Below are 275,448 nucleotides of genomic sequence, written 5' to 3'. Positions count from 1 at the left end.
GTGTACCTAAGGTTATATTACAGTCTGAAGATGTTCATTGTATTATCACATAAATGATATCATCAGTGATGTGATCAGTAATGTCAAATGAGATGTCAAATGAGATGTCATCAGTGATATCATTTGAGATGTCATCAGTGATGTCATCAGTGATGTCATCAGTGATGTCATTTGAGATGTCATCAGTGATGTCATCAGTGATGTCATTTGAGATGTCATCAGTGATGTCATCAGTGATGTCACTGACCATGTCATGAATGATGTAATATGTGACATCATCAGCAGTGGATTGCGGGTGCGCGATATATAGTTAGCGCATCTAACTATATATGGAATTTCAATGGTTTTATGCGAGTAAAATAAGGTTTTGTAAATGCTAATTCCTAACTATATATGGAGTATAACCTATGGTTTTTTCATTGAATTTCAATGGTTTTTTAAAAGCTAATATCTGTAGCTGTACAATGTATTGTTCTTTAAATTTTGAAATATATTTTTCATGTTCTTTAGACAATTTTTTTAAAACATTTTTTTTTGTTCCGCTCCCAGTCCGCGAACCGGTCTGCTTCCCGTTAGCTCAATTTAAAGCCGCGGCTTAGTACGCGAACCGGTCAACGTTCCTTTAGCGTAACTGTTACGTTTGCATGACGTTTTGCGTTATCGCGTAATACGTCGTTGGACGCGCCAAGTTAGCGGACCCGGAAGTGGACCGGAAAGCGGAGCAAAGCGCGAAACGTAAACACAGCAGGTCATGTGACTCGAAAATAACACTTTTCATTGGTTCATTTCACTTTTGGTTTCCTAATGATGTAATACTTGGTCATGTGATATAAAATTAACACTTTTCATTGGTTTAGAATTTTTCCTTCTCCCAAATGATGAAAACCCCTCCTTCTTTCCTCACTCTGACTTTCATCTTGGTGAGAGAAAGACCTTTTTTGATTCATCAGCAATGGCTTCAATGGTTGCTTCTGCCAGTGTGCCCCCACCACCTCCTCCACCTCCTCATGGGAAGAAAAGACTACCTGCTTCACTAATTATAGAAGAGGAGGAAAATCAAGAAGAGGAAGAACAGCAAGAAAATGACGAGTTTTTGCCAGAGGAGCCCAGAAGATATAATAGGAAAGAAAATTATATCTGGCAATTTTTTAAATTTCCTGCTGACCAAAAGAAAGTAAATGCCAGATACGTCTTTTGTCGCATTTGCGGCGATCGTCTTTCAAGGGGCACAGACAAAAAGTACAGTTTTGGCAATCATACAATGCACAGGCACATGAGTCGATGGCACCCTAACAATTACAGCAATGCACAACTTCGCGACCAACAACAAAATCCGCCAGAAATGGCAAGAAGATCTGTTGTTCAGGAGGTATCGGGACCGGAGGCGAGGGAGGTGATCCCGAACATCCAAATCAACATGGGAGAAGTGAAGCAAGTCTGTGTGTGGTGCAACCAGACACTTTGCTACCGCGAAAGTAGCATTACCCTGATAATGAGAGCCATCACCAATCATGTGTGCCCAAAACGCCCCAAAAAGTAAATTCTTTTTTTTTTTGTTGCTCCTGTTGAGCCGTCTTCGATGAATCATTTTTGTTTCCCCCCTCCCCCCCAAAAATAAAAAAAAATACAAAATGTTCAGAAAAAAACAAAAAAATATAAAAAATGTTCAGAAAACTAATAAAAAAAATTTAAAACAACAAAAACAAAAAAAAACAGTTCTTTTCAGAACTACCTCCCCATTATTAAAAAAATTGGTAGAATTCTTTGAACTCTGCCAAGCTCTATTTCTATTAGTTCGCTACCAGTTCGCACTCCGGTACGCGTACTTTGAGCGTACCAAAAAATTTTTTTTAAAAAAAGGAACAGTAAGTATAAGGAAAGGAAACAGACAGTTATGTTACAAAAAAAGACAGCTATAGGGAGTAAAGAAAAGATACTGTTACCCGCAATTCACTTCTGATCATGTCATATATTACATAATTTTTTACATGGTCAGTGAGATCATCAGCAGTGGATTGCGAGTAACAGTTTTTTCTGTTTACTTCCTATAGTTGTCTTTCTTGTAACATAAATGTCTTTTCCTATCCTTATACTTACTGTTCTTGTTTTTAAAATTTTTGGAGATCATTCAGAAACAGTAACATTAATAGAGACAGAATTAGTGAATAATAATGAAGAAGTATGAGAAGAGAGGGACTGAGAAAAATACTTGAAGGAATAGAAAAATTAAGTAATAGAGAAAGGAAGGAGAGAAGTAGCAAACACAGGAAAGTAAAGATTAAAGAAATGAAGCAGTAGAACTAATAGATGTTAAATGTGATAGATTAAATGATTGAGTGAGGGTGACGATAAGGTGTGTCCTCTCTAAAAGTTTGTTTAAGGTGAACCGTACTCTGGGTTGCATATCAAATTTATGCTTGTTGAAGAATACAGACGAGATAATAGATGTGAAGACCTACCATTGCAGTAAAACATGCCCATTTATTACATCAATCATAACATAGTCAGTAACATCATCAGTAGTGGAATGTAGGTTAAAAAAGTAGAAAACATTTACCTTATAATTCATGTTAACTTTTCAAGCAAATTTTTCATACATTCAATCTGTAAAAGAGAGAACAAACATTTCCAAAAATATTAAAACATGTATTTAAAAATTAGAAAAAAGAAGGGAAAAGGTTCAAGAAGAAACAGTTTTTAAACAACTTTGACATTTACAGAAACCTCTACTTCCCTACGACCCCTACACAATCCTAAAGATATTTATTTTAAAAAAACAGTATCTTCATGCTGATGAAATGAGGCCTATTTTGAAACATGATGCTTCTTTTGCATTGCTTATGTCTCACAATAGTGATGCAATAACAGCGCAAAAAAGATGTAAAGCCATCATAAAATTGTGTCAAACATTTTAAATGATTGTTTTAGGATGCAAATAAGATGTGTGCTTTCAAGAGCTTTCTTTGAGGTGAGGCCTATTTCTTTTTTTTAAAAAAAAACAATACCTAGAAGTACAGCACTGTAAGCATTAAAATTGACACTTACAGAAGACTCTGCTTCTCCATATCTACCTCACATTTCTAAATATATATCATAATTTCAAAAATCATAACATTAATTATACATGTTAAATGGTTTATTTTTGCTGTTCTCAGAATGTATCAAATTTCACTTAAATCAGTGACTTGAAGGTATTCATCATGTAACAGCGGGAAAAAAAAAACACAATCAAAATGATTGTGTTTAAAAAACCCATACAACCTTCGAAATCTGATTTCAAAACTCCTTAAAATTAACTTACTTTCAATGACGTCGAACGATCTCCTATGAACAGCATCCACTCTGTTGTGCTACAAATATTTTCAGCCCGCCACTTTCTGAAAGAAAACCTCCATCGATACGTGAAATATGTTACATAGAAAAAAAGACTTCTCTCATTATATCACATGTTTCCACTAGGCCAAATCATGTTGCCGCGATTCGCAAGTCTTGTTATTCTTCCAATCAAATCCCGACATTTTCTATTTTCGCAACTTTCAAAAATAAAATATTTGAGATTATTTTCACAATCCTGGACTACTAATAACTTACTCTTCTTTGTCACTCATGTTCTCCTTTTCCTATGACACTGATACTGCTTACTATGAAGCAGACTTACTTGCATTAGGTTTATATAGTTGGATTTTTAATCTAGACAGCATTGCAGACTTACATTCCCTCTACTTAAAATTTTGGTTTTAAAAACACCAGGTAAGAATTTTTAAGGTCAAACGGCAATTTTTTTTTGAACGTTACAACGGAATCATTACAGAATGACCAGCCGTTTCCAGACTTTAAGTAAGCTGTATAATGTCCTGATGTTGTTGATGGACCATCGTGATAGATAATTGCTACAGTAACAAAAGTCCTCCCTGATATTGACAGCTGAGAAGCCACAAAATTTTTTATTAAAGTTGACAATTTTGATCCATCAGGCCTACAACGTTGGATCATTAAAATGACATACTGGCCATATCTACGTATAAATAATGTTGACATCATATCACATTTACATTGGCTACACTCCATGTTGTGATCCGCTGCATTTACTAGCTTATTAAAGGAGACTGATTTACTGTCTGGCAAAGTTAAATATATAAATCTTTCTGAGTCTACACTAGTAGTACTTGATACCATACAGTTCTCGCAGTCATGCTGCCATTGATAAGAAAGCCCAAACAGGTGATCTACATCTACACCCTCAACTTGCAATATATCAAGCATATACATTAAAAACTCCTGACAATCTTGCTGATTATTTTCAGAGAAGTCTGTTTGACCTGAACATTCATCTAACAGATAACGAACTTCAGACACACTTTCTACTTTTGTTCGATCAGTGCTACATTTCTCGAAAACAGAATTCAACAAACAGCATAAAATTTGTTCAGAATTCAACAGAATCTGTTCTTTTAAACTCTCTAGTGAAAAGAGAACATTAACCACTACATTTGCATAGCAGTTGACACCAGAACTGTTTTCAAATTGAAAACCGACAACATCTTCAACAGAATCCACTTTCTTTCTGCTAACAATTTTCGGTTCATTGACTTTTGGTCTTTTTGCAACAACCTCCCTACTATTACTGCTATTTCTACGTTTGCGGCCTACCACACGTTTCTCAAACAAAGGATATTGAGGCAAATGTGGCGCATACTCTCTTCTTAACCTATTGTATTCCTTAACACAATCTAGATCCGCACAAATGTTTGTGACATCACAGTCAATCAAGTACAATCCCGATAAAGTTCTAACTCGTGACAATGCCACATATGCCATACCCTCCTTGAACACAGAACTGCCAATATTCACCAATGCACAGTCTACACTTAAACCTTGCGATTTATGGATTGTCACCGCATATGCCAAGCAAACAGGAAACTGTTTACGGCGAACATATAAGTCTTTAACAAGCAAAAACCTAGCAGAACAACGACCAATTTGCTGTACTTCCTCAATGCCATCAAATTTAATTTTTAAAAATTCTATTCCATCTCTATTTCTGTATTTCTCAAAATCAACAACATTACCCATTGATCCATTTACCAGACCTCTTTCTACATGTAAATTCCTTCTCAAAATAATTCGGCAATTTAAACACACATTCAAAGTCTTTTCAAAACCCGCTGTTTTAGATATAGTCTTCTCTAATGAATCCAATTTTGATTTCAAATTGTCTGACAAAATAATTGTTGATCCCATATGCTCTAATTTGTCGATAGCTTCAAGTTTCACAATCTCTTGCTTTTCTAAATTCAACATTTTGTTGTTAAAGATGGCACATTCTGCAAGAGTTGGCATGAGACATATCCCGGATTTCTTCTCAGTAATTTTCCGAAAAATATTCTCAGGCACAATCTCTTGTTTGGGATATAATTTTGACAGTAATCGTGCATTTAAAGCTTCTTTCCCATGCTCGGTCACTTTTCCAATTCTAATATCTTGTAGAATATTCTTGTAATCTTCATCCTTTGCCTGACGCATATTTTGATGCAGTTCTGCATAATTGAAGTTTAACCATATATTGACGTTGCCAATGCTCCCTAGGCACTTCCTGGTATCTTCATGCGTGAGTATTTTGAACACAGGTTGACCTTTTACTGGTGTCAGCTGCAGAAGATCTCCGAAAACAATGATGTGTTTCCCACCAAATAACACATCATATTCAGTTTTAAGTACTTCTTGCATTCTCAAATGCACAAAGGCAAGCATGACATTGGAAACCATGCTTACTTCGTCAATGATAAGTAGTTTCATTTTCCTCAAGACTCTTGAAACTTCACAGCAAGCATCTCCAGATAACTTGTTGTATTGTAATTTGTTGTCATGCTCCACCGGCAGCATCAATAGACGATGCAAAGTAATACCTTTAATATTATGTGCTGCCAGTCCAGTAGGAGCGGTGACAACACAAGACAGCGATGACTCAGTCCTTTCCTGCAAATAACAAGAGATTGCTTTAATGAGGAAACTTTTTCCAGTTCCCGCTTCTCCACTCACGTACAGTCGGACAGGCTTCAACGACGTACACGAGCACTCTTTCTTCTCATGACTTAATCCGTGCTCAATTTCCTTGGTAACTTCATCATATATTTTCCTCTGCTCAACGTTGAGTTGTTTTTCCAAGTCTTGTAAGTTAACTGAATCCTCCTGAGCATGTGCCATGGCTCTTTCTACTTCATTCATAGCAGTGGCAGCTTCATTTTCGATAATAGGTCCTCCAAGTGGATCTTGACTCAATGAAACAGAACTCTGACTGTCCTGAGAACTGTCTCTGGCAATCTCGGCTGCAATCGTTGCTTCCTGCTCAATTTCCAAAGTTAGCATTTCTTGATATTTAGAAAAAGCAGGACATTCTATGGACTCCTTGGCTGCATTGAAAGAGTCTTCGTAACAGAGGAAATCTCCAAGCAGTTCCTCTTCTGCACGCCAAGGCTTGAAAAGTTGCAAAAGTGCTAAATAGAAAAACTCCTTTTTTTCTGGAGATTCGCCACTTAATTTTCGATGGTTTACTAATTGGCATTTTCTTTGCTTGACCAGGCATCCCTCACTTCCAATTACAGCATACACTCCTTTCTCAATATCTTCTTTGATGTTCCTCTTGAATATATAATTTTGGAGAACCTCATATAGACAAACATTCTCAAGGTGACTGCTTCGATTTGGATAATATGTATCCAACATGTTGGTCTTCAAAATGTCGGTACTGTTTGGTTCCTTTTCTGCCAAATACTCAATTTCCCGAACAGGTTTTAGAACTCGATTTCGCGTTGCAGCAAGACCAAGACTCGCCCAAACGAGACTCCTGGATTTGGCATAGAGACTTGCTGAAGACAATCGATCAGAACATTCGTAAGCTCCGATTTCTCGATGCGACAACATCTTCAGACTGAAACTGTACAACTTCTTGCTGAGGCTCTTTTCATGGGAAATGTCCTCCCACATATCCTTCAGTTCGGTCTTTTCTTTTTTGGTGATGTAAGATGTCACATACCGAGCCACAGCCATACAGTTGTCAGCCACAAACTGTATATCCATGTTGGCATTCCACATGGACAAAATCACTGGGTTGTAGTCATTGATGTACTTGGACTCTTCGTTCCTTTTCAAATTGTATGTATTCTTGGGTGATTTCCTCATCACATTATGTCGCAGCGAAGACATCAAACTGTTCACTCTTCCTTTAGAAATCACCGGTCGTGGAAAGTTGAAACGACATTTGGTGTAGAACTTGTCCTTGTTTCTGAATTTACGACGACAGTACTTTCCACAACGATGGCTTTGGAAACGTAGAACTTGTTCTCTTAGACTTTTCTTCTCCGTTGCGTTTGGAACAGCACACGTAGAATACTGTTCGATGAAATTCATCACTAAGTCATCCGGATCTGTTCCAAATTTAGGTGCATCCTTGATCCACAGCAACATATGTATATGAGGGGCACCTCTTGCTTGGTACTCCTTTCTCCAGAAGAAATCCAACACCTCTCCAAGAGGTGGATTCTTTTTATTTGTGATGAAAGACATCATAGCTTCAAATCTATGATTGAAGTACCTGCATACATTCACAGGATCCAAAGAACACAGTTCTCCAGGTGTCTTGAATTCAATGTTTTCAATATTTCCATTTGCCTCTCGTAGAAATTCAAGTAAGTCATCCCAGCCATACTCGGCACAGCTCAGAGTGAGGAACCATGTCGGAGTTCCTAAGTTCCTCAGCATACATTTTAAGTCACCATGACGACGGTACCAGTACTCATTAGTACCACGCTGACACGCCATGAGATTAATTAAGTGAGAATCCAAAATACTGTCTTGGACATTGACTTTATGCATAAAGTCACTTGCCGAGATGTTTCGCATCTGTATACCACTTTTTAAGATGTGGTTCACTGCATATGACAGTCCAGACAGATCGCTTTCAAACAGGAGATGAAACAAATAGGGAATGCATTGCCGAAACCTAGGATCTTCTGCATACAATCGTAAAGTCCGGTATTCAGATGCAGGAATTTCACGAGGTCGCTCATCATATCTTCCTCCTTGACCTGTGGGAAATAGCTGTGGGAAACACCGAGCTTCCAAACTTTCCTCCCAAACACTAATGGGACTCCCTTTGGCTTGTTTCATTTGAAACAACTCAATAGCATTCCCCATCACTTCCTTCGAATGCAAAGGATGAACACTATAATGTTCATATATTTCTTCACTTTTAGAGGCCTCTACTTTCTCAATTTGGCCAGCACACAAATCGCTATCCTCTTCATCACTTACTTCCTCTTCTGCAACATATACATTCTTATAGTACTTATTATTTTTCTTCAAATACACTGTTGCCTTTTTGACTTTCCTAACATCCACTAAATCTTGCCATATTTTCTTATTCTTTGTCGGAACCCCATTAACCAAGATAACCAGAGGTTCCTCTTCCACTTTTTCTATTCCAATTGTGTTAATGTTTTTGTTCAAATCTAGAGGCAAATAAACAACTCTTCCCTTTAATCCTCTCTGTAAATCTGCTGGAGGCAATTTCCCTGTCTTTGGCTCCATTCTTACAATAGCCTGAAAGGGATGGATACTTTGAATCAAAATAGATTCATAAGTATTTAAATCCTTCAATTCAGAAGGAATCTCAACCAATTCCAGATTATTATGAACTGCCCTAGCAGGCATCTGGTTTTGGTTTAATTTATTACAACAATAAGTACACACACGTTGATCCGATCCCAAATCAAAATAATTTTCTACCATCAAGTATGTGGCTAAATCCTTCCATTCACTATTATTTTCCCTTTCACTTTTTGCATATAAATCCACTACCTTAGTCTGATTCTTATAATAAGTGCGTCGACAACATACACAAGTGAAATTAGGCCTCTCACTTGATTTCATCTGAAACGTGGCAATTTCCTTCTGAAAATTATCTGTACTGGAAACCTGTACATTATCTTCCACATTACCCTCTACTTCAGGGTCAATTTGAACATTCTCATCTTTACTACCAAAGTAACAAAACTCAATTTCTTCACAAAGATTCTTCACATCTATTTCAGAACCATGCAAAAGAGCAGCACATAACTGTTTAAGCATAATTGCTGGACTCTTAGCATAATACAACATTCTCACTAATTTTCTCACTTTATTATGATGCACTGCTAGCATCCTGAAATGATGAAAAACACTCTGGCATACTCTCCTGGAAAGACAAGCCAGTGAATGACCACGCAAACCTGTCATTTGTCTCACTCTGCAAGGATCTAAATCTTGCAACAACTTCATTTTCTGCTTCAAACTTTTCTTATTAAATGTCCGTATAAAATCACATAGCAAATTGATGGAAACCTGTCGCACACTGCAAATAGAACTACACTTCCAAATGTACACAGGACCCTTAGGACGTCTTCCTAAAACCTCATCACTTAGCGCCTCTTCTGTCTCTGTTGTCACAAGTTGTTCTTTTTCAACTGGACAACCATCCTTCACTTCATAAGCTCGACCACTGATGTCAACTGCATGCACCAAATCATTATCCTGAAAATAAGTCTCCTCATTAAAAAATGCCTCAGAACTTGAACTATGCATCCATTCTCCAGAAAAAACTTCACAAAAGTTAGTACGATTTACTACTCTCTTCCATCTACTTTTTGTTTTGAAATCAGAAATTACCTTGCTTAGTTTCCTAATTCTATTGATTACCAAAATAAACAACTTTCGCTTGATTTCAAAAGCATGATCAATAATTTTCTCTACATTTTTCTTCCTCCTATAAAATGCCGCTTTCTGTTGGCCTTTCTTTTTAATATTTTTCAATAAATTAACTAATATCCTATTACGGAACATTCGTTGTCGAATGTCCCTAAACTGTTGTTTCCTTCTACTATCATGCACAGAGTTATCTCTTCCTCTACCAGTAACATTTGTGATGGGTCTCTCCTTTCCATTTAAATTACTTCTCTTTTTGTTAAGAGACACATTTTTTTGAGCAAAATTTTTTTTACTACAAATATTTCTTAAGAATGATTTCATGCTCTTACCCGGACCTTTCTTGGTGTTTTGACAAGTATTTGGGGAAGAGGACTGCTGCAATAAAACATCATCCTGCTGTCTTTGACGTTTTCTAGCCTTTCGTATTCGACTTCTGGAAGGCATTTTCCAAACTATGAAAGAATCTGCAGTTGAATCTGTGAAAAAATATAATATAAAATGTTATTAACCACTATTACCAAACAGTAAATAAATAACAGTCATCTAAAACTTAATGCCGTACTAATTATTTAACATAGCAAATATTTTCCACCAGCACTGCATCACAAAAATGACACTCAATGGTACAAAACAGGCATACAACACTCATAAATCACTCCCTAATATTTTAAATCATTAATTCAGGATGACGATAAGATGTAGCCTATCTAAAGGTTTGTTTAGGCCCAGATCTTTGGACTGGGGTGAATGTGTGTCATTGATCCACATTCAGTCCATCACCTGTTTTGTTTATTTGAGGTGAGGCCAACACATGGTTGCAGATAAGATTTTCACTGAAAAAAAACCAAGGTAAAAAAACATGTGAAGGCCTACCAATGAAGTAAATCATTAAATGAAAACCAATACATTTCTGGAAATATGCACTACTAGTGCTTCATAAGATGTTTTGGATCATATTTATAAGTTATTTGAGTATCTAGTATGCTATTTTACATTCTTCATGGTGCAAATTTATTGTAAATACGCTCCCACCTGCGGTTGGCAAATTTAGATTTTGATTATGGGAGTTAGATAGGCATGTTAATAATTTCCCAAAAATGGTATATAACCCCAAACAACCTTTGAAGCAAATTCTCTTAGCCATGTTATCCACCTCCCATTGGATAACATGGCTAAGAAGTGCTTGCAAATGTGATAAAAAAAGGCCTGCAATGCATGAATAACGCAGAAAAATCAGCGATATTCATGCATTTTCCAACAAATGCTCTTAGCCATGTTATCCACTTCCTATTAAATAACATGGCTAAGAACTGCTCAGGGCACCATGAGGAACGCTTTCCATTTAAAAAGGGAAAAATAACATCAAAGACACTAAAATGCCTTCTAAATATGAACCCAAACAACCTATGAAGCAATGTGAAAAAAAACTGCCGCAATGCATGAATATAGCAGAAAAATCAGCGATATTCATGCATTTCCCAGCAAATGCTCTTAGCCATGTTATCCACTTCCAATTAAATAACATGGCTAAGAACTGCTCAGGGCCCCATGAGGAACGCTTTCCATTTAAAAAGGGAAAAATAACATCAAAGACACTAAAATGCCTTCTAAATATGAACCCAAACAACCTATGAAGCAATGTGAAAAAAACGGCCACAATGCATGAATATAGCAAAAAAATCAGCGATATTCATGCATTTTCCAGCAAATGCTCTTAGCCATGTGATCCACTTCCTATTAAATAACATGGCTAAGAACTGCTCAGGGCCCCATGAGGAACGCTTTCCATTTAAAAAGGGAAAAATAACATCAAAGACACTAAAATGCCTTCTAAATATGAACCCAAACAACCTATGAAGCAATGTGAAAAAAAACGGCCACAATGCATGAATATAGCAAAAAAATCAGCGATATTCATGCATTTCCCAGCAAATGCTCTTAGCCATGTTATCCACTTCCTATTAAATAACATGGCTAAGAACTGCTCAGGGCCCCATGATGAACGCTTTCCATTTAAAAAGGGAAAAATAACATCAAAGACACTAAAATGCCTTCTAAATATGAACCCAAACAACCTATGAAGCAATGTGAAAAAAAACGGCCACAATGCATGAATATAGCAGAAAAATCAACGATATTCATGCATTTCCCAGCAAATGCTCTTAGCCATGTTATCCACTTCCTATTAAATAACATGGCTAAGAACTGCTCAGGGCCCCATGAGGAACGCTTTCCATTTAAAAAGGGAAAAATAACTTCAAAGACACTAAAATGCCTTCTAAATATGACCCCAAACAACCTATGAAGCTCTAACAGTACATATCCTGAAATTTAATTCATTTCAAAATTCGTTTTTAAACACAGCATATAAATCAATTGTATACCTGCATTCATGAAGAAATGACTAAAAATGTCCTTGAGACACATGAAAGTGTTTTCTGGAATGCCCTAGCACCATTTTTGGGACACTATTAACATGGCTAGGTAACTCCCATAATCAAAATCTAAATTTGCCAAGCACAAGTGGGAGCGTATTTACAAGACACTTGTCCCATGAGGAACACTTTACATTTTAAAAGGCGAACACAACATCTTAGACACTCAAATACCTTATAAATATGGCCCAAAACAACCTATGAAGCTCTAGCAGTACATATCTAGAAATGTAATTGATTTCTTAAATCGTTTTTAAAAGCAACATATCTGTTTCAGCTTACATAACAGACCATGAAATGGCCTCCATGTATTACAATATCTTGTGTAACTGCATGCCAGAATGTTACACCAAATATGCAATTATAATTTCTCTTTGAAACTAATTCTATTAGTATATCACTAGAGACAAAACCACATTTTAAAAACACAGCTTTCTTCATCATTTTCTCCTTAAATCATACTATTCTCTATCTAAATTAAATAAATCTTTTCTCACCTTAGCAAATATTTTTTGAGTTTTGAAAACAGTCTCAGAAATACACCAAATTGTCTTCAGCAGAAGAAAAAGGATGCACTCCAAAGGCTGCAGCTATTGAAAGCACAGAAATACAGATATTCTTTTCACATATCTCTCATATTAGCCAATCATACCTCTTCCCTCACTTTTTTCAAATCAAAATCCTTCCCCCCTCTGCCCTGTCTGCCTTGTATCCATAGCAACCACCTCCTGGAAGACCTCTCATGTTTGCAAATTCACACAACAATGTTTCAATTGAACTCTGAACTCTCAGTGCACCTGCGTATCCAGTGCAATCTTTCATTAAATGTTTCTTACTTGACCATTCAAATTACATCTTTCAAAGAACACATCCATGCACCCTAACTTTCTGTTTTCAGAAATGGAAATGCACCAATCACTGCTAATGAATCATTAGCATTGTAAATCCACAGTTTTTTTTCTTTAGAAACTCCTACTGTTTCAACTGCCCTTTCATTACCACACTTCATCTGACTGCAGAACAACCTTCAGCCACCATGTTTAACGTCTGGATTGTTGGACATAGTTACATCCACTGGGCTCAAAGGTATGCTGAGAGCAGAAATTTACCTAACCTCAATTTACAAGATGTGGAAATTAAGTGGTTGGGCCAAAGAGGATTAAAATGTCACCAATTGATACCATTGGTGAAAACCTTTATGCATTTGCCAAAACCTGACCTGTTAATAGTGCACTGTGGAGGTAATGATTTGGGCACTTTGACAGGGGTAGGTCTGGAAATGCTTTTAAAGGACACCTTTGAGCAATTAATGGCACTTTTTCCTCAAACTGCCTTGGTATATTCCAATATATGCCAAAGACAGAAATGGAGGTGGTCCAACCAATTTTGTCCACAAATTGAGAAAGCGAGGAAGCATGTAAACAAATCTGTGTCAGCTTTCATGAGAGACCATGGAATGGGCTCTCTGTACAACAATAACTTGCGTTACTACATGCAAGATATCTACAGAGGAGATGGAGTTCACTTCTCAGATGAGGGCAACAGAATTTTCATTCTGAATTTAAGACTGTGCATTGGTACCTACTTATAAGTACCTAAATGTACCATAAACCCAAAAGCTCTTCTCAGAGCTACCCTTCATCTGATCACACACTTTTATTATTTTTTTTCTAACTTTTTTCTGTAATTTTCAACAAACTACGCTTAAAGAGCGCTATCCGGTACGCGAACTGGAAGCTAACCGCGCAAAATTTCAAAAAAAAGTTTTTTCTTCGCAAATATAGTCCTCCTCAGCCACCCTCAGAAAACGTAGGGGGGCAAAATACTTGTACCATGCCCCCTTCTACCCATTCAGAACATTATTTACCCTCCATTTTATACCTTGATTCGACCGTAACACAAAATGGTGGACTCCCGTTACGCTCCAAGTACGCGGACCGGACCGCTATCCGGGAAGCGGTCCAAAAAAAAGGCGGGAAAGTAATTTACAGAAAAACGACTAGAGACACTCTCACCAAATATAAATTAGCTCATACTACATAACAATCCCTTTCATTCTCACAAATTTGATTGAAATTTCATTTAGCCATTTAGCCTTTAGACCTCTCCAAATACCGTGAGGTAAATTACTTCACAAAACACATCTGAACTGTTGGAATTGACAACCAATGAAAATGTTACTTTCATTTTCTACTTTTATTACCTGACATTTGATTGGTTATATACTTGAATATATATAAAGGAAGAGAAGAAAACACAGCCATTTTGACTACTACTTCTTGTTGTACAACACCTTTTAATAGCTTCCAAAAACTTCAACTTCTTTGTGAAGGTAAGATATAATTTTTAAAAACGAAATATATTGTGCACTATAACTTAATATAATAGAATTTTTCTGCTACGTATACACTATCCCTCTGTAGTAGTAATGTATTTAGATAGACTTCTCTGTTATAGTTATGAATGGAGTTAGGCTTGTCTTGGTTAAATCACATACACTTTTTTATAGTCCTATTTCCACTCTGATACTATACACTGCCAAAAGATAAATTCACTGATAAAAAATGACTATCTAAAATTAATCCCAACAGTGCCCTATCTCTACTAATATATATTTTCTTATTCAAAATTTCAGGCAAAATGGAAGGCGAACAACAAATTTCATTTTCGATTGAACTGAAGGAGAGCAGCCAAGACAAACTTGATGACTTTATGGATGACAGTAGAGACCACGAACTTCTACAATGTGTTGAAGCAGTAGACAACTTGCTTGAAAATGAAAAACAATTACACCCTATAATAAATTATGACATTTCTGACAATGAAATGTTAGAAAATTTAATAAAGTATGAAAAACAATGAAAATAACAAAAATAACTTTAAAAATAAAGACAACAAAAAAAAAAAAGAAAAAAAACCAAACAATTAACATACAGTCTTTGAAAAGTGTATCATTCTATTATCCTTATAGTACGCTGCCCAGAACGCTTTCCGGTTCGCGTACTAGACGCTCATCGCGAAAAAAAAAAATATATATATTTTTTTGGACCCTGCTGGGCCCTTTTAAAAACACCACATAAAACCTAGGGGGTCAGGGAGGATCTACTATGCCCCCTTATGGAAATTTCCCTCTTTGTTTTGGCCTCCTCTTGTCTCTCGATCCTACCGAGAGAGAAGATGGCGGCTGCACCGGACTGTTTAGAATGTTGACAAACACCGAAGAGCCAATCAGCTTTCCGTGCGCAAAGTTCCGATAAGCGAAAAGTACGCGAACCGGATCGCTGCCCGGACCGCTGTTACAGATATATATCTTGATTTAAACGTTAATTTCTCAAAATCCACTGGAGCACATATATTGAGACCTAGCAAAGGCACATCGGCCTAACAGTCCCTACAATTTTGCCAAGTTTCGTGCAAATCCATTCAGCCGTTCGGGCTAAAAGTGAGTCCAACCGCCCTATGGAAATTAACATGGGAAAAACGCGTTTTGGGACCCCCCTTTTTTCTCGGGCCCCCCTTGATGAAACCCCCCCAAATTTTCAAGGGCTGCTCAGAAACAAAATGTGCCATTTTCCTGAAAATTTCAGCCAATTCCGTCCACAAACGCCAAAGTTATTAGACATAGAATTTTCAGAAATCCCATAGGGAAAAAATCCTAACTATATATACCTACTGGCGACCGCCAGTAGGTAATATATATATATATATATATATATATATCTATATATATATATATATATATATATATCTATATATATATATATATTACCTACTGGTGATAGCCAGTAGGTATATATAGTTAGGATTTTTTCTCTATGGAACTTTTGAAAATTCTATGTCTAATAACTTTGGCGTTTGTGGACGGAATTGGCTGAAATTTTCAGGAAAATGGCACATTTTGTTTCTGAGCAGCCCCTGAAAATTTGGGGGGGGTCGTCAAGGGGGGGCCAAGAAAAAAGGGGGGTCCCAAAACACGTTTTTCCCATTCATTTTTCCATAGGGCGGTTGGCCTCACTTTTAGCTCGAACGGCTGAATGGATTTGCACGAAACTTGGCAAAATTGTAGGGACTGTTAGCCCAATGTGCCTTTGCTAGGTCTCAATATATGTGCTTCAGTGGATTTTGAGAAATTAACGTTTAAAAAAAGATATATATCTGTAACAGCGCTCCGGGCAGCGCTCCCGTTCGCGTACTTTTCGCGTAACGGAACTTTGCGATGCGAAGCTGATTGGCTCTCCGGTGTCTGTCAACATTCTAAACAGTCCGGAGCGGCCGCCATCTTGTCTCTCGGTAGGATCGAGAGACAAGAGGAGGCCAAAACGAAGGGGCAAATGAAGGAAAGGGGGCATGGTAGACCCCTTCTGACCCCCTAGGATTGATGAGGGGGATATTATAGAGCGACGCGGGGCCCAAAAAAAAAAAAATTCTGATTTTTTCGCCGTAGAGACGCGTCTTGGTACGCGAACCGGGCAGCTAACCGGGCAGCTAACCGGGAAGCTAACCGGCAGTGTATCGGGCGTCTGAGGAGTAGCTGATTGGCTGTCAACATTGTAAACAGTCCGGAGCGGCCGCCATCTTGTCTCTCGGTAGGATCGAGAGACAAGAGGAGGCCAAAACAAAGGGGGAAATGAAGGAAAGGGGGCAAGGTAGACCCCTTCTGACCCCCTAGGATTGATGAGGGGGATATTATAGAGCCACTTGGGGCCCAAAAAAAAAATTCCTATTTTTTCGCCGTAGAGACGCGTCTTGGTACGCGAACCGGGCAGCTAACCGGGCAGCTAACCGGGAAGCTAATCGGCAGTGTAACTGGAGTCTGAGGTGAAGCTGATTGGCTGTTAACATTGTAAACAGTCTGGAGTGGCCGCCATCTTGTCTCTCTGTGGGATCGAGAGACAAGAGGTGGAAAAAAAAAGGTGTAAATGAAGGAAAGGGGTAAGGTAGACTCCTCCTGAACCCCTAGGATTGATGAGGGGGCTATTAAAGTTCCCCGCGGGGCAAAAGAAAAAAAAAATTGCGATTGCGGTTTTGTTTGCGCTGCAGAGACGATTTGTCACGGTTATGCGATGCATCATGAGGCGTCTCACGGGCTACATGATACGTCACGTAATAAAGAATATATTTTACAGCTATAGATATTAGCTTTTAAAAAACCAATGAAATTCACTGAAAAAACCATAGGTTATAGACCATATATAGTTAGGAATTTGCATTTACAAAACCTTGAAAATTCAATGAAAAACCATAGGTTATAGACCATATATAGTTAGGGATTAGCATTTACAAAACCTTATATTACTCGCATAAAACCATTGAAATTCCATATATAGTTAGTTGCACTAACTATATATCGCGGACCCGCAATCCACTGCTAATGATGTCACATATTACATCATTCATGACATGGTCAGTGACATCACTGATGACATCACTGATGACATCTCAAATGACATCACTGATGACAACACCCAGTGACTGTATGTTTCTGTAAAGTTAAAATATGTCTTACATATTGAAGAATGAGTGGATGTATAAGTGTCTGGATGAAGGATTTAGTAGGTGCATGACTGACTGTATGAGAGAATGATTAAATGTGTCTCACTGAGTGCATGGGTTAGTGACTAAAGTGTCTTAATTTGGCAATCATTATATATGTTGTTCTGTAAACTGCTGCATGTTTAAATCAGTAGCTATATCAGTAACTATATGGGTTATTGAATGGTTGCCCAAGTATTTGTATGGGAGACTGAGTATGTGTGTGGGTGGCTGGGAGGTGTATGCCTCTGTGCATAGATGTGTGAGCAGTTGATTCCCTAGGTGTATGGGTTCAAAAGTGCATGTAGAAACAGCTGTATGGACAGTTGACTGTGTGCATGAGTGTATTGGTTAGTGAATGGATATCTCAGTGCTACATGTCAAAGTAAGTACATATGTAAAACACAGTCCATGTGAGAATTGACATATATAAATAACTGAACACAAGAGCCACTTAATGTGAGAGTGGCTGTATGGATCATTGTGATCTTGTATCAGGGATTGTATAAGAGAGTAAATATGTGTTAGTATATGTTTGAATAAGTAAGGTGTGTATAACTGTATAGTTGAGGAAATGGAGGTGTGATTGATTCTTTGCATGACTGACTAGGTGTGTGAGTAACTCCATGGATATATAGTTAGTGCAACTAACTATATATGGAATTTCAATGGTTTTGTGTGAGTAAAATAAGGTTTTGTAAATGCGAATTCCTAACTATATATGGTCTATAACCTATAGTTTTTTCAGTGAATTTTCAAGGTTTTGTAAATGCTAATTCCTAACTATATATGGTCTATAACCTATGTTTTTTTCAGTGAATTTTCAAGGTTTTGTAAATGCTAATTCCTAACTATATATGGTCTATAGCCTATGGTTTTTTCAGTGAATATATATATATACATACATATATAAACATATATCATCTGTATCTCTATATAAATACAAACATAAATGCATGCATACATATACTTATATGCATACAGATGCATGTTATTTACATGAAAGTTGAAAAAACACTAATAAAAGCAAAGCTAAAAAGCCACCTCATTACAAACAGAATGGCTTTAACTTAAACGAGGGCGAGATCTATTGCATTTTCAATGCTTGTTTACTTTGGTGCCATCAAGAAGGCATTCAGATGTGTCACACATTTGCCATAAATTCTGAATGTTAGCACTCTAGTTGCACATTAGATCACTGTAGTAAAGCTACTGCTCACCAGGGACGTCTGCTGCTGGTATTCAAAGTGCATGTTTCAGTCTGCATGTCAGAATTTTTTTAATGAAATAGAAGAGGATTTGAGAAGTCACTCAAAATGATCCCTAATTTTTCTTTCTGAAGCACTAATCATACTTGCTATGGCAAAATTAACCCCCTCATGTTGTTCCTTTTTAAATTGAGTGTTTTCAGACTTACCACTTCATTCCAATCAAGATGGCTTCTGGTGTGCCATACTTTTGTCATAAGTAAGACTGTTAGCGCTCTAATTGTTCTTTAGAACACTCTGGGACATTCTGTCATTGGGCTATACTTGGGGTACATCTGGTTGATATTTGGGCTACATTTAGGCTCTTTTGTCTCTGGTGGCCATCTTGGGAAACTGTATGTCAGAATTTTTTAATGAAATTGAAGAGGGTTTGAGAAGTCACTCAAAATGTGCCCTAATTTTTCTTTCTGCAGCACTAATCATAATTCATATGGCAAAATATACCCCCTCATTTTGTTCCTTTTTAAATTAAATGTTTTAAGAGTTACCAGTTTATTCCCATCACGATGGCTCCAGGTGTGCTATACCTTTGTAATAAGTAGGACTGTTAGCGCTCTAGTTGTTCTTTAGAACACTTTGGGACATTCTGTCATTGGGCTATACTTGGGCTACATCTGGGTGATATTTGGGCTACATTTGGGCTCTTTTGTCTCTGGTGGCCATTTTGGGAGACTGCATGTCAGAATGTTTTAATGAAATAGAAAAGGATTTGAGAAGTCACTCAAAATGTGCCCTAATTTTTCATTCTGCAGCACTAATCATACTTTCTATGGCAAAATATACCCCCTCATGTTGTTTCTTTTTACATTAAATGTTTTAAGAGTTACCACTTTATTCCAATCAAGATGGCTTCAGGTGTGCCATACCTTTGTAATAAGTAGGACTGTTAGCGCTCTAGTTGTTCTTTAGAACACTCTGGGACATTCTGTCATTGGGCTATACTTGGGCTACATCTGGGTGATATTTGGGCTACATTTGGGCTCTTTTGTCTCTGGTGGCCATTTTGGGAGACTGCATGTCAGAATGTTTTAATGAAATAGAAAAGGATTTGAGAAGTCACTCAAAATGTGCCCTAATTTTTCATTCTGCAGCACTAATCATACTTTCTATGGCAAAATATACCCCCTCATGTTGTTTCTTTTTAAATTAAATGTTTTAAGAGTTACCACTTTATTCCAATCAAGATGGCTTCAGGTGTGCCATACCTTTGTAATAAGTAGGACTGTTAGCGCTCTAGTTGTTCTTTAGAACACTCTAGGAGGCTGCAGTAGAACACAAAGGAATCAACTGACAGTCTCTGTCCTTGTTGGATGTACATGTTTTACTGAGAATGTCAGACTTCATTTTCACATGACTGAGAAAGATAATGTGAATTTACAGAAAATATGCTTTCAGTTTAGCTTATAGATCCCCTTCCAAACCACTGTGGGAAAATCATGAGATATTAGTTTTCTTTCAAACAATATTCATGATATCACAGCAGAAGGTTTTTTCACATGGTAAAATCACCTTAGAACCCACCACAATTCCTAAAACGAGTATGGTACCATCAACAAATGATTTATAATGTAACTAAAGTCCTAAAACCCTCTATTAACTACAATGCTTTTTAATGAGGTGCTATCATGTATATTGGTCCCAAGATGGCTGCCAACACTTCTTGGATGAAGTGCTGACAGCCAATCAGATCAGATGTGTGGTTAGGCTCCGCCCAGATATATATCTTTTTTTGAACCTAAATTACTCAAAATCCACTGGAGCACATATATTGAGACCTAGCAAAGGCACATCGGGCTAACAACAACAATAGAAGGGGGCTCCCCGTAGGGTTTCTTAGTGATATAGGCAGGCCAAGGGGTACATAGGGAGCACCAAGAGGGCTCTAAAGATTCGCATGCAGGAACATAGAAGAGCGATTTTAAATGAAGATGTTAAATCACCAATCTTTGTGCATATAAAAAAATGTCATGAGGGACAAAAAGATTTCAAGTTCCATGGTCTCCAAAAAATTGAACCCAGTGTAAGAGGGGGAGACTGGGAATTAAATATCAGGAAAGAGGAAGTAAGATGGATTAGTCGTTGCAGAAGTGTGAAAGAAGGGTTAAACAGCGATTCAGAAATGCATTACTTTTTATAGGACTATTCAGCAGTCTTCAATAAATGCACTCAGCCGTTATAAGATGACCCCCACTTCTTTTCTTATGAACAGTGGTAAAAGGGCGATCTCTTTTTAATGCAACACTGGTTAAAGTAAATCTGGAGAAAACATGTATCCAACTCCAATTGGTTTAGAGAGGAGATGGGCAACACATCAATAATGAGGGTGTGCTAGTGAATAACAGATGAATGTGGAATAAGACATATATGGTACAAATTCGTGGATTTCAACTATTCCCTTAATATTAATTTCAATACTAAAAGTGACTTTGTGACTTGGATATTGTATTGTTTACATATAGGTTGAACGTACCAATTAGGTGGTTGGTTACATTTATATTTCAGCCAGCAGGGCTACCCCTCTTTTGGAATGTTTTCAAGAGATAGGGATCGAGGATACCTAATATAAGCACTTTTTTGTCCAATTAATAGTTATTTTTTGTTCATATCCACGAGGTATATTACCTATTAATTGCTGGTCTTTATTAATAATATATGAGCATGCAACAAACTCAGTTGCTATAGAAATATTGTTTGGCCAATGCGCAACTCTGATAGAGCTAGTCATTATGAATGCACTAGAAACCGGATACCATTTTTAATTTCCGGTCGCTAGTCGGACTGAACCTTCAGTCGCAATATATACTCAAAGTTTGAAGTAGATCAGACGGAAACACTACCAGGATTTCCGCCGTATGCTCGACGGGAAAAACGCAATACAACATGAGGACCTTGGAGAGAACAACACGGATAGACCAGCTTGCCACTTTTCCATTGAATTTCATTGGACTAAAACTAAACCGGAAATACTATATGCATTTCCGCGGTAGACTAAGCGGAACATGTTTTTTCCTTTTTGCTAATAGGCAACGTAATATGCGGACGTTATAGGGAACCGTGAACAATGATTGTACTGCGCTTTGGCGCGAAATCAGTCACACGCTGATTGGTTACAGAACGATTTAAATAACGCTGCTCACAGTCCTTCCATTGTCGACTCTTTACCAGGCGGGTCGTCATGGAGTACGGATGCGAGTGAAACCTGATATTTAGAAACGGAGGTAGGTTATGGCTAGAGATTTTCTCTCACGCTCGAGGGCTCATTGTTATTCGGGGCATAGTTTTTGTAAATAGGAATCCCTGTCTTTTTGCCTTTAGATTGATTAAAAACATTTGGGACGCCGCTTAAGCAAGGAATGGACTTCTTGGATGTAATTTGATTGGTAGGATTCATTTTCTTGTGGGGCTCCTGGGTAAAATGTGGATGCTTTGGAACTCGTTGCTATTAGGAGCTCTAAATAACTAACACAATTGCTTATGGCAGTAGAGAGTTTTACAATTTTACCTCTCTTTAAATGGAAATTTAACCTCCATTTGATAATCAAAACTAACCTGCCACATCATAAAATAGATTTTCCTTTTGTGTTCTCTTTATTCAGATTCTTTGATATGAGATATTTACAAGTTATAGTTACTGGAGATCCCAAAAGACGCATCCATTTTCAACTTCTTAATTTATAAGGAAGAGTCTCATGATAAACATATTCTCACTTGACTTCAAGGTGAGCAGTTATAATGGAAAGGGGCGACCACTCGGCTCCCCCGAACGTATGGTTGGATGCCCCGATCCCCCCGGGAAGCCATTTTTGGGCGGGGGCGTGGCTCAGCTAGTATGCCCGAAGCGGCGTAGCTGGGGCGCGCCATTTCCCGCCCAAGAGGGGTTGTCCTAGACGCCTACACCGAAGACCACGCCCAGTAGGCATACTGGAGGAGGGTACACGCCCTCCCGCAGAAGAATAAATAGAGCGGGAATCCGAAGAAGCGTCCTCTTGTTCCTGTGCTCTGAAGGCTGCACCCACTCGTTGCTCGTGAGCCCTCGACAGAACAAGCAGCAATTTTGAGAACTTGTAATCTTGTTGTTTCTCTTTCAGTTACTTGGAGTTCGGAGAGTCCAGGTCCTCGTCGACGACTAAGAGCGGAATACTCGAAACCATGGCTGGCAAGAAAGCAGGAAAGGGTTCCGAGCAGGATAAGGTGGTGCGCCTATTGTCGAACCGGATGGCTTGCATGGACCGAAAACTCGGACAAGTCCAATCGATCGGTAGAGGTTTGGCGGAGGTCAAGAAACAGCTGGCTGCGCTGAGCAACCCGGGTCATCCTAAGAAGGTAATAGGCCCGGCCTTGCCGGGAGTCGTCCCTGGGGGTAGAGGGAAACGGGTCAAGAAGAGGGCGTTTTCGGGGGAGGTCCCTGTTCCAGAGGTACCCCCAGTCGCCCCCCTCGGGCCGACAGACCACCTGGCACCAAACCCAGATATAGGTCAGCCGATCCCGGTTGTGATTACTCCCGCTAATGAGGAGGATATGCCTCCCGAATTGGCCACCCAGTTGGCAGCATGGCTCAATAAGAAGGCAGGGGGTGCAGTGGCACCGGGAGACACGGCCGAAGAGGCCAAGCGACTAATCGAGCAATTGCGGCAGTCGAGAGATGCCGCAAAGGCGAATCTTCCTCTTATTTCCCCACAGGTGGCACTGGTGGGACCTGCAGTTGGTCACGAGAAAATGGCGGGAACAACGGCCGAACTGGGTAAGCTCGCTTTGCCAATGGCAGGGGAGGGTTCATTACCCTCAAGGCGGGAGAAGGTGGCACAGCACATCCCTATGGCCACAAAAGAGTTAATATGGGGAGACAAATATGTCAACATGTTTTCATTATTAACTGACCATCGCGAGATGGAATATGCTAAAACCCAGAAAGATTTGTGGCACCCGAGCGTCTGGCGCGCCAATATGGTGGAATTCAGGGTGGATGAGACAATGACGAACTGGGTTAAGGCCTTTTCTATATTTACTGCAGTTATGGGGGAACGTAAACCCAAGGTGTTGACTGAATTGTCTTGCTATCAAAATCGTATTATGGATTTTTATGCAATGTATGAGGAGGAGGAATGGAAAGGTTATAACATGAAATTCCGGAAAGTGAAAGAATATGATGCTTCTCTAACATGGGATTGCCTTGACTCGGTGCCATGGCACAAGCAGCTCCTGCCAGGGGCGGCGGGAACATCCTCGCCGGGTGGGAGCAGGTCAGGGGTCGTCCACCAAAAGCCCGCGGTGCCCTTTCGAGCGGGCACCGTTGGGGATTACCAGCCGAAAACCGGCGGGAATGGCGGCAAGCGGGGGGTCTGTTGGGGCTTCAATCGAGGCAACTGTAACAGACCGGAGGGAACATGTAGGTTCAAGCATGTGTGTGCGGGCTGTGGAAATTTCTCACACCCGGAGAGTTCATGTAGATCTAAAAATAGCGGGACGGGAGGAAAAGGAGGGTCCAAGCAGGAGTGAGGTAGAACGTTGTCACCGATTGCCTACACCCGTTGATCTCATGGCTATGACTCCTTGGTTGAACAAATACCCTGATCATGTATCCGCTGGGGTGTTGAGGAAGGGATTCTTACACGGCTTCCACATCCCGGCGGGGGATTTTCGGGGGGACTCCTTTTGTAAAAACCAGTTATCGGTACAGCACAACCCAAGCATGGCAGAGAGAAAAATTGCAAAAGAAGTCAGCTTAGGGCGAGTAGCAAGGCCTTTCCATCGCCCGCCGGTGGCGGAGTTCATCTGTTCCCCGTTAGGGGTTGTCCCGAAAAAAGACCCAGGGGAGTTTAGACTTATTCATAACCTGTCTGCTCCAAGGGGTTCCTCGGTGAACAAGGCCATTGACCCAGAAGTTTGTTCAGTGCGGTATGCATCGTTCGATGATGCCGTGGTCATGTTAAATCGCCTGGGCCCCGGGGCGCTGATGGCGAAATCAGATATCGAATCGGCGTTCCGGTTGCTCCCGGTACACCCACAGGTTCAGCGCTTGCTAGGTTTTGCATTTCAAGGGAGTTATTTCATCGATAAATGCATGCCTATGGGTTGCTCCATTTCTTGTGCCTATTTTGAAATGTTCAGCTGTTTTTTGGAGTGGGCATTTACCGAGGCCACAGGGCATAGGCATGTTATGCACTACCTTGATGACTACCTGTTCTTAGGAGCAGCCGGCGATACGAAATGTACGCAGGCGCTGCATGACTTCTGCATCCTCATGAGGGAGTTTGGAGTCCCATTGGCACCAGGGAAGACGGTTGGACCATCTACTTCACTGGAGTTTCTGGGAATTGAGCTCGATTCGGTGAAGGGATGTTTCCGCTTACCGACGGAAAAAGTGGCCAAGTTTAGGGCTGCCTTAACGCAATGCCTGGCCAGGGAGATGGTGACCCTACACCAGTTACAACAAATGGTGGGTCAGCTTAACTTTGCTTTGAGGGTGATACCAATGGCCCGCCCCTTCTCACGCTCTATTACACAAGCTATGGTTGGTCTCAGAGAGGGGCACCACCGTACGAGACTGTCGGCAGTGGTTCGCCAGGATATGCGCATTTGGTTGGCATTTCTGGCGGACTTCAACGGTCGAGTCATGTGGAACAAGCCGCCAGCGTCTTCAGAAGAACTAGGTTTGTGGACTGACTTAGCTGGGAGCGTGGGATTCGGCGCCATCTTGGGTAATCGATGGTCGGCGCAAACATGGCCGACGTGGTGGCATTCCAGCGGTCTCACAGGTAACATTGGGTTCCTGGAGTTGTTCCCCATTTGGGTTGCTCTGATGGCATGGCCTGACGACTTCAGGGACCGATCAGTGGTGTTTTGGTCTGATAATATGACTGTTGTTGAATGCATTAACCAACAGGCAGCACGCTGAAAATGGATCTTGAGATTGTTAAAAGAAGTTGTGCTGCGTTGCATGAAATTGAATGTACAGTTCAGGGCGAAACATGTGCCAGGCGTACTGAATCATGCAGCTGATGCACTCTCTCATTCACATATGCAGGCGTTCAGGGGTTATCTACCTACAGCGGACCTAGTGGCGGCACCATTCACCGAAGCACTATGGCTAATCGGTGCCCCGGATTACAAGACCTCGTGGCAGCGAGCTTAGCCCCCAGGACAAGGAAGGCATACGAAGGAGCGTTTCGTTCCTATTGCACATTTTTGGGTCCCACAGGGAGTCAGAGCTGGAGGCAGGAGGAATCCTTCCTGGCGTTCCTGGTAGCGCTGCACAGAGAAGGCCGATCAGCGGCAACGGCCAGTAGGCATAGGGCGGCCATTTCATTCATGGCGCAAGTGCATGGCATAAAAGACCCAACGGATTCCTTTTTAGTTAAAAAGGCCCTTCGCGGCTGGCAGCGCCTTGAGGGTCGCAAGCAGGATGCGAGGCGCCCGATTGGCTTGCACAGGTTGTCTCTACTCGTAGCGAAACTAGACGAGACGTGCTCCTCCCATTTCGAAGCAGTTCTGTTCCGGGCAGCCTTCGCATTAGCATTCCATGGGGCTATGCGGGTGAGTGAACTGGTCGCAAGGAATAAGACAGACGTTGAGGGAGGCTTGTGCAGGGATCATGTCCAAATTAGGGGTGATTCGATGGTGGTCTCGATAGCCAGGTTCAAGACCGACCAGGCGGCTATGGGAAATAGCGTTGTCGTGCAGCGCGCGCGAGTGTCCCCCACGTGCCCGATAAAGTGTATAGAGCAATACCTGGCACTAAGGGCGGTTACATGGGGGGGAGTTTGCTAAGGCACAAGGATGGCACCCCACTGACGAGGTTTCAGTTTCAGAGGGTGCTAGCACTGACAATCGCTGCTGCGGACATGGACCCGGGCAATTTTGGGACCCACTCCTTAAGGATAGGGGCTGCTACTGAGGCTACAGCCGGGGGTCAGAGTGCGGAGGAAGTGAAAAAGTTGGGACGATGGTCCTCGAATTGCTTCAAAAGGTATGTGCGATTGCACATGTTGTAAAGATCAATTGACATGCACTCACGCTTCTTGTCTTTTGTTTGAATTACAGTTTTGCGCGCCTGTCACGCGGGGCGGAATTTGCAGTCGACCCGGCACCAGGAGACCAGCGGTCAAGGATCACTGACTGGAGAGAGAGTGGTATGGGTCGTGGGCCACTCATATGTGAGGCGCGCCGGGGACGTATTCAAAGCAGGTGACGTGACTCACGCAGCTGGGGAATACGGGAACAGAGTGGCCTTCCATGGGAAAGGCGGGCTCTGTTTTGACCAATTCGAATCATTTTTTGAGGGTCTCTTAGGGCGGCAAAGGTCATCGCCATCTGTAGTCATAGTACACCTGGGGGGCAATGACTTGGTGACACTGGGTAGACGAGTGTTGTTTGAACAAATTTTGTCTGCTTTTAGCTGGTTGGCTAAAAGAATCCCGGGGTGCACGATTGCCTGGTCCCACATGATTCCCAGGAAGGTATGGCGGGGGGGGCCTTTCGGTGTCAGCACTGAACCATTCCTTGAAAAGGGTTAACAATAAAATTGGTAAATTGCTTCGCTCTTCGCAGCTGCATAGCATTCCTCACGGGTGTATTCGGGGTGATCTCATGTATCTGAATGATGGGGTGCACCTGTCCAGGGAGAGGAATGATTTACTTATAGGAGACTTCAGAGCATGGCTAAGGGGTTTGAGGAAACATGACCTTTAGGAAGAGTAGGGGGGGCCGGATAATCGGTCAACTATCGGGCCTGTGGCGGTAAGGTCATGATCGGTGAGCAGTAATTTCAAGGTCCCTAGAGGGGGGCGCCACCCAGAATGGATGGGAGCGCCCGAGGGGAGGCAGCCATTGGCCCCTCCCACGGGGAGGCGGCACCCACTAAGGATGGGTCGCCTAGGGGGAGACGGCCATAGGCCCCTCCCAGGGAGGGGAGGCGGCTAGATGCCCCTCCTACTAATTTCCCGGGGGCCGGATATCCGCGACAGCGGATAGAGAGTGTGGGGATGGGGGGGAGTCCACGCTGTCCTTCCTACAGATACCTCACACGGGAACTCGGACGACCTTTAAGATGGCGTCGAGTGGAAAGGGGGCCCCCACCACGACAAGGGAAGTTACAGTTAGCAACGAGGGTAGAGGCCTCTGCGCATGCGCCACTCACACCGTGAGGGCGAGAGTTTTGGTAGTAGGGATCTGACACCGGTTAAGACCTTGCCGTTGGCCCGTAATGCTAGGATGTACAATTTTAATTTAGAATGTATGCATTTGCAGGATGTTAGACTCGGCTAGGAAACCTTTGTATTAGAGATCTGTTAAGGTTAGCCAAAGAACATGTCTTCATCAAAATGTATAAATGTAAAATTGTACATAATTATGAAAAATGAAACTTTTATTTATGTTTTAAATTTTGTTTCATATTTTAATAAATACGGCCGGGAGGGTGACTCTCTCCCGCCTTCCAAAAGTTCAAACCTGTGTCCGACTTCTCCCATCCTTGGGGATTGTGTTTAAGCATGGGCGAATTTTGCGAATCTCGCATTCGCGAATTTTGCGGATTTGCGAACTCGCAATCCGCAAAATCCGCGAATTCTCGCGAATTTGCAGATTTTTTTTTTTTTGTGTTCGCGCGGGTTTCTGCCAGGTCGCGTGGGTTTTTGTACAATTTTGCAAACGCGAACTTACCTGTCGGGTAGCAAGTTTTGCGAACTTGTTGTTTCTACGTGTCCAGCCTGTTTGGGACACTATTCTTCATCACTGCCACCCTCTGTCACCACATGCCACCCTCTGGCTCACCCATGCCACCCTCTGTTTCATCACAGCACCCTCTGGTTGTCCAGTGTACATTATTGTGGCAAAGCAAAGCACACCTTCCCTGCCTCAAGTGACCTGAATTAATTTGGGGCTGATTAATGTGTCACAGAATATTTTTTTAGCTGGCACCTGCTTCCTTAGTGCTTCCTGATTAGTGATCTTTTGCACTTGCTAAGTGCTTTCATTGTTGCAAAATTAGTTACAACACCTGCCCTGCCCCAACTGACAATAATGAATTAGGGGCTGATTAATGTGTCACTGGATTTGAACTTCCAGCCTGGCTCCTGCGTGTCTCCCTTAGCTGTAATTCAGGACATTTGTGGCATATGTGTAACTATTCTGAGGGTCAGAGCAGGGTCACATAATAGTTGCAAGTAGGCGACTGAACTCTGGAGGGGCCCCTCAGGAAGCACTACAGGAAATGGCTACTAATGATGAGCTTGAACTTTTGAACCTGGTAAGTAGTTTCAGTTTTGCTAAGATCGTATTTCTGCAATTTAGCGCTTATTCGCGGGGCGTGAAGTTGAACTGGGAAGCCGCGAACTCACGCGAACAGTGCGAGCAAGCCATAAAATCCGCTGCTCGTGGATTTGCGGATTTTGCGGGAAATTCGCGAATCTTGCGGATTGCGAATTTACCGAAAATCCGCGAGCGGAACGGATTTTCCGCCCATACTTAATTGTGTTGGGAGGGGGTGGCGGGCATCCGGGCCATATGGAAAGGGGCGACCACTCGGTCCCCCCGAACGTATGGTTGGGTGCCCCGATCCCCCCGGAAAGCCATTTTTGGGTGGGGGGCGTGGCTCAGCTGGTATGCCCGAAGCGGCGTAGCTGGGGCGCGCCCTTTCCCACCCAAGAGGGGTTGTCCTAGACACCTACACCGAAGACCACGCCCAGTAGGCGCACCGGAGGAGGGTACACGCCCTCCCGCAGAAAAATAAATAGAGCGGGATTCCGAAGAAGCGTCCTCTTGTTCCTGTGCTCTGAAGGCTGCACCCACTCGTTGCTCGTGAGCCCTCGATGGAACAAGCAGCAATATTTACCCACCCACCAGCCCCTTATGGCAATGTTTGTTTTCAAATAAAGTTTTGCTGAGATAGGCCTTTTTTCCTTTGTAGAAAAATAAAGGAATGTTTAAGATAAGGATGTGACTTCTGCCTGTAGGATAATGTTTTTCCTGGTAGGAGCGAGCAGTCGATGACACATCGAGACGATGTCAGAATTTTCTTCCTTAGTAGGTAAACAACTGTCGTATTTATTTTGGTCGGGCGGTAAGGTCATGATCGGTGAGCAGTAATTTCAAGGTCCCTAGAGGTGGGCGCCACCCAGAATGGATGGGAGCGCCCGGGGGGAGGCGGCCATTGGCCCCTCCCATGGGGAGGCAGCACCCACTAAGGATGGGTCGCCTAGGGGGAGACGGCCATAGGCCCCTCCCAGGGAGGGGAGGCGGCTAGATGCCCCTCCTACTAATTTCCTGGGGGCCGATATCCACGACGGCGGATAGAGAGTGTGGGGATGGGGGGGAGTCCACGCTGTCCTTCCTACAGATACCTCACACGGGAACTCGGACGACCTTTAAGATGGCGTCGAGTGGAAAGGGGGCCCCCACGACGACAAGGGAAGTTACAGGTGGCAACGAGGGTAGAGTCCTCTGCGCATGCGCCACTCACACCGTGAGGGCGAGAGTTTTGGTAGTAGGGATCTGACACCGGTTAAGACCTTGCCGTTGGCCCGTAATGCTAGGATGTACAATTTTAATTTAGAATGTATGCATTTGCAGGATGTTAGACTCGGCTAGGAAACCTTTGTATTAGAGATCTGTTCAGGTTAGCCAAAGAACATGTATTCATCGAAATGTATAAATGTAAAATTGTACATAATTATGAAAAATGAAACTTTTATTTATGTTTTAAATTTTGTTTCATATTTTAATAAATACGGCCGGGAGGGTGACTCCCTCCCGCCTTCCAAAAGTTCAAACCTGTGTCCGAATTCTCCCATCCTTGGGGATTGTGTTGGGAGGGGGTGGCGGGCATCCCGGCCATATTATATTGTTTAACATTCCAGATGGGGGGCAGAGCCAGCTGGCTACACTTGAGAATTAATTTATTCTCCTTTACACATGGCAACTATGCATTGAATAGGCATATAATGTTTTCTTTTTGCTATTGAATGTATGTACATAGAGTTCTGTCAGAGGTCTTAATTGATTCATTTTTCTGTTGAATAGAATGTCAAATAGGCAGGCTCGCTCTGATAAAGACTTAAGAGTGCTGACAGTGAGCGACTGGAAAATCATTGGGAAATGTTTTATGTATTAGAAACCTTTTCAGCTAGCAAGCTAGAAACTAAAGTGGAATGTTATTTTATTATTAACAGTTAGTTATAGTTTTCTTTTTTTCTTTCACTTTTCACAGCCCTGATGATGTCCCTGTGAGGACGAAACGTGTAGGCTGTATGCTGTAAAATAATATACTTGACCAACCTTGTAAGTGACTGTTTTTGGATTTAAGAAAATAAGAACAAATAAAAATCAAACAAGAAGAAGCAAAGCCTGCTTTGAAGAGTTTTTTCCTTTGAGAATGAACTGTGTCTACATTGGGCCTTTTGAAAATATATTTCTGAATATATGATACTCCTTGGTTTTGTGTATCACTTATATATATATCAATACTCACATATACTAGATTAAAACATATGTCGTTACTGATACTGAAAATCTTGGAAAAGCACGTTCAGTCGGTGCTCACCAACTTTTTGGAGTCTCATGAGATCTTGCACGACTCCCAGTCAGGCTTCCGCTCAAACCGCAGCACCGAGACCGCGCTCCTTGAGGTTTCGGAAACCATCAAAGGGGTGCTGGATTCCGGGGGCAAAGTTATGCTGGTGTTGTTGGACCTGTCGGCGGCCTTCGACACCGTCCCCCATGAGGGCCTGCTCGCAAGACTCTTTGAGATTGGCCTGCGGGGGACGGTGCTCAAATGGTTTTCTTCCTTCCTGGCCGGCCGCCGGCAAACGATCTGGACATCATCTGACACCGCTGTAATGCCGCCTTTGGGAGTCGGGGTCCCTCAGGGCTCTATTCTGAGCCCGACCCTTTTTAATATCTATATGACCCCTTTGGCGGCGGTGGCGGAGTCTTTTGGTGCCCGGATCGTGTCGTATGCCGACGACACTCAGCTCCTCTTCTCATGTGAGAGGGGGGCTGACTTTGACGGGGAGAGTATCCAGAATTGCCTTGGGGCTGTGTTCGCATGGTTCCAACTGCACAGCCTCAAGTGCAATTCCGATAAATCGGAGGTTCTCTTCTTCGGGTGCGATTCGGAGCCCAGCTGGCAGGCCTGGTGGCCCATCGACATGTTCCCTCCGTCCGGCTCTTCTCCCATGGCTAAAAACCTGGGGGTTAAGATGGACAAGGGGCTGACGATGAAAGCCCAGATTCTGGGGGTAACTGGCACTTGTTTTGGCTTGCTAAAAATGTTGCGGAAGTTTCTGCCTCTCTTGTCCGAGGATCACAAGAGGCTGACGGTGCAGGCCCTGATAGGCTCCAGGCTGGATTATGCCAACAGTCTGTACCTGGGCCTACCAGAGTATTTGCTGCAGAGGCTTCAAGTGGCACAGAACGCGGCGGCCAGGGCCATTTTTGGCCTAAGTAGACGCACCAGCGCCTCTGGGTTGTTGGTGAAGCTACACTGGCTACCCATCCGCAAACGGATTGCCTTTAAGGCGCTGACCCTGGCCTATAAAGCTCTCCATGCGGTGGGAGCCAAACATCTTCGAAAGAGACTCACTTTCTACCACCCTACTCGCGCGTTGAGATCGGAATCTTTACTTCTTGCGGCTGTTCCGCGTGTGAGGAGGGCTCGCCTAGGTGGCCGCTCCTTCAGTCTTCTGGCCCCACAGATGTGGAATTCTTTACCGCTCCCTTTGCGGGGGGCGACCAGTCTTCTTGAATTTAGGAAAGGCCTCAAAACCTGGCTGTTCTCTCAATAGGTTTGCCTGTAGCCCTGTTTCTTTTGTGGACTTTTATCTGTTTTTATCTGTGTTGTGTTATTCTGAAACCAGTTTCACCTTACCTAAAGCGCCGGGATTCTCTTTTTGAGTAACCGTTGCGCTATACTAAATAAAAAAATAACATAACATAACATAACATAACATAACATAAAGACAATAGTGAGACAATTGTTTACTCACTAACACACACATGTACACACTCATCCATCCATACAGTCCTGTACATATGCTGTCTTCAAAACACATACAAACAGTGAGTCAGTCACCAACCCATACAGCCACTTATACACAAAGTGAAACACTGATATATACATTTCAATATTTAAAAGTTACTCGCTAATATATGTATTCACTAAGATACAGTTAATAAGCCAGTTAACCAATCAATTTAAAAAAAATATATATTCATTAAAACACTTATTTAAACATTTATTCATCCATCGACCTTTACAAATACATATATAAAACATATTGATATTTCAGAAAGACACACATTCACTGGATGGTGTCATCAGTGATGTCATGAATGATGTCACTGGCCATGTCATGAGTAATGTAATATGTGACGTCATCAGCAGTGCATTGCAGGCGCACAAGTTATAGTGAGCCCAACTAACTATAACGTGGGAATTTCAATGGTTTTATGTCAGTAAAATTTCCAGCTAACTATAACTGGTGTCAAACCTATGGTTTTTTCAGTGAATTTTATAGGTTTTTTAAATGCTAATTCCTAACTATAACTGGTGTGAAACCTATGGTTTTTTTCTGTGAATATATATATTCATTGATAAAACCATAGATTTCAGCCACGTTATAGTTAGGAATTAGCATTTAAACCACATTAGAAATTCACTGACAAATACATAGGGTTCACCCATGTTATAGTTACCTAGACATTTCTCTCATACAAAACCATTGAAATTCCTCTGTTTTAGTTAGTTCAGCTAACTATAACTCGCGCGCCCGCAATGAACTACTGATGATGTCACATATTACATCACTCATGACATGGTCAGTGACATCACTGATGATATCACTGATGACATCTCAAATGACATCACTGATGACATCACTGATGACATCATCCGGTAAATGTGTGTCTTTCTGAAAAATAAATATTTTTTATATATGTATATCTAAAGGTCGATGGAACAATAAATGGGTAAATAAGTGTCTAAATGATTGTTTTCTTGGGGTAAAAATGATTGTATAACTGGCTTATTAAGTGTATCTTACTGAATACATGTATTAGCGAGTAATGTGGAAATATATAAATATCTGTATCAGTGTCTCACTTTATGTATAAGTGGCTGCATGGGTTGGTGAGTAGCTGTATGAGTGTCTATATCGGCTATTAGGTGATTTTTCAGTATCAGTATGAGTGTCTGTATGGTTTGGTGGGGGGTATTACTTAGCGCATAGATGCATGAATGACTAACTCACTGTATGTGTTTTGAAGACAGCATGTGTGCAGGACTGTATCAATGGATGAGTGTGTGTATGAGTGTGTTAGTGAGTGAACGGCTGTCTCAATAGTATCTTTATATGTTTTAAACTAGTATATGTGAGTATTGACGTATATAAGTGAGTATATGTAAGAGTGTGACAGATTGGAAGAGTTCCTATATAAATAAGTATATGTTTCTATAAGTGGTTGTTTAAGAGAATAAGTATGTGTATGTTTCTGTAGAAGTAAGTGTAGTGGTGTGTGTATAGCTATATATGCAAGTAAATAGATGTTTGATAGTTTATTTGCATGTGTGAGTATGTTTGTGAGTAACTCTATGGATTAGTATTGTGTGTAACAGAATATATAGGTGTATGAGTACATATGATGAGTGAGTACATGTGACTATATTGAACTGTTGGTGAATGAGTGGATGCGTATTCAGATGTTGGAATTAATGAACAGGTTGTTGTAACTGGTATTAGTATCTCCATTGTTTTGACATTTTTTGTTTCTATTTTTCAATGTGTGTATCAAAGGTTATATTACCCTGAGAGGAGGTCTCCCACTCTTTCACAAGGATATTGTCATTAGTGATGTCATCAGTGATGTCATTTGAGATGTCATGAGTGATGTCACTGACCATGTCATGAGTGATGTAATATGTGACATCATCAGTATTGCATTACGGGTGCGCGAGTTATAGTTAAATGAACTAACTATGACGGAGGAATTTCAATGGTTTTGTATGAGAGTAATGTCCATCTAACTATAACATGGGTGAAACCTATGGTTTTTTCAATTAATTTCTTGTTTTTTAAATGCTAATTCCTAACTAAAACGTGGCTGAAACCTATGTTTTTTTCTGTGAATTTCTAAGGTTTTTTAAATGCTAATTCCTAACTATAACGTGCCTGAAACCTAAGTTTTTTTCAGTGAATTTCTAAGGTTTTTTAAATGCTAATTCCTAACTATAACGTGCCTGAAACCTAAGTTTTTTTCAGTGAATTTCTAAGGTTTTTTAAATACTAATTCTTAACTATAACATGACTTAAACCTATGTTTTTTTCAGTGAATATATATATATATATATTACCTACTGGCGGTCGCCAGTAGGTAGTTATAGTTAGGATTGTTTTCCATAGGAAATCCTCAACATTCTATTTGGAATAACTTTGGCCCTGGTTGAAGAATCTTAGCGAATTTCTCAAAGAAGATGGCTCGGTCCGCTGCGCTCCTTCCCTAAAAGTTTGGGGGGGATTGGTCAAGTGGGGGCTGAGATAAAAGGGGGGTCCCAAAACGTGTTTTCTCCATGTTATTTTCCATAGGACCTTTAGACTCGGCTACAGGTCGAACGGCTGAATGGATTTATAAGAAATTTGGCAAAACTGTACAGTCCGGCTCGCAGATTACGCTTTTTTTGGAATGGTGTAAATCCGTTCAGTAGTTGCTGAGGAAATTAAAGTTAAAGTCAATTATATATCTATACGCACGGACGGGTGCGCACTCAAGCGGCTACGCGCGCGAGCGGAATTTTGCTGCGTGACGTCTGTTAACGTTCGATTCGAAGGAAATCAGGAAGTGTTGACCACCATTTTGTCATTGAGAGTAAATATATTGTTGATTTCAAAGCGTTGAAACATGGAAAGGGGAGAAGGTAGAGATTGTTTTGCTGCATAGGTTTTCTCAGGGTGTGCAGTAAGGCCCTTAAAGGCGAAAATATATATATATATATATTTTTTTAAAGTTGCGTGGTGCGCGCACTCGGTCGCGCACACCTATTTACAAGAGTGTGAAAATGGAGATAAATCAGAAGTTTGAGTGCTTTGATATAAGGTGGCTCTGAAAAGAGCCCTTGTGTTAATTGAGTTTTTTCTGCATTTATAAGTAAGTACCAATGCAGAGCCTGATGTTGCAGAGGAAGATTCTGTTTCCCTCATCCGTGAAATGAACACCATCTCTCCTATAGATGTGTTGCATGTGGTAACACAAGTCGTTGTGGTAAATAGAACCCATGCTATAATCTCTGAGGAATGCAGAAACAGATTTATTTACATGTCTCCTTGCTTTCTCAATTTGTGCACAATGTTGATTGGACCAATTCCATTTCTGTCTTTAGCATATATTGGAATATACCAAGGCAGTTCGAGGAAAAAGTGTCATCAGTTGTTGAAAGGTGTCTTTTAGAAGCATTTCCAGACCTACCCCAGTCAATGTGCCTAGATCGTTCCCACCACATTCCACAATTATAAGGTCTGGTTCTGGGAGATGCATAAAAGTTTTCACCAATGGGATTAATTGGTGACATCTCAATTCTCTTTGGCCAATCCACGTTATTTGCACATTTGGCAAATGAAGGTTGGAAATTCGTCTGCTTGCTGCATATTTTCCAGTCCAGTGAATATAGCTGTGTCCTAAAAGCCAAACCTTCATTTTCAAGGCAGATGCACTCGTACTCCGATGGGTTCTGGAAGTGGAATGGCAGTTAGAAGCTGAAAGTCAGGATAAAAAAATGGATGAGGCTTGGTGTGGTTAAAAAACAAAAAATGATTGGTTGATTCTAATACGTGAAGATTGAAGACTACGTTGCATGTTAATGTTATGTAAAACTAAAAGTACTATTGGGTGTGAAAAAAATGACATGTAACAGAGCTGTGGATAGGCAGGTGTTTTTGGAAGGAAAACTGTGTTGTTACTTTGCTGTACAATGTTGAGATATGAACTTTTGACCTGTGCCTTCAGCCAGGTGTAGAACGAGGTGTTACCATGGAAACAGCCAGAGATGGCAGTGGGTGATGGGTGCCTTTTATGTGACATTGAAAATATTGTGAGGGAGAACCAACTGAAATGTAAATGCTTACGTTACGTGCTCCGCGCCGCGCCGCGGATTGCTTCCGGGAAGCTGCGCTTCGCGCCTCGCGCACCGGAGCACTTCCGGGTGCGCTAACGCGGCGCGTCATATGACGCATTACGCAACAACGCGATACGTCGTTGGGGCTCCACCGGAACTGATCGTATTGGTAGTCTACAGTGTTTCTGGATGTTTCAGACTGAAGCTGGCGTCAGCATGAGAGCACCCCGTGGCTACGTCGTGGCCATTCCGCGAGCAATCATGGCAGTCGCTCCCCACCGGAAGTCTGCAGGAGTTGGGGGCCTCGGTGACTCTTGTAGAATCTTCAAGGCTGAGGGGACGCTTTTGGGAATGGGGCCCATGCCCTAGCAGTCAAGAGTCCGAGTTCCAGGGTTGCCCAGAGCCATCCTGGCAGGCCAGGCCCAAGTCTGTGGAGCCGACCGCCATTTCCTGAGCTCCGTGGCAGCCGCCTGTCGCTGTATCGCAAGAGTGGGTGCAATTCAGCCGGATGGCGGGTGAGACGCTGTAATAGCAAGAGCAGGCGTAATTCAGCTGGCCGAGCGAGGCACTGTGCCGCAGGAGCAGGCGCAACTCAGCTGGCCGAGTGAAGCGCTGGGGTGTAGCTAAGAATCCTCCACCTGGGGAGGTAGGAGAGGCTCGTTCGCGCCGCCTCTCCCTTCCAGTGCACCCCACGCCGTTTCCTGGCGCAGGTATATGTGATGGTCGGACCAGGGCACCGCAGGACGTGTCTTCAGGTCAAACGGATTGTGGGACAAGGTCCAGAATGGAAGAGGCATCAAAAGGCAACAAGTTCCGCCTGACCCCGGGAGCCGACCGCCTATGTCGGGGGCGATCTCAGGCTATACCAGGGGAACAAGACTTGGGGAGGGGGCAGGAGCCAAGCGCCCCCTCCGAGTCCGTGCCACCACACCGCCCCTCGGGGGCCTCCGTCAAGCGGCTCAGGGAGGCACCACAGGCAGCCGTTCTTCAGATCAGTTGTTCTCACCGGCAAGCAAGAGACGCTGTAATAGCAAGAGCAGGCGTAATTCAGCTGGCCGAGCGAGGCAATGTGCTGCAGGAGCGGGCGCAACTCAGCTTGTCGAGTGAAGCGCTGGGGTGTAGCTAAGAAACCTCCACCTGGGGAGGTGGGAGAGGCTCGTTCGCGCCGCCTCTCCTTTCTAGTGCACCCCACGCCGTTTCTTGGACCCTGAAGTATGGCACTCAACATCCAGAACTTATGACATTTGTGGAAGGCAGGGACATCGAAGCCTCTCAGGGACCAAGCATATCCAGAGTCCTTCCTACAGAAGGTGGTGGGGGTGGCGGCATTAGCAAGGCATCCCCCCACATAACTTGTCGGACATCACCTCTGGATGTACTGGGTGTTCAATTCCAGAATTGAAACTACTAAGAAGCAATCAGAAGTGTTGTTTTCATGTTGCAGCAGGCTGCCATGTAAATAGTTATTTAATAAAACGTTTTACCCTGTTACTTTGCTGGTGTGTTGTATATATTTATAATATTTGCATAGTGTTTGTCGTTATTTTGGGCGGGGTGGGCGGCGGAGCCGAGCTGTCTTGCAGCCATCATGGCGTCGAGCTCGGTTCCTCTCACTAGTTTCATGTTTTTTCTAATGATTTATATGTTATAGTTTGCTAGCACGATACAGCGGATAGTCCGCATTTTATATATATGTCCTTTTTATTAGGGGGGTCCTCCGGTGGAGTCGCACGATCTACCTCTAATAAACGGTCCGGGTTGAACCAACTACCAACAAACGGGGCAGAGATAGGCATGACGGGTTACAAAGGGGACAAAAGTGTGCACTACCTATCCTTCACTATCTGCAAAAACTAAACAGAGTATTGCGACTCTGTGCTTATTTGTGAACAGAGAATGACCCAAAGAGAACCAATTTCGAACAATCATAGGCTATTGGCAGTGGGCAGAGAGGCCATGACACAGAAAATGGCTGTTACTTACGTGCATGATGGGGCCTAAAAGGGACTAGATGGCGTGGCCACTGTTTCGCGACTTTCACTTTACTTTTAACAGTGGCTGTGGTGAACATAAATGAACGCCGCTTATGTATACCTAATTTTAGTCATTTTCCACAAAAAAGCTTTTGATATTTGCTATTAAAAAACCAAAGAAATTCACTGAAAAAACCATAGGTTATAGACCATATATAGTTAAATATCTCAAGTCCATCTCTGCACTCGATGGAGATACAGGTCTTCAATCAGAAGATGTGCTGGCCACCTCTAATGGTAATAGCGTGGCCGGGGCTCTTGTCGTTGCCTCTGCAAATTGCACAGGGTGCACTTGTTTGACATGCCGCACCATGGTATGTATGGAAAAGGAATATTTTTTTGCTGGATTTCTTCTTGAGAGAACCAAGTCACATATCGTGCAGGTTACTTTTGGTGCATTCACTTTCTTTTGATCTTCAGGATAAGTGAAAAATTGCCAGATGAAAGATTTATTTTTTCTTATTAAAGGTAGTCGATCATTTTGGTCAGATTCGGAAGATGAATGAGATACGGTAGCCATTTCACCAAAGTCTTCCGAAAGATGTAGGACGTTGTTCTCTCTTGAGAGTAGAAAAGATAGTGAGTGTGTAAATTCCAGAACTGAAACTATTACGAACCAATTGAAAGTGTTGTTTTCATGTTGCAGAAGGCTGCCATGTAAATAGTTATTTAATAAAACGTTTTACCCTGTTACTTTGCTGGTGTGTTGTATATATTTATAATATTTGCATAGTGTTTGTCGTTATTTTGGGTGGGGTGGGCGGCGGAGCCGAGCTGTCTTGCAGCCATCATGGCGTCGAGCTCGGTTCCTCTCACGAGTTTCATATTTCTCATGAGGGGTTGTTCCTAATTTTTGTATTTTAGCGAGGTCAAAAAGAGATCCCATCAGTGGCCTACTGATTTTGCTCGATTCCTTTTGTTTCTTCTAACAATTTATATGTTATAGTTTGCTAGCACGATATAGCGGCTAGTCCGCATTTTATATATATGTCCTTTTTATTAGGGGTGTCCTCCGGTGGAGTCGGACGATCTACCTCTAATAAACGGTCCGGGTTGAACCAACTACCATCCTGATTTTGTATATCTTCTGAGCTGGATTTAAGCACACAATTGTTAAAGTATGAAACGTTTTATATTTCTAAAAAAAATACCAAGGTGTGTACATCCGGTAACGCACGAAAGTTTAAAAAGACATTCGGCTCCATTTACTGAAAAGTTTCATAAGAATAAAAAAGAAGTCTAGGTACAGTCTCTTTGACGTACTATAAGTTCTTTGAGGGGTGTATGAAGAAAGTCAATAAGTTCAAATTGCAAAGTTTCCACGAAATATATAGGCAGGTGCGCGCACTCGGTCGCGCACGAAAGCCTGGAAATGCGATATCCATTTTATTGACAACTGTTGCCGAGAGTGCGCACACCGGGTCGCGCATGATAGTTTAGTACGGCTATTTTTATTTACAGACAAATTTTAATGCGTTCAAAAAAAGGCAAGGTACAGACTTTCGAATTCTGTATCGCTTTACAAGGAGTCTCTATGCAACTTGAACAGTGAAGAAAACGGCTTGTTTTCGAAAAAAATATTGCCAGAACTTTATTGACAAAAGTATAGGTTGCATACACGACATATTTCTGAATTAGCATTTTAAAAACCAATGAAATTCACAGAAAAAACCAAAAGGTTTTACACACGTTATAGTTAGGAAGTAGCATTTAAAAAACCTATGAAATTCACTGAAAAAACCATAGGTTTGACACATGTTATAGTTAGCTGGAAATTTTACTGATATAAAACCAATGAAATTCCACGTTATAGTTAGTTGGACTCACTATAACTTGCGCGTGCAATGCAGTGCTGATGATGTCACATATTACATCACTCATGACATGGTCAGTGACATCACTCATGACATCACTGATGACACCATCCTTGTGACATAGTGACAGACCTCCTTTCACTGTAATGTAACCCTTGAAACACATATTCAAAAATAGAAACTGAAATTTAAAAAAAAACGGAGATACCCATATCAGTTACAACAAGCAATTCAGTAATTCCACCATCTATATACACATCCACTCATTCAACAACAGTTCTATATAGTCACTCATACATATACTCACTCATCATATGAAGTGATACACCTATACATCCTGTTACACACCGACAGTCATCCAAAAGTTACTCACACACATACTCACACGTGCAAATAAACTATTGAACATCCATTTATTTGAATATAGAGTTATACACACACTTCCACCCTACTTCTATTGAAAATTACACATATTTATTCTCTTAAACAATCACTTATAGAAACACATACTTATTTAAACAGGAACTGTTACAATCTCTTACTCTCACATATACTCACTTATATACATCAATATTCACATATACTAGATTAAAACATATGTAGTTACTGATAAAGACACTAGTGAGACAGTCATTCACTCACTAACAAACACATATACACACTCATCCACCCATACAGTCCTGCACATATGCTGTCTTCAAAACACATACAAACAGAGAGTCAGTCACTCATGCATCTATGTGCTAAGTAATACCCCCACCAAACCATATAGACACTCATACTGATACTAAGAGAAACATCTAATAACCCATATACATACGCATGTAGCTACTTACCAACACATGTAGCCACTTATACACAAAGTGAAACACTAATATATATATTTAAATATTTAAACATTACTCACTAATATTTATTTTTCAGAAAGACACATATTCACTGGATGGTGTCATCAGTGTTGTCATGAGTGATGTCACTGACCATGTCATGAGTGATGTAATATGTGACGTCATCAGCACTGCATTGCACGCGCAAGTTATAGTGAGTCCAACTAACTATAACGTGGAATTTCATTGGTTTTATATCAGTAAAATTTCCAGCTAACTATAACATTTGTCAAACCTATGGTTTTTTCAGTGAATATATATATATATATATATATATATATATATATATATATATATATATATATATATATATATATATATATATATATATTACCTACTGGCGATAGCCAGTAGGTATATATAGTTAGGATTTTGTCTCTATGGAACTTTTGAAAATTCTATGCCTAATAACTTTGGCGTTTGTGGACGGAATTGGCTGAAATTTTCAGGAAAATGGCACATTTTGATTCTGAGCAGCTCCTGGAAATTTGGGGGGGGTTCGTCAAGGGGGGGCCGAGAAAAAAGGGGGGTCCCAAAACGCGTTTTTCCCATGTTAATTTCCATAGGGCGGTTGGACTCACTTTTAGCCCGAACGGCTGAATGGATTTCCACGAAACTTGGCAAAATTGTAGGGACTGTTAGCCCGATGTGCCTTTGCTAGGTCTCAATATATGTGCTTCAGTGAATTTTGAGAAATTAACGTTTAAAACAAGATATATATCTGTAACAGCGCTCCGGGCAGCGCTCCGGTTCGCGTACTTTTCGCGTATCGGAACTTTGCGAAGCGAAGCTGATTGGCTCTCCGGTGTCTGTCAACATTCTAAACAGTCCGGTGCGGCCGCCATCTTGTCTCTCGGTAGGATCGAGAGACAAGAGGAGGCCAAAACAAAGGGGGAAATTAAGGAAAGGGGGCAAGGTAGACCCCTTCTGACCCCCTAGGATTGATGAGGGGATATTATAGAGCCACGCTGGGCCCAAAAAAAAAAAAAAAAAAAATTCCGATCTTTTCGCCGTAGAGACGCGTCTTGGTACCCGAACCGGGCAGCTAACCGGGAAGCTAACCGGGAAGCTAACCGGCAGTGTAACGAGAGTCTGACGAGTAGCTGATTGGCTGTCAACATTGTAAACAGTCCGGAGCGGCCGCCATCTTGTCTCTCGGTAGGATCGAGAGACAAGAGGAGGCCAAAACAAAGGGGGAAATGAAGGAAAGAGGGCAAGTTAGACCCCTTCTGACCCCCTAGGATTGATGAGGGGATATTATAGAGCCACGCTGGGCCCAAAAAAAAAAGAAAAAAAAATCCGATTTTTTCGCCGTAGAGATGCGTCTTGGTACGCGAACCGGGCAGCTAACCGGGCAGCTAACCGGGAAGCTAACCGGCAGTGTAACGGGAGTCTGAGGAGAAGCTGATTGGCTGTTATCATTGTAAACAGTCTGGAGCGGCCGCCATCTTGTCTCTCTGTGGGATCGAGAGACAAGAGGTGGAAAAAAAAAAGGTGTAAATGAATGAAAGGGGTAAGGCAAACCCCTCCTGAACCCCTAGGATTGATGAGGGGGCTATTAAAGTTCCCTGGGGGGTGAAAAAAAAAATTGCGATTTTTCGCGGTAAAGGTGCTTCCTGGTACGTTAACCGGGCAGCTAACCGGCAGCGTAACGGGAGTCCGACATATTGTGTTTTTTGAACATTTGTGATATGTGCACGTGTGGATTTTGTCTAATTAAGGTTAAAAAAATATATATATATCTTTAAGCGTGTTCTGGCGCGCTTACGTTTTGGGTTTGGTTTGCGCTGCAGAGACAATACGTCACGGTTATGCGATGCATCATTAGGCGTCTCACGGGCTACGTGATACGTCACTTAATAAAGAATATATTTTACAGCTATAGATATTAGCTTTTAAAAAAACAATGAAATTCACAGAAAAAACCATAGGTTATAGACCATATATAGTTAGGAATTTGCATTTACAAAACCTTGAAAATTCACTGAAAAAACCATAGGTTATAGACCATATATAGTTAGGGATTAGCATTTAAAAAACCTTATTTTATTTGCACAAAACCATTGAAATTCCATATATAGTTAGTTGCACTAACTATATATCGCGGACCCGTAATCCACTGCTAATGATGTCACATATTACATCATTCATGACATGGTCAGTGACATCACTGATGACATCACTGATGACATCTCAAATGACATCACTGATGACATCACTGATGACATCTCAAATGACATCACTGATGACATCACTGACATCTCATTTGACATTACTGATTACATCACTGATGATATCATTTATGTGATAATACATCTTCAGACTCTAATATAACCTTAGATACACTCAGTGTAAACAGGCACTCACAGACTGTCACACATCCATGGAGTTACCCACACACCTAGTCAGTCATGCAAAGAATCAATCACACCTTCATTTCCTCAACTATACAGTTATACACACCTTACTTATTCAAACATATACTAACACATATTTACTCTCTTATACAATCCTTGATACAAGTTCACAATGATTCATACAGCCACTCTCACATTCACTGGCTCTTATGTTCAGTTATTTATATATGTCAACTCTCACATGGAGTGTGTTTTACATATGTACTTACTTTGACATGTAGAACTGAGATATCCATTCACTCACCAATATACTCATGCACACAGTCAACTGTCCATACAGCTGTTTCTACATGCACTTTTGAACCCATACACCTAGGGAATCAACTGCTCACACATCTATGCACAGAGTTATACACCTCCCAGCCACCCACACACATACTCAGTCTCCCATACAAATACTTGGGCAACCATTCAATAACCCATATAGTTACTGATATAGCTACTGATTTAAACATGCAGCAGTTTACAGAAGAACATAAATAATGATTGCCAAATTAAGACACTTTAATCACTAACCCATGCACTCAGTGAGACACATTTAATCACTCACTCATACAGTCAGTCATACACCTACTAAATCCTTCATCCAGACACTTATACATCCACTCATTCTTCAATATGTAAGACATATTTTAACTTTACAGAAACATACAGTCACTGGGTGTTGTCATCAGTGATGTCATCAGTGATGTCATTTGAGATGTCATCAGTGATGTCATCAGTGATGTCACTGACCATGTCATGAATGATGTAATATGTGACATCATTAGCAGTGGAGTGCGGGCCCGCGATATATAGTTAGTGCAACTAACTATATATGGAATTTCAATGGTTTTGTGCAAATAAAATAAGGTTTTTTAAATGCTAATCCCTAACTATATATGGTCTATAACCTATGGTTTTTTCAGTGAATTTTCAAGGTTTTGTAAATGCAAATTCCTAACTATATATGGTCTATAACCTATGGTTTTTTCTGTGAATATATATATATATTCACTGAAAAATATATATATATTCACTGAAAAAACCATAGGTTATAGACCATATATAGTTAGGAATTAGCATTTACAAAACCTTGAAAATTCACTGAAAAAACCATAGGTTATAGACCATATATAGTTAGGAATTCGCATTTACAAAACCTTATTTTACTCACACAAAACCATTGAAATTCCATATATAGTTAGTTGCACTAACTATATATCGCGCACCCGCAATCCACTGCTGATGATGTCACATATTACATCATTCATGACATGGTCAGTGACATCACTGATGACATCACTGATGACATCTCAAATGACATCACTGATGACATCACTGATGACAACATCCAGTGACTGTATGTTTCTGTAAAGTTAAAATATGTCTTACATATTGAAGAATGAGTGGATGTATAAGTGTCTGGATGAAGGATTTAGTAGGTGCATGACTGACTGTATGAGTGAGTGATTAAATATGTCTCACTGAGTGCATGGGTTAGTGACTAAACTGTCTTAATTTGTGCATCATTATGTCTGTTGTTCTGTAAACTGTTGCATGTGTTGATAAGTAGCTATATGAGTAACTATATGGGTTATTGATTGGTTGCCCAAGTATTTGTATGGGAGACTGAGTGTGTGTGTGGGTGGCTGGGAGGTGTATGACTCTGTGCATAGATGTGTGAGCAGTTGATTCACTAGATGTATGGTTTCAAAAGTGCATGTGGAAACAGCTGTATGGGCGGTTGACTGTGTGCATGAGTGTATTGGTGAGTGAATGGATATCTCAGTGCTACATGTCAAAGTAAGTACATATGTAAAACACAGTACATGTGAGAGTTGACATATATAAATAACTGTGCATAAGAGCCAGTGAATGTGTGAGTGGCTGTATGGATCATTGTGAACTTGTATCAGGGATTGTATAAGAGAATAAATATGTGTTAGTATATGTTTGAATAAGTAAAGTTTGTATAACTGTATAGTTGAGGAAATGGAGGTGTGATTGATTCTTTGCATGACTGACTAGGTGTGTGAGTAACTCCATGGATGAGTGACAGTCTGTGAGTGTCTGTTTACACTGATTGTATCTAAGGTTATATTAGAGTCTGAAGAGGTTAATCGTATTATCACATGAATGATATCATCAGTGATGTGATCAGTAATGTCAAATGAGATGTCATCAGTGATGTCATCAGTGATGTCATTTGAGATGTCATCAGTGATATCATTTGAGATGTCAGTGATGTCATCAGTGATGTCACTGGCCATGTCATGAATGATGTAATATGTGACATCATCAGCAGTGGATTGCGTGTGCGCGATATATAGTTAGTGCAACTAATTATATATGGAATTTCAATGGTTTTGTGTGAGTAAAATAAGGTTTTGTAAATGCGAATTCCTAACTATATATGGTCTATAACCTATGTTTTTTTCAGTGAATTTTCAAGGTTTTGTGAATGCTAATTCCTAACTATATATGGTCTATAACCTATGGTTTTTTCAGTGAATTTTCAAGGTTTTGTAAATGCTAATTCCTAACTATATATGGTCTATAGCCTATGGTTTTTTCAGTGAATATATATGTATACATACATATATAAACATATATCATCTGTATATCTATATAAATACAAACATAAATGCATGCATACATATACTTATATGCATACAGATGCATGTTATTTACATGAAAGTTGAAAAAACACTAATAAAAGCAAAGCTAAAAAGCCACCTCATTACAAACAGAATGGCTTTAACTTAAACGAGGGCGAGATCTATTGCATTTTCAATGCTTGTTTACTTTGGTTCCATCAAGAAGGCATTCAGATGTGTCACACATTTGCCATAAATTCTGAATGTTAGCACTCTAGTTGCACATTAGATCACTGTAGTAAAGCTACTGCTCACCAGGGACATCTGCTGCTGGTATTCAAAGTGCATGTTTCAGTCTGCATGTCAGAATTTTTTTTATGAAATAGAAGAGGATTTGAGAAGTCACTCAAAATGATCCCTAATTTTTCTTTCTGAAGCACTAATCATACTTTCTATGGCAAAATTAACCCCCTCATGTTGTTCCTTTTTAAATTGAGTGTTTTCAGACTTACCACTTCATTCCAATCAAGATGGCTTCTGGTGTGCCATACTTTTGTCATAAGTAAGACTGTTAGCGCTCTAGTTGTTCTTTAGCACACTCTGGGACATTCTGTCATTGGGCTATACTTGGGGTACATCTGGGTGATATTTGGGCTACATTTAGGCTCTTTTGTCTCTGGTGGCCATCTTGGGAGACTGTATGTCAGAATTTTTTAATGAAATTGAAGAGGGTTTGAGAAGTCACTCAAAATGTGCCCTAATTTTTCGTTCTGCAGCACTAATCATAATTCATATGGCAAAATATACCCCCTCATTTTGTTCCTTTTTAAATTAAATGTTTTAAGAGTTACCACTTTATTCCAATCAAGATGGCTTCAGGTGTGCCATACTTTTGTAATAAGTAGGACTGTTAGCGCTCTAGTTGTTCTTTAGAACACTCTGGGACATTCTGTCATTGGGCTATACTTGGGCTACATCTGGGCGATATTTGGGCTACATTTGGGCTCTTTTGTCTCTGGTGGCCATTTTGGGAGACTGCATGTCAGAATTTTTTAATGAAAAAAGAGGATTTGAAAAGTCACTCAAAATGTGCCCTCATTTTTCTTTCTGCAGCACTAATAATACCTTCTATTGCATAATATACCCCCTCATTTTGTTCCTTTTTAAATTAAATGTTTTAAGAGTTACCACTTTATTCCCATCACGATGGCTCCAGGTGTGCTATACCTTTGTATTAAGTAGGACTGTTAGCGCTCTAGTTGTTCTTTAGAACACTCTGGGACATTCTGTCATTGGGCTATACTTGGGCTACATCTGGGTGATATTTAGGCTACATTTGGGCTCTTTTGTCTCTGGTGGCCATTTTGGGAGACTGCATGTCAGAATGTTTTAATGAAATAGAAAAGGATTTGAGAAGTCACTCAAAATGTGCCCTAATTTTTCATTCTGCAGCACTAATCATACTTTCTATGGCAAAATATACCCCCTCATGTTGTTTCTTTTTAAATGAAATGTTTTAAGAGTTACCACTTTATTCCAATCAAGATGGCTTCAGGTGTGCCATACCTTTGTAATAAGTAGGACTGTTAGCGCTCTAGTTGTTCTTTAGAACACTCTAGGAGGCTGCAGTAGAACACAAAGGAATCAACTGACAGTCTCTGTCCTTGTTGGATGTACATGTTTTACTGAGAATGTCAGAATTCATTTTCACATGAATGAGAAAGATAATGTGAATTTACAGAAAATATGCTTTCAGTTTAGCTTATAGATCCCCTTCCAAACCACTGTGGGAAAATCATGAGATATTAGTTTTCTTTCAAACAATATTCATGATATCACAGCAGAAGGTTTTTTCACATGGTAAAATCACCTTAGAACCCACCACAATTCCTAAAACGAGTATGGTACCATCAACAAATGATTTATAATGTAACTAAAGTCCTAAAACCCTCTATTAACTACAATGCTTTTTAATGAGGTGCTATCATGTATATTGGTCCCAAGATGGCTGCCAACACATCTTGGATGAAGTGCTGACAGCCAATCAGATCAGATGTGTGGTTAGGCTCCGCCCAGATATATATCTTTTTTTGAACCTAAATTACTCCAAATCCACTGGAGCACATATATTGAGACCTAGCAAAGGCACATCGGGCTAACAGTCCCTACAATTTTGCCACGTTTCGTGCAAATCCATTCAGCCGTTCCAGCTAAAAGTGAGGCCAACCGCCCTATGGAAATTAACATGGAAAAACGCGTTTTGGGACCCCCCTTTTTTCTCGGCCCCCCTTGATGAAACCCCCCCAAATTGTCAGGTGCTGCTCAGAAACAAAATGTTCCATTTTCCTGTAAATTTCAGCCAATTCCGTCCACAAACGCCAAAGTTATTAGACATAGAATTTTCAAAAATCCCATAGAGAAAAAATCCTAACTATATATACCTACTGGCGACCGCCAGTAGGTGTATATATATATATATATATATATATATATATATATATATATATATATATATATATATATATATATATATATATATATATATATATATGTATTACCTACTGGCGATAGCCAGTAGGTATATATAGTTAGGATTTTTTCTCTATGGAACTTTTGAAAATTCTATGCCTAATAACTTTGGCGTTTGTGGACGGAATCGGCTGAAATTCTCAGGAAAATGGCACATTTTGTTTCTGAGCAGCCCCTGAAAATTTGGTGGGGTTTCGTCAAGGGGGGGCTGAGAAAAAAGGGGGGTCCCAAAACGCGTTTTTTGCATTGAGTTTTCCATAGGGCGGTTGGACTCACTTTTAGCTCGAACGGCTGAATGGATTTGCACGAAACTTGGCAAAATTGTAGGGACTGTTAGCCCGATGTGCCTTTGCTAGGTCTCAATATATGTGCTTCAGTGGATTTTGAGAAATTAACGTTTAAAACAAGATATATATCTGTAACAGCGCTCCGGGCAGCGCTCCGGTTCGCGAACTTTTCGCGTATCGGAACTTTGCGAAGCGAAGCTGATTGGCTCTCCGGTGTCTGTCAACATTCTAAACAGTCCGGAGCGGCCGCCATCTTGTCTCTCGGTAGGATCGAGAGACAAGAGGAGGCCAAAACAAAGGGGGAAATGAAGGAAAGGGGGCAAGGTAGACCCTTTCTGACCCCCTAGGATTGATGAGGGGGATATTATAGAGCCACGCCGGGCCCAAAAAAAAAAAAAGAAAAAAAAATCCGATTTTTTCGCCGTAGAGACGCGTCTTGGTTCGCGAACCGGGCAGCTAACCGGGCAGCTAACCGGGAAGCTAACCGTCAGTGTAACCCAAAAAAAATAATAAATTCCGATTTTTTCGCCGTAGAGACGCGTCTTGGTTCGCGAACCGGGCAGCTAACCGGGCAGCTAACCGGGAAGCTAACCGGCAGTGTAACCCAAAAAAAAAAAAAAAAATACCGATTTTTTCGCCGTAGAGACGCGTCTTGGTACGCGAACCGGGCAGCTAACCGGGCAGATAACCGGGAAGCTAACCGGCAGTGTAACCCAAAAAAAATAAAAAATCAGATTTTTTCGCCGTAGAGACGCGTCTTGGTACGCGAACCGGGCAGCTAACCGGGCAGCTAACCGGGAAGCTAACCGGCAGTGTAACGGGAGTCTGAGGAGTAGCTGATTGGCTGTCAATATTGTAAACAGTCCGGAGCGGCCGCCATCTTGTCTCTCGGTAGGATCGAGAGACAAGAGGAGGCCAAAACAAAGGGGGAAATGAAGGAAAGAGGGCAAGGTAGACCCCTTCTGACCCCCTAGGATTGATGAGGGGGATATTATAAAGCCACGTGGGGCCAAAAAAAAACAAACAAAAAAATCCGATTTTTTCGCCGTAGAGACGCGTCTTGGTACGCGAACTGGGCAGCTAACCGGGCAGCTACCGGGAAGCTAATCGGCAGTGTAACGAGAGTCTGAGGAGAAGCTGATTGGCTGTTATCATTGTAAACAGTCTGGAGCGGCCGCCATCTTGTCTCTCTGTGGGATCGAGAGACAAGAGGTGGAAAAAAAAAAGGTGTAAATGAATGAAAGGGGTAAGGCAGACCCCTCCTGAACCCCTAGGATTGATGAGGGGGCTATTAAAGTTCCCTGGGGGGTGAAAAAAAAAAATTTGCGATTTTTCGCGGTAAAGGTGCTTCCTGGTACGTTAACCGGGCAGCTAACCGGCAGCGTAACGGGAGTCCGACATATTGTGTTTTTTGAACGTTTGTGATATGTGCACGTGTGGATTTTGTCTAATTAAGGTTAAAAAAATATATATATATCTTTAAGCGTGTTCTGGCGCGCTTACGTTTTGGGTTTGGTTTGCGCTGCAGAGACGATACGTCACGGTTATGCGATGCATCATGAGGCGTCTCACGGGCTACGTGATACGTCACTTAATAAAGAATATATTTTACAGCTATAGATATTAGCTTTTAAAAAACCAATGAAATTCACAGAAAAAACCATAGGTTATAGACCATATATAGTTAGGAATTTGCATTTACAAAACCTTGAAAATTCACTGAAAAAACCATAGGTTATAGACCATATATAGTTAGGGATTAGCATTTAAAAAACCTTATTTTATTTGCACAAAACCATTGAAATTCCATATATAGTTAGTTGCACTAACTATATATCGCGGACCCGCAATCCACTGCTAATGATGTCACATATTACATCATTCATGACATGGTCAGTGACATCACTGATGACATCACTGATGACATCTCAAATGACATCACTGATGACATCACTGATGACAACACCCAGTGACTGTATGTTTCTGTAAAGTTAAAATATGTCTTACATATTGAAGAATGAGTGGATGTATAAGTGTCTGGATGAAGGATTTAGTAGGTGCATGACTGACTGTATGAGAGAATGATTAAATGTGTCTCACTGAGTGCATGGGTTAGTGATTAAAGTGTCTTAATTTGGCAATCAATATTTATGTTCTTCTGTAAACTGCTGCATGTTTAAATCAGTAGCTATATCAGTAACTATATGGGTTATTGAATGGTTGCCCAAGTATTTGTATGGGAGACTGAGTGTGTGTGTGGGTGGCTGGGAGGTGTATAACTCTGTGCATAGATGTGTGAGCGGTTGATTCCCTAGGTGTATGGGTTCAAAAGTGCATGTAGAAACAGCTGTATGGACAGTTGACTGTGTGCATGAGTATATTGGTGAGTGAATGGATATCTCAGTTCTACATGTCAAAGTAAGTACATATGTAAAACACACTCCATGTGAGAGTTGACATATATAAATAACTGAACATAAGAGTCAGTGAATGTGAGAGTGGCTGTATGAATCATTGTGAACTTGTATCAATGATTGTATAAGAGAGTAAATATGTGTTAGTATATGTTTGAATAAGTAAGGTGTGTATAACTGTATAGTTAAGGAAATGGAGATGTGATTGATTCTTTGCATGACTGAATAGGTGTGTGAGTAACTCCATGGATGTGTGACAGTCTGTGAGTGCCTGTTTACACTGAGTGTATCAAAGGTTATATTAGAGTCTGAAGATGTATTATCACATAAATGATATCATCAGTGATGTAATCAGTAATGTCAAATGAGATGTCAGTGATGTCATCAGTGATGTCATTTGAGATGTCATCAGTGATGTCATCAGTGATGTCATTTGAGATGTCATCAGTGATGTCATCAGTGATGTCACTGACCATGTCATGAATGATGTAATATGTGACATCATTAGCAGTGGATTGCGGGTCCGCGATATATAGTTAGTGCAACTAACTATATATGGAATTTCAATGGTTTTGTGCAAATAAAATAAGGTTTTTTAAATGCTAATCCCTAACTATATATGGTCTATAACCTATGGTTTTTTCAGTGAATATATATATATATATATATATATATTCACTGAAAAAACCATAGGTTTTACACACGTTATAGTTAGGAAGTAGCATTTGAAAAACCTATGAAATTCACTGAAAAAACCATAATTTAAACATTTATTCTTCCCTCGACCTTTACATATACATATTTATTTTTTAGAAAGACACACATTCACTGGATGGTGTCATAAGTGATGTCACTGACCATGTCATGAGTGATGTAATATGTAATGTCATCAGCAGTGCATTACACGTGCAAGTTATAGTGAGTCCAACTAACTATAACGTGGAATTTCATTGGTTTTATGTCAGTAAAATTTCCAGCTAACTATAACTGGTGTCAAAACTATGGTTTTTTTCAGTGAATTTCATAGGTTTTTCAAATGCTACTTCCTAACTATAACGTGTGTAAAACCTATGGTTTTTTCAGTGAATTTCATAGTTTTTTTGAATGCTAGTTCCTAAGTATGTAATCACGTTCGTAACTACATAGTGTCACCGCCTACACGTCCTGAGAAGCGCATGTAAAGTCATGTGACTTGAAAACAAAACTTCCAATTGGTTATTAGTAGTTTCTGTTCTGGAATATACACGAATTACTCCACCCACTTTCCTCACAATCTTTTCTACTCTCAAGAGACAACAATGTCGAGCATCTTCCGGAAGACTTTGCTGAAATGGCTGTCCTACCGGATTCATCTTCCGAATCTGAAGGAAATGAGCGACCACCGTTAAGAAGAAAAAATAAATCTTTCATTTGGCAATTTTTCACTTATCCTGAAGATCAAAAGAAAGTGAATGCAAAAAAAGTAATCTGCACGATATGCAATTCGGAGCTCTCAAGGGGAAATCCAAATAAAAAATATTCCTTTTCTGCACACACCATGCAGCGGCATGTTAAACAAAGGCATCCTGAGCATTATGCAAAAGCATCGACAAGAGCCCTGGCCACGCTATTACCATCAGAGGTGGGCAGCACATCTTCTGGTGTACGACCTGTATCTCCATCGAATGCTGAGATGGACTTGAGACCATATCTTGCGAAGGTGCATATGAAATGCAACAAGTGTGGAGAAATTCTTTTGTATGGAGAGCAGAGCCTCGTTCTTATTAAACTCAAAATTGACAGTCACAAATGCCCCAAGAAAAGATAAATTTCTTCACTTCATTTTCAAACTATTACATACTGAAAAATGTAGTAGCAACTTTAAGAAATCGAAAGCATTATAACACTTCTTTCCCCCCCCAAAAAAAAAAGTTCTTTTCAGAACTAACTCTTTCTACCAAAACGTGCTCCAAGAGCATATTATGAGATATTTTTTCGCCGCTTTATTTTAGTGCGAGACCGGGTGCGCGCACCCTCCTATCGCGTACAGGACCTGACACTTGCATGTGAAGTCATGTGACTTCTAAACCACACTTCTAATTGGTTCTTGGTAGTTTCTATTCTGGAATTTACACGCAGCACTCCACCCACTTCCATCACTTTCTTTTCTACTCTCAAGAGACAAAAACGTCGAACATCTTCCCGAAGACTTCGGTACAATGGCTACCATTCCGCATTCATCTTCCGAATCTGATGAAAATGAGCGACCACCTTTGACAAGAAAAACGGAGGCCACGCTATTACCATCAGAAGTAATCAGCACATCTTCCGGTGGACGACCTGTATCTCCATCGAGTGCTGAAATGGACTTGAAACCATGTCTGGCGAAGGTGCACATAAAATGCAACAACTGTGGAGAACTTCTTGTATACGGAGAGCAAAGCTTTCCTCTAATTAAACACAAAATTGAGAGTCATAAATGCTCCAAGAAAAGTTAAATTTCTTCACTTTATTTGGATATTATGACATACTGAAAAATATCGTAGCAACTTTAAGAAATCAAATGCATCAAAACACTTGTTTCCCAAAAAAAAAAAAAAAAAAAAGTTCTTTTCAGAACTAACTCTTTCCACCAAAACATGCTCGAAGAGCATATTATAAGATGTTTTTTTGCTGCTTTATTTTAGTGCGAGACCGGGTGCGCGCACCCTTCTATCGCGTACAGGACCTGACACTCCCATGTGAAGTCATGTGACTTCTAAACAACACTTCTAATTGGTTCTTGGTAGTTTCTATTCTGGAATTTACACGCAGCACTCCACCCACTACCATCACTTTCTTTTCTACTCTCAAGAGACAACAACGTCGAACATCTTCCCGAAGACTTCGGTACAATGGCTACCGTTCCGCATTCATCTTCCGAATCTGATGAAAATGAGCAACCACCTTTGACAAGAAAAACGGAGGCCACGCTATTACCATCAGAAGTAATCAGCACATCTTCCGGTGGATGACCTGTATTTCCATCGAGTGCTGAGATGGACTTGAGACCATATCTGGCGAACGTGCACATGAAATGCACGAACTGTGGAGAACTTCTTGTATACGGAGAGCAAAGCTTTACTCTAATTAAACACACAATTGAGAGTCATAAATGCTCCAAGAAAAGTTAAATTTCTTCACTTTATTTGGATAGTATGACATACTGAAAAATGTCGTCGCAACTTTAAGAAATCAAAACAATCATAACACTTGTTTCCAAAAAAAAAAAAAAAAAAAGTTCTTTTCAGAACTAACTCTTTGTACCAAAACAAGCTTCAAGAGCATATGGCTGAGATACCCGCCACCCCCTCTCAACACAATCCCCAAGGATGGGAAACCGGAAACAGTTCTGAAGTTTTTGGAGACGGGAGGGAGTGACCCTCCCGGGCCGTATTCATTAAAATATGAAACAAAATTAAAACATTAAATCAACAGTTTCATATTATGTGCAATTTCATTACCACATTGCGATGTTTGGCTAACCTTAACATATCCGCTAATACAAAGGTTCTCCTAGCCGAACTAACATCCTACCAAACATTTACTTAACTTTTGAAATTGTACATCCTAACGTTTAAGGGCCAACGGCAAGGTCGTAACCGGTGTCAAGATCCCTAACCCAGACATATCCCCCTCACTTGAGAGGGGCGGCACGGAGGCATACCTCAAGTGCAACTACCAATTTCCCTTGACTTGACGGGGGCACCAATAAAACTCGACGCCACTTAAAGGTCGTACGAGGACTCGTGTGAGGTATCTAGAAGGTAGCGTAGACCCCCCCCCAAACCCCACACAACTTACCACATCTGCCGTCGCAGACGTCCTGGCCCCGGGAAATTCCCCAGGAGGGGGCTGTAACCCCTCCTACCCATGAAGGGGCCTTGACCGCCTTCCCTTTCCTTTCGGCGACCCATCCTTAGAAGGGACCGCCTCCCCGTTGAGGGGCCAATGGCCACCTCCCCCGAGCGCCCCCATCCGTAATGGGTGACGCCCACTCATAGGGATCTTCCAATTAGTGCTCACCGATCATGACCTTACCGCCCGACCAAAATAAATACGACAATGATAACTAAATAACTAAAGACTAAATATAACAGACAGTATCAACAACAACTTTATTCAAAGCATGCTTACTGATGAACACTAAAGCACAATTACTTTATTTGCAAAACATAACACAAATCGATCATTCTTTATTGCATACTCAACATCTTCACGATAATACCACAACCTGTAAACGAAAATCAGAGTTATCCATCAAACTTTATTCAAAACCACTCGCTGTCTTCAGGGGCTGGTGGGTGGGTCAAAATTGGCTTTTCGTTCCGTCTCGAGCTCACGTGCAGCGAGGACGTGCAGCTTCAGAGCACAGGAACAAGAGGATGCTTTCTGGTCTTGTTCCTCCTTTTATCCGTCTTCAGGGAGGGCGTAAACCCGCCCCTGCCTGCCCCAAGGGCGTGGCCAGCCGCGTCAGTGTCTAGGCCAACCCACTCTAGGGCGGGAAAAGGCGCGCCCCGGCTACGCCGCTTCGGGCATACCAGCCGAGACTCGCCTCCCGCCCAAGATGGCTTCCCGGGGGGATCGTGGTACTCTGCCATAAGTTCGGGGGGACCGATTGGTCGCCCCTTTCCATATTAGCTGATATTTTCTCGCCGCTTTCTTATAGTGCGCGACCGGGTGTGCGCACCCACCTATCGCGTCGAGACACGCATGTGCAGTCATGTGACTTTAAAACAACACTTCCAATTGGTTCTTACTAGTTTCTGATCTGCAATTTACACGGAACACTCCACCCACTTCCCTAGAAAACGAGTTTATCGAAAAACTTTTAAAGCCTCCTCTTATGAAATATTCGACATCAATCACATAGCAGAGTACTAAATAGCACTATATACACTCCGTCCCTTAATTATAAGAGACTTATTGCTATGTAAAAGCAACTTTTGTTTTCACGCGATAATGTGAAATGCTGAGCCTATTACATAATTTTATTTCACATATATGTTACTATTCTCCTTCGAGTACTAACACCGTAGAAAATACCACTAATAGCGATGATATTTTTTACACCGAGAACGGGCGATTTCTATCGCTTACAGCCCTTACAATTATAAAGTTTTATTTCCTAAGTCTCTGATCTCCAACTGTGCAACGTAGGTCCCCTGTGTGTCGTAATAAGGTCCATAAACAAAAACTACAGAGCCAGCATTATAAACATACACAGAACCACAAAACGACAAGAGCCACCATGCTAATATATATCCTTAATATAATAAACCTCTGAGAATAAATACATATTTCCGTGGCAGCCCATAACACAAATGTGGCGTCCTCTGACTCTGCTCCATTACCAAACACTGTAACTCCCCGCCCCCCTCACTTTTCACTAAACTCCGCACTCCACCCCAGCCGAACCCCCTATTACAAACCCCCAACCTACCCTCCCTGCCCAAACCCACCATGAACCTCAAACCGCCCCTAGAAAACTTATAAGACACAGGATTACTAAAACTCAAAGAATACGCAACAGGCACATAATGTAAATAGTACATGAAGGCACATATTTTTTCCAAAATGCTATTTAAAAACATGTTCTATTTTTAATAAATCTATCATGCATCTGACCCTCTAGAACTGCTTTCAAAACATGAACTATAAACCTCTACTTTTCATTTTCAAACCATACACTTTCAATTACATTATTTTTTTTCCACAATTCATATAATGTTACAAACCTTTTCTAAAATACACCAGTCCATATCATTTATAAGGATTTATTTTCAGTCTTCATCAGTGACACTTTCTTCACATATAATAGAAATCACTATAACTTTTTAAACGACAATGCTAACGTGGTAAAAATAACCCTTCATTTGCTTTCCTTTAAGAATGCACACTATGTACCCCACGCATGCGTTTCTTAATCTTTGTATTTGGCAGCGAATACCGACCTTGGATCGGAAGACATGAACAAGACCGCCATTGTCACATTTAAAACTGAACGTTGCATCTGCTCACACACATATCTTTCACTAAGCTAACATTCACAGAAAACATCATTGATGTAAAAAAAAATTGACCTTGCTTTACAACTCCCTCAAATCACTCCCTTATTTTTTAACGCATCCTCCAGTTAAAAAAAAGCTACTTTTTTAATAACCACTAAGCAATATATAAGTGACTAGACTCCTAGAAAATGTATCAAGTCATTCTGCTCCTCTCCACTGCATAGCCGGCGACCTAATTCTGTGGAGTTGCTATACAACCAGCGGTGCTGCGCCGTTTCCTGTACCATCTTGGGAAATTCAAAATGGATGTCCCTCCTGCCTTCGCAAACGAGCCGGGCCACTTAGAACTATTTCGACAGAGAATGCTTCTATACTACGGCACCTTACCACTCTCAACTTTGAATACTTCATATCGATTATCATTTCGATATTCGTATTTCACCTGTGTGCAGCCTGTATTTCATTGCCTGAGCTGTGATTTCACGTGGGCCCTGGATTTATGTCTCTGCAATTTGGTACCTCCTGAACCGAATTACAATCACCTCATGAATCCGTTACTTGATCATGAACAGCTTTGTTACAACGGAGGGTTTATGGCCTTTGCAGCGATACAAGGAGTTCTGGGTCATTGGAATATATTCGCAGCGGCGCAAGATTTCCTAACAGAGAGCTACATCAAAAACCCACCGAGCTGCCCTATGATGGTAAAAGACGCCCCAATAATGACAGATCATGAATGCTCCTTTCATCTTCTCAATTGGATGGCTGACATGTTTTCAGATGATAACAATGACTTCATGTTAGAGGCACTTGCTGCATACTTTGCCTACACAATGGACGGTTAACTCTTTCCTAACAGCGAGCTACATCGAAAACCCACCGACCTGCCCTCTGATGGTAAAAGAGGCTCCGATTATAACAGATCATCAGTACTGCTTTACTCTTTTCCATTGGATAGCTGACATAATTTCAAATGATAAAACTGATTTCCTGTTACAAGCAGAAGCTACCTATTTTGCCTAAACAATGCTTCAATAACTCTCAAACAACCCATTGAAGTCCTCATTTCCTTTTAGTTTTCTATATTCTTCACGTTATTTTCCATATTTTCTTTTGAAGAACAGACCTATTTGCTTTACTAACAGTGGACATTATGATTTCGTGTTGTTAGACAGCTGATTCATAAAGTAATGATGTATAACCACTTGCATTTTTATATATCGTTCCTAAACTGAAAGGCCAGAAACCTTCTTCCATTTATTAAAATATAATATACTTCCTTATAAGACTGTACAATGTTTTTTTCCAACTATATTCATTTTTCTTCAACTATAGCGTTTGTATTCCATGTACTACTGACAATACCAATTACTGTGTTTTTTGCAATTTCTGTACTCATATTACATAATGATTTGCCTTTAAAACAGTACATTTCTAAATAAACATTTCAAATATTCACGGTTTCTCTTTTAATCCATAATCTCAACTGAAATGATTTCATATTGAAAAACTATTCATGGGTTCCACATAACCTTAACTGTAGTCACTGAGAACCTTATTTATGAAGACCTTCCGCCGCCAGTGCCTCATTATTTAAAATGGGAAAAAGTAACGCACCGGTGGCGCAAGGCCTTCATAAATAAAGTCCTGAATGTTTTCTTTTCTCGACCTCACTTACTGATACTAGAACCTGCAAGCCAAATACGGCCCGTGAACTCTTTCTTACTAGGTCGCGCACCGTAAAGACAGTTATACCACTGTTAACATTTTTTTTTTTACTATTACTAAGCACCGACACAGTTCCGCTTCACTCAGAGTTAATCACTGCTCCCACGCTTCTACAGGCCAGACGCTATGTCGTATTTCTCTCCTTATCACCCTTTCATCTCCACAATAACAAACAGTTGTCCGCCAGCCACCAGAGAACAGACTCAGATGCAGAGGCACCAAAGAGTGAACCCATCACCAACTGCCATCTCCGGCTGTTTCCACTGGTTACACCTCATTCTGCACCTTGATGAAGGCAGAGGTCAAAAGTTCATGTCTTAACGTTCTACAACAAACTAAGAACACTATTTTCCCTACAGAAACATCTGCCAATACACAGCTCTGTTACATGTCTTGTTTTTTCACACCCAATAGTACTTTTCGTTTAACATAAACATTGACCTGTTCACTATCCACTTGTTACAATCAACCAATCATTTTTATTTTGTTAACCACACCCAGCCTCATCCTTTTTCTTTATTTAAAATTTCAACTTCTAACTACCATTCCACTTCCAGAACCGATCGGAGGACGACTACAAATCCCTTGAAAATGAAGGTCTGGCTAATAGGACACAGTTATATTCACTGGAGTGAAAAATATGCAGTAAGCAGACGAATTTGCAACCTCAGCTTACCAAATGTACACATAACATGGATTTCCAAAAGAGGATTGAAATGTCACCAATTGATTCCATTGGTGAAAACTTTTATGCATCTCCCAGAACCAGACCTTATAATTGTGCACTGTGGTGGGAACGATCTAGGCACAATCACTGGGGTAGGTCTGGAAATGCTTCTAAAAGACACCTTTCGACAATTGATGACACTTTTTCCTCGATCTGCCTTGGTATATTCCAATATATGCCAAAGACAGAAATGGAATTGGTCCAATCACCATTGTGCACAATTTGAGAAAGCAAGGAGACATGTAAATAAATCTGTTTCTGCGTTCCTCAGAGATTATAGCATGGGTTCTATTTACCACAACAACTTGCGATACCACATGCAAGACGTCTATAGGAGAGACGGTGTTCATTTCACGAATGAGGGAAACAGAATCTTCCTCTGCAACATCAGGCTCTGCATCGGTACTTACTTATAAATGCAGAAAACACTCAATTAACACAAGGGCTCTTTTCAGAGCCACCTTATATCTAAGCACTCAAACTTCTGATTTACCTCCATTTTCACACTCTTGTAAATAGGTGTGCGCGACCGGGTGCGCGCACCCCGTATTTTTTTTCGGGGGAAAATTATATCTTTTCGCGTTTAAGGGCCTTACTGCACACCCCGAGAAAAGCTACGCAGCAAGACAATCTCTACCTTCTCCCCTTTCCATGTTTCAACGCTTTGAAATGAACAATATATTTACTCGCAGAGACAAAATGGCGGACAAAACTTCCTGATTTCCTTCGAATCGAACGTTAACAGACGTCACGCAGCCAAAAAAAATTCCGCTCACGCGCAGCCACTTGGGTGCGCGCACGTGTGCGCGCCTATAGATATATAATTGACTTTAACTTTAATTTTCTCAACAACTACTGAACGGATTTACACCATTCCAAAAAAAGCGTAATCTGCGAACAAGACTCTACAGTTTTGGCAAATTTCTTATAAATTAATTCACCCATTCGAACTGTAGCCGAGTCTAAAGGTCCTATGGAAAATAACATGGAGAAAACATTTTTTGGGACCCCCCTTATATCTCAGCCCCCACGTGACCAATCCCCCCCAAACTTTCAGGGAAGGAGTGCAGCGGACCTAGCCATCTTCTTTGAGAAATTCGCAAAGACTCATCCACCAGGGCCAAAGTTATTCCAAATAGAATGTTGAGGATTTCCTATGGAAAACAATCCTAACTATAACTACCTACTGGCGACCGCCAGTAGGTAATATATATATATATATATATATATATATATGCAGGCTTACAAAGAAGTACAACGTTTGCATGTCTGCAGCCTTTCTTATTTTTCACCTTCTTCATCTTCTGCTCAATCAACACATCATCCACACATACACACATCTATTTGCTCCCTTTCTTGGCTGGGGTTATCAATCATTCTTCTTTAATTCAAATTCAAACTACAGGCCCTTTATCGACGCTTTTTATTATAACAACTACCCCGGCAGGAGGCACTATGACATTTGCACACTTGCTCCCTTTCTTGGCTGCACTTATCAATTATTCTTCAATTTAATATTTTAATTCAAACTCAAGGCCCTTTACCGAGCCTTTTTCTTGTAACTACTGTTGCAGTGATTCTGCTCCTACACACAACTGTGCATAAAGACTTACGACCTCAGTGAATTATGGTGTTCCAAACCCCACCTTTGTAACCAAACCCCCTAACAGACTAGCGATCAGTGACTCATTGGTTCTTCCTCCTATAGCAAAAACACCAATTATTAGTCAACCCACAACCTGCGACTTAGGTTACCTCGGGTAAGGTAAATAACAAGAGCACACTTTCGTTACATTCTTACACAAGTCGAAAACAAGCACTTAGTAAACACACCTGCAACTTTGAAATGTTTATTTCTAACACCGTAATCTCATGCCCAGTACATTACATAATACAAGCAAACATATTATCAGAAACAAAAGTTGTCAGCATTGTTACTATTCCATAAAATACAAAGGAAGAAAGCATCCTATAATGCAAAAGGGAAACAGATTTAATATCTACCTACATTTCACCCTCCCTACTTAGCAGGTTAGTTTATAACTACAGAAGATCACATACAACTACACAGGCAAACCCATACCTCTGTTACTCAGCAGTAGTGGATCACATTGAGTTCTACACAAACTGTCAAGATACAAAAGTTCTCAAACTGTGTGTAATCATGCCTGCACACTTCATTACTAAACACTCAAGTATAAGAGATGCCACAGCTGCACATCTCTTATGGCTCAAACGTGCAAACATCATTCAGAATAACACACACAGTATCCAACATAACCTTGATGTTTCATGCTCTCACTATACACACTAAAGTAGAGACACAGTCTACAAATGTAGTATATCAAATTATTGTCATATGAAGCAACATACTCAGCCTTCTCTAAATATTATTGCAAGTGCGTGTTGTGTACAAACCAGAGAAGGAAAACAAAAATGGCGTTTAGGCTTCCAATAAACTCATGCTAACTTAACACAGTGTGAGTGCAAGGCTCAGCCCACAACACATTTCCTTGACCAAAGCACAGAATGTAAACGTGGGCAAATTACGAATGCAGGCTCCAAGCCTAAAAAGCAGAGTCAAGTTCAATTTTGCAAAAAAATGTATTCGATCTTTGATAAAAAGCAGTAACTAAATAATAAAGAATAGGTAGAAAAATCAAACAGTCTTATTCCACCAGCATATAAGCACAGTATGTAGCAACAGCCTCCAACAGGAAGTCATTGTTCTCATCTGAAAACATTTCAGCCATCCAATTCAATAGTGGGAATGAACATACATGTTCCTCAACCACCGGAGCCTCTATCCTCATCGGAGGAAAACTCTGGTCATCTTCAATGTAACTGCGAGCCAAGAAGTCATGCGCCGCTGCAAAAACATTCCAATGTCCCATTATTCCCTGTGTCGCTGCTAAGGCCATAATCCCGCTGCCAGAACAGAGCAAGTCATGAACCTCTAAGGGGCTCATCGGCTGATCATAATCCGCGTTGGGAGACACTGTACTGCAGAGACACAAATCCAGGGCCCAGTCGAAATCGCAGCTCAGGCAATGGAAGACAGGTTGAACGCATGTGAAAAAGGAGAATCGAAATGATAATCCATAAGCTGCACTCAACGTTTCAAGAGGCAGCGCTCCATAGTAACCAAGCATTCGGTTGCAGACCAGCAACAACCGAGAAATATTGTCGTCTGCTGCAAAATGTGCATCCATATTTAAGTAAACAAATTAATACAAGCACACTGGCAACTAATGTGAGCATTAATCACAATTCACCAAAGATGCTGGAAAAAATCGAATGAAAAAACACAGACAAGACACCAAATATAGTTTCTACAGAAGTCACAAGGCCAATGCTTATAACTTTTAAAAAAATGAGCTAACCCCCTACTCGAGGATGCATTAAAGATAGTCTAAATTAACTCCCTAAAATTCTGGGGCACGTCAGTATTTAATAAAGCATACAGTTCTGTGCGGGTGTTTACTATATGAAGGACAAATGTTTCTCTAGCAGATGTAAGAGCGACCTCTTTTTGAGACAATAGCGCTCTTATACGGCTCATTTGGTTGACTCTTCTTTCAAGGTCGGAATCGACGGCCAGATGGAAACATCCAGCTTCCCATGCAGAATAGTAAACACAACTTTTTTATAGCAAACCACACCCTCAGTTACCGTAATCATGTAAGCGATGCCTGCTAACATCGCAGAATAAGCCACACAGCTGAATCGGATCTCCATTAAGTGACCACTTCTAACTATTCTCATAGCGCGCCCAACGTGAGCATGTGTAAACGGTAAAACGTGACATCTACATAGTCGGAGCCAAATCTTCCTTCCATGGACTACTAAACAACCATAAGCTATATAAACCACACCTATTGTGCGATTAGTTTTGTTTTCGTGAGTTATTTCTGCGTCGCCGATCTGTGATGCATGTTCCCATTTCCAGCATCGGATTCCGGTTTTGCGTCAACAAACATATTCCGGAGTTGTAAGTTGTTTCTATATGGAATAGGCACAGTAGATAGTTATAGTGTGTGCCTATTTTTCAACATTTAAAATTTATAACTAGAAACAAGTGTTATTGCGTGTTTTTCCTGTTTTCTCTGTAACGTCAGCAGCTTGTTTTCAGAAATAAATAAATTACAAGAAACATTGCTCCTTTTCTGGCTCCTTTCAGCTTATATTCACCTTCTCCCTAAAGAATATATAGGACCAGTACTGTATATTATAAGAGTAGCATCCTATATATTCTTAACTAAGTATGTGATTTGTTAGTGGAACAGTATGCAACCTCTAAGCACTATGACAGAACGTTCCTGAATTCTACAGAATACAAAATTTGAAAAATAATAATGCATACAATTCTATGTAATATGAAGTCACTTGTATTTAACTGTTTTTTACTTGTTCACTTGACCTCAGATAATATAGTGCCGGAGTGTTTGTTGTTACACTTCTATTCTACTTTATCTAAAAGTAACTGATGCCCTCTTACATTATCAAGAATATGGGGCAACACTTTCACAGACTGTAACAGAAAAAATAAGGATATAGACAAGCTTGACTGATAATTTATGAAATTCCATTTTTAATTGTCACCCCTTTCATATATACAGCAACAGTTTCTGAGGAAAGTTTATTAAAAGCGCAAGACACTGTAATTTTTCCGCAGTGATTCATATACCACACCGCAATAATATAAATGGCCGTTGAAACATATAAAAAAATGTTCCTTCATAATCCCTCTCCACCACCTTATGAGCACTGTACAGAGTGAATAGTGTTCCTAAACTTCCCTCTACTACTTTCTTTTGCCATACTCCTTTGGCAGTGCGTCACAAAATCACTGACAACACTGAACCGTTTCTACCCAATAAGGAGCAAACTTGTGCTCAGAACACTTAAGCCAATAAAATGTCCATTTTGTTCCGCAGAAGAGGAAGGAATGACTGCTAAAACTTCTACTTTAAATACTTCACAGCATATGAACAATAAGCTTCGTAAAGTCCTGCTTAGAGCACGTTACCCTAATACTCAGCGAACAGGAAGGAATCGCTAACTACACTTTCACTTTCAACAGTTTACAGCCAATCAACATTAGGCTTAGGAAAGTCCTCCTTGGAACACGTCAGCCAATCAGATGTCCCTCCTACTCCACAGCGTGGAAATGAATGGCTGACAACACTTCTACTTTGAATAGTTTGCAACCAACCAACATAAAGCTCAGGAAAGTCCTCCATACAACATGTAAGCCAATTAGATATCCTTGCAACTCTCCGGAGCAGAAGTGAATTACAGAAAATACTTCTACTTTCAATAGTTCACACCCAAATGAACATTAAGATTGTTGTACAGAACACGCCGTACTACATGTTAATACATTTCCTGCAACAAAAAATAAAAAATGTACTGCCCCAGGGAGTTGGCGTTCCCTGGGGCATGTGGCGGGGCTGGAGCCTCCCCACACAGGTATTTAAAAAAAAAAAAGAAGCCCCAGGGGGGTGGCTGTCCCCGGGGCTGCGGAGGGGTTGTGAGCCCCCTGCATATATAATGTCAAAACCCAGGGGAGAGGTGGTCCCCGGGGCAGGGGGGGTCCCTTTGGGCCCCCCAATATAAATAAGAACATTGCCCCTGGTATTTTGCCCCCCGAGTTTTTTTGTCTTTTTCACATGGTACGCGTACATTATGTGATTATTCTACTATAACAGGATGACCATGCAATTCCCACACTCACACACTGATTTCCAGCATCAAGTTGTACAGTGTAACTGAATGAGAACATACATATATAAATTAGCTGCCCTTCAAGGGCCAAAAAGTACAACTTAAACCTTTCACAGCCCTATATTACTACAGCTACAACACTCCACTGAATGCACAATAAACATTCATAATCGCAGAAATACGTCATGTCTACCATATTTTATGTGTGCAACTATGAACGAATATACAGTCAATGATACCCCGTACCTTCCATGTTGGCCAAGTTGTGGAACTTTACAGATATCATGACACATTTACTTTAAAGAGATGGATAATGTCAGCACTACAAAAAGGACACCCGAATCACATAACTTTTCATATAGCTCACGACGTGACCATGCCCATAGCTCTGGAATTATGCTTCAGAGCCTCACCCAGCACTGGTGTACATCAGGCCAGCCCACTCCGCATACGCTACCAGGAAAACACAAGAACACTAAATGGCCTAGATTTCTACGGTAGTGATTTCTTAGTTCCAGGTCTAGTTGTCAGAATGGCACACACACTCCCTCATGGCTGTTATGCACCCACACCACACCTATCCAGTGCATCCGTCACTACACACGTGACCCTAGCTATAAAAAAGACGGGGCACATGTGCTTCACGCCATTTTAGAGTTGCTCCCATCCCAACCACTTTGATGGTCCGTCCTAGTGGTTTGGATGCCTCATATAGGCCCAAACTACCGAACAATGGGGCCCACTACCACGTGCATGGCCTCTTTGGTCACTGAGTTAGTGGTACCCGAAGCACTGAGCTGGTGAAGAACTTGCCATGATGATGAGGAGAGCACGAGTATGTTGTTAGCCATACCGATATCAAGACTCAGCACCATATTGGGACCAGATTAGGACTGCATGATGTAGAAGACATCCTGTCCAAGAAAAGGTGGGCAGTGAGGCCGGGGTGCGTATCGGAGTGAGTAGATGGGCTTCAGCAGACTAGATACAAAAAGGCGACTCAGCGATTTAGTCAAACGCACTCCTATACAGTGTATCAAATTACATGTATATATTTTTTTTCCAATAGCAGGACCTTTTTTTACAATCGCTCAAACGTCCGGAACATAAACTATGCAAATAGTTATTTTAAATGTGAGAAGTAACGTGTGCATAAGAGCGATGTTATTCAACTCCACATTAAGACAGTAACAATTACCAATCATAACATCTTTCTTTTACTATCTTTTAGATGTAGAGATTCAGGGTGCATTAAATCCCGGCACGTGGTGAAAAACACACTGGTGACAGAAAAGTGTACTCCGAATATTTTTTTCAGTCACTCTCTCACTTCCTCTCTCCTTTGATAAAGAAATGACACACAATGTTAACTTCCTTTTTATCCTACAGGTTTTGTTTCACAAATTGGCGTCAGCCACCCCCAAAACCTACAAAGCACTACGTTTGAGTATTCTGCGATGATACATGGACATTGTAACAACATCTGAGAAGCCTGCTTCAACACTTAGTACACCCTCTTTGAATCACGTCAATGGCACAAGGTGAGTAAAGAAGCTTGTTTATGAAACAACGACACGTTATATGTGAAAGGAGAGAGTGGGTAGTGTGCAGCAGGTTCACTGTGTAGGAATATAAAATTACCTCCGATCAGTGAGAATAGATAGGTTACAACAGTCTGACAAACAGATCTAAAAGCTCCTTGCGCCAATTTTCTGTCACTTTTAGCATGAGAAAAGTGGTGCCTCTGACTTCTCCACAAAAACACTCACCGCCACACTCTGGGAGTCAATAGGGTGAAACAGTCTAGGTACGCAATATTGAGAACTCACCCCAATGCAGTAGGAGTGAATGGGATATACTACTTAGGGAAGAAAAACAACACACAGACACCTCCTTACAGTGGAACTTGTTATAATATAGTATCCTGAGTGTACAAAAAATAAAGCAAAAATATACATGTGCAGTTGTATGGAGTATGCTATTACTAACTCTTTATACTATCTTTCAGATCACTAAACTAGAGGATGCACTATGAACCAGCACATCCGTGGACACACAACAGAGGCAAAAGGTGAGCTATGAGTATTTTCTCCAGTATTAACTGCTCCATCTATAACTTTCTCTACCACATTTTAATGTTGTTTTTTCTCTCTTTCTCTTTCTCACTTTCTCTCACGTTGTTTCTCTTTCTCTTTTAAAGTTATGGTGGATGCTGCTGTCCACTCTGCCATGTACAAACTTAGCTGAGTTAAAGTTGTGAATTCTGTTGATCACAGTATTTACACAAGGTAAGCAGAGCAGCCTAGATATACAATGCTGCCAATTAAATGCATTAGAAATAAGTGCTTATTTACAAACCACTTGCACCACTTTGGCGTCACTTTGAACATCGGAAAAGTAACACAAAACTGTTGCAAGAGACTAGTAAATAAGCCCTAAAGAATATTGTCCTGCATAATGACTTAATCTCTCACCTAATTCTGTATTATCTCTGAATCATTTTAAAGACCTGTTAATCTGTAATGTAAACCTGACACAGTACACCGCTTGAATGCGGACCTATAACACAAGTGAAATGTAGCAGGCACACTGCACACGTAATAAATATCGTCAAGTGTTACCTTGACTTGTAATGTTTGACCTCATTTAGTCACATCGATCTAATTTTAAACACTAATTTTCTTTTTTGTTTTGCAGATTACCTACCAAACGTCTATTGGACTCCACATCACATTTTGTTAATTATATAGTTTTATTAAAGTTATGTTTCTATTTCTTTATTGTATTGTTATCTTTAACTTACGTTTTCAGTTATTTATTGTTTTATTAAAAGTTAATTAAAAAAATATATACGTCTTTTTTTGGGGGGGAGTAGCGGTCCCCAATAGAAATGATATTCATAATTTGAAGTATAATTCTGAGACTAACTAAGTTTTAAAACTCCAGCGCCGTAACTTTTTCCATTAGCAACATAGTGTGGTGAACTTCTAAACTCTTTGCTCACGTATGTGTTCCATGAACTGTTTCTATGGTAACAGGCAGAAAACAGTTTGGGGGTAGGGTTGAAAGGTACTAGCTGTACAAAAAATGTTACATTTACCCTGGATTCACTAAAAGACAGAAAGGAAGGCAAAGTAAAACAAAACACTGTGTACCAGATTTACAACCCCTTGCACCACTTTCGCGTCCAAGGCCCCCCTTACAAAATTAAAAGTGGGTGGGCTTCAATGACGCCCCTCAACCCCCGGGAACAACCACCCCCGGAGATTTCTATATTGTGTGAAGGGGGCTGCGTAGCACTCCGCCTGGTGCCCTCGAGAGCCCTGGAGACCTCCACACCCAGAACCGGTTCCTGCAGTGTCCTGGGGTGCCTACCGTGGGACACTGCTGTTTGCTATGAGAGGGCGAAAGTCTTGCGGCTCCCACCCTCCCATAGCAAACTTACTTAGAATTTTGAAAGACAGACAAACACAATTGCATTTCCACATGCAAGTTAGCATCTCCCCATGTGTAAAAGCAATGCCGGCTCCCAAAGAACGCAAGAAGCCTGCCAGATTGTGGGGGCATAGCGGCTCCCCTCACGGTCCCCAACATTTTTTATAAGACCCGAGGGATACGATCCCCAGAAATATTAGAAAGTTCTGATAGGAGCTATTTTTTTTACAGAAAAAGTAAAAGTGGCGCACCCATCTCAATGTGGCCCCCTGTTGTGCATGCCCTGGAAGCACAACTCATAATCTGTAGGGTGCACCTTTGGTGCCCAACTTCTACACGTTTGGAAGCCGGCATTCCTTGTCCACATGGGCCTCAGAGTCCCCCCTCAATCTATATTTTAAAACCCCGGAGGGTGGCGGTCCTCGGGGCTGAAGGGGCCTCAGAGCCCCCCTCAATTAATATTTTAAAGTCCTGGGGGTGGTGTTCCCCTGGGCTGGGGGGCATAAGAGCCACCCCCACATATACATTTATATTTACTGCAGGGGGCCTTGAGCCCTCCCCGCACATATATTTAAAAAAAAGCCCCAGTGGTGACGATCCCCGGGACTGGGGGTCCCCATTATAATAAACTACATTCCCTGGGACTTGCTAATTAGCACTAAAGCGGGCTTCAGGTTTTTTTATTTTTCACGCAATACGTGCATCCCCTTGTGGGACCACTGAGCAGGCCTAAGGGGTCAGAGTGTTTCTACCCTGCATCCATTGCGTGTTTTGCGCACTTTATTTTCAGTTTTCAGTTTTCTTGTGCCTCAGTTCCTTCCTGTTTTCGAGTGTTGACAGACAGTTGACAGCCAATTAGCATGCAGCTCGTGCTCGTAAGAGTACGCGTATAATCCTCAGACGGTACTTCATCCATAAATATATATATGATTTTACTTTTGATTTTTTCAGGAACTACTGCATGGATTTACACCATTTAACAAAAATCGTCATCTGCAAATCAAACGATACCTTTTTGACAAATTTGGTCTAATTCCGTTCAGCAGTTCGGACTGTAGGCCGTCTTAAAGGTCCCTATGGAAAATTGCATGGGGAAAACACATTTTTGGACCCCCTTTTATCTCAACCCCAGCTTCAGGAATCACCCCTAAGTTTCAGGGAAGGACCGGAGTAGAGCAGGCCATCTTCTTGGAGAATTTCGCAAAGATTTGTCGACCGGCGCCAAAGTTATTCCAAATAGAATTTTGCAGATTTCCTATGGAAACCAGGTCCTAACTATAAGTACCTACTGGCGACCGCCAGTAGGTAATATATAAATATATATATATATATATATTCATAAATATTACTAAATTAAGAAAAAACACCCAAAAGTTATATAATGCAAAAAATATATATGTACTATTAGTTGCTTGTTATAGATATGTATATATAAACATACACACACATGTTTATTTGTGTATGTTTACATAAGTATATATTTATTTATATTATTAAATGTTACTTCATTTTATGTTATGTACAATATATTAAAGTTATGTATTAAAATGTTTAATTTTTACTATGTTGAACTTTATATTTATGCACAAAACAATATTTTTGTGATGTTTTATATGTATTATTGTGTACATAAAACCGGAGAAGAAGCTGGAACCCTTTTTAAACTTCATTAAAACACCTAGTGATAGAACCCTCTACTTAAAACTGAGGTATGGGACACTTCCGCTGAATGAATTCACCAAATGCTGGAAATCTTCCGTGTACCACCAAGCTTCTTGCCCAAGATGTACCAATCCCACCGAGTCCCTAGCACACTTCCTGTTTGCTTGTAGCGCCTATAGGGGAGTCAGAAAGAAATGGCTGAAACCTGTATGCAGGGAACCAGGAGTGAGACATTGCATGATGGCCCTTCGGATTTTGAGAACGGACACAACTTCTATGATGGTCATCTGTGGATTAGCAAAGTACTTGGGAAGAGCCTGGCAGATTCGTTCAAAACGTATCCAGCTGAAAATGAGCTAGTAAACATCGACTAATTAATCTGGCTGATTATGGGAATACTTTCACTGCATTTTATGTCTTACGGTCTTTTAACTGTATATATTCACTTTGTATTTTTAATATTTTATAAATGAAATTGTACCTACTTTTATGATAAATTTCTTATCGAATAAAGTACTACAAACAGCAAATATTTTGTACAATATTTTTGATTAAATTCTTTGGTAGTTAGAGTTCTAAGATAGAAAACCAATAATCAATTTTCACAATGTTTTTTCACATGATATCTGTGTTTTATCTTATTTTGATACTCAATATTCTGTCACTGTATTATGAAAAAAATTGGCAACACATGAGCTGTGGTCAGTCAACATGTCCCCTGAGTGCTCATGGGCTTGGGCATAACAATCTTTGATTGAGGGAGCCACTCTGGAATACTTGGAGTACTTGACTCTTTGATCCCTTTTAAATACATCCTTATAACATTTGCTTTAGTCTAGTTTTATATAAAAATAATTGTGCTTAACTAGGCCATATAGTATAAGAATGCATGTTAATTGTGCTGTGCTCGAACCACTCCAGTGCATGTTTTAGTTCCTATTAAGAAAATAATCGTAATTCAGATGTAAGACCTATATTCTTTTTCTAAACAAATCAACATTTCTCTAGCTTCCTAACTAAAAGAAGGATTTCAAAACATTAGCATATTGGTACACTATTATAGTTGTGCAGAAGCATTCTAATATGTAAAGTTGCATTCCTTGTTTATGTCCTCTTTGTAGCTAAATCGTGCATATCAATAACCAATTAAAATCATTTGAAAGTTAGTGCAGTTAATGTGTTTTATGAACTAATAGTTTGATTGGTAGCTATGGAAATAATATTTTAGCACAGCCTATTTATGGTATATAATGCTATGAAATTGTGTGTTTTCGTTGTCCAGTACATTCTACAAATGCATACTATTTGGTAGAGAGGTAAATCTTTGCTAGATTTTGTTGGATTTTCTCTGGAAAGGGAGGTTTCATGTGATACTTCATTTCTTTGCTTGTTGCTTACAAATGTCTAATGTCATGACATGCCACTCACTGCAGTATGATATAGTAACCTCCTCCATTCAGAAATAAGTATAAATAAAGGCTGAGTGCCTGCATAGTCCGATCCTTGGAATGTTCAGAGATGAAATGGAATTGATATGGACTTCTAACTCATTTATCCTGTAAATTGCTAATAGTCAAGGAAGGTCTCTGGGTCATGGCTACAGTTGTATGAATGAGGATCTAGATTGTATCTTTATAATTGAAAACAGCATATTTAAATTCAGGAATTCACAACAAGAAAGTCAAGTAGAGGTGGTAGGATGATATCACTCTTTATTAACTGAATTTATGCATAAACTACTCACTACTTCTACTACAACTACTCACATGTATGCATCAACTACTCACTACTACAACTACTCATATTTATGCATCAACTACTCGTTATTGCTACTCAACATTGTATGTTCAGCTTTATGGAACACTTTTTGCCAACATCTGACTCTAGTTTTTAGAAAGGACCAAAGACATCATGGAAAACGGGGATCAGAAGGAATTTGATGTCCCTTTTCTACCAGTTTTTATCCTGCCACTAATCTCCTTTTTATTTGGGGGCTACATTTCTCTTTCTTTTAGTGCTTTTATAATGATAATATATTTAAAATCTGTTATATCGTATAAACTTTCTGTTTTCCGAAGATAAATGTAATCTTCCTGGATGACATAACCAGCCCCCATGAGAGCATCCTTTAGAAAACCCTCATCCATGCAGAGAAGAGGAAACTTGAAGTCGCCGCACATGTAAAACGTTGCTTCAAGACTAGCAATCATTATTAGATGTCCTCTGGTCTTTAACAATGAGGAGACATTTTTCAGAGCTTCACAGTAGGACTTCTTGTCTATCACAAAGTGCTCCAAACAATGTGCTAAGAGCAGACAGTCAGCCTGGGGGTGTATGATGGGAGACAGTGGGTTACAGTTCATCACATCATGTTTAAGAACTCTTTTGAATTTTCTTTGTAAGTTGTGTTCCTTCTCAGTCCATGTGTCACTGAAAGCAAAGAGATACAACATGGTGAACATGTTTTTATTTGTTGACTGACACATGTTTTGCAAAGTGACGATGATCATATTCAAGACAGTTTTATAAAACTACATACATGTTTTCAATATGATTGCTCCCTCTGCCTGTGCTCCTCACTTTGTATCACACACTTATCTAAGGCAAATATCTGGTTAATGAACTATAAGGCAATAGAGGTATCATTACATTCCTACCATAAACATATTGACATCTCTTTTGTTTTCTGGAATTAGCTGTTTGCTAGACAAACACAAGTTGTTTGTACATTGAGGAGTAGGATTTCTCAGAGATTCCAAAACTTTGGCAATATTAATAGAATAAATTTTTTGTGCAAAGTGCTCATTGCAAGATACATTTACTATCAGCGTTCTTTCCTCCACATCACACATAACTAAAGGCACAGGTACCGATTCACATAGGTAAACTTTTGTGTAAGTTTACTGCTTTTCGGCATTCACAAAATAAACTGTGTAACTTTTCAGTATTCACAAAGGTATGTTCTACTAGTAAAGTTAAAGTTTTGGTCTGAGTTTATCTTCGTGAATATCAAAAAGCAGTAAAGTTAGTCTTTTGGTCTAAGTATCCCTTTATGAATACCACAAAGTAGCTAAATTAGACTTTTGGTCTAAGTTTACATTTGTGCATACCAAAAAGTAGTTAGTTTAACTTTGTTATTCAGGCACATTTTGTCGGAAGACATCCATAGCTGTGTTTCTCTTGCCTCTTCCAAACACAGCATGACACCAGTGAACTTGAGTTAAACATCCACATGGCTGATACAATAAACAATGCCAGAGATGGTAAAATAAATGAAGACCTCTAAACTAAAGATACCAAAAAATCAAGAACAGCGGTTCTCAAATTATCTGAGTAAAATAAACTCTAAGCTAAACATAACCATGTCAGGGCCACAGAAATAATCAACCGTTCTGAAAATGGCTCTAACTTTCCCATTAAAAATATAGCACACTTTTTAAATCAGGAGCAATCTGACAATCTTTTTAAGCAGTCCCCTATTCAGAACCTTTGCATATCACTGTGAAGCTGAAACCCTCTTCCCACTCATGAACACTATAAAAGGTATTAACACCTCTCTTTCCTTTCTCTGCACTATCCTGATTAAAAACTCCCTCGCCCTTGGGGAACAAACAGATCACCTAAAAATGGTCATATATTTCCTCTACAAAAGAACTCAGAAGTATATTTTGAAGATGGAAACAAATCCACCTCTATCTCCAACCTCCTTTTTAAAGATGGTATTTAGACAAAATAGTGATTTTTAAATATTGAGCTAGAGTAATGTCCGAAAAAAATATTGTGATACACAAATATTGTGATGTAAAGAATAGCAATTTTGTAGGTAACTAATATTGGTAACAAGAAAATCATTCTTGTTAATATTGCTATCAATAAAATATTTGTAAAAACTATACTTCTTGTTAATATCATTTATATATATTAATATCGCTTTCATTTAAATATTTGTAAAAAATATTGTTTTTTAATTATCTTTAATTATTATAGATTATTTATTCATTTTATACAGTATTATTATTTGTTGTAATTGGTCATTTGTAATAATGTCTTTTAAATGTAGCTTGCAATTTTAAGTGATTTAAAATGTAATTGCTATCAGTAATTTATAGTGTCATAGCAGGCTGCTAGGTTTGTAGAGGTGATGGCTGCTGAGATTGTAGGTGCCCCACCAACTTCTGAAATCACGGCCCGGGGCGTAGGGGGCCCACTACAGGCCCCAAAGTCCCTTACCACCAGCCTTTTCATGGCATGTTAACTGCCATGAAAAGGCCAGTGGAAAGGGACATTGTAATCCCTACGGTGGTGCCTGGCAGGCAGCACCAACATAGTTGGGATTACAAGCACCTCTACAGCTCCAGTGTGCTCAAGGAGTGCATTGGATGCTTGGCAGTTGGACTTTCTGACTGCCATCATCCCGCCCGCAATTGTAATATGGCAGTTAGGTAACATGTCTCAGATTGCGAGGACACAGCCACCAATAGTGGCAGCATCCCCGCCATCGTACTCAACCCCTATATTTTGTTGTAACTGCAGGCTGTTGAGTTTAGGGGGTATAGGATGGGAAGTTAATGAAGACATAATTAGTTATTAATTAATTCTTAATTTATTAATAAATATGTCAATGATGTTATACTTATTCATTTAAGTTATCCTTAAATGTGGGCTGCTAGGTTTGTGGGGGTATGGTGTGGAAAGTTAATAAATAAATAAACATAAAAATATGATTATTAATTATTACATTGTTTATTTGGTTAATTAACAATGTGAATATTAAGATTTTTACATGTGTTGAAATGTAATAGGGTTATTCAAATATAGTATGTGTTTGAAGTAAATAAAGCTCCTCTGAAGTCCAATGATATTCCTAATGTTGAACAAACTGGAGTGGGAACAGTCAATTTTAACCCTCTGAGTCCACCGCTTTCCCTACTGTTGAACAGACTGGAGTGGGACTAGTAAATGTAATCCCACGGAAGTCTGATGACCTCCCCACTGTTGCACAGACTGAAGAGAGACTAGTAAATCTTACCTCTCTGAGCACCAATGCTTTCCCAACTGTTGCACAGACAGGAGGGGAAATAGTAAATGTAACCCCTCCAAAGTCCAGTGCTTTCCATACTGTTGCACACACAGGAGGGAGAATAGTAGAATGAATCCCACCGAAGTTCAATCCTTTCTCTACAGTTGCAGAGAAAGGTGTAGGAATAGGCAATCTTACCCCACTGAGGTCCATGCTTCCCCTACTGGTGAGAATACATTAGCTATTATTTCCAGGCTTCCAGCTTTTTTTTGTTATATTGTTTAAATATACCCATTATTATTTGTTCAATTGGATATTATTTGTATGTGTATCTATGTATATATATTTATATATTCACTAAAAGAAATCATAGGTTTCAGGCATGTTATAGTTAGAAATTACCATTTAGAACCCTTGGAGATTAATTGAAAAAACTATAGGTTTCAGGCATGTTATAGTTAGTTGGACATTTCACTCATACAAAACCAGAGAAATTCCACCGTTATAGTTAGTTCGCTAACTATACCTCGCACGACCACAATGCACTCCAGATGATGTCACATATTACATCATTCATTACATGATCAGTCCCTGTCCACCACCTTGTGACCACTGTACAGAGTTAATAGTGTTCCTACCCTACCCTCTACTACTTTTGTACCCTGTACTCCTTTGAAGTGCGTCACAAAATGGCTGACAACAGTGAACCGTTCCCACCCAATAAGGAGCAAACTTGTACTTGGAACACTTTAGTCAATAAAATGTTCATGGTGTTCCACCGAGGGAGAGGGAATGGCTGCCAACACTTCTACTTTTAATGCTTCACAGCCAATGAACATTAAGCTTCAGAAGGTCCTGCTTGGAACATGTTACCCACTCAGATGTCCCTGGTACTCCACGGAGGGTGAGGGAATAGCTGACAACACTTCTGCTTTCAATGGTTTACAGCCAATTACCATGAAGCTTGGGAAGGTCCTTCTTGGACCAGGTCAGCCAATCAGATGCCCCTGCTACTCCGCTGAGGGAGAGGGAATGGCTGGCAACACTTCTACTTTCAATGGTTCACAGCCAATGAACATTAAGCTCTGGAAGGTCCTGCTTGGAACATGTGATCCAACCAGATGTCCTTGCTACTCCGTGGAGGGGAAGGGAATGGCTGGCAACATTTCTACTTTCAATGGTTTGCAGCCAATGAGCATTAAGCTTGTTGTTAGCACACCTCAGCCAATTAAACGTTAATTTTGTTCTGCGCACACAGAGAGAACACGCCCTCCCACATAATATTACATTTCCTCTAACAAAGTGACACTATCCGTGATAAAAGTGAACACTGCATTATAAGTAAACATTACTGAGCATTATAATAAAGGAAGGCCGCAATACGGCGCATTTTTATTTTCCCAATATGATTTCCACAGCCTACTGCACATTGCCCCAATACCGCGCATCGTTCTTTTGCTGACGTAATTTCCACGGCCTACGCAGCCTTCACACTACATGTGTGTGTACCCTACACACTGCTTGCCGCAATACGGCACATTGTTTTCCCGACAGGCTTTCCAGAGCCTATGCACCGTTGTTCTGCAGATGTGATTTCCACGGCCAACCCAAGATTCAAACTCCCTGCCTCTGCACCGTACAGACTGCTAAAACTAAGTCCAAAGTGTTCCTACTAAACCCTCTTATACAATGTTTCTCTTTTTTTCCCCTACTCATTTCAACTGAGTCACAAAATGGCTGCCAGCACTTCCTAGTTTCAACCGTTCACAGCCGATGAGCAGCAATCTTGTGCTTGTAACGCCTCAGCCAATCAGATGTCAGACTTCTCAAATATCGATATCTGTAAAATGTAATATTTCTCAAAAACTACTGAACGGATTTACCCGATTTAAACAAAAGTGTGCTATCTGGACCAAGACCATTCTCCCTACCAAATTTGGCGTAATACCGTTCAGCAGTTTGACCTGTAGCCTTGTCTAAAGTTTCCTATGGAAATTTCATGGAGAAAACATGTTTTGGGATCCGCCCCTTTTTCTCAGCTACCCCTTGACGAATCACCTAAAATTTCGTAAAGATTCATCGAACAACTCCAAAGTTATAAGCACATCAAGAAATGCTTTTCCTATGGAAACTTGGTCCTAACTATAACTACCTAGTAGGTTATATATATGAGGGACTCATTGGTTAACACGAATCCCATGGTGGACATGGGTCAGAAGGGCTGCTGCCAGTTATACTTGCATTGACCAGGTCCATACATTTATTGTGTAAAACGTTTTGGATGGAAAGGAGATGCTGGGTTAGAGAATTCTTGTATTGTTGTTTAGGAAAAGTGTCAGTGCTGGCGCTTTGTCTTTGTTTTAAATATAAGTCTAATGTGTGTGCTTTGGCAGTATAATGATTTGCCAGTTTGTCTATGAAATCTTGAGTAACGGGATAAGCTTTTTCTAGGCCATTTGGTTTACTAAATTGATTGAGAATTTTATAGAATTCTTTATTCGCACATTTACCATTTTGAATACTGTTTGAATATTACCATTTCATGGTTTTTTTAAATAGTTGACTAGTATAATCTGTTAATTTTCTGTAGGCAAAGTTTGTCTTGATTGGTGTTTGTTCTGAGGCAGGCCCATTGCAGATTTGTAATTTGTTGTTTTATCTCTTTTATCTCTCTATTTCTCCAATGTGCTTGTTTTCTTTTGCTCTGTTGAGTTGTTTGTAGTTGTATAAGGATATCAAAAGCTTCCTGTATCCACTTATATAGTTTTTTAACAGAATGTATTGTGTCTATATCTATAATGGATGTTAGTTTTGCTTCTAAGTGTTCCAAATTGAGTTTGCTCCTAGGGTCGATAATTGGATGCACGTAAGGTGGTTTTAGGTATGTCGCTCATATTGTTTTAGGTTGGAAAGCAAGCAAATGGTGCTCAATTGCAAAATTTACATCTAGGATGTGTCCAGCAATGTGTGTGGATTTGTGGATGATCTGATGCAGGTAAAATTAGTTTAGGCCAGCAATGATTGTTTACGGATGCTTCATACTGGGTTTGTCAAACCAAATGTGTAGGTCACCCAGAATGCATAAGTTGAAGTGTAGTGTTACCAAGTCTGAAACCGTGTCTAGAAGTGCATCAGGGAATGTTGCATTGCTAGGTAGAATTTTGTAAAGGAGCAGGAAGTTACAGGAGGAAGATGGTGTTAGATTGCATCTGGTGAAAAGGGCCTCAAAATTTTTTAAGGAGACATTGTCAGGTTTAGTGATATGTAATGTTTGCTTAAACGCAACAGTGAGGCCACCTCCTTTTTTGCCTATACAATTATGGGTGATAGTTTGAAAGCCTAGAGGAATGTATTCATGCAGGACTGGAGCCATATCATCTCCCAACCATGATTCAGTCATAAATAGTATGTTAGGTTTTACGTAAGTGAGAAGGTTGTGGATGTGATGTTTGTTTTTAGAGAGCGAACAAGCATTTGTTAAGACAGTTTAGGGAACATGTTTGGCAATAGTATTAATTCATTTTGCAGAAGAGTCAGCAGTATTTTATAGGCTTGTAGCAGGTGTGTCCATAGCAATTGTGTAGCTGCTCTGTATTGTGTCCTCATCCAGCAAGCTAAGAAAGCATTTTGATGGGCCTATGTGTAGGTGGTGGAGACTGTGTTTGAGAGTGAGTTGGTCCACTTTGTTGTTTCTGTAGTGTAACCTTATTGTGCAGTAGACATGGAGAAGTGAAGTTGTGAGGTGTGGCATGTTGCTTATTTTGTTTACCCCTCTTTAGGGTAGAAGGTTTATGAGTTAGGGGTGATGGTACAGCATGTGAGTCAGGAAGTAAGGTTCTAAACTATCGAATGGATGAGAGACGGTTTAGAGTTGCTGTGTTGCTGTATATGTGTGAAGTGGTAGAAGAGAGAAAGGTTGGCATTGGAGTTTGTTCATTTGTGTAGTCTGGAAGGCAGGTGTATGTTTGTAGTTTGTGATGGAAAGTAATATGAGTTGTTGTGCATGAGAGATTTTGTTGTGCTGGTGTGCGTGTTATATTTTGTTTTTGAGGTTTAGTTAAATGAAGTGCTTATGTATTTGTTTTATGAGATGGATTTATTTGTATATTATTGTTTGTGAGTAGAAGTTGTAAGGAAAAAGGGGTGATGATGTGTTTGTGAGTAGAGTGTATGTTGTGTGTAAGAAGGGATGAAGAAGAGTTACAAGTGTTTGTCTTAGAAGTGATTGCTGCAAGAGCTAATATGTGTGGAGTGGAAGTGTTATGCAGTTATGTGATTGTGGTAAAAAGAAGAGGAGGGTGTTGAAGAAATATTGGGAGGCTGAGAATAGGTTTGTTAGTGACAAAAGGGGTCTTTTAGGCATACTTAATTCAGGGAATGTGTGTCTTGATGGGATACAGTTAAATGTGTTGTGGATTTGGGTTGTGTTAGTGAAGATTGGATTGGTTAGTGGTATTGGATGCAGTTGTGTACTATTTGTAGGTGAAGGTGGAAATAAGTGGTAGGTGGGATAGAAGGGTGTTTATGTGAGGTTTGTGAGGTTTTTTTAGTAGGTGCTGAGATATTGAAGTTTGAATAGGATTTGTTTGTATTAAACCAGTAGAGTACATATGCTATGAGTGTGTTACTCTGGTTGTGAATAGGGTAGGGGTGCTGGTGTATGTAAATCTGGTTGGCATTCCTAGCCATAATTCCGGTCAGTCTTGAACAGGCTCAAACTTGACCTCTCTGCCCTAAACCTCAATGCCTGGGCTGAGACACCCTGAATCCTCAACTTAAATAGCCCTAGTAATCAGGTGACCCCTTTGGCCAATGGGAACCCTAACTAATCACAAATCTAGCCCTCAGCCCTAGAACCAATAGAAAAACAGCCTCTTACAGCAAATCACAGCCCTAGTCGAAACAGCCAATCAGGCAGGAAACACTAAGCTCTACATCCAATGAAAACCCCAGCCCGAGCCATAACCCTAGTCCCAGCATTCAATGAGGCAGGAAACCCTAAGCCCTATGTCCAATAGAAGGCCCAGCTAAAACCCTAAACCTATCCACCAATCACATTAATAACCCTATGCCCTACATCAACAGGATCACTGACCCAGGAACAATCAGCAATCCCAAATACTCAACCAATCAGAACATAAACCTGAATCCAATTAGAAACAACAGATACAACCACCAATCAGTGCACACATGTAGCATCCAATAGTAGCTTATATAAAGTCCCTGCGATATCAGGCAATGATTGCTGGCTAGGGGGCTGGAAGCTGCTCCTCAATTCTGACTCTCCTAAGAAATAGACAGGCTCAATCCACACTTTGGAGCTCTGCAGCTAAGGGCCAGACAAACTTTGCCCTCCAACAATACTGTTTCTATAAAACTTTACTCACTCTCCTAGCCACAAAACCAGTGTACAATTAATAAAAAACACAGCTTAAACCACTTACAGCAGATTACTGCTATCTCAGAACACCCTCTGTATTTGATGTAAAATATCTCTTTTGCTAAGGGGGGAAGGGAGTAGGTTTATTCTGGTTTCATTCAATTGCTAAGACAAAATGGGAGCTGGGGTGAATTGTTTAACACATATGTCTGAGCATAGATCAAGGGAGAAACAAGGAGGAAAAATCAGGTAGTCACAGGCAGTTTCAAATGCAACAGGTTTTGGACTGCGAAGCCCACAATTCAACAGGTAAAATGAAACAGTTACTGGTAAGTAAAAAAATTTAATTTCTAAACAGAACAGGTGAAAAATTAGTAGGGGTGGGCAAAATTTGCAAAATTGACTTTCGCAAACGTCTGCGAAACAGCAAAAAATCTCAGCGAACACACGGAATTTCGCGTGTTCGCTGAGATTTCAGGGGCGGGGCTTCTTTGCAAGTTCATAATGCTTTTCCTACACTACAGCTGCTTAAAGGGCCAGAAGAGTTGTCACTCCAGTGACCATGTGTGTGTAACTTTGCCATGCGCCAAAAGGTGCCAGGGTCCCTTGAGTGAACTCTCCATCATAGTGGGTAAAGTGCGGGAAGACGGTGCACACCGCTAATGTGTGGGGCAGGGCCAAACGGGTGGGCTTCTATGCAAGTTCACATGCCTCTTGTGTTTATAAAAGGTCAGAGAAAAATCAGAGCAGCAAATGAGGAGAAAAAAGCTCCTGGACACAGGAACTGCACAGTCATGGATGCAAAGGCCTCCATCAAGCATCACAGCTAATTTTCGACAGTAGATATGGGGAGAAAGCTCACCTGCCCAGCCTCGACAAAGCTCACAATTTTATTTGGCTGATTAATGAGTTACTGATTTTGAGCTTCAGCTCCAGCACCTGTAATTGATTCCTGTTGAATTTTAATATTTGTGACAGGAGCATCGTGCCAGAATGAATCCTGCCCTGTATATTTATCCAAGAAGACGCCATTGTTTTGTGCGATAACTCCACTTAACTGGAGTACTTCCTACTGGCTAATCAGTAAGTGCTACCTCGTTGGGAAAATGTATAGTGCTTTTCCTACACTACAGCTGCGTAAAGGGCCAGAAGAGTTGTCTCAAATGACCATGTGTGTGTAATTTTGCCATCGTGCTGAAAGGGCCCAAGGGTCCCTTGAGTGAGCTGTCCATCTTAGTGGGCAAAGGGCGGGAAGACGGTGCACACTGCTAGTGTGTGGGGCGGGGCCAAACAGGCAGGCTTCTATGCGAGTTCACATGCCTCTTGTGTTTATAAAAGGTCAGAGACCTATCAGAGCAGCAGATTAGGAGAAAGAAGCTCCTGGTCACCAGAACTGCATGGGTTTTGCGCTTGTGAACGTCAAGGATGTAAAGGCCTCCAACGAGCATCACAGCTAATTTTCAACTGTAGATATGGGGAGAAAGCACTCCTGCCTAGCCTCGACAGAGCTCATGATTTTTGGGGCTGATTAATGAGTTACTGAATGTGAGCTTCAGCTCGAGCACCTGCGTTAATAATATGTAAGTGCTTCCTGTTGAGGTTTATTTTTTGTGACAGGAGCATCGTGCCAGAATGAATCCTGCCCTGCATATTTATCCAAGAAGATGCCACCTTTTTGTGTGATACCTCTACTCAACTGGAGTACTTGCTATTGGTTAATCGGTAAATGCTACCTCGTTGGGTAAATGTATAGTGCCTTTCCTACACTAAAGCTGCATAAAATGCCAGAAGAGTTGTCTCCAGTGACCATGTATGTGTAACTTTGCCATTGCGCCAAACGGCGCCAGGGTCCCTTAAGTGAGCTGTCCATCCTAGTGGGTAAAGGCGGGGAGACGGTGCACACTGCTAGTGTGTGTGATGGGGCCAAACGGGCGGGCTTCTATTCGAGTTCACATGCCTCTTGTGTTTATAAAAGGTCAGAGACCGATCAGAGCAGCAGATGAAAAGAAAGAAGCTCCTGGTCACTGGAACTGCACGGGGATTGTGCTCATAAAAGTCAAGGATGCAAAGGCCTCCATCAAGCATCTCAGCTTATTTTCGACGGTACATATGAGGAGAAAGCGCAACTGCCCAGCCTCGACAAAGCTCACGATTTTTTGGGGATAAATAATGAGTTACTGAATTTGAGCTTCAGCTTGGGCACCTGTAATTGCTTCCTGTTGAGGTTTAATTTTTGTGACAGGAGCATCGTGCCAGAATGAATCCTGCCCTGCATATTTATCCAAGAAGACACCACTGTTTTGTGCGATACCTCTACTTAACTGGAGTACTTCCTACTGGTTAATCAGTAAGTGCTACCTTGTTAGGTTAATGTATAGTGCTTTTCCTACACTACAGCTGCATAAAGGGCCAGAATAGTTGTCTCCAGTGACCATGTGTGTGTAACTTTGCCATCGAGCCAAAGGGCGCCAGGGTCCCTTGAGTGAGCTGTCCATCCTAGTGGGTTAAAGGCGGGAAGACGGTGCACACTGCTAATGTTTGGGGCGGGGATGAAACGGGCGGGCTTCTATGTAAGTTCCCATGCCTCATGTGTTTGTAAAAAGTCAGAGACCAATCAGAGCAGCAGATGAGGAGAAAGAAGCTCCCGGTCACAGGAACTGCACAGGGCTTGCGCTCATGAAAGTCAAGGATGCAAAGGCCTCAATCAAGCATCACAGCTAATTTTCTAGGGTATATATGGGGAGAAATCACACCTGCCCAGCCTCAACAAAGCTCACAATGTTTTTGGGCTGATTAATGAGTTACGGAATTTGAGCTGCAACTCGGGCACCTGCTTCATTTATATCTGTAAGAGCTTCCTATTGGGGTTTAATTTTTGTGACAGGAGCCCTGGGCCAGAAAGAATCCTGCTCTGCATATTTATTATCCAAGAAGACACCACCGTTGCAATACAATTCCGTTCCACCGCAGATCTCAGAAGTTTTGACATTTTCGAGTCCCGCGCGGAACACAAAAGTGCTGGAATTTTGCAAATTCCGCAAGCGGAACGGAATTTGCCACCCACCCCTAAAAATTAGGCAATCATGGACAGGTAAAAATTTCAATTTTTTAACTGTAACAACCACAAGCAAAACAGGTGAAAATGATGCAATCACAGGAAGAGGAAAACCACTTTTTAAATGTCAGTAAAAAGATAGCACAAGTCTGCCTTCTTACCACCTCATGGTCCTTGGTTTACTGGAATCTTGAGCACAGGGAAACTGCAGCTCACAAAATGGAGGTGATTGTTTTAGGGTTTACCCAATAAGACCTAAGGGGTCTGAGCTGGTTTAAGAGGAGGGCACAGGGTTTCTTGGGAGCTAGGGAGTCAAGCAGCAAGCTTGAGCTGCTGCTCTGTGGGGCAGGAAAGCTGTTCCTCAATTCAGAAACTCCCAGGAGCCAGAAAGGATCAATCCACACTGCAGGTAATGGCCTAACAAAATTTGTCCTCTAACAATACAGTTTGTGCGAAACTTTACTCATACTCCTAGCCACAAAACAAGTGTACACTCCCTAAAAAACACAGCTTAAAAAACTAACAGCAGATTACTGCTTTCAAAGAGCACCCTCTGTTCGGTCTCTGATCTATAATATCTCTGCGAGAGGCAAGATGGGGTTTATCTAGTTCCATTCAGTTTCTAAGACAAAATGGGAGCTAAGGGTGGATTACTTACCACAAAGGTCGGAGCACAGATTAAGGGAAATATTTGGAGGGAAAATCAGGTAGACACGGGCAATGTGAAAGTTCAACAATTTTTGGACTGTAAAGCCCACATTTCAGCAGGTAAAATGAAAGAGTCACAGGCAAGTAAAAGCCTCAAATTTCTAAACAAAACAGGTGAAAAATGGGAAAAAAAGTGAAATTCACTGAAAAAAACCGACAGGTTTCAGGGATGTTATAGTTAGTTGGACATTTTGCTCGTACAAAACCAGAGAAATTTGACTGTTATAAATAGTTGAGCTAACTGTAACTCGTGCCCCGGAAATGCACTGCTGATGATGTCACATATTACATCACTCATGACATGATCAGTGACATCGCTGATAACTTCACTGATGACATCTCAAATGACATACCTGATGACATCACTGATGACATCGTTCAATGACTGTGTTTCTGAAAAGGATGATTTAGTAGGTGTGTGACTGACTGTATAAGTGAGTGATTAAATGTGTTTTACTGAATGTATAGGTTAGTGACAAATTTGTTTTTCTGTCTGTATCAGTCTATCAGTTGGTATGTAGGCGGCAGCATGGGTTGGTGAGTAGCTGCATGGATGTCTGATGGGTTATTGATTGCTTGTCTGAGTATCTGTATGCATGCTGAGTGACTGTGTTTGTGACTCCCCGCATGGTTATGTGAGTGGGTGATTTACTGGCTGTATAAGTTCAAAAGTGCAACTGTGAGGGGCCATAAGGGTGGGTGAGTGTGTGTATGGCTGTGTTGGTGAGTGAATGGATATCTCAGTGGTAAATATGTGAGCAATTAGGCAGTAGATATGAGTGTTGAAGTATATAAGTAACCATATGTGAGAGAGAGTGATTGTGATAGTGGATGTATGTATGAGTGTGTGCTTGTGTCATTGATAGTATAAGGGAGTATGTGGTAGTATTTGTATTAATAAGTGCGGTAGTGTGTGTATAACTGTACAGGTGAAAAAATGGTAGTGTGATGGATTCTTTGCATGACTGACTAGGTGTGTGTGAAACTCTATGGGTAAGTGGCAGTGTGTGAGTGTCGGTATCAGTACTAAGTATGGGCGAAATTTGCGAATTCGTGTTCCACAAATTTGCACAAAATCGAATTTGCACTCCGCAAAATCCGCGAATTCGTGAGAATTTGCGTTTTTTTGTTTTTTTGCGTGTTCGCAAGGTTTTTTTGCGTGTTCGTGGGGTTTTTTGCGTGTTTGCGGGGCTTTTTGCATGTTCGCAGGCCGCTTGCATGGCGAAGTTACCCATGCGGTCGTTTATGGGCACAGCACCCTCTGGTTCACCATTGCCACCCTCTGGTTCATCATTGCCAACCTCTGGTTCACCACTGCCACCCTTTGGTTCACCAGTGCCACTCTCTGGTTCACCACTGCCACCCTCTGGTTCACCCATGCCATCCTCTGGTTCACCACTGCCACCCTCTGGTTCACCCCTGCCACCATCTGGTTCATCACTCCCACCCTCTGGTTCACCCCTGCCACCCTCTGGTTCAGCACTGCCACTCTCTGGTTCACCACTGCCACCCTCTGGTTCACCCATGCCATCCTCTGGTTCACCACTGCCACCCTCTGGTTCACCCCTGCCACCATCTGGTTCATCACTGCCACCCTCTGGTTCACCCCTGCCACCCTCTGGTTCAGCACTGCCACCCTCTGGTTCAGCACTGTCACCCTCTGGTTCACCCCTGCCATTCTCTGGTTCATCACTGTCACCCTCTGGTTCATCACTGCCACCCTCTGGTTCACCAATGCCACCCTCTACCGAGACATTTTGTGATGCAGCGGCAGCACAAAAGATGCACCATGGTGCTGGATATTAACAATGTGACGCATCTGAGAGATGCATCACGTTGTAAAGCCCTGCTCCATCAGGAGGCGTTCTGGCGCAGGGGAGGGCGTTCCTGCGCAGGAACGCCTCCAAAAAGTGGCTGAGTGAAATCTACAAGATTTCACTCAGTCACTTTTAGGCCAATGCTGCGTCAAAACCCTGCGCCTGCTTGAAGCAGGCGCAAGGCTTGGTGCAGCATTGGGGAGATAGGGCCCCCCAGACGCAGCTCCAGCAATGCTCTGCTTTACAGCACAGATGCGTGACGCATCTGTGACGTTTATGCCACATGGTCCCTGGGGATGCGCCAATTATTGTAAATCTGCCCTATACATTTAGCCAACGAGGGAGCACTTACTGATTAGACAGTAGAAAGTACTCCAGTTGAGTAGAGGTATTGCACAAAAAGGTGGCATCTTCGTGGACAAACGCGCAGGGCGGGATTCATTCTGCCCCCTGTTAGACTTGTTTTTTCTGCCCTCTGTTAGACTTCTTTTTCCCTTGTTTTTCTGCCCTTCTGCCCTCTGCTAGACTCCTTTTCCCTTGTTTTTCTGCCCTTCTGCCCCCTGTTAGACTCGTTTTTTCTGCCCTTCTGCCCGCTGTTAATCCCTTGTTTTTGTGCCCTTCTGCCCTCTGTTAGACTCGTTTTTTGTGCCCTTCTGCCCTCTGTTAGACTTGTTTTTCCCTTGTTTTTCTGCCCTTCTGCCATCTGTTAGACTCATTTCTTGTGCCCTTCTGCCCTCTGTTAATCCCTTGTTTTTGTGCCCTTCTGCCCTCTGTTAGACTCGTTTTTTGTGCCCTTCTGCCCTCTGTTAGACTCGTTTTTGTGCCTTTCTGCCCCGTTAGACTAGTTTTTTGTGCACGTCTGCCCTCTGTTAGACTCGTTTTTCACTTGTTTTTCTGCCCTTCTGTCCTCTGTTGACTGGTATTTTGTGCCCTTCTGCCCTCTGTTAGACTCGTTTTTTTCTTGTTTTTCTGCCCTTCTGCCCATTGTTAGACTACTTTTTGTGCCTTTCTGCCCTCTGCATCACCACATCATCACTCAGCTCTACCCCAGCATCACTCAGCACCACCACAGCATCACTCAGCACCACCACAGCACCACTCAGCACCACCACAGCACCACTCAGTGCCACCATAGCATCACTCACCACCACCACAGCATTACTCAGCACCACCACATTATCACTCAGCACCACCACAGCACCACTCAGCACCGCCACAGCATCACTCAGCACCACCACAGCACCACTCAGCACCACCCCATCATCACTCAGCACCATCCCAGTATCACTCAGCACCCCCACAGCACCACTCAGCATCACTCAGCACCACCTCCGCATCCCTCAGCACCACCACAGAATTACTGAGCACCACCACAGCACCAATCAGCATCACCACAGCACAATTCAGCACCACCACAGCATCACTCAGCACCACCACAGCATCACTAAGCACCACCACATTATCACTCAGCACCACCCCAGCATCACTCAGCACCATCCCAGTATCACTCAGCACCACCACAGCATCACTCAGCACTACCACAGCATCACTCAGCACCACCACAGCACCACTCAGTACCACCACAAAACCACTCAGTGCCACCACAGCATCACTCAGTTAATCTTCCTGGCGCTGGTTCTGCTCCCCCCCCTCACAATACCTTTTCGTTCACTCAATTCCCTTCCCTAGACCCCACTTCCCTGGCCACTCTCGCCACCCGTATCAAATCCGGATCCCCTGACGACTGCTGCCCCCCGTCCATACTCCGGGACATCTGCCACTCCCTACCCGACTGCATTCTCCCCCTGTTAAACTCTTCTCTTTCTTCCGGTACGGTGCCCGGCTCCTTCAAGGAGGCCATGCTGGTGCCCCTCTTGAAGAAGCCGGGGGCCGATCCCGCTGTTCCAGCGAATTACCGTCCTATCTCCCTTTTACCTTTCTTCTCTAAAATCCTGGAGGCCCACGTCACTACCTGTCTCTCACAGTTTATTGAGAGTTCCAACTTTCTCGAGGCCAACCAGGCCGGCTTCAGACCCGTCCACTCTACGGAGACAGTGATCTTGGCCGTGCTGGATGCCTTGAGAGACGGGGTTGACAAGGGTACCCCCCAGGCCCTGGTATTATTAGATCTGTCGGCCGCCTTCGACACAGTGGATCATAACATCCTTTTCCGCCGTGTCGAGCAGGCTGGCATCCAGGGCCTGGCGCTGGCCTGGGTCAAATCCTTCCTGGCCGGCAGGTCTCAGACCCTCAGTCTGGGCACTTTCAGGGCTCCAAGGGAGCACTCGCCATGCGGGGTCCCCCAGGGCTCTTCTCTATCCCCTCTTCTTTTCAATCTCTATCTTCACACCCTTCTTCTTTCTCTGAGGCAGTGGGACGTCACCGTGTTCAATTACGCGGACGACCTGCAACTCATCTTTCCTCTCACCTCCTCTTCTGCTATCCCCAACTTCCAGGCAGTTATGTCCCACATTCTCCAGTGGATGGGCCACAACCAGTTAAAATTGAACCCCGGCAAGACGGAGCTCCTCCTTCCCGGCAGGAGCGCCACCTTCTGGGGGCCACAATTTTGGCCGGCGGAACTTGGTCCCTCTCCCACCCCCGCGACCTCGGTGAAGAGTCTAGGGGTCACAATTGACTCCGGCTTATCCCTTGGGCCACAGGTAGGGACAGTGGTCTCGTCCTGTATTTACCAGCTACGCAGGATCAGGAAAGTGGCATCCCTCTTTACACCTGATGCCCTCCTGCAGGTCATCATGGCCCTTGTCCTTTCCCGCTTAGATTTCTCCAATGCGATTTATCACGGTTTGCCTATAACATCGGTGGCCAGACTGCAAGTGATTCAAAATCAAGCGGCGAGATTGGCCCTAGGGATCCCGAAGTGGCAATCTGCCAGGCCCCTTCTTGCCAAACTCCACTGGCTCCCGGTCACCGCAAGGGCGGCTTTCAAGGTCGGCTGCCTTACTTTTAAATCGTTGACCGGGCCTTGTCCCGCCTTTGTGAAATCTCTTATTAGACCCTACTGCCCATTCCGGAATCTGAGATCCACTCATCTTCACCTCTTGACTGTCCCCCCCTACAAGCTTTGCAGATCTGGAGGCCGGAGATTCTCACACCTGGCCCCCAAACTTTGGAACTCTTTCCCTCTGTCTCTCAAAACTTCTAACTCCCTGATACTTTTTCGCAAGTCCTTAAAAACTTGGCTTTTCCCTCAATCCGGTTAATCCCTCTGTCCTCTCTCTGTCCAACCAGCGCCAGGAAACCCATGGTGTCAGTGCGCTCTACAAGCACCCCTTACAATACAATACAATACTCAGCACCACCACAGCATCACTCAGCACCACCACAGCATCACTCAGCACCACCACATTATCACTCAGCACCACCACAGCACCACTCAGCACCACCTCTGCATCCCTCAGCACCACCACAGAATCACTCGGCACCACCACAACACCAATCAGCATCACCACAGTAAAATTCAGCACCACCACAGCATCACTCATCAGCACCACAGCATCACTCAGCACCACCACATTATCACTCAGCACCCACCACAGCACCACTCAGCACCACCACAGCATCACTCAGCACCACCACAGCACCACTAAGCACCACCCCATCATCACTCAGCACCATCCCAGTATCACTCAGCACCCCCACAGCACCACTCAGCATCACTCAGCACCACCTCCGCATCCCTCAGCACCACCACAGAATCACTCGGCACCACCACAGCACCAATCAGCATCACCACAGCACAATTCAGCACCACCACAGCATCACTCAGCATCACTCAGAACCACCACATTATCACTCAGCACCACCACAGCACCACTCAGCATCACCACAGCACCACTCAGCACCACCACAGCACCACTCAGCGCCACCCCAGCATCAATCTGCGCAACCATTCAACAAAAACTAGTTCAAATATGTTCTATCAATCTTTCAAACTCTATTACAAATGTCACAAAAAGATGTTAATATTTCACTTCTGTTCTTGGATTTTCGTCACAATAAAATCCACTGAACATAATCTTCACAAAAGTTATTTACAAAAGTTTAAGCTATTGCCATTATAAATTAAAATCACTTGTATTTAAGTATTAATCATTTAAAAAAATTAAAGCCATTGTAATTTGTAATATCAATACAGCTAAGTCACGTTTGAGGAAACGTTGCTGCACATTGTTACACTATGTTCAAAAATGAGTCACGAAAGGAGCTACTTTTAAAACCTATCTTTAAAGAATTAGTAGTTAGAACTTGTAGATCTGCATTAATACCCTGCTTAAGTGGCGTCAATGTCTATAATACACAATTTGTACAATTTATCTTTATAGCTGAAAAGAAATTATGTAAGGCTAATTCCTAAAGTAATTGATAAATTTGCTGGGTGCGAAGTAATGATTTTATTGTATTTAGGGAGTACGTGGGCAATTTTAAGGTACTTTTAAATCATTCTAAAACCTTGCGATGTTTTAATATTGTTTGGTAACATTTGTACCTATGATCGATCCAATGATTTTAAAGATTTGAGTATGGTGCTATAAAGTACAGATCAGTTTTAAAGTGTATTAGTAACTATGTTATTGTCAGCTCGCGGCACTTTAGTTTTGTCAGTGGAAAATGTATTGTATTTTTTAGCTACTGCTGAAAGCACAGGCCACCTTAGTATAGATGTTGGAATACTATTGTATCACTGTTGCTAATAGGTATAGTCATTTTAGAAATCTAGTCATATTGGTTGCTTGTATTTAGCATTTTAAATTTAATTTTTATCATGTGATCTCATTGCACTTTAACTGGAAATTATAAGCTGTTATCACATGTACTTATGCACTTTACCTCCAAAACTGGAAAACGGTTAATCCGATGTCGGGCATGTTATATTTTGGCATTGTATTCATATTTGTTCAATCAGAATTTGTGCTTGTTATGTATTTTAGTTTATTTCAATTAATCAACAAATAAAGCATTTTCTCTCCTATAAAAAAATGATTGGAAGAAGATGAGGTGTAGCATAAGAAATATGCTTTACTAATCAGAGCCAGCCAACTCTCCATTCTAACACGCACCAACATTCTACGAACATTCAGCAAGACCTACAACTAGTCCACTACATCACCTTACCCCATTTGAACAGACACAAAAGAATTCTGTAAGTACAGTAACAATATGAATCAACTTAGGGGTAACATTGCTAACAGAATGTGAAGGAAAAGAAACATGCAACAATTCGTAAAATAAAATCCATTGCATTAATTAAAAGCAAAAGACATCCTATGCAATTATAAGCATATAACAAAGATAGAAAGAATATATTAAGAAAAGTGAAAACTGCACCATTTTAAACTATAAAATAAGTTCCACGTGACAATGCAAGGTGTGGAATCACGTACCAGAACCAAGCACTGTCAAATAATTACATAAGCTGTAGAATCTACACACAGCGGATAAATAAAATCCTATAAATTAAAAAAATAAGTTGAGACACAGCAGGAGATATCTACATGTTAAAATGAATATCACAAAGACATTTCCACGAAAAAAGTGGATATCACCGTACACAAGAATAAGTGGCAACCCCTTAACTAAACAAGAAAAGGAAGCATTGTGAAAAATACACAATAATGCCAAAAATAGATGTAAAAGCTATTACAATGTGTACCTTAATATTATAAAATTATAATCATGCGCTTAAATTAAATAACGTGCATTAATAATTTTTGTGGCATTTCCAATAGAAGTGAAATGACACAGGCAATGAATGCGTACCATGAAAATTCTGTTACTGGCTGACTTCAGAAGGCTATTTATACATAAACCTAAACTAATGAAAATACCCATTAGAAAACTTGTAACAGATTAACTAGCTAAGAGAAGAAAATATATGTTATGAACCAGTGTATACATCAATAATCACACTGCAGGCTACAATCTATACCTACATTAGACACAAAACTGTATAGGGAGGAAACAGTGCAAAAAGGTGTGCACATCACCCACACTGAAGTATAAAAACAAGTGAATTGAGACCAGCTCTAATACACAACTACCCTAAAATAACAGTCTAATCTTAGTGTACCAATAATATCTAGATTGGCCAAATCAATAACATATAAAGCTCTCTTTAAAAGAATCCAGTAAGAAAAACACTCAATTAAAGTATGAGTAAAAGATAGTATAGAACACAGTGTATAGAATATATAACACATGACTTAAAATAAAGACTGTAGTACCCTTCCTATTGCATACCAATTATCAAACACATTACATACCTAGATAAATACTAGCATAAATCATCGCAAGATATTAAATGATTATTCTTAAACAGTTAAAAGTGACAATGTATGTGAAGGAAAAATGAAAAAGCGTCAAGGCTTGGTGTTGCTGTAAGTGCAACACAGCAGAATGCATTTTTAAAAAAAATAAGGAAGCTACAAAGCTTGGTGTTGCTGTAAACGCAACACAGGCAAAAAGCATTTTTTTTATAAGGAAGCTACAAAGCTTGGTGTTGCTGTAAACGCAACACAGGCAAAATGCATTTTTTAATAAGGGAGCTACAAAGCTTGGTGTTGCTGTAAGCGCAACACAGGCAAAATGCATTTTTTTAATAAGGGAGCTACAAAGCTTGGTGTTGCTGTAAGCGCAACACAGGCAAAATATATATTTTTTTTGTTTTAAAAACCTCACGTTATAATACCAGGAATTACCACCCTTTCTCTTTGCCCTTTTTTTCAAAAGTATGACACAGTAAAGAAAACAGGATAACGTGATCTTTGTCAATGAAGAAAATCCATGCAAATGATTATGAAAGTTCTGTGGGCAAATTTTCTCCGAAGGTATTTCTAGCAACTACCGCAAAGTGTAGCTTGCTGAGACTGCTACGTTCTTTTGTCGTACCAGGGAGGCAATGAGTTTTAAATACAGATGTGAGTTCCTTCTGGACCCGTACAATTCTCACAGATAAAGTGGACTCCACTATTGGGGTTTCCTTTCAAAATGCCCAAAGGTAATTAGGTGACACCCAATATTTACAAAATGGGCAGAACAACATGTAAGCACCGAAAGACAGACAAACCAATGAAACATCTGAAACTCAAGATGGCATCACGTCTTCTGACGCTTAGACCGGGAGGCTCTCGGCAGGTCCGTGCTCCTACAGACTCCCACAACGTCATAGAAGCGGTGAAACTCCAGATATGGACTGCGCAGAGACTCTTGTGACGCCGGCAGCTCATGTGATGGAGACTCGAAGTAAGAATGTGCCTCGTGGACAAGTCAAATGACGCATGATTCACGCCTGCAACTGCCAAATATTCCCACAGCGCTGAGAATGACCCCATCTATAATATTAATAACATCCAAGTATGAATTAAAGCACAGTCTGACCTGTGTTAGATGGCACTGACTTCCCGAACACCAAACTTGTTGTCACTGAACAATTAAAAATGACGAATAAACCTTTATATAAAGCAGGGCCAAGTACTCGGAAAGCCTCACTAGATGGCACTTGATGCTCACGCTGACAAACACAGTAACTCCCAAATGAAATTTAGATGATCTCTTCAAGTGTTTGTTGGAAAGTAGGACGCTGACAAAACACGGAGATCGTTTTCATGCTTGCCCGTCCTCTTTGACAGTTGAACACTCCTTAGAGCACAGGATATTCTTATCTGATGGACTCTCCCCATACCGATCTTGGTTTGATGAGAGAGACTAATAACTCAGGAACAGGCGTAGGTCGGGTATCTTTACAAATCTAAAGACAGCACCCGGCCAACCATAGGAGTGGAAGGTCGCATAAATAGCCTCAAGTCCTGACACACTTCAGCGGGCGACAGATGAAGGTCACTGGTGGGGTCCCAGGTGTCAGGTATTTAAATACGTAATTACTGTTCCAAGAAAGGTGCTTTACCTTAGTCCATCTTAGATTTCTGTTTCCATCAGTTAAGGCAGCACAGGTAGGTTCTTTCGGATCGTCGCCAAATGAAATAAGATGAAATGATGGGGAGAAGACGAGGTGTAGCACATGAAGGATGCTTTCGAAATCAGATGATAGGTATCAAGGGGGGACCCCACCAGGAGCAGCACACTTGCTGCTCAGCCCGTCTCCAACGGATATATGATGTTACAACGCGGACTTTTACAACGCATACCGTTACAACGCATCTATTACAACGCAGATACTGTTACAACTCATGTTTTTACAACGCATTTTTTTACAACGCAGGTACCTTTACAACGCATACCATTACAACGTAAGTATTGGTAAGTATATATTAATATTAATATTATAATAGTAAATTAATTTTAAAATATAGAATTTAATGCAATTTAATTTAATTTAATTTTAATAAATTAATTTAATTTAAAATAAATTTTACTTTATTTTTACCCTGTACCCCTGTACCCCAAAAACTCAAAACTGACCCTCAACCCCAAAAATAATTTAATGTAATTTAATTTAATTTATTTTCAATTAATTAATTTAATTTAAACTTAATTTTAATTTATTTTTACCCTGTATCCCTGTACCCCAAAAACTCAAAACTGACCCTCAACCCCAAAAATAATTTAATGTAATTTAATTTAATTTATTTACAATTAATTAATTTAATAAAAAATTAATTTTAATTTATTTTTACCCTGTACCCTGTACCCCAAAAACTAAAAACTGACCCTGAACCCTAAAAATACCCCTTTACCCAAAAACTAAAAACTGACCCTGAACCCTAAAAATACCCCTTTACCCAAAAACTGAAAACTGACCCTGAACCCTAAAAATACCCCTTTACCCAAAAACTAAAAACTGACCCTGAACCCTAAAAATACCCCTTTACCCAAAAACTGAAAACTGACCCTGAACCCTAAAAATACCCCTTTACCCAAAAACTAAAAACTGACCCTGAACCCTAAAAATACCCCTTTACCCAAAAACTAAAAACTGACCCTGAACCCTAAAAATACCCCTTTACCCAAAAACTAAAAACTGACCCTGAACCCTAAAAATACCCCTTTACCCAAAAACTGAAAACTGACCCTGAACCCTAAAAATACCCCTTTACCCTAAAACCCAAAACTGACCCTGAACCCTAAAAATACCCCTTTACCCTAAAACCCAAAACTGACCCTAACCCCTAAAAATACCCCTTTACCCCAAACATATAACATTTAAAATATAAATATATACTTACCAATACTTACGTTGTAATGGTATGCGTTGTAAAGGTACCTGCGTTGTAAAAAAATGCGTTGTAAAAACATGAGTTGTAACAGTATCTGCGTTGTAATAGATGCGTTGTAACAGTAGTGCGTTGTAAAAAAGGCATTGTTACAGGTGCATACCGTCTCCAACTGATCCTCACACTCACACTCACGCATTCCAACTCTCCATTCTAACACGCACCAACATTCTACTAACATTCTACCATGGCTGAGCAGCAAGACCTACAACTAGTCCACTACAAAGGCTCCTTTAATGTAGACATATATATAGACAATGTTCACGATAAGTAGTATTTTCACATTAATTGGTTCTTTTTTTGGTTGCTTCCGGGCCTTTTGACTTAGGTCAAGTGCAGTTCACTTGGTTGTCCCTAGAGAGAGAACGGTTAGCTGGGATGTAATCATTGCACTTTGTGTGACAATGAAACTCTTGAGCATGCGGACGGAAAGATGACGGCAACGTTTTAAGTAGCTGGACTGCTGGGCGGCTCAATGTGAAGGGGGCTGACTGGCTGGATGGTGATTTATAGGTCTTGCTGATCCAGCGCATTCGCTGTTGTGAGACATTTAGAGGCATATTTACAATAAGTGGCGCATCCCTGCATATCAGCAGGGATGCACCAGTTATTGTGTGTCAGGGCTCCGCCACCATGAATGCGCCGCATTTACAATGCGGTGCACCATGGGGCAAAAACGGCACAGATGCGTGACGCATCTGTGCAGTAAAGGCGGTGCATTGCTGGAGTTGCGTCGCAAGCTTGGGGGTGCCCTATCTGCCAAATGCTGCTTCAATACAGCTAAGTCACGTAAATACAAAACATGTTGCATCCCAATTGCTATAGGTGTCACATTTGCGAAAGTTATAACTATTAGCATTGTAAATGACAAAGCTATTAATTTAGCTATTTTCAAAACCAACACATAAATAAAAAAAATTGTCATTTACAAGACCAATAGCTCAAACTTTCCTAATGCGAGACCTATTGCGATGCAAATGCTTGTTTTTATATCTGTCAGTGCTTCCTCTTGAGGTTTAATTTTCGTGACAGGCGCCTCATTGCCTACTTGTAACTATTCTCTGACCCTACTTCAAGGGTCAGAGCAGGGTCAGAGAATAGTTGCAAGTAGGCAACGAGGCGCCAGGAAGCACTTACAGGCTTACAGCAGCAGGTGCCCAAGTTGAAGTTAATTTCTTTGTAACCCTTTTGTAAAAGGTTACAAAAAATTAGCTTCAACTTTTGCACCTGCTGCTGTAACCCTGTAAGTGCTTGGTTGAAAATTAGTCCCCGCTGATTCTCGGATTTTACCGCGATTTTGCGAGATTCGCGGATCGCGAAATCGTAAAAAATCGGCAAATTCCACGAGCGGAACGAATTTTCAGCCCATGCTTAATCAGTACAATTGAGAGTGGCTGTATTGATGAGTGACTGCATGGATGAGCGACTGTATCGGTGAGTGAGTGGATGTTTGTGTAGACCTAGGCATCAGTGTGTGTATATGTACGAACTGATATTGATGGGTCTATGGTTACGAGAATGGTAGTCTGTATTTTATAGTGGGTATATCAAAGATTATATTAGGGTGTTAGGAAGTGTGAGGAGGTGCATCACATGATCACGTGGATGACATCAGTGGTGTCATAAGAGATGTCATCAGTGATGTCATCAGTGATGTCACTGACCATGTCATGAGTGAGACAAGAGAGTTCCAGAAAGAAACAAGAAAGAGGCAAGACAGGTGAAGAAAGAGGCAGTAGAGGTGCAGAAAGAGGCAAGTAAGGTGTAGACAGAGGTAATAAGGGTACAGATAGAGGGAAGAGAAGTGCAGAAAGAGGGAACAGAAGTGCAGAAAGAAGGTAGAGATGTGCAAAAAGCGGTAAGGGATAAAGAAAGAGGAAAGAGGGGTGCAGAAAGAAGCAACAGAGGTACAGCAAGAACCAAGATAACTACAGAAATAAACAACAGTGGTGCAGAAAGAGGAAAGGGGGTACAGAAAGAATCAAGAGAGGTACAGAAAGAAGCAAGAGAGGTATAGAAAGAAGCAGGAGAAGTGCAGAAAAAAAGCAAAATGGGTGCAGAAAGATGCAAGAGAAGTGCACAAAGAAGCAACAGAGGTACAGATAAAAGCAAGAGAACTGCAGAAAGAGCAATGAAAGTTGCACAAACTGGCAAATAAGTTGCAGAAATATGGACCAGGGGTGCAGACAGAGGCAGGAGAGGTACAGAAATAGGGAAGAGAGGTGCAGAAAGAAGCAAGAGGGTACCGAAATTGTAAGAGAGGTACCAAAAGAAGCAAGAGGAGTGCGGAAAGAGTCAACGGAGATGTAGAAAGAGGCAATAAGAGTGCAGAAAGAGGCAAGAGAAGTGCAGAAAGAAGCAACAGAGGTACAGAAAGGTTCAAGAGAACTACAAAAATAGGGAACAGGGGTGCAGAAAGAATCAAGAAAGGTGCAGAAAGAGGGTAGAGGGTCTAGAAAGAAGAAATAAAAGTGCAGAAAGAGGGAAGGTGGGTACAGAAAGAAGCACAAGAGGTGCAGAACAAGCAAGAGAAGTACCGAAAGAAGCAACAGAGGTGCAGAAAGAGGTCAGAGGGGTGCAGAAAGAGGGAAAAGAAATGCCTAAAAACTAACAGAGGTGCAGAAAGGGTCAAGAGAGGTGCAGAAAGAGGCATGAGAGGTACAGAAAGACGCAAAAGAGGTGCAGAAACAGGGTAAAAAGGGTACAGAACGAAGTAAGAGAGGTGCAGAAAGAGCAAAGAGGGGTATAGAAAGAGATAAGAGGGGTGCAGAAAGAATAAACTGAAGCACAGAAAGTAGCAAGAGAAGTGATGAAAGAGATAAGAGATTTGTAGAACCAGGCAATAGAAGTGAAGAAAGAGGAGGAGAAGGGCTGAAAGCAGCAATAGAGGTGCAGACGATGCAGTAGAAGTGATTTTCTTTTTTTAAATTTTATTTATAAAGTTTTATATAGCACAAACAAGATCACAAAGGATATCAGAGCGCTTTACAAAAGGATGGAAGGAAGAAAATAAATGCAATATCGACATCAAGTAAGAATAGGAAAAAGTAGCTGGCCAGATGGCTCGATGGGAGAGGCTTAGAAACATTATCACTGCCAGCTGGTTCAGTGCAAACGATCTTGATTCCCAGAATGCTTAACCGTCGCTATAGAATCAAACTAATGGGACCATTACTTTTAGTGGCAATGGCGTGTTGGGATAGATGCATGAAGCGTTCCAAGTATACTCCGCTTTATGCGCCTGACATCCCTTTAGCCGGATTCCCACAAGTAGATTTGGGCCCCCCTTCCACAAAGATAACTGTTAGGCTGGGAGGACGCAGGAATACGGACCGTGGGTGGCTTCTACCATGATGGTGAACTCCTACCACTGGAAGATTTTTTGGGAATACCACGAATTTTCACCAGTACAGTTCCTAAATGATCAAAAAATACACAGAGCTCCAGAAGAACTCTGGGGGCCAGATGTGACAAACCTATCACCCATGCGACCCTTCAGGCCATGGTAACGTTATGATCAGCAGGACATCTAGTGAAGTGGCTTGACCAAGCCATAATGGGGACTACACAGCGACCTCTGCTGCACCTGCAGAGAAAGTGGGAGACTGCCTTAAATAGACTCCTTACTGTGAAAGAATGGGTAAAAAAGTTTTACATACCCCCTAAAAGTATCCAGGAATGCTGCTTTTACATTCATCCAATTCAATGTACCCCATAGAACTTACCTTACCCCGCACAGATTGAATGTGGAATGTGGAAGTGATACCCAAGCCTGTGCCAGATGCTCGCAGGGAGACATTGACTTTGATCACATGGTTTGGACCTGTCCTGCCCTTGCCAGCTATTGGCGGGAGATTGTAAAAATGCTTTACAGGATTTTATCATGAAGGACTGCCTAAAGCCAAAAGACTTAGTCAGAGATTCATTGATCTGGCCTTTCAGGATGTTACTTGCTGGGCTAATGCAGAGGAGCAGGTCTTGATCAGAGAGGATAAAGTCATGAAGCAGCATAAACCATTAGCTGAGCCCTGGGCGGAACTAGTGAAGGTGTGGGATATGCGACATTCATCTGATGTGACCACGCATTTTAGCTCCACCGATTGTGATGGATGAGAACAGACACCCACTTTATGGGGGTTGGGTGGTGGTTGAGTGAATTCTGTGGTAGGGACATGCAGTCACTTGGTTCAAGTACCAGATGGGGTCTTTGCTGGATCAGGCTTGGCTGTCCAGGGCCCCCTGCTGCCCTAGTTCTTCCCCCTCCTCCTCCGGTTAGGAGGGCCTCTCCCCAACCCCCTTTGTAGCAACATTTAACCAATGACAGATCTCTGGGCTAATAGCAGTCCTCTGGTTGTTTTCTTTTTGTTATAAGTTAATTGTTTTGTTTAATATTGCACGAAGATAAGGAATTTGTTCTATTGGTTTCTTTATATCTCACTATGGCTTCTATCCTATTTTATATAATCTCTGAAAGTGTAGCATAAGTACTAGGTTCTAATGGTCTACATGTTTTGCATGCTATGATAGAATGCTATGGACAATAACCAGGCCACTCCCCAGGGTTTCTATATTCCCTCTGGTGAGAGACTGATTTACTCTTCGAAGAAAACGGTGAGAGACTACTGGGCTGGACTCCAGCCTCAATTTCATTATTATTGATTTGCCATCACTTACATTCGTAAAATTATGTGCATACTACAATGTAAATTATAACCGACAACCATCTTACACGATCTCACTATGGAAATGTAACTGTGTTGAGTGTTTAAGATAAGAGTGTTATATAAAAACTAATAAAAATGATTTAAAAAAAGTAAGAATAAGAAAACAGAAATAATCGCATAATTACAAGACAAATGAGTCAAGGAGAGTAATACAATAAACAGGTATATAGAGGGTTACGTAGGGGGGCATATTATGCGGTAAAGAAGAGCAGCATCAAAATGATGGTACAATTCTTGTAGGATCAATGGCTTCGAGAAGGTGTGCCTAGCCCAATTAAGCTAAGAATTTACTCATTAGGACCTTTTAGCTTCCAGTTTGAAAGCAGTCATTGATGAGATTCGGCGTACTTCCAGTGGAAGAGTTCCATATCCTGGGGCAGCGCTGGAGAAGGCTCAGTGACAAGTTCTCTTTTTGCTAAGGATGAGTGGTTTTAAGAGGAAAGTGTTAGCGCTTCTTGAGGCTCTATCACCTTAGGATAATTCAACCTTTTGTGCTAGTTACCTGGGAGTTTTGAGATGCAGGGCTTTGTGCGTCAGAATGGCAATCTTTAACTGAATTTGCGCCTTGTAGGGTAACCATTTAAGTGATTTTAGGACTGGGGAAATATGCTCATTTCATTTGGTCCTTGTAACCAGTCTAGCTGCAGCGTTCGGTAATGCCCTTAGTTGAGCCAGGGTGTATTTGGGAAGGCCACAGTGAATAGCACTGCCATAGTGTAGTCTTGGGAAGACAAGCACTTGGTCCACCTGATTGACATCAGATTGTGGAGGGAATGGTTTGATATTTCTAAGAGTCATTATCAAGTGATTAGCTCCCTTACTCACATTCTGATGGGATTTTTCATATTCATGTGCTTGTCCAGGGTGATTCAGAGATATTGTATGAGTTTAGGGGTGCAGTTGAAAGTAGTGAGGTGATTCAGCCAAAGGTCAGGAATGGGGATGTGGTTCGGAGGAGAGATAAGAAGGAATTCAGTTTTGCAGGTGTTGAGCAGGCGATGGTTCTCAGTTAACCAACTTTAAATAGACCTTAGGGTATTGTTAAGTGAGATGATGTTATCCGAGGATGACATTTTCAAGTTAAGTTGCGTATTGTCTGCATACATCTGGAAGAGAATGTTCATGGAATTTAGTGAGTTAGCTAATGGTTTCAAGAAAAAGTTAAAGAGGATAGGAGATAGGCCTAACCCTTGGGGGGCACCCATGAGTACTGGCTAGGGCTTGGAGAGGCAGTGGTTTGCCTTGACATTTTGTGATCTGTGGTGGAAGAAGGAATATAACCATTGTAGCACCCGATCGGAGAAACAAATTCTGTTCATCAGAATGAATATGAGGTTGTCATGATTAACCATGTCGAATGTGGAGGAAAGGTCAAAGAGGATTAGGAGGCTGGAATCATTTTGGTCAAGCATTTTTAAAATGTCATCCATACCATAAGTGAGAGCCAATTCAGTACTGGTGATACAAAAAAACAGAGTGGCAGAAAAAAACAAGAAAGGTGCAGAAAAAAGGAAGAAAAGTGCAGAAGGAGACAAGACAGGTGCAGGAAGAGGCAGGAGGGGTGCAGAAAGTAGCAAGAAAGGTGCAGACAGATGGAAGAGAAATACAGAAAGAGGGAATGGGGTACAGAAAGAGGTAAGGGGGTGCAGGAAGAAGCAACAGAGGTGCAGAAAGTGACAAGAGAAGTGCAGTAAAAAAACAACAGTGGTGTAGAAATTGGCAAGAGAAGTGCAGCGAAACAAGAGGATGCAGAAAGAGGGAAGTTGGTGCAGAAAGAGAGAAGAGGGATGCAGGAAAAGGCAAGGAGGTACAGAAAAAAGCAAGAGCGGTACAGAAAGAAGCTGAGAGGTACAGAAAGAATAAAGAGAAGTACAGAAAGACGCAAAATGGGTGCAGAAAGAAGAAAGAGAGGTGCAGAAAGAGGCAAGAGAACTGCATAAAGAGGCAAGAAAAATCTACAAACATGCAAACAAGGTGCATAAAGATGGAACAGGGGTGCAGATAGAGATAATAGAGGTACAGAAATTGGGAAGCTTGTTGCAGAAAGAGGCAAGAGGGGTGCAGAAATTTTCAAGAGTGGTGCTGAAAGAAGCAAGGGGAGTGCAGATAGAAACAACAGATGTGTAGAAAGAAGTAAGAGAAGTGATAAAAAAGACAGAGTTGCAGAAACAGGCAATTGAAGTGCAGAAAGAGGCAAGAGAAGTGCTTAAATAAGCGAAAGAGGTGCAGAAAGCAGCAAGAGAAGTAATGAAACAGACTAGAGAGTTGCAGAGAGAAACAAGAAAGGTGCAAAAAAAAAGGAAGGAAAGTACAGAAAGAGGCAAGACAGGTGCAGAAAGAGGCAGAAGAGGTGCAGAAGTGGCAAGTAAGGTGCAGACAGAGTGGGGGGCGTGGCTTGGTGCGCGGCAAGATGGCAGCACTGCAGTGCTGCTCTGCTGACCACCGTGTGCAATTCTACATAATCCTACCCTACCTGGGCCAGCTGCTTAGCGGATTGATGATATCCTGACCTGATAGCCGCGGGGCCTGTTTGTGCTGCCTGGAGATGATGGGCTGCGGAAGCGCCGTCTGGGCATGGAGGTGCCAGGCCGGCTGAGATACGGCACGGCGGGGTCATGCGAGGGGAGCTGAGGATCCCTCCGGTGCCCTTGATTGCAGAGGTAGACCGGACTCCTGGCATGGTGCTAGGGAGAAGACTCGTGTCTGAAGGAACACACCGCCGGGGACGGCACCGGTGATTGATATAGGCTGTGGGAGGGCTGCGAGAACTGGGCCTTGGCTGCTGCACTTGCTTGGGGGGCCGCCGCTGCACAAATTGATTACCCCTTACCGCATATCCTCCCAAGCCTGCGTGTTGAAGGAGATCACTGCGTGGGGTGCCAATACCGGACTGCTAGACCGCTTGTGGGGCATGTGCTGCTTGAGACAGAGGCCTGAATCCCTGGGGCTGATTGCATGCTGACAGCGCTGCTTGAGGTTGAGAAGGATCTGGGGTGTGGGAGCTGCAGTGGAAGAGCGGCATCCAGACGCTGTAGGCAAGGTGCTTGAAGTGCGGGTCCACCCCGAAAACTTTGCTAGCCTGGCATCTTTCATATCGTGCTGATTAGCTTAGAGTGGGCCTCCGGATGGACGAGACTACTTGGGCCATCACTGTGGGCGATCGTTTGTGCGCCTGCCACCCGGTGTGTGACTCTCTGACTCTGGTCGTGTACGTGTGGGCCCATCTTGGTACCACGAGGTGGGGAATTCCGGCAACGGCTAGCAGAAGAGGGCTAGCAGAAGAGGGCTTGGGACCTGCGGATTGTGCTTGAAGACTATCTGCCTATATCGTGAAGACATGTGTGGAGTAGCTTGGACTCCTTCGTGGGAACAGTCTGTTGCTGGGCTACTCAGTACTGCTGATCGACAGTGTGCGTGTGCAGGATGGGCAAACTGGATAAATCTCAGCCGAGGAAAACATTTGAACTCCGCAAGGGCGGTAGGCTGGTCCACAATGCGGCCTCTGACACTAAATTGGACACACCCTCGCAGGGCCCCTCAAATTTGGAGAAATCACTGGCTGCTATACAGTCTAGCCTGCAGGTGATGGATGGAAAGATTGAAGCTCTCAATTGTCGTATGGAACAGTGCTTTGCAAAGCTGGACAAACAGGCGGCATGAATAGGGGAGGCGGAGCAGAGGATAACTGATGCAGAGGGTGGGCTCCAACAAGTAGCAGAAAAAACTTCAGATATTACGAGGCTCCTTGCGGTCATTCAAGCAAAGAACGAGGACATTGAGGCTAGATCGAGACGCAACAATATACGCATGCTAGGCTTGCCGGAGTCGACGAATGTGGGATGCTTAGAGGATTACATCGAGACTATGCTCAGTGAAGTCTGTGGTGCGGAAGAGCTATCCCCCATGTTTGCGGTCAAGCGAGCTCACAGGTCGCTGGCTGCTCATCCACCTCCTGGTACTCCGCCGCGACCTATAATTGTTCAACTATTAAATTACCGGGACAGGGACACTGTCCAACATATCACTAGACAGAAGGGCAAAACTACATATCAAAATAAACCCCTCTCATTCTATCTGGACTTCACCACACTGGTGCAGGCTGTGCGGAAGGAATTCCAAAATGTGAAGCGGCTGCTTCAGCAGGAGAAGATCCCTTATGTTATGCTTTATCCAGCGAGGCTGCGCTTAGGTGAGCTTGAGGGGGGCAAAATCTTTGCAACACCGAAGCAGGCAATGGCGTACTCTAAATCTTTGCAGAGACGACGCAAATCTCCTGGCACCACATCAGATGTTGAGGACTGAGTTCTAGAACTGTTCTAACTGCATGACTATGTTCTGTTTTGGTCTGCATCATATATTGTGTTGATTGCATCCTGGGATTCCAGGGCTGTTAGTGCTGATGCTGAGGCGTCCAGAGGATTGCTTAGTTTTTGGATACTATGCTTCGAGATAACTGTTACCTATGCCGGGATTTGTGATAATGTGGGGGAGGCGGGTAGGTCTTACAACAATTTGGTTGGAATGGGGTATGATGTGTTTTTGGATGGCTGCTCCCTGGCAAATACTTGTACTGACTTCTGGGGGCTGGTTCTGGGGGAGGGTTCTAGTCTCATGGGTGCGGTGGCCCGCTCCTGCCTGGTGCTGGGAGTGGATGTAGCCGCTACTGTCCCCGTAGGGTATGTCCCACCAAGTACGATGGTTTCTATGGTTGATGTTGGGACTAAGCATGGGCGAATTTTGCGAATTTGCGATATGCGAATTTGCGGATTTGCGAATTCGTGATCCGCAAAATTCACGAATTTGAGCGAATTTGCGGATTTTTGTTTTTTTGCGTATTCGCGGGGTTTTTTGCGTGTTCGCGGGGATTTTTGCGTCTTCGCGAGCCGCTTGCATAGCGAAGTTACCCATGCAGCCGTTTATGGGAGAGGGAGAGAGAGATAGATAGATAGATAGATAGATAGATAGATAGATAGATAGATAGATAGATAGATAGAGAGGGAAAGAGAGAGGGAGAGAGAGAACGAGAGAAAGAAAGAGAGGCCGGATCTCTGAAGGGCCAGATTCATGAGTTGCCCCTACAGAACTTACAGCTTTTTATTTTTAGCAAAGTGCATATGAAAATTGTGCTGTAAAGGTCTCTTTTAGTTTAACCCCTCCTGACAACTCAAAATGGGTGTATTTGTCATCCTCTCCCTTCTTCCTGTTTTTTATATCTGTAAGTGCTTCCTGATGAGGTTTAATTCCTTGGACAGGTGCCTCATTGCCTACTTGTAACTATTCTCTGACCCTGCTTCAAGGGTCAGAGCAGGGTCAGAGAATAGTTGCAAGTAGGTAACGAGGCGCCAGGAAGCAATTAGCAGCAGGTGTCCAAGTTGAAGTTAATTTGTTTGTAACCCTTTTGTAAAAGGTTACAAAGAAATTAGGTTCAACTTTTGCACCTGCTGCTGTAACCCTTGCTTGGCTGAAAATTCGTCCCCGCTGATTCGCGGATTTTACCGCGATTTTGAGAGATTCGCGGATCGCGAAATCGAGGAAAACCCGCAAATTCGCCCGCGAAACGGATTTTACGCCCACCCTTAGTTGTGACAGGGGGGACGGGTGATTCATGTCTTTGGTGGATTGGGGTTGCCAAAGTGAGAGGGGGGTTGGGGGTAGGGCCTTCTTTCTGCTTGAGGGATTGTATTTGGGTTGGTGCTAAATTTCTGCAGTGTGGTGTGCAGGTGATAATATTCTCGTTGATGTTGGTTGATGCTAGCTTGAGACTGTATGGTGTTTTTTTTAATGGTGGGTGAGACATACATATGTATTACCTGGAATGTGCGTGGCCTGAATCCACCCAAGAAGACCAGGCAGGTGTTAGCACATTTAGATAGGCACGGTGTGCACATCGCTTTGCTGCAGGAGACCCATTTGTCCAAACACACGAGGGCTCTGTAGCACGGCGATGGACAATCTTCCGACTGGCTTCCTCTTACTCTGATTATGCACAAGGGGTTCTGATTCCAATCAAGAGAAGGACGCCATTTCAATCCATTGACACTTGTGTAGATAGTGAGGGCCGATGGGCGGTGATACGTGGAAATTAGGGGAAGGTGATGGTGACTATTGTGAATGTCTATGGGCCAGTGATTGACGAGACGGCATCGTTCTTGACATTATTTCAGGTGCTGCGTACATGGCCAGAGGCAGCGTTATTATTCGGGGGGATTTAAACAAACACATTAATCCGCAGTTTGACAAGTCTGCCTCCTCTGGTGTACGCATGGTTAAAGTAGCCCAATGTGTCAGTGACTTTATGGAAGAAATGGGGCTTGTTGACGCTTGGCGTTTGAGACATAGTGGAGTCTTAGAGGGCACACATATCACTCCAGCTTATAATACATGGCCTCGTCTGGACTATTGGTTGCTTGATGGTATAGCCAATGGATGGGTGGAAGAGGTATGTATATTGCCAAGGACTCTCTTGGATCACAATCCAGTCCTGATTCAGCTAATGGTTCCACTTAATGTGTGGTGCCCCTTCACTTGGCGGTTTCGCGCAGACTCCCTCCTAGATCCTGTATATGGGGATATTATTTGGAAGGCTATTGTACAATATTTTGATCTTAATTTGGGCACTGTTGACAGTGCTGCTACCATGTGGGAAGCCTTCAAAGTTACAATACGGGGGGAGTGCATGAGTACGTCAGCAGGAATCTTACGTGATTTGAGTGGACGACTACAGCGGATTGAGGATAGACTGCGAGTGCTGGAGGCACTTATGATGCTTTGCCCGCACTGAAACATTAACGGACATAAGGGCCTATATCGAAGAGTACAAATCCCTAGCAAATACGGAGATAAAATATTTATCGGAGAGATATATGGCAATGGCATATGGGGAGGGTGGTAGGCCAGGAGTACCTGGCTGATACATTGTGTGCCTGGCTGTCGGATGTGCACAGAAAATACCTTAGCCGTCCCGTAGATGAAGCGGATATAAAGGAGGTCATTTTATAAATGCCTAATAAAAAAGCCCCGGGGCCTGATGGGCTGACGGAAGAATTCTATGAGCAGTATGTTGATCTCCTCATGCCACACATTCTGGTGATGTATGCCAAGGTGCATGAGGTGAGCTATCTTCCGCCTTCGCTGAGGCAGGCACTGATCATCATGTTGTTAAAAAAGGACAGGTCTCCCACTCGGTGCGAGTCCTATCGCCCCTTGTCCTTGATCAATATTGACGCAGCGATTCTCGCCAAGGTGTTGGCCACTAAATTGCACCCCCTGATGCCCCTTCGGGTTTAACCAGATCAATCTGGTTTTATCCCAGACCACTCCACGTCTTGGAATCTCCGAACAATATTTGCTATGTTTCATGTTCTTAACCCGGATTTGCCTGTCGTGGCCGTGTTATTGGACTTGGCCAAGGTATTCGATTCGATCGAGTGGAAGTACATGATCTCTATCCTGTACAGAAAGGGATTTCCTCCTGTGTTCGTCCATTGGATACAGATACTGTACACGGATACTTCGGCGAGGGTTTAGGTGGATGGACTCACCTCAGCTCCGCTGGCTATCCAGCGTGGCACTAGGCAGGGGTGCCCATTGTCTCCTTTTCTTTTTGCCAGTGTTTTGGAGCCCTTAGCATGCAAATTCCACAAAATTCATAAGGGAAGCTGCTCTGAATTTTAATAATAGACTGGTGGATATATCTGCTTATGTGTATGACATGGTCCTCTACGTCAGAGAGCCACAGACATACTTGTCACGGGTCATATGGAAATACATGAGATTTGGTCTCTTTTCCGGGCTGCACATCAATTGTGAGAAGTCTGTAATCGTGCCTCTCACGCCCGCCACCTTCTCACCACAGGTGGAATATCCTTTACTGTGGACGGAGGACCCAGTCAATTATCTGGGCATTTGGATCCTTCGTGATCCTGGGCCTGTGGTATGTGGAAATTACGGGAGGGCCTATACAGATCTGGTACAGCAAGTTGATCGTTGGGTGGGCTTGCCCTTGTCTCTAGCAGATCGCATTGCAGTGATCAAAATGGTGATTCTCTCTAGATTTTTGTATTTATTTTGTAATATCCCCATTCGCTTAAACAAACAATTTTTCAAAACTGTGCAGACTTAACTGCTTCATTTGGTGTGGAGGGCAAAACCTCAGATAATTAATTGGGCCACACTGACATTGCCTTTCGACAAAGGGGGGTTTGTTGCGCCGGATTTCTTTGTGTACTACCTATATGCATATTATTGGTTGTGTCTACATGGCTTTATTGCCCATGTGGCGGTTGAGATGGGGGAAGCAGGCATTGTGCCCTTACAAAGCATCATCACACATGTTCACAGGCCAACACCTAGGTCAGAGATCAACACCATTGATGTCATGGTCGCGGCATGGCAAGAAATTGGCAGGCGGACGAATAGACTGCCCTTGTATGCTCCGGATATGTCTATTGAAGGAAATGGTGCTATTTCGGTGGCGAGTGAGCATGGCTCGGTCCGCTCACTCAGGGAGGCAGGCATATCTGTTATGGGCGACCTATATAGAGAGGGGACATATCTTACTGGGGATGATGTGACCTATATATCTAACCCTACTCCACTGTTTGTATATACTTGTTATAGGCTGTGCAGAGCTTTCAGAGATCACTATACTTGTTTACCAGAGGAGCCAGCAGTGTCCAAGGCTCTGGAGATGGTTATAGTAGCTACCTCCAAGAAACACCTGCTCACCAGGCTGTACAAGGCAGTGCAGGAAGAGACGGTGCTTCCAGAAGACAAAACCTAGGGCGGTGGAATAAGGTTATGGACCCACAGATTAAGGCGGGTATGTGGGAGCAGATTTGTGTGGTAACATGTAACCTGTCGTCGAATAGCAACTTATGTATTATTAACCTGAAGTTCTTGCACCAGATCTATCACACCCCCAAGAAACTTCATAGAATGGGGATTAGGGAAACGGATAGTTGTAGGCGGTGTGGACAGGCAGGGACGGACTTTCTGCATCTAGCCTGGCAATGTCAGAGGGTGAACTTGTACTGGGTAGAGGTGGTGGCACTGCTCTATACCATGACTGGCCATTTGCTAGAGTGCACGCCGCTGGAATGCTTGTTGTGATATGTGCCTGTGTGACATTGCGGATACTGAAGGACTTGTTGGTCATGACATGGAATTGTTTCCTATCCCTTCTCTGTGTGGTGATTCCAGCCACGTGCGATCCTTCTGAACTGCTGTAATTACCTGTCCAGATACCGGCATCAAACGTTATATACTATAGACTGCAGAAAGGGGGGTTCGGGGTTGGGGGGCAAGGTGTTCTGATAGAAGTTTTTGCATTGTAAGATGTTCTTGTGATATGTACATGGTATGCCAGTTTGAAGCTAATAATAAATAAAACGGTGCAGACAGAGTGAAGAAAGGTGCAGAAAGAGGGAAGAGACGTGCAGAAAGAAAGAAGAGGGTACAGAAAGAGCCAAGAGGAGTGCAGACAGATGGAACAGAGGTACACCAATTACAGAAATAAACAACAGTGGTACAGAAAGAGACAAAATAAGTGCAGAAAGAGACATGGGAGGTGTAGAAAGAGGGATTAGGGGTACAGAAAGAGAGAAGAGGGATACAGAAAGAGGCAAAAGGTGTGCAGAAAGAAGCAAATAACGTGCACAAAGAAGTAACAGAGGTGCAGAAGGAGGCAAGAGAACTGCAGAAAGATGCAATGGAGTTGCAGAAAGAAACAAGAAAGGTGCAGAAAAAGGGAAAAAAGTGCAGAAAGAGGCAAAACAGGTGCAGAAAGAGGCAGGATAGGTGTAGAAATGGGCAAGTGAGGTGTAGACAGAGGCAAGAGGGTACTTGAAACATGGAAGCAAAGTACAGAAAAAGGGAATTGACGTGCAGAAAGAGGAGAGGGAGTACAGAAAGAGGCAAGAGGTTTGCAGAAAGTAGCAGCAGGGATGCAGAAAGAGGCAGGAAGAATGCAGAAAAAAACAACAGTGGTGCAGAAAGGGGGAAGAGAAGTGCAGAAAGTGACAAGAGAGGTGCAGAAAGAGGAAAGAGGCATCCAGAAAGTAAGAAGAGGGGTGCAGAAAAAGGCAAGGCAGTGCAAAAAGAAGCAAGGGAGGTACAGAAAGAAGCAAGAAAGGTACAGAAAGAAGCAAGAGAAGTGCAGAAAAAAGCATCAGAGGTGCATAAAGAAGCAAGAGAAGTGATGAAACATACTAGAGAGTTGCAGAAAGAAACAAGAAAGGTGCAGAAAAAAGAAGAGAAGTTCAGAAGGAGGCAAGACAGGTGCAGAAAGAGGCAAGAGGGGTACAGAAAGATGGAAGAAAAGTGCAGAAAGAGGCAAGAGAAGTGCAGAAAAAACACAGTGGTTCAGAAATTGGCAAGAGAAGTGCACAGAGACGAGAGAGGTGCAGAAAGGGGGCAGAGACCCAGAAAGAGAGCGCAGGGGTGCAGAAAAGGCAAGGGGGTGCAGAAAGAAGCAAGAGAGGTATAGAAAGACGCAAGAAAGGTAAAAAAATAATTAAGAAGCAAAACGGGTGCAGTAAGAGTCAAGAGGGGTGCAGAAAGAGACAAGAGAAGTACACAAAGAAGCAACCCAGGTGCAGAAGGAGGCAAGTGAACTGCAGAAAGAGGCAAGAAAGTGGCACAAACAGGCAAACAAGGTGTAGAAAGATGAACAGGGGTGCAGACAGAGGCAAGAGAGGTACATAATTAGGAAGAGGGTTGAAGAAAGAGGCAAGAGGGATGCAGAAGTGTGCAAGAGAAGTGGTGACAAAAGAAGCAAGAGGAATGCAGATAGAACCAACAGATGTATAGAAAGAAGCAAGTTAAGCGATAAAAGAGACAAGAGAGTTGCAGAAACAGGCAAAAGAAGTACAGAAAGAGGCAAGAGCAGTGCTGAAAGAAGCAACAAAGGTGCAGAAAGAAGCAAGAACAGTTATAGAACAGACATGAAATTGCTAAAGAAACAAGAAAGGTACATACAAATGGAAGAGAAGTGCAGAAAGAGTCAAGACAGGTCCAGAAAGAGGCAGGAGAGGTGCAGAAAGAGGCAAGTGAGGTGTAGACCGAGGCAAATGGGGTTTAGAAAGAAAGAACAGTAGTGCAGAAAGAGGGAAGAGAAGTGCAGAGAAGAGGGTAATAATGTGCAGAAATAAGGAAAGGGTAAAGAAAGAGGCAAGAGGGTGCAGAAAGATGCAACAGAGGTTCAGAAAGAAGCAAGAGAAGTGATGAAAGATACAAAGAGTGGCAGAAAGAGGCAAAAGAAGATGTATAGAAAGAAGCAAGTTAAGTGATGAAAGAGACAAGAGAGTTTCAGAAACATGCAAACGAAGTACAGAAAGAGGCAAGAGAAGTGCTGAAAGAAGCAACAGAGGTGAAGAAAGAGGGAAGAGGGGGTGAAAAAAGAGGTAAGAGAGATGCAGAATATAGCAACTGAGATGAAGAAAGAGGCAAAAGAAGTACAGAAAGAGATAGAGAAGTGCTGAAAGAAGCAACAGAGGTGCAGAAATAAGCAAGAAAAGTGGGAAAACCAGACAAGAGAGTTGCTAAAGAAACAAGAAAGGTGCAGAAAAAAGGAATAGAATTGCAGAAAGAGTCAGGTGCAAAGAGAGGCAACAGAGGTACAGAAAGAGGGAAGAGGGGTGCAAAAAGAGGTAAGAGGGGTACAGAATGTAGCAATTTCAGTGCAGAAAGAAGCAAGAGAAGTGATGAAAGAGACACAAGAGTTGCAGAAAGAGGAAAAAGAAGAGCATAAGTAGGCAAGAGAAGTGCCGAAAGAAGCAACGGCAATGCATAAAGAGGCAAGAGAAGTGCAGAAAAAAACAAAGTGGTGCGGAAAGAGGCAAGAGAAGCGCAAAGAGAGGCATGTGAGGTGCAGAAAGAGCCACGGAGTGCAGAAAGAAGTAAGATAGGAACAGAAAGAAGCAAGCGAATAACAGAGAAGTACAGAAAGAAGCTAAATGGAGGCAGAAAGAGGCAATAGGGGAGCAGAAACAGGCAAGAGAAGTGCAAATAGAAGCAACAGAGTTGCGGAGAAGGCATAAGAACTACAGAAAGAGCCACAGAAGTTGAACAAACAGGCAATAAAGGTGCAGAAAGATGGAACAGGGATGCAGACAGAGGAAAGAGATGTGCAGAAAGAGGGAAAAGTGGCACAGAAAGAGGTAAGAGAGGTGTAGAAAGAAGCAAGAGAAGCACAGAACGAACCACTAGTGTTGCAGAAACAGGCAGTAGTGATGCAGAAAGAGGTAAAAGAAGTACAAAAAGAACCAACAGAAGTGCAGAAAGAGGAAAGGGGGTTGCAGAAAGAGGCAAGAGAGGTATGGAAGCAGGCAAGAGAGGTAAATACATAGGAAACAGGGGTGGAAAAAGGGGCAAGAGTAGTACAGAAAGAGGGGAGAAGGGTGCAGAAAGAGGCAAGCCGGGCAAGAAAGAAGCAACAGAGGTGCAGAAAGAAGCAAAAGAAGTGATGAAAGAGACAAGAGAGTTGCAAAAACAGGAAAAAGAAGTACAGGAAGAGGCAAGAGAAGTACAGAAAGAGGAAAGACAGGTGCAGAAAGAGGCAAGAGAAGTACAGAAAGAGGCAAGGGAGGTGTAGACAGAGGCTAATAGAGGTACAGGGGGAGAGAAGAGATGTGTAGAAAGAAGGAAGAGTAGTGCAGAAAGAGGTAAGAGTAGTACAGAAAGAGGAATAGGGCATAGAAAGAGGCAAGATGGGTGAAGAAAGATATAACAGATGGTCAGAAAGAGGCAATAGTAGTGATGACAGAGACAAGAGAGTTGCAGAAAGAGGCAAAGGAATTGCAGTAAAAGGCAAGGGGGTACAAAAAGAGGTAAGAGGGGTGCAGAAGAAGAAACTGAGGTGCAGAAAGAAGCAAGAGAAGTGATGAAAGAGACAAGGAAGTTGCAGAAAGATGCAAACGAAGTTGGAGTTCTGGACTTTTTGGTTCCGTCCAGAGGTGTCAGGGAACAACACCCAAAGACCCCGGAGTTCCACCTGCCTTGGTGCGCAAATGAACAGAAACACGGGCTTCTCGATGGTGGCGTCAAAGACCAAAAGTTTATTACTGCAGGGACACAGAAGTCACAGAAACTACGCATGGGCAGTGTCTAGGAGCCTGTTCAAATTGTACAAAGAGGGTTGCTCCTTATATACTGATTTTTAGCCTTCAGGCGAATTCTTCACATGTTAGTACATTCTCAAAACCTTTGTGTCTTAAACAATAAATATTTGGCGTACACAGGAACTGTTGATAAAATCTGGTACGAAACATCTATGAAGAGGGGTTCCCACTAGTTCATCACAATCCCTTGTCAATATTGCATTCAAGAGCCGGACCGCCTCATCGTAAATTTCGTTACCTCCCCCTAATAAAGGCCCAGAAGGAAAGGAGCAGAGCCAGGTGCAGAAGATAGGAAAGCGGGATAAGAGATGTTTGTGGGTCGTAAATGGGCAAGGCTACCGGCTTCGGCCGCCTAATCATGATCGGGACAATGGACACGAGAACCAGTTCAGGTGGGCTGGCCTCGGGCAGAGGAGGCAGCCTTTGTCGAGTCATGCAGCTACAGCGTGATCTGGTTTAAGGTGCACGTGTCATGAAAGAGGTGAATCTCCGGCTAAGGCTACGTGTCCTTAATCGAAATGAAGTGATCAGAGTTTATTGCGTATGTGAGGGCAAGAAACACAAAATGGCGGCCATGATCTAAGATGGATGCGGTGGGTAGATCAGAAATATGTTCATAACAGGAGTGCTCTTGCTCGTAGTATAGCGAAAACATCAGGATATGCTAAATGGATCATTGGCGGTTCGTAGATACCAATATTATGTATTTCCGACAATATTGAAAACACGGGTTCAAATCGTCACGGAACCTCAGACCCTCCTTTTGCCCTTACATAGGCAATTACTCAGTCTATGTCAGAGTCTAGTTCTATACTCATTAGGTCAGTGACATGCTGTTGTATCATCATCCTTTCTCGCGCCTTTTCTCCAACTGCAGGTGGTTTCCTGAAACAGGTTGCAGCACAAAGACTACACAAAGCGGGACCACACTGGATAATCAGGCAGCATGAGAATAGGAATACTAAGATGACACCAATGACCATTAGAACCTTCCATCCCCACGCTGAGATCAGAGTCCAAAACCACTCCATGAAGGACCAGTTTCCCTTATCTACGTGAATAGAGTCGGAAATCTTGTGTAGCTTGGAGATCGCCTCATAGACTGTTGGAGCATTATTAGGAATAAAGACACAGCAGCTCGATTGGATCATTCTACATACCCCACCTCGATCTGCAAGTATAACGTCTAGAACCATACGATTCTGCAACGTCATGAGTCTATCCGCCTGAAGCTCAGCTGTCAGATTGCTAAGGGCACCAGCAGTTTCGGTAATAGTAGATTCAACTACCCGTGTTAGCTGACGTATATTTCTACTATTGGCCATAGGCCCCCAGAACGGAAGGAAGCCTTTGAAGAAGTCTCCAGCTTCCTGACCAGCGGTATCTTCCTTACTGAAGACACCTCTCGCTACTCTGGTTCTGTGGTAGTCAGATGAAGCAGTGTATGTTGGAGGCAACAATCGAGCAATATAGCATGAACCTGAAAAGTCGGCAGGTAACCATGTATATGCCCGGTCTCGACAGATGAAGTAGGTACCCCTAGCAGTAAGGAAAGCAGGGGAAGTGTTGGCCGGAAACACATAAGTTTCAACGCACTCACTCCTCCCTAGCTGAGCTCTTGGATTTCTCCCATTACCTTGCAAACAGACCTGACCTCGGTGAGGTACGACCCAGATTGGAGTTGAGCTTTTACGTTTGCTTTCTCCTAAACTAAGGCGATACTCTGAAGTATTCCAACTTAAATACACTCGCAGTTCGTCTCTAGGGTATGATGGAGTATTATTGACATCCTTGATCATATCAATAATTCCCTGGACTAAGGCTTTGTTGGCAGAGTTATATTTAGTGGAACGTGGTGGACGTGGAGGATAGGTTTCAAGGGCATGAGCAAAGATAGTTTGAAGGGCCTGAAATGATCCATTGTAGCTGAAAGGCAAAACCAGATAAGGTATACCTTTATCCATAGTGTGGGGTATCAAGCCACACACCCAGCAGTCTGTAGTGTTAACTACCAGTTGGTGTTGGTGTAAGAGCTGTACAAACGTGTTGTTAATAAATTCTGAGCGTCGAGCTTGCTCATGTTCGGGAAACGAGTGAAAAGAGTGTATAGAGGAAACAGTAGTAATTGCAGGATCAAGGGGAGGTACTGTGGTTACTGGTACAAAAATCAATTTTATACTGAAAACAGTTCCACCCACCAATGTTGCTAAAATAATCAAGAAGGTAATGACACATTGCATCAAAAAGCATTTGTTATGAAGAATTCTATAAAGTCTGTTTCTGCGAACGTAAATCACATTTTCTCGTTGCAGCGCAGGAAGCTCCATCTTCTACAATCCGCTCGCGACCACTGATGATGTGTACGTAGATGAAAATGCCTCTATCAGCCCTGGGAGTTCCCAGAACCAACAGAAAGATCGACCTTGTGTCAGACCCCTGCAAATCCAACTAGGCACACAGCCACGACCCTACGGCTACCCAGACGGCAAGGCAATTTTAAAACAATAAAACAAATAGCAAACTTCCTGGCTGAGGGCAAAAGTTCAATATTTCAAAAACATCACAGTATGCAGTTGCCTGCTTTATTTGTCCATATTGCGGCTTCGCAAGTTATATCTCTGCTTTGCAGGTACTGTCTGATCGGCAAATAGTGTTTCACTTGTAGTTGTTGCAGTGTTCAAGTTCGCAGATGGCAGAGCTTCTTCTGATGCAGGAGACAAATGTTCAGTGTTCAAAAGAGTCTTTTCAGGAGGAGAGTCAGAGCTTGGAGTGTCATTGATCAGTTCGGCATCGCTGAAAGGGATACATTTTGGAGTTCTTTCAAATTCGGTGGAACCAATTCCCTTCTTCACCCAGTCGTCGTAAGGAAGCGGCAAAGGGACACGCTTAACATGGGACGCGTGCACCCATTGCTTGCGTCCAGCCACACGAACTGCTGTCCTCGTTGTAAGAAGGACCTGGAAAGGACCGACGTAGCGGGGCTGAAGGTTCTTTGTCCTCGCGAAGTTCCTGATGACGACGAGGTCTCCCGGTTTTAGCTGATGCCCTGGACTCTCCGGAGGTTTTGGCAAAGCATCGAAAACCTGTTGATGAATAAGACTCAATTTAGCAGTCAAGTCGTAAAGGTAGTCTATCAACATAGGATATTCTAAAGAACTGAACTCTTTAGGCCTTGGCACACCCCAGATATTTGCCGGGCGGCCAAAAATGATTTCATAAGGGCTAAGCCCTACTCTAGAATGTACAGTTGCTCTCGTTGATAACAAGGCCAAAGGAAGTGCGTCTGGCCAGGCTAAACCTGTGGATGCCTGTATTTTAGCTATCTTCAGTTTGAGGGTGCCATTGTAACCCTCCACTAAACCAGCAGACTGGGGATGGTTCGCACTGTGGAATTTCTGTTTCAGCCCTAGGCCTGCACACACACTCTGCATAACTTTCCCTATAAACTCACTTCCGTTATCTGACCATACAATCCGTGGCATTCCGTATCTAGGGAAATATTCCTTGAGAAGAATTTTGGCAGTTGATAGGGCAGTATTGTCTTTTAGTGGGTATGCTTCTATCCACCTGGAAAAAGCACAAACCACCACTAGGACGTATTTTAAATTATTACAGCGGTCCATGTGAATAAAATCTAATTGAATCACTTCAAAAGGGCAGGAAGGAGGAGCGAAATGACCAGCAGGAGTTGGAGTTCCCTTGCCAGGATTATGCATCAGGCATATCATACAATTTTTCACCACTCTCTCTGCACACTTACTGATTCCATCATTTTTCCAGACTGGAGCCAACATCTTACAGATACCTTTAGAACTTATGTGCGCTACTCCATGCGCCATTGTCACCACTGCAAGCACATACGCATCAGGTAACATCCAACGCTGCTGTTCTGTCAAATCAATCCAACATCCATTCGAGTCCAACTTGCCCGTACTTTTCTCTCCATACTCGTTTCTCTTCCTCAGTTGCTTCTTTCTGAATCTCTTTCACACTTTCCATAGTATCCTCACACATTCCAGACTCAGCAATCCATCTTGCAGACGTAGCAACATACATTCTGCTCATCATGTCTCTAGCTGTCTGTTTAGCAATTTCGTCAGCAAAAGCATTCCCACGACCAACATCATCCGTGATTGCTTTATGAGCACTGCACTTAACAATCGCAACTTCAGTCGGCAAGGTTAGAGATTCCAACAAGTCGTTGACTAGCTGACCGTGTTGAATCTTAGTCCCATGGGACGTAATGAAACCTCTTTCTCTCCACAAACGGCCAAAACTATGGGCCACGCCAAATGCGTACTGACTGTCTGTAAAAACATTCACTCTCTTTCCCTTAGCTAAAACACACGCTCTCGTTAGAGCTATTAATTCTGCAGCTTGGGCAGAATTCTGACTCACTCTTGCAGTTTCCACAATCGTCTTCAAAGTCGTTACTGCATAGGCAGCAGTCACATCACCATTTTCCAATTTAAAACATGACCCGTCCACATACAGCGTACCATCTGGATCTGATAATGGAGTATCCCTCAAGTCAATGCGTCCTTTTGTCTCTTCCTCCGTTTTAAAACAGCAATCATGTGGCTCGGAATCACTCGACTCTTGATTAGCCGGCAACAGTGTTGCTGGATTCAATACATTACATCTTTTGATCTGAATATGACTCGCTAGTAATGTCAGCTCGTAACCAGATAGTCTCGCACTAGTAAGGTGTTGTGTCTTCGTTCGGTTCATGAGTGTATCCACTGCATGAGGAACCATAACCACTAGCATGTTGTTCATCACCAGACCAGCAGATTGTTGAATGGAAGCCGCAGCTGCCGCTGTAGCTCTCAAACAACTGGGTAACGCTCTAGCTACCGGATCTAATGTTGATGAGAAATACGCACAAGGGCGTTGTTTATCACCAAACTTCTGTGTCAAAACACTCAACGCGCAACCTTCTCTCTCGTGAACATAGAGCGTGAATGGCTTACTGTAATCGGGTGTACCCAATACAGGAGCTGAACACAAGGCTTTTCGTAATTCAGTAAAACTCTCTTGACATTCATCAGACCATGGCACCGGACTCGGAACATTTTTCCCAGTCAAGGCTACCAATGGTTTCGCTAAAAGAGAAAAATTTGGAATCCACTGCCTACAGTAAGAGGTAATACCTAAAAAGGCACGTACTTCTCTCTGTGTGCGTGGAACACTCATTTGCGTAATTGCTTTTATTCTCTCTGGGGTCAACTTCCTTCCCTCCTTTGACAAGAGATGACCTAGATAGGTCACTTCTTGGCAGCAGTATTGCATCTTGGAAGGTGACACCTTGTGATTCAGATTAGACAAATGATGCAATAACGAAACTGTAGCTGCTTTGCAAGTTTCCTTGTCATCGGCAGCCACTAGAAGATCATCTACGTACTGTACTAAGGCAGAACCTGGAGGAAGGACAAAGGAATCTAACTGGCTTTTTAATGCTTGACTATAAATAGATGGGCTCTCACAGTAGCCCTGTGGAGCGCGTTTAAATCTGAAACTTCGACCTCCTAGACAGAAGCCAAAAATATCTCTACTTTCTTCGGCTATCGGAATGCTGAAAAAGGCATTCTTCAAGTCGATGACTGAGAACCAAGTGGCTGTAGCAGGAATCAATGTTAACAAGGCAGTAATGTCGGGAACCACAGGAAACTGTGGAACCACAATCTTATTAACTTCTCTAAGGTCTATGACAAACCTGTACACTGGGGGTTTTGTAGGATCAGTTCGTTTCAAAATCGGTAGTACAGGACTATTACAAACATTTCCTCTAGTTTCTTCAACCACACCTTTCTTAATCAAGTCTTGCACAATCAATAAGAGTGCACGCTCTCCTTCACTAGATATTTTATATTGGGGAATTCTTGGAAATTTTACATTTGCTTTCAAAGTGACTACATATGGTGGTATTTCTAAAAGGCCTACATCATTAGGACCAGTCGCCCAAAGAGAATCAGGGAGTGAGCGTAGTTCTGGCGGGAGTGCATCCATTGACAAGTACATCGGAGAGGTGATATTTTTACCCAACGTAAGCTGTACCCCTTCCGGAGAACAGTACAATGTCGCATATAGTCGTTTTAACAAGTCTAAACCAAGCAGATTTTCATTACAACCCGTCGTCAAAATCAAGGGTGCTTTCAATTGACATGGTCCAACAGAAATAGACAAAGGGCCAGATATAGGGTTGTAAACAGGGGCGCCTGAAAAACCTACAGAAACATTTGTTGAGCCAGACAAAGGTGCGCCAGGGAGTTTCGCATGAATGATAGAACTTTTCGCAGCACCAGTATCCAACAGAAACGGTTCGACTACACCTGATGTTGCTACTGCGACATAAGGCCCACTCTGATCCACTGGAACTGATACTACTCCCTCTCTCTGTCCATGGCTGTCCTAGTACCCATTTTGCTGAAATCCCTCATCCACTTCACAATAGTCTTCAACAAGATATTGCTGAGATCTATTTTGCTGGGCAGGCTGTCCATTTCTCTGATCAAAGTGATTGGAGGGACGATCATTCGTCTGTGGAGGCATAGCACCTCGCCCTCGACCTCTAGAATTCTGCACAAAACCACCACGACCTCTCTGAGCTGCTGCTGCATTATTTTGCGCTAAGATCGGACATTCATTCTTGTAGTGACCCTCTTTCTTACAGTACGCACACTGGTTCCACTGATATTGAGGCCTCGTTGAACTATAATCTGTCCTCTGATACGAACCTTGCTGCATATTAGACTGATTCGTGCGAGGCGGATACGCCTGCTGCAAAAGAACTTTAGTTTTTAAATCTTTCGTTTTCTTCTCTGATTTCTCCTTTTCCTCTTTATCCCTATTTTCATAATATTGTGCAGTTGCAAGTATTTGCGCAGTTGTGGAAACAGCCCACGCACTCTCTGAATCTTTTAATTTATTGCATAATTCAGGTAACAAATTATGCACAAATTTATCGACAAACAGTCTCTGTCCTCCTTCTGTGCTCATGTCCTGACCACTATGATCTACAAAAGTCTCTTCGAACCTTGTGAAGAAGTCGGAGACACTTTCGTCTTTCTTTTGCTTGCATGCGGATAATTTGTCCCAATTAACTCGCAATGCGGGCATCAGAGTCTTCATTAAGTCAATTATTCTACCTGGAAGATTAGCAATTAGGGGTTCGGGTTTTGCACCACCTACTTGCTGACCATCCGCTGCAGTGATGGCTGCCCAATCACCACCTAAGGCAATTTGATGATCTTCTCTACGAATTTTAGCCCAGACTGGTTGCGGAACTACATTCCCAAATAACATATCAATGTCTGCTAAGTTCATTATACAAGCTTCAACCGTCTGTGTTAATTCCTTGTAATATCCAGCAGGATTTTTACGCGGATCTGGCAAGGCCTGTTTCACTGCTAACACTTCAGCTCGCTTCCACGGAATGTGTATCCACACTCTCTGGAACTGTGCTGGAACAGCTGCAATACTAGCATTATTATCAGCTGCCACTGCTTCGCGCCAAATTGGAGGAACCTCCCTCATAGGATATTGGCGACTCAGTTTCGTCTTACCTTTCTCTAAATCTCTCGGTGAACGGAGAGATGGATCATTCCTAAAACTTAAGATCAGTTCCATCGCTTCTTCTATATTTTCACCTACTATCATACCAGCAGCAAACTCTTTCTGAACCTTAATCAAGTCTTCTAAATTTGACTCAACATTATCTTCCTCTATTTCTTCACGTAACAACGAGCACATCTCATCAAAGACGTACCGCTGCGTTGGTTCCTTCCACTGCATAAATGTATTTAACACATCTCTCGTGCTATATCTTCTACTCTTCGAAACCCATCTGAGAGCCGTGGAATCTAAAATTCCCCGTTCCTCAGTACTTGGAAGCTGACTACGTCTCTGAACAGAGTCAGGAGTAGGAGTCTTGATTAAAGTTTTATAGAAAGGAGACAGTATGTTAGACACAGAATCAGTGATTCTTCGACGTACAGAAAGTGGAGTTAACACACTCGCAGACGTAGAAAACACAGTAGAAGTAGGAACAGATAGTGAGGCAGTAGGAGTATCGAGGAAAATAGTTTGTGGAGCAGTAGGTGTAAGCGAGACAGATACAGGTATAGAAGTCGGCAACCCAGGAGGAGGAGGAGCCGTAGGAACGTTCACATTAACTACAGGAGGTACAGGAGCTTGATTCTGAGGGGCAGCAATACCAGGTTGTCCAGCAACCGGCAATTGAACATTTGGCACAAGTGGAGCCGTAGCACCTTGTGCATACGGTGGAGGTGATCGTAACAGATAAGACAACAGAGGGTCGTTTTCCGAATCCTCTAGTGTCTTAGCTGTTTTCGATGGCAAGGCAGGGTAGCACTTGTCGATCGCTAAATTATGCTCTCTAATGGCCACCTCTATAGCCTTCTCACACTCGTTATCTTGCAGCTGTTTAGTTGCTTGCTCTAGAGTCAACTCTTCTTTCTCTTTCTGTTCTTTCTTAAATTTTTTCATTTCTCTCTGTTTGGATTCTTTTCGCCAGTAACGGAAAGAATCAAACATTGCCGGCCGGGCTTTCTTCCTAAACAATTTCGCTTCTAAATTGTCAAGAATTTCGGGTTCAAAACTACCATGCAGTGGCCAACTAAGGACACCATCCTTCTTGGTGTAGCGGACCCACACCTCATTATAGGATATAGGACCCACACCATGTTTACAATATAAGTCATAAAGGGGAGTCCCAATCGGAGGAACCAGACAAGAGTCCTCCAATCGTGAGTCACTGTTGCAACTGAAGCACGACAACATACAATTTCTCCGACTTACCATTTTCAGTCCGGAACACAAAACAAACAAAACACAAAACAAATATGTGCACTCGAACCAAGAACTTAGGCCTACCAAAACCAAACTAATGTATCGATACCCAAACTAAACCAAATAGATTATCGTAACCAGAACAACCGGTGATAACCCTACGAAACCAAACCAAACCAAGAACCAATCAAGGATTTTTAACAACCCTCACAAAGTAACCAGCTAGCTATCACTAAATATTTAACTGAGGCACTGAAGACATCACCAAGGAGAAACCCGTCACGTTTCGCTGTACTAAGGGCTGCACCTCGGGTCCAAGACAGGGCGACGGTCAAGGCAACGGCCCACTGCAGCCGTCCTGAACGGGAACCCTCGTGGAAGAGAACTTCGGGCCACTTTTGTGATATGCCGGGATCGATGAAGTGGGGCGCCTCCCTCAGGAATCTTCACACGAAGCTTCTCGAACTCTTCAGGCTTTTGGACCGGTACCGAATGACGTCGCCCCACGTTGGGCTCCAATTGGAGTTCTGGACTTTTTGGTTCCGTCCAGAGGTGTCAGGGAACAACACCCAAAGACCCCGGAGTTCCACCTGCCTTGGTGCGCAAATGAACAGAAACACGGGCTTCTCGATGGTGGCGTCAAAGACCAAAAGTTTATTACTGCAGGGACACAGAAGTCACAGAAACTACGCATGGGCAGTGTCCAGGAGCCTGTTCAAATTGTACAAAGAGGGTTGCTCCTTATATACTGATTTTTAGCCTTCAGGCGAATTCTTCACATGTTAGTACATTCTCAAAACCTTTGTGTCTTAAACAATAAATATTTGGCGTACACAGGAACTGTTGATAAAATCTGATACGAAACATCTATGAAGAGGGGTTCCCACTAGTTCATCACAATCCCTTGTCAATATTGCATTCAAGAGCCGGACCGCCTCATCGTAAATTTCGTTACCTCCCCCTAATAAAGGCCCAGAAGGAAAGGAGCAGAGCCAGGTGCAGAAGATAGGAAAGCGGGATAAGAGATGTTTGTGGGTCGTAAATGGGCAAGGCTACCGGCTTCGGCCGCCTAATCATGATCGGGACAATGGACACGAGAACCAGTTCAGGTGGGCTGGCCTCGGGCAGAGGAGGCAGCCTTTGTCGAGTCATGCAGCTACAGCGTGATCTGGTTTAAGGTGCACGTGTCATGAAAGAGGTGAATCTCCGGCTAAGGCTACGTGTCCTTAATCGAAATGAAGTGATCAGAGTTTATTGCGTATGTGAGGGCAAGAAACACAAAATGGCGGCCATGATCTAAGATGGATGCGGTGGGTAGATCAGAAATATGTTCATAACAGGAGTGCTCTTGCTCGTAGTATAGCGAAAACATCAGGATATGCTAAATGGATCATTTGCGGTTCGTAGATACCAATATTATGTATTTCCGACAATATTGAAAACACGGGTTCAAATCGTCACGGAACCTCAAAGTGCAGAAAGAAGCGAGAGAAGTGCTGAAAGAAGCAACAGAGGTGCAGAAAGAGGCAAGACGGGTGCAGAAAGAGGCAAAAGAGGTACAGAAAGAGGGAAGAGGGATGCAAAAAGATGTAGGAGGGGTGCAGAATGTAGCAACTGTGGTGCAGAAAGAAGCACGAGAAGTGATGAAAGAGACACGTTTGTTGCAGAAAGAGACACAATAAGTGCAGAAAGAGGCAGGAGAAGTGCTAAAAGAAGCAAAAGCAATGCATAAAGAGGCAAGAGAAGTGCAGAAAAAAACAACAGTGTGCAGAAAGAGGCAAGGGAAGTGCAGAAAGAGGCAAGTGAGGGGCAGAAAGAGGCAAGGGGGTACATAAAGAAGCAAGAGAGGTACAGAAAGAAGCAAGAGAGGTACATAAAGAAGAACGAAAAGTGCAGAAATAAACAACATGGATGCAGAAAGAAGCAAGAGGGGAGCAGAAACAGGCAAGAGTAGTGCACAAAGAAGCAACAGAGGTGCGGAACAAGGCAAGATAACTACAAAAAGAGGCAAGAAAGTTGAAGAAACAAGAAATCAAGGTGCAGAAAGATGGAACAGGGGTGCAGACATAGGCAGGACAGGTGCGGAAATAGGGAAGAGGGGTAGAGTAAGAGGCAAGAGGGGTGCAGATATATGCAAGAGAGGTGCCAAAAGAAGCAAGAGGAGTGCATAAATAACCAACCGATGTGTAGAAAGAGGAGTGCAGAGAGAGGCAAGAGAAGCACAGAAAAAAGTAACAGAGTTGTAGAAAGAGGCAAGAAAACTGTAGAAAGAGGGAGCAGGGGTGCAGAAGGAGGCAAGAGAGGTACAGAAAGAAGCAAGAGAAGTATAGAAAGAGCCAACAGCGGTGCAGAAAGAGGCAAAAGAGGGGCAGAAAATAGAAGAGAGTTGCAGAAAGAGACAAGAGAAGTGCAGATAAAGAAAGTAAGGTACAGAATGAAGCAGCAGAAATGCAGAAAGAGGCAAGAATGGTGCAGAGTGGCTTACACACCAGTAGTAGCAAATGAACACCCACATTTAGCAATAGGTAATATGTGACCTTTCTAGGTGTGTGAGGAGCCTTCCACCACACTGTTGAACTTGCTGCTGCATTTTTGGTGGATTTTAACTATTTGAACTAGAAACAAGGCTTTTTTTGTTCAAATCTGCAGATTAGGCAACATGTTGACCTCATTGCACCAATAGAGATGCCTTGACCTACGACATTATACTTAGCCAAGTGCTGCACTGTTTATTTTAGCTAGGGTAGGAGACATATTGATTAAAAATTGTCCTCACAGGTTCTACGAGCCCTATTTTAAATCACACACATAAACCATACATCTACACAGTTCTGGCCCCTCGCCGTCACTTCACTATATGGCTATTGGAAGAAGATCTCCGCCAAAGTTCCCCAAATACAGAGAGCCCATTTGGGTATTGCACCACTGTACCGATGAGGAGCAGCCCAGATGATGAAGCACGAAACCTGATTGGGTGTGTGAGGGCATTACAATCCAATAAATGGACTCCCAACTCTGAACCAAAGCGGTCAGGTTGGTGTCATTTCCCTTGCCCAGATGAACAGCATAACCTTATTTTCCTATTGCAGAGAGGTGGACCCAGGCCATGCACCCCTTCTCTGAAAATCTGTCTCATGGTGCATTGCTGCTCGGGGGATTAAGTCCACTTTAGTTCTGAGATCCTCATGTCACAAGAGGACATCATCGTCCCACCAGTAGTGTGAAAAGAGGCACGATTGCAGATGCTGTAAAAAAAGGGTGTGGCTTCAGACCACCTCTCAGCAATCCCAGTATGTGAGTCTTACTGGAGGTACCTGGAGGACTAGTTGGTCCCCAGGTATGCTCAGGATTTGAGGGGAATAAATCAACCATCTTAGAATGCACCCGGAGGAGGCACGTTTGCAGAGTGGTGCAGGGAGGGGGCAGGCCTCCACCGAGATGCCGGCTTTTATTTTCTTTTGTACTTTTAGACCGGGCTGTGTGGCCCCTCTTCTTTTATAGAATTTTGGGTTCTGGGGATCCCATCTCCCAGGGCCTGACCCTTTTTTTTACTTTAAAATTAAAAATCTGGAAGGGGGTGGCGCGGCCCCCCTCCTGAGGCTCTTTTCAGCCCCAGGAACCCCATTCCCCAGGACATAGCCTTGTTTATTTTTTAATTATTTGTACACATGGCTTTGTTTATTTTATTATTATTTGTACGCGTGACTCCCCTTCCCTGGGCCACTTTTGGCCCTAGGGACCCCATCCCGGGGCCTGGCCTCGTTTTTTCCCCTTAATACCGTTTATATGGGAGGAGAACCATGTGGACTCCTTCCCTGGGCCACTTTTGGCCCTGGGGACCCCATCTCCCGGGGCCTGGCCAGACTTGATTTTTTATTTTGGAGGGGGTCCACCTGTCCCCCTCCTGAGTTCAATTATGGCCCAGGGACCCCATGACCCAGGCTTATATTTTTTAATTAATAATTAAAAGAGGGACCCCATCCCCTGGGGCCAGCCCTCAATGTTGGGGACCATGGGGAGAGCCCCAATGCTCCCACAGTCCCAGCCATCTCCCTGCCTCCTGCAGGAGCTGGCATTGCTTTTAGACAAGGGGAGCTGCTGATATGCAGCTCCCTTCGTCCAAAAGCAATCTGCTTCACTTCATGGAAGCGAGAACAGGTTTTCTGCTCTTCCTTTCATGAACTGAAGCATAATTTGCAATGACAGGACCGGAGCCATGCTCCCACCCTGTCATTGCAAACTGCAATGTCCCCTGTGGAGAAGTGTGGCTCACTGGTTAGAGGAGGCAGACCTGGGAGCAGAGGTCAGCCCGGGACCAGGGTTCAATTCCCGGCTCGGCGGGGTCTTGAGTACTAAAATGTCCATGGACTCGACAATTCTCGCTCTGGTGCCTACTCGGTTCACGGGTTCACACTCTGCGACTCTGGGCAATAGCTTGCTTAATCTCCACAACTGCCCCTCGCGGCGGGATGCCTGGCTTTCACCCTGCGGATACCCTGCCGGGGTTATCTCACAGGGGAATACCAGGACGGGTTCCCTAAGCAAGCGCTTAGAAACCGCTCGGTGATTTGCGCTATATAAATTCCTGTACATTCCAGGGGTAGGTACCCCAGGACATTGCAGGAGCTAAAACTGGGGGTTGGCAGTCCACATGACCATATAGGGCTCCAGGTTGGGGCCACACAGCTCCCCTCCCATCAGTATTAAAGCCCCGGGGAGGTGGCAGTCCCCAGGGCCGGGGGTCCAGCAAAGGACCCCCGTATTTCAATAATTAGTGCCTCGGGGAAGTGGTGGTCCCCAGGGCAGTGTGGGGGGCTTAAGCATTGCACCAGCACTGCTGCACCAAACTCATAATCAGGCCCTTAATTCTTGACTTACCAACAGCGTTTAAAATGTCATTCACTTCTCTCTATTACTTTCACATGAAGAATGTAAGGGAAATAAAGGGAACTATCTTCTTCTGGTTGATTATCCACATTAAACAACTGGTTGCAACAATTAAAAATGTGTCATTTTGCTTCCCCATCCCTCCCCCCCCCCCCAGGGAGTTCCCCAGGGCTCAATCTCTCTTTGGCATGTAGATCTTTCCACTAGGGCCTTTGCTAAAATTCCATATCTATTATTAAGTACATGTTGACAACACTCAATTATTTATGAAAGTCCACTCTTCTGGAGCCAAGGCCGATTTTATACATCGTCCAAAATATTAAAATGAACCTCGTAAATAATACATTCTTCCTGATGTCTTATGCACAATGCACTATTCCTTTTGAAACATGGCTCAATAATCTATAGGATTGTAAACCTGATTGTTCCGATTCATTGATATTCATTCTGCACAAAATCTTAAACACTCCACACCCATAGAAATGTCCAAGCCAACGGTGCACAATATCAGGTTAGACTCCTTAGTGGAGATCAAATGTTGGAATCCTGAGAAGGATTTTAAACAAGTGTAACAGTCTCCAGCTCTCTCTAGAATTGACTATGGGAGCATACTACTTGTGAGCTTCTCCTTAGCCCACCTGATCTTTCTTTTGTGTGTTTTAAACACAGATACAAAGTTAATAAAAACATTCTACCTTTGAGTTGCCTGAAATGGTTTCCCATTGAAGCTGGAAAGATATTTTTGGTGATGTGAATACTGCAAAAATTCCAGTATCTTAACACCTGGCACACAAAATGGGGGATTTAGGAAGAATCTACTCATTTAAGAGTTCTGACGACCTCATACTATAAACTGCTATTTTCAAAAAAAGAAGAGCAATTAATTAAACTTTCCAAGGAAGAACACCAAAAACATGGAACTCCACCACCTGCAATTAAATGTGATCCCTCCTAATGAGCTTTCAAAGAGGAGCTGAAAGAAGTGACTTGCCCGCTATGAAAGATGACTAAACCCAGGAACAATTTCATCAAAGTCGCAGTCCATTTCCAAACAAGTGACCAGCAATGAAGCCTTTCATGTCTCGGAAGAACTGCAGGTAAGTGAGCCACCCTTTTACAAGATTTTAGTACTTGTTTTTACCAAAAGCATGGTGGTGTCCTTGCTTTCCTTATAGGAGAATATTGATTCTCCTCAGCACTCTTGCGACAGAGTGCTACCCTTCTCACAGAGCTGAATTGTACTAATTGAAGTAAGAAATTGGCTCTTTAAAATTCATTTCCACACAATTCTCATTTTCAAATTCAATGTACAATGGCAAGGTTAATCTCCCATAATATTTGTTATGCTCCTTCTCATTTGGATTTCACATGGCTACTATGACACAATATATTTTTACTCAGGAGCATATAGTAAATTTCTTACAGATCTGAAATTATTTTTGTTGAAACCTCATTATTAACTTCATCATAATGTGAGATACTTCTTCAATTTGCTTTGCTGAAGATTCACTTGGTATTATGTATTATTATACACTTATAGAGATCTATTCTTGCTGTCATGCCATAGTCATTTCTTACTAGCGATTTTGCCTGGGCAAAACAAGGAAGCTTAAGTTATCCTCTCCAGCGGGTGTTCTCCCGGTCCCAACACTTTGTGACTCTTCAATGGCAACTGGTCTTTCTCCTATTGAACTAATGCCGTCTAACATTCCTAGATCCACCATGTCTTCACCTTCTTTGAAACCTCATGATTCAACATCTACAAACAAATGGATTAAATAAGAGCATCCCGTTTTTGTGAAATCACATTCACTTTTTATTGATGTCTAGAAATAAACTCATAAGATAGCTGTTTTGGAGAAAACCTCAGGTGGAGGACTTGAAACAATAGAACATAAATCAACTAATCTTCATATTTATGGTCTTCCAGAAGGCATTGAAGGCACATACCCTGTTTCTATTTTTTACATCCCTTTTGTCTCAATTGGTTGATTTACCACATTCCCCAGTGACAATTTTCAGAGAACACAAATACTTGGTCTGCAACCCTAGTCAACTAATTTCTTAACCAATGGGTTATTATTCTATTTCTAGAATTCACTGACCTTCTGTAAATCCTTAATGATACAAAGGCTATAAAGCAACCACTCTAGCCAGGAACAACATATTCCTCACTAAGGCTGTATCAAGAATCACCGCTAATAGGAAAAATCCCCACCCATAAATTTACACTAAGGCAATAGATATGAATTACCTTACCCCTTTTTATCCAAAGTAAGAATCCTGCACATCTCAAGAACCACACAAGATGTAATCCCTCTGATACTATGGATGCTTCTGGTCCTTTCAAGATATAACTTGTTGCACCCTTCTAAGATGCTGACATCTTTTTTTTTTCACTGTAAATTACTTCTGGTTTAGCAATGTTACATTCTTTGTCCTTATTTTTTTTACTGGTCTGTATTAAATTCTTATCACCTTCTGTTAGAACTGTCAGATATAGGGTGATCTTCCCCCATACGTTTTGCCTTCACCCTTCTATGTTTATGAAATAGATTTCATTGACTTTACGACTCTAAGCATTTTACCACTGCTAACCAATGCTAAAGTGCTTGTGCTCTCTCGCTAAAGCATGTTAAAATTTACTTAGACCTTATTGGCATATTTAATTCACTTATAAGTCCCTAGTATATGGTATAACGTGCAGCCTGTGTGCAGTGTTATACTGCCAATTTGACATAGCAATAAATACCCCTTGCCAAGCCTTAATCTCCCTTTTTATTGGCTAAAAGACACCACTAAATTAGGTGCTATGTTATTCATAGGTCAAGGTGCATTGTAATTACAACGTTGGACATGTACGTATAAGTCTTATGCGTCCTGGTAGTGAAAAACAAAATTCCTAAATTCATTTCCCACTATTGTGAGGCCTTCCAAAACCATGCGATCACATTGGGATGCCTTATTACATTTTTGAGAACAGGTAGATATTTTGTGTTTGGTTAATTCAATATCTTCTTTAATGGTAAAATTGGATCTTAAGTGACAATTTTGAAAATGCCACTTTTAGAAAGTTACAATTTCCTGCTCTAACTATTTGTTGCCTGCAGCCTGTTCCTTGGTCACATGACAGGGTGTGGCTGGCAGTTGCACTTTGCTTACTTCTCCCATGCAGCCACATAGAAGAGTAATTAGGTGTGCCTGGATGGGCATCAACTGACAAGATGGGGCAGAGCTGGACATAGACTAATTTCCAATTAAATAGGCTGTGCTCTGCCTTCACAGGACTTCCCATCTCTACATTACTCATATAGCCAGTTTGGAGCCTAGGCAGGGTAAGTAGGCACTGCAAGCATTTCAAAAGGAATTCTCTGGAAATATTTTCCACTTTAAAGGAAGCATCAAGTGTAAAAATAGGACCCTCAGACCCACTCTTCATTTCACGTTCACGACTCGTGGAAGGACTCTCAGAGGACTGCTTGCTGCTGTGGTCTGCTGTATATTTCAGAAAGCCGCTTTGCTGTACCTAGAGGAAATGCTCTGCTGTTTGGAGTCTGCCTTGAAGGCTCAGAGGCCTGCCATGCTCTGTTCTACTGCTGAACCCAGGACTACCAGAATGACTCAAAAGGCTAGTTGGCTGACTTCCCGATCAGGGACTTGAAGACAAAAAAAGGTTACAACCATCTTGAACTCCACCTGGACTCAGCCTCGGTGAATACTAAAGCACCAAGTGGTGCACCTCCAATCCTGAACCCTTATTCCAAAGGGTGCTAAAGGTCCCCAGGTAGACAAATTCCAAAATTAGGACTTTTGACCCAAAACTGCTCTGAGAACCGAAGGGAGACTAGGACCAATCTCCTTATCTATCTGCCCAGGGTGTATCACCAGTCAGGCTGACTTCATAGCACTCCCTCTACGTTCATCTTTACTACTGTAATTCTTGTTCAGCTGTCCTTTGCAAAAGGTATATCAGGCCTTGTGGATCTATAGTTGGTTACAGCCTCCAGCCTCATCCTGCTGAAAATGTTTGCCTTCCAAAAAAGTGACAAAGTCCAAATGGAGACATCGTCATGCCAGTTTTATCCAGCTGCTTTCAGACAATGACACTCCCTCCTTGGACACCACCTGCAGCCTTTTACCTGAACTTTACCATCTCAGAACATTTGCTTTAAAATTTCTGTTAAGTCTGAAGGTGATTGTCGACTGGGCCCAAATGACTATCGTGCCTTTCACTTCCAGCCATATTTGTCACCTTTGCCTCAGTCTTGCCCAACTAGATGTCTGCATTTGCCGCTTTGATCTTTTCGGTGTTAGTTTTAACTTTAAACCATAAACATTCATAACTCAGGTTCTACTAATTGGATTTTTGTTGTTTTGGTTTCAGATCATGTATTAAAATGTACTCTATCATTCTAAATTGGTGCAAGATTTTTCTTTTTTTTTACTTTATTACTTTATTTTTTACTTTAATACTTAAGGCATTGCCTCTAAGTTACCTTTTGATAAATTATTTGACACCAAAATGACACAAATCGAGTGAAACTTAAGATATGAATTTTTTAAGAAACAAGTGAAAATAGCACCAAAAGCACTAAGCGCCAACAAAGGACTTCTGGTCGAGCTGGACCGGGACTAAGTCAAAAGTTCAGGCTGACAATAATGAAGCGCGGGCCAGCCACAGGGACTGAATCAAAGTACTTTTGGTCAGGGCTGCGTCGAAGTTAAAGATCTTTGACAGAGAGGCTGTGGAGCGCAGAGGAAGATGCATCAATGTTGATTCATGCATTCAGCGCCAATGTGCTGATAGCAGTGATGCATCATTTTAGATGCGATGCAAAGTCTCAACTTCAATGTCAATGTTGTCAACGGAGATGCAAAGACTTGACTTGAAGAGCGTAGGGCAGAGATGTTTCCGGAAGCTGAGCAGAGTCTCCGGGTCATGCAAAAGTGATGCATCAGTCTGGTACTCATATCAGCAATGATGTGCTTGTTCTGATTCACAAAATATCAACGATGCGTTGTTGCAGACCCATGCAATTATGACGATGAGCTAGCTCTGTTTCAGTAGTGACAGTTCATTGAATTTAAAGGAGCATTACCTTAGGCCTTTCTTCCCAGGGTCCAGGACTGGGTGGCACCACTTGGCTGGGCAGATTCACAGATGGCAGAGTCCACATGCTTGAAGCAAGAAGGAGGGAAGTCTGTTTTGTCCCTAAGACTTCGGATCAGGAGGCCAGTCAGCTAGCTTATTTAGCCACTCTGAGTTCTCGGCTCAAGTGATGCAGGTCAAGTCCTTCTCAACCAGGCAAGGAGGTCAGCAGGCAGCAGGTCAGCACGGCAAGAAAGCAGTACAGCAGAGTGCATTGAACCTACGCAAGCTTTTTTGCCCTATATCCCAAGACAATGTGTGCAACATGATGAAAAATACTTTATCTTGGGAGGAGATATAACCACATTATGGACCCCTTTCTTGTCCACCAATCTCCAATCAAATTCATTCCTCACACAATGCATAAGCAGTTTTGCACAACCATCAACCAAAGAGGCCTGATTGACTCCTGAAGGCTTTGTAATCCCTCTTTGAGAGAACATTCTTTTTATTCCCTGGTGCATGGATCACTCACTAGATTGGACCACATTGGTCTTAGTAAATCTCTGTCCCAGAACGTTGTATATTGTAGATACCTTTACTGGTTCAATTTTGATTTCATATCAAGCCCTTAAATTTCTTGCTGAAACCATATCTAGTAGGTGGAGGTGTAACAATTAGTTTTTTTGCAGGACATTTAATTTTCTTCTTCTTTTGCCTTCTTTGTTATGACATTTTTGACATACTTAATGAGCCTGAGATTTTGCCTCAAAACGTTTTCGACACATTTTAACTTACTGTCCTGGGATTTACTATTGAGTATGTGTCTAAAAAGAAAAGCCATTTTGATAGAGAATATAAATCCTTACTTACCACCGCTAAACAACTGGAACACCAATGTTACTCATCTAAATCGAACATTGCTTTAAGAGAGTTTATTAAAAGTAAAACCTATTTTAATGAAGGATGCCTTTTCTGTCTTACTAAGTAGTGCTAGTTAATATGGTGGTAGTAAAGAGTGGAAACTATTTGCTAACTATCTCAAAATTAGAAAACGTCATACCAATATTAAATCTTCATACGACTCCCAGAATACTTATTCTTTTGAAGATAATGATATGTTTACTGAATTTGGACAATATTGTCAAGATCTTTACACTCCAGACAATATTACACACTCTCCTAGCACTGACTACTGTCCAAAAGATATTTAATCATGTCATGTTATGCTAAGTGATTTTCAAGAGCACTCTAATCACCAGTAAGAGTAACAACGCTCTGTTCTATCAATGCTGATCTTGACTTTTCTCTTCATGAGGAAACCATTTCTTCACCAGGAATATTTAGTGAACTTAAGAAAAGTAAAACTCCTGCTCTGGATAGATTTACTGTTGAAGTTTTTCTTTATTTTTTCACAGATTGTAACATGATTCCAATTGTTTAGCTTTTTCTACATGACTGGTTTGACTAAAGGCACATTTTAAGAAGCCACAATCCCTTTTGTCCATAAAGAAGGAAAAGGTCCCAAGTAATGTAAAAATATTAGACTGATTTCTCTTGGGAATGTAGATTATATAAGTGTTGCCAAAACCCTGCTTTACAAGTAGAACAATTTTAATCCATATAACTGCAAAAGAACAATCAGTATTTATTAAAAAAAAGACTAGCTTGAGACATCACAAGAATATTTTTACATTTTCTTGGTAACTCTTCTGTTAGACCTGACATCATTGGCTTGAGTCTCTCCTCCATTTTTTCTGTTTGCCTCCTCTGTTTACTATGTTTTGCTGGTATATCGCTCTGGGCACTGTGCCACTGCTGATCAGTGCCGCGGTGCAAGTGCTCCCTATGTTAAATTGCTGTATTGATTGAATTCCATGTTTGGCTTATTTGGTTTACTGTCAGTCCCTAGTCTAGTGCACGCAGATTGCTGGGGCTTGTAAATACAAATGCCGCTAGTGGGCTTGCAGCACGTATTGTGCCACCCACACGAGCGGCCTCGTAAAAGTATGTCTACAGGTCTGTCATTGCAAGACCTACGTGCAGTCTCGTACTGTCACGCGGGCTGCCCAAGTACGCCTACTTGCCAGTCCTCCAAAACCTTCCCTTAACTTCATATTAGTCACCCCTACGGTAGGCCCGAGGGCAGGGTGCATTGTAAGTATAAGGTAGGACAAGCCTGATGAGGTTGGCCTGTCCTAATAGTGAACTACCGCCATGTTCGTACTTCACTATCGCAAGGTCGCCTGCTCTCCATTAGTTAGAATGGGCCGCCGGGATTATTAATGGCATGATCCTAGCTGGCTCGGGGAGCATGGTGCAATGTCGAGTTTGGTATCCCTGAACTCGGGGTTTGATAACGCATCCATTTGGGTGGATGGTTTTTGGACTCTGGGTTTGAAAATAGCACTTTTAGAAAGTGACTATTTTCTTGTCTAACTATTTCTGGCTTCTGCTGGTTTGGTGTGTGTATGACAGGAGCTGGGTGGCTCCAGAGTTCTGAATGAGTCAGTGTGGGGTGAGTGGTGCATCTGCATTGAGAGTAGGGGAAGAGTAGCTCTTGATAGCCGACCCTGCCCGATACAATGCTGGCTCCACCTCCTGCCGAGCGACGGATAGCTCTGCTCCTGCCAGTGACAATACTGGCTTCACCTCCTGCTGGGCGTCTGAGGACCCAGCCCTGCACCGTGAATCAGCCAGGTGTCACCACCTGGCTACACCCACCACAGACCCGGAATGAGGGGGAGTACTCCTGCATAGACAAAGGGATCAAAGCCGAAAAGGGGTATAAGAGAAGGACCCCTGAACCAAGACTTAAGATCAATTCTGACAAGGAACCCTGAACCAAGGACAAGAAGCCTGCTGATCCAAGGACTTCCCTACCCCTTCTTCCAGTGTGCTGTTTGCTGGGGGGAATCCCGCAGTTGCTTCTTTATTTTTGCCAAGGAACCAGGAGAGAGGAACTGAGTGTGTACTCTCGAACTTTGCCAAGGAAATCTCCAAGGGCTGGAAGAGTGCCAGCCTCCTGTTGAAGTCACAGGGCTAAAGGACTTCACCGTTTGCTGAAAGTGCTTGTTGCTGGAACCAGAAAGTCCAGCACCTCTGAAAGAATCCAGCAATCTCGACGCCGACGGACGCCGCCGAATCCAGCTCGACATCGTGAGTAACGGCTCCAGTGTCCTGCTTCCTCGACGCCAGCCGCCGGGCCCGATCGATGCCAGTAGCGACGCCAGTGAGTAGTGAGTTCGGCTCCAGCTCCAAGTGACCTCGTGTCTGCACCGCCACTGATCACATCGACTTCGAGCCCTCTCGACGCCGTGAGCGCTGCTCACTCTTGCAACATCATCATCAACATCGACGACTACTGAGGCCTGATCGACACCGAAGACGCGACGCCGGATTGCTCGATGCCGCTGATCATCGTGTGCTTCACTTTCCCCAGGTACTGTGTTGCTGGGGGTCTGTGTGACTCCGGGCTCGACATAGCGCTCCTCGCGGTCGACACCGAACCTGTGGATTAACTTTGCCTCGATGTCGTGTGACTCCCGTGTGGGTTACATTGTTGCCAAGAACTGTGATCTAAAGAAGAAGGTTTGATTTTGTTGCTAAAGACTTTTGTGCTAAGAAGAAACTACGCTTGAACTATTCTTTTTCCTTCCAAGAGTATTTATTAAGATTGTGGTATATTTTTGTCGTTATTTGGTCTTGTGCTAAACCTTATATAAACATTCGTATTTTTATAATACTACCGTGTTGTGTCCATTTGTATTGTCTTCACTTTATTACTGTATGTGGTCGTAAATGCTTAACGCACTGCCTCTGAGATGAGCCTATCTTTGCCAAGCTACCGAGGGGGTGAGCAGGGGTTATCTGAGTGTGTGATCCCCTTGCCCTGACTAGAGGAGGTGAGTCCCTATTTGTCAGAAGTGTATACCTCTGCTAAATAGAGACCGCCGAGTCTAACATCTTCCATACTTTATAGGCAATTAGCGGCAATATCTATAGATGAAGAAAAAGCTTTTTATAAGATTGATTAGGATTTTATGCTTACATCTTTAGCTTGGCATGGCTTTGAACTGGAAATTATTTCTCTTATCTCTTTAATGTATGACTCTCAAAAATCCAAAAGGTGTCCATCAAAAATGCCTACTCTGCCAATTATTGTTTGTTCTGGCCCTAGTGTCTTTCCATTCTCGTATTCATAATAATCCTTTAATATCAGATTTTCTTTATGTAGAGAGTCAATTAAAATAGTAGCATATGATGATGATAGTCTTTTTTTTAATTTCAAATCCAGATAAACCCATATTAACTCTGCTTAGTAGAACGGATACATTTTCCTCAATTTCATGTTACATGATTAATTCTGACAAAACCTGAATTCTACCTCTTATAAATTTTATCTCAGGTACTCTGTTGACTCCTCTGGATTTCAATGGAACTAAAAATCTGGGAATGTATGACTCAAGTCAAGTCAAGTCAATAAACTTTATTCGGTTGTTCGTATTGACAACCATAAAAGTATTTACATTACAATTTATAGCACACGTATTCATTAAAAAGAGAGAATTCAATTATAGATAAAATCCCGGGAATAAGAACACTAAACTACATCAGACATTCAAATCGTATAAAAAAGAGTTCCTTTGAAGAAAAATAAATAACAATTCATATATTAGTGTTATTATCCTTCCATACTATTTCTGAATTTCACTGCCAATTTTAGAAAACTACATATATACAAAGTGTATTCACAACTTAACAGCTGGAGAAAATGTTGTGCAGGACGAAATTGTATAAAGTTCAATTTTTTCAAACAGGGTTTCAAATATAGCTTCCTTGGTATGACATAAAAAGGACAAAAAAACAGGAAGTGTGCCAGGTCTTGCGGAGACGTATTGTCGCAGCCGCAAGCCGGCAACACTTGTCCTCGATGAGAACCCCTAGGAACAGCCAGCAGAAAATGAAACAAGTTGAACCTGAACCTTGTCAATAAAAAACGGTCATAACTAGACATTTGCCATGTCAGGTAGGGTTCCATGAGCAAAGTGCTTTTAATTAATATATGGTTACGTACACTTTCTTTTTTTAGTTCACATGATTCCCTATCCTGTTGTCTAGAATCAATAAAAGCGTTCTTGACCGTGATAAGATCCATTTTAGTAATTGATTCCGGAAATAAGAAAAGTTCAGGGCGGCCTAAATCAGTAAAGCACTTGTGTAAGTACTTTAGCCAGGGAACCTCCTTCCTGTTATCCCATGTAAGTGCTTCTCTTAGGATAAGCTTGGTAAGTGGAATATTGTCATTTAACCAGCAATTCATCCAGCACAACAAGGGATTCGCTGCAATTTTATCACATACATAGGGAACCCCCAATTCCTCATGCACAGAAAAATTTGCCGTACCCCTGGGAACCCTTAGAATCTGTTTTAAAAAGGTATTTTCGACTATCTGTAGGGCTTCCAGAGAAACATATCCCCATATTTCACTGCCATAACATGCTGTGGTAAAACTTTTGGCCTTGTAAAGTTGGAGCAGAGCGGCAACTGGGCTATTTCCCATGTTTCTGGAGAAATCCAGTATGGCCGTGTTTACCCTAGTGACATCTCCCTTTTTTTTTTGGATCACGGGTCCCCAATTTAGCTGACTGTCAAAGAGGACCCCAAGGTAGGAGAATGTATGAGTTACAGGGATTTCTACTCCACTTACATTTAAGCGATTTGATTTTTTGAAGCCTTGACCAGCCTTCATTATGTAGGATTTGGTGTTGTTGATACTTAATTCTCTTGACTTCATGAAAGAGTAAAGGGAATCTAAAAGGATTTGAAGTCCGTTGGCCGTTCTAGATAAAAGGACTGCATCATCCGCATATAGTAGAACCGGCAGTCCTTTTCGGCCAATATACGGGTAGTCTGTGTTAGTACTTAAAAGGTGCTCTTCCAAGTCATTAATATAGAGGTTAAAAAGGAACGGGGCCAAAATGCACCATTGGCGGACGCCCCGATACACTCCAAAGTCTTTGGTCACTTTTAGGTCTTGAGTGTATCTGACGTTCGCTTTAGTATCAGAGTGCATATCTTCTAAAAAATTAACTAAGTTTTTATCCACGCCCATTTTTTCCATGGCGCCCCAGAGCCTCTCCCGACTCACGCAATCGAAAGCCGAGGAGAGGTCCATGAACGCCATGTGAATCGTTCCTCTTCGGGCCTTGGTATACTTCCCAATAATAAGATACAAATTTAAACATTGAGAAATAGTGGAATGTCCAGGCCTAAATCCAAATTGGATTGGGGATATTATATTGTTTTCCTCTGACCATCTGACCAACCTGTTTAAAATGACTCCTCCAACAACTTTAGCCACGGAGTTTATTAGTGATATTGGTCTATAGCAGGAAGGGCTGCTACGGTCTCCTTTCTTGAAAATGGGTACAATTGTAGATACCCCCCATGATTGTGGGCATCCGCATAACACAGCCGCATTAAGTACCGCTGTAAGGACCGGCGCCCATAATGCTATACAAGATTTGAAGAGGTCAGGCGGAAGACCATCAGGTCCTGGGGCCTTGTTGTTTGAAAGACCGTTAATTCCCTTTACTATTTCATCAATTGAGAAGCATAATAAAATTTCTCTAATTTTATTTGAGCTGTGTTCTACCTGCGGCTCACTGTTTTTAAAAATAGAACTGAAATGGTTTATCCAATCTTCCTCTGGGATATTAGTGCCCACATTTGTAGTGCTAGGACAGTCGAATATCGGCTTATTAATAATCTCCCAGAACTTCGAACTATTTTTTAGTGTCTCAGGGTCTAACAGTGACTCCCATACACTTTTTTGACTGCTCGCTTGCGGGTGGCAAGTGACTTCTTATATTCAGCCCGCAAACCCCTGATGATCAGTGGATCTCTAGGTTTTATTTTTAGGGCTTTCTTAAGCTCACAGCTAGCCTTCGAACAATCACTGTCAAACCATTTCGGGTTACTGGTTGAGTTGATTTTTCCCTTAATAGGTATCGTTAAAAATTACTCCACCTTCTTGGCAATCTCCTTAAAAGATGTCAAGATTTGTGATGGTGCAGATACAGGAGATGTGCATACCGTCAGGTCGTGATTACATACATCATTGATAGAGGAGTAAAATTGATCGCAATCCACCATTGACCATTTTAGGCGACGCTTACCATTAATGCATTTTATAAGGCCGCGATCCTCTCGAGAATTGCGCTTTTCAAGTATATTCACGCCCATTGTAATGCATAAAGGGTTATGGTCGCTATAAATGCTTAAAAGGATCGAGAAATCCTCAATAATATTAGCAAAATCAGCCGAAAGAAGAATATGGTCTATGTAAGTTCCTGTAGCATGGCCTTTAAAGGTAGGGGTTAAAAATACAGTTTGATCAGATACTGTCGACATCGCTGTGAAAAAGTTGTTTTCATTCATTAAATCATTTAAACCTGTACCCCTCCGCGAGTGGTCAAAGTGAATTCCTTCCATGCTATTGCAACCCATTTGTCCGACAGGTCTCACGCTGGGGTTCCCACATAAATGTGTATTAAAATCACCCACTAGTATCTTAAGGCGTGGCAGAGAACTATCATTTACCCTTAGGAAATCACGCAGAGACTCTATATTACAATCTCCGGACTGATTCACTGCATTGTAGAAATTGATCAATACAAAATTAGTTTTACCCCTCTTAAGTTCTAAGATCTGGATATTGTTATTACCAGAATAATGTTCAATTTTATGACATATGAGCGACAAGTTAACAAAAATTGCCAAACCCCCTTTAGCTCTTCTACTAGCAGAAGGAGCTGCCGGAATTATAAAGCTCTGGTATCCTTCGATATATACATTTTTCCCCACTACCCAAGTTTCTTGCAGGCATATTATGGGATATTTTTTAACAAAGGACAACCAATCTTTGTCTTTCAGTTTGTCCAGGAGTCCAGCTATATTCCACGATAATAATAGCCCCTCCTTACATTTTTGAGATTCACAATGTATTATGTCCATTTTCTCACGTGCAAGTAGGCTAGTGGATATTAAGCCAGTACTATAACATTCCTGAACTGTCCCAGAATTGTCCATAATGTGAGCTGGGGGAAGAGCTAAATTTATATCGATATGTGGACCAGAATTATCAATTAGATGGTTCTCAGCACCCAGTACCGCAACATTACCACCTTGCAATTCTAAGACTTGGGTAACGTTCCCTAAGTCTATATGTTCTGGTAGGCGATCGTTGGGGGCAGTGTTACATAGTGTATCAAGTAGTCATTCTACCCCTTCCAACCCACCCTCAGCAGAAAAAACATCATACCTGTTAGAAATAGGAATAATAAAGTAGTTATTGAGGTTGTTTGGGTATTGTTGATCTATGTGATGTGGGCGTAATGTTCGATCCCATCTATCCCGACTATAGCCCCAGTTGTTAGTTGGTGCGTCAAAACCCCATCCATTTGTTGTTTCTGGCCATATTGGCCTAAAGTGGGTATGAGTAGGCTTAGGATATGTCATGCTCCGTTGTTTTTTGCCAAAGAATTCCAAAGTAAGAGGGATGATGGTGCCTCTCCTACGTTGCGGCGGTAAAATATTTGGAAGGATATTAGGTAAGACCGCAGAGTTTACAAAGTTTATAATTATGCAGTCACCTTTAAATTTTTTGGGATTTTGTCCTATCTATGAGACCCTTCTGGCTGATTTGATATCTCCAGCTAGCTGTTGTTTCCCCCATGGGGCCAATCGCATATTACCCGATAGCCAATGCAGGGCTTTACTTGTTAGCGCCGTGGGGGATTCAGATTGCTCTGGTGCTAGTGGGGGAGCATTTGCTAATACCAGCACTAAAGGTGCCGCATCTTCAATAAAGTGTAGTGTATCTTCTTCTAAACTTGGTAGGGTTATATCAGGAGGGTGCGTGGGGAGAATCTCCCTTGGCAATAAATGATTAGACGCAATAGTTGGGGTCTGTTCTAAAAGATTTACCTGTATGGTGTTGGAAGTTGTACCTTCATCTGATCGAAGTCCAAAGGCCTCTTTTACAGGTAAAACCAAATTTTTAACTATTTCTGATATGGTTGACACCTCTTCCGTTATCTTTTTCTGATCTGCACCTAACTTCTTTACATCTGCAGATAACTTATCCAGTTTGGTCACTACTGGTTTAATTAAAGCTTTGAATTTGGAGTCAAATAAGTCTGCTATCCTAGATATAATTTCTTCATCCACATTTGACTCCGCACCGTCTTCTACTTTCCCCCTACATTTTTCCCTACTTCTCACTGGTGACGCAGCCCTCTTCCTCCCAGAACAGGCTCCACCACAATGTGGTTGTGTTTTTCTACACTTTCTAATAGCTCGAAGAGGTGGGGCTTGAGCAGGAGGGTCAACATCCTTATTTGTCTGCTCGCTCTCTTGTACAGTTTGATCTTGTTCAAGATCAACTATCTGAGAATCCGAATCATTAACCGGGGCTGTGTCTTGTCCCTGTGTTATGTGAATACTCATGTTTGAGGTACCATTTTCAAGTGTATCAGGATCTAAGATTACACTTCCCTCAGCCTGAGAGGGGATATCAATCCATGGTGATTCTGGTGATGGACTCAAGGGGGATAAATTGGGGGAAAGACTAAGACCTAAGGATTGTCTCCTTTCATTATTAATCTTTGACACAACTTGTACCAAGTAGTTTTCCATAGTATTATCCCCCACCACTAAGTTCTTTTTTGGCATTATTATTTATACTGATGTTAAGTCCCAGACTTTAGCGGTCAGGTGAAATGAGTGGGTACACAATAAAACAATATAAATATGTCCAGGGTGAACGTTAATATCAAAGATGAACAGTCTTACTGCAACCATGTAGGTCTGGTTCAAAAGGGGCAGAATGGCGTGTCCAGTCCAGTCTCAGCCTGTCTCGGACTGTCTAAGACTGTCCGCCCTTTGTCCGGGCTTCGTCCGGCGTCCCGCACACGCGTCCCGCTGTGCGTCTGTTGCATGTTTTTGTAGGAGGAGTAGGGGGCGGGAAGAGACTCCAGGTGCGCTACGATGCTCCTGCGCGGAACCCTGGGTCTTGCAGTCCCGTCCCCTGTAACAGCAGCCTTTCCAGTGTTTTTAAGGTAAAATACTCCTTCTCCTCGCACTTTTCAACAGCGGCTGGCAGACAGGAAGAATCCCACGTCAAGTCTCGATCTCTAACACAGCTGCGAGCGGCTCCCGCGAAGCGGGGGCCGCAAGCTGTTTTAAGCAATCCAAGCAATCAGGGAGGAGCAGGGGGCGGGAAGAGACTCCAGGTGCGCTACGATGCTCCTGCGCGGAACCCTGGGTCTCGCAGTCCCGTCCCCTGTAACAGCAGCCTTTCCGGTGTTTTTAAGGTAAAATACTCCTTCTCCTCGCACTTTTCAACAGCGGCTGGCAGACAGGAAGAATCCCACGTCAAGTCTCGATCTCTAACACAGCTGCGAGCGGCTCCCGCAAAGCGGGGGCCGCAAGCTGTTTTAAGCAATCCAAGCAATCAGGGAGGAGCAGGGGGCGGGAAGAGACTCCAGGTGCGCTACGATGCTCCTGCGCGGAACCCTGGGTCTCGCAGTCCCGTCCCCTGTAACAGCAGCCTTTCCGGTGTTTTTAAGGTAAAATACTCCTTCTCCTCGCACTTTTCAACAGCGGCTGGCAGACAGGAAGAATCCCACGTCAAGTCTCGATCTCTAACACAGCTGCGAGCGGCTCCCGCGAAGCGGGGGCCGCGAGCTGTTTTAAGCAATCCAAGCAATCAGGGAGGAGCAGGGGGCGGGAAGAGACTCCAGGTGCGCTACGATGCTCCTGCGCGGAACCCTGGGTCTTGCAGTCCCGTCCCCTGTAACAGCAGCCTTCCCGGTGTTTTTAAGGTAAAATACTCCTTCTCCTCGCACTTTTCAACAGCGGCTGGCAGACAGGAAGAATCCCACGTCAAGTCTCGATCTCTAACACAGCTGCGAGCGGCTCCCGCGAAGCGGGGGCCGCGAGCTGTTTTAAGCAATCCAAGCAATCAGGGAGGAGCAGGGGGCGGGAAGAGACTCCAGGTGCGCTACGATGCTCCTGCGCGGAACCCTGGGTCTCGCAGTCCCGTCCCCTGTAACAGCAGCCTTTCCGGTGTTTTTAAGGTAAAATACTCCTTCTCCTCGCACTTTTCAACAGCGGCTGGCAGACAGGAAGAATCCCACGTCAAGTCTCGATCTCTAACACAGCTGCGAGCGGCAATGTATGACTCAATTAACAGTAATCTCAAGGAATGATTGACTAAGGAATAACTCTCACTTTCTTCTTGGAATCCCTTGTTCCTTTCTTGGTTGGGCCGTCTCAGCTTGATTAAAATGATGACTATACCTGTTATAATTTATCAATTAACTGTGAAAGCATTCCTTGCTTTTTTTTTAAAGATTAAATATTTTCTTTCTAAATTTTTAAGTGGCGGAATAGGCCTATATGCATCTTGCAGGTAGTCTGTACATTCAACTGTGATTAAAATGTTTAATAGGTGGGGTGCCAGGAGGAAGGAGAACTTTTTCAAAAACTCAATGGGGGATCCGTTAGGACCTGGGGCCATATTTACAAAGGCCCTGTATTTCCCTTGGAGCACGCAAAGCGGCGCAAAGCAATGTAAGGGCTTAAGTGAGATTTACTGAGCCAAAATCCATGGTTGGAAGTTTGGGAATGCCCATTGTACACCCATGGAATGCCTTTCCAATGCAAAGAAATGCAAGGCAGAAATTGCACTCCCTTGCATTACTCTGGATTTACTTAGTCTCCTTTCAAGGGTCTGTCTGGCTCAGAAAATCCAGAGTAATCCACGGTAGAGTAAATTGCTGCCATATGTTGCTTCGATTTTGAAGGCATTCCATGGATGAAGCAGGAACGTTCCCATGCATCCAACCATGGATGTTGGCACATACTCAGATTTTCAAAAACCTAAATCTGGGAATGTGTCAAAATGTTATCCCTTCCCAACAGAGGAATTACAAGGAGAAATAGTTTTATATATCCTTCTTATATCCTCATTATTTCCTCTTTCTATGTGTGCTGCATTCTGCAGCACACATGGAAAAAGGAAAATGTCTTAAAGGAACATTTTTGTGCAGGAAGGTGAACCTTACTATACAAACACAATCCTGCCTTTGATGTAGACATCTGTGCACCATCGAGGAAGGGAGCCTGTGTTGGTGCTAGGCAGCATTCAGTGCGCCAGCTGAGAGGGAGAGCAGTAATGTATCATATCTTCATAGTTATGGAGCATTCTTCCTCTCTCCCTGTCATACAGTGCAGCACAGCAAGTTGCCTTGCTCCATTAGGTTACATGGCTTTATGATAAATCTGTCCCTCCTTACCTGATGGGCTGATATAGCTTCTTGGATCTCCTCTGACATAAGTGGTGACTCAAGCTTGCCTTGCTCCACCACTGACAAAGACCAAACCACCAGATTGTATACAAGAGTGTGCACCTGTTCTATTCCAGGACGGGAGTGGGCCTTGTATAACTGCCGCTAATATTCTGCAAATGTGGTCATGATCTTGGGGGAACTCAAAACATGATGGCCATCTGTAGGTCCTACATAAGGGATATTTCTGGTCCCATCCTCTCATTGTGCCAACCAGTAGATCAAATAACCAGCCTTGTTAATATATTCATATACTTTGTAGTGGGACAAGGACCACGCTAATTTCGAGCCATCCATCAACATATGCGTAGGATCTCCTGAAGGACCTCCAAATGTGAACAGTTATGGGCTACTTGACCAAGATCTGCTCAACATTCCAATTCAGCAATCTTAGTCTCCATATCTAAGATTTTGCACTCACTGGACTGCTCCCTGCCTAGCACATTGTTGAATGATTTACTGAGTACCTTCTTGTTAAAGGTTTCAAACATTCAGGTAGGGAAGGATACTATGAGAAGTTATCTCAAAGTATTCATCAACTATACCACAAAGCAAATCAGACAATAAGTACTTCCTAACCCAGCATGTATTTAAACACCAACCACCACTAGAGGTTGAACAGGACCTTAGAAAATACATCCCAACTGGTGTGTGGTATGAAATGCCACAAAGATGAGGGGGATGCAAGTTGCTGGTACAATTAGGTAATTGTAATGGAGTCACACACATGGGAGTCAGAGAAATGTGTATAGCATCATTCACAGGGATGCCAAGCAAGCCGCACATCAGTCAAAACTGATAGGTTGTCCATTTCTATAGTACTCTCAGTTGGGCATTCAGGGAGACTTTGTGTCCAGGTACCTGTACATGAGTGCATTAAAGTCACCTCTCTGAAACCATAGCTTCCTCCGTAGATTGCAGCAGAAGAGGTGTCAAAATCTGTAATGTATTGGTGATGGAGTAGGAGGACCTTGTTAACTACAGAGGACCTATGGCAAGCCCACCAGGCGAACACTCCCCAAGGCCATTATTCTTGCACGACAAGGCGTTCCCTTGATGGCATCATAAAATAGGAAGAGAAACTTCCACAGCAAAAGGCACAATTTAAAATTAAGAAAGTGGCAGGACTTTCTACTAAACATGCCATAAATACTCTGAACTCTTCTTTCAGAACAAGAAGTGTGTGTGTTATATAGTTCATAGGATTTCCCAGCACATGCGCATTTCGGATGACCTAAACTGAGGGTTTGGTGTCTTAACCACTTCCAGACACCCCTACAGGATATGTCAGCCATTAGACCAGCTAGATTTACAGTGCCACTACCCCCCCTTGTACCTTACAGTGCCATAGGTAGTTTCTGGCAACCACTGAACATGACAACCCTGATTCCTCAGGGATCGTGGAAACAGTAGAGTACTTTTTGCTGAGTCACTCGTGCTTGCTTTCTCTCAGAAAATACACAGGATGGTGATTAGGATGTTTCAATAAATATTTATTGGTCCAGAATCAGTCTTGTGTAAAACATATGTTCTGCAACAATCAGAAGCATATAAATGAGATTGCAAGTACTAATATAGTAAACAAATATGTTAAGTTGCAATGCGTACTAATACCAAGTGTCTCATTACAACGTGGGTATTACTACGCGTAGTCATTCACCATAACTTACCATCACAATGTATACTTTTACTACGGATGTCATTACAATGCAAAGGCATGCGTGGTAAAGGTATACGCTTGGTAAAAGTATCTAAGGTAAGTTACACTACCCTGCCCTACCCTAAACCCTAATTTAGTACTGCGGCACAACCACCCTGAGCCCCAATCATTTCCCTACCTTAAACCCTAAATTACAACCCCTGCATGACCACTCCTAACTCCAATCATATCCCTATCCTAAAACACCACCTCTGCACGACCTTTCCCCATTCCCCAGTCCTCTCCATACCCTAAACACTATCCTGCACCACGCCCTGACCCTACCCTAAACCCTAATACACATCCTGCATGACACCCTCCAACCCCGTCCTCTCCTTACCGTAATACACTACCCTACATGATCCCAATGCTCCCCTAAAACCTAAAACACTACCCTACACAGCCCTCCCATGACCCCAATCCTCACCCTATCAAAAATGCAACCTTGTATTACCCCGACTCTGCCCTAAACCCCTAAATCACTACCCCACATGACCACCTGACCCGACTCTAAACTCCACAAAAGAATCCCTGCCCAATCCTCCCCTCAAACCCCAGTGTTCTCCTTACACTAAAACGCTACCCTGCACAACCTGACCCTACCCTAAACTCTAATGTACTACCCCCTGCACTACCCTCACCCTGACCCCAGTCGCCTCCTACCCTAAAACGCTACCCTGCACAAACCTCCCTCTGATCCCCAGTCCACTCCCTATCCTAAAGCAATACCCTGCACAACCCCCCTGACCTAAACCCTAAAGCAGTACTCTGCACGACACACACCCTCCAACCAACCTCCTTTCTCCCTACAAAAGTAACCCCCACTCCTGGCCCAATCCCCCTTTCCTCTCTCTTCTTGTGGTTTCTCTCTCTCCTCGTGGTTCCTGTGGTCGTTTGAAGGGCAGTGCACATAATTGTGAGGAAACAGAAGAGTCTATGTTTCCTCATAACAATGTGGCTGGCCTATATTTTATACAAGGTATGTGCTTTTACCACACATACATTTACAACAAAATTTGTTGTAAAAACATGCATGGTAAAAGCACATGCGTTGTAAAAAAATGTTTAATAATGACTACACATTGTTACAACACATGCATGGTAAAGATTATGTTGTAATTGTATATGGGGAAACAGCTCTGTTGTAATAGGTTTTTCCCATAGTAAACTGTAGATACATTTCTACCATAGTGCTAATAAGATGAACATAAGCCCTGCAGATAAAAAACATTAGCACTTGCATATTCCTAAAATGCACGCCTTAAGTAATTTACGTAAATATACCTAGCCTAGATCAGTATGTATAGCATGTATATTCATGTGTAGCCAAGAAACCCCTAGGGTAGAATTAGCCCCCCTCACCTGATGGTTGAGAATGAAGGACCCCATCACTGCTTTGAGGATGACACACGCAAGGGATGTCAGACCACTGCATGTCGAAGATTTAGCATGCAGGAACCAGTGTCAGCTTGGAAAGAATTCTCTTCTGATATGTAGGGGGAATATGGGTCTTATTTACTAGAGTGGTCACTCTAGGGTTTCTTCTAGAATTGATATGTTTTGAAAACAATCATAAATGTTTTTTTCCAAACAAATGTGATCATGCACAGCTGGCTGTTGTCCACAGATGAAAAAAGTGGTGACCCTTATACAGAATTATTATACCGTACCTGAGGACATGTTTATATACGTCAGGTACAGGGATTATGATAAAATACCGAGAGCCTGGTGTCGAAGAGACAGGAGCAAGCTATTAGGTCAAAGGTCACATGTTTCAGAACCAGTATAATCATGTGGATGGGACAATGTATGTAAAATGGGGTATACCTGATAGGACTAGCCTAAAAGACATCACAGGTGAGAAATCTTCAGTGCATCAGAGGTCACAATAGTTCTCCAGACTTTTCAAGAGTTTCTGGTGCCGAGACAAGCTGATGAATATGTACGATTGGAAATTCCAGATCAGTGGCTAAGCCCTCCTGATAGATTTTTTGATTTGGACATACAAATTGAGGGCAAACGAATATGTACTATTAAAGTAGTATTCTGGCAGCATTGACTTATGAATATGACATTCTCTTGTCTTAGGTTGTCGGCCGTCAGACTTTGTAAGAAAAGTTACACAAGGGGAGGATGTAATAATACCTTTTTCCATTTTTGTTCCATTGGAAATTAAAGAAGGCTAGGCTGGAGAATTGGCTCCTGCAAGGGTGCCAGCATTATATCACAATAATGCGGGTTAGGATAAAGACTCACCTTAACACCATTAGAATATCAAGGTATGATTGAGACTTGTGTCTCCCATATGAATTATATGATATTTACGATGCTTATACCTGGTCATTCAGATCATATAGTCTTATACAATAGACATTTAAGAATCACACATGTACTTTTACTGTACAGAATTCGCACATCACAGGCTTGATACATAACATAGTTTGCAAAAAATACAAAACTACATTAGACATTTCTAACACCTTTTTCTGTCACAGTATGGTACACGAAATCTGCAATTTGACACCGTTCTCAGCTGTAGGTGCACACCAGTGGTTTTGTTGCCTGCCACATAAGAATAGTCTAAGTCTATTTGCTGCATGAACTATGTCAATTTTACATGAAATTGACTCAGAAAGATTGTCCTATGTTGATGACATTTACATCACAGATGATGGTTTTTATGCACTTTTGTTCAGAGTGGATCGTAATATTTGGGGAATCACCAATCATTTCTATACATTCTATTTCCAAAATCTAAAAATTGCCTTTCTCAGTTCTTTTATATGAATGATCAAATTAAGGCCAAAACCTAACACCACATTGCTTAGAGACATATGCTCTTATGCAACCACCAAATACCAAAAAGTTTCAATAGTTTATGGGCTTTCTGCATTTCTTTAGCATTTACATGCCAGATTATGCAAAATGGGTTAAACCATTGTACAATTTAATTCATCTTGATTTTTCTAATTAACGTTTGAGTATGAGCGCTTACATACTCGTCTTAATATTACAAATTTAGTCATCCACATAATTGTGGGTCCAGTGGTTACACATGTGTTTTATTCAATGTAGGAGAAGCAGGGGCGATCACTTATAAATCACATTTATATTCCAGTGTGGAAATGTGTTTTGCTGCAACGGAAAACCTTTTGACTGCTATTCAGACTGCTGTGCTTAAGAAAAGCCCATTGGCTATGGGAAAATGCATAATGGTGGTGTGTCCTGTTACAGCCTTATAGTAGGGTGGGTGGTAGGATTCATTCTGCTGGCGGAGTTCACTGATTTTTTTAACTCCACGCTCTGCTTAGATAGTGTAGTTTAGCAAAAAACTCCCACCTTCCAATGGTGGAGTGGTGTTTACCAGTGTGCTGCGCTTACCACGCCCATCCCTAATAATGCTGCCCTCAGTAATAAAGTAATTGTTTCTAAATTATATTAAATTACAAAATTCCATAGGGCCCTCCACTTCCCCCATATACTGACTCACCTGCAGCAGCCATGAATAGCAGGTGAAGTAGAGAGAGAGAGTCAGGTGGTCCTACAGAGAGCTGGTACTGCATTGCTTCATGTGGTTCGGATATATGCAGTCAGCTCTGTGACTGCACATTATCAGAGGGAGTCAGGAGGTCTATAGCAGCTGCAGTGTACTTCAGGTGTTTCCTCTCCTGGCGTCGCCCCAGGCAGCTCCGCCATTCAAGACAGAGCTGTTCATTGGCCAAGGGTGTCCTGATAGTGACTACACTGATCGGCTGAAAGCGCCTTCCAATTTCTACTGTTGGAGTGACCTCGGAAGGCTGCACCCTGCCCTATGGTTGTCTTGTGGTACAATGGTTAACTGCGGTGAAAGGAGTGTGCTTCTCTGCTGCCCCCTCAGGCTGTACTGACGTCACAGCTATATTTTCATCTTCCCATCAGTTGTTACCGTTAGGGGCAGAACACAGAGAGCCAGGGGCCCCCAGAGCTGAAGTTTGGGGCACAGCACCGATGGAGCTCAGCTACAGGGCAGACAGCACACGGACCAGTGGTGCCGTGCCCACCGGATAGTGTTAGACACTGAACCAGAGGCAGCACTGACAAGGCTTTGATGTAGGTAAGGTTGTGCTAGACTGCCCTCAGAGGCAAAAGCAGAAGGTCACAGTGGGCTGCTATTACAGGGAGCACACTCTGCTTACTGTCTTTCACTGCGTATGTTTTTTTGGGGCGAGTGTCTGTCAATGGAGACCTCTGCATTGTGCAAGGGACCATAACACATCTCAAACTTTGCCCATTTGCAGAACTCCACAGAATCACATGGAGTTTCTTGATAACTCAGCGGAGTGGGACTCCACAAGCTCTGCCCAGGCCTGCCTTAGAGGCCATCACAATAGCCACCACTCCAGATACAATAGTCATGCACCCATGATTGAACCACTGGGCCACTTTCTTAACAGCTACTGATGTAGATTAAATGTTTGACCTTACTTTGAGAACACAGGAATATCACCAGTCTGAACAGGAATATTCTATGTCTAGTAAAACAATTTTGCCTCTAGATAAGTGTGCTTTCATAATCTATAATAATAGTTCTGCCCAGCCTGTGGTTGGTACAATGTACAAGTAGTCATCTGTGTGAGCTGCAGTTAAGGGTTTCATGAAAGATGGTGCATTTTAGGCACAAAAAAGATATGCTGAAACTTTGGGAGGCTGTACTGCTCAGCAGGCTGAATTGAAAGCTTTTGTTCTGATTTTTCAGAATACTGATCCAGAATTCCCCATACTTATAGAGTATGATTCAAATTACTGCGTCCAGTTCATTAATGATAATTTATCTTATTGGATTCAGAGATTCTAAAGGTAACACTATCAAGCATAAGCTTCTTTGGGGAAGGTTGCAGCCTGAAAGATGCTTTGCCCCAGGCTTATGTGATCCACACACAGAGTCACCAACATGTTGGTATACATGTTTCTGGGAATTAGTTGGCTTATGAAGCTGCCAAGCAGCTGTTCAGACTGCATTAGTAGCTGCAATTATTTGTTCACATAGGAGGATAGAAAATGACATCACAGCTGCAGTCACTGCCTCGGGTAGTGGTGAGCCCCTACCTAAATGGCCATGAGGCCTCAAAATATTCCCTTTGCCCGCATTCCTGAGGTGGGTGATTGATTGATACCCTACTTGGACCGCAGGTTAGAATTAATAATAGATGCTCAGGAGTGATGGGCATCTGCCCAGGCTGGTGTGGCGGATACAGTTTCCATACTATAGAAACCATTTTGGTGGCAGTGTCCTTATAAACAGACTAATTTGTCCTAAGCTGCGACATTTGTCAACAAATTAAAAGTTCCACCATTACACGCCTTCTGCAGCCATCACTTTTAGTTTTGAATAAGCCATTAGAATGTGTCTAATCAAATCATTATGGACCACTCTTTATGGATGTTAACTTGAAATATATCTTAGGCTGTTGATTCTTGTTCTTGATTTCTATGCTTGTGGCCACAGTGATCGGTTAATGTCTGAAAAAAATGTTTCAAGTCCTTATTGGTACATATGCAGCGGCAGCATTCAATTCGGACAAAGGGCCAGCTTTTACCTCGAAGGAATACTGGGATACTATTGGCACCTGGGGTACTGCTGTGCATTATTCCGCCTCCTATGTTACTGAGTGAAATTCAACAGTGGAATGAAAGAGCTGTAACTTAAAGCAGTTCTTGTCAACTAGGGTATTAAGTTATGGTCATAGTTGGATTCAGCACCTGTAAGGTATTCAGAGAGCGTTAAATAATGTACCTAGATGGCCGGTGGGTGGTCTGACTCCTCACAAGGTACTGTTCAGTGTTTAATTGTTTGTTCCAGATCTTAATAACTCTGGCACAGTTTCAACAGATGTGCCCTTTGACATCAATAACCATTTCACTGTCTTACAGGAATCACACTCAAATTAAAATTCTAAACGTTCTGTCACGTACAGTGAAGGAGCAGCCATTCGTTTCTGGCTGGATTCCTAAAGTTGGGGATCTTGTCAAAGAAAAGATTGCAAACAAGAAAATCTAGCCCATTCTACCGTGCACCGGTACCTGTCCTTGCCATCCAAGGTACCTGAATTGTGATTTTGCCACCACTTGTTGGTTGTAAATAGAACTTACAAGTTAAAATTGATATGGTCAAGTTACACAATGTGGGCAGTTCTCCAGAGGAGGCCAGAGGAGTTTCTATGTAGTTCCTTGTCACCTCTTCCAACCCTGCATGAAATCCCTCCACATGCACTAAGTAGTGCTAATCTTTCCACTCTCAGGCGGGAGTCTTCAGATGCTGAACTTTCAATCGTACCAGTTAATGATGAAAACAGAGCATATGTTTCTAATTTGAGTTTGCCTTTTTTGACTGATGCTTATTGTAATGAAGTTATATATACCTATCAACCACCTTTGGAGGTACCTATCTGCTCTGCTTTGCCTGACGAGGTCCCTGCTTAGACACAGACTGCCTCAGGTTACTTTGTCAACAAGGATGATTTTTCTTCTGACTCTTTGCATACCTTCTTGCATGTGTGCACTATTCTTTTGGGGGAAACAGACTTACCTGATTCATCTTTGGTCTTACTATTGGATTTTTCTTTTATTATTTTTTCTCTTTCTCTGGATTAGATTTGCTATGGTTTTCTTTTTACTATTGAATGGGCACTATCATACCTCCATAACTAGTAGCTCAGGTGCTGGCGCCCTATCACCACATAAGGTCAAAAGAGACTTGTCTCTTGTGATCATTTCTTCATTCCCTGAACCTGATGGTATTTTTTGGAATAAAGTACACTATAAAAAAAATTCTCTACAGAGACATTGCAAATACTGTACTTGTTTAAAGTTTCTATGTATGAGTTTATTATTACCCCAGCTTCCATTTCTGATTAATAGGATGTTATGCCTGTTACTAATATGCTAACTGAACTAAAATCATACATAGCTCATGAAAATGAGAATTTGAATTTTGCAAATTATGGTGAAATGTTTTGTTGCCATCATTATGCATATCATTATTTACACAGAGCTAGTACATTATGTGCTGTTTTCAAATATGCACAGTTGGAACAATGCCTGACACCACCTGAAGGTAATTTTTAAACATATTTAAAGAAGTTGAGGTATTTTTCAGGTTGTGTCCCTACAAACCAGTTTTCATATTTTTATAAGCTTATGCATTCCCTTCTGAAGAGAAAGATGCTCACTCAAATGAAATTGATTTATTCTAATTAGTTTATTTCACAACTAGCCCTAAAGCGTTACGAATATTAGAAGGGCAATATTAAGCTAAAAACTGTATGGGAGTCATGACACTGGCAGGTCCAGGGCACTGATGCTTTATTTAGGGCTTGTCTGATCCTGCCCCAAATGTTCTTTTTGAGCTAATCAATACAACAGACGACATGTCATGATGTGGGCAGTGTTAAACATTTAAATACACCAAGCATTCCCACTGCAGCGAAATTTGATAACTGGCAACAGTTCATTAATTTCACAGAAGTGCAGCTTAATGAAATGGTGCAGAATGGAACAAATAATTCTTCACCTTCTGGTTCAGATGGGTGGTTACTATGGCAAGTAGATACCAATGGTTATAATGCTACTTTTATTTAACTCTTCCACTGAGTTCAAAGCAAGCAGGCCAAACATCTATTATATTCAGTCACAACACTCGGGGTGGTTACTACCTAAAGTATGGGGGACTTATACCAGTACACCATTTCAACTTGTCAGAAGTTAAAAAACATTTACTACTCCTTTCAGATAATATGGATTTACAGGATGTTTTGTTGGGCTCCAAATCTTCTTGTTTTAAATATTTTATATATGCCTCATATTGTGAAATTTGGAAACCATCATACCCAGAAGCTGCTGAACAGTTGAATTGATAAGGAAAACTTAGAAAAGGCTTTTGCTTTTTTCAATAATTTCATGACTACTCTATCAACTCTTATTTATTCATTGAATAGTGTTGTTTCATCTGCAATTGAGATCTTACAAAGTTACATGTCTATGCTTCAACATGGCCAAAGTCAGTTAAGATTTAATTTTGCAATTAAGTTGGACAAATCAAATATAGTGTCATGAGTTTATTTGAATCCAACTGAATTGTTTTTGTCTTACAATTTGACATACATGTACAAAATAATAGCTAAAAAAGAATCAACCTACACTATGCTTAATATTGAATGTTACGAAAAGTAGGCATTTACTGTAGCTGAAACCCCATGTGCCATCTGGCTCATTAACAATTTTATGTATCTTCCCATTTCAATATTTCATTTTACGTCTTGTCTTAGGCATTCCCAAATAGGCAGATATGAAGAGATAGGTGCACATTTTTTACACAAGGCTTGGTTTCTCCCTTTTTGATACAAATGCATGCACAAGAGTGAGTGTGGAACTACTTTGGGTCACTCCTTCCTCTGTAAACAAATAGCACTTTATAGAGCTCCTAATGTGTCCATGGCTAACCTTGAGTGTTATTTGATGGGGATTTCTGCACCATCTACAAGTCGGAATTTGTGTTGCTTTCTTATGGGAGCTACTTAATTTTAAATACCCAGAGTTGCTGTGGGATAAATAACAAATTCCTTAAGTAGTCATTTTTTCAAAAAGGTCATGACGTGCTGCATGAATATCTTATATCCTCGCATACATTCTACGGGGGAAGTTACTTTATTGTTGGAGGTCCCTGATGCTCAAATTAACTTTGATCGATTAAGTAGACTGAAAGCCTTTTTGTTTCAAAAAGTTGCAGCTCTTATATCTTCTGAGAACTTTTTGATCTTCAAGGAGAATGTTCTTCCTCTGAGGTGCAATGGCTTTTGTGAACTTCATTGCCACAGCATTTTGATGAGATTGAACATCATATTTTCAATGCTCCTCACACCGCTGGAGTAGCACACTTTTTCAAAGTGATTGCGTCTGGATTTGTTTTTATGTTTCAGGATGTGCTTGGTGTTATCCCGTCTTTTTTACATTTGCTGTTTTGAAGCATTTTTGGTGGCATTCCGATTGTTCTATTCATTCTGGTTGCTATTTTGGTTCTATTTATGTTGCACCACAAAGGTTTTCCCACAAGAAGGCCAAATGGCAATAGAACTGACACACATCCTTATTTGAAGTGAACCCATGATACAGTATTTTGAAGAGTATTTGGAACTAAATAAAAACGTATCTTACTCCTTCCAACCTGTTTGGTTTCAGGGAGTGCAGCCTGTATTTCACTAACTGTGTGGCTCTTTTGAATGAGAACTCAACTAGTGATTGCTACACAATTGTAGCAGTCTCCAGGTATAAATCCACTAGTGCATCCTATGCGCTCACATTAGCTGTGCTGTCATGTGATACTGCTCCCTTTGCTGCAAGATGCCTACTATAAGCGGCCTTCACCAATGCCAGATGCTCCTTCGACTTCTGGATACTCTTCTAAAGGCTGCACTCCTGGTGCTGTTGCCTTTGGCTCCTGCTGAATGGGCTGGTGATGATTCTCTTTGTCCTCTGGATCTTGCTTTTCAGGCCTCTTTTGATGTTTTATCTGTGGATGTGGGTTCCTTCATGGGCCTGATAACACTCTTGAACTGGATATGGTGGACAATTCAGAGATGCTGTCCTTTGCTTCAGATGCCTCCTAGACTCTTTATTTGACTTGTTGTTTTTTTAATTGTTCTCTTCATTTTTTTAGTAATTTGTATGTTTTTAATTTGGCATTTTATATGGCTATTGGCGTGTGCTTATGCTGTTAACGTGTTGACATGAAACACAAGGATTTTTACGTATATTCATTTGCATATGTTTTCCCCTAATGCGAGGGGAAGTGCTACACAAGCATTTAGTCTAGGTAGACATTGTTGCCCTGTAGTCTGTACAATAAATTCCAGTATCACACAGATTAGAACTCAATGCCATTGTTGTATTTTTTTTGCTCTTAGGAGACAACTCTTTCTCTCAAGACTAACTGAAGACATTGTTCTTGAACTCTGGCACAGTACAGTAAGGCTGGTGTTTTATTATTTAAACAACATCCTTGCTGAATTTGGTGAGAGACACTTCTGCTAGACCTATCATGGAAGCTGCTTTGAGATGTGCCTGAGATGCAGCTCTGCAGGCCACGACCTTCATCCGAGAAGGAAGTTAACCATGCAAGGAAAGTGTACAGGCCTGCACACTCAGGCAGGGTGCATTCATTAAATTAAAGCACTCAGGCTGGCTTACTGACACGTTATACAAAGGCATGGGATTAGATCATTTTAACGGATTTGGTAGAAGGATACTCGCAATAGGCTCTCGCTAAAACATAGAGGTAATATTCATAGACAGGAGTAACACTTGTAACAATTAACATAATTGAATTGTTTGTGTTTTTTTATCATTCTAATAAAGCATATAACAGTTATGTGTTTCATTTTTTTAATAACCACAGATCAGGTTTTATTTTCAAGGATTCATTTTTTTTCAATAAACATTTGAACATGTTTTCTTATTTCTTTTCTTTGTGACATCTTGGGCATGCAAAAGTGACAGACAAACATGTTTGATCTGTTTCCTCAAATCCCTTGGGAATGGGCGTGCTTATGTTCATGATTACTGACAACATCTATAACTCTGGAAGTTCAGAGGTGTAGTTGCGGTACAGTGAGCTAGTCAAACACGATATTTGATGACGATATGAGTAGACTCAGTCTCTAAATTGTGAAGTTTTGTTGAATTAATTCACAGTCCTACTAAATTCGTAGGGACCATATAAAAGAGCTGGATACAGTTGATTTGGAAGCCAGATTGCTGCAGGCTAAGGTACAGGAGATAATGTTGTTGCTATAGGAAGTGACAAAAGCCCTGAAGTTACACTATGGCAGGTACAACATTTGCTGGGGCATTTCAACTTCACATGCAGAGTGGTAAGATCAGTCAAATCCTTTTTACTGAAATTAGGATTTATGATCTTAGGAGTTACACTACCCTATCACAGGATCAGGATTTCCACTGCAGTGAGAGCGGATCTTGAAGCTTGGTTGTTCTTTCTATGGAATTTCAATTGTGAAATAATGTGGTCACTGGATTTGGATTTTACCTGGCTAGTCCAAAAAGTTCAGATGTGGAGTTGAAGATAAGTTGGCCTTTTTTGTGAACGACTTTGCTGCTCCAAGAGGTGGCTTCAGAAGTAGATGGAAGAGGGCAGGAGCATTGCATTTGTAGAATTTCATTCCCCTTTTGGTGGCCCTTGCTTTGATGGGCAATGCCTTAGTGAATTTGATAGTGACTTTTAATGTGGATAATAAAACAGTCATAGCATTGGTAAATGGTCAGAATGCAAGAGACAAGAAGCTTTTGAAGCTGTTGCAATGTTTTATGCTTGGTTGCCTCATCCACAGCATTGTATTTACAGCTAAAAAATATGCCAGGTGTAAATAATAACATTGCAGGTGCATTGTTCTGTTCACAGTGGCAGAGATGTTGGGGTTTGGCACCTGGATTAGATTCAATGAAGAACAAGGCACCAGTTGAACTTTGGGAGATGGAGACTAAGACTAAGGATTCTAGGTCTGGTAGAAAATTAACTTGCACAGAATACCAGGTCAGCGTACAGACAAGCTCGGGATGAGTCTCTATGCTGTGTTGCTGTAAAATGAAGTTTAGATGACAATAATGTTGAAAAGAGAATGTTATCCTTGAGACTATGTCTCACATTGAGAAGGAAAGGACAGCAGCTGCAATATGGGACAAATTGACATATTTCCTTTACGGTAAATTTGTTTGGAGTTATGAACCCAATGCAGGAAAAAGCGTAGGAGGATTTAGTAGGGTTTGGCTAATGAGCAGAGGAAACGGTGTGGGCAAAGAGAACCTATTTCGATACTAAGGTTACTGTTGGTGGTACAGTGTTTATTAGCAATATGTTTTAGTAGTTTTGAAGTTTTTAATTTGTATATGTTATGGTTGCTTTCTGGAGCCTTTAGAATTTCTGAGGTTGTGGGTGTTAGCAGGGAAAATGAGATAGAAAACAAGTGAAGTGGAATGGCAAGGAACATCGGGGCATATTAGTAAGGAACCTCGCTAAAATTTCCGCCGTTTTAGCGGCAGGAAACTCCTGCTAAAACGGCAATAATGGGCTTGCTAATATGCGTTATATAATTCTAATAGAATCCCAGGTTAGATGTCTATGCATATTAGCAAGCCCATTATCGCTGTTTTAGCGGCAGTTTCCTGCCATTAAATGGCGCTAATTGTAACGAGGTTCCTTGCTAATATGCCCCATCATTGTTTTTAACCTAGTGCAAATCTAAGATGAATCAGATGGGGAGAGGTGTCTGTGTTGTTTTGCATGCAATAAGGGGTAAGTCATGCCCAATGGGGACCTGGGAGGATTTTGAATTGGTATGTGGGGAAAATATTGGCACAAGAGGGTGAACAGGCGGAATGTTGTATTATCATCAATCAATCTTTATTTCGGCCATTGGCCATCAAAGATATACAATAAAACATATATAAATCACTATAAAATCAACATGCATAATCAATCAATGCATACTTATACAGTATAAAAGCTTAGAAATTACATTTAAAACTGTAGACTTTAACATTAGAAGGGAGCCTGCGTCTTCAAAATACGGGTGCGAGTGTGCCAGAAATTGGTAAGGAATTTTGCTAATACAAACACAGTTAGGCTTGAAGCATCGGTTTTTAAAATTCTGTACATTGGGAGATACTCCCTACAACCCAGGTTTTTAATCAGTGGTAGGAGCCAATATTTCCTCGCTGCCTTGTAAACTGGGCAAAACAGGACCACGTGTAGATCGCTTTCCTCCGCACCAGCACAGGCCGGGCACTGCTTAGTGGAAGGGGGTGATGACCAGGAGCTGGTAAAGGATCGTAGGGGCAGTTTGCCATATCTCCATTGGAGAAACAGCTTCCTGGCCAGCACGGGGGAAATAGCGTCTAAAACCCTCTCCAGCCTGTACGAATCCTTGCTTTGAGCAAATACAGAGGTTAGTGACCCTTCACCCTGGCTGTCTAGGGCCATGGCTAGTTTTTGTTCATGATAAGCGAAGGCCAAAGCTCTCTTTGAGATGTTTAATGAGGCATTAGCGGGGTTGGACCAAAGGTCAGGAAACCCCAGGATCATACAGGATTTCTGGATATATTTTATCCAGGGGATCAATAGCGCTTTCGGGTGGGTTAATAGCTCCATCAGTTCCACCCTATAGGCAAGGAGTTCTTCGCTACTCCATATCCTTCGCCAGAAGGCTATGGGTCTCAAACCTAGTTCATCAGCTATTGGTCGCAGACCCAGATCTAGCCTCAGGGGGAGGAGTGGGGTGCTGGGCGGAAGTGCAACTATCTGCCTGATGAAATTATTCTCAGTTAAGGACAGACTGCGGCAAGTTGTATGTCCCCACAGTTCCGCCCCATACATGGTAGCACCCCTGGCCTGTGCCTTATAGATCTGGATGAGCGGCCCCAACGGACGGTATGTGGAGCCGTTCATCATCCGCGCGATACCCCCTGTGGTCTGTACCAATTTGAGGTTGGCCCTGCTCTGGTGTGATCCCCAAGACATAGTTTCATTGAGAGTTACACCAAGATATTCAAAGGTGGAGACTCTCTCGAGCCGTGAGGCTCCCAATAATGGATTCGGCCGCAGTTTTTGACTTGGGTTCAGGACCATAAACTTGGTTTTAGCCGTGTTAATTTCTAAATCCCTGTCAGTGCAAAAGGACACAAATGAATCGAGGATCCTCTGCATCCCCATTGGGGTTTTGGACAGCAGCAGGGTGTCGTCTGCAAACATGATTGCAGGCACCCTGCTGCCGTTCAATTTGGGGGTCAGTGTATTCAGTGGCATTTAGGTGGGCGATTACCCCATTGACAAAGAGGCAGAACAGGGTTGGTGCCAACACACAACCCTGTCTAACCCCTCGGTCAACGGGGAATCTATCCGTCAGTGCCCCGGACCTCCCGCACCTCACTCGAGCATAGTTGTTGTGATGTAATCTCTGCAAGATTATCAGGATATCCGGGGGAACGCCCATCTCAGCCAAAACGCTCCAAAGTTTCCCTCTGGGCACCAGGTCGAAGGCGGCCCGCAGATTCACACAAATTGTGTATAGGCTGCCGCCCTCGAATATCGCTGCCCTCCAGTAGGTAATATTCAATTGAAAAACCTGGTCCACTGTGGAGACTCCCTTTCTGAATCCCGCCTGGTACGGGCTAAGAACACCTGACTCTTCTGCCCAATCCTGGAGCCGGTTCAACAATACCCTACCAAACAGCTTCTCCGACACATCGATTAGACTGATTGGTCTGTAGTTGACTGGGAGAAGAGGCAAGCCCTTTTTGAATATGGGGACCACCTCCGCCCCCAGCCAAGTACTGGGGATTTCCATGCCGCTGAGAACTCCATTGAACAGGGTGGCAAGGTAGGGGGCCCAAACATTGGGCTCCTGTTTGAACAGGTCCCCGGGTAGGCCGTCCAATCCTGGCACCTTTCCCGAGGTGAGTCCTGCGATTGCAACCTTGACCTCGTCCAATGTTATTGGATCCCCCTCATAATCAGGCCAACCAACTCCGGAGTCGTTAGTAGGTTCTCCCGGCTCAGAGCTACAAAGGGATTGAAAGTGTGCCTGCCACACCTCTGGTGCAATGTTTGGCTCAATTGCCGAATGGAGATTCCCCGACCCCCCGTTTACTATTCTCCAGAACATTCGATGATCTTTTGTCGCTAAGGACTTAGGGCCAGATGTAGGTAGGCGTTTACCGGGTGGTAACGGCCGAATTCGGCCGTTACCGACCGGTAAAAGCAATTTGACATGTAGGTCCCTGTATTTTACAGACTCGGTAAATTTACCGATAGGTATATTTACCGAGTCTGTAAAATACCGAGTCGGTATTTTAACGGAATAGGGAAAATTGACATGTAGGTGGGACTCTTCTGAGTCCCACAAGCATTAAAAAATCGGTATTTTACCATCAAATACTACTTGATGGTAAAATACCGTTTCAGGTGTGCATGCACATGTGTGCATGCACACCTATGCCATATGACAGGCAGACCTGCCCTTAGGGCAGGTATGCCTGCCACATGGCACCCGAGCCTCTTTTGGGGGTGCCAGAGGGTGTCAAAGTGACACCCCCTGCACCCTTGTGGCTATCGGTATTTACCGATGTGGTAAATACCGACCGGTAAATGCCCGTTCATTCCTATGGGCTTCAAAGCCCATAGGAATGCATGGGCATTAACTGGTCGGTATTTACCGCATCGGTAAATACCGACTGTTTCCGATTCGGTAATTGCACATCTGCATTTACCTACATCTCAGTACTTTTATTTTCCGACCTCTGAAATACCGAGTCGGTATGACTCGGTATTTAAGAGGTCGGAAAATAAAATTTACCTACATCTGGCCCCAAGTGAGCTCTTCCCATTGATTCTCCTCTCATTCGGTTTTAGCGTGGGCAATTAGTTTTTTATATGCCCGTCTGCTTTCTCTAAGCTGCTCTCCACCTAGACCCTCCTTGATGGATCTAAGGAGTTCCCCCTTTGCCCTTCTACAGGCTGTGTTATACCATGAGGATTTATATGGCTGCCCCCTCCATGGATTCTGTGCATTGCTGAAGAGGGTGGGGGCCGCAGCCTTTATAAGGTCTTCATGGGCCTGATATAATTTGGCCTATGAATCTTTATTGCCCACCCCGGTGGCTAAATCTCCCACAGTTTCTAAAATGGGAATTAACCCTGCGTAATGCCTCGGGAGTTTCTCCTCACTCGAGGCCAGTTGTTCCCACCTGATTCTTCTCCTGTTGATTTCCAGTAGAAGTTCAGGTTTGCTCCCCTCCCCAGATGTTATACAGGTTTGAAGGCCGGGGTAAATGAGGTCAAGTTCAAGGGCATTGTGATCGCTATCTAGCCTTTCCATAACCCTAAAATCCCGAATAGCTGGCCAGTTCGCTATCTGTACCAGGTCGTAATCCAAGGGAGATTCTCTTCCCACTCTGTTATAGGGGGTTCTGCTTGGTATGTCAGATATAATACGCCCGTTGCAGGCTCTAATTCCAAACTTTAGGGTAAGTGCTGTGATCTGCAATGCTACAGGAGTCCATGCCTTCAGAGGGGGAGCTTCTACAGAAGGCACTGACCACCTGACCTCTTCTTCTATTGGAAAGCCTTCTAAAAGGCCTGGCAGTGGCTCAAAATGGGAGTTTAGATCGCCTCCCACTACATAGGGTAGATCTCTTGGTAATTCGGATAAATAATCCAAGAGTTCGTCTATGGTGGGCGATTCCCTGGCAATTCCAACTGGCCTAGAATAGATGTTTATTAAGGCAAGTTTCGCTTGATTTGGCCAGGAGAGTAGAACCACAAGGATATCGTCAGAGGGGGTCGGTAACCGTGTGGCCTCACATCCTAGGTGGGACGCCACCCAGGTTGTGAGCCCGCCTGAGGGGCGTCCTTTGCCCTCCCACCTGGCCGGGATGTAAAATGACTGATAGCCTTGGTGCCCATAGTCTTCCCTTGCCCAGGTTTCCTGGAACATGCAAACGTCCCCAGTCTCAATGTAGGTTCCTCAGTCTTGAGCAGCCAGCTTATTAGCTAATCCGGCCACATTCCACCAGATTAGTCTCAAGTGTTTAATGATGGGAGTTGCCGGGATGGAAGAGTAGGGGGAGACAATTCCGGGTGTTACACCAGTTGTTACATCGGGGCATTGTCAACAGTGAATCCAGATGGCTCAGGAAGATCACAGGGGCCATTGTCCAGGGTCGCAAGATTATTGGAGGAGAGTCAATCAACCCTGTCAAGCCCGCTCAAGCAGTTAAAGCGGTTGAAGTGGAAATAGGGTGTTTCAGGTGGCTGGTAGTTTGAGCATCGGGCATATTCTTTGTGTCTGGGTCTCTGTTCCACCCTTGTCCAATTGCCTTGCGGCGGGTCATAGTGCATGCGGATGGGTGGAAAAAAGAAGGAGACTGGCAAGGTCTGTATGGTAGAGTCCAATGATCTATTTGACCCTGCGCAAATATGCAAAACAGTACCAGGGTCCCTGAAGGTCACCATTATGCAGTCCCCTATTATTGTTTTCCTCGTCTTCCCCAACCCTGGCACCCTTCTGACCATAATAATCTCATTATTAAAGTGTGGTGGTAGGGGTCTGTTCCAATTCAGACATTTAATGACTTTCTTCTTGAGAGATTGGAAATCTTCGTTTTCACCCCTTTGTAAAGAGGGGGCACCCGCTAAAACCACCATAAGGCTATTGGCCTCCGGTGGCAGATCTGGTCTCCGTGGTCTTTGAGCGGGCTGGCCAGGGGGGGGGAGAGGAATTACTAGCAGTGGGGGGGAACCCAGGATTTATGCCTGACTCTAGACTGTGGGGGGCAGGGTCTATTATCTGAGGAGGCATGGTATTTAAAGTGCTTCATGGGGTCTGAACAGGGATAGCCATAAGTGGCTGCAAAGGGGGGGCAGTGGCAGGGCCCTGTGGCGCTCCTACATTAGGACCCCGTGAGTCTCCTGTATTAGAGGGAGGGTTTTGTTTGTTGGGGAGGTTTCCTAAGGGTGAATTGGGCCCCATATTTCTAGTCTGCTTACTATCCGAGGTATTCAGAGTAGTTAGAGTTGCCTCTAGGATAGTAAGCCTGATCTCGACTTTTTTCAAGCTTTCGCTAATGGGCAGCAAGAGTGAGCGGAGTAGGAATTCTATACTCCCTAAAGATATAATGGAGGGAACTGTGTTGGGCGGGTTGTCCCCTGAATCACTGTTAGTGACAACAGTGATAGTACTTGTGTCCTTAGGAAGAGTATCGGTATGCACATTCTCTCTGACCCTGACGGGAGTGGGTGCAAGCTTGTGTTTTTTGCCAAAGTCTAAATGGGTTATTTTAGTTTTCCCCTGTCCCCCTCTCGTCTTCCTTCTACGCTTGTTGGGTGGGGGGCCATGCAGTTCCGCCACTACAATTTGCTTAGGCTTAGTTTTCTTGATTTTGTCTGGGGGGGGTTTGGGTGACCAAGTGAACAGCCAAATTGGTAGAGATTAAGGGTGGTATGGCCTCCATGATCTGTTCGGACAATGTACCGGGGATGGTAATGCTATCCCTTAATAGTAGGGGGACACCATCTTGAGTTGATGGATCCTGACTATCATTAAGGGTGCCTTCCTCTTGGGAGATGGGATAAGGAATTATCTCGCTGAGGGGTGTACTTTTCATAATTTCAATAGAGCGGCGACGCTCTGCCCTGCGCTTCTCTAAGGAGCTTTCTTTTCCCCCGTCTCCCTTAGCAGATTTAAAATAGTTGTCCAGAGTCCCAGTGTTGCTTCCCCCCACCCTTGATGGAGTTTCACATGGTGCCGGTGAGGGCATGGTCGTGGCCTGTTCCTTGGTTCAGTTAATATCAACAAGGTCCAGCCTCCTTCAGCCCCTGACGGCCACAGACGGTCCCGTTCTTGTCCCGGGCTTCTCCCGGGCGAGCTCCTGCGCGCTCCCGCGCAGCAGCAAGGACTACTCCTATTATAGAGAGAAGGTGTTCCAGGGCGGGGCAAACAGGGAGAGCGACCAGGTGGAGGTGGTTACAGCGCAGGGACTCCTGGGCAATGGAGTCCCTGTCCCTCACCTGGCGCTCGCAGCCCTGTGCTTCCTCCTCCTGCCCCCGGTGTTGAAATCTACAAGGAAAATGCCTTGACGCGCTAACGAAGCGGGACCCGCGCAGCGGGTACCGCGAGGTGTCTTCACAAAAAATGCTCAATCCAGCAGAGGGAAAGCTGCACGTAAGGGTTCTCCTCCTTTCAGTCCCACAAAGCGTCTCCCACAGAAGCAGCAACTCACTGGCGCCTTTCACTCGGCGTTCAGGGCGGGGCAAACAGGGAGAGCGACCAGGTGGAGGTGGTTACAGCGCAGGGACTCCTGGGCAATGGAGTCCCTGTCCCTCACCTGGCGCTTGCAGCCCTGTGCTTCCTCCTCCTGCCCCCGGTGTTGAAATCCACAAGGAAAGCGCCTTGACGCGCTAACGAAGCAGGACCCGCGCAGCGGGTACCGCGAGGTGTCTCCACAAAAAATGCTCAATCCAGCAGAGGGAAAGCTGCACGCAAGGGTTCTCCTCCTTTCAGTCCCGCAAAGCGTCTGTATTATGCACTCCATTAAATAAGGGACTTCATCAGAGATTATTAAATTAAGTTTCGCTCAAAAAGAGGATATGCAATTGGGGAGATGATCTTCTGACTGTTTTCTGCAATACATTAGGCACAAAGAGAGCATTCAGTGAAGCGCTAATTGATACGTTACTCCTTTTTGTTTCAGGTTGTGCTGCTAGCCCAATTATGGCATTCATCTGTTAAATGTGGCCACCTTCTCTCATCTGAGTTGGTGGGAGTGAGAACCTGTTCAGTTGTGTTGATTATTCACATGCGTGTGAATTATTTAACAAAGCTGTCAGGTTTATGTTTGATTAAGTTGATGAAAGAAGATCTGGTGATAATTGTACGGTCCTGGTCCTGTTCGGTATTGGTGTGGGGTGAGGTGGTCAAGTAGATTGCAATTGAGAAAGGCAGGCACAAAGTTAATGACGAGATGAGTCATTTGTATCAAAATATATGCATAGGTGTCTTGGAGCATGGAGACATCACAAAATACGTTTTTGCCTTGTTCCACCATGATGAGGTCCTTTTATCCTTTTTAGGGAATTATTTGTATTTACTAGAGATATGTGATCAACTGGCAAAAAAGTTGGTCGTAAAATGGTGGGGAGTGAAGGTTGGCTGTTAGGTGACAATCACAAAGCTTATTTTAGAAAGAAAGAAATTTAATGGCTGTTTGAGCGACATCCACTGAGGCACAAAATATGGACTTCTGGGAGTGGGGGACAGTTAAAAAACCTATGTAGGGTTTTCCTGTGTGGCAGCCAAGAGGGAGGCTCACACACTAATCTAGAAAGGTTGGGGCCTTGCCAGTGGGTCCTTGGCAGAAAGATGATAGCAGAGGGATGCTGGGGTCAGGTGTGAAAGGACAGTAAATGGAATGAAAGGGGGAGTGGGTTAAATTCTCGGATCTTTGGTTGCGAGTGTGTACACATGAGAGAGAAGGTTTAAAGATGGGAGGAGCTAGATTGGTTCATTGTAATAGTGAGGTGGGTTTATTTGATGTTAATAATATTGTTGATAAAGTTCAGCTGCAACCTATCCTTATAAAGTGGCTTTTGCTCTTAACTTGGCCTGTCCATTCTGTGCTGCCTCACCCGATGACAGTAGTAGTCACAATGTGGAACACACAGATTTGCATTCCACTGTGGTTCCATTAACCAGCACAATAACAACAGCATTAAAAAATACTGAGTAAATGACCATGTAGATCAGAAAACATGAAATTGTAAATAGCCACTGGAAAGCTTTTTGACTTTTCAGTCCGCAAAATGGAGAGCATCAGAATGGACCTCTGGGGACATCTGAAATCACTGGTGTCAACTTGTTGTCATTGAAAAGATGAAGCCACAGGGCAGGTCTCCTTCCGTAGCTTTATTGTATCTCTTACAGCCAGATTCCATGTCCTGGCTGCAACTGCCAGAGCATAACATTGTGAGTAGTCGAGTCTTGATATCATGGAACACCAGGTATTCTTTCTCCTTCTTTCAAACTTCTATCTGAGCAGTGGCATCTGCACTTACATATTCTTAAGCTATCCCTTGTCATGTTTATTTCACTTTATGATCCTCACATTTTTATAAAGGGTTAGAAGATGAGAGTCTGAAGAGGAAAAGAAAGTTGGAAAGGTTTAATAGTAAGTTGCATCCTTACCCACTGCCCTGAAGCTCACAAATCTTTTTTATTACATAACTGCTGTTCAATGCATCAGGTTCATTCTTCAGCCATTTCTGTATCTCCCGGATAGAGTTATCATCTGAGCAAGCAAAGGTGATCTCATTGAAATAATCACAGGCTGGGAGAGTGTAAGAGATGTTAGGGGCACAGCAAAGTCCAATCAGGGAGTCTCCTTTAACACAACCTGTTTGGAAAAACATTCATACTTGAATAAATAGAAATTCATAATGTTATCAGCTAGTGAGAATAAATGTACATGCCCATTTTACTCATCAATAATATGAATATGTTACATATTGTGCTCTACTCCGGATGTATGAGTTTACCATTTTCCCTTTTCAGCTTTGCTTTGACGCTAATAATTCCTCCGATTTACCTTAGAACCAAGGCCCTACAGGCTCTCATTAAAGATGTAGCTGCAGTGTCAGTGTGGTTGGAAAGTGTGAAAGGTGTCATTTCCTTGCATACTTTTCATCTACGATCTTCAGTGAAGATGGATGGATTTTGGGTCCTATAGAAAAGTGCTTCTTTTGCTTGAGTAGTCCCCACGTTTATCCTGATGTTGATATGACTTCAACCTGTACATGACTGAGGTCCTGCCAACCAGGTCACAAGACTTGATCCCTCTCCCTAAAAATGTACCCTGATTGACACAGCTTCTGTCTCCCTGGTAAGTCCCTAGTAAATGATACACCTAGTACCTAGGGCTTGAGGCCAGAAGAAGGTCACCTAGGGACCCATCACCTAGACAAGGTGACCCTGCCATCCCAGGCTGCATGTCCATGCGCAGGATCAACTGAAGAGTCGACATGGCATGCCGCCTTGTGTGCCATTCCTCCAAGCACTGCTTGAGGTATAGGTAAGTCACACCTCTAATAGGCCTTAATATCAAGCACTATATCTCATGCAGGGGCACACCTAAAATGTCTAATCTATACTTGAGAATGGTAGCGCACAGGGAGGCTATGACGAGCACATGGGCTGGATTCTGGTCCCTACAGGTTTCATAGACTCATGCTGACTCCACTGTAGCAAGTGATGTTTGACACAAAGCATCTCAATCCTAGCTGATAACAGTGATGAATGAATTTATTAATAAATTCACACAGGGGCTTCTCCTGGAGGATCCCCTGAAACCTACTGACCACTGGAATTTTTCCTGTCAAGTTCAAACCATTCTGCCATCACCAGATATGTTTCTGGACCCCTGGGTACAGATTCAGAGACAATGCCTGCTCTTGGTAGAGGTGGTCACACCTTCCTCCCTTCTAGATCTGCCGCATCAGAAACAGGAGCTTCAAAGGCCCTGCCACCTTTGAACCCTGTTCCTTAGTCCCTGCTGTTAGAAGCAGATGGTGACCCACCAATCCTGCCGCATCTTTTTGCAGCAGGACCGGTGGGAAAATTAGGTAAATTAAGATGTGCATCTACCTCCCCGTACCACCTCTAAGCTTGGATAGCCGAGGTAGACCCCACTTTTTACTATCCGCCATATTGAAGCTGGGTTAGTAGCCTATTAGGAGTCAGGCTATGCCCGCCCTCCCATTTGGGTGAGTATAAACAGGACCTAGGCAGTCTACCAGTAAGTAGCCCTCTGGCGACTACCTAGCCTCCCTAAAAATGCCCCTAAATGTAGTATTCAGGTGGCTCCTTGAGAACCTAACCTTAGATTCTACGGACCAAAAGAAGACGATGGAAGAAAACCTCTGACTGACTAGGAACCGATGCCTGCTGCAGAAAGAAACTGGCAATACCCTGCCAGCAGCAACCAAGACTCAACACCTTGACTGGCTGTCCTTCCCAAGAACTGCAAGAAACGTTGGTGCCCGTCCAATCTCCACCAGTTGCCAAAGAACCTCCCTTTGGGCTAGAGGCTCTAGTCTCTAGTGACCGCTGGTAAAGAACCATGGTGCTTTAGGACCGGCACTTGTGTCGACATGACTCATCATTGTAAAGGGATTGCAGCATGCCTCACCACCTCACGGGATCCTCTCACCACAGTCATAGATGCTGAAAACAGTCCTGCTCCTGGTGGCCCATACCCACCTGCTGGTGGGTTCGATGGCAAAAGCAGCAACCTTGGCATGGCCGCCACTTCTCTGAGACTGTCTGCTCTGCAAGCCACCTGTGGCCTGACTTCTGTAAGTGAAATCTGACCTTTAACACCCAAGACTTCTGAAACTCCTGCTTCAGGTGCACATCAACTCCAGCTGTATCCAAATCCTGAGCTGAATGTGTAGATACTGAAAGTACTGCATACTTTGAACTGCATCTCATTTATTTTGAAGTTCAAAGTTTACAAAGTATTTATTTAAGTATATTACACCTCTACAAAGTATATCACAGATTCGAAGGCTTTCTTCTTAAAAATATATAAAGATTGTGTTATTTTTATACAACATTGTTCTCAGATTTATTCTTGATTGTGGGCCTTGCTTCATGACTCTGTGTGACAACAAAATCTTAGCAGGACCCCAGGATAAGCCGAAATGCTTTCCCACACTGCCACAAAATAGAGTGTTAGAACTATCTATTGGACAACTATACCATTTCTTGGGGATTCTTGGGCTCTCTACACAGTGTACCTCATTTTAGTACACTAGACAGAGAGCCAGCCTCCTACAAGTCCCCTGTCATTGATCCCTTCAGGTCTCTAGAAGATGGAGTTGGCTCTTTTGTCAAGGAAAAATATCAGCAACACTACAGCATCCTAATTCTTAACTATTCTTGCAGTGATAACATATTTATCTACAGAGTGGTGATACTGTTATTAAAAGTGACTCAGTAAACATAATTTCCCTTTAAGATAGTTTTCCTTTTTAGGTCTTACATGGGCAGCGCATGCGCTGCCTCTACGAGGCATCAAGTAATCTGTATTCTTGGGTGAAACTCCGCCTATTGCCAGTAGTTTCTCCTGCTGCTTGCCATTCGTTAACTCTGGCATTTATTTAGTTAGCAGGCTTATGGTTGGCTTGAGATCAGATGCAGCACTTCCGTTTTGCCTCCCCCGTTCGCTAGCATTAAACCCTTTATGGTGTCCTGGTTGCATCCTGACTCCATTTTATTTTCCCGGACGGCTAATTCTCTGCGTATGCGACCACGCACAGCGGCACTTGAGCAATCTACCCGACCCCTCGGCGTACGCGAGTGGCGTCGACAGCTTCAACTCTTGTGAGTTATGTATATATTTTATTTTTCCTCTTCCTGGAGATAGCGTTTGCACTACCCTGATTTGTTGGCTCTCTAAGACTAAAGATGGGCCGCTCTCCCTTTCCTTCCAGATTTGAGGGCTGCCTTATATCACCAATTTATGAAAGTGCATCTTTTTGATTATCTTCCACTCGTCGACAAATTTTCATTGTTGGGGTGCTAATTATTCTCTCCCCCACTCTTATAGGACCCGAAGTAATTCTTCTTCTGAGAGGTTCTTCATTTCATCATCCATCTTGGAGACAAGCAACCCTTGGTATGTCTTGTCTACCAATTTACTATGCTAAACTATATTAATTTCTATATAAATTTTGACCTATGTACTTTATTTAATTTAGTTATTAATTCATTACCCACTAAATAGGTTGCCTGCCCCTTCCCTGTCCTGATGAAGACCCCGAAGAAAGGATATAAATAACGCCTGCAATTGTTAGAGGGTCGAAACGTCAACAGCTTTTATGTTGATTCAGCTTCACCCCATGATCCAGTCATTTATTGCGAGTTGTGAAGCATGATCTATACTGAATGATTTTCTGAATCAATTATCGCTTTCTCTGTCTAAATCTGAATTTTGATACATGATACATTTAGGCAGCTTGGCCGTTTTTATATTTTCACCATCCTATACCTACACTACCCTGCACTTTAGCACTTCCCTCCCTTCCAGGGGCACTGTGAATAATACTTGATTGTATATTGAATTTATGATGATCAGCATATAACCCACATTGTGAATAAACAACAATGTAGGTCAATTCATTGATAATTTTTTATTGTTATTTAACTGTTTGAACTTGTTACTCTTTGCTGGGACCCCTCTTCTGAGTACCTATATTACCCGGGTCCCAGCGGCTTTCTTTGGGTGAACCCTGTTCTATAACCTCCCTTTAGCAGTAAGTAGCACCGACCAACTACCGTTTCATTCCGCTGCTATGCGTTATGTAGTCATGTAGGGACTACATCCTTGTTTTGAATGAATTCAGAGAACTTTGTTTTACATCAGCGCAGCACTCTTCACAAGCATCGCGCTGCTATTAGTTATTTTGTGGGAACTTTATTTTAAATCAGCGCGGCGCTCACCACAATTACTGCACTGCTGATAGTTAATTTGTTTTCCGACTGCCTGTGGTTGCCCTGGTACTCTATGCGTGTTTGTGAGACTCCAGCGGACCTGGCAGCAATTTCCCAGCACCGACATGCTTCACGCCTTCCTCCGCCTGACGGTGTGTGGAGGTCCCCCGCAACATCCTCGTCTTGCGTACCGAACTCCCAGATGTTGCAGCTGCACGTCGCTGCCACCACACCCGACCAGCAATAGCGCCACAGCAAGCTCTACCACGCCAGCCTAGCACGTCGTGGATTTGGGTACCACCTTGTTCCTAATATGGTGAGTGACCTGAGCCTTCTTGTTAATGCAATGTGGTGTGTCTTTATGTTCCAACCTAGTTCTCACACTTTTTAATTGATTTCTGCAGCTATCCAATTATTTGCTCTAGTGGGAGGTTATCTGTCTTCATTAACATGCAAATTACAAACAAGAAAACTTAAAAATGTAGTCTTACCAAGTTTCTTTTTTTTCTGTGGTTAATGAAACTAAAAATGTGGATGGCAAAGAACTTAAGGATTAGTTTGCATAAAACTCAGTTTGAACTTATGATGACAGCCACAAAAGTCTGATATGATTATTCGCTGATTCAAGGTAGATGGCTTGTAACTTTTGATCTGCTCCTGAGTAAAATAACTCTGTTGTATGCTAGACTCCACATGCCGCCTTTGTCCACATGTTAGCAACTTAGTCTGCGATATCAACAGTTGATTACCCTCACTTTTTTCTCAGCCATTTGAGAAGTGTTCCCGGTCACTTCGTAGCCCTACATGTTAATGGGACAGGCCTTGTTGATATTTGCTTGCTGATTTGCTTGGACCCAAATGGGAATTAAGTGCATAGAGGGTAAAGGGCTAATCGAAGGCTGGATGTAGGACCGGGTTCCTCCTTTTGAGTGGGTGGCGTTGGGAGAAGGAATGTCTGACTCCCATCTGTGACTAACATAGAATTAGCCTCTATTTTTTTCTAGATTTCTGTCTTTATTTAAACATTGTGGACAAAGGTGGCTGGCCATCAAGTGAATTTAGATATTGATAACACCCTACTTCCACTACACTCACAGTCTTTTTTTTATTTATGTGCAGAGTCCACGTCTGAGGGGTTTGTTTTAAAAACGCACAGCATTATTTCCTATTCTCTCCTCAGAGAGTGATATTGCTGCACTGGAGCTCTTATCTACGTCCTGACCTAGATATTCACTGTAGGATAGTAGGATCTGCTTCCTATGGTTGCCGCCACTTTTTGCTGTGTTTCACTGGTTTATCAACTTTAATCTGGCTGTGGCCCTGCTAATCAGAGCCACAGCCTAGCCGTTCTCTCTCTAAATTGATTGCATGTACATTAGGTACACTCCAAATTGGTTACTGGATATCCTTGTGAGTCCCTAGTATATGGTATCTGAAGCATGTATTATGCCACCCCTGGGAAGCCTTCCAAAACGGCACCACAGGTCTGCACTTGCAGCCTGGGTAAGGTGGTGTAAGCACCCCTTACTTAGATATAGTATACGTATATCTACCTTTTAAAACAGACACATATTAACCTATAAGTCACTCCTATGGCAGGCCTTAACAGTCCTGAAGGCAGAGTGCTTGGTTTTGTGTGAGAGGGTGCACTATCATGAGCTGAGCCCCTCTGCAGCTTTCAGAATCCCTTACTTATAACTGTTCTGTGATATTGCCCTACCATATACTCTTAAATGCACTATAATCCTCACTAACGCTATCTTTGGAGTGGCTTTATCAAAACATGTTTGGTGTCAAACACTTTGGAATACTACCCCCGCCAGTTCTGGTGGCAGGGGTAGCATTCCACCCTTCTAGAGGGAGAAGACATGTACACACTGGTAAACCTGGTAGAAGTTCAAAAGAGCTTCAGCATCACAAAATGGATGCTGCTGCCACATACACGGGTCTGACCTCCTGCTGCTGGACAACTCTGGCAGGGGAGGCTTGGACAATAGGTTTCCTGTCCAGGGAGGTGCCAGCACCTCCCAAGACAGGATTTAGTGTATTGGGGCAGGGTGGGTTGCATTCAGTGAATGCTTTTCAGACACTTCCTGGGGCACATAAGGTGTCCCATGCATTTCCCAGTTCAAACCAGTTGCTGGGGCACTCAGCCCTAGCTCTGGCATGAAACTGGGCAAAGGGGAAGGGATGTAACCACCCCCTCCCCAGGCCCTCCCATAGGTGGAACCCTAGAGTTAGTCCAACCCCTAAACTTAGTATAAGTATAGGAACCCAGTTCCTGAGACTTTAGATTACCCTGGATGAAACTCTGAAACAGAAATCTTGGACCTTCGACATTCCATATCGACTGGAAGACAGAAGAAATCTCCCCTGGGGTCAAAGAGTGACTCCCCGTTCAAACAGGCAACAAGGAAGCATCTTGCTGGTCTGCACTTTTGTGGCTCCTTAAGGATCCTGAAGACTCTGCGACACAGGACATGGACTTCCAGACATCTCCGAGGCTGACACAAGTCCCCAGCAAAGCTGAGACCTGTAGCTCTCATGAGAGATGTGGGACCGGACTCCTGGACATCCTTCACATTTGCTAGTGCATAAACTTCCCAAGCATTCCTGAAGTTGTGCATTGGGCTTCTTGTAGTCCAAGCCCTGGGCACATTTTGCATGGAAGATTGTGGGCCTTCACTCCACGAGTGTTCCGTGGGCACGCTTTCAGCATTTCCGCTCGAGGCTCCTTCATGATCTCTAGTCCGTTGGCTAGTGGATCTCCACAAAGAACAATCCATTGTTTCTTGGGTTTTCCTTGTTACTCCAGATGTGCCCTGATTTTCCTCCAAAGGTGGAGTCACTCAGACCTTTCTGGTCTGCACCGAAGCCAATCTTGTCATCTTGAATGGGTTGCTGTTGCCAAGGCTTGTTGAGTCCAATCTGGATACCAATGCTGCAGCACTCGACAACCTTTATGGGACAGCTTGAATCCAGCTCCTGGTCATCATCGATGCCTCCTGGTCCTCGTGACTGAAGAGTCAAGCTTCACCTACTTCACTTGAAGTCACCTGACATCGGCTGGCATCTTCTTGTCGCCATCATGGTCACTGGCTAGTGACCCAGATCTATGATCCACCCTTGGATCCATCCAGACACTTTTCCTCTGGCGCCTGCAGCACTTCTGCCATTGGAATCGACGACGAAACCTGTCACAAAAAGACACCTATTCGCCCGGCTTCCCTGGGTGAGGTAACACAAGTACTTCGGTGCTCCTGTGGGTCTTGACTGTTGAAGTGTCTAGTACTGAAGGGGTTCCCTCGTAGTCCACTCCTAAGTGTCCTTCAACTTTAAAATTGTAACTTGAATTTCCTCCATAGAAGTCAATGGTGATTCGCGGCTGTGTTTAGACCCTGCACACGTCCCCCATGGGTCTCCTGCGTCCCTCCCTTGGGTGGTTCCTGGTTGCCTTAGCGGTTCTACAGGCCCTAGGCCTTGTCTCTATGTTCTACGTGGTTCTTATACCACTTTCTTAGTATATGGTTTGTGAGGCCCCTAGGGCAAAATGTATATTGTGCAAATTTACTGTGTGCTATTTAAGTGCTGGTATTGTACTTTGACCTCTAGTCTTATAAAGAGACTAGAGGGGTTGTATTTAGAATAAATACATATATATTTGATATATACCTGGTGTTGTTCTCTTTTCATTTGATTATTCAAGGGATTTTAGACTGGTAAAACAAGTTGCATTACATTCCTTCAAGACTTAGCCTGAAGGCTGCACTCCACAGCTACCTCTAGGATAGCTTTCTATAAAGGTTGTCTACACCTACGATCAATAAGGGTCGTTTGGACTGGTGTAAGGTGCCCACTAGAATAGTGGACAGCATATGCCAGGCCAACTTCTCACATTCACTATACATCTGTTCTATATTTGGTCAGCAGAATTAGAAGGCTTCGGGTCGATACTTACAGGAGATGTCTGTCTCGGAATTCAGCTCCAGAATGGTTTTAGGTATATATATATATATATGAAGATATATGAACAGCTGCCTCTATTCAGTCAGTGGGCAAGGCTACAATATTTTGTGCAATAATTTTTTTGTAAACTACTTATTTGTCGCTTTCTAGAAAATCACTGACCATATTGTTTAATTTTTAGCTATTAGTTTTATTTATTTGGCACACATCTGTTGAGTACATTTACACTTTTCCTTTATAATTGTGGGTACCAGACTAGTGGATGCCTGCACCAATTCTTATTTTTTATGCACTTTGTCTGTGCCCCAAATTTAGGTTCCCCTGTCCAATCCTTCCTGTTCCCCTCCCTCCTATCCCCCTTGTTCCTGTCCCCCTTTCCCTCATTCCTGTCTCCCTCCCTCTTGTTCCTGAACAGGTGCAGTGCAGTCTATCTCAGTGTGAACAGTGTCTCATTAGTGCCTGGCATATTTCGCAGTTTCTAGTTTTAACTTGACGCTCATCTTTATCTTGGGCGTTTTTCTTTATTTGAACCCAACACCCTCTGTGACAAAGCAACATTTTTCTTTAAGAAGGAGGAGGTAAAAAGGTAGATTTATGAAAATATAGAGTGAGTAAATAAATGAGTACATTTATGGGCCTCCTGGATGTAACATGTGGTTTCATTTTCATCCCCCCCTATAACATTTCAGCAGCTTGGCTTTATTTTCGGACAAGCTCTGTCAGGTAAGGAGGGCACAGTTGGGCTTTGCTTTTATCAGAGAGAGGTAGCTTTTAAAATGACAGACATCTGAAACAAAACTGGTTTAAGAGCTGCAGTCGACATGGGTAATCTTTTAAATATCACTGGACATTTGCACTGTTGTGAAAAACAGGGCACACCATTTTAAATAATTTATAATGCTTGCGTAATACGGAGAAAAGACCATTGTAATTGCACGAGACAACTCATGAAGCAAACTATCTTGAAAATATTTCAATTATTTTTTAATGTCACATATTAATTTACATTTGTAATAAAAACAGTTTTTACCGAAGTAACACAAGCATTTGTAATGCAATAAGTCTCGTATTTGCGCGCATTTAAGCTATTGGCATTGTAAATGACCATGCCTTTTATTTATGGTTTCAAAACCAATACGTAAATAATAGGCATTGTCATTTACAATGCCAATGGCTCAAACTCTCGCAAATGCGAGACCTATTGCATTGTAAATGCGTGTTCCTCTTACTCTCTACTCTATTTCAAATTAATCTTTACCTCTTTTATTTCTTCTTCACTTGTTTTTTTACCTCTCATTTTATGGAATTGTGTTGCTTCCCTTTCTTCCTCTCTGTATTTTGCATTCACAACCTTTCCCTATGACAGTGTTAGATATTGCCCCTTGTTTCCTTCACACTAACAGACTCAACCCAACTACAAATACATCAAACTCTGAGTGTAAACATACTACAAAAGTGTAATCTATATGTCTCCACTCCCAAAGTAATGCAATTACCATAGTCTTGTGAGGGTGGATGACGTCCCTCCCTAAATCCCTTTCTGATCCTCCCTAAACCCCTCTTACATCTCACTAATCCCATTACTTTTATGGGTAAGTCTGCCCCTTTTCCCCTTCCACTCCCTTATGACCCAACCACATTTACAACTAAAATCTGTACTCACATGTGCCAAAACTTTGTAGTACTTATTATAGTAAGTTTGGAAGTGCTACAATGTCAAGTCAAGTCAAGTCAAGAGATTTATATAGCGCACTACATACCCATAGGGTCTCAAGGCGCTTGAGGAAGGGTAGGGAATTACTTGTCGAATATCCAAGTTTTAAGTTGCTTTCTGAATGCTAGGTGGTTCTGAGTAAGGCGAAGGTGAGTGGGAAGTGAGTTCCAGGTTTTAGCTGCCAGGTAGGAGAAGGATCTACTCCCATGGTGGTTTTGTTGAAGCGAGGTACAGTGGCAAGGGCTTGGTTGGAGGATCGTAGCTGACGGGAGGGGGTGTAGAAGGACAGTCGTGTGTTGAGGCATTCGGGTCCAAGTTCGTAAAGTGCTTTGTGTGCGTGGGTTAGGAGGCGGAAACTAATCCTCTTATTTACGGGGAGCCAGTGGAGGTTCTTCAGGTGACCAGAGATGTGTTCTTTACACGGGATGTCTAGTATGAGCCTGGCTGAAGCGTTCTGGATGCGTTGGAGTTTTTTCTGGAGTTTTGCGGTGGTACCGGCGTATAGGGTATTTCCGTAGTCCAGGCGGCTCATGACCAGTGCGTGGGTGACCGTTTTTCTAGTTTCGGTGGGGATCCAGCGAAATGTTTTTTTGAGCATGCGAAGAATGTTGAAGCAGGATGATGAAACGGCGTTGACTTGTCTGGTCATCGAGAGTGAGGAGCCCAGGATGACGCCCAGGTTCCGTGCGTGGTCCGTCGGGATGGGTGCTTTTCCAAGGGCCTCTGGCCACCAAGAGTCTTCCCAGGCGGAGGGGGAGGTGCCTAGGATGAGGACTTCTGTTTTGTCTGAGTTCAGTTTCAGGCGGCTGTGCTTCATCCACTCGGCTACTTCTTTCATTCCTTCGTGGAAGTTGGTTTTGGCGGTGTTAGGGTCTTTGGTGAGTGAGAGGATCAGTTGAGTGTCGTCAGCGTAGGAGATGATGTTGAGATTGTGTTGGCGAGCGATGGCCGCAAGGGGGCTCATGTATACGTTGAAGAGGGTGGGGCTGAGTGACGATCCTTGTGGCACGCCGCAGATGACTTCAGAGGCCTCTGACTTGAATGGTGGGAGGCGGACTCTCTGGGTTCTTCCGGTGAGGAACGAGGTGATCCATTCCAGTGCTTTTCCTTGGATTCCGACATTTCTGAGGCGCTGTAGAAGGGTGCTATGACAGACTGTGTCGAAGGCAGCGGAGAGGTCGAGGAGGATGAGGGCGACTGTGTCTCCATTGTCCAGTAGAGTTCGAATATCGTCTGTTGCTGCGATAAGTGCGGTCTCAGTGCTGTGTTTGGCTCGGAAGCCGGACTGTTAGGAGTCGAGGGATTTTTTGGTTTTGAGGAAGGTGGCGAGCTGGTTGTTGACAGCTTTCTCGATGACTTTGGCCGGGAATGGAAGAAGCGAGATGGGGCGGTAGTTTTTGAGTTCGGTGGGGTCAGCTGTGGGTTTTTTCAGAAGGGCGCTGAGTTCTGCATGTTTCCAGCTTTCCCGGAAGGTGGCGGAGTTGAGGGAGCAGTTGATGACATCTCGGAGGTGTGGCGCTATGATGGAGTCTGCTTTGTTGAAGATGTGGTTAGGGCATGGGTCAGTTGGGGATCCTGAGTGGATGGAGTTCATCAGGCGGATGGTGTCCTCAGTGGAGATTGGGTTCCAGTCGTTAAGGATGTTCAAGGGGGGGTGAAGGTCCTGCAGAAGGTTGGGTGGGTTGGTCTCCGGGTCGGTTGTCGAAGCTGTTGTGGATGTCTGCGATTTTGTTGTGGAAGAAGGAAGCTAGGGAGTCGCAGAGGGATTGGGAGCGGGTGATGTCGTTGGAGTTGGCTGATGGGTTGGTAAATTCTTTGATGATGTTGAATAATTCCTTGCTGTTGTGGGCGTTGTTAACTAGTCGGTCTTTGAATGCGGCTTTCTTGGCAGTCCGGATTAGTTGGTGGTGTATGCGGGTGGCGTTTTTGAAGGCGTTCCTGGTGCTGGTGTTTGGGTCTTTTTTCCAGGCCTTCTCGAGGGAGCGACAGAGTTTCTTCGATTTCTGAAGATCATCGTTGAACCAGGAGGCGTTTTTGCTGCCTAGTTTGATTTGACGTTTTTTCAACGGTGCTAGGATGTCGGCGCTGTTGGATAGCCATTGGGTGAGGTTAATGGCTGCTTGGTCGGGGTTTGAGGAGTGGGCGGGGGGGTTTAGAAGAAGCGATGAGTAGATCTGGTCGATGAGGCCATTTTTTCGATCAGCCCTCTGAATCTATCTATTTTTTTTAAAATGCTGCCAACTCTGAGACCAAGCAGGGACAGAACTACTACAGGTCTAAAAGAACTATGGGAAACTCCGCTACCGCATGTGCAATTCAAGTGTGTCGTAAACAAGAGCATAAAAAGTCAATCGCACTTGGAAAATAAAGCGACCTTTTCACTAAGGCGACACGCATGGATGACTTTGTCCACATACAAATCGCCTGGGTTACAAGCATACTTTGGACTGGGGTACGGCAAGAAATCAAAAGAAGCCTTCTTAAAACATAGGCTAGGAATTCTACCCTGTATTCCGCATCTGCAACCATGGCTGAGAAGGGACTGGGGGACAAAATGCAGGCGGTGCGGGGCAGAGTGTGAAGACTTCGAACATCTACTATGCACCTGCCAAAGGCTGAAAGAGGAAAGAGTAGCCCTGTTAAAAACTGCCTCCAATGAACTAAAAAACCGCACACGCAGACAAGCGGTTCTTGCTTGTTTCGACCCAGGCCTTCCCCCATTAAATGGGAAGCTGGTAAAATTCCTGAAATGTCTGGAACTGAAACTAAAAAACCTGGAAGATGGCACTAAACCGGACTAGTTGAATATTGGCCAAGACACCACACTTGGACCTCACACGTGGACCAAATTGTTTTTATCAAAGTTCTCTTGTTTTAAAAATAATATATTTTTCTTATAATCTTTTATCCGAAGGTATGAGCTATAAATGTATTGTAATGGTTTTAATTAACCTAAAACAATAAATATTACTTACTTACAGGGATTTAGGAACATGGGGCAGTTATAGAAATATTGACTCCATTATTGTCGGAATTTATTATTTAACAGAAGCAGCTCATGCTGTACAGTAACCTGTGGTAGAGCTACACTACCAATCAGGTGGCAACCTACTTGTAGACTATGAGATGCAGAGACAATTAAATCTACAATTAAGATGGCGCTTCCCCGTGGTTGGAAGAAAAAGAGAAAATGATTTTTGCATCTAGCTCACACTGTACTTGCACCAGCTCCTGGTCGCTTACTCTCACAGTGAATATAGACTGCAACTCACACGGCCCCATTTCTCCATACCGACACCGCAAGACATGGCTGCCTGCCTCTCAAAGGAGACATTAGGCAATGCTCTTTAGGCTGTCAGTGCTCATCAGGAGATTACTTACTAAGTGTGAAGTCCTTCTAATGTCTCCTGCAGTCTAGATTCCCGCCAGAAGGTTCACCTGGTAGCCCATTATTCCTAATTCTTGGCTATCAACCTACATCCAGTTTGTGGTGGAAATGGGTCTGATATCCATGGGTGATCCCAGAAAGCTATAGATTTCTGAAAAGTAAACAACATTTTGAGTTCAGTAAGGAGTCATTTGTGCTCATCCCTCAAGAGTTTCCCAAAGAAACTAAAGGCCTTATTACGATGTAAGTCTTTTCAGGAGTGGAACTATCCTGCTAGTAGTCAGTGGCTGCAGTGCCAATAATAATGTGACCATCATCATGGTGGTCAGAAACATAGACTTTACCATTGCTGATTGTGCTGCAGCCTGGAAAATGGCTGCAGTACAAGCTGCAATGGCAAAGGGTATCTTTCTAAACATCTATGCATCGTGTGCCAGGCACCATGTGGTATTTGGGGGTACCACATGTGCCCTTCAGACCACACAGCAGAAGTCTAGGGTGACATGGGCCCTGCTAGGGGCCCCCAAAGTCTCTTTCAGACACCTTTCAATGTCAGAAAGGCCGATATGGAAATGCTGTCTGAAAGGGAAATCCTAATCCCTATGGCAGTAGCTCCACAAGCACTACCTACATTGTAGGAATTAGGCCTCCAACCAATGCCCCAATGGCATCATTGATCATAAAAGAGGAGGCGGTCAGTATATCCAACCACATCTCTCCGACCGCTGGCATTGTAATCCAGTGGTTGGACCAATGCCTTGGATGTCGGACAGATGGCTACGGGCAGCCTGTCGGTGGCGGTCTGTCCAACATCCTACTAACTTCATAAGTGTTAAAAAAAACAATAGTGAAAATAGGTAGGAAAAAATATCTTTTGTGACCATGTTTTCATCTGTTTCTTCTTGTCACAATGGCTGATCCCAAAAGCAATAAACCATTACGGCTGCTATATGCTTCTGGTTTTAGGGATATACAGGGTCTGGAGGTTGTAAAGGAGCCTGAGCCAAAAACTAAACTGCACATTACAATGTTTTTTTCTGGTGTTCCGAGAAATTCATTTGGTAAAATATATAGAGTGAAAAATGTGTACCAAGGAAACCTATGTGATTCTGACATAGAAACATTTAATAGAGTTTAGGAGCGGTGGGTATTTCTACATCTATGAGTTTGTGGGTACCCACATTAGCAGATGATTCATTGGACATTTTTCAAAATGTTTTTTTTCTTACACACTGGCTTACATTTGGAAGGCACAAATGCATATACATCTAATTGGTAGTAACAAATGTTCTACTGTTGTGTGTTCCCACATTTCTACTGATACAAATGGCACCTCAGTTGTGTGCATTGGCCTAGTGTCTATGACAGGAAAGGGCCCAAAACTCAGTGTGACCACATCACATATTTCCACTAAAACGTTTTTTTGTTTTGGAAAGTAGATAGCTGTGGATTGTGGGCGCTAGCTCAGCCAGCACCTAGAGAAACTTAGCAAACCTGCACATTTTTTAAAACTAGACACCCAGGGGGACCAAGGATGGAGTGATGAGAGTGATTCACACCAGCTTACCCAGAAGCCCTTACACACCTTAAACTTTGACTAAAAGCACACATTTTCCCCATATTTCTGTAAGCAACATATTTCTTACCACACAGCATTATTCCAAGTCTCCCAATAAAAATTGTACCTCACTTGTATGGGTAGGTTCAGTGCCCCAGACAGGAAAGGATCAAAAACACAACATGTACACATCACGCTTTTTCACTTAAAACTAACCCTAATTATGTACTGCGGGTAGCTATGGATTTTGAGCCCTACCTCATCCGGCACCTAGGAAAACATTACAAACCTGTGCAGTTTTTTTAAATATACACCAAGGAGAATCCAATGATGGGTGACTTGCATTACTCTTCCCATGTTTTTTTATGCAGAAGAGATTGAGAACCTCAAACTTTGACTAAAACACACATTTTCCTCTCATTTCTGTGGGGGAAACTTCTGGACTCTTTGGAGAGATGCACATTTCCGACCTCCTAGCAATCCACCAAGTCTCCCAATAAAAATGTTACCTAATTTATGTTGGTAGGCCTACTGTCCACCACAGAAAAGGATCCAAAATACAAAATATACACATCACATTTTTCCACTGAAAGGCAACCCTTTTTTTGCACTGTAGGCAGCTGAAGGTTTTGGGCCCCAGCTCTGATGACACCTCCATGGAGACAACAGTGTTAAGGGTAATTGTGGTATTTGGAGTCCCCACCAACGGAAATCTACCAAGCATACGCATTTTTTTAAAGTAAACTTCCAGGGGATTTCCAGATGGTATTCCTTGTATGGATCCTTTGAGGTTTTCCTACCCACAATACCCTGCAAACCTCAATGTACAATCACACATTCTCATTAAATTTCTGTGATAGAAAGCTCCGGAATTTGCAAAAATCCACATTTCAATAACTGTCAAAAAAAATTCTGACCGCCCTTTAATAGCTATGCCTTGTGTCTGTGTCAGGAATGGACTGGGCCTTAGAGGGTGTGTGAAAGGACTAGATCCTCAGTGACGTATATGTATTATGTAAGGAAACTGCTTCTTGTTCAATTGATTCAATTATTTTTTTGCCATTATTTTAATAAATATGTACATCTTATCAAATCATAACTTGACTTATGAGTTTCTAAATTTCTACTTTAGGGCAGTGACATATAAGAATTTATTTGCACTTCTACATATTATGCTTTGGTTTTGTAATGATTTTCAAAAAGTACCAAAATTAAATGAATCTAAATGTCTTTCTAGTCAAACTGCTTTAAATTATAACTAGCCCTAATAGTAGCTACCGTAAGAGATCATTAACGTTTGAAAATGCAATTTAGAAGAATAGTTTTCTAAGAGGAATTGGCAGATATATGGCATTCAAAAATAATGTAGAAAACAAGCTTTTTAAGTACTTCAGTCATCAGAAAATGCATCTTTAAACAATTCACATGCATATTTGTGCACAATACACCTGGACTCTTCTTAATAGCAGGTAAGTAGACATCTTACACAGTTCTGTGCAGTCCTGTGCCATAATTCAGCAATATGAACACAGGTCAATAAAGACAGAGGAGAGGAGGAAGATGAAGAAGAGCATGTAGGGAAAGTATTTACAGTTCCTTTGTGGTGGTTGCAACATGTTATTGAAATAGAGACACTCTAACAATAATTGAATAAAGATTTTTTCTTATTCAATTTCAACCATAACTGATGCATCTCAATCCATAACAAGTATAACTAGCAAGTGGTTGGGACATAGTATCTATGTCAGATAAAATGAACACCCCTGATTGTATCTGCTGCCAACAAAATTACACAATCACTGCTGTCTATGGATGAGCATGGACATGGGAAGTACATACCTGATGAGAAGATTTTGATTAAATTAGAATACATCTGAATAATTGAATCATCAATAAAGGCAGATTCTTCTACCAAATATCTCTCCTTCAATTTTTGTGCATCAAGAAATCTTTCATGGAGTTCCTTCAGGCTACTATTGGAGGCCATTTTCTCTGGTGTAGCTTCCTCCTGCCTTCATTCTGTGTTACTTGCACTCATGATATATAGCTCAAAATTTGACTTTTAAATGATCTTCAAACAGAGGGAAATATGTTTACATAGGCAAATTATTCAACTTCAATTTCACTGTTACCTTTGAGTCAATAGTCCTAGACTAAAGTCATTTTTAATCCTGTGGCTGCCTTTGAGTGTTTATTGTTTCCAATTGCAACACTTTCAACCACGACAAAACACCTTACACAGCAGAATTGTTCTACATTTCAGGAAAGGTATGACCATGGCATCAAATGTACGCCCTTGACAAATACATGCTCTTTGCCTGGTTGTAAGGGAATATTATGAACGCTATAATGGTTCAGGTTCCTAGTTTAAAGGAAAAACATTTATGACTTCAAATCATTCATTTAAAGAATCAAATAACACAGTGCCCTCAAAAGTGTTTTTTTTCAATAATGAAGATTTTAAATACACACTGTTACAAAAGGTGTTCACAGGCTTACACAAACAAATATCACTAACAAAGGACAAACTATGGTGTAAACACAAATATTAATGATGGCAAAAAAGGAAACATTATATACAACAACAGGTTTTGTGGGATCACAGAAACAGAATACAGACGTGGGTCTCGTGCTCACTACGCCACTGGAGTCAAGCTATCCTGGCTGATTTATTTTTATTTATTTATTTAATTTATATGGCGTATAATCACCCCGGGGTCTCTATCCGCTTTTCCAGGTATATACCAACCAAGTTCTACAGCTGATCGTCAATTTTACAGCACACCCCATGCTTGCTGAAAAAGCACTGTTTTTAATTTTTTTCGAAAAGGCAACAAGTTGGATTCTTTGCGCAGTTCAGTGGGTAAGTTATTCCAAACAGCTGGGAAGATGTTAGAAAAAGCACGACCACCCAGGGTGGATAATTTAAACCGCTGTTGAGCTATCAGAAAAGCATCTGAGGAGCGCAGCTGTCTGCCAGGTTTGTAAGGGGCCAGTCGGGCTTTGATGTAACTTGGCGCCTTTCCATACAGGACTTTATGCGTAATGCAGAGCCCTTTGAACAAAACCCTTTGTTTGACCGGTAGCCAGTGGAGATCACGCAATAGAGGGGAAGCATGTGTTCTCTGAGGTGTCTTGAAAATCAATCTGGTCGCATCATTCATGACAATTTGCAGACGGTTCAGCTGTTTTTGAGGGAGCCCTGCATAAAGTGAATTGCCATAATCCATCCTGGCTAGGATCATGGCAGAAACGGTGCGTCTTAGGGTGGCAAAAGACAAGAGTGAGGAAATTTTCCTAAGTTGTCGAAGGAGGCCTACACACGTGCCCACCACCCCAGAGACTTGCCTTTGCATGGACAGACTCCCATCCAGGGAGATGCCCAGGCTTTTCACTACTACTGCAAGTTCTGGAGGTGTTCCTAATTCTGCTGGCCAGAACAGATCATTCCAGGGGTTGCCAGTGATTGTAATTGGCAACACCTCTGTCTTGTCTGGGTTGATTTTCAACGAATTCAGAGACATCCAATTAGTAGTGTATCTTAGGATATTCTGCATTCTTGCGTGTGCATCCGAGCAATCCTTCATTTGGATGACAATTTGGGTATCGTCAGCATAGTTATAAATTTGGCAGTCCATCTGGTTAAGGACCGAGATCAGGGGTTGTAAATAAACATTAAATAAAAGAGGGGAAAGGGCAGAGCCTTGTGGTACACCACAGGTGATTGGCACTGTGGTAGAAGATAGATCTGCCAGTTGAACTCTCTGAGTTCTCCCTTGGAGAAAAGAGGAGAGCCAGACAAGTGCTGTGCCCTGGATGCCTAAGTCCCTCAACCGCAGCAGCAATTGGCTATGACAAACGGTGTCAAAAGCAGCGGAGAGGTCTAATAGCACCAGGGCCCCAGGAAGTTTCTTGTCAGCTCTGTTCCTTAACTCATCAAGGAACTTGTGGGACACCCCCGCGCCGCACGGCCACCAGCTGCTGCGTGTGCCACTCCGCTTTGCCCTCTGCCTCGCTGCCTGCCTCGTTGCCGGCTGACGCCGCTGCCGTCTGTTTTTGTTTTGTTTTGTCTCAAAGTATAACATTTGTGCTTGTTTTTCTGCCTCGTGGCCGGCTGACGCCGCTGCCGTCTGTTTTTGTTTTATTTTGTCTTAAATCTAACATTTGTGCTTGTTTTTCTCTCTGTAATTCTTCCCCTGCTAGCGTCTTGCTAAGCATTTGTGCCCGTTGTTGTGGTCACTTTTGGCCCGTTTTCACGTTCTCCTTCCTGTCTGCCCGCCTACCTCGCCGCCCTCCGCCTTCCCTCCCCGCTCCCCGCTTCCCGCCACCACCGCTGACCACGCCCCTTTCCCTTCTGCTCCCGCCTCCCAGCTGCCCCGCCCACCCGCGCACTTCACCTTAAATGGCGACCGTGCGAACGCGCAGCGGTCACGCGCAGCGGGCGCGCCGTTTGTGCGCCGAAGGCGCGCCAAAGGTAAGCCCGTCTGCGCCCGTCCGCGCCTGGACCGCGCCCAGTGCCAGGACCCCTGGCCCCCGAAGAGCCCGACCGTCCCGCCTGACGTACTCCGCCGCCACCCTCATCGCTCTCAACTCCGGCCGACTCCCGGAATGCCATCAAGCCACACCACGACGCACCCACGGACCCTTCAGCTGCCACGCCTGCAAGTTCACCTGCATCCGGACCTGCCTCGCACCAGCACCCGCCAAGTCGAACACCAGCAGCACCCACCTCAAGTGCATCCTGCTCAACACCCGCTCCGTCCACAGACACGCCATCGAACTCTGGAACCTCCTAGACGCCACAGCCCCTGACGTTGCCTTCCTCACGGAGACCTGGATGAACGCCTCTTCAGCTCCCGACATCGCCATCGCTATCCCAGAGGGCTACAAGATCGTCCGGAGGGACCGCAACACCAACCAGATGGGAGGAGGCATCGCCATCATCCACAGGAACACCATCCGTCTCACGACCAGCACCGACAACACCCTGCCCACCGCCGAACATCTGCATTTCCAGATTCACACCGACCCGAAGACCACCCTCAGAGGCACCCTGATCTACCGACCTCCGGGACCACGCACCCAATTCAGCGAGGACATCGCCGACTTCGTCAGCCCGCACGCCCTCCCCTCCGCTGACTACATCCTCCTGGGGGACCTCAACTTCCACCTGGAGAACAACAACGACCGCAACACCAGCACCCTGCTCGACAACCTCGCCAATCTTGGACTCAAGCAACTGGTGTCCACCCCCACCCACCTCGCCGGACACACACTCGACGCAGTCTTCACCTCCAGCACAGACATCGACTTCAGCCACGCCACAGAGCTTCAATGGACGGACCACAGCTGCGTCCACTTCACCTTCAAGAAAACGACGACCCACCACCACCAGCATCAGGCCGCCCGCAGAAGCTGGAACAAGATCACAGCAGACCAGCTCGCCGCTTCCCTGAGCCAGCACCCTCCTGCCAGCTCAGCGAACCCCAGCCAGGCCGCCGACAACCTCACAAGGTGGATCAGCAACTGCGCAGACGAACTCGCCCCGCTGAGATCCCCGCCCAACAGATCCAGCAGCAAGAAAGCCCCGTGGTTCACCGACGAACTCAAGAGCTCCAAGAAGAACTGCCGAGCCCTCGAGAAAGTCTGGAGAAGGGATCCTACACCAGACAACAGGACCACCTTCAAGCTGGCCACCCGGAAGCACCACCAGCTGATCCGCGCCGCCAAGAAAACTGCTTTCAAGGACCGGCTGGACAACAACGCACACAACTGCAAGGAACTCTTCAACATCGTGAAAGAGCTCTCCAACCCCAGCGCAGGAAACAATGACATCACCCCATCGCAAGACCTCTGCAACTCCCTCGCTTCATACTTCCACAACAAGATCGCGGACATACACAACAGCTTCAACAACCAACCAACGAACACCAAGACCGAACACCCACCCCCCACCACCACCCTCCACGCCTGGACCCCGGTCAGCACCGAAGACACCATCCGCACGATGAACTCCATCCACTCCTGATCACCGACCGACCCCTGCCCTCACCACATCTTCAACAAGGCCGACGCTATCATCGCACCCCACCTGAGAGACATCATCAACACATCCTTCAACACCGCCACCTTCCCTGAGAGCTGGAAGCACGCCGAACTCAGCGCTCTTCTCAAGAAACCCACAGCGGACCCCACCGAACTCAAGAACTACCGCCCCATCTCGCTCCTCCCGTTTCCTGCCAAAGTCATCGAGAAGACCGTCAACAAGCAGATGGCCGCCTTCCTCGAGACGAATGGATCCCTCGACCCCTCACAGTCCGGCTTCCGAGCCAATCACAGCACCGAGACCGCCCTCATCGCCGCCACCGATGACATCCGAGCCCTGATGGACAACGGAGAAACAGCGGCCCTCATCCTCCTAGACCTCTCCGCGGCTTTCGACACTGTCTGCCACCGCACCCTTGTACAGCGCCTCAGCAATATCGGAATCCAGGACAAGGCACTGGAATGGATCATCTCCTTCCTCGACGGAAGAACACAGAGAGTCCGTCTATCACCGTACAAGTCAGAGGCCACCGAAGTCATCTGCGGCGTCCCTCAAGGATCCTCGCTGAGCCCCACCCTCTTCAACGTCTACATGAGCCCCCTCGCGGCCATCGCACGCCAGCACAACCTCAACATAATCTCCTACGCCGACGACACCCAGCTGATCCTTTCCCTGACCAACGACCCCGCCGCCGCCAGAGCCAACCTGCACGAAGGGATGAAAGAGGTAGCCGAGTGGATGACGACCAGCCGCCTGAAATTGAACTCGGACAAGACGGAGGTCCTCATCCTGGGCTCCTCACCCTCCGCCTGGGACGACTCCTGGTGGCCTCCCGCCCTGGGCACCGCACCCAAACCGACAGACCATGCACGCAACCTGGGCTTCATCCTGGACTCCTCCCTCTCCATGACCAGGCAAGTCAACAACGTCTCATCGGCATGCTTCAACATCCTCCGCATGCTACGGAAGATCTTCTGGTGGATCCCCACCGAGACCAGGAAGACCGTCACCCAGGCCCTCGTCACCAGCCGACTGGACTACGGCAACGCCCTCTACGCCGGTACCACCGCCAAGCTCCAAAAGAGACTCCAGCGGATCCAGAACGCCTCAGCCAGACTCATCCTCGACATCCCACGAACCAGCCACATCTCCGGACATCTGAGAGACCTCCACTGGCTCCCCGTCAACAAAAGAATCACCTTCCGCCTCCTCACCCACGCACACAAAGCCCTACACGACCAAGGCCCGAGCTACCTCAACAGCCGAGTCAACTTCTACGCTCCCAAACGCCTCCTCCGATCAGCCAACCACGCCCTCGCCGACGTCCCCCGCATCCGAAAAGCGACTACAGGAGGAAGGTCCTTCTCCTACCTGGCCGCCAAGACCTGGAACTCCCTCCCGACCGACCTGCGCCTGACCCAAGACCACCTCTCCTTCAGGAAGAAGCTGAAGACCTGGCTGTTCGAGCAGTAGCGGCACCCCCCCCCCCCCCAGCACCTTGAGACCCCACGGGTATGTAGCGCGCTCTATAAATGTCTATGATTGATTGATTGATTGAAGGATGGATAGCATCACTAGCTCCGTGCTGTGGTGTGCACGGAACCCAGCCTGGTTTTGCTCGAGTAGGCCGTTTTTCTCCAGATGGTCAGCGAGATACATAAGGACGTGCTGCTCCAGGACTTTGGCCAAGAATGGTAACTGAGAAATCGGCCTAAAGCTCTTTAAGTTCTTTACGTCTGCCCCCCGTTTTTTTCAGCAGGGGGATCAGCCGTGCCTCCTTAAAGGAGGAAGGGACCAGTCCTATTTGTAGGGAATTGTTGAGGAGAGTCAAAACATCTTCCTCGATACCTGGCATGGCTAATTTAAAGACCTCCGGGGGACAAGGGTCGGCCCGAGAGCCAGATTTAACCCACCCCACAAGATTTGCCAATCTGTCCTTTGTAATCAAGGGCAGGGTGACCAAGGGTTTCTGATGAAGGCTGATATCCAGAAACCGGTCCTAGGATGCTTGAATCCAGGCCAGGGAAGACATGGCTTGGTAGTTCGGTCTGGACTGTTCCCATAAGGCACAGGGTGAAGACTGATTTGCATATCTGAACTGGGGTGGCTTGGTGAGAAAAGTAACGATGGATTAAACCCAGATCTGTGACTGGGGTTGAATGTTTTGTCATTGTGCAACATTCCGTCCATCATCTTGTGTATTTTGCTCTTCACCCTATGTGGGAAGGGTATGCCCAGACGTGGGTCCCCTGCTCACTACGCCACTGGAGTCAAGCTATCCTGGCTGATGAAGGCTGATAGCCAGAAATTGGTCCTAGGATGCTTCATTCCGGTCCAGGGAAGACATGGCTTGGTAGTTCGGTCTGGACTGTTCCCATGAGGCACAGGGTCAAGACTGATTTGCATATGGCCATGTCTGAACTGGGGAGGCTTGGTAAGCAAAATAACGATGGATTAAACCCAGATCCATGACTGGGGGTGAATGTTTTGTCATTGTGCAACATTACGTTCATCATTTTGTGTGTTTTGCTGTTCACCCTATGTAGGAAGGTTATGCCCAGACGTGGGTCCCGTGCTCACTATGCCACTGGAGTCAAGCTATCCTGGCTGATGAAGGCTGATAGCCAGAAACCTGTCCTAGGATGCTTGATTCCGGTCCAGGAAAGACATGGCTTTGTAGTTCAGTCTGGACTGTTCCCATGAGGCACAGGGTCAAGACTGATTTGCATATGGCAATGTCTGAACAGGGGTTGCTTGGTGAGCAAAATAACGATGGATTAAACTCAGATCTGTGGCTGGGGGTGAATGTTTTGCCATTGTGCCACATTCCGTCCATCATCTTGTGTGTTTTCCTTTATTTTTTGCCAAAGAAGACGTTGACGATGTTTATTGATTTCACAGATATTCATTAGGAAAAAACATATTGAGAACAGCCATCAATTGATCTGGCTGAAAAAAGGAATTTGTTTCTTAAGTGAGGGTACCCAAAAAACAATATTTTGCTTATGATCAAAACATAAAATATGATTCCTGTTAGTCTTACTCAAAAAGCAGAATCCAGGAGTAAAGGAGAGCTTGTACCTTAGTGCAACACAACTCATTGACCTTTTATGATTGAATCTCTGTGTCTGATCCAATGATTACTGTTGTACTTGTTGCCACCACCAACCATTCACAGAGGGTTGGCTTACAATCACCCCACACGCATTCACCACAAACGTCATTGGACAAGTGACCCTGTTAATAAAAAAGAGTTGAGCGCACATGCCCGTACCCAGTTCCACTATCAATCTGTGTCTGTGTGTTCATTATGTATGCAACATGCTGCCCCTAGGCCCTAACACATTACATAGTGCTCTTAATAGCGTATGCAACCATCTTACCTTTGACATTGTACAAGTACGTACGTAGAGACTGCATCATTAGAGTACTGCAAGGAGAGTGTATACTAGTTCAAGTTCAAGTTCAGGAATTTATATCGCGCACTACTCACCCAGAGGGTCTCAAGGCGCTTGGGGAGGGGTTTCATTATTTATCGAATAACCAGGTTTTAAGTTCTTTTCTGAAGGAGATGTGGTTCTGTGTAAGGCAGAGGTGAGTGGGGAGTGAGTTTCAGGTCTTGGCCGCCAAGTAGGAGAAGGATCTACCTCCCATGGTGGATCTTTGGATACGCGGAACTGCGGCGAGGCCTTGATTGGAGGATCTTAGTTGGCGGGTGGGTGTGTAGAAGGATAGTCGAGTGATGAGGCATTTGGGCCCTAGTTTGTAGAGGGCCTTGTGTGCATGGGTGAGGAGACGGAATGTTATTCTCTTGTTGACGGGAAGCCAGTGGAGGTCTTTCAGGTGGCCGGTAATGTGATCTTGGCGAGGGATGTCCAAAATGAGTCTCGCTGATGGTTGGAGTTTTTTCTGTAATTTGGCTGTAATTCCGGCATAGAGGGTGTTTCCGTAGTCTAGTCGACTTGTAACCAGTGCGTGGGTGACAGTCTTTCTCGGCGGGGATCCAGTGGAAGATTTCTTTGAGCATACGAAGTACGTTGAAGCAGGAGGATGAGACGGTGTTGACTTGTTTGGTCATCGAGAGTGAGTCTAGGATGAAGCCAAGGTTACGTGCATGGTCTGTGGGTATGGGTGCTGAGCCCAGATCCGAAGGCCACCATGAGTCGTCCCAGGCAGAGGGGGATGATCCTAGGATGAGCACTTCCGTTTTGTCTGAGTTAAGTTTTAGGTGGCTGTTTTTCATCCATACAGCTACTTCTTTCATGCCTTCGTGAAGATTGGTTTTGGCTGTGTTGGGGTCTTTGGTGAGGGAAAGGATCAGCTGGGTGTTGTCAGCTTAGGAGATGATGTTAAGGTTGTGTTGACGCGCGATGGGAGCGAGTGGACTCAGGTAAACGTTGAAGAGGGTGGGACTGAGTGATAATCCTTGTGGTACACCGCAGATGACTTCCGTGGCCTCTGATTTTAATGGGGGAAGTTGGACTCTCTGAGTTCGCCCAGCTAGGAATGAGATGATCCAGTCCAAGGCTTTTCCTTTTATGCCGATGTTGCTGAGGCGTTGTGTGAGGGTGCTGTGACAGACAGTGTCGAAGGCGGCAGAGAGGTCGAGTAGAATGAGGGCCACTGTTTCTCCGTTGTCCAGTAGTGTTCGGAGGTCATCTGTTGCTGCAATGAGGGCGGTTTCGGTGCTGTGTTTGGCTCAGAAACCGGACAGTGAGGGATCGAGGGAGTTGTTGGATTCGAGGAAGGCGGCTAGTTGTCTATTGACGGCTTTCTCGATGACTTTGGCCGGGAATGGGAGGAGGGATATGGGACGGTAGTTTTTAAGTTCAGAGGGGTCTGCTGTGGGTTTCTTCAGGTGGGCGCTGACTTCAGCATGTTTCCAGCTTTCAGGGAAGGTAGCAGAGTTGAAGGACCAGTTGATGACATCACAAGATGGGGTGCGATGATGGAGTCTGCTTTGTTGAAGATGTGGTGGGGACAGGGGTCAGTTGGCGAGCCGGAGTGGATGGAATTCATTAGGCAGATAGGGCCCGATGTAGGTGGCCAATACCGGTCGGAAACGGCCGAATTTGGCCGTTTCCGACCGGTATTTGGCCTTTTGAGATGTAGGGGACTTTTTTTCTCCGATTCGGTATTTTACTGATTCGGTAAAATTACCGAATCGGAAAAATACTGAATCGGTAAGTTTACCGATTTAAAAAAATCGGGATGTAGGTGGGACTACTTTCAGTTCCACAGGCCCTTCAGATTCGGTATTTTAACACCCAATCCAATTGGGTGTTAAAATACCGAATCCAGGTGTGCATGCACATGTGTGCATGCACACCTATGCCATGTGACAGACAGACATGCCCTTAGGGCATGTCTGTGTGCCACATGGCACACAAGCCAGTATTGGGGGTGCTAGAGGGTGTCAAAGTGACACCCCCTGCACCCTCGCAGAAATCGGTAATTACCGAATCGGTAAATACCGATTCGGTAATGCACATTGATTCCTATGGGCTTCAAGGCCCATAGGAATCAATGGGGGATACCGATTCGGTATTTACAGAATCGGTAAATACCGAATCTTACAGATTCGGTATTTACCGATTCTGAAATACCCACATCTCCCCCCCTCCAATTTACCACTTCATAAATACCGAATCGGTATGATTCGGTATTTAAGAAGTGGTAAATTGGAGTTTACCTACATCGGGCCCATAGTGTCTTCAGTGGTGATTGGGTTCCAGGCGCTGAGGTTGTTAGAGGGCGGTTTAGGTTCTGAGGTGGGTGGAGAGGATTGTTTGTTGGAACTGTTTTCGAAGCTGTTATGTATGTCGGCAATTTTGTTGTAGAAGAAGGAGGATAACGAGTCACAGAGGTCTTGGGAGGGAGTGATGTCGTTTGAGGCTGCAGTGGGGTTGGTGAATTCTTTGACGATGTTGAATAGTTCCTTGCTGTTATGGGCGTTGTTGTCGGGTCGGTTCTTGAATGCTGATTTCTTGGTGGATCGAATCAGCTGGTGGTGTTTGCGGGTGGCTGCCTTGAAGGTGGTCATGTTGTCGGTGGTTGGGTTTTTTCTCCATGTTTTCTTGAGAGTACGGCATAGCTTCTTGAATTTTTTAAGGTCATCGTTGAACCAGGGGGCCTTTTTGCTGTCTTGTTTGGTGTGATGGTTTTTCAAGGGTGCTAATTCGTCAGCGCTGTGAGTGATCAATTGTTTGAATTTGATGGCAGCTAGGTTTGGGTCCGATGAGAGGGCGGGTGGGTTTTGGTTGAGCAATGTGAGGAGTTGGTTGGTGGTGATTTTGTTCCATTTTCTTCGGGGAATAGGTTCTGGGGGTTGTGGGTCGAGGTGGATTTGTAGCTGAAGTGAACACAACTGTGGTCCGTCCAATGGAGAACTGTGGTGCGATAGAAGGAGATGTATTTGCTCTAGGTGAAGATTGGGTCGAGCGTATGTCCGGCTAAATGGGTGGGGGGGTCAACAAGTTGTTTGAGGCCGAGATTGGCCAGGTTGTCAAGAAGGGTGGTGGTGTTGCTGTTGTTTTTCATTTCCAGGTGGAAGTTGAGGTCTCCTAGTAGAATGTAGTTCTCGGAGGCGAGGGCATGTGGACTGATGAAGTCAGTGATGTCTTCGCTGAATTGTTTACGGGTTCCTGGAGGCCTGTAGATGAGGGTGCCTCTCAGTGTGGTCCTAGGGTCGGTGTGGATCTGGAAGTAGAGGTGTTCGGCGGTTGTAAGGTTATCGTCAGAGCTGGTCGTGATTTTGATGGTGTTCTTATGGACGATGGCGATTCCTCCTCCTGTTTGGACGGTGCGGTCTTTTCGGATGATCTTGTAATTGTCTGGGATGGCTATGGCGATGTCAGGTGTTGATGATGCGTTTATCCATGTTTCAGTAAGGAAGGCGACGTCCGGTGATGTAGTGTCGAGTAGATCCCAGAGTTCGGAATTTATACTGAATTTATAAGTGATTGAGGATCGTCGGAGTGTTGTATAAGTACATATGTTGATGCAGGCTAACTCCGACAATGACATTGTCTCTGATTGGCTGCCCTCCATGTGCCAAGAACTGAAACTTCAACTTTCCATGGCCCTGTATTGCTACAGCTGCAACACTCCACTGAATGTGCAATAAGCATTCATATTTACACAGATATCTCATGTCCACCATCTTTCTTGTGTGGAACTAAGGATGAATATAGGGTCAGTAATTCCCCGTACCTTCCATGTTTGCCATATTGTGGGACTTGGCTCACAGAGTGACACTTTGACTTTTGCAGCCCAGGTGAGGGTAGCAATCTATTACGGGAAACTACAGCTAGTGTTTTCAGATTGTTGAAGCTTTATATAGCCCAAAGCCAACTAAAAAGTAGCCCAAACAAGCCCAATATTGCTACTGTCTTGAGCCTGTCATCTCCATGAAGAGGCTGGCCTAGACCTCCAATCAGTTGGTTTCGTCTCCTGCTTACTCCATAGCTGCTTGGGTCCTCGGCGATTCATCAAGCACTGAAGGCTGTAAACATGCAGCCTCGCCTTCGCCACCGTCCCACGGATTCGCAGAACGACCATCGGGGGAAGATCTTTCTCCTACCTGGCGGCCAAGACGTGGAAATCCCTCCCCACCCACCTACGGCTGACCCAGGACCATCTCACCTTCAGGAAGCAGCTCAAGACGTGGCTGTTTGAGCAGTAGCAACACCACCCCCCAGCGCCTTGAGACCCTCACGGATTCTTGATTCACGCTTGGGGAGACGCATCACTCCTCCCACCCTCACCTGGAATCACTTGCTGAGGGGGTTTAATGACTTCTCACGGGAGGCGCATCGCTGGGCAGGAGAGAGCGCCCATTGCTCCAAGGTTGCTGCGGGGGCCGCGCACGGACTGCCGCCCGTCCCACCCTTACCTGGAATCACTTGCTGGGGGGTTTAAAGACTTCTGGCATCTCCCGCGCCCCGGGAGACGCATCGCTGGGCAGGAGAGAGCGCCCAATGCTCTAAGGTGGCTGCGGGGGCTGCGCACGGACTGCCGCCCCTCCCACCCTCACCTGGAATCACTTCCTGGGGGGTTTAAAGACTTCTTGCATCTCCCACTCCGTGGGAGACGCATCACTGGGCAGGAGGGAGCGCCCATTGCTCCAAGGTTGCTGCGGGGGCCACGCATGGACTGCCGCCCCTCCCACTCTAACCTGGAATCACTCGCTGGGAGCCCTACCCAGAGAACAAAACGTAAAGGTATTAAACTCAAGGGGAAACCAGCGAAATACCAAAAAATAAACTTAAGCCCCCCTTTTTGTTACTGCCACCACCACCCCCGAGACACCCAAAGAATGTCCGAGGGGAAGCAGCTAGGTAATCCCACGCAGCATTGCTGATTAGGAACATTGTTTCCACCGAGGCGACACCGCCCCTCTCAGAGACCATGAAGTGCTATTGAGCACCTATAAATGTTCTTCAGTGAACAAAACATATGTCCGAAAGTCATCGCGTTCTCCAGTGAACAATGCATACGTCCGAAAGTCATTGCGTTCTCCAGTGAACAATGCATACGTCCGAAAGTCATCGCATATGTATTTTGAACCACGCATGTGTTTTACTTAAGCAACGTGCATCATTGTAAATACTTTTTTTCACTAATGAATCCTTAACCTTAATTTAGGTTTCCAGGAGTGGCATGTACAGGGCTGGTCCCTGTATGGTACTGACAAAATGCTAGGGGTAGCGTGAAACATTTTGACCATATACTGAACCTACCTACAAAGTTGGTCGGCTTACAGTATAACCCCATTTTTAATCATACCAGTCTAGGAGCAAAATAAAACATTGAGGCCCACTAGCACTGTATTTTTAATTCACACACTCACCCACTCCACCTCACTACACTTTGTGCACCACACATAGTCCTTCACAACTATAGTGCTCCTATGTAGTTCGCAAGTGGTAGCACGCCCCTTTTCGTAGAGAACTGGGATGGCCCCAATGATGAAGCATGTCACCGTGAGGAAACTCCAGTGAGTGAGGGGACTAAAAGAAAGACATTTTTTCTTTCTTTTTTGGCTACACTTAAATATTATTTTAAAGTCAGCCACCACACGAGACAGGTCCCCGAACCCAGATTCTGGGTTCATTTCTTCACATGACTCTTTTGGGAGGACGACCAGTTCTTCAGTGCCTCCTTTTCCCTCTGGTTATACAAATACTGGAAACCCCCATATCCCTTTTACCATCTATTTTGTTGGCCCACTTTGAAGAATTGGTAAAAACCCTATCATCCCCGCTTATTGAAACGATAGAGAGAATTGGGGAAAAGCTCTCAACAATAGATGAAAATACCAAGCCAACCAAGTCAAACAACCAATTCCAGAGAATAGTTGCCTCAAAAATGTCTGACACCACTGTGCACAGAAAAATTGCCCAGAACAAGCCACCAGATCCTGTACTATCAATTTCTAAAAACAGGGAGGTAGTCAAAGAACCGACAATGGCCCTTAGCTCTGTCCGCAGAGTTGGGTGGTCGAAAGTAGGCAAATGTTCTGAGGGGCAAGCTGCGAGTAATAAATGCATAAGCTTACCACCAGAGGCAGCACCCTACGTGTGTGTCCTCTAGGGAGTCCCTGAGCTCACCACCGGAAAAATTGAAGGTCACCAGGACCTTAAAAACAAAGTCCAGTTTTGGTTGACAAAGAACAGACCGCTTCCATCCAATATTAACGGGACAATCCTAAATGTGAGAAGGGTGGGGTGGATAGGCTCCCGTCCCAAGAAACACAGTGGGAGACCTGGTCATTGTAAACTTCTGGGATAGCCATGTCGACCCTTATCTGCGAAGCTGGGAGCCACAAAGAGGAGATGGGCCTATAACAACACTTGAATTGTGCGATTTTTACCCTAGAACTGCGTATTCGCCAATCACAAGGTGGAGTGTAGAGGGATGCCACCAGGGGGGTAGGAGGGGCCCTGTATCAATTAGCTACCAGCAGTTACCCTCCTATAATTACCAGAACCTACTTCCTGGCTCAGATATGTTACCCTGATAGGACAAGGATATCGCTCCTACCAATTCTGTATTGTCTGATTGTAAGGAAAACTGAAGTACTTTTATTTAAATGTTATTGTTATTCTAATGTTAATGATTTTCTGTACTTTGTTTGCTTTTACGGTTAATAATTTTAACCCAATAAAGTACCTTTGATTGATTGCTACTTTTGGGAAGGAGGGGCAGGGAAAGCATCAAGCAGGCAGTGAATGTATTGTTGTTGCAGCAGTATGCCAAGTAAATATTTGTCTAATAAGGCGCTTTAACATACTACTTTGCTGGAGCATTGTATATATATTTATAATCTGGCAACTAGCACAAACCAAAATTTTACCACACAACCAAAAAAATATAGCCCAATTGAGTGTGATCTAGCCCAGTCTGGCAACACTGATGCTACAGCCACTCCCTCACGGCTGCTATACACACACACCATACCCATCCAGCACAGGCATCACAGGACACGTGACTCTGCTAATATAAAAGACTAGGCGCCAGTGCTCTAAACCATTTTAGAGTTTATGTGGCCTCACTTCTTACTGAGTTAGTAGCACCACAAGCGCTGAGCGGGTGTACAACCTGCGATGATGATAGGTGCACTAGTATGTCCTCTGTCCTGGCAAGACTCAGTAGCAAATGTGAGACCTATCGCCTTGCATAAACGAGCTGCATGATGTGGAGGGTGCCATGACTGCAAAAAGGTGAGCAGTGAGGCCTTGGTGTGCAGCATCAGGCTGATAACTCTGAGTGGCAGGAGTGGATAGGATGCAGCAGCGTAGGGTGTGCAGAGCCTAAACAGAGAATTATGCATGTGCAGTTGTATATGGTCTGCAATTATTAATTCTATACAATCTTTCAGATAACTAACCTTGACGGTGCAATATGTCCCGGCACGTGGTTGGAGACACACTGGTGACACAAAGGTGAGCTGAGAAGATTGTCTCCAGTATCAACATTCCCTCTCCATCTCTTCTTTTCTCTGTCTCACAGTTTCTCTTTTTCTCTGTCTCTTACTCTCTCTCTCTCATTCGGTCTTTCTCTCACTTCCTCTCTCTCACACTGTTTATCTCTCTTTTATTCTCTCTCACACTGTTTCCTTCTCTCTTCCTTGTATCTCACTCTTTCTTTCTTTTTTAATCTTTCTCTCTTCATCTCTCACTCTTTCTTTCTCTCTTCCTCTCTCTAACTCCTTCTCCCTCTCTCTTCCTCTTTCTTTCTTCCTCTTTCTCTCTTCCTCTCTCTTCCTCTCTCTTCTCTCTCACACTGTTTCTCTCTTCCTCTCTCTCACTCTTTCTCTCTCTCTTTCTCTCTCTCTTCCTCTCTCTCTCTCTCTCTCTTCTCTCTCACACTGTTTCTCTCTTCCTCTCTTCCTTGAATCTCTCTCTTTCTCTCTCTCACTCATTCTCTCTCTCTCAGTCTTCCACTTTATTTCTGTATTCCTCTCTCTTTCTCTTTCGCTCTATCTCTTCCTCTATCTCACTCTTTCCCTCTCTTCCCGTTTCTCACACTGTTTCTCTCTTTCTATCTTCCTTGTATCTTAATCTTCCTCTCTTTTTCTCTCCTTTGCTGAACGCATAACGCACCTATTTTCCTTTTTATCTTGCAGGCTGTGATTCACATATTGTCGAGGGATGACACGCCATGGCTGTACATAGTTTTATTTGTTGCTGTTTTCTTTTAATAAAATATTTTACACACATAGTTTTATTTGCAGTTGTTTTATTTTAATAAAATGTTTTATATGTTAATCCATACATGACTAAGGGCCAGATGTATCAAGGCTTTTGCGACTCGCAAAGGCTGAAAATCGCAGAATGTCTGCCTTTGCGACTCGCAAACGGCCGTTTTGCGATATTTCACATGTATGAAATAATCGCAATTTATTTAATCGCAATTATTTGCGATTCCTTCTTTTGCATAGCATTTAAGGAATCGCAAATTTTGCGATTCCTTAAATGATATGTATGACACATTTTTGGTGTGCGAATTTGTGTAAAAAAATCGCATTTTACCATCAACTTGTAGTTGGTGGTAAATTGCAATTTTTTTCAAAAATGCCCTAATTGGCATTTGTAAGGGTGGCATGTGACACTCATACATGCCCATAAGGCATGTATGTGTGCCACATGCACACACATGTAGATTTGAGGGGTGCAGCAGGGTGTCTTTGAGACACCCCTGCACCCTTGAAATAATTCTCAAATTGCGATTAGCAAATTGCGAATTCGCAATTTGAGAATTACTGCACAATCATTCCTATGGGCCTCCTGGCCCATAGAAATGAATGGGAAAATTATTCCTTAATTGCGATTAGCAATTTGCTAATCGCAATTAAGGAAGTTTAAGGAATCGCTAAAAAATAGCGAAATTCAACATACATACCATTTTGCACTTCTCAAATAGCGATTCCTTAACAATCGCTATTAGAGAAGTGCAAAATGGTTTCTTGATACATCTGCCCCTAAGATTCTTATTTGTCCAAACTCACAAGCATATTTTGTATTAAAACTGCAACACCAGCTGATTTGTTAGTCTCCACATTTAAAAACATTCCAGTCACGTTTGTTTGTGGGGGTTAGCGGGGATGGCGGACAAAGAGCTGCTGCTGGGGGATGTTGGAGTAGTGTTGGGTGTCCAACCTGCATCATTGTTGCCTCCATTGCATTTCTTCTCAGAGACCTGCAAACCGGTGGGCCCGAGAAGTTGCACAGGAAGAGCTGCGAGCCCACCAGTCGTTCGCAGAGGGAGACTTGCGGGCCCAAGAATGCTGGTGATTTGGGAAGAGGGTACGTTACCTGCTAATGTGAGGAGAGGCAGTGTGAAAGGGGTATCTCTCACAGACAGAGCTCCGGTATGTTTTCAGAAATGCCTCGGACAGATGACAGCTGACAGACTGAATCACAAAATGGCATTTCAATGCTCATGTAGTGAGACTATGAACAGTTCGTACCCAGGCTCGCAGAGGGACAACTGTGGCCCGTCCGCTCAACTCACAGAGGCAGAACTACGAGCTGTTTGCTCCCAAAGGAATAGCAGCATAGTAGCTCACAGAGGTACAGGCACAGCAGCATACGAGCTTGCAAAGTAGACAGCTGCAAGCCGACGGACTGGCTTTTAAAGGCATACCTCCGAAGTTGTGATGTTGGGTACAGGGAGCGTAAAAGGGTTATTTTCCTACTAGTGTCCAGGAGTGGAAGTCGTGCTGCCTGGCGCTCACCTGTTTCTCCTTTGGTGTTACTAAATCTTAAATCTTCACTGCATCCAAATCATCGTTACGCAGATCTCCGCTATATTAAATTGCCCCCGGAACCTTTCTTTCATATTTTCACTCGATGAGAGGCACAAGATGGCTGCTAATACTTCCTGGTGTCAAGTATTAGCAATCAATCAGAGGACACTTCCTGCTTTGACGACTTAGCAGCCAATCAGAGGCAAGCTCGTGCTCGGAAGTAAGGCACCGACCAGATACATATATATATATTTTGCCTTTAATATCTCAAAAACTACTGAAAAGATTAACATCATTTTACCAAAACCGTGCATTTTGGACCAAGACCTTTCTCCCTGCCAAATTTGGCATAATTCTGTTCCGCAGTGTTACCTGTAGCCTTGTCTAAATTTTCCTATGGAAAATCCATTGAGAAAACACGTTTCATATCCCCCTTTTTTCTCAGCTCTCCCTTGACCAATCACCCCTAAACCCCCTATCAAGCCCAGAGACTGCGGGGACCCTAGCAGTGACCCACAGCCGCAGCAAGCCCCCGCTATAATTTTTTAAGAAATGTCCTCGGGACCTACCCACTCCGGGGTCTCATTAAAATAAAACACGGGAACCCATGACCCTTTATTTCTTATTTTTTCTAACATTTTTGGGGGCCCTGGGGGTCTTCTGGCCTAGGGGTCAGGGTATTTCTACTCTGCCCCTTCTCTTGTTTCTCTGTTTTCTATCGACTCCCTTCTACCGAGCCACAAGATGGCTGCCAACACTTCCTGGTTTGGAGTGTTGGCAGCGAATCACAGTGAAGCTCATGCTTGGGACTTACGCTCCGCCCTGATATCGAAACTGTTAGTTTTCTAATTTCTTAGCAACTACGGAACAGATTTACACCATTTAAAAAAAAGTTTGCTTTCTGACCCATTCACTACCTTTGTGCCACATTTGGGCTAATTGCGTTCAATAGTTTCACCTGTAGCCTTGCACAAAGTTTCCTATGAGAAATTGATTTTTTTACTCTTATTTTTGAATTTCTTAAAAACTACTGAACGGATTTACATCATTTAAAATGAAGGTCACTTTCTGGAACAAGCTCTACCTTTCTGCCAAATTTGGGGTAATTTTGTTCAGCAGTTTGCCCTGTAGCTCGTTGCAAAATTTCCAACGGAAATTAACATGGGGAAAACACGTTTGGGACCCCCCAATTTCCTCAGCCCCCGTTTGACAAATCACCCCCCAAACTTTCAGGATAGGATATGACCTACTAAGTGCAACTTTTTGGAAAATGTCACAAAGATTTGTTAAACAACGCCAAAGTTATAAGCAAATCAAAAAATGCTTTCTTATGGAAACAAGTTTTAACTATAACTATCTACTGGCGACCACCAGTAGGTAATATTTATTGAAAAAAACATAGGTTTCAGGGTTTCAGGAACATTATAGTTATGCTATGTTATGTTACTGGGCACTCGTAAAGTGTCTATGCCAGCAGCAGGCGCTGAACCCATTGATTGACCCTACATATTGTCAGTGAAAGGTGATAGACAGGGGTGATGTGTTCTTCATCCGAGAAGTATATTTAACCATCTCAGGTAAGATTTGTTCACAGTTACTAGCAGCCACCTCTCTCTGGCTCCAAACACACTAGGTATACAGTGCCGGATCTCAGAGCACAGGTGTTTTACATATATTTATTTTTCAATTGGAGGTTATGGAGAGTGGAGAGAGTGAGGTTGAGACACAAATCTAAACAATCGGGTGAAAATGTTGGTAGGGAAAATCACAGACTAGGTTTATACATATGTGGATGTTTCAAATTTTTGCTGGTTCACATGCACATCATTTTGACAGCTTAGAGTTCAACCGACCACTGCGCATTGGAAAACATGTGCCAATTAACAGACAGGATCAAGTGCTATGACAGAAATGCAATCCATCACTAAAAGACGAACATTATACATTAATACATACATGCAGAGAAGCTTTAAGGGCTAAAACACGATAGGAGCGTGCTCGTCGCTCTAACACCATCCAACAACTACCTGAAAGGGGTGAAAATAATATAAGTGAAACTCACAGTGAAAGTGTTTTTAGAGGGCACAGAACCACTGGCTCTGCGCTAGAATGAATGTATTTTCAGAGGAGTGAACGAAGCCTTGGGCGCCAGAGTAAATGTGCTTTTGGGAGGCGCCACTCACCTGCCTGCTGTATTTCGCCTGAGGAGACTGGGATTGCTGTGCTGTTACTTGCGCTGACGGAGGAGAAGGATCATCAAGCGCTCCGTGGTCCGCCCTGTTGCCTCCCCAGAGACTCGCTGGTGTGAGCGAGAGCTGCCGTCTGCTGCTCTGTCCGTCGCTCCCAGCTTGAGTCTCCAGGGTCGAGGCAAGGGCGAAAAAGAACTACAGATAGCCCGGGGGACTGCGAGGACCAGCTGCCCCTGCCTGGAGCAGCTGCTGCCTCTTCCCCCAGGCGACACGCCCACGGACCCGCCTACCACTGAAATCAGCATTTAACTTTCGTGACCCCCGCTTCGCGGGCGCCACTCACCTGCCTGCTGTATTTCGCCTGAGGAGACTGGGATTGCTGTGCTGTTACTTGCGCTGACGGAGGAGAAGGATCATCAAGCGCTCCGTGGTCCGCCCTGTTGCCTCCCCAGAGACTCGCTGGTGTGAGCGAGAGCTGCCGTCTGCTGCTCTGTCCGTCGCTCCCAGCTTGAGTCTCCAGGGTCGAGGCAAGGGCGAAAAAGAACTACAGATAGCCCGGGGGACTGCGAGGACCAGCTGCCCCTGCCTGGAGCAGCTGCTGCCTCTTCCCCCAGGCGACACGCCCACGGACCCGTCCACCGGCACCACGCCTTAAGTATTGTGTGGACTCACGCGAAGCGGGACGCGTGCGGGACCAAGCGCGGGACTAAGCCCGGACAAAGGGCGGGCCGTCTGTGGCCGTCCGGGGACGACTGAGGACGGGACGGGTCACCCCTCTAATATCTACATCCTCTAACACAAACAAAAAGTGAACATCGTAGTGACCTAAAACAACAAAGAAAGGTATCAATCTTCTCTTACGCCCCGTGTTGCGATACCTGGGGTTGCTTCTTCACAAATGGGTCTAAAGAAACTGCGCTCACGAACAATTTTTATGAAACGAATGGGGACGGAGGATGCCGTTAGAAAATCCACCGATAAAGGGATTAAGGCTGGCCGCACCAGCCTTACCCCAGCAATCAGTGAATATTTCTCGTCACTATCGGCAAAAAAGAAACCAGAAAAAGCAAAATCTTCCATGGAAATTATAATACCTGGAACCTTGGGAGACCGATCTTGTCTATCGGCATCCCCCCACCTGTCTCATAATACCAGTGACACTGTGTTTATCAAAAAGTCTCCAGTCATAATAACAAAACAACAACCCGAAAATACCAATTCTATCACGGTGAAATCATCAACGCCAATAAAAAACCATGAGGGTGCCCACAAAACAGAAGACCTGAGTATTTTAAATAACACAGTAGAACAAAAAAGTGTGATCTCTGGCATTTTCTTGATAGAGGACAACGGGAGTCCAAAAGCACTAAAAGATTCAAGTATCCCGAATCAAAAAATAGGAGAAAACAGTTTAGAGATAAAGTTAACAAATACAGATTCAAAAAAACTTTCTATCAACGATCAAGATTCCTTTTTAGACCCCTTTCTAATAGATAGCAATATCCCTGAAAAATCTTCTATTCCCTTATCTAAGGCTTTTTTCACATTGCAAGAAATCCTCGAATCAGTTCTCTCCTTCCTAGGTAACATCCTCGAGAACTCTGACCAAACTCTGGATGTACAGATTGGTATCTTGAAATTTTTAGTTGAAGAAAAAAGAAAAAAGGAGTCCTCTAAAAACATAGAAGGAAAATCTGAGGATAACAACGGGCGACAAGTAAATGATAATAAACAAACCATCTGTCACTCATCTACTCAGACAGATGATGACTTCAAATTAACCAGAAAAAAGGAAAAAAAGGAAAATCTTAATGATTCCACTATATTTTCATTGAAACATCTGTTTAGAGAAAATCCTCTAAAGAAAGAAAAACATTTTCCGATTTTCAACAAAAAAACGGGTAAGGAAAGACCCGACAACGACTTTGAAAACGTAGATGAGGCACTTAATATTGAGATCAAACCTGAAATATCCCCAGGAGAAACGACACCAAACTCAACTAAGGATGTTACGCCTAAGGAAAAGCATAAAAGGAAGAAAAAACCTATGAGAAGGATTCATAAAAAGCATGCACGTAAATTGAAATTTCAAAAATTCACAATGCCACAAAAAGAATCACAAGAGAAGCACGACGAGAAAAATACTCCGAGTAGGAACAATATAGAAGCACTCCCCAAAGGAACAACCACAGATAGAAAGAAAACCCTGAACCCAAAGGCGGAGGAATATCTCCCTGTAAACTCAGTTCCTACGACAACAGATGAAATTGCAAGAAAAATCTTTTCTGAAAAAGAAAATGAATACAGGAATGCGACACAATCGAAGATAATGCAATTTGTAGAATTATTTCCTACTGACAATATCCCTCTTAATAGAAGCAGGATTCTACATCTTTTACAGAACATTATACCTTTACAAACTATGACAAGCAGAGATATTGACCTAGTATCATTTCCATCACGAGGTCAAAATAAAATCGCAATAGTCTCGTTTTGGTCTCCAGTGATACCAAGTTTAATCCTGAGGGAGAAAGAGATAATATACCGATTTGGTTATGATGTTATAGAAAAGGCTGAGCCTAAAGGAAACAAAAAACTTTCAACGTTCAATAATAACATGACCCTTTTCTCAAACCTGCAATCGAAGGAGGGATACAGAACCTCGGGGACTTTAAGATATACAGAGGCAATAAAAAACAGAGACATGGAACAGGGAGAAGAGATATTGAAAATCCGAATAAAAAAAGGGGAAAGGGAAGTGTGGCACATTGAATCAAAGGATAAAAGTGCAGAAAATAAAATGGAGAACTCATGGACCTGGCTCCCAGGGATACTAAACTATGACAAAGGTTCCTACCATCTAAAACACCCTGTTTAGCCAAGGTCTTAAGATTATATCGTGGAACATCGCTGGTAGAACAACGAAAAAAATGAAAGAAGTCCTCAGAAACCAGCCGGATATACTGTCCTTACAAGAAACCTGGGCAAAAGAGCCCTTTTCTCAAAAAGGGTTCTATACGTATAGTATTTGTGCTAAAGCCTCAAATCGGGGCCATGCCAAAGGGGGACTGGCTCTGCTAATAAGAGAGGATCACTTGTGGGCACAAGAGATAGTAGAAACTAAAAGTGAGAATGTGCAATGTTTGAAATTATCAATGAAAGCCTTCGATCAGATCACAACTAAACCTACTCTGCTTTTTAACATATATGCTCCACCAGGAAAAAACAATGACAGCCTATTTGACGAGATTCTGCAAATTATCACACAAGTAATCGAAGCCCATGCACCCTCACCTTATATAATTATGGGAGACTTCAACGGGAAAATTTCCAACACAGAACTAAAAAAATGGGGAAAAATCCTGGAAGAAGAAAGCATGGAATATGTAATCCCTCCATTCCCTAACGATATTCGATCTAATAAAAGAGGGAAAACATTGTTAACAGTACTGCTCTCCATAAACGGAATAATCCTTAACGGGAATGTGGAAGGCGACATACCGGCAATGTACACAAGACAGGGAAATGGGAGACCATCTATTTTAGATTATATTATTTGTGGTAAAGACCAGCATGAAACAATGCTCCATTTGAGCTCCAATTTTACTCTTGAAAGTGACCATGCCGTCATGCTACTTGCAACCAGCTGGTTGGTTCCGTCTGCAGAAGAAGGCTTGATGACCCTCGACAGAAAGGACACTCTGGTAAGCAGCGAGCAGAGACGTATTTTCTGGAATCCTTCCTCACTGAGTAAAATGACAAACTTGGTTGAACATCAACAGTTTCTAAGGAATTTATTTTCAGACGACCCTATAGAAAACTTCGAGTCCATGCTCATTGAACTCAAGGAGGTAGTAATTGAGAGGAATCTGCAAAGCACAGATATAACCCGAAAAAGGAACACTAATAATAAAATAGGGAACTCAATGACAAAGAAAACCATAAATAAACTGATACGTGCCCAATACTCACACTTCTCTCCCACTAAAAAGAAAGAAATCAACAAACTGAAAAACCAACTTAGGAGAGAAAAAACACGTGAGAGGAAATTCCTTGAAGATCGTAACTGGGTAGATCTACAAATCGCTGCTAAGGAACCAAACCAAAGAACCTACTGGTCTATAATAGCCAAGTTATCCGGGACAAAAAAGAAATTACAAGCAGTACCTGTTCCTCCAAAAGAGTGGGAAATTTACTTGACAGAGCTGTACAAAAAAAACCTGGGCAAACTACAAACACACTGCCCAGATAAGGTAAAAGTAAAAGTCACTGAGAAATCAATCCCAAAAACTACGACAATAACGGTCGAAACCCACATTCGGAGGGCAAGAAGCTCGGGAGCCTTTGGACCTGACCAAATCCCTATAAAGGCTATACAAACAAATTCTAGGGAGTGGAGCCTTTTTCTTACCCCACTTTTTAATTATATTTTCATCACTGGCCAGGTTCCTAAATCATGGCAAGGGAGCACTACCATTCCTATCCACAAAAAAGGGTGCAAAACGGTAGCAGGCAACTACCGCCAAATTGCTCTAATGGACGCAACTGGGAAAATATTCGCAGCAGAGGTACTACTGCAATTAAAAAACTGGGCTTTCTCGACGGGTTTGATACCCATGTTCCAGGCAGGGTTCAGACCCAAACACTCTGTGACGGACAATATTGCAATCATCCAGTTTCTTTTGGACAAATACGTCACACGAAGAAAACAGACGGTCTACATGGCTTTTATAGATTATTCGACGGCATTTGACCGAGTGGATCGGCCCACATTGTGGAAAAAACTGCGGGGTCTAGGAATCAACGATCACCTGTTACAGGCAATAATAAGTCTCCACACAACTACATGGTGTCGTGTTCAAATGGGGGGCCAAAAAGGACTAACGAAAATAATAGCCACCGAAAACGGCCTTAAACAAGGCTGTCTATTAGCTCCAATGTTGTTTTCGCTATATCTCCATGACTTACCAAACCAATTGCAAAAGGGCTCTAGCCTGCCCCCAAAAATTAATCAACAAAGAGTTCACCTGCTCCTTTATGCGGACGATATAGTCCTATTCGACCTTACACCATATGGTTTACAAAAGTCCTTGGACATCCTGTTCAAGTACTCAAATGACAATTTCTTAATCCCGAATGTGAGGAAAACCAAAGTCGTGGCCTTTTCGGGGAGGAAGAAAAGTGTCAAATACAATTGGAAGCTTGGAGAGGAAAAGGTCGATGAGGAGAAAGAATATATCTACCTCGGAAGGATTCTTTCAAAGAACCTATCAAATACAAAGCACATCGAAAAGTTAATGAAGAAATCCGACTTGCATGCAGGAGCACTAACGAGATTATACAACGCCACGGGGAGCAGGCATTTTTCCCCATTAATAAAAACATATAGGGCAAAAATACCAGCAGTTCTGTCTTATGCTACAGAACATATCCCAATCCAACAATGGGGCTTTATGGACCGCCAGGAGGGAAAAATCCTGAAGAAAATAATGAGGGTCCCAAAAGCTACTCCAGTTCAGGTCCTGAGGTTGGAATTCGGAATTACCAGCGCCTTTGCCACTGCCATGGCAAACATAATTAGATGGGCCTACCAGTTGCTCCATGCCACGGAGGGAACTCTAAGATTTCTACTACAAAAAGAGACTTTCGGCACAGATAATGTTAAACAAACTTTTTCTGAGAATATGTCTGTGGCGTTCCAAATGGCTGAAATTTCTATCGAAATCCTGCAAGCTTGGTCCTTGTCACAACTAAAACTCTTTCTCAAATGTTTTACACCTAGGGTAAGTTACGACTTGGACTTGGCTCATAGCGGCAGGTTAAAAACATTCAAGCCATTTACTACAACCATAGAGTACAAACGTATTCGGCCATATATCTCTTTTTGTCTTTCACACAGTGCAAGGAGGGTAATCTTTATGTATCGAGCCGGGATTTTACCTGTACAAGTTTATAAATCAAAATGGTTACCCGGAGATCACTCCAACTTATGCTCGTTATGTCTAGGGGGTGAGCAGTCTGTTGAGCACCTAATATTTGTTTGCCCCAACTCTAAAGTGGTAGCAGCTCGTGCTCAGTATATTACATCTATCTACAGATCCTGCAGGTTATCTAAAGAAAAAGAATTTTTAACAACGGTTAAAAATCCCCCGAATGAATTTGTATGTTATAATTTGTTCAAATTTTTTAAATCTATGTTAGATTTATTCTAATTTTTGATGTATTAACCATATGTAAAGTTTATTTTTAACGTATTCTATATTTGTGGTCCTCGGTAGAGTACCATTACAAATAAAATCTTTTTGACTTTTTGACTTTGCTTTTGGGAGGGGTGCACACACACACTCGGGCTTTGTGCTGGAGTAAATGAGTTTAGAGGGTTGCACACCACCAGTGGCTCTGCGTTAGTCTGAATGTGTTTATAGAGCGGTGCACACACCCTCGGGCCCTGCGCTGCAGTGAATGTGTTTACAGAGGGGTGCACACAACCATGGTCTCCGCGTTAGAGTGAATGCTTTTAGAGAGGGGTGCACACTGCAGCCCCTTGGTATGTGCTCGTATGAAGCTTTGAGTACATGTATTGTAAGGTTAAGGTTGGTTAAAAAAAAGTGAAGGGGCCATTGATTGGGGTTTGTGTTTAGGATTAATTGTTATTGTTTCAAAACGCGGGCTGAAGTTGAAAGTGAATGCGCCAAAAGTAACCTGCACGATATGCAATTCGGAGCTCTCAAGGGGAAATCCAGATAGAAAATATTCCTTTTCTATACACACCATGCAGCGGCATGTTAAACAAAGGCACCCTGAGCATTATGCAAAAGCATCGACAAGAGCCCTGGCCACGCTATTACCATCAGAGGTGGCCAGCACATCTTCTGGTGGACGACCTGTATCTCCATCGAGTGCTGAAATGGACTTGAGACCATATCTTGCGAAGGTGCACATGAAATGCAACGAGTGTGGAAAAATGATTTTGTATGGAGAGCAGAGCCTCATTCTTATTAAACTCAAAATTGAAAGTCATGAATGCCCCAAGAAAAGATACATTTCTTCACTTCATTTTCATAGTATTACATACTGAAAAATGTAGTAGCAACTTTAAGAAATCGAAAGCATCATAACACTTGTTTCCAAAAAAAAAAAAAAAAAAAAAAGTTCTTTTCAGAACTAACTCTTTCTACCAAAACGTGCTCCAAGAGCATATTATGAGATGTTTTTTCGCCGCTTTATTTTAGTGCGAGACCGGGTGCGCGCACCCTCCTATCGCGTACAGGACCTGACACTTGCATGTGAAGTCATGTGACTTCAAAACAACACTTCTAATTGGTTCTTGGTAGTTTCTATTCTGGAATTTACACGCAACACTCTACCCACTTCCATCACTTTCTTTTCTACTCTCAAGAGAGAACAACGTCGAACATCTTCCCGAAGACTTCGCTGCAATGGCTACCGTTCCGCATTCATCTTCCGAATCTGAAGGAAATGAGTGACCACCTTTGACAAGAAAAACGGAGGCCACGCTATTACCATCAGAAGTAATCAGCACATCTTCCGGTGGACGACCTGTATCTCCATCGAGTGCTGAAATGGACTTGAAACCATATCTGGCGAACGTGCACATGAAATGCACGAACTGTGGAAAACTTCTTGTATACGGAGAGCAAAGCTTTACTCTATTTAAACACAAAATTGAGAGTCATAAATGCTCCATGAAAAGTTAAATTTCTTCACTTTATTTGGATAGTATGACATACTGAAAAATGTCGTAGCAAATTTAAGAAATCAAAAGCATCATAACACTTGTTTCCAAAAAAAAAAAAAAAAAACTAACTCTTTCTACCAAAACGAGCTCCAAGAGCATATTATGAGATGTTTTTTCGCCGCTTTCATTTAGTGCGCGACCGGGTGCGCGCACCCACATATCGCGTACAGGCTTTGAGACACGCATGTGCAGTCATGTGACATTAAAACAACACTTCCAATTGGTTCTTACTAGTTTCTATTCTGCAATTTACACGGAACACTCCACCCACTTCTCTGGAAAACCAGTTTATCGAAAAACTTTTGAAGCCTCCTCTTATGAAATATTCGACATCGTTCACATAGCAGAGTACTAAATAGCACTATATACACTCCGTCCCTTAATTATAAGAGACTTATTGCTATGTAAGAGCAACTTTTGTTTTCACGTGATAATGTGAAATGCTGAGCCTGTTACAGAATTTTCTTTCACATATATGTTACTATTCTCCTTCGAGCACTAACACCGTAGAAAATACCACCAATAGCGGTGATATTTTTTACACCAAGAACGGGCGATTTGTATCGCTTAGAGCCCTTACAATTATAAAGTTTTATTTCCTAAGTCTCTGATCTCCAACTGTGCAACGTGGCTCCCCTGTGTGTCGTAATAAGGTCCATAAACAAAAACTACAGGGCCAGCATTATACACATGCACACAACCACAAAACGACAAGACCCACCATGTTAATATATATCCTCAATATAATAAACCTCTGAGAATAAATACATATTTCCGTGGCACCCCATAACATAAATTTGGCGTCCTCTGACTCTGCTTCATTACCAAACACCCTAACCCCCCGCCCCCCTCACTCTTCACTAAACTCCGCACTCCACCCCACCCAGACCCCCTATTACAAACCTCCAACCTACCCTCCCTGCCCAAGCCCACCATGAACCTCAAACCGCCCCTGGAAAACTTATAAGACACAGGATTACTAAAACTCAAAGAATAGGCAACAGGCAGATAATCTAAATAGTACATAAAGGCACATATTTTTTCCATAATACTATTGAAAAACATGTTCTATTTTTTATAAATCTATCATGCATCTGACCCTCTAGAACCGCTTTCAAAACGTGAACTATAAACCTCTACTTTTCATTTTCAAACCATACACTTTCAATTACATTATTTTTTTTTTCACAATTCATGTAATGTTACACACCTTTTCTAAAATACACCAGTCCCTGTTATTTATAAGGATTTATTTTCAGTCTTCATCAGTGACACTTTCTTAACATATAATGGAAATCACTGTAACTTTTTAAACGACAATGCTAACGCGGTAAAAATAACCCTTCATTTGCTTTCCTTTAAGAATGCAGACTATCTACCCCAGGCATGCGTTTCTTGATCTTTGTATTTGGCAGCGAATACCGACCTTGAATCGGAAGACATGAACAAGAGCGCCATTGTCACATTTAAAACTGAACGTTGCATCTGCTCACACACATATCTTTCACTTAGCTAACATTCACAGAAAACAGCATTGATGTAAAAAAAAATTGACCTTGCTTTACAACTCCCTCAAATCACTCCCTTATTTTTTAACGCATCCTCCAGTTCAAGAAAAGCTACTTTTTTGATAACTACTAAGCAATATATAAGTGACTAGACTCCTAGAAAATTTATCAAGTCATTCTGCTCCTCTCCACTGCATAGCCGGCGACCTAATTCTGTAGAGTAGCTATACAACCGGCAGTGCTGCGCCGTTTCCTTTACCATCTTGGGAAATTCAAAATGGATGTCCCTCCTGCCTTCGCAAACGAGCCGGACCACTTAGAACTATTTCGACAGAGAATGCTTCTGTACTACGGCACCTTACCACTCTCAACTTTGAATACTTCATATCGATTATCATTTCGATATTCGTATTTCACCTGTGTGCAGCCTGTATTTCATTGCCTGAGCTGTGATTTCACGTGGGCCCTGGATTTATGTCTCTGCAATTTGGTACCTCCTGAACCGAATTACAATCACCTTATGAATCCGTTACTTGATCATGAACAGCTTTGTTACAACGGAGGGTTTATGGCCTTTGCAGCGATACAAGGAGTTCTGGGTCATGGGAATATATTCGCAGCGGCGCAAGATTTCCTAACAGAGAGCTACATCGAAAACCCACCGAGCTGCCCTATGATGGTAAAAGACGCTCCAATAATGACAGATCATGAATGCTCCTTTCATCTTCTCAATTGGATGGCTGACATGTTTTCAGATGATAACAGTGATTTCCTGTTAGAAGCACTTGCTGCATACTTTGCCTACACAATGGACGGTTAACTCTTTCCTAACAGCGAGCTACATCGAAAACCCACCGAGCTGCCCTCTGATGGTAAAAGAGGCTCCGATTATAACAGATCCTCAGTACTGCTTCACTCTTTTCCATTGGATAGCTGACATAATTTCAAATGATAAAACTGATTTCCTGTTACAAGCAGAAGCTACCTATTTTGCCTAAACAATGCTTCAATAACTCTCAAACAAGCCATTGACGTCCTCATTTCCTTTTGGTTTTCTATATTCTTCACGTTATTTTCCATATTTTCTTTTGAAGAACAGACCTATTTGCTTTACTAACAGTGGACATTATGATTTTGTGTTATTAGACAGCTGATTCATAAAGTAATGATGTATAACCACTTGCATTTTCATATATCGTTCCTAAACTGAAAGGCCAGAAACCTTCTTCCATTTATTAAAATATAATATACTTCCTTCATCAGAAGTGCATTACACGAGCAAGTTATAGTGAGTCCAACTAACTATAACGTGGAATTTCATTGGTTTTATGTCAGTAAAATTTCCAGCTAACTATAACTGGTGTCAAACCTATGGTTTTTTCAGTGAATTTCATAGGTTTTTCAAATGCTACTTCCTAACTATAACGTGTGTAAAACCTATGGTTTTTTTCAGTGAATATATATATATATATATATATATATATATATATATATTACCTACTGGCGGTCGCCAGTAGGTAGTTATAGTTAGGATTTTTTTCAATGTTAAATCTCAAAATTCTATTTGGAATAACTTTGGCACCGGTTGACGAATCTGCCTGAAAATTTCATGAAAATGGCCTCGTCGAGCTCCGGTCCTTCCCTGAAAGTTTGGGGGGGATACAATAAGCGGGGGCCGAGATAAAAGGGGGGTCCCAAAACGCGTTTTCCCCATGTTAATTTCCATAGGGCGGTCGATTTCACTTTTAGCCCGAACGGCTGAATGGATTTACACCAAACTTGGCAAAATTGTAGGGACTGGTAGCCCGATGTGCCTTTGCTATGTCTCAAGATATGTGCTCCAGTGGATTTTGAGTAATTTAGGTTCAAAAAAATATATATATCTATAGCAGCGCACCGGTGCGCGCACCAGGGAGCGCTCCGGGCGCGTGACGCGAGGTGCGCATGGAAAGCTGATTGGCTCTCGGGTGTCTGTAAACATTCGAAACAGTCCAGAGCGGTCGCCATCTTGTGTCTCGGTAAAATCGAGACATAAGAGGTGGCTAAAACAAAGTGGGAACTGACCATAAGGCGTCAGGGATAGACCCCTTTGACCCCCTAGGTTTGATGTGGGGGCTATAAAAGGGCCCCGCGGGGCATTTAAAATATTTTTTTTTTTTCGTTTTGCGCGGGGGAAGCGCACGGTGCGCGCACCGGGGAGCGGCCCTGGGAGCGCACTATGATGAAAAAAGGTGACAGAGTTTTTAAAAAATGAAGTTTTGATTTAGAAATTGGAGGTAGTTCTAAAAAGAACTTTTTTTTTCTTCTTTTTGTTGTTTTATATTTTTTTTGTGTTTTTTGAACTTTTTGAACTTTTTTTGGCTTTTCAAAACAGTTTTATATATTTTTTTGTATTTTTTTAGGGGGAGAATGGAAAGGGGCGACCACTCGGTCCCCCCGAACTTATGGCAGAGTACCTCGATCCCCCCGGGAAGCCATTTTGGGCGGGAGGCGCGTCTCGGCTGGTATGCCCAAAGCGGCGTAGCCGGGGCGCGCTCTTTCCCGCCCTGGAGTGGGCTGGCCTAGACACCGACGCAGCTGGCCACGCCCTCGGGGCAGGCAGGGGCGGGTTTACGCCCGCCCTGAAGACGGATAAAAAGGTACGCAAGACCGGAAGACATCCTCTTGTTCCTGTGCTCTGAAGCTGCACCTCCTCGCTGCACGTGAGCTCGAGACGGAACGAAGAGCCAATTTTGAGCGTTTTAATCTTTCTTTTTGTTTTCTAGATACTTGGTCGGAAAAATGCCCAAAAAAGGCGCGAAGAGAATGACGACGGATCAGATGGTTCGGGTCCTCATGTTGGAGATGTCCGAACTGAGAAAGCAGGTGGCGAAGCGAGATGGGGAGGAGGGATCGGAGCGTCCATCGGCTGGAGCAACCCCTGGAGGGAGAGCCAAGAGGCCTAGAAGGGGACCAGCCGGGGGAGACGTCCCTGTTCCTTGTACCCCGCTCGAGGCGCCAACCCCGGTACCGGTGGAGGGGAATCCGATTCCCGTCGTGGTCACCCCGACATCCACTGAGGATATGCCTCCCGAGCTGGCGGCACAGCTAGCAGCGTGGTTGGGCGACAGTAGCGAGGGCGCCACGGCTGCCGAGGCACAAGCGCTGATGAAACAGTTGCGCGAGAAGCGAGATGCAGCCAAGGTGCCCGCGCCGGCGGCAGTGATAGACAAGCCGGAGGCCCCGGTTGCGACCACAGAAGCAGCGTCCGGTGCAGGTAAGCGGCCATTGCCGATCGCGAGGGACGAGGCAGCACCCTCTCGTAGAGAAAAGTTGGGGCAACATGTTCCTTTGGCAATAAAGGAAAAGATTTGGGCAGGGGAATATGTGAACATTTTTTCCTTGCTTGTCGACCATTATGAGGTGGAACATGTTAAAGGTCAGAAGGATCTGATGCATCCTAGTGTTTGGCGCGCAAAAATGGCCGCCTTTAAAGTAAATGAGAATATTGGCAATTGGGGCAATGCTTGGGGGATTTTTACGTCGATCTTAGGGGAACGTAGGCCTGAATTGCTTTCTGAGTTACCAATCTATCAGTCACGAATTATGGGGTACTCGACGTCTCACCAGGGTAACCATTGGTTCTGTTATGATAATCTCTTTAGGAAGGCGAAGGAGCATAATAAAAGTTTAACCTGGGACTGTTATGATTCTTTGACATGGGATAAAATGAAAGAGTCAGGGATGTTGAAAATGCCGTTGGTGGGGAGCAATGTTGGCGAGTCCTCCCGCCAATATGCGGGGACGCCCTTTCGGTCAGGTACGAGTACCGACGATTACTCGAGATCTGCCAGTAATGCAGGAAAAAAGGGTTTCTGCTTCAATTTCAACAAAGGTAAATGTACTAGGCCACAGGGATCGTGTAAATTCAAGCACGAATGTAGTGGTTGCGGTTCGTCCCATCCTGAGTCCTCGTGCAGAGCCAGAACGGGCGAGAATGGGGGTAGGGGAGGCGCCAAACAGGTCTAACATAGTCCGAGGGGCGCCTTTACCAACCCCGATTGATACCTTGGCGATGATTCCCTGGCTCAGTGAATACCCAGATCGTACTTCTGCTGGATTGCTGCGAAACGGTTTTTCATATGGTTTCCGCATTCCGGTGGGGGACTTTCAGGGTGTTGGGATATGCAAAAATCAACTTTCCGTCCTGCAGCATACGACTGTAGTACAGGAGAAAATCCGGAAAGAGGTTATCCGAGGTCGTGTCGCCGGCCCGTTTACTTCAGCCCCGGTACAGTACTTTGTTTGTTCACCTTTAGGGGTGGTCCCCAAGAAGGACCCGGGTGAGTTTCGATTGATTCATAACTTGTCAGCCCCACGTGGTCTTTCCGTAAACGATGCAATAGACCCAGAAGTGTGTTCGGTGCGGTACGCATCCTTCGATGAGGCCGTAGCCATTTTGAATCGCCTGGGGCCCGGGGCGCTGATGGCGAAGTCAGATATCGAATCAGCGTTCCGGTTGCTCCCGGTACACCCGGACGATCAGCGTCTCCTAGGATTTAATTTTCAGGGTTGTTTTTACATGGATAAGTGTATGCCGATGGGGTGCTCTATATCTTGTGCCTATTTCGAGAAATTCAGTAGTTTTCTGCAATGGGCCTTCACAAAGAAGACGGGTTTCCAACATGTAATGCATTACCTGGATGATTTTCTGTTCCTTGGGGCAGCCAGGGATCTTGAATGTGGCCGGGCCTTGGCCGAATTTTGTTTATTAATGAAACAGTTTGGTGTGCCATTGGCACCTGGTAAGACGGTGGGTCCTGCGACTCGCCTCGAGTTTCTGGGGATCGAGTTAGACTCCAGAGAAGGTTGTTTTCGTTTGCCAGCTGACAAAGTGTTAAAGTTCAGGGCAACCCTGCAAGATTGTCTAAATGGGTCAAAAGTTACGCTGCATCAGTTACAGCAGTTGGTGGGACAGTTGAATTTTGCCCTGAGAGTCATACCAATGGCCCGCCCCTTTTCTCGTTCAATTGCACAAGCTATGGTCGGCCTAAAGGAGGGCCACCACCGCACGAGACTATCGGCTGAGGTCCGCCAGGACATGCGTATTTGGTTAGCATTTCTGGCGGACTTTAATGGTCGTGTCATATGGAACAAACCAGCCGTATCCTCTGAAGAGCTGGGGCTATGGACAGATTCTGCAGGTAGCATAGGTTTTGGTGCCATCTTCGGCACAAAATGGTCAGCACAAAGGTGGCCGACGTGGTGGCACGACAATGGTCTGACAAGTAATATTGCTTTCTTGGAACTTTTTCCCATTTTGGTGGCCTTGAGGACCTGGCCAGAAGGGTTCAAGGATCACTCTGTGATATTCTGGTCCGACAATATGACTGTGGTTGAGTGCATCAATAGTCAGGCAGCACGATGTAAGCTGATTTTAAGACTACTCAAAGAGATTGTTTTGTTGTGCATGCAGCTGAATGTGCTGTTCAGAGCAAAACATGTCCCAGGGGTACAGAATCAGGCGGCTGACGCACTATCTCGTTTTCATATGCAGGCTTTCTCGGGCTTCCTTCCCTCAGCGGACCCAGAGCCGGCACCCTTCCCCGAAGCTCTCTGGTCTCTCGGTGCCCCAAACTTCGTCACCTTGTGGGAGAGAGTCTAGCACCACGGACGAGGAAGGCATATGAAGGGGCGTTTAGGTCTTATTTAGCCTTCTTGGGGACTGATAGAGAGGAGCTTTGGGGTCATGAGGAATGGGTGGTGAATTTCCTGATGTCCTTACGTAGGGCTGGGAAATCTGTGGCTACGGCTCAGAGGCATCGTGCTGCTATTTCCTTTGTTGCCAGGGCTCATAGTATCCAGGACCCGACAGCGTCTTTCGTGGTACAGAAAGCGCTGCGTGGGTGGCAACGCCTTGAGGGTCGCAGAGTAGATGAGAGGCGCCCGATAGGTTTGGATAGGTTGGCCCAGTTGTTGGCTACACTCCCTGCCACATGTTCATCTCCGTTTGAGGCAGTGTTGTTCCGAGCCGCGTTTACGCTAGCATTTCACGGGGCGATGCGAGTAAGCGAACTGGTGGCAAGGAACAAACAGGATGTGGCGGGGGGTTTGTGTCAAGACCACGTTCAGATCAGAGGAGGGGCAATGACGGTCTCCTTTGTCAAGTCCAAGACCGATCAAGATGGGAGGGGTGACTGCATAATCATACGCAGGATTCCCGGGTCCTCCATATGCCCGGTTCAGTGTTTAGAGGATTACCTAGCACGAAGGGTGGCAGTATGGGGGGGGACCTTGTTGAGACACGCGGACGCCACCCCACTGACGAGGTTTCAGTTTCAGCGGGTGCTTGCGATGTCAATTGCCGCTGCGGGCTTGAACCCGGGCGAGTTTGGGACCCATTCCTTTCGGATAGGAGCTGCTACAGAAGCTACAGCCAGGGGTCTTAATGTAGAACAAGTGAAACTAGTGGGGCGTTGGTCCTCCAATTGTTATAAGAGGTATGTGCGGTTACACATGTTGTAAAGCTGTAATGATGTACTCACGCCTCTTGTTTTTTTTTGTTTGGTTTTCAGTTGCGCAAGCCTACGAGGCGGGGCGGACTTTGCAGTCGACCCAACACCGGGCCAGCGGTCAGACATCACCGGCTGTGAAAAAGGAGGTGTGGGTCGTGGGCCACTCATACGTGAGGCGTGCCGCGGACGTATTCAAAGCAGGTGACATGATTCACGTAGCTGGGGAATACGGGTACAGGGTGTCCTTCTACGGAAGAGGCGGTCTCTGTATTGACCAGTTTCAAGCATATTTTGAAGATTTGTTAGGGCGGACGAGGTCACCGCCGTCTATAGTCATAGTGCATCTAGGGGGCAACGATTTGGTCAACACCGGTAGACGACTTCTCCTGGAGGCAATGCTTTCCACTGTAAGTTGGTTGGCGAGGAGAGTTCCGGGGTGCACGATTGCGTGGTCCCATATGATCCCACGAAAGGTGTGGCGGGGGGCTATTTCTATTCCTGCTTTGAATCACTCTGTTAGGAAGCTTAATAACAAAGTGGGTAGGTTGTTCCGTTCCAGGACATTGCATTCTATTTCGCATGGATGTATTAATGATGACAGTGTGTATTCGGGGGATGGTGTGCATTTGTCTCGGGTGGGGACTGAGTTACTCATAGGAGACTTCTTAGCATGGTTAAAAACGTTGAAGCATGACCTTTAGGTAGGAGCTTTGTGGGGGGGTCCGGATAGCCGGTCAACTATCCGGACCTGTGGCGGTAAGGTCATTATCGGTGAGCAGTAATTGGAAGATCCCTATGAGTGGGCGTCACCCAACACGGATGGGAGCGCTCGGGAGAGGTGGCCATTGGCCCCTCAACGGGGAGGCGGTCCTGTCTAAGGAGAGGCCGCCGGAAGGAAAGGAAAGGCGGTCAAGGCCCCTTCCTGTGTAGGAGGGGTTACAGCCCCCTCTTGGGGAATTTCCCGGGGCCAGTGACGTCTGCGACGGCAGATGTGGTAAGTTGTGTGGGGTTTGGGGGGAGGTCTACGCTACCTTCTAGATACTCACACGAGTCCTCGAACGACCTTTAAGTGGCGTCGAGTTTATTGGGGCCCCCGACAAGTCAAAGGGAAATTGGTAGTTGCACGTGGGGTACGCCTCAGTGCTGTCGCCCCTCCCAAGTGGGGGGGGTATTTCTGGTTAGGGATCTTGACACCGGTTACGACCTTGCCGTTGGCCCTTAAACGTTAGGATGTACAATTTCATTATTTCAAGAAAGTGTTTTGCAGGTTGGTAGTTCGGCTAGGAGAACCTCTGTATTAGAGAATCTGTTAAGGTTAGCCAAACATCGCAATGTGGTTATGAAATTGTACATTAATATGAAATGTTTAACGTTTAATTTTTGTTTTAATAAATACGGCCGGGGAGGGTCACTCTCTCCCTCTTCCAAAAAACTTCAAGAACTGTTTCCGGTTTCCCTCCTTTTGGGGATTGTGTTGAGAGGGGGTGGCGGGTATCTCAGCCATATGGAAAGGGGCGACCACTCGGTCCCCCCGAACTTATGGCAGAGTACCTCGATCCCCCCGGGAAGCCATTTTGGGCGGGAGGCGCGTCTCGGCTGGTATGCCCGAAGCGGCGTAGCCGGGGCGCGCTCTTTCCCGCCCTGGAGTGGGCTGGCCTAGACACCGACGCAGCTGGCCACGCCCTCGGGGCAGGCAGGGGCGGGTTTACGCCCGCCCTGAAGACGGATAAAAAGGTACGCAAGACCGGAAGACATCCTCTTGTTCCTGTGCTCTGAAGCTGCACCTCCTCGCTGCACGTGAGCTCGAGACGGAACGAAGAGCCAATTTTGACCCACCCACCAGCCCCTGAGGACAGCTAGTTGCTTAAGATGGTTCGATAAATTCTAATTTTTCGTTTACAGGTTATGGTATTATCATGTTGATATTGAGGTGTAATAAAGTTTGCGTTTTCTATGTATGTTCTGTGATTGAAGATATTCAGTTTTGTCCGTTGGTATTATCATGCTGATATTGAGTGTGTAATAAAGTTGGACGATTTTTGGTATGTTCTGTGATTAAAGATAGTCTGTTTTGTGTCCGTTATAAGCATGCTTATTCGGGTCATAGCGGCCAATGGATTGTTGGTTTAGGTAGCATTGTCGTATTTATTTGGTAGGCGGTAAGGTCATGATCGGTGAGCAGTAATTGGAAGATCCCTATGAGTGGGCGTCACCCAACACGGATGGGAGCGCTCGGGAGAGGTGGCCATTGGCCCCTCAACGGGGAGGCGGTCCTGTCGAAGGAGAGGCCGCCGGAAGGAAAGGAAAGGCGGTCAAGGCCCCTTCCTGTGTAGGAGGGGTTACAGCCCCCTCTTGGGGAATTTCCCGGGGCCAGTGACGTCTGCGACGGCAGATGTGGTAAGTTGTGTGGGGTTTGGGGGGGGGTCTACGCTACCTTCTAGATACTCACACGAGTCCTCGAACGACCTTTAAGTGGCGTCGAGTTTATTGGGGCCCCCGACAAGTCAAAGGGAAATTGGTAGTTGCACGTGGGGTACGCCTCAGTGCTGTCGCCCCTCCCAAGTGGGGGGGGTATTTCTGGTTAGGGATCTTGACACCGGTTACGACCTTGCCGTTGGCCCTTAAACGTTAGGATGTACAATTTCATTATTTCAAGAAAGTGTTTTGCAGGTTGGTAGTTCGGCTAGGAGAACCTCTGTATTAGAGAATCTGTTAAGGTTAGCCAAACATCGCAATGTGGTTATGAAATTGTACATTAATATGAAATGTTTAACGTTTAATTTTTGTTTTAATAAATACGGCCGGGGAGGGTCACTCCCTCCCTCTTCCAAAAAACTTCAAGAACTGTTTCCGGTTTCCCTCCTTTTGGGGATTGTGTTGAGAGGGGGTGGCGGGTATCTCAGCCATAACAAAAAAAGGGAATTGAAACTGGCTCAACTGGAGCAAAAAAACAAAAAAACCCCAAAATTACTTCTTTTTGGGGCACTTGTGATTATCACCTGCAAGGACGATGAGCTTAACACTTTGTTCCCCATAGGAGATAAGCTTGCCACAAGCAGTACAAGTAATTTTAAAATCAGCAAATCTCGGCTGAATGCAAGGCATCACCTCGGATGTTTCTGGTTCCGAGGAAGTGGGTTGGTTTCTTTGGGAGGGGGTCCTTGATGAATGGGGGAGGTTACTGGCCAGTTCCCGGAACTCTGCACGAGAGTAGTTGATTGGATGCTTTCTTGTCATGTGCCGAATCATGGTATAGTTACCAAAAGAATATTTCTTGTTTGGGTTGCCCCGTGAAAGTTCATCATTGCAGATGAGGCAAGTCACTTTGGGCGCATTCACCTTTTTTTTCCCCTCTGGAATTGAAAAAAACTGCCAAATAATGTGTGGTTTGGGTTTGTAAGGTGTATTTTCTTCTGGCAGCCATCTTCTTCTCCCCTCCTCCTCTTCCTCTTCCTCCTCCTCCTGTTCTTGACCACCAATATAATTTGGAGCTGGTCCTCTTGGTGGTGGTGGTGGTGGTGGTGGGGCAGATGCACCAGCTGATGCTACTACTGAAGCCATTATTTGGAGCAAAAAAGTAGAGAGAGCAACAAACAGGTCTTCCTCAGTCAAAGGACAAAGTCAGAATAAGGAAAAAAGGTGGGGTCTTTCATCATTTAGAAAAAAAAACTGTCCTGAACCAATGAGAAGTGTTATTTTCAGGTCACAAGACCAGGGGCTTCATCATTATGAAACTAAAACTGTTATGAACCAATGAAAAGTGTTATTTTCTGCTCACATGACCCGACGCGCTTACGCTACGCGCCCGGAGCGCGCCCGGGGGCGCGCCCCGGGTCGCGCAGCGTAATCGCGTCGGATGTTTACGTTGCGCGATCGTATTTGCTCGAGTACTTCCGGGTGCGCTTACGCCGTGCGTATCACGCGGTTGCGGCTACGCGATACGTCACGATCATGTTTTCGTTTGCGATATTGGCGCTCACGGGACGCTCCCCGGAGCGCGCCCCGGGGCGCTTTGTAAAAATACGCTTTTCGGGGCGCTCCCCGGGGCGCGCTCCGGGAGCGCTCCCCAAAATAATTAAAAAAAAAAATGGGATAATTGTAGGGACAGGTAGCCCTATTCTGAAGTGGTTTGTAAAAAACATTAACTTTAGAAAAATATGTATTGTGCTACATTGGGCTTAATATATGTTAGAGCCAAAATGTAGCCCAAATGTAGCCCAAAGTAGCCCAATGTAGCCCAAAGATGGCCACCAGAGATCAAAAATTGAAAATGTAGCCCAAAATTCAACTAGATGTAGCCCAACTGTAGCCCAATGACAGAATGTACCAGAGTGTTAAAAAGAACAACTAGAGTGCTAACAGTCTTATTTATAAAGTGAAACTTATAGTTAGGAATTAGCATTAAAAAAACCTATGAAATTCACTGAAAAAACCACAGGTTTCACACCAGTTATAGTTAGGAATTAGCATTTAAAAAACCTATTAAATTCACTGAAAAAACCATAGGTTTCACACCAGTTATAGTTAGGAATTAGCATTTAAAAAACCTATTAAATTCACTGACAAAACCAGTTATAGTTAGCTGGAAATTTTACTGACATAAAACCATTGAAATTCCCACGTTATAGTTAGTTGGACTCACTATAACTTGCGCGCCTGCAATGCACTGCTGATGACGTCACATATTACATCATTCATGACATGGTCAGTGACATCACTCATGACATCACTGATGACACCATCCAGTGAATATGTGTCTTTCTGAAAAATAAATATTAGTGAGTTATGTTTAAATATTTAAATACATATATTAGTGTTTCACTTTGTGTATAAGTGACTACATGTGCTGATAAGTAGCTACATGCGTATGTATATGGGTTATTTGATATTTTTATTAGTATCAGTATGAGTGTCTATATGGTTTGGTGGAGGTATTACTTAGCACATAGATGCATGAGTGACTGACTCTTTGTTTGTATGTGTTTTGAAGACAGCATATGTACAGGACTGTATGGGTGGATGAGTGTCTATATGTGTTTGTTAGTGAGTGAATGACTGTCTCACTAGTGTCTTTATCAGTAACTACATATGTTTTAATCTAGTATATATGAATATTGATGTATATAAGTGAGTATATGTGAGAGTAAGAGATTGTAAGAGTTCCTGTTTAAATAAGTATGTGTTTCTATAAGTGATTGTTTAAGAGAATAAATATGTGTAATTTTAAATAGAAGTAAGGTGGAAGTGTGTGTATAACTCTATATTCAAATAAATGGATGTTCAATAGTTTATTTGCACGTGTGAATATGTGTGTGAGTAACTTTTGGATGAATGTCGGTGTGTAACAGGATGTATAGGTGTATCACTTCATATGATGAGTGAGTATATGTATGAGTGACTATATAGAACTGTTGGTGAATGAGTGGATGTGTATATAGATAGTGGAATTACTGAATTGCTTGTTGTAACTGATATAGGTATCTCCATTTTTTTAAAAATTTCAGTTTCTATTTTTGAATATGTGTCTCAAGGGTTACTTTACACTGAGAGGAGGTCTGTCACTGTGTCACAAGGATGGTGTCATCAGTGATGTCATGAGTGATGTCACTGACCATGTCATGAATGATGTAATATGTGACGTCATCAGCAGTGCATTGCAGGCGCGCAAGTTATAGTGAGTCCAACTAACTATAATGTGGGAATTTCAATGGTTTTATGTCAGTAAAATTTCCAGCTAACTATAACTGGTTTTGTCAGTGAATTTAATAGGTTTTTTAAATGCTAATTCCTAACTATAACTGGTGTGAAACCTATGGTTTTTTCAGTGAATTTCAAAGGTTTTTTAAATGCTAATTCCTAACTATAACTGGTGTGAAACCTGTGGTTTTTTCAGTGAATATATATATATATATATATATATATATATATATATATATATATATATTACCTACTGGCGTTCGCCAGTAGGTATATATAGTTAGGATTTTTTTCCTATGGGATTTTTGAAAATTCTATGTCTAATAACTTTGGCGTTTGTGGACGGAATCGGCTGAAATTTTCAGGAAAATGGCACATTTTGTTTTTGAGCAGCCCCTGGAAATTTGGTGGGGTTTCGTCAAGGGGGGGCCGAGAAAAAAGGGGGGTCCCAAAAAGCGTTTTTCCCATTCATTTTTCCATAGGGCGGTTGGACTCACTTTTAGCTCGAACGGCTGAATGGATTTGCACGAAACTTGGCAAAATTGTAGGGACTGTTAGCCCGATGTGCCTTTGCTAGGTCTCAATATATGTGCTCCAGTAGTTTTTGAGAAATTAACGTTCAAAACAAGATATATATCTGTAACAGCGCTCCGGGCAGCGATCCGGTCCGCTTACTTTTCGCGAAACGGAACTTTGCGCGCAGAAAGCTGATTGGCTCTCCGGTGTCTGTCAACATTCTAAACAGTCCGGAGCGGCCGCCATCTTATCTCTCGGTAGGATCGAGAGAGAAGAAGAGGTGAAAAACGAAGGGGGAATTTATTGAAAGGGGGCAAGGTATACCCCTCTTGACCCCCTAGGAATGTTGTTGGGGTTATTAAAGGGTCCCGTGGGGAAAATAAAAAAAAAATGATTTTTCACGGTAGAAGCGCTTCACGGGCCGCGAACTGGGCCGCAAACTGGTAGCGAAACGGGAATTCGCCATTTTGTGCTTCGTTTTAATTGTTTAGAGACAAAAATTATCGCCGCACATCGGCCAAAATGCATGAATATCGCTGAAAAGTCAGCGATATTCATGCATTATCCAGCAAATGCTACTAGCCATGTTATCCACCTTCCATTGGATAACATGGCTAAAAACTGCTCTGTGCGTGAGCTTTTTTTTTTTTTTTTTTGCTGCGTGACGTGTGTTAACGTTCGATTCGATGGAAATCAGGAAGTGTTGACCACCATTTTGTCACTGCGAGTAAATATTTTGTTATAAATGAATCCTTATTGATAAACATTGTCTGCGCCATCTTGCGTTTTTGTCCAATGCCACAATTTTGTCGTGCACGGCAGCCATTTTAGATGCCTTGACCAGGGCCACTCTCTGCACTCCGCCGATCCTCAGCATGGCTCCCCACCCTCGCAAGCATCTCCGCCACGCACTGGTCACCCCCGCTCTTTCTCTCATGCATGGGCCATATACTTCCCCCCATCTGCGCTGCTCTTCTCTGAGAATCACACCCTGTGCCCGCCCGACATCTCCCTTTCACCCTATTCACTACCGCACCCTCTGACACTCCTCTTCCTCTGTGTCCGATTGTCCAGGCCGGACCTAGGCTATCACCTAGCCCTGCGGATGTAGTTTATGGCCCCAGCTGTAGAGTATTCAGACATGCCAACCCTCCCGATTCAGGTGTGAGACTACTGATTTCAGTGCTAGTCTCCCGCCTCCCGATTCCTGCAAGCAAAAACCCGGGGGCATATTACCAACAACTAGCGATAATTTTTGTCTCTAACTTGTTTAGAGACAAACATTATCGCCGCACATCGGCGAATTTTATCGCACATAAACCTTGCTATTAGCAAGGTTTATCGCAAATGCGATAAAAAACGGCCGCAATGCATGAATATCGTTGAAAAGTCAGCGATATTCATGCATTATCCAGCAAATGCTCTTAGCCATGTTATCCACTTCCCATTGGATAACATGGCTAAAACTGCTTAGGGCAGGTGTTAGGTTTTGGAGATATTTGCGCTTAGCGCGAATATCTCCAAAAGTTGGTAATAGGAGATAGCGATGGTTAGGGACTGTTTCCAGTCGCTAAAATCTTGGCACGCCCACTTTGCATGTCATTAGTGATAAATATCACTGATATGCAAAGCGGGGCCTAAGATGGTCGCTATCTCCTTTTAGCTGTCACTAACTGGTGTTAGCGACAGCTTGGTAATAGGGAGATAATTTTATCTCTTTTTTTTTGGCTTTTAAAGCCCAAAAAGCGGAAATAAACCCCCTTGATAATATGCCCCATGATTTCTCGGGGGTTTCAGCTGACAGGGCTTGGTATTGTGTTACGTGCTAATTTTTCCAGGAAACGTCAGAGGGTCGATGCAGGGGTTCTAGAAGGGGTGATAAACCATTTAAGCCTCATGAACAAGCGCATGGTCTTTTAAAGATTTGTGAAGTACTCGGGGCGGCGGTGTGTGTGTGCCCTCTTTCAGGAGCGGGCGGGGGGGGGCACTGCCAGCAACTTGCCAGGCCAGGCAGTGTTCAACACGTGCATCACCCTTTCTCTGCCTGCTATTGCGCTCCATGCTTCTGAAAGGTAAGAAAAAGAACGTGCATTTGAGTTTGAAATGTCCGATCTTGTAGCAGTACACTTGCAAAGCCCACACATGACAATAACCCGATTCAAGGCCCCATTCACCCGATTTTTTAAACATATATAGCACTCCAACAAAGTTAGATTTTAAAACTTTATTAACATTTAACTATAATGAACGGAACAAAAACTGTAAAAACATTTAAACATTTTTCACCCAAAAAAGCAACAATGGTCAGAAGCTGTCTTTTGTGCGAATAGTCCCAAGGCAGCACAACGTGCAGAGTTCTGGACGGCACCCAGGTGATGTCGCCTGGGTGCCGCACTGGTTTTGGGATCCTACAATGCTGCTCCGAAAATTGGCGTGGGGCGTCCCGGGTGGGGCGGGGGGAGGCCTCGTCAGTAGCGGTCTGTTGTGCGAATAGTCCCAAGGCAGCAGAACGCGCTGAGATGTTGATGGCACCCAGGTGATGTCCAGTAAACTGCCGCACTGGTTTTGGTATCCTACAATGCTGCTCCGAAAATTTGCGTGCGGCGGCCCGGGGGGGGGGGGGGGGAGGATCGTGGGGGAGGCGGCGTGAACGGACCTCCCCAGGTGGCGGCCATCCAGCTGAGTTGCGCCCGCTCTTGCGGCTACAGCGTCTCGCTCACCATGTTGTTGAGTTGCTCCCACTCTTGCAGTGCAGCGATAGGCAGCTGCCACATGACTCTTAAAATGGCGGACGGCTCTTCGGTTTTGGGCCTGGTCCACTGAAATGGCCCTGGGACACCTTGGAACTCGGACGCTTGCCTGCTAGGGCTTGGGGTCCATTCTCGAAAAGCGTCCCCTCAGCCGTGAAGATTCTACAAAAGTCTTGGGGGCCCCCGACTCCCGCAGGCTTCCGGTGGGGAGCGGCTGCCATGATTGCTCGCGGAATGACCACGACGGAGCCACGAGATGGTGGTGCTCTCATGCTGACGCCAGCTTCAGTCTGAATGATCCAGAAACAAGGTGTGGCTTTCATCGTTTGGGAAAAAAAAATGTTCTAAACCAATGAAAAGTGTTATTTTTAGGTCATATGACCAAGCCTTCCATCTTTAGGAAACCAAAAGTAAAATGATCCAATGAAAAGTTTTATAAACAAGTCACATGACCTGTTATGCGGCATAGGGCTACAAAAAGCGTAGAAAATCCGTTGGCACGTGAGGCGGCGTCAGTAGCGGACCGATGTGCGAATAGGCCGAAGGCAGCACAACGCGCCGAGATCCGGATGGCACCGAGTTAGCGTCCAGCAAGTTGCTGCACTGGTGTGGCTATCCTACAATGCTGCGCCGAAAGACGGCGTGTCCAGCTGAGTTGCGGTCACTCTTGTGGTACAGTGACTTGAACGCGCCGAGATCCGGATGGCACCGAGGTGGTGTCCAGCAAATTGCCGCACTGGTGTGGCCATCCTACAATGCTGCGCCGAAAGACGGCGTGTCCAGCTGAGTTGCGGTCACTCTTGCGGTACAGTGACTCGAACGCGCCGAGATCCGGATGGCACCGAGGTGGTGTCCAGCAAATTGCCGCACTGGTGTGGCCATCCTACAATGCTGCGCCGAAAGACGGCGTGTCCAGCTGAGTTGCGGTCACTCTTGTGGTACAGTGAGTCGAACGTGCCGAGATCCGGATGGCACCGAGGTTGTGTCCAGCAAGTTGCCGCACTGGTGTGGCCATCCTACAATGCTGTGCCGAAAGTCGGCGTGAGGTGCCCCGTTGGCTTATGAGGTGATGTCAGTAGTGGACCGATGTGTGAATAGGTCGGAACCAGCACAAGGCGCCAAGATCCGAATGGCAAGTCCTGGATGTTGAGTGCCTCAGTTGAGAGTTCTGAGCAGTGCTTGTAAGACTGTCTGAAGCTTATTTGCACCTGCTGCAGCTTCACTATTGCCCTGGTGTGGCCAAAGGTCGCACATGACATAGGCGGCCGGCTCCCGAGGTCCGGCGGAACTTTTTTCCTTTTCCTTTCTGCTTCTTTTCCTACAATCCGTTTCATCTGAAGACACGACCAGGTCCCTGAATGTGTGCAGGGGGACGCTATTGATTGAATGAAAATGGCGGCTTGACACAAAGCTGACTCAAGCGTTGCTGTTGATGCTATACAGACAAAAATTGGTTTTCAGTTTGTACATTCTTCAGGATTTTTTTTTCTATCCAAGTCTGATTGAGAGTTTGTAGAAAAATGGCTTCAGATTTTCCACATACTACTCTTCAACATTCTTCCTAAATGTAACAATGTGAAACTCACTAGGAGAACGGCTGTTTCTGTTTCCTTTCAAAATGCTGCCAACAATATTTTCTGAATGGAAGACACCATCTTGTAGCATAAAGGGCCGAAAGGGGTTCTGGTCTGGCCGATGGTTGGTGGAGACATTTTGACTATATCTTGGACCTGCCCGGCCTCGCCCAAAATGGCGCCGGTATAAATGGGACTCGTAATTCCTTGCCCGCAAATGTATATCTAGAAAATGTTATTGTAAGTGGCCCTGTCGTATTTTAATTACAAAATGTACATCCACCGATTCCGCAACTGTTAGACAGCTTTTTTCTTGCAACCTAATGGCCCGTACGTTACGTTCCTCTACAGTGTAAATGTCTCCTCATCATATACGATTTCAGTTTGCTCCGTGGCCGGCCCACGTGGTTATAGGCCCGTATTTGTATACTGACATTTTCACAATAAAGGTTTTTAAAACAAAACACGGTAGTAGTATTTACATTGGTAAAGTTTTTACTTTTAGTCACTGTTTTCGAATCAGTAAAAGGCAAGTGAAATAAAGCAGTCCAATTACATGACGGATAAAAGGTATAATATGTAGGAACGCAGTAAAGATAAATGGTCAAGGGCAGTTGTGTTTTTCATTTCTGCAACATAAAGTGATCGATAAGAATCTGATAATCAGGCGTATCGGCGACTAAGACAGCAGGCCGAATCTCTTTTACTCAACGGCTCCGTCATGGAAGGAAGAAACGCCCTTTTTCTCGAAAAAGGAATATATTTTACTTGCAGCACAGTTGTAAATTTTCCGGGAAAGTACATTAGCCAGGAATATTATAACATATGTTTAAAAAAAAATAATGTTCGAAAACAATAAAAAGCGTAATTTTTAGGTCATATGACCAAGCTTTTCATCATTAAAATAACAAAAGTAAAATGAACCAATGAAAAGTTTTATTAACAAGTCACATGACCTGTTATGCTTACGTTACGCGCTGTGCGCCGCGCCTCGGATCACTTCCGGGTGCGCTAACGCGGCGTGTCATATAACGCATTACGCGACAACGTAGGTCAAGAATATAGTCAAAATGTCTCCACCAACCAGCGTTCGGAACACAACCCCTTTCAGCAGTCCAAAAAGTTCTGTTAAATGACAACAGAGGGGACAGGCAACAAGAACCATCAGTCAAAGAGGGGAGGGCAAGTTCTTCTCTTCCGGGTCATGTTGGGGCGCTACCGGAACTGATCGAATTGGTAGTCTACAGTGTTTCTGGATGTTTCAGACTAAAGCTGGCGTCAGCATGAGAGCACTACCATCTCGTAGCTCCGTCGTGGCCATTCCACGAGCAATCATGGCAGCCGCTCCACACCAGAAGCCTGCGGGAGTCGGAGGCCCCCAAAACTTTTGTAGAATCTTCACGGCTGAGGGGACGCTTTCGAGAATGGGACCCAAGCCCTATCAGGGAAGCGTCCGAGTTCAAAGGTGTCCCAGGGCCATTTTAGTGGACCAGGCCCAAAACCGAAGAGCCGGCCGCCATTTTGAGAGTCCTGTGGCAGCCGCCTATCGCTGCACCGCAAGAGCGGGAGCAACTCAACTACATGATGAGCGAGACGCTGTAGTCGTAAGAGCGGGCGGTAAACAGCTGAATGGCGGAAGAGGCACAGTGTAGCAAAAGCGGGAGGAATGGCAACTGAAACGGTAAAGGGGCGCCCCACTACAGCGTGTCTTCAGGTCAAACGGATTGTGGGACAAGGTCCAGAATTGAAGAGTCATCAAAAGGCAAAAAGTTCCGCCGGACCCCGGGAGCCGGCCGCCTGTGTCGGGGGCGATCTCAGGCTACACCAGTGCTATAAGACTTGGGGAGGGTGTCGGAGCCAAGCGTCTTCTCCGAGTCCATGGCCATCACACCGCCCCTCAGGGGCCTCCGTCAAGCTGTTTAGGAAGGTAACATATCACATTGTTTTCTAATGCAGTCAGGTCCACAAACAACACTCACTTACTTTGAGAATAGTGAAGCTGCAGTAGGTGGAAATAAGCTTCAGACAGTGTTACAAGCACTGCTCAGAACTCTTAACTATGGCACCCAACATCCAGAACTTATGCCATTTGAGAATGGCAGTGACATTGAAGCAACTCAGGGACCAAAACCATTAACGTACTTTCACGTATCAAAATCTTACTTGGGGAGGGGGCAGGAGCGAAGCGCCCCCTCCCAGTCCGCGCCACCACACCGTATGTTGAAAATCTGAAGCCATCGTTCTACAAAGTGAACCAACCTTGGATTGAAAAATCTAGAAAAATGTACAAACTGAAAACCAGTTTTGGTCTGCATAGCATCAGTAGCAACGCTTGCTATCAGAGTGCATGAGTTTCATGCTCGATCGATTGAGCTAGCCGGATCGGGCAATAAAAAGTATAAAATAGTTATGTAAATAGTTATTTAATAAAATGTTTTACCCTGTTTCTTTGCTGGTGTGTTGTCTATATTTTTAATATTTGCATAGGGTTTGTCGTTATTTTGGGCGGGGTGGGTGACGGAGTCGAGCTGTCTTGCAGCCCTCATGGTGTGGAGCTCAGTTCATCTCACTATTTTCGTATTTCTCATGAAGGGTTGTTCCTAATATTTCTATTTTAGCGAGGTCAAAAAGAGATCCAATTAGTGGCCTACTGATTTTGCTCGATTGCTTTTATTTTTTTACACGATTTTTCACTATCTGCAAAGACTAAACAGAGTATTGCGACTTTGTGCTTGTTTGTAAATAGAGAATGATCCAAAGAGAACCAATTCTAAAACAGTAAATGCTTGGATAACAATCAATCAAATGGAGAGACAAGCAGGCACGACGGATTACAACGGGGGCAAAGGCCTGCGTTAACTACCGTTCACTATCTGCAAAGAGAGAGTACTACTAAGAGAAAAGAGGGGAGGGGGGGCAGCGTTCAAAGCACATCAGCGTGCATAAATACGAAAATGTTTTTATCTATCACGTACTTGACATTTTAAAGTTTTTCATATTTGCTATTAAAAAACCAATGAAATTCACAGAAAAAACCATAGGTTATAGTGGATATATAGTTAGGAATTTGCATTTACAAAACCTTGAAAATTCAATGAAAAAACCATTGGTTTTAGGCCATATATAGTTAGGGATTTGCATTTACAAAACCTTATTTTACTCGCATAAAACCATTGAAATTCCATATATAGTTATAAGCGCTAACTATATATCGCGCACCCGCAATCCACTGCTGATGATGTCACATATTACATCATTCATGACATGGTTAGTGACATCACTGATGACATCACTGATGACATCACAAATGACATCAATGATGACATCACTGAAAACATCTCATTTGACATGACTGATAACATCACTGATGATATCATTCATGTGATAATACCATGAACCTCTTCAGACTCTAATATAACCTTAGATACAATCAGTGTAAACAGACAGTCACAGACTGTCACTCATCCATGGAGTTACTCACACACCTAGTCAGTTATGCCAAAAATCAATCACACCTCCATTTTCTCAACTATACAGTTATACACACCTTACTTATTCAAACATATACTAACACATATTTACTTTACTCTCTTATACAATCTCTGATACATGTTCACAATGATCCATACAGCCACTCACACATTCACTGGCTCTTATGCACAGTTATTTATAGATGTCAACTCTCACATGTACTGTGTTTTACATATGTACTTAATTTGACATGTAGCACTGAGATATCCATTCACTCACTAATACACTCACGCACAGTCAACCGCCCATACAGCTGTTTGCACATGCACTTTTGAATCTATACATATAGTGAATCAACTACTCACACATCTATGTACAGAGTCACACACCTCCCAGCCACCCATACACACACACTCAGTTTCCCATACAAATACTTGGACAACCAATCAATAACCCATACAGTTACTCATATAGCTACTGATCAACATATGCAGCAGTTTGTACAACAACAGATATAATGATGCACAAATGAAAACAGTTTAGTCACTAACCCATGCACTCAGTGAGACACATTTAATCACTCACTCAATCAGTCAGTCATGCACCTAGTAAATCCTTCATCCAGACACTTATACATCCACTCATTCTTCAATATGTAAAACATATTTTAACTTTACAGAAACATACAGTCACTGGATGTTGTCATCAGTGATGTCATCAGTGATGTCATTTGAGATGTCATCAGTGATGTCACTAACCATGTCATGAATGATGTAATATGTGACATCATCAGCAGTGGATTGCGGGTGCGCGATATATAGTTAGCGCTTATAACTATATATGGAATTTCAATGGTTTTATGCGAGTAAAATAAGGTTTTGTAAATGCAAATCCCTAACTATATATGGCCTAAAACCAATGGTTTTTTCATTGAATTTTCAAGGTTTTGTAAATGCAAATTCCTAACTATATATCCACTATAACCTATGGTTTTTCTGTGAATATATATATATATATTACCTACTGGCTATCGCCAGTAGGTATATATAGTTAGGATTAATTCCCTATGGGATTTTTGAAAATTCTATGTCTAATAACTTTGGCGTTTGTGGACGGAATCGGCTGAAATTTTCAGGAAAATGGCACATTTTGTTTCTGAGCAGCCCCTGAAAATTTGGTGGGGTTTCGTCAAGGGGGGGCTGAGAAAAAAGGGGGGTCCCAAAACGCGTTTTTTACATTGAGTTTTCCATAATCAATCAATCAATCAGTGACACTTGTAAAGCGCGCTACATACCCGTAGGGTCTCAAGGCGCTGGGGGGGGGGGGGGTGCCGCTACTGCTCGAACAGCCAGGTCTTCAGCTTCTTCCTGAAGGAGAGGTGGTCTTGGGTCAGGCGCAGGTCGGACGGGAGGGAGTTCCAGGTCTTGGCGGCCAGGTAGGAGAAGGACCTTCCTCCTGTAGTTGCTCTTCGGATGCGGGGGACGGCGGCGAGGGCGTGGTTGGCTGATCGGAGGTGGCGTTTGGGAGCGTAGAAGTTGACTCGGCTGTTGAGGTAGCTCGGGCCTTGGTCGTGTAGGGCTTTGTGTGCGTGGGTGAGGAGGCGGAAGGTGATTCTCTTGTTGATGGGGAGCCAGTGAAGGTCTCTCAGATGTCCGGAGATGTGGCTGGATCGTGGGATGTCGAGGATGAGTCTGGCTGAGGCGTTTTGGATCCGCTGGAGTCTCTTCTGGAGCTTGGCGGTGGTCCCGGCGTAGAGGGCGTTGCCGTAGTCCAGTCGGCTGGTGACGAGGGCCTGGGTGACGGTCTTCCTGGTCTCTGTGGGGATCCACCAGAAGATCTTCCGTAGCATGCGTAGGATGTTGAAGCACGCCGAGGAGACGCTGTTGACTTGCCTGGTCATGGAGAGGGAGGAGTCCAGGATGAAGCCCAGGTTACGTGCATGGTCTGTCGGTTTGGGTGCGGTGCCCAGGGCGGGAGGCCACCAGGAGTCGTCCCAGGCGGAGGGAGAGGAGCCCAGGATGAGGACCTCCGTCTTGTCCGAGTTCAGTTTCAGGCGGCTGGTCGTCATCCACTCGGCTACCTCTTTCATCCCTTCGTGTAGGTTGGCTCTGGCGGCGGCGGGGTTGTTGGTCAGGGAGAGGATCAGCTGGGTGTCGTCGGCGTAGGAGATGATGCTGAGGTGGTGTTTGCGTACGATGGCCGCGAGGGGGCTCATGTAGACGTTGAAGAGGGTGGGGCTCAGGGATGATCCTTGGGGGACGCCGCAGATGACTTCGGAGGCCTCTGACTTGTATGGTGGTAGGCGGACTCGCTGTGTTCTTCCGTCGAGGAAGGAGATGATCCATTCCAGCGCCTTGTCCTGGATTCCGATGTTGCTGAGGCGCCGTATTAGGGTGCGGTGGCAGACCGTGTCGAATGCCGCGGAGAGGTCTAGGAGGATGAGGGCCGCTGTTTCTCCATTGTCCATCAGGGCTCGGATGTCATCGGTGGCGGCGATGAGGGCGGTCTCGGTGCTGTGTTCGGCTCGGAAGCCGGACTGTGAGGGGTCGAGGGATCCGTTCGTCTCGAGGAAGGCGGCCATCTGCTTGTTGACGGTCTTCTCGATGACTTTGGCTGGAAACGGGAGAAGCGAGATGGGGCGGTAATTCTTGAGGTCGGTGGGGTCCGCTGTTGGTTTCTTGAGTAGAGCGCTGAGTTCGGCGTGTTTCCAGCTCTCGGGGAAGATGGCGGTGTCGAAGGATGTGTTGATGATGTCTCGCAGGTGGGGTGCGATGACAGCGTCGGCCTTGTTGAAGATGTGGTGGGGGCAGGGGTCGGTTGGTGATCCGGAGTGGATTGAGTTCATCGTGCGGATGGTGTCTTCTGTGCTGATCGGGGTCCAGGCGTGGAGGGTGGTGGTGGGGGGGGCTGGCTGGTCGGTCGTGGTGTGCGTTGGTTGGTTGTTGAAACTGCTGTGTATGTCCGCGATCTTGTTGTGGAAGTATGAAGCCAGGGAGTTGCAGAGGTCTTGCGATGGGGTGATGTCGTTGTTTCCCGCGTTGGGGTTGGAAAGCTCTTTCACGATGTTGAAGAGTTCCTTGCTGTTGTGTGCGTTGTTGTCCAACCGGTCCTTGAATGCTGTTCTCTTGGCGGCGCGGATCAGCTGGTGGTGTTTCCGGGTGGCAAGTTTGTAGGAGGTCCTGTTGTCCGGTGTCGGATCCCTTTTCCAGACTTTCTCGAGGGCTCGGCAGTTCTTCTTGGAGCTCTTGAGTTCGTCGGTGAACCATGGGGCCTTCTTGCTGCCGGGTCTGCTAGGCGGGGTCCTCAGCGGGGCGAGTTCGTCCGCGCAGTTGCTGATCCACTTCGTGATGTTATCGGCGGCCTGGCTGGGGTTCGCTGAGCTGGCAGGAGGGTGTTGGCTCAGGGAGGTGGCGAGCTGGTCTGCTGTGATCTTGTTCCAGCTTCTGCGGGCGGTGTGTTGCTGGTGTTGGTGGGTCGTTGTTCTCTTGAAGGTGAAGTGGACGCAGCTGTGGTCCGTCCATTGAAGCTCTGTGGCGTGGCTGAAGTCGATGTCTGTGCTGGATGAGAAGACGGCGTCGAGTGTGTGTCCGGCGAGGTGTGTGGGGGTGGACACCAGTTGCTTGAGTCCCAGGTTGGCGAGGTTGTCGAGCAGGGTGCTGGTGTTGTGGTCGTTGTTGTTCTCCAGATGGAAGTTGAGGTCTCCCAGGAGGATGTAGTCAGCGGAGGTGAGGGCATGCGGGCTGACGAAGTCGGCGATGTCGTCGCTGAATTGCGTGCGTGGTCCAGGGGGTCGGTAGATCAGGGTGCCTCTGAGGGTGGTGTTCGGGTTGGTGTGGATCTGGAAATGCAGGTGTTCGGCGCTGGTCAGGGTGTTGTCGGTGCTGGTCGTGAGGCGGATGGTGTTCCTGTGGATGATGGCGATGCCTCCTCCCATCTGGTTGGCGTTTCGGTCCCTCCGGACGATCTTGTAGCCCTCTGGGATAGCGATGGCGATGTCGGGAGCTGAAGAGGCGTTCATCCAGGTCTCCGTGAGGAAGGCAACGTCTGGGGCTGTGGTGTCGAGGAGGTTCCAGAGTTCGATGGCGTGTCTGTGGACGGAGCGGGTGTTGAGGAGGATGCACTTGAGGTGGGTGCTGCTGGAGTTCGACTTGGCGGGTGCTGGTGCGGGGCTGGTCCGGCTGCAGGAGAACTTGCAGGCGTGGCAGCTGAATGGTCCGTGGGTGCGTCTTGGAGTGACTTGGTGGCATTCTGGGTGTCGGCCGGTGTTGAGAGCGGTGAGGGTGGCGGCTGAGTACGTCAGGCGGGTCGGTCGGGCTCTTCGGGGGCCAGGGGTCCTGGCACTGGGCGCGGTCCAGGTGCGGACGGGCGTAGACGGGCTTACCTTTGGCGCGCCTTTGGCGCACAATCGGCGCGCCCGCTGCGCGTGACCGCTGCGCGTTCGCACGGTCGCCATTTAAGGCGAAGTGCGCGGGTGGGCGGGGCAGCTGGGAGGCGGGAGCGGGGAGGGTTACAGAAGAAAAAGGGGCGGGGACAAGCGGCTGTGGCGGGAAGGGAGGGCGGGGGGCGGAGCGGTAGGCGGACAACCAGGAAGGAGGGTACACACGTTACAATACTGAACAGGCACAAAATAGCGACAAAAACGGGAAAAAAGCAGAGAAAACAATAGATCAGTGGGACAAGCACAAATACCTGACAAAACAACCAAAACAAGGGGAAAAAGCGCTCGCAGCGGCGGCAGCCGGCGAACGAGGCAAAAACGAGGCAGCAGCGAGGCAAGGGGCACACGCAGCAGCTGGTGGCCGTGCGGCGCGGGGGTGTCCCACAAGTGGGTCACACTCACCTGCGTCGCACAGTCGCCATTTAAGGCCAAGTGCGCGGGTGGGCGGGGCAGCTGGGAGGCGGGAGCGGGGAGGGTTACAGAAGAAAAAGGGGCGGGGACAAGCGGCTGTGGCGGGAAGGGAGGGCGGGGGGCGGAGCGGTAGGCGGACAACCAGGAAGGAGGGTACACACGTTACAATACTGAACAGGCACAAAATAGCGACAAAAACGGGAAAAAAGCAGAGAAAACAATAGATCAGTGGGACAAGCACAAATACCTGACAAAACAACCAAAACAAGGGGAAAAAGCGCTCGCAGCGGCGGCAGCCGGCGAACGAGGCAAAAACGAGGCAGCAGCGAGGCAAGGGGCACACGCAGCAGCTGGTGGCCGTGCGGCGCGGGGGTGTCCCACATAGGGCGGTTGGACTCACTTTTAGCTCGAACGGCTGAATGGATTTGCACGAAACTTGGCAAAATTGTAGGGACTGTTAGCCCGATGTGCCTTTGCTAGGTCTCAATATATGTGCTTCAGTGGATTTTGAGAAATTAACGTTTAAATCAAGATTTATATCTGTAACAGCGCTCCGGGCAGCGATCCGGTCCGCTTACTTTTCGCGTTTCGGAACTTTGCGCGCAGAAAGCTGATTGGCTCTCCGGTGTCTGTCAACATTCTAAACAGTCCGGAGCGGCCGCCATCTTATCTCTCGGTAGGATCGAGAGAGAAGAAGAGGTGAAAAACGAAGGGGGAATTTAATGAAAGGGGGCAAGGTATCCCCCTCTTGACCCCCTAGGAATGTTGTTGGGGTTATTAAAGGGTCCCGTGGGGAAAATAAAAAAAAATATTATTTTTCACGGTAGAAGCGCTTCACGGGCCGCGAACTGGGCCGCAAACTGGTAGCGAAACGGGAATTCGCCATTTTGTGCTTTGTTAATTAAATTACTAGGTATAAGGGGGTGCGGGAGACGTATCCTAATCCCCTATGTTTCCTGAGGGTGGCTGAGGAGGCTGATATATGTTGATACATCTCTTCCAGCGGCTGCGCCATCTTGCCTTTTTTCCAATGCCACAATTTTGTCGTTCACGGCAGCCATTTTAGATGCCAGGCTGGTCCCAGGCTATCACCTACCCCTGCGGATGTAGTTTATGGCCCCAGCTGTAGAGAATTCAGACATGCCAACCCTCCCGATTCAGGCGTGAGACTACTGATTTCAGTGCTGGTCTCCCGCCTCCCGATTTCTGCAAGCAAAAACCCGGGGGCATATTACGAACAACTAGCGATAATTTTTGTCTCTAACTTGTTTAGAGACAAAAATTATCGCCGCACATCGGCGATTTTTATCGCAGATAAACCTTGCTATTATCGCAGAAAAGTCAGCGATATTCATGTATTATCGAGCAAATGCTCTAAGGCATGTAATCCACCTCCCATTGGATAACATGGCTAAGAACTGCTCAGGGCAGGTGTTAGATTTTGGAGATATTCGCGCTTAGCGCGAATATCTCCAAAAGTTGGTAATAGGAGATAGCGATGTTAGGGACTGTTTCCAGTCGCTAACATCTTGGCACGCCCACTTTGCATGTCATTAGTGATAAGTATCACTGACATGCAAAGCGGGGCCCAAGATGGTCGCTATCTCCTTTTAGCTGTCACTAACTGGTGTTAGCGACAGCTTGGTAATAGGGAGATAATTTTATCTCCGCTTTCATGGCTTTTAAAGCCAAAAAAGCGGAGATAAACCCCCTTGATAATATGCCCCACGATTCCTTGGGGGTTTCAGCTGATAGGGCTTGGTATTGTGTTACATGGTAATTTTTCCAGGAAACGTCAGAGGGTCGATGCAGGGGTTCTAGAAGAGGTGATAAACCATTTAAGCCTCATGAACAAGCGCATGGTCTTTTAAAGATTTGTGAAGTACTCGGGGCGGCGGTGTGTGTGTGCCCTCTTTCAGGAGCGGGCGGGGGGGCACTGCCAGCAACTTGCCAGGTCAGGTAGTGTTCAACACGTGCATCACCCTTTCTCTGTCTGCTATTGCGCTCCATGCTTCGGAAAGGTAAGAAAAAGAACGTGCATTTGAGTTTGAAATGTCCGATCCTGCAGCAGCACACTTCCAAAGCCCACACATGACAATAACCCGATTCAAGGCCCCATTCACCCGTTTTTAAAAAAATAGATAACACTCCAACAAAGTAAGATTATAAAACTTTATTAACTTTTAACTATAATGAACGGAACAAAAACTGTAAAAACATTTAAACATTTTTCACCGCAAAAAGCAACAATGGTTAGAAGCTGTCTTTTGTGCGAATAGTCCCAAGGCAGCACAACGTGCAGAGTTCTGGACGGCACCCAGGTGATGTCGCCTGGGTGCCGCACTGGTTTTGGGATCCTACAATGCAGCACAGAAAAACAGCGTGGGGCGTCCCGGGTGGTGCGGGGGGAGGCCTCGTCAGTAGCGGTCTGTTGTGCGAATAGTCCCAAGGCAGCAGAACGCGTTGAGGTGTTGATGGCACTGTGTCCAGTGTCCCATGGCTGACACAACATGTACGACAGGCACCCAGGTGATGTCCAGTAAACTGCCGCACTGGTTTTGGTATCCTACAATGCTGCTCCGAAAATTGGCGTGCGGCGGCCCGGGGGGGGGGGGCGTGGGGGAGGCGGCGTGAACGGGCCTCCCCAGGTGGCGGCCATCCAGCTGAGTTGCGCCCGCTCTTGCGTCTACAGCGTCTCGCTCACCATGTTGTTGAGTTGCTCCCACTCTTGCAGTGCAGCGATAGGCGGCTGCCACATGACTCTTAAAATGGCGGACGGCTCCTCGGTTTTGGGCCTGGTCCACTGAAATGGCCCTGGGACATCTTGGAACTCGGACGCTTGCCTGCTAGGGCTTGGGCTCCATTCTCGAAAAGCGTCCCCTCAGCCGTGAAGATTCTACAAAAGTCTTATCACATTGTTTTCTAATGCAGTCAGGTCCACAAACGACACTCACTTACTTTGAGAATAGTGAAGCTGCAGTAGGTGGAAATAAGCTTCAGACAGTGTTACAAGCACTGCTCAGAACTCTTAACTATGGCACCCAACATCCAGAACTTATGCCATTTGAGAATGGCAGTGACATCGAAGCAACTCAGGGACCAAAACCATTAATGTACTTTCACGTATGAAAATCTTACTTGGGGAGGGGGCAGGAGCGAAGCGCCCCCTCCCCGTCAGCGCCACCACACCGTATGTTGAAAATTTGAAGCCATCATTCTACAAAGTCAACCAAACTTGGATTGAAAAATCTAGAAAAATGTACAAACTGAAAACTAGTTTTGGTCTGCATAGCATCAGTAGCAACGCTTGAGTCAGCTTTGTGTCAAGCCGCCATTTTGATTCAACAAAGCACAGGCATTGAAAAAGGCTCAAACTCAGAACTCTGAACTATGGCACCCAACATCCAGGAGCTTGCCATCCGGATCTTGGAGCCTTGTGCTGCTTTCGACCTATTCACACATCGGTCCACTACTGACATCATCTTATAAACCAACGTTATGTAAGACTAAACAGAGTATTGCGACTTTGTGCTTGTTTGTAAATAGAGAATGATCCAAAGAGAACCAATTCTAAAACAGTAAATGCTTGGACAACAATCAATCAAATGGAGAGACAAGCAGACACGACGGATTACAACGGGGGCAAAGGCCTGCGTTAACTACCGTTCACTATCTGCAAAGAGAGAGTACTACTAAGACAAAAGAGGGGAGGGGGGGGGGGGTGCAGCGTTCAAAGCACATCAGCGTGCATAAATACGAAAATGTTTTTATCTATCACGTACTTGACATTTTAAAGCTTTTCATATTTGCTATTAAAAAACCAATGAAATTCACAGAAAAAACCATAGGTTATAGTGGATATATAGTTAGGAATTAGCATTTACAAAACCTTGAAAATTCAATGAAAAAACCATTGGTTTTAGGCCATATATAGTTAGGGATTTGCATTTACAAAACCTTATTTTACTCGCATAAAACCATTGAAATTCCATATATAGTTATAAGCGCTAACTATATATCGCGCACCCGCAATCCACTGCTGATGATGTCACATATTACATCATTCATGACATGGTTAGTGACATCACTGATGACATCACTGATGACATCACAAATGACATCAATGATGACATCACTGAAAACATCTCATTTGACATGACTGATAACATCACTGATGATATCATTCATGTGATAATACCATGAACCTCTTCAGACTCTAATATAACCTTAGATACAATCAGTGTAAACAGACAGTCACAGACTGTCACTCATCCATGGAGTTACTCACACACCTAGTCAGTTATGCCAAAAATTAATCACACCTCCATTTTCTCAACTATACAGTTATACACACCTTACTTATTCAAACATATACTAACACATATTTACTTTACTCTCTTATACAATCTCTGATACATGTTCACAATGATCCATACAGCCACTCACACATTCACTGGCTCTTATGCACAGTTATTTATAGATGTCAACTCTCACATGTACTGTGTTTTACATATGTACTTAATTTGACATGTAGCACTGAGATATCCATTCACTCACTAATACACTCATGCACAGTCAACCGCCCATACAGCTGTTTGCACATGCACTTTTGAATCTATACATATAGTGAATCAACTACTCACACATCTATGTACAGAGTCACACACCTCCCAGCCACCCATACACACACACTCAGTTTCCCATACAAATACTTGGACAACCAATCAATAACCCATACAGTTACTCATATAGCTACTGATCAACATATGCAGCAGTTTGTACAACAACAGATATAATGATGCACAAATTAAAACAGTTTAGTCACTAACCCATGCACTCAGTGAGACACATTTAATCACTCACTCAATCAGTCAGTCATGCACCTAGTAAATCCTTCATCCAGACACTTATACATCCACTCATTCTTCAATATGTAAAACATATTTTAACTTTACAGAAACATACAGTCACTGGATGTTGTCATCAGTGATGTCATCAGTGATGTCATTTGAGATGTCATCAGTGATGTCACTAACCATGTCATGAATGATGTAATATGTGACATCATCAGCAGTGGATTGCGGGTGCGCGATATATAGTTAGCGCTTATAACTATATATGGAATTTCAATGGTTTTATGCGAGTAAAATAAGGTTTTGTAAATGCAAATCCCTAACTATATATGGCCTAAAACCAATGGTTTTTTCATTGAATTTTCAAGGTTTTGTAAATGCAAATTCCTAACTATATATCCACTATAACCTATGGTTTTTTCTGTGAATATATATATATATTACCTACTGGCTATCGCCAGTAGGTATATATAGTTAGGATTAATTCCCTATGGGATTTTTGAAAATTCTATGTCTAATAACTTTGGCGTTTGTGGACGGAATCGGCTGAAATTTTCAGGGAAATGGCACATTTTGTTTCTGAGCAGCCCCTGAAAATTTGGTGGGGTTTCGTCAAGGGGGGGCTGAGAAAAAAGGGGGGTCCCAAAACGCGTTTTTTACATTGAGTTTTCCATAGGGCGGTTGGACTCACTTTTAGCTCGAACGGCTGAATGGATTTGCACGAAACTTGGCAAAATTGTAGGGACTGTTAGCCCGATGTGCCTTTGCTAGGTCTCAATATATGTGCTTCAGTGGATTTTGAGAAATTAACGTTTAAATCAAGATTTATATCTGTAACAGCGCTCCGGGCAGCGATCCGGTCCGCTTACTTTTCGCGTTTCGGAACTTTGCGCGCAGAAAGCTGATTGGCTCTCCGGTGTCTGTCAACATTCTAAACAGTCCGGAGCGGCCGCCATCTTATCTCTCGGTAGGATCGAGAGAGAAGAAGAGGTGAAAAACGAAGGGGGAATTTAATGAAAGGGGGCAAGGTATCCCCCTCTTGACCCCCTAGGAATGTTGTTGGGGTTATTAAAGGGTCCCGTGGGGAAAATAAAAAAAAAATTATTTTTCACGGTAGAAGCGCTTCACGGGCCGCGAACTGGGCCGCAAACTGGTAGCGAAACGGGAATTCGCCATTTTGTGCTTTGTTAATTAAATTACTAGGTATAAGGGGGTGCGGGAGACGTATCCTAATCCCCTATGTTTCCTGAGGGTGGCTGAGGAGGCTGATATATGTTGATACATCTCTTCCAGCGGCTGTGCGTGAGCTTTTTTTTTTTTTGCTGCGTGACAGTCCGGAGCGGCCGCCATCTTATCTCTCGGTAGGATCGAGAGAGAAGAAGAGGTGAAAAACGAAGGGGGAATTTAATGAAAGGGGGCAAGGTATCCCCCTCTTGACCCCCTAGGAATGTTGTTGGGGTTATTAAAGGGTCCCGGGGGGAAAAGAAAAAAAAATGATTTTTCACGGTAGAAGTGCTTCACGGGCCGCGAACTGGTAGCGAAACGGGAATTCGCCATTTTGTGCTTCGTTAATTAAATTACTAGGTATAAGGGGGTGCGGGAGACGTATCCTAATCCCCTATGTTTCCTGAGGGTGGCTGAGGAGGCTGATATATGTTGATACATCTCTTCCAGCGGCTGCGCCATCTTGCCTTTTTTCCAATGCCACAATTTTGTCGTGCACGGCAGCCATTTTAGATGCCAGGCTGGTCCCAGGCTATCACCTACCCCTGCGGATGTAGTTTATGGCCCCAGCTGTAGAGAATTCAGACATGCCAACCCTCCCGATTCAGGCGTGAGACTACTGATTTCAGTGCTAGTCTCCCGCCTCCCGATTTCTGCAAGCAAAAACCCGGGGGCATATTACGAACATCTAGCGATAATTTTTGTCTCTAACTTGTTTAGAGACAAAAATTATCGCCGCACATCGGCGATTTTTATCGCAGATAAACCTTGCTATTATCGCAGAAAAGTCAGCGATATTCATGTATTATCGAGCAAATGCTCTAAGGCATGTAATCCACCTCCCATTGGATAACATGGCTAAGAACTGCTCAGGGCAGGTGTTAGATTTTGGAGATATTCGCGCTTAGCGCGAATATCTCCAAAAGTTGGTAATAGGAGATAGCGATGTTAGGGACTGTTTCCAGTCGCTAACATCTTGGCACGCCCACTTTGCATGTCATTAGTGATAAGTATCACTGACATGCAAAGCGGGGCCCAAGATGGTCGCTATCTCCTTTTAGCTGTCACTAACTGGTGTTAGCGACAGCTTGGTAATAGGGAGATAATTTTATCTCCGCTTTCATGGCTTTTAAAGCCAAAAAAGCGGAGATAAACCCCCTTGATAATATGCCCCACGATTCCTTGGGGGTTTCAGCTGACAGGGCTTGGTATTGTGTTACATGGTAATTTTTCCAGGAAACGTCAGAGGGTCGATGCAGGGGTTCTAGAAGAGGTGATAAACCATTTAAGCCTCATGAACAAGCGCATGGTCTTTTAAAGATTTGTGAAGTACTCGGGGCGGCGGTGTGTGTGTGCCCTCTTTCAGGAGCGGGCGGGGGGGCACTGCCAGCAACTTGCCAGGTCAGGTAGTGTTCAACACGTGCATCACCCTTTCTCTGCCTGCTATTGCGCTCCATGCTTCGGAAAGGTAAGAAAAAGAACGTGCATTTGAGTTTGAAATGTCCGATCCTGCAGCAGCACACTTCCAAAGCCCACACATGACAATAACCCGATTCAAGGCCCCATTCACCCGTTTTAAAAAAAATAGATAACACTCCAACAAAGTAAGATTATAAAACTTTATTAACTTTTAACTATAATGAACGGAACAAAAACTGTAAAAACATTTAAACATTTTTCACCGCAAAAAGCAACAATGGTTAGAAGCTGTCTTTTGTGCGAATAGTCCCAAGGCAGCACAACGTGCAGAGTTCTGGACGGCACCCAGGTGATGTCGCCTGGGTGCCGCACTGGTTTTGGGATCCTACAATGCAGCACAGAAAAACAGCGTGGGGCGTCCCGGGTGGTGCGGGGGGAGGCCTCGTCAGTAGCGGTCTGTTGTGCGAATAGTCCCAAGGCAGCAGAACGCGTTGAGATGTTGATGGCACTGTGTCCAGTGTCCCATGGCTGACACAACATGTACGACAGGCAACCAGGTGATGTCCAGTAAACTGCCGCACTGGTTTTGGTATCCTACAATGCTGCTCCGAAAATTGGCGTGCGGCGGCCCGGGGGGGGGGGGCGTGGGGGAGGCGGCGTGAACGGGCCTCCCCAGGTGGCGGCCATCCAGCTGAGTTGCGCCCGCTCTTGCGTCTACAGCGTCTCGCTCACCATGTTGTTGAGTTGCTCCCACTCTTGCAGTGCAGCGATAGGCGGCTGCCACATGACTCTTAAAATGGCGGACGGCTCCTCGGTTTTGGGCCTGGTCCACTGAAATGGCCCTGGGACATCTTGGAACTCGGACGCTTGCCTGCTAGGGCTTGGGCTCCATTCTCGAAAAGCGTCCCCTCAGCCGTGAAGATTCTACAAAAGTCTTATCACATTGTTTTCTAATGCAGTCAGGTCCACAAACGACACTCACTTACTTTGAGAATAGTGAAGCTGCAGTAGGTGGAAATAAGCTTCAGACAGTGTTACAAGCACTGCTCAGAACTCTTAACTATGGCACCCAACATCCAGAACTTATGCCATTTGAGAATGGCAGTGACATCGAAGCAACTCAGGGACCAAAACCATTAATGTACTTTCACGTATGAAAATCTTACTTGGGGAGGGGGCAGGAGCGAAGCGCCCCCTCCCAGTCAGCGCCACCACACCGTATGTTGAAAATTTGAAGCCATCGTTCTACAAAGTCAACCAAACTTGGATTGAAAAATCTAGAAAAATGTACAAACTGAAAACCAGTTTTGGTCTGCATAGCATCAGTAGCAACGCTTGAGTCAGCTTTGTGTCAAGCCGCCATTTTGATTCAACAAAGCACAGGCATTGAAAAAGGCTCAAACTCAGAACTCTGAACTATGGCACCCAACATCCAGGAGCTTGCCATCCGGATCTTGGAGCCTTGTGCTGCTTTCGACCTATTCACACATCGGTCCACTACTGACATCATCTTATAAACCAACGTTATGTAAGACTAAACAGAGTATTGCGACTTTGTGCTTGTTTGTAAATAGAGAATGATCCAAAGAGAACCAATTCTAAAACAGTAAATGCTTGGACAACAATCAATCAAATGGAGAGACAAGCAGACACGACGGATTACAACGGGGGCAAAGGCCTGCGTTAACTACCGTTCACTATCTGCAAAGAGAGAGTACTACTAAGACAAAAGAGGGGAGGGGGGGGGTGCAGCGTTCAAAGCACATCAGCGTGCATAAATACGAAAATGTTTTTATCTATCACGTACTTGACATTTTAAAGCTTTTCATATTTGCTATTAAAAAACCAATGAAATTCACAGAAAAAACCATAGGGTATAGTGGATATATAGTTAGGAATTTGCATTTACAAAACCTTGAAAATTCAATGAAAAAACCATTGGTTTTAGGCCATATATAGTTAGGGATTTGCATTTACAAAACCTTATTTTACTCGCATAAAACCATTGAAATTCCATATATAGTTAGATGCGCTAACTATATATCGCGCACCCGCAATCCACTGCTGATGATGTCACATATTACATCATTCATGACATGGTCAGTGACATCACTGATGACATCACTGATGACATCTCAAATGACATCACTGATGACATCACTGATGACATCTCATTTGACATTACTGATCACATCACTGATGATATCATTCATGTGATAATACGATGAACCTCTTCAGACTCTAATATAACCTTAGATACAATCAGTGTAAACAGACACTCACAGACTGTCACTCATCCATGGAGTTACTCACACACCTAGTCAGTCATGCAAAGAATCAATCACACCTCCATTTCCTCAACTATACAGTTATACAAACTTTACTTATTCAAACATATACTAACACATATTTACTCTCTTATACAATCCCTGATACAAGTTCACAATGATCCATACAGCCACTCACACATTCACTGGCTCTTATGCACAGTTATTTATATATGTCAACTCTCACATGTACTGTGTTTTACATATGTACTTACTTTGACATGTAGCACTGAGATATCCATTCACTCACCAATACACTCATGCACACAGTCAACCGCCCATACAGCTGTTTCCACATGCACTTTTGAAACCATACATCTAGTGAATCAACTGCTCACACATCTATGCACAGAGTCATACACCTCCCAGCCACCCACACACACACTCAGTCTCCCATACAAATACTTGGGCAACCAATCAATAACCCATATAGTTACTCATATAGCTACTTATCAACACATGCAACAGTTTACAGAACAACAGACATAATGATGCACAAATTAAGACAGTTTAGTCACTAACCCATGCACTCAGTGAGACACATTTAATCACTCACTCATACAGTCAGTCATGCACCTACTAAATCCTTCATCCAGACACTTATACATCCACTCATTCTTCAATATGTAAGACATATTTTAACTTTACAGAAACATACAGTCACTGGGTGTTGTCATCAGTGATGTCATCAGTGATGTCATTTGAGATGTCATCAGTGATGTCATCAGTGATGTCACTGACCATGTCATGAATGATGTAATATGTGACATCATCAGCAGTGGATTGCGGGTGCGCGATATATAGTTAGCGCATCTAACTATATATGGAATTTCAATGGTTTTATGCGAGTAAAATAATGTTTTGTAAATGCAAATCCCTAACTATATATGGCCTAAAACCAATGGTTTTTTCATTGAATTTTCAAGGTTTTGTAATTGCAAATTCCTAACTATATATCCACTATAACCTATGTTTTTTTCTGTGAATATATATATATATATATATATATATATATATATATATATATATATATATATTACCTACTGGCGGTCGCCAGTAGGTATATATAGTTAGGATTTTTTCCCTATGGGATTTCTGAAAATTCTATGCCTAATAACTTTTGCGTTCGTGGACGGAATTGGCTGAAATTTTCAGGAAAATGGCACATTTTGTTTCTGAGCAGACCTTGAAAATTTGGGGGGGTTTTGTGGAGGGGGGGCCGAGAAAAAAGGGGGGTCCCAAAACGCCTTTTTCCCATGTTAATTTCCATAGGGCGGTTGGACTCACTTTTAGCCCGAACGGCTGAATGGATTTTCACGAAACTTGGCAAAATTGTAGGGACTGTTAGCCCGATGTGCCTTTGCTAGGTCTCAATATATGTGCTTCAGTGGATTTTGAGAAATTAACGTTTAAATCAAGATATATATCTGTAACAGCGCTCCGGGCAGCGATCCGGTTCGCGAACCTTTCGCGTAACGGAACTTTGCGATGAGAAGCTGATTGGCCCTCCGGTGTCTGTCAACATTCTAAACAGTCCGGAGCGGCCGCCATCTTGTCTCTCGGTAGGATCGAGAGACAAGAGGAGGCCAAAACAAAGGGGGAAATTACCATAAGGGGGCATAGTAGATCCTCGTTGACCCCCTAGGTTTTATGTGGAGGTTTTAAAAGGGCCTAGGAGGGTCCAAAAAAAAAAATTTTTTTTTGCGTGGTAAGCGCCAAGTTCGCGAACCGGATAGCTTTCTGGGCAGCGAACTTTATGGATAAAAGAATGAAAGACTTTTCTAATACTGTATGTTAATTGTTTGTTGTTTTTCTTGTTTTTTTTTGTTTTCTTTATTTATTTATTTTTTTTATTATGATTGTGTTTCATACTTTATTAAATTTTCTAACATTTCATTGTCAGAAATGTCATAATTTATTATAGGGTGTAATTGTTTTTCATTTTGAAGCAAGTTGTCTACTGCTTCAACACATTGTAGAAGTTCGTGGTCTCTACTGTCATCCATAAAGTCATCAAGTTTGTCTTGGCTGCTCTCCTTCAGTTCAATCGAAAATGAAACTTGCTGCTCGCCTTCCATTTTGCCTGAAATTTGGATTAAAAAAATATATATTAGTAGAGATAGGGCACTGTTGGGATTAATTTTAGATAGGCAGTTTTTATCAGTGAATTTATCTTTTGGCAGTGTATAGTATGAGAGTGGAAATAGGACTAAAAAAAAGTGTATGTGATTTAACCAAGACACTACTACTACAGAGGGATAGTGTATATGTAGCAGAAAAAGTCTACTATATTAAGTCATAGTGCACAATATATTAAATTATAACTTACCTTCACAAAGAAGTTGAAGTTTTTTGAAGCTTTTGAAATAGGAGGTACAACAAGAAGTAGTAGTCAAAATGGCTGTGTTTCCTTCTCTCCCTTTATATATATACAGGTATATAACCAATCAAATGTCAGGTAATAAAAGTAGAAAATGAAAGTAACATTTTCATTGGTTGTCAATTCCAACAATTCAGATGTGTTTTGTGAAGTAATTTACCTCACGGTACTTGGAGAGGTCTACAGGCTAAATGGCTAAATGGAATTTCAATGAAATTTGTGAGAATGGAAGGGATTGTTATGTAGTATGAGCTAATCTATATTTGGTGAGAGTGTTTCTAGTCGTTATTCTGTAAATTACTTTCCCGCCTTTTTTTAGGACCGCTTTCCGGGAAGCTGCCCGGTTAGCGAACCTTAAGCGTCACGGGAGTCCACCATTTTGTGTTTCGTTCGCATTAAGATACAAGATGGAGGGCAAATAATGTTTAGAATGGGTAGAAGGGGTCATGGTAGACTTATCTTGACCCCCTAGGTTTTCTGAGCGTGGCTGAGGAGGCTTATATGTGCGGAAAAAAAATTTTTTTTAAAAAAATTCCGCGAGGTTAGCTTTCGGTTAGCGAACCGGGTAGCGCTCCGGGGAGCGAATTTTGTGGAAAATTAGTGAAAAAAGTTAGAGAAAAATAATAATTGTGAGTGATCAGATGTAGGGTAGCTCTGAGAAGAGCTTTTGGGTTTATGGTACATTTAGGTACTTATAAGTAGGTACCAATGCAGAGTCTTAAATTCAGAATGAAAATTCTGTTGCCCTCATCTGAGAAGTGAACTCCATCTCCTCTGTAGATATCTTGCATGTAGTAACGCAAGTTATTGTTGTACAGAGAGCCCATTCCATGGTCTCTCATGTAAGCTGAAACAGATTTGTTTACATGCTTCCTCGCTTTCTCAATTTGTGGACAAAATTGGTTGGACCACCTCCATTTCTGTCTTTGGCATATATTGGAATATACCAAGGCAGTTTGAGGAAAAAGTGCCATTAATTGCTCCAAGGTGTCCTTTAAAAGCATTTCCAGACCTACCCCTGTCAAAGTGCCCAAATCATTACCTCCACAGTGCACTATTAACAGGTCAGGTTTTGGCAAATGCATAAAGGTTTTCACCAATGGTATCAATTGGTGACATTTTAATCCTCTTTGGCCCAACCACTTAATTTCCACATCTTGTAAATTGAGGTTGTGTAAATTTCTGCTCTCAGCATACCTTTGAGCCCAGTGGATGTAACTATGTCCAACAATCCAGACGTTAAACATGGTGGAAGAAGGTTGTTCTGCAGTCAGATGAAGTGTGGTAATGAAAGGGCAGTTGAAACAGTAGGAGTTTCTAAAGAAAAAAAACTGTGGATTTACAATGCTAATGATTCATTAGCAGTGATTGGTGCATTTCCATTTCTGAAAACAGAAAGTTAGGGTGCATGGATGTGTTCTTTGAAAGATGTAATTTGAATGGTCAAGGAAGAAACATTTAATGAAAGATTGCACTGGATACGCAGGTGCACTGAGAGTTCAGAGTTCAATTGAAACATTGTTGTGTGAATTTGCAAACATGAGAGGTCTTCCAGGAGGTGGTTGCTATGGAAACAAGGCAGACAGGGCAGAGGGGGGAAGGGTTTTGATTTGAAAAAAGTGAGGGAAGAGGTATGATTGGCTAATATGAGAGATATGTGAAAAGAATATCTGTATTTCTGTGCTTTCAATAGCTGCAGCCTTTGGAGTGCATCCTTTTTCTTCTGCTGAAGACAATTTGGTGTATTTCTGAGACTGTTTTCAAAACTCAAAAAATATTTGCTAAGGTGAGAAAAGATTTATTTAATTTAGATAGAGAATAGTATGATTTAAGGAGAAAATGATGAAGAAAGCTGTGTTTTTAAAATGTGGTTTTGTCTCTAGTGATATACTAATAGAATTAGTTTCAAAGAGAAATTATAATTGCATATTTGGTGTAACATTCTGGCATGCAGTTACACAAGATATTGTAATACATGGAGGCCATTTCATGGTCTGTTATGTAAGCTGAAACAGATATGTTGCTTTTAAAAACGATTTAAGAAATCAATTACATTTCTAGATATGTACTGCTAGAGCTTCATAGGTTGTTTTGGGCCATATTTATAAGGTATTTGAGTGTCTAAGATGTTGTGTTCGCCTTTTAAAATGTAAAGTGTTCCTCATGGGACAAGTGTCTTGTAAATACGCTCCCACTTGTGCTTGGCAAATTTAGATTTTGATTATGGGAGTTACCTAGCCATGTTAATAGTGTCCCAAAAATGGTGCTAGGGCATTCCAGAAAACACTTTCATGTGTCTCAAGGACATTTTTAGTCATTTCTTCATGAATGCAGGTATACAATTGATTTATATGCTGTGTTTAAAAACGAATTTTGAAATGAATTAAATTTCAGGATATGTACTGTTAGAGCTTCATAGGTTGTTTGGGGTCATATTTAGAAGGCATTTTAGTGTCTTTGAAGTTATTTTTCCCTTTTTAAATGGAAAGCGTTCCTCATGGGGCCCTGAGCAGTTCTTAGCCATGTTATTTAATTGGAAGTGGATAACATGGCTAAGAGCATTTGCTGGAAAATGCATGAATATCGCTGATTTTTCTGCTATATTCATGCATTGTGGCCGTTTTTTTCACATTGCTTCATAGGTTGTTTGGGTTCATATTTAGAAGGCATTTTAGTGTCTTTGATGTTATTTTTCCCTTTTTAAATGGAAAGCGTTCCTCATGGTGCCCTGAGCAGTTCTTAGCCATGTTATTTAATAGGAAGTGGATAACATGGCTAAGAGCATTTGTTGGAAAATGCATGAATATCGCTGATTTTTCTGCTATATTCATGCATTGCGGCAGTTTTTTTTCACATTGCTTCATAGGTTGTTTGGGTTCATATTTAGAAGGCATTTTAGTGTCTTTGATGTTATTTTTCCCTTTTTAAATGGAAAGCGTTCCTCATGGTGCCCTGAGCAGTTCTTAGCCATGTTATTTAATTGGAAGTGGATAACATGGCTAAGAGCATTTGCTGGAAAATGCATGAATATCGCTGATTTTTCTGCTATATTCATGCATTGTGGCCGTTTTTTTCACATTGCTTCATAGGTTGTTTGGGTTCATATTTAGAAGGTATTTTAGTGTCTTTGATGTTATTTTTCCCTTTTTAAATGGAAAGCGTTCCTCATGGGGCCCTGAGCAGTTCTTAGCCATGTTATTTAATTGGAAGTGGATAACATGGCTAAGAGCATTTGCTGGAAAATGCATGAATATCGCTGATTTTTCTGCTATATTCATGCATTGTGGCCGTTTTTTTCACATTGCTTCATAGGTTGTTTGGGTTCATATTTAGAAGGTATTTTAGTGTCTTTGATGTTATTTTTCCCTTTTTAAATGGAAAGCGTTCCTCATGGGGCCCTGAGCAGTTCTTAGCCATGTTATTTAATTGGAAGTGGATAACATGGCTAAGAGCATTTGCTGGAAAATGCATGAATATCGCTGATTTTTCTGCTATATTCATGCATTGTGGCCGTTTTTTTCACATTGCTTCATAGGTTGTTTGGGTTCATATTTAGAAGGTATTTTAGTGTCTTTGATGTTATTTTTCCCTTTTTAAATGGAAAGCGTTCCTCATGGGGCCCTGAGCAGTTCTTAGCCATGTTATTTAATTGGAAGTGGATAACATGGCTAAGAGCATTTGCTGGAAAATGCATGAATATCGCTGATTTTTCTGCTATATTCATGCATTGTGGCCGTTTTTTTCACATTGCTTCATAGGTTGTTTGGGTTCATATTTAGAAGGTATTTTAGTGTCTTTGATGTTATTTTTCCCTTTTTAAATGGAAAGCGTTCCTCATGGGGCCCTGAGCAGTTCTTAGCCATGTTATTTAATAGGAAGTGGATAACATGGCTAAGAGCATTTGCTGGAAAATGCATGAATATCGCTGATTTTTCTGCTATATTCATGCATTGTGGCCGTTTTTTTCACATTGCTTCATAGGTTGTTTGGGTTCATATTTAGAAGGCATTTTAGTGTCTTTGATGTTATTTTTCCCTTTTTAAATGGAAAGCGTTCCTCATGGGGCCCTGAGCAGTTCTTAGCCATGTTATTTAATAGGAAGTGGATAACATGGCTAAGAGCATTTGTTGGAAAATGCATGAATATCGCTGATTTTTCTGCGTTATTCATGCATTGCAGGCCTTTTTTTATCACATTTGCAAGCATTTCTTAGCCATGTTATCCAATGGGAGGTGGATAACATGGCTAAGAGCATTTGCTTCAAAGGTTGTTTGGGGTTATATACCATTTTTGGGAAATTATTAACATGCCTATCTAACTCCCATAATCAAAATCTAAATTTGCCAACCGCAGGTGGGAGCGTATTTACAATAAATTTGCACCATGAAGAATGTAAAATAGCATACTAGATACTCAAATAACTTATAAATATGATCCAAAACATCTTATGAAGCACTAGTAGTGCATATTTCCAGAAATGTATTGGTTTTCATTTAATGATTTACTTCATTGGTAGGCCTTCACATGTTTTTTTACCTTGGTTTTTTTTCAGTGAAAATCTTATCTGCAACCATGTGTTGGCCTCACCTCAAATAAACAAAACAGGTGATGGACTGAATGTGGATCAATGACACACATTCACCCCAGTCCAAAGATCTGGGCCTAAACAAACCTTTAGATAGGCTACATCTTATCGTCATCCTGAATTAATGATTTAAAATATTAGGGAGTGATTTATGAGTGTTGTATGCCTGTTTTGTACCATTGAGTGTCATTTTTGTGATGCAGTGCTGGTGGAAAATATTTGCTATGTTAAATAATTAGTACAGCATTAAGTTTTAGATGACTGTTATTTATTTACTGTTTGGTAATAGTGGTTAATAACATTTTATATTATATTTTTTCACAGATTCAACTGCAGATTCTTTCATAGTTTGGAAAATGCCTTCCAGAAGTCGAATACGAAAGGCTAGAAAACGTCAAAGACAGCAGGATGATGTTTTATTGCAGCAGTCCTCTTCCCCAAATACTTGTCAAAACACCAAGAAAGGTCCGGGTAAGAGCACGAAATCATTCTTAAGAAATATTTGTAGTAAAAAAAATTTTGCTCAAAAAAATGTGTCTCTTAACAAAAAGAGAAGTAATTTAAATGGAAAGGAGAGACCCATCACAAATGTTACTGGTAGAGGAAGAGATAACTCTGTGCATGATAGTAGAAGGAAACAACAGTTTAGGGACATTCGACAACGAATGTTCCGTAATAGGATATTAGTTAATTTATTGAAAAATATTAAAAAGAAAGGCCAACAGAAAGCGGCATTTTATAGGAAGAAGAAAAATGTAGAGAAAATTATTGATCATGCTTTTGAAATCAAGCGAAAGTTGTTTATTTTGGTAATCAATAGAATTAGGAAACTAAGCAAGGTAATTTCTGATTTCAAAACAAAAAGTAGATGGAAGAGAGTAGTAAATCGTACTAACTTTTGTGAAGTTTTTTCTGGAGAATGGATGCATAGTTCAAGTTCTGAGGCATTTTTTAATGAGGAGACTTATTTTCAGGATAATGATTTGGTGCATGCAGTTGACATCAGTGGTCGAGCTTATGAAGTGAAGGATGGTTGTCCAGTTGAAAAAGAACTACTTGTGACAACAGAGACAGAAGAGGCGCTAAGTGATGAGGTTTTAGGAAGACGTCCTAAGGGTCCTGTGTACATTTGGAAGTGTAGTTCTATTTGCAGTGTGCGACAGGTTTCCATCAATTTGCTATGTGATTTTATACGGACATTTAATAAGAAAAGTTTGAAGCAGAAAATGAAGTTGTTGCAAGATTTAGATCCTTGCAGAGTGAGACAAATGACAGGTTTGCGTGGTCATTCACTGGCTTGTCTTTCCAGGAGAGTATGCCAGAGTGTTTTTCATCATTTCAGGATGCTAGCAGTGCATCATAATAAAGTGAGAAAATTAGTGAGAATGTTGTATTATGCTAAGAGTCCAGCAATTATGCTTAAACAGTTATGTGCTGCTCTTTTGCATGGTTCTGAAATAGATGTGAAGAATCTTTGTGAAGAAATTGAGTTTTGTTACTTTGGTAGTAAAGATGAGAATGTTCAAATTGACCCTGAAGTAGAGGGTAATGTGGAAGATAATGTACAGGTTTCCAGTACAGATAATTTTCAGAAGGAAATTGCCACGTTTCAGATGAAATCAAGTGAGAGGCCTAATTTCACTTGTGTATGTTGTCGACGCACTTATTATAAGAATCAGACTAAGGTAGTGGATTTATATGCAAAAAGTGAAAGGGAAAATAATAGTGAATGGAAGGATTTAGCCACATACTTGATGGTAGAAAATTATTTTGATTTGGGATCGGATCAACGTGTGTGTACTTATTGTTGTAATAAATTAAACCAAAACCAGATGCCTGCTAGGGCAGTTCATAATAATCTGGAATTGGTTGAGATTCCTTCTGAATTGAAGGATTTAAATACTTATGAATCTATTTTGATTCAAAGTATCCATCCCTTTCAGGCTATTGTAAGAATGGAGCCAAAGACAGGGAAATTGCCTCCAGCAGATTTACAGAGAGGATTAAAGGGAAGAGTTGTTTATTTGCCTCTAGATTTGAACAAAAACATTAACACAATTGGAATAGAAAAAGTGGAAGAGGAACCTCTGGTTATCTTGGTTAATGGGGTTCCGACAAAGAATAAGAAAATATGGCAAGATTTAGTGGATGTTAGGAAAGTCAAAAAGGCAACAGTGTATTTGAAGAAAAATAATAAGTACTATAAGAATGTATATGTTGCAGAAGAGGAAGTAAGTGATGAAGAGGATAGCGATTTGTGTGCTGGCCAAATTGAGAAAGTAGAGGCCTCTAAAAGTGAAGAAATATATGAACATTATAGTGTTCATCCTTTGCATTCCAAGGAAGTGATGGGGAATGCTATTGAGTTGTTTCAAATGAAACAAGCCAAAGGGAGTCCCATTAGTGTTTGGGAGGAAAGTTTGGAAGCTCGGTGTTTCCCACAGCTATTTCCCACAGGTCAAGGAGGAAGATATGATGAGCGACCTCGTGAAATTCCTGCGTCTGAATACCGGACTTTACGATTGTATGCAGAAGATCCTAGGTTTCGGCAATGCATTCCCTATTTGTTTCATCTCCTGTTTGAAAGCGATCTGTCTGGACTGTCATATGCAGTGAACCACATCTTAAAAAGTGGTATACAGATGCGAAACATCTCGGCAAGTGACTTTATGCATAAAGTCAATGTCCAAGACAGTATTTTGGATTCTCACTTAATTAATCTCATGGCGTGTCAGCGTGGTACTAATGAGTACTGGTACCGTCGTCATGGTGACTTAAAATGTATGCTGAGGAACTTAGGAACTCCGACATGGTTCCTCACTCTGAGCTGTGCCGAGTATGGCTGGGATGACTTACTTGAATTTCTACGAGAGGCAAATGGAAATATTGAAAACATTGAATTCAAGACACCTGGAGAACTGTGTTCTTTGGATCCTGTGAATGTATGCAGGTACTTCAATCATAGATTTGAAGCTATGATGTCTTTCATCACAAATAAAAAGAATCCACCTCTTGGAGAGGTGTTGGATTTCTTCTGGAGAAAGGAGTACCAAGCAAGAGGTGCCCCTCATATACATATGTTGCTGTGGATCAAGGATGCACCTAAATTTGGAACAGATCCGGATGACTTAGTGATGAATTTCATCGAACAGTATTCTACGTGTGCTGTTCCAAACGCAACGGAGAAGAAAAGTCTAAGAGAACAAGTTCTACGTTTCCAAAGCCATCGTTGTGGAAAGTACTGTCGTCGTAAATTCAGAAACAAGGACAAGTTCTACACCAAATGTCGTTTCAACTTTCCACGACCGGTGATTTCTAAAGGAAGAGTGAACAGTTTGATGTCTTCGCTGCGACATAATGTGACGAGGAAATCACCCAAGAATACATACAATTTGAAAAGGAACGAAGAGTCCAAGTACATCAATGACTACAACCCAGTGATTTTGTCCATGTGGAATGCCAACATGGATATACAGTTTGTGGCTGACAACTGTATGGCTGTGGCTCGGTATGTGACATCTTACATCACCAAAAAAGAAAAGACCGAACTGAAGGATATGTGGGAGGACATTTCCCATGAAAAGAGCCTCAGCAAGAAGTTGTACAGTTTCAGTCTGAAGATGTTGTCGCATCGAGAAATCGGAGCTTACGAATGTTCTGATCGATTGTCTTCAGCAAGTCTCTATGCCAAATCCAGGAGTCTCGTTTGGGCGAGTCTTGGTCTTGCTGCAACGCGAAATCGAGTTCTTAAACCTGTTCGGGAAATTGAGTATTTGGCAGAAAAGGAACCAAACAGTACCGACATTTTGAAGACCAACATGTTGGATACATATTATCCAAATCGAAGCAGTCACCTTGAGAATATTTGTCTATATGAGGTTCTCCAAAATTATATATTCAAGAGGAACATCAAAGAAGATATTGAGAAAGGAGTGTATGCTGTAATTGGAAGTGAGGGATGCCTGGTCAAGCAAAGAAAATGCCAATTAGTAAACCATCGAAAATTAAGTGGCGAATCTCCAGAAAAAAAGGAGTTTTTCTATTTAGCACTTTTGCAACTTTTCAAGCCTTGGCGTGCAGAAGAGGAACTGCTTGGAGATTTCCTCTGTTACGAAGACTCTTTCAATGCAGCCAAGGAGTCCATAGAATGTCCTGCTTTTTCTAAATATCAAGAAATGCTAACTTTGGAAATTGAGCAGGAAGCAACGATTGCAGCCGAGATTGCCAGAGACAGTTCTCAGGACAGTCAGAGTTCTGTTTCATTGAGTCAAGATCCACTTGGAGGACCTATTATCGAAAATGAAGCTGCCACTGCTATGAATGAAGTAGAAAGAGCCATGGCACATGCTCAGGAGGATTCAGTTAACTTACAAGACTTGGAAAAACAACTCAACGTTGAGCAGAGGAAAATATATGATGAAGTTACCAAGGAAATTGAGCACGGATTAAGTCATGAGAAGAAAGAGTGCTCGTGTACGTCGTTGAAGCCTGTCCGACTGTACGTGAGTGGAGAAGCGGGAACTGGAAAAAGTTTCCTCATTAAAGCAATCTCTTGTTATTTGCAGGAAAGGACTGAGTCATCGCTGTCTTGTGTTGTCACCGCTCCTACTGGACTGGCAGCACATAATATTAAAGGTATTACTTTGCATCGTCTATTGATGCTGCCGGTGGAGCATGACAACAAATTACAATACAACAAGTTATCTGGAGATGCTTGCTGTGAAGTTTCAAGAGTTTTGAGGAAAATGAAACTACTTATCATTGACGAAGTAAGCATGGTTTCCAATGTCATGCTTGCCTTTGTGCATTTGAGAATGCAAGAAGTACTTAAAACTGAATATGATGTCTTATTTGGTGGGAAACACATTATTGTTTTCGGAGATCTTCTACAGCTGACACCAGTAAAAGGTCAACCTGTGTTCAAAATACTCACGCATGAAGATACCAGGAAGTGCCTAGGGAGCATTGGCAACGTCAATATATGGTTAAACTTCAATTATGCAGAACTGCATCAAAATATGCGTCAGGCAAAGGATGAAGATTACAAGAATATTCTACAAGATATTAGAATTGGAAAAGTGACCGAGCATGGGAAAGAAGCTTTAAATGCACGGTTACTGTCAAATTTGTATCCCAAACAAGATATTGTGCCTGAGAATATTTTTCAGAAAATTACTGAGAAGAAATCCGGGATATGTCTCATGCCAACTCTTGCAGAATGTGCCATCTTCAACAACAAAATGTTGAATTTAGAAAAGCAAGAGATTGTGAAACTTGAAGCTATCGACAAATTAGAGCATATGGGATCAACAATTATTTTGTCAGACAATTTGAAATCAAAATTGGATTCATTAGAGAAGACTATATCTAAAACAGCGGGTTTTGAAAAGACTTTGAATGTGTGTTTAAATTGCCGAATTATTTTGAGAAGGAATTTACATGTAGAAAGAGGTCTGGTAAATGGATCAATGGGTAATGTTGTTGATTTTGAGAAATACAGAAATAGAGATGGAATAGAATTTTTAAAAATTAAATTTGATGGCATTGAGGAAGTACAGCAAATTGGTCGTTGTTCTGCTAGGTTTTTGCTTGTTAAAGATTTATATGTTCGCCGTAAACAGTTTCCTGTTTGCTTGGCATATGCGGTGACAATCCATAAATCGCAAGGTTTAAGTGTAGACTGTGCATTGGTGAATATTGGCAGTTCTGTGTTCAAGGAGGGTATGGCATATGTGGCATTGTCACGAGTTAGAACTTTATCGGGATTGTACTTGATTGACTGTGATGTCACAAACATTTGTGCGGATCTAGATTGTGTTAAGGAATACAATAGGTTAAGAAGAGAGTATGCGCCACATTTGCCTCAATATCCTTTGTTTGAGAAACGTGTGGTAGGCCGCAAACGTAGAAATAGCAGTAATAGTAGGGAGGTTGTTGCAAAAAGACTAAAAGTCAATGAACCGAAAATTGTTAGCAGAAAGAAAGTGGATTCTGTTGAAGATGTTGTCGGTTTTCAATTTGAAAACAGTTCTGGTGTCAACTGCTATGCAAATGTAGTGGTTAATGTTCTCTTTTCACTAGAGAGTTTAAAAGAACAGATTCTGTTGAATTCTGAACAAATTTTATGCTGTTTGTTGAATTCTGTTTTCGAGAAATGTAGCAGTGATCGAACAAAAGTAGAAAGTGTGTCTGAAGTTCGTTATCTGTTAGATGAATGTTCAGGTCAAACAGACTTCTCTGAAAATAATCAGCAAGATTGTCAGGAGTTTTTAATGTATATGCTTGATATATTGCAAGTTGAGGGTGTAGATGTAGATCACCTGTTTGGGCTTTCTTATCAATGGCAGCATGACTGCGAGAACTGTATGGTATCAAGTACTACTAGTGTAGACTCAGAAAGATTTATATATTTAACTTTGCCAGACAGTAAATCAGTCTCCTTTAATAAGCTAGTAAATGCAGCGGATCACAACATGGAGTGTAGCCAATGTAAATGTGATATGATGTCAACATTATTTATACGTAGATATGGCCAGTATGTCATTTTAATGATGCAACGATGTAGGCCTGATGGAACAAAATTGTCAACTTTAATAAAAAATTTTGTGGCTTCTCAGCTGTCAATATCAGGGAGGACTTTTGTTACTGTAGCAATTATCTATCACGATGGTCCATCAACAACATCAGGACATTATACAGCTTACTTAAAGTCTGGAAACGGCTGGTCATTCTGTAATGATTCTGTTGTAACGTTCAAAAAAAAATTGCCGTTTGACCTTAAAAATTCTTACCTGGTGTTTTTAAAACCAAAATTTTAAGTAGAGGGAATGTAAGTCTGCAATGCTGTCTCGATTAAAAATTCAACTATATAAACCTAATGCAAGTAAGTCTGCTTCATAGTAAGCAGTATCAGTGTCATAGGAAAAGGAGAACATGACTGACAAAGAAGAGTAAGATATTAGTAGTCCAGGATTGTGAAAATAATCTCAAATATTTTATTTTTGAAAGTTGCGAAAATAGAAAATGTCGGGATTTGATTGGAAGAATTACAAGATTTGCGAATCGCGGCAACATGATTTGGCCTAGTGGAAACATGTGATATAATGAGAGAAGTTTTTTTTCTATGTAACATATTTCACGTATCGATGGAGGTTTTCTTTCAGAAAGTGGCGGGCTGAAAATATTTAAAGCACAACAGAGTGGATGCTGTTTATAGGAGATCCTTCGACGTCATTGAAAGTAAGTTAATTTTAAGAAGTTTTGAAATCAGATTTCTTAGGTTGTATGGGTTTTTTAAACACAGTCATTTTGATTGTGTTTTTTTTTCCCCGCTGTTACATGATGAATACCTTCAAGTCACTGATTTAAGTGAAATTTGATACATTCTGAGAACAGCAAAAATAAACCATTTAACATGTATAATTAATGTTATGCTTTTTGTCCTTATGATATACATTTAGAAATGTGTGGTACATATGGGTAAGGTGAGTTCTGTAAATATCAATTTTAATGCTTAGAGTGCTGTACTTCTGGGTAGTGTTTTTTTTTTATAAAAAAAAGAGGCCTCACCTCAAAGAAAGCTCTTGAAAGCACACATCTTATTTGCATCCTAAAACAATCATTTACAATGTTAGACACAATTTTATTATGACTTTACATCTTTTTTGCGCTGCTATTGCATCACTATTGTGAGACATTAGCAGTGCAAGAAAAACATCATGTTTCAAAATAGGCCTCAGTTCAGCAATATCAAGATACAGTTTCTTTCGAATATATATCTTTAGGATTGTGTAGGGAACGTAGAGAAGCAGAGACTTCTGTAAATGTCAAAGTTGTTGAAAAACTGTTTGTTTTTGAACCTTTTCCCTTGTCTTTTCTAATTTTTAAATACATGTTTTAATATTTTTTGAAATGTTTGTTCTTTGTTTTACAGATTGAAAGTATGAAAAAATATTTAAAAAAGGTAACAAGAATTATAAGGTAAATGTTTTCCACTCTTTTTACCCGCAATGCACTGCTGATGATGTCATTGACAGTATCTCTCATTTACTCTCTCTAGCTGTCTTTCTATTTACATTATTCTCTGTTTACTTCCCTTATACTAACTCTTCTTTTTTTTTAAAAAAATTTTTTTTTTAGTTCGCTTAAAGTTCGCGAACCGGTCAGCGAACTTGAAGCGAACCAAAAGAAATAGAGCTTGCCAGAGTGATAAACATTCTAGCAATTTTGTTTGAAAGGGGAGGTAGTTCTGAAAAGAACTGTTTTTTTTTGTTTTTGTTGTTTTATGTTTTTTTTGTAATTTTTTGAACATTTTTTGATTTTTTTGTATTTTTAGAACTGTTTTATGTTTTTTTTGTGTTTTTTAAGGAGGGGAGACAACAAAAAACAGGCTTTCAAAACGGCTCAACTGGAGCAAAAAAAAAGAAAATTACTTTTTGGGTGCATTAGGGCACTTATGATTTTCATATGCAATGTTCATGAGGTTGACACTCATGTTGCCATATGACAGCATAGCACCACAGTAAATACAAGACACCTTCATGTGCTGGAAGTTACGTTGGATGTTTGGCACAGTCTCTTGTGCCTCTCTTCCCGTCAAAGACAATGTGGATGTAGATCTTGCCACAGGAGTTGCCGTCGGATTGTCTACAAGATCCCTTAACTCAGCCCGGCTGTAGTTCAAGGGATGCCACCTGCTCATGTGACGGTGCATTGTATAGTTCCCCATACTGTACTTCTTTTCTGTGCCTCTCGACAATCTGTGGTCACAGATGAGGCAGGTGGCATATTTTGCATTCACTTTCTTGGTTCCAGGAGGGATGGTGAAAAACTGCCAGATGAAACTGGTTTTTCGTTTAGAAACCCGGGGCAACTCATCAACAAATTGTTGTCCCTCTCTCTCCTCTTCTTCTTCTTCCTCATCTTCCTCCTCTCTGTTAGTCATAATTTGACTGGGTGGTCCTCTCTTCTTATGGGGAGGTGGAGGTGGTGGTGGGGGTGCACCAGCTGCAGCAACAATGGAAGCCATTGTGGATCTTCAGATAAATGGTCTTTCTCTCACCAAGATGAAAGTCAGAGTGAGGAAATAAGGAGGGGTTTACTTGATTTGGGGAAAACAAAAGTTCTGAGCCAATGAAAAGTGTTATTTTTAGGTCACATGACCTAGTCATACATCATTTGGAAACCAAAAGTGAAATGAACCAATGAGAAGTTTGATAAACAAGTCACATGACCTGTTCCGCTTACGTTACGCGGCGCGCGCCGCGTCCCAGATCGCTTCCGGTTCGCGGTCCGGAGCACTTCCGGGAGCGCTAACGCGGCGCGTCATTAGACGCATTACGCGATAACGTGATACGTCGCGCTTCCGCGGCGCGTCACTGTTCCGCTAACGTAACGTTGACCGGTTCGCGGACTAGATCGCGGCATCAAGATGAGCTAACGGAAAGCTTCCCGGTTCGCGAACTAGAAGCGAAGAAAAAAAATATTAAAAAAAAAATTATCAATAAACATCTAAATATATTTTGGGATTTAAAGAATAATACATTTTACAGCTACAGATGTTAGCTTTTAAAAAACCAATGAAATTCACTGAAAAAACCATAGGTTATAGACCATATATAGTTAGAAATTTGCATTTAAAAAACCATTGAAATTCAATGAAAAAACCATAGGTTATAGACCATATATAGTTAGGAATTCGCATTTACAAAACCTTATTTTACTCGCATAAAACCATTGAAATTCCATATATAGTTAGTTGCGCTAACTATATATCGCGCACCCGCAATCCACTGCTGATGATGTCACATATTACATCATTCATGACATGGTCAGTGACATCACTGATGACATCACTGATGACATCTCAAATGACATCACTGATGACATCACTGATCACAACATCCAGTGATTGTATGTGTCTGTAAAGTTTAAATATGTTTTACATATTGAAGAATGAGTGGATGTGTAAGTGTCTGGATGAAGAATTTAGTAGGTGCATGACTGACTGTATGAGTGAGTGATTAAATGTGTCTCACTGAGTGCATGGGTTAGTGACTAAACTGTCTTAATTTGTGCATCATTATGTCTGTTGTTCTGTAAACTGTTGCATGTGTTGATAAGTAGCTATATGAGTAACTATATGGGTTATTGATTGGTTGCCCAAGTATTTGTATGGGAGACTGAGTGTGTGTGTGGGTGGCTGGGAGGTGTATGACTCTGTGCATAGATGTGTGAGCAGTTGATTCACTAGATGTATGGTTTCAAAAGTGCATGTGGAAACAGCTGTATGGGCGGTTGACTGTGTGCATGAGTGTATTGGTGAGTGAATGGATATCTCAGTGCTACATGTCAAAGTAAGTACATATGTAAAACACAGTACATGTGAGAGTTGACATATATAAATAACTGTGCATAAGAGCCAGTGAATGTGTGAGTGGCTGTGTGGATCATTGTGAACTTGTATCAGGGATTGTATAAGAGAGTAAATATGTGTTAGTATATGTTTGAATAAGTAAAGTTTGTATAACTGTATAGTTGAGGAAATGGAGGTGTGATTGATTCTTTGCATGACTGACTAGGTGTGTGAGTAACTCCATGGATGAGTGACAGTCTGTGAGTGTCTGTTTACACTGATTGTATCTAAGGTTATATTAGAGTCTGAAGAGGTTCATCGTATTATCACATGAATGATATCATCAGTGATGTGATCAGTAATGTAAAATGAGATGTCATCAGTGATGTCATCAGTGATGTCATTTGAGATGTCATCAGTGATGTCATTTGAGATGTCATCAGTGATGTCATCAGTGATGTCACTGACCATGTCATGAATGATGTAATATGTGACATCATCAGCAGTGGATTGCGGGTGCGCGATATATAGTTAGCGCAACTAACTATATATGGAATTTCAATGGTTTTATGCGAGTAAAATAAGGTTTTGTAAATGCGAATTCCTAACTATATATGGTCTATAACCTATGGTTTTTTCATTGAATATATATATATATATATCCAACACAAAAGTGCCCAACTGCTTGGAAAAGCACACTACTGCTCGTCCTCCATCCTGATTGTGTTGGCACTCACTTCAACTTGCCGGCAGTCATTCACATCCCCCAACGCGTTTCAAGTCCTCACGACTCCTCCTCATGGGCAGGTTGCAGATACAGCAAAGACTCGTTTTTCTGTTTAAATATTCACTTTTATTTGTCAACTGGCCTGCTATTGGGCCTTGCTTTCAAATTGATTGCCGCTATGCATTGAGGGAATGGAAGTCCCAACAACGAGTGTTTTGTTGCTTCTGCTGTTCCAAGCAGTTGGGCACTTTTGTGTTGGATATATATATATATTCACTGAAAAAAACCATAGGTTATAGACCATATATAGTTAGGAATTAGCATTTACAAAACCTTGAAAATTCACTGAAAAAACCATAGGTTATAGACCATATATAGTTAGGGATTAGTATTTACAAAACCTTAATTTACTCGCACAATACCATTGAAATTCGCATATATAGTTAGTTGCACTAACTATATATCGCGCACCCGCAATCCACTGCTGATGATGTCACATATTACATTATTCATGACATGGTCAGTGACATCACTGATGACATCACTGATGACATCTCAAATGATATCACTGATGACATCACTGATGGCATCTCATTTGACATCACTGATGACATCATCCAGTGACTGTGTGTTTCTGTAAAGTTTAAATATATTTTACATATTGAAGACCGAGTGGATGTATAAGTGTCTGGATGAAGGATTTAGTAGGTGCGTGACTGACTGTATGAGTGAGTGATGAAATGTGTCTTACTAAATGCATGGGTTAGTGACTAAACTGTCTGAAAGTGTGCATCAATATGTCTGTTGTTGTGCAAGCTGCTGCATGTGTTGATCAGTAGCTATATGAGTGGCTATTTGGTTTATTGATTGGTTGGCCAAGTATTTGTATTGAAGACTGAGTGTGTGTGTGGCTGGCTGGTAGGTGTGTGACTCTGTGCAGATCAATGTGTACTTGTATCAGTGATTGTATAAGAGAGTAAGTATGTGTTAGTATATGTGTGAAAAAGTAAGGTGTTCTGTGTTTAACTGTATAGATGAGGAAATGGAAGTGAGATTGATTCTTTACAGGACTGACTAGGTGTGTGAGTAACTCCATGGATGAGTGGCAGTGTCAATCAATCAATCAATGGCATTTGTAAAGCGCGCTACATACCCGTAGGGTCTCAAGGCGCTGGGGGGGGGGTGCCGCTACTGCTCGAACAGCCAGGTCTTCAGCTTCTTCCTGAAGGAGAGGTGGTCTTGGGTCAGGCGCAGGTCGGGAGGGAGGGAGTTCCAGGTCCTGGCGGCCAGGTAGGAGAAGGACCTTCCTCCTGTCGTCGCTCTTCGGATGCGGGGGACGGCGGCGAGGGCGTGGTTGGCTGATCGGAGGTGGCGTTTGGGAGCGTAGAAGTTGAGTCGGCTGTTGAGGTAGCTCGGGCCTTGGTCGTGTAGGGCTTTGTGTGCGTGGGTGAGGAGGCGGAAGGTGATTCTTTTGTTGACGGGGAGCCAGTGAAGGTCTCTCAGATGTCCGGAGATGTGGCTGGTTCGTGGGATGTCGAGGATGAGTCTGGCTGAGGCGTTCTGGATCCGCTGGAGTCTCTTCTGGAGCTTGGCGGTGGTACCGGCGTAGAGGGCGTTGCCGTAGTCCAGTCGGCTGGTGACGAGGGCCTGGGTGACGGTCTTCCTGGTCTCGGTGGGGATCCACCAGAAGATCTTCCGTAGCATGCGTAGGATGTTGAAGCACGCTGAGGAGACGTTGTTGACTTGCCTGGTCATGGTGAGGGAGGAGTCCAGGATGAAGCCCAGGTTGCGTGCGTGGTCTGTCGGTTTGGGTGCGGTGCCCAGGGCGGGAGGCCACCAGGAGTCGTCCCAGGCGGAGGGCGAGGAGCCCAGGATGAGGACCTCCGTCTTGTCCGAGTTCAGTTTCAGGCGGCTGGTCGTCATCCACTCGGCCACCTCTTTCATCCCTTCGTGCAGGTTGGCTCTGGCGGCGGCGGGGTCGTTGGTCAGGGAGAGGATCAGCTGGGTGTCGTCGGCGTAGGAGATTATGCTGAGGTTGTGTTTGCGTACGATGGCCGCGAGGGGGCTCATGTAGACGTTGAAGAGGGTGGGGCTCAGAGATGATCCTTGAGGGACGCCGCAGGTGACTTCGGAGGCCTCTGACTTGAACGGTGGTAGGCGGACTCTCTGTGTTCTTCCGCCGAGGAAGGAGATGATCCATTCCAGCGCCTTGTCCTGGATTCCGATGTTGCTGAGGCGCCGTACTAGGGTGCGGTGGCAGACCGTGTCGAATGCCGCGGAGAGGTCTAGGAGGATGAGGGCCACTGTTTCTCCATTGTCCATCAGGGCTCGGATGTCATCGGTGGCGGCGATGAGGGCGGTCTCGGTGCTGTGATTGGCTCGGAAGCCAGACTGTGAGGGGTCGAGGGATCCGTTCGTCTCGAGGAAGGCGGCCATCTGCTTGTTGACGGTCTTCTCGATGACTTTAGCTGGAAACGGGAGGAGCGAGATGGGGCGGTAGTTCTTGAGGTCGGTGGGGTCTGCTGTTGGTTTCTTGAGTAGAGCGCTGAGTTCGGCGTGTTTCCAGCTCTCGGGGAAGATGGTGGTGTCGAAGGATGTGTTGATGATGTCTCGCAAGTGGGGTGCGATGACAGCGTCGGCCTTGTTGAAGACGTGGTGAGGGCAGGGGTCGGTCGGAGATCCGGAGTGGATGGAGTTCATCGTGCGGATGGTGTCTTCGGTGCTGATCGGGGTCCAGGCGTGGAGGGTGGTGGTGGGGGGTGGTTGTTCGGTCATGGTGTGCGTTGGTTGGTTGTTGAAGCTGTTGTGTATGTCCGTGATCTTGTTGTGGAAGTATGAGGCGAGGGAGTTGCAGAGGTCTTGCGATGGGGTGATGTCGTTGTTTCCTGCGCTGGGGTTGGGGAGCTCTTTCACGATGTTGAAGAGTTCTTTGCAGTTGTGTGCGTTGTTGTCCAACCGGTCCTTGAAAGCTGTTTTCTTGGCGGCGCGGATCAGCTGGTGGTGTTTTCGGGTGGCAAGTTTGAAGGAGGTCCTGTTGTCCGGTGTCGGTTCCCTTTTCCAGACTTTCTCGAGGGCTCGGCAGTTCTTCTTGGAGCTCTTGAGTTCGTCGGTGAACCATGGGGCCTTCTTGCTGCCGGGTCTGCTAGGCGGGGTCTTCAGTGGGGCGAGTTCGTCCGCGCAGTTGCTTATCCACTTCGTGAGGTTGTCGGCGGCCTGGCTGGGGTTCGCTGAGCTGGCAGGAGGGTGCAGGCTCAGGGAGGTGGCGAGCTGGTCTGCTGTGATCTTGTTCCAGCTTCTGCGGGCGGCCTGTTGCTGGTGTTGGTGGGTCGTCGTTCTCTTGAAGGTGAAGTGGACGCAGCTGTGGTCCGTCCATTGAAGCTCTGTGGCGTGGCTGAAGTCGATGTCTGTGCTGGAGGAGAAGACTGCGTCGAGTGTGTGTCCGGCGAGGTGGGTGGGGGTGGACACCAGTTGCTTGAGTCCGAGGTTGGCGAGGTTGTCGAGCAGGGTGCTGGTGTTGCGGTCGTTGTTGTTCTCCAGATGGAAGTTGAGGTCTCCCAGGAGGATGTAGTCAGCGGAGGGGAGGGCATGCGGGCTGACGAAGTCGGCGATGTCTTCGCTGAATTGAGTGCGTGGTCCCGGAGGTCGGTAGATCAGTGTGCCTCTGAGGGTGGTGTTCGGGTTGGTGTGGATCTGGAAGTGCAGGTGTTCGGCGCTGGTCAGGGTGTTGTCGGTGCTGGTCGTGAGACGGATGGTGTTCCTGTGGATGATGGCGATGCCTCCTCCCATCTGGTTGGCGTTGCGGTCCCTCCGGACGATCTTGTAGCCCTCTGGGATAGCGATGGCGATGTCGGGAGCTGAAGAGGCGTTCATCCAGGTCTCCGTGAGGAAGGCGACGTCAGGGGCTGTGGTGTCTAGAAGGTTCCAGAGTTCAATGGCATGTCTGTGGATGGATCGGGTGTTGAGCAGGATGCACTTGAGGTGGGTGCTGCTGGTGTTCGACTTGGCGGGTGCTGGAGTGAGGCAGGTCCGGATGCAGGAGAACTTGCAGGCGTGGCAGCTGAACGGTCCGTGGGTGCGTCGTGGTGTGGCTTGGTGGCATTCTGGGGGTCGGCCGGTGTTGAGTGCGATGAGGGTGGCGGCGGAGTACGTCAGGCGGGAAGGTCGGGTCTTCGGGGGCCAGGGGTCCTGGCGCTGGTCGCGGACGGGCGCAGACGGGCTTACCTTTGGCGCGCCTTCGGCGCACAATCGGCGCGCCCGCTGCGCGTGACTGCTGCGCGTGACCGCTGCGCGTTCGCACGGTCGCCATTTAAGGCGAAGTGCGCGGGTGGGCGGAGCAGCTGGGAGGCGGGAGCGGGGAGGGCACAGAAGAAAAAAGGGGCGGGGCTAACGGCGGTGGCGGGAAGCGGGAGCGGGGAGGGAGAGCGGAGGGCGGCGAGGTAGGCGGGCAATCAGGAAGGAAACAAGCACCAATACCAAAGAGGAGGGCAAAGCACAAGGAAAACGGCAAATTAAGATACAGGTCAAAACGGGGGAAAAAAGAATTACCAGCTATCAAAAAACGGCACACACAGCAATCAAGCACAAATTACAGTCACAAACCGGAAAAAAGAATTAACAGCGATCAAAACGGCACACACAGCAATCAAGCACTAATTACAGTCAAAAACCGGAAAAAAGAATTAACAGCGATCAAAACGGCACACACAGCAATCAAGCACAAATTACAGTCAAAAACCGGCAAAAACCAAGGGGAGCGCTCAGGCGGCAGCGAGGCCGGCGCTGAGTCAGAGCAGGCACAGGGGCACACGCAGCAGCTGGTGGCCGTGCGGCGCGGGGGTGTCCCACAAGTGTGTGAGTGTTTGCATAGGTGTATGAGTGCATATGATATTGTTGTAATAATGAGTCACTGTATGTATGAGTAATTGTATGGGTGAATGAGTGAATGCGTGTGTAGACGTAGGAATCAGTGAGTGCATATGTAGTAACTGGTATTGGTGTGTCAATGGTTTCATAAATGATACTCTGTATTTTACACTAGGTGTAACAGAGGTTATATTAGAGTGTAAGGAGGTGCATTGTATTATCACATGAAGTATATCATCAGTGGTGTGATCATTGATGTCAAATGAGATGTCATCAGTGATGTCATCAGTGATGTCACTGACCATGTCATGAATGATGTAATATGTGACATCATCAGTAGTGGATTGCGGGTGTGCGATATACAGTTAGCACAACTAACTATATATGCGAATTTCAATGGTTTTGTGCAAGTAAATTAAGGTTTTGTAAATGCTAATCCCTAACTATATATGGTCTATAACCTATGGTTTTTTCAGTGAATTTTCAAGGTTTTGTAAATGCTAATTCCTAACTATATATGGTCTATAACCTATGTTTTTTTCAGTGAATTTCAATGGTTTTTTAAAAGCAAATATCAAAAGCTGTAAAATGTCAAGTACATGGTAGGTAAAAACATTTTCGTATTTATGCACGCTGATGTGCTTTGAACGCTGCCCCCCCTCCTCTTTTCTTTTAGGAATATTCTCTCTTTGCAGATAGTGAAGGGTAGGCAACACAGGCCTTTGCCCCCATTGTAATCCGTCATGCCTGCTTCCCTCTCCATTTGATTGATTGTTATCCTAGCATTTATTGTTTTGGAATTGGTTCTCTTTGGTTCATTCTCTATTTACAAACAAGCACAGAGTCGCAATACTCTGTTTAGTCTTTGCAGATAGTGAAAAATCGTTAAAAAACAAAAGGAATCAAGCAAAATCAGTAGGCCACTAATGGGATCTCTTTTTGACCTTGCTAAAATAGAAACATTATGAACAACCCCTCATGACAAATACGAAACTAGTGAGAGGAACTGAGCTCGACACCATGATGGCTGCAAGACAGCTTGGCTCCGCCGCCCACCCCACCCAAAATAACAACAAACACTATGCAAATATTATAAATATATACAACACACTAGCAAAGTAACAGGGTAAAACGTTTTATTAAATAACTATTTACATGGCAGCCTGCTGCAACATCGATCCAAACAAGCCTTTGTATTTTGGGCTCAAAATAAACCATCAATAGTAAGATTTTCATAGATGAGTGTAGGTTCATGGTTTTCCATCCACAGACTAAAAGCCTGGAGTGGGAGTGAAAGAACAATAACTAGGTAAGAAGGAAGGCAGAGGTTGTGGGAAGGACTCTGGATATGGTATGTTGCTTGGTCCCTGAGATGCTTCGATGTCACTGCCTTGCACAAATGGAATAAGTCCTGGAAGTTGGGTGCCATAGTTGAGGGTTCGGAGCAGCGCTTGTAACACTGTCTGAAGCTTATTTGCACCTGCTGCAGCTTCACTATTCTCAAAGTAAGTGGGGGCTGTTTGTGGACCTGACTGCATTGGAAAACAATGTGATGCGGTGCCTCCCTGAACCGCTTGACGGAGGCCCCCGAGATAATTGCGACTGCTCCACACCTTGTCCCACAATCCGTTTGACCTGAAGACACGTCCTGCGGTGCCCTGGTCCGACCATCACATATACCTGCGCAAGGAGACGGCGTGGGGTGCAGTAGAAGGGAGAGGCGGCACGAACGAGCCTCCCCCACCTCCCCAGGTGGAGGTTTCTCCGCTACACCCCAGCGCTTCACTCGACCAGCTGACTTGCGCCCGCTCTTGCGACACAGTGCCTCGCTTGGCCAGCTGAATTGTGCCTGCTCTTGCTATTACAATGTCTCACCCGCCATCCAACGGAATTGCACCCAATCTTGCGGTACAGCGACAGGCGGCTGCTACGGAGCTCACGAAATGACGGTCGGCTCCACAGACTTGGGCTTGGCCTGCAAAGATGGCTCTGGGCAACCTTGGAACTCGGACGCTTGACTGCTAGGGCATGGGCCCCATTCCCAAAAGAGTCCCCTCAGCCTTGAAGATTCTACAACAGTCACCGGGACCCCCGACTCCCGTAGACTACCGATGGGGAGCGACTGCCATGATTGCTCGCGGAATGGCCACAACGTAGCCACGAGATGGTGGTGCTCTCATGCTAACGCCAGCTTCAGTCTGAAACATCCAGAAACACTGTAGACTACCAATTCGATCAGTTCCGGTGGAGCCCCAACGTGACCCGGTAGAGAAGAACTTGCCCTCCCCTCTTTGATTGATAGTTCTTGTTGCCTGTCCCTTCTCTTGTCATTTAACAGAACTTTTTGGACTGCTGAAAGGGGTTGTGTTCCGACCGCTGGTTGGTGGAGACATTTTGACTATATTCTGGACCTGCGTTGTCGCGTAATGCGCCATATGACGTGCCGCGTTAGCGCACCTGGACGTGCTCCGGTGCGCGAGGCGCAGCTTCCCGGAAACGATCCAGAGCGCGGCGCGCAGCACGTAATGTAAGCATAACAGGTCATGTGACTTGTTAATAAAACTTTTCATTGGTTCATTTTACTTTTGTTATTCTAATGATGAAAGGCTTGGTCATATGACCTAAAAATAACACTTTTCATTTATTTATTTTGCATGTTTTTATGGCGCTGCAAATCGACTCCCGGAGGAGTATCTCCGCGCCTTTGGCAGCAACTAAAGAGCAGCAACTCGTCATGATCTAATTCAGAGCCCTAAACCAACTAATGATTGAAAAAGGAAAGTTTTAAGTTTCTTCCTAAAAGGGAGATGTTCCCTGCATACCCTGATTTCCTTAGGGAGTTGGTTCCACAACTTCGGGCCGGCTACAGAAAGGGCCCTACACCCCTTTCTAGCTTTCATGGCCCTAGGAACACATAACAATTCCTGATCTCCTGATCTCAGAGATCTAGATGGAACATAAGGGATGAATTTTTCAGTGAGGTAGCCAGGCCCATTACCCATAAGGCATTTATGGATGACACAGCAGATCTTAAACATCACCCTCTGCCTTACCGGAAGCCAATGCAGTTTGGCCAACAATGGTTTTGAGGGAGTACGAGGCGGGGCGTTTAAAACTAGTCGTGCAGCAGTGTTTTGCACAACTTGTAATCTATCTAAAATACCCTCATTAGCACCCAGCAACAGACCATTGCAGTAGTCCAGCCTACTTAACACTAGTGACTGGACCAACGTTCTCCTGGTGAAATCTGGTAGCAGAGGGAATACTTTCCTGAGAAGACCAATTACATGGAAGCATGAACCCACTACTTGATTGGTTTGTTGTGTTAGGGTGAGCTCATGATCCAGTTTCACTCCTAGATCTTTAACCACCGTTTTGGGCTCAGTAACGGGGCCAAGATCTTGAGGCCACCAGCCAGGAGTCCATAGACGTTTGGCCTCTCCGAAGAGCATCACTTCGGTCTTGGAGACGTTGCACTGCATTGCTTTCGAACATTTTTTTTTCCCAAATGATGAAAGCCCCACCTTTTTTTTCTCACTCTGACTTGTAAAGCAAAGGACCCAGATGCATTTACAGTTTAT

General features: G+C 43.4%; 1 protein-coding gene across 1 annotated transcript; it reads right to left on the bottom strand.

Moving 5' to 3' along the window:
- Positions 1-73,027: 73,027 nt before the first annotated feature.
- On the bottom strand, positions 73,028-185,040 carry LOC147664141 (nicotinamide N-methyltransferase-like). Its single transcript, XM_086949952.1, has 3 exons — positions 184,870-185,040; positions 168,100-168,307; positions 73,028-73,771 (listed from the first exon to the last, which is right to left on the bottom strand). Exons 1-3 carry the CDS (start codon positions 185,015-185,017, stop codon positions 73,336-73,338), a joined length of 792 nt encoding a protein of 263 aa, XP_086806078.1. The 5' UTR covers positions 185,018-185,040; the 3' UTR covers positions 73,028-73,335.
- Positions 185,041-275,448: the final 90,408 nt, after the last annotated feature.

Source organism: Lissotriton vulgaris, unplaced genomic scaffold, assembly GCF_964263255.1.
Source record: "Lissotriton vulgaris unplaced genomic scaffold, aLisVul1.2 SCAFFOLD_3096, whole genome shotgun sequence".
In the NCBI taxonomy this organism is placed as follows: Eukaryota; Metazoa; Chordata; class Amphibia; order Caudata; family Salamandridae; genus Lissotriton; species Lissotriton vulgaris.
The sequence above is the reverse complement of the archived record's forward strand: the minus strand, read 5'-3'. Positions and strand labels throughout refer to the sequence as shown.

What these genes read in the sequence shown, in the direction of transcription:
- LOC147664141 (XM_086949952.1), bottom strand. Translation starts at nt 185,017, where the DNA reads ATGGCCTCCAATAGTAGCCTGAAGGAACTCCATGAAAGATTTCTTGAT. An exon ending in AATCAAAATCTTCTCATCAG is followed by an intron (nt 168,308 to 184,869) that starts GTATGTACTTCC and finishes TTTTCCAAACAG; the next exon opens with GTTGTGTTAAAGGAGACTCC. An exon ending in TGTGAGCTTCAGGGCAGTGG is followed by an intron (nt 73,772 to 168,099) that starts GTAAGGATGCAA and finishes CTTTGCTTTCAG; the next exon opens with TGACACATGGACTGAGAAGG.